The 286063-nt window shown below is 51.1% G+C and overlaps 6 protein-coding genes and 2 long non-coding RNA genes across 27 annotated transcripts; 2 read left to right on the top strand and 6 right to left on the bottom strand.

The window, feature by feature from the left end:
- Positions 1–90642: 90642 nt before the first annotated feature.
- Positions 90643–218592, bottom strand: LOC137479659 (uncharacterized). The gene is made up of 2 exons (XR_011002421.1): positions 217008–218592; positions 90643–91615 (listed from the first exon to the last, which is right to left on the bottom strand). It is a non-coding gene; the product is annotated as an uncharacterized lncRNA (long non-coding RNA).
- RAP2B (RAP2B, member of RAS oncogene family) lies at positions 92006–93035 on the bottom strand. The gene has a single exon (XM_068200123.1). It carries the CDS (start codon positions 92796–92798, stop codon positions 92247–92249), a length of 552 nt encoding a protein of 183 aa, XP_068056224.1. The 5' UTR covers positions 92799–93035; the 3' UTR covers positions 92006–92246.
- Positions 130345–133271, bottom strand: P2RY1 (purinergic receptor P2Y1). Its single transcript, XM_068200122.1, has one exon. The coding sequence runs from the start codon at positions 133097–133099 to the stop codon at positions 132008–132010; it is 1092 nt and encodes a 363-aa protein (XP_068056223.1). The 5' UTR covers positions 133100–133271; the 3' UTR covers positions 130345–132007.
- MBNL1 (muscleblind like splicing regulator 1) lies at positions 158906–225842 on the bottom strand. 19 transcript variants are annotated; one of them, XR_011002405.1, is made up of 12 exons: positions 221992–222130; positions 206696–207602; positions 181195–181365; positions 178983–179183; positions 174341–174598; positions 173343–173396; positions 172375–172528; positions 166805–166840; positions 166022–166116; positions 164089–164213; positions 162990–163064; positions 158906–162199 (listed from the first exon to the last, which is right to left on the bottom strand). XR_011002405.1 is itself a non-coding variant. In XM_068200109.1 (11 exons), the coding sequence occupies exons 2-10, from the start codon at positions 206867–206869 to the stop codon at positions 163008–163010; spliced, it is 1200 nt and encodes a 399-aa protein (XP_068056210.1). In that variant the 5' UTR covers positions 206870–207602; positions 221753–221905; the 3' UTR covers positions 158906–162199; positions 162990–163007. The 19 variants fall into 19 exon arrangements, 9 of the variants coding, with proteins under 9 accessions (XP_068056210.1, XP_068056212.1, XP_068056213.1 ...); XR_011002403.1 differs by lacking the exon at positions 221992–222130 and adding an exon at positions 221753–221906; XR_011002404.1 differs by lacking the exon at positions 221992–222130 and adding an exon at positions 207679–207902.
- LOC137479660 (uncharacterized) lies at positions 172844–176679 on the top strand. 2 transcript variants are annotated; one of them, XR_011002422.1, is made up of 2 exons: positions 172844–173472; positions 176261–176679. It is a non-coding gene; the product is annotated as an uncharacterized lncRNA (long non-coding RNA). The 2 variants fall into 2 exon arrangements; XR_011002423.1 differs by having other exon boundaries at positions 172844–173505.
- A 12216-nt stretch (positions 225843–238058) lies between the features above and the next one.
- Positions 238059–240639, bottom strand: SUCNR1 (succinate receptor 1). The gene is made up of 2 exons (XM_068200056.1): positions 240619–240639; positions 238059–239230 (listed from the first exon to the last, which is right to left on the bottom strand). The coding sequence occupies exons 1-2, from the start codon at positions 240619–240621 to the stop codon at positions 238280–238282; spliced, it is 954 nt and encodes a 317-aa protein (XP_068056157.1). The 5' UTR covers positions 240622–240639; the 3' UTR covers positions 238059–238279.
- Positions 240640–244528: 3889 nt separating this feature from the next.
- On the bottom strand, positions 244529–251111 carry AADAC (arylacetamide deacetylase). Its single transcript, XM_068200106.1, has 5 exons — positions 250932–251111; positions 247275–247497; positions 246978–247047; positions 246472–246643; positions 244529–245379 (listed from the first exon to the last, which is right to left on the bottom strand). The coding sequence occupies exons 1-5, from the start codon at positions 251067–251069 to the stop codon at positions 244771–244773; spliced, it is 1212 nt and encodes a 403-aa protein (XP_068056207.1). The 5' UTR covers positions 251070–251111; the 3' UTR covers positions 244529–244770.
- A 22935-nt stretch (positions 251112–274046) lies between these two features.
- IGSF10 (immunoglobulin superfamily member 10) lies at positions 274047–285081 on the top strand. Its single transcript, XM_068200075.1, has 6 exons — positions 274047–274304; positions 275331–275460; positions 276084–276474; positions 276979–280911; positions 281601–282501; positions 283152–285081. Exons 1-6 carry the CDS (start codon positions 274111–274113, stop codon positions 285058–285060), a joined length of 7458 nt encoding a protein of 2485 aa, XP_068056176.1. The 5' UTR covers positions 274047–274110; the 3' UTR covers positions 285061–285081.
- Positions 285082–286063: the final 982 nt, after the last annotated feature.

The following is a 286063-nucleotide window of genomic DNA, read 5'->3' as shown; positions in this document are numbered from 1 at the left end:
CCATCCCCTCCTGAGACTGTCCATCCCCTCCTGAGCCTGTCCATCCCCTCCTGAGCACTGTCCATCCCCTCCTGAGACTGTCCATCCCCTCCTGAGCACTGTCCATTCCCCCCCTCAGCTCTGTCCATCCCCTCCTGAGCTCTGTCCATCCCCTCCTGAGACTGTCCATCCCCTCCTGAGCACTGTCCATTCCCCCCCTCAGCTCTGTCCATCCCCTCCTGAGCTCTGTCCATCCCCTCCTGAGACTGTCCATCCCCTCCTGAGCACTGTCCATTCCCCCCCTCAGCTCTGTCCATCCCCTCCTGAGCTCTGTCCATCCCCCCTTCAGCTCTGTCCAATCCCTCCCCAGCACTGTGGCATCTGGGACATCAGAATCCAAGGCCTATTAGTCCTTTGTTTCCTCTGCAGTTAAATTCTGTGGAAGATAAAGAACTGAAGTTGTTCATGACTTACATTCCTAGACTGATAAGCCTGTTTTCAACCAACCTTTACAAGTCTCCAGATGAAATGTGACTAAAACTTCGAAGGTGGAAAAAGTGTGAAAGTATTTGACCTTGGTCATTGCTTCCCCTGGTAGCAACAGAAGAATTACATAAATATTTTTCCACCTTATTTTATAATATTGTTCAAAAAAGAGCCGTGCAGCAGGAGAAATGTGAAAAGGCAAATGGAGAAAGTTAGATTTCCGTGTCCTTGAGGAGACAGAATTCAGCAAAGCCAAAGTGACCCTGGTTAAAGTACTGGATAAGAAATGGATAAGCCTTTCTCCCCAGCCTCCCTGGAAACTTAAGACTCATTCCTAACAGCTTTTTTCATTTGCTTTCAAAAGCGACCCAAGCTGAATTCACCGAGGGTTTTCTGCATCTGACTGATCTCACCTGGAGACAGATGATATATAAAAGTCCATCAGAGTCCAAAACCCACATTCCTAAGCAGGGTAAATTATTGCTGACCCAATCCCATTTCAGTTCTGCCCACATGAAGCAGAGCTGCAGCAAAGACACCCAGTGTGATAATTGCTATTAGGCATTAATTATTAGCTGTTTTCATTTTGCAGTGCTTTGCAGGGACAAGCATTCACCCAACCAGCAATTAAATCACTTGCAAAACCCCAGGTTGTAAGAGATAAACGGCTTTAAACAGATCCTCCAAGTGACACGTGCACGATTTGCAAAGATGTCGACTGACGCCGAGCTCCAAAGTCTGTTTTTTCTCACGTTGCTTTTGACTCCTGAGATGCCTCGTGCACTCCATCCCCGTCTGCTCCAGCCTTCCATGCTGCGTTCCTGCTGCTCCCGAGGGGAATGCGCTGCGCGGGCAGGGAGGAACGGGGTTTTCCTGATCTCCCCTTTGCCGCCCCAGCAGTCAGCCACCATCCTCGGCGGGTCTGGTGCCCCGCTCGCTCCTGGAAAGCCAAGCAAGGCAAAGCCCTGCAGGAGCCAGCCGTGCCCCAGACCGTGCCTGCAGCAAAGCCCCGCGTCTGCTGCGGGACCCTCCTGCCCCTCCCTTCTCCGAGGCTGCTGCAGGAGCCTTGGCAGGGGGCTGTCAGCAGAGTGCTGTTCAGTGACAGTTCAGTGACAGCTCTTACAGACCAGCCTGCCTTTGTGCAAGAAATTAAGAAGCAAACCAGTGAAAGGCAGTTTGGATGAACCACTGGAGAGCAGTGTCCCGAGATCTACATTTCAGACTCCACTTAAGGCATAATTCCTCTGGTATTCACTGCAGTATTTCAGCTGTGATGAACACATGTGGCATTAATAAGAAACACAACAGACTGTAACAAGAGTCCCACTGCTGTCAATGCAGCTCAGGAGAGTAAATAGAAAACAGTTATTTGTAGAAACACTAAATCATAAGGAGAGCATTCAAGAGCCTGTGACAGAGAAAGCTGCACAGTTTATTACTGGACTTGGAGTTTATATGAAGCCTCAGGCAAAGATAAATAAACCTCCTGGCTGGGAGCTGGGGTGTGTCTGGGAGGTTGGGAGAGCTGCTGTGGAAGCCGTGGGCTGATGCTGGGGCCAGCAGGGCCCAGCAGGAACCTGAGCTCGTGGTCAGGCTCAGCCTGTGAAGGACACCACACACAGATAACATATCACACACTCTTTGTTATATCACAAAGCACCAGTCCAGCCCTTTGATAGGAACTGGACCCACAGCTCAGCAGCAGCAGAATTTCAGAGCATCTGTGAGGTTGAAGGAAGGCTCAGAGATGTGCTTGTAAGGAGAACAGAGGAGCTGCCTTCCATAAGGAGGCATGGATGCACACATTGGAACTGACATACTTTTTCCAGATTTGCAGTACTGATCAAAGGGTTGGCATGGAAAAACATTCCAGATTTTTTTCTCCCCTGTAGCTTCCCTCGTTCAGTTGTACTTGATTGTTTGTGGGAAATGCCCTTTATAGCAAATAGGAAGAACAGTGAATAAAATTATCAGAATAACACTGTCTGTCAACTCCTGCCTTTCCCAAGGCTGTCAAAAGTGAAAGTGTGTAGCATATATAGATCACTGGAGCATATTAAAACTGTGAATTTTGGTTTATCTACAGACTATCCCTTTAAAGAGGCAGCTGAGAGCCCCTGCATTTTGAATAAAGCCTCCAGGAGCATACTGCAACAAATCTCTACACCGCCCTTCAGAATTCAATCTCTTCCAAGTCAGGTCACAAAAGAACCTTCTTATTTTCCTTGTGCCTAGAGAGAGTTCAGCACAGGGCCAAAGGAGAAATGGTTAGAAATATTAAAAAGGGAGAGGAAAAAAAAAAAAAGATAAAAAAATCTTAGGAGAGCAGATCCTAGAAATACTGAAGTTTAAAGGCTGAGAATTGGCAGACATCCAAGTAACATAGTGGAGAGACAGTGGGGATTGCAAGGAATTGGCAGGCAGACAGCATGCGAGATGCCAAATGAGAGCTCACAAAGAGTGAAATGAATCACAACCTAGAGAAGGAGATGTGAGAAAGAAAACTCAGCACAAGGGAGAAGGAGGGAAAGGAGACACGACCCAGGACTCACAGCTTTACATTTTGGACTGAAATAACTGAAAAACCCCAGATTCAGGGTTCTGGCAGAGAAAGACAACAGCCCGGGGTGATGGGGCACACAGAGAGAAGCAGTTGCAGGGCACTGGGATAAAGCAAGAGTCCAGAGAAGGCAGTGGAATGGAAGCCCAGAGTCCCTCGTGGGCAGGGGAGGCGCAGTTCTGTGATCACCTCTCTCCTCATCTCCAGGCTCTGCTATGCAAAGGGAGGCTGGGCTGCAGGATGCTGCTGGAGGGAGGGAGGAGCAGATTTAACAGGAATGCATTCCTTTGGAAATTCTGTTGGCTTCACTGGAGATTTCAGCAAAACCTGCAAGTTAAGACTCCGTATGAAAGTTGTGCTGGACATGACCCCCAGCCAGTCACAGCTTTATTTCTGTCTCTACCTGCTTGCCACGGTTAAGGAACAGAGCCTTGCCTGCTAAGAAAAGGCAGAGTCCTTGTTTCAAGAGAGATTTAAATATAAAAGAATGTGCCACTTGCTTTGCAATCTCTGCAGCATCTGCTCTTCAGCTGTGACCTGGGCACAGGGGTAGCACATGGGCGCTCTGTGCTGTGGCTCACCCGAAATCCTGAGCAAGTTCCCGTGCCCCCACCTTCCCCCTTTAGGCTCTGACCTCTGGTGCCCTGTAATCTGAAGTCACTAGACAAGCATACATGCTGAATACTTGCCCTGAAATAATTAGTGCAATCTCTTTGTTATTCGTGCTCACTAATTTTGAGTACACAGGTAACATGGGGGGCTGTAGTCAGACCCAGCAGTGCTGCACATGGAGGCACAGTCACACATCCATCACAAACCCCTCAGTTCTAACCCCAGCAACTTCACTACCTTCTCCCTTCCCATTTTCCCATTTGATGCAAAGGTGTTGATTTACCATCAACATCTTACCTGCAAGTGCCTTAAATCACTCTCTAAGCAGCAGTTGGGGTTAGGGTTAAGGTTAGGGTTAGGGTTAGGGTTAGCGTGAGCGGGTGGGTGTGGAGGAGGCAGGTGGACTGCTCTGGGCTCCCAAAGCTTGCTGAGCTCCCAGCTCAGTGTGACAGGGAAGAAAAGCCAGACCCGGTGGGTGGGTGTCAGACTGCTCAGACCTGTCAGAGATAAGGCCTTACCACCTGGGAGCTGCTGAGGACAAAGCGCTCTGCACACAGGGGAGCGCACGCAGGTCTCAGTGGCACGTTTACCTGACCCTCAGGACACTCGGGCTGGCAGTGCTGGCATCCAGGGCCTTGGGACACCAGGACATCTGCAAGCACAGCAAGCACGTGCTGTCCCCATTCTCCAGGTGGAACACCAGCTCACCAACCTGAGCACACCTGGAGGTGCACACTCAGAGCATCCATGGAGACAGGAAACCCAAAGCTGCAACAGAACAGCCGCCAGCTGCTATGTGTGCTGCTGTTCCCATTTCATACTTCACATCATGAATTTGCTGTACCAAAATAATGAGAATAAAAGAATTTTTTTGAAGAACATTTTTATAATTTTGATATTTCAGGGAAAAAAAAACTCCTATCCTTTTGTGACTTTTTGGGGTTTTTTTAGAAAATTTGAAGTGATTTAGAATTTTTACAGTGTTTTAGAACACTTCAGACTGCAGCAAGCTGCCCACAGGGCTGTTGTAAGGAATAACCAATATCATAAGTCTTATATTCACTGTACAAAACAACCAGCCCAAAGGTAACTCACCATCTGGCCACATCCTGGGAGCTAAAACCCAGAGAGGGGCACATTGGTGTCCTGTTTGTAACTGGGGCTTCTTCACCCTCCTGAACCAGGTCCTGAACAAGGACCTGTCCAGGCTTAAAGCTGGCCAAGTGAGGGATCCCCCAGCCCAGATCTGGCAGGGTCCAGAACCATTTCCCCACTTGCACGGTTTTGTTAAGAACTACACAGAACACTACCTTGGAACTTGCCCAAAACCCAAACCAAAGTGACTGTGCCATGCAACAGGCTGGTGAGTTGAGATGGATTTGGGACATCAGCACCAAACACCTCAGGGGCAGGGAAGCACAGGGCCCTCAAATCACAGTCACCGCTTTAGGAAAGGCAAAGCCTCTGGGATTTTTATTGTTTTTGGTGAGAACAAAATAAAGGCAGTAAAGCTCTTAAAAGAACAGAAAGCTCGTGTCAGAGTGTGGCCTCACATGTTTATCCCATGTCTCCAGAAGTACTTGGAGCACTTGCCATGTGGAAAAGCAAGCCAATCAGCTATTTTTAGACTCACTTGATTCAACACATGGACTGAATTCTGTTAGAAATAACGACCTTGTCATGTAGTTATTGCAAGTGCCACTAGACAGAGCTGTTCATCTGATTCCTAACCTCAGAAATATTTATGAGTGCAGTGATGTGCTAGAAATCCAAGAGGAGTTTATATTACAGACTCCTTCAGCGAAGTGGCACATGCCTGTAACAACTGCCTGGCATGCGCAGCCAGGGTGTAGCTTTGGCACACACTGTAAATAATCTCCTCACTGGAGCTGACAGCTGCATCTGCCCCTTCTCTGGTCACTCACCAGGAGCGAGTGATAAAGAGATGACAGATGCAAAAAAAAAAAAAAAAAAAAAAAAAAACACAAAAAAACCAAAAAACTGTTTTGTCTTGGTTAAACTACAGTGTGTGTGTTGAAAATGAAGAATACACCTGGAGATCTAAAAGTGCTGTGACAAGTCCCTGGCTGTGGAGTAACTGTCAAAGACATTTTAGCAGAATTTGTGAGAGGCTCAAACAACAGTCGCTTTGGAGAACAGAGCAGTTTTCATTCCAGGTAGGGAACAGTCAGACAGTCCTTAAGGGAGCGCCAGTGGACTGGACTCGGTGATCAGAACAATGCAGGTTGTTCAAAGCCAGCATTGCAGTTAATCACTAGGTGATGCCTGACTGTGGCTGGTGCGGGATTGCCCAGACCCTCTCACCCGGTAAAGCAGAAATCACCCTGGAACTTAAATACTTGGAGCTGTGCCTGTCGATAGAATCTAATTATCTGCTCTTTTCTGATAAATTTAGGGTAAACTACATTTTCTTTAAAGAAAAGCAAGCTGTCGTTTCAGGAGGAAGCAGAGGGAGACCAGCATTAGCGCTGCTTCTCCCGGGTTCACGCCCTGATTTGCATCACAGGCAGCCCGAAGCAGGAATTTCTGGAATTTCTGCAGCAGTAGCTGCAGCCTTGATTTCCCCTTGTGATTGGAGCTAAACAGCCGTGCAGGCCGAGCCAGCTGCAGGCCCTGCACAGGGCAGGGCTGCCGGAGCACTTCCGAGGCGTCAGTTCGTGTCCCTGCTGCCACGTCCGTGCCAGCCCCAGGGAGTGCCGGGCGGGTCACGGCCAGGGACCCTCTAAGGATGTGCAAAGGCCACGGCAGGGCTGAAACTGCCCACGTATCACACCTCAGGCCCTTAGGCAATGTCTTTGTTGCTCAAGCTCGTGCCTGTGGCTGCTTTTCCTCACTTACTCAGCTAACCGTGACTTTGGCAGTCCTGTCCTGTCAGTCCTTGCCCTGGTCCCACCCTGGCGTTTCCCGCAGTGAGCTGCTCTCCGCAGCCACCCTCCTGTCACCCTCCATCCTGCTCAGCAGTAACTGGAGGTGAGATAAAAGCCCCCAGGCTGCCTTGGGGTTGCGCAGCCTCCTGCACAACAAGGCAGGCGGCGGATGCTCGTCGGGTTTTGCTGTGTCAGCACCAGCCCTGCCCAAAGCCCGGCCGGGCGGAGGGAGGAGCGGCTCCTGCCCTCTGCCCGCTGGGAGAGCAGGGCTGAGCTGCGCCTCCTGCCCTGGGAAAAGGGCAGGGGCACGGCCCAGCCGCCAGCACGTTAAACTAGGGTCATTAGTCATTGCAATTTCCAGTACTAATTATTGCTGTACAGCTTCTGAACTCAGTGGCATTTCTTGGACCTATGGCCTCCTCACTTATTGCTGAATTTTGAAAGAATTAAGGGGTTGGTCATACCCACGTGGAGATTAGAAAAAGGAAACTGTGATCCCTTTGTCAGTTCCTCTGATGATCTCTGCACATTGGCAAAGGACTAGTGATGTTTTGAAGATGTGTAAGGCAGAAAGAGGCATCAGCAGGTGTGCGGGAAACACTGCAAGGAAGGTTCAGACACGGACACACAGCCCAGAGGTTGGGTACCCACGCTCTGCTCTGGAGGCTGGAGAGCTTGGAGGGCAGCAGCCTGGCGAGGTCAGTAGTGCTTTGGGGACACCCACTGGCTTTGGCCAAAGGGCCTGGAGGTCACCCACCCTTAGGTCAGACCGTGACCCTTCTCTCTGCAGAGCCCACCCGAGCTGAGCCGCGTTAAACCACAGCTCAGTGTCGCAGCTCCTTGTTCCCGCAGCTGTTCTTGGTGAAGGTAGATTTTCCATGGATCTGTTTCTCAATCCCACCACAAAGTGGCACTGCAGCAATTGCCATCATTCCCGAGGAAGAACTGGTGACACTCCCTTGCACTTGCGTGAGCCACTTCGACGGGAATTTTCCTGCCTCATTTCCATGGCGGAAACCTCTTGCATAGTTTCTGCTTAGTCCTTCTACCACCTTCTCCCTAAACTGAGCTAACAAAAAGCAAGATGATCTATTTGCTTTAGCAGTAACACAAAGTATTGGAGGCACAGGGAGAAAACCAGAACATAGAGAGTCCTTCAAAATCTCAAGCACTTTCTTCCTCTGAAGACTGAATGTTTTGGGCCCACTGAAACTCTTGAAAAGATCTCCATTAATGTTAGTGTCAGATAAAGCTGTATATAATGATATCTATTTTATTTCTAGAATGTTACCTTTGTCCTCATTCCTCTCCAGTTTCAAGGCTATAATCGAGCTGTCTGCTGGCCAGCAGTCCCAGGTTGATGGCAGTTTGGAGCATCCCTGGGGATTTACCATTGCAGCTATCCTCACAGAGGCCAGCTCCCCGCCTGCACGCAGACACGCTGTGCTGCCACAGCAAGGATTATCTTTTTGGCTTGGCTCACACACTCTTCTGCTGCCTTCCTTTCTGTGGCTAGCTGGAGATAGAGCTGGCTCTGGCAGTCCTGCTCGGGCAGCTGGCAGACCTCCTTCCCTACCAGGCTGCAGTGTGGCATTCTTCTCTCTCTCAGGATTTTTCATAGAGGAGCACAGAGAAAAGAAAGAGAAAACAATTTCTATTCCTGCTCCTTGTTTTTCCCATGTGGAATGAGAATTGTTTACCTGGGGTGATTGCTTGGTTGGATTCTGGTGAGGATTGTTGGAGCTGATGGCCAATCCAACCCACCTGTGGCTGCACTCAGAGAGGGTCAGGAGTTGTGAGTGAGTTAGATACAGGAGTTAGAACAAGTAGGTTTGTAGTTTTAGTATCTCCTTTAAACAGTATATTCATGGATTATAGGATAGTTATAATAAAGAAATCATTCAGCCTTCTGGAGTCACACATCAGCATTTCTTCCCACGGGCTTCGCCTGCATGTACAGTACTGCAGTTATCGTCTCCCTCTCATCGCAGCCCTGGTTTGGGATGATTTGTTGTGCTGAAGTGCTGCTGCTCTCAGCAGCTGCCAGCCCCGTCTGGCAGCTGGAGCCAGCTCCCCTCGTGGGGTGGTGCCGTCAGGGCTTGGCTTGGGGACCCAGCCAGGCAAAGTCGTGCTCCCAAGACCAAATCCTCTGCAGTCACAGGAAATACCCTCCAGCTGGGGGGAACCAATGGAGTGAGAGCTAAAGGAACTATCAACAGAATGGAGAAAAGGGACAGAAAGGGGAAGCCAGTTAGGAACTGCCCACAGAAGGGGAAGCCACTCTTGGGAAACCCTTACTATTGGAAATGGTCAAAAATTAGTGGGAGACCAGAGAACAAAGGAACCAAAAGAGCTCATCAACACAGTGCCACAGATTTCATGCTACATCACCTTCTTCTAATGTGTCAGCTTGCTCTGAACAATACAAGCTTATCTTTGAATTCATCTTTGGATTCATCTTCAGCACATCAAAATGGCCCAAGTTTGAGAGAGAAGATGCCTTGTGTGGGCTCACCCTCCCAGCTGCTGTTGGAATATAGAGACCCAAACAGAGCATCTCGGTATGAATGAGTCCTCAGCTGGAAACCAAAAGGGCCAGGAACCAGGAAAGGGAGAAGACAGGGAAGCAGACTGTTATTTCTGAACTCTCTCAGGCAAGCATGAAGCACCACTGCATGTTGCACCTCTTTCATTCTGTCAGACACCCCCGTGACATGGACACCCTGCACATGTAAGCACTGTGCAGGTGATAAATGAAATAAATCAAGAGACTCCATGCTGCACCATGCACTGTAGGAAAACTTATCCACTTTGACACATAACATGGCCTTGCTTGGGTAATGATTTGACCTAAGTAGTAATCTCTTCAGAAAAATCAAGTAATTCATGAGCCAAATAGACCTGTTCCTTGGCAGGTGTTTTGCCATCCTGGGTTTTTGTGTGAAGTTCAGAGTCTGTGGAGCCAAGCAAACCTTAAATCTTCTGCTCTTCACCAGCCTGCCTCCTTCCACACCAGCCTTCTTCTGGTTAGAGAAGTGGGGAGGGAGTTGTGGCTCCTGGGGGCCTTCCCTCAGCACCAAGCACACACTGATTTTTGGAATGTCTCATTTTTAACTACCAAACTTTGCCTCCCAAACAGGGAAGATATTCCGTGGTTCTGCTGCTCTATGTTCTCTGAAATTCTTGCAGTTGGAAGCGCAATAAAATGCAAAGAGCTTCAGGAACTGAATGGGATCAACTGGTGCTGGGAATAGCATCCATGGGAACAGAGCCCTCTCCACCAGCAGCTGGTTCTGGCATGACCTGCCCAAGGCTGGGTGTCCTGTGGGACATGCACAAGAAGAGATGATTCCTGTTCCACCTTCTCTTGCCAGCCTGGAGATTAGCTCTTTAAAACTGAACTCAGGTTGTCTCAGATCCATCTGGAGCGGGCTGTGTCCTCTCTTGGTAACAAGGGAGATGGGAGCAGACACTGAACGGACCAGGGAAGAGGCGCCAGAGCAAACACACATCAGTGAACAATCCTGTCCCCAGTGCCACATGCTCAGAGGCTGGGACACTGGAATGGCTCAAGGCCTGACACATTGCATTCAGGAGGCTTTTTGGTGATGCTGTGAAGAACAGGGGATGTTGGGGTCCTTCTCTTGGTGCACCTCAAGGGCAATTCTGCCTGTGACAGTCCAGCAGCCAAGGTGCTGTCAGACCAATGCAGCAGGGAAAAACTTCCAGACACTCTGTGCAAGTGGAGGCAGCAAGGGCAGAGCCCCGGGGAGGTCAGGACAGATGACAAAGGGAAGAGAAGCTTTGGGGAAGCTCTGAGCTGACATCAGAAGCTGCTGTCATTCAGTGTGCTTCAAAGCTATTGGTGTTCACTTAGTTTTTAATTGGAATGAAAAAAGCAATGTTGTTTTTGCTTGCTATTGCTTTGTTACACTTGCCATCTAACTTGATTCATGGTAATCCTCTTACGACAGCCATCTGCCCATTTGCAGTCAATTACTTAGACGTGCTGAGCCCCTCTGGTTGCACCAGAATGTTAATCTGAAGCAGCTCACCTGCTTCCCATCCAGCAGTGTGTGCCCTTACTGGTCACTGCTGATCAGTTCCCAACATGGACCGGAACTGGACAAGGCTTTGCTTTACATATATCAAGAATGTTTTATCCTTCCATTCTCAGTGATTAAGCAGATCTTGGAATATATTATTCTGATTTTTCAGCTGAGGTTAAATGTAATTTTAGATACAACATATTCTACATTTCTGTAATTGTGCATCCTTTTGCTTTATTTGTTTTTTCCATATCATTGCAGAGCAAGATGGATTTCCAAAGCTTCGAATACAAAAATGAATAGTGCTATGGATGCTTAAACTCAATTTACTGTCCAGGCAGTTAATGAACATGCAGATCCACTCCTAATGTTCAGGACCAGCTGTATTTCCCTCATTTGGAGAGATAGGCTAGGGCATACATCCCTAGAGGAATGGGAAAGGGTTTTGTCATCAGCAGTTGAAGCCAGCTGGGAATTGCTTGAACCTTCTAAAGAAAACTAGGAGTTTTCTCATGTGGCTCAAAGACACGGCTCAGACTTTGCTGCTGCTGAAGCTGATGGATTCCACATGAAGGGGCCTTCAGAGCTGGAGTGCTGAAGGCTGTCCTGTGCAGCAGGGAGCCAAGAGCAGGGCTGACATCTGGGGCTAAGCTGGGAGGGGCCAGCAAACCCATATTGAGTGTCTGTCTGCATTCCTGCGGAACCAGAAAACAAGGACAACTGTGGTCCAGGGTCTCAGGAGGAGCACACATCCACCTCTCTCGGTTTAGCTTTTGCACTGGGACTGTTTTGGTACAGGGTGGTGCAAAATGGACTGGCTTAGTCCTCAGGCACCACCAAAACTCCAGGCACAGTGGAATAAACCCATCCCAGCTACATTCCCAGTCCAGCCTGCACAAAGGAGTGCTTGGGCATCCAAAGGGAGCAGGCAGCTCTGGCCCAGCATGCAGGGTAAACTGGAGTCATTGGTGATGTCTTTGTGTGTTGTTCCAACGGGAGTGATTTCTGTTCCAAGCACTATCCAGAGATGCTGCCTGAGACAGGGAGGTGGGACTAATCCATAGCAGCATCCCACCAGCTTTGGCCAGGGAGTTTCATTCCCAAAAGCTTTCCTCCCCTAATGAAGCCATTGCTAACCCCGAGCAAATGGAATGGAGCAGGCAGGAGCACCCAGGAGGCTGAGCAGGAGCTGCTGCCCAGCTTTAATTCAGGAGGGGACTATTGACACACCAGGGCTGCCTGAATGGCTTAACAGGCCTAAGGCCACACAGCCCTCCTGCTCCTTGGAACACTCCGAGCCCACAGCTGCACATTGTGGCCCTGTCAGGGTCAGAGGGGGAGTAAAGGAAACAGCACGTGCTTTCCAGCTGGCATATTGAATGCTCTCTGTCTTCCTCTGAGACACACGCAGGTTAACTTCAGCTGATGACATAGCTCTCATGTAAACACTGCTCCAGATAACATGGAGCCATTGTGTTTACCCTGCCATGAGCCTAAACAAGGGAACAGTCTTAAAATCCCATGTCTGTATGTCTGCAATTGGGACTTAAAGACGTTAACTTTAGATACAGAAACAAGGCACAAAGTTTGAAGCTGCTGCTGTAGTCTAATGACAGCCTTCCCTACAGAAGCCTCCCAGAGCCTCGAGGGGTGACACCTCAGGGAGCAGCTGGCCCAGGTCAGGCTGTCTCTGACCTGCTACTCACGAAGCTACTCAGAAATGAGCTGGCTGCAAAGCCAGGTGCCACATATAGACGATGTGGCAACCACGTAGCAGGCAATTAAGAATAGAGCAGACACAGAAAGTTCATGTCCTCATGAGTTTCCAGAGGCTCCCCACACGTTGAAGAGGAAACAGAGTGGACCTTAGCCATTCTGCCCCCTTTTTGGTGGAGCTGTGGCCTGGATATGGTGGTTCCTGTGCCCTGGGGAACAACCAGTGCTTTGAGAACCTGCTCTGTGTTCCTCAGGCTCGCAGAACCCATGTACCTAGATTTTAAATGAGCCTTTCTGGTTGGGAAAGGGAAAGGAAAAACTGTATTTGTCATCAAATTAACAATAATCTCCAAATCCAAATTACCAACAAAATATTTTGGAATGACTCTTCAGTGGCGATTGAATGTCCCCAGGGAATGAGGTATTCAGTTTGGTGAGTGATATGAGGCTTTATCATAACAATATCTGGAACAGCAATTGCTGTCATGTTGGTCATAAAGAAACACTAAACACAGGAGGAAAAGCCCAGTGAATTTCTAGAAGACTTGACCATCTGACTTTTCATTTCTCCACCTATAACATCATGTCCCCAGCCAACCTGGATTTTGCAAGTAGCTCATTGTACCAGAGAAACAGTCTGCCACCATGAAATGCCCTGTTCATTAAATGTTTTCATCAGTGTTCAGTGAAATCAAAGAATTCCCACTGACTTCAGTGGACAGGATCATGCTCCACAGCCTGAACCAAAGACAACAAAAGCCAAGAGAAGGTACTTACTGATTTCAGCAGACTTCAGGTCAGGTCAGGATCTCAGCATTCATCACTGTACATAAGGGAGTTCTGCTATTAACATGGAAATGAAATATCTTCCCTCTGTATTATCAGGGGGAAGTCATGGCATAATTGATGAAAAGACAAGTCAGAAAAATTATGTTGTCTTTCAGTGAGGAATGTTATCTTGGAAACCAAAACTCCAACAGGAAACATCCATGAGCAAAGCACTTGAAAAAAACCTTGATACCAATCATATGCTAAAGAGAAACAGCAATAAAGACCAACATCCTCCTTGCTGACTCAGATAGGAAGCTGTGGTGAGGATGCTGCAGTATTATTTATTTCATGCTTAACTGCCACCTAAAGTGTTGTCACCTAAATAAGTATCTTCTAGGCAACTGAATGTCTCTGCACTCAAGTGCTTTGTTGGAGGAATGGCTGAATAAATAATTCCAGAACCAGAGGTACTACAGTGTGAAAGGAACTACAATAGGAAGAATGAAGAGCTAGGTAATGAGCAGGAATATGGGGCTACATCTCAGCACTTCACTTTTTCTTATATTGTATCTTCTATCATATTTTATCAAATATAATACAATTTTTTACATATCCTACAGCTTTTCATAAAGGACCAGTATAATGTAATCCAGACTCTGTGTCTAACTTAGGCACAAAGCGGAGGAACTCTCAAATCTGCAGCATTTGCCCCTCGATACTACTGTTGTGTTTGCAGCTCCATCTCCACCACTTCTCAGTCACTTGTATCCAGGAGACGGGCAGCAAATCATGGAGGTTTTAAAAGCAACCAGCACAGAAAACAAATTTCTTACCAAAATTATGTGGTACCGTGAACTTGTGCTCTCTAATTGCTGTGTAGGTAAACCCTTTGTCAATGCACTGTCAAATGCAGGGTAGGAATGTGAGAGGCAAAGCCTGCACTGCCGTCCCTGTGCCAGGCTCAGCCTGTCTCATTTTGGGGTATTCACGTTCTAACTCCACCCAAAAGCACCTGCAGGCCCATCCCACCAAAAGCCCATGTTCTGATCCATGGCCAGGGGACACAGCTCTCCACAAAAACATGCACTCCGTGCCCTCTTCACACGGGGACACATTGACAGAGGCAGCAAAACTGCTGCTGAAGCTGCTCTGCCTGACCAGCACAGACCACAGACAAAAGCTCACAGCTAATGGCAAAGTTCATTAGCAACAGGAACTGGGTTAGATTAATTTATTCATAACACTGATTGACTTGGACAGAACATTTCACTAACATTTGTGCTGCAGGGAAACATAATTATGATTTCCCTGAGTGACAGGATGACACAAAACATGTAATCAAATTTTGAAAGGGCAAATTAATCCTGTAATTGTTTGATAACTCCTTGCCAGTGTTATTCGAGGTGTTCGATATATCCAATGAAATGAAGGTCAGAAGTTTCATCAATAGACACCATTCACAGGACATTCTTGCATTTTATATATCACTGTTTCCACTGCCTGCAAATGATAACCTGGAGCTGTAGATGGCTGGCTCTGAGCGTCCCCGCCGTGAACTTGGCCTGGGTTTGCTGCCATGGAAATTGTCACCTGCCAGACACTGTCTCAGAAGCCCCAGGGCAGCCTTCTGAGTGCTCTGCACTACCAAAGCTTTTACTCCACTACGGCCTTTGTGTGTTTGCCTCTGACATTGATTAAAGGCACAACTTTGTCACAGCTTGGCAGCTGAAGGGACTCCTGAGTCTTAGAGCTGAAGGTATTTTCCACCAAGTGGCTCACAGGAGGATGTGACTGAGTGGCAGAGGTTCAGACATGTGTCTCCTCTCAAGGTGCAGACAGACGTGTCTCCTCACTGCTTTGATTTGTTACAAAAGCATTTGTGACTATAGGAGAGGGGTGAAGAGAAACCTAAATGCAGGCAGGATTTAATGAGCTTTGAGGGCACAAACCGGCACATGGTTCTACCTGTGCACTGGGGAAGGATGGCTGCAGAGAGAGCTTTCTGCCACAACCCTTGTGCTGCACACATCAGACTCAGTCCATATCATCCCCAAAGAGGAGATGAGAGACACCAGCCATGACAAACCCCATGGACTGTTTGTTATGGCCTGAGCTGCGCACAACACTGGCTCTCATTTGGCTGTCGCTCAGTATTAATGCAAAATGAGAATTTATTAAAGACAACTATAGAATAATTGATCAGGTTAATGTCTCTGAGGGCAATTCATGCCTGATGGCAGCTGTCAGGTCAGACTGGCCGCAGCTGAGGCAGAACAAAGCCAGCAGAGATGCCCGGAGGAGCAGCCGTGGCTGAGGACTCCCTTTGTGCCGACTCTGCCCACCTGCTCCCGGATCCAGGGACACCGCCGGGGCCCCGGGGAGCCGGGAGAGCCGGGCAGGGCTGGGCAGGAGCAGCCCCTTCCCCGCCTTCCAGCTGGGGCTCAGCCACCCCTCCTGGCTGCTGCTCGCCAGCGCTGGGACCCTGTGCCAGGGCATCCCGGGATCTCTGTAGCCTGCAGAGCCCTGCAGAGCCCTGCAGAGCCCTGCTGAACCTGCACACCCCTGCAGAGCCCTGCTGAACCTGCACACACCTGCACACACCTGCACACACCTGCAGAGCCCTGCAGAGCCCTGCTGAACCTGCACACACCTGCAGAGCCCTGCTGAACCTGCACACACCTGCACACACCTGCAGAGCCCTGCAGAGCCCTGCTGAACCTGCACACACCTGCACACACCTGCACACACCTGCACACACCTGCAGAGCCCTGCAGAGCCCTGCTGAACCTGCACACACCTGCAGAGCCCTGCAGAGCCCTGCTGAACCTGCACACACCTGCACACACCTGCACACACCTGCACACCCCTGCAGAGCCCTGCTGAACCTGCACACACCTGCAGAGCCCTGCTGAACCTGCACACACCTGCACACACCTGCACACACCTGCACACAACCTGCACACCCCTGCAGAGCCCTGCTGAACCTGCACACACCTGCACACACCTGCACACACCTTCACACACCTGCAGAACCCTGCAGAGCCTGCACACACCTGCACACACCTGCACACACCTGCAGAGCCCTGCAGAGCCCTGCTGAACCTGCACACCCCTGCAGAGCCCTGCTGAACCTGCACACACCTGCAGAGCCCTGCTGAACCTGCACACACCTGCACACACCTGCACACACCTGCACACACCTGCACACCCCTGCAGAGCCCTGCTGAACCTGCACACACCTGCACACACCTGCAGAGACCTGCTGAACCTGCACACACCTGCACACACCTGAACACACCTGCACACACCTGCAGAGACCTGCTGAACCTGCACACACCTGCACACACCTGCACACACCTGCAGAGCCCTGCTGAACCTGCACACACCTGCACACACCTGCACACACCTGCACACACCTGCACACACCTGCAGAGCCCTGCTGAACCTGCACACACCTGCACACACCTGCACACACCTGCAGAGCCCTGCTGAACCTGCACACACCTGCACACACCTGCACACACCTGCACACACCTGCAGAGCCCTGCTGAACCTGCACACACCTGCACACACCTGCACACCCCTGCAGAGCCTGCACACATCTGCACACACCTGCACACACCTGCACACACCTGCACACGCCTGCAGAGCCCTGCTGAACCCCCAGCTTGCATCAGCACGTACATGCTGCTGCTGAAACCGTCACTGCCTTTTGTCAGTTCTACATTTGAGAAGTAAAACACTAAAATGCTTGTGAACTCTGCATGTAGCACCCAGACTCAGAGCAGTTCTATGTGATGGTGACTGAAAAACTGTCCAGATCTCAAGGGTTTGGGTGTTTCTGACATGGTAAAATGAAACTTTTGCTTGCATTAATTTTGAAGAGATCTTTCTAGATGAAACTGAAACTCCACGTGAGCATGATGAGTTACACACTTCCAAATACAGAAATATCTGGATCCTTGAGGCCAATCTTATGGCCATCATGGATTGCAGGCGATTAACATGCAAACTTCCTAATTCTGCTTTGAAAAGCCATCACAGGAATAATGTGGTATAGAGTATACAAGGATTTATTTAGTCCCTCAAGTTCTTCATGTATGTAAACTAATGGAAGGTGGAATGGAAGATTCCATAGTATGAATGGACTAAATAAAATGCAGATTCACTTTACTAGATAAAAAAAGTGTGGTGTGATTCTCCGATGAATGTGTGATTCTCATTAATGATGCAATCATAATAAATTAAATCCAGGCAGAGCTAGACAATGACTGCAGAGGGGGATGTGGAGATGAGGCTGAGGTGGAGCTGGCAGCCCTTCCTCCTCCCAGGAAACCATCTCTGGAGTGAATGAATTTAAAATCGGAACAGGCAGATAATGCAGGTGCGCCCAATGATTTCTGCCCTCTGAACAGAGACCACGTTTTTTTCCAAGCCACAGATTCTCTCCCGTTAAAGACTTTTCTTCTCTGGCAGATGTTGAGCAGAAGCTTTTTATTATAAAAAGATGGGAAATATTTTTCAATTACCAATTATTCAAAATAACAAAGAGGCCTGTAGCCTAGTTTAGAGATTATATTGAAATAATATTTATGTATATTAAAAATAACATTAAAATAATATTATCAATCTGGATCAAAATGATCACTTTATTTGTCATATTTGAAATGTTATCCTATTCTAGTCCAGTCCAAGAGACTGGACCTGTTATCTGGACCTATCTGGAATAGACTGGAGGAGCAGATTCTAAAGGCATCCCACCTCTTGGATCTATAATTTCAGCTTCTGCAGGAGGATCTGTGAGGCAGCACAGCCAATAAACTGTATTTTCAGCACAACTAACTACAGTAATCAATATTAATTACATAAAAATTTTGAATTTATTTTAATAAGCATTGACTTGAGTGTGAAGAAGAGAGAGAGAGAGGAGAAAAGGTCACAAAACAATTAGAAAATGTCAGTCAAGAAGGAACTCCCTGTATCTTGTTGAGATTACCCAAGACACTCACAAGGTCATAGAGAAGGAAACCAGAATTACCCAGTTAGAAAAATTCAAATGTTCCAAGTTTTCTTTGTGTTGCCTCTTTCAAACATGTTAAATCTCAGGATCACATTGGTCCAACACTAAACGAAGCCTTGTTTGTTCATTGACCTTGGTGATGGAGTGAAGGCAGACAGTGGCTTTTCTAGCAGCAGCAGTACTTCTGTATTTCCTGCACAATCCCCAGACAGCTCAGTGATTCTATAGAGCATATCCTACAGCACTGCCTTTTCCAAGCTTCTCCACAGAAAATCTTCCATCTTACAAAACAACCCTCCGACCTGGATAACACTCAGAAGGATGAAGAGCTAAGGCTTATTCAGAAGCTAAATCAATAACAGGGGATTAATTTTACTTTCTGGTTTACCACTCTTGCATCTGCTTTTGTTGGAAGTATTTTGAAGAGGGGGGGGAAAAAAGAGGTGGCACATTTCCCTGTAACCTCTTCACTAACACTTCTGTTACCATGATTCAATTATTTCAGTACTGTTGAACCCTGTAAGGTTTTTACAGACACTGAAAATGCTGGGTATTGTCCCTCTCCCCAGACACTAGTGGGAACAAATGCTTTGTGTGACCAGAGCAAAACCACGGAAAGGGACCAATCATTCAGTTCCTGGCCATTCCCATCAGCACCTCCGGCAACTGCACTTGTTTGATTTTCAGCAGATTTCTTTGTCAAATAGTAAAACAAGAACAGATTTTCCTTTTAATTCCTGTTTGATTGCAGGGGGGATTCGTGTCAAAGGATATTCCTGGAGATTCAAATGAGCTGTTAGAAATGATGTCTCCTAAAGTGTTTAGAAAACATGCAAACAATGTGCATTCTTTGGGATTCTTTGTCAGGGCAGATGCAACAATAGACCTCAGGAAAGATGAGCAGATGTTATTCTGCACACTCTTCATTTCAGAGGCTTTAGAAATTCATGAGGTCTTTTGTAGGTTTTATGAATCTTCTAATAACAGTGCAGCTGTTCCATTCAGAACCTAAACTTGTCATCAGACATTTACTTGCATCTGCAGATGTTGAGGGAACGGCCACATTTGACAGGTTTGCAAGATATTCTCTCCAAAGGCAGCCAGGCAGGTCCTATAAATTCTGTATCTTTCCCTCCTCCCATGCCCTGGATTCTGCTGTTCCATGGCTGGAATCCTTTGGTAATTCAGCGTGGCATTGCCTCCGTCCCTTTGACATAGAGCTCTCAAAGACAATTCAACTTTCTCAGAATATTTCCACTTTCTACATGGACAGCATTATGATTATTTTCCAATTGTATGAAAACAGCCAATGAAGCTGTCAACAACAGCACAGAAACTCATGTACTGCCACACACGAATGTGTTCTCATTACATTCTGGTCAGGCAAGACAAATCACATTGCAGATGGTTTCACTGGAAGACGTGGATTAGATCAACAAATGCACTGTGCTGAAGCTGGCTGGATTGCCCAGAGCTGAGCTGTTTTACACCAAGCCTCCTCTGACAGAGCCACCATCCCTTCTGGGTTGTGAATGTCCAGATGCTCAGTCTGCAATTTTGTTGTCTCACCTTGCATTCACTTTAAATTCACTGATGGGTTTATTCAGCTCTTTGTTCTGCTGCTAACCTTGAAAAATGTTGCTTGCTTTTATTCATGTAGTAACTGCTGTAGCAATTGGATGCTCCCCAGGAAAAAACCAAACATTTTCAATATTGTGCATGGCTCCTCTCCAAAGGTAGGAAAGTACCTCACAAGCTTGAAAATACCCTTCAGTTGCCTCCAGTGTTCCCTGAATGAAGCCAGTGTCCCTCTGCATGCAAAGCATCAGAGTGGTCGTTCATCCAGCACAGGAACCACACAACAGAGTTCCTTTGGTACATGGTACTGTCAGTTAGCTTTAACAACAGCAAAATTTCTTGAACCAAAAATATTTATGGTCTGCATCCAGTGTATTTATACCTCAAATGAGAACTTATCTGCCTTTTGTGTTAAGCACTGGCAGTAGTAGTGTACAGGTAAGTACTCACTAATAAGTGTGAACTGAATTTGACATTCCTGAGCACAGAAGAGAGATGGAAGAAAACACACAATTCACTTACAGGAAGAGTTGTTTTCAGAAAACTGTTGTGAGGTGGAACAGGCTTGGTTTTACCATGAAAGACAAAATGACAGTGCTTCCCTTGAAGTAAGAGCAGAACTAATGGTGTAATTACTGGCCTGTGGCAGCACTGAAGTCTGTGGAGACCATCAAACTTAAGATGGGGTTAAGGTGATCTCAGTTCAAAGGAGGGACAGATCCTAAGGATAGAATGTGCCACAGAGCAATTAAAACAGTGGTTGGGCAGGTCCTGACAGAATCTGAATGTACAGACAAACACACCGAGTGTCAGTGAATGAGAAATCTCACCCTGGATTTCCCAGCAACATTACTTTTTCTGGAATTAATAACCAAGGCAGCAAATGCACAGAGGAAGCCCTGGCTCCTGTGCCTCCCAGAGAAGGAAGCTTGGTCAGCCTGATGATTAGAAATAGAAGAAAACAGAAAAACAGAAAAAGAATATGAGGTGGGACTTCAGCTGGGGCCTGATCAAAGAGCTGAGCTGAGTCTGGGGGCTATCAGAGGGCAGATCCCCACTCTTCCTTCCTTCCTGCCTCCCAGGGGCTGGATGGCTCCCACCCCTGACACTGTCCCACCCTGCCGTCCCATGGGGGTTGTTTTTGCTGTAGTGAGCTATCCATTAACCATCAGGCGAAGCCCAGCTGCTCTGCAGCGGGGTGACGCTGCGGGTCACAGCTGCCCGCTGCAGCCTCGGCTCTGCTCCCAGCCTGTCACAGAGATCCCCGTGCAGAGCCCACTGAGGACACCATGTCCCAACAAGCACTGCAGCCACACAGATCCAGAGGAAGTGTGCTAAAGTGATGAGAGGAAATCTGACAACTAATACTTCCTATTTTCCTAGATCTCCTACCCAGAGGAGCAAGCTGCCAGGTGGCGTGTTGGACTGTATTCCCAGCTGGGAATTGACTGACATGCTGCTATTTAGTGTTTCCCTGAATCCTGATGGATACTAGCTGAAATGGTAACTATTCTGATTAACATTCACTCCATGATTTCAGAATAAAGGAAAAGAGCTTTTCTTTCTCCTCTAAAGATGGTGCCTGTTCATTACAGTTTAGGATGTCCATATGTTTCCCAAACTCAGGCTGCAGCCCTGCATATGGAATTGATGATAATAGCTTTTACAACTAATTATTTGAAAATACTTTGGTTAATAAGATTATTTTGAAGAGATACTCTGAGTTTGTCAGAGATATCTGACTGTGTCACTGAGGTGGGAGATGAACAGCTGAGCTGCCTCCTGGCAGGTCCCATGTAGTGACCAGGAATTTGAGGAAGGACACAAGTAATGGTTTTTAGCAATCAGAAATTTGTAACAGCTTTTGTGCACTTCTGGGCCTCTTTCCACCATCACCAAACACTTTGCAGCACTCGGAGAGGACAAAGTAAATCCATGAGCTTTCTGTGAAGTCCTGTACGAGGGAATGCTTCCAGAGCTCCGGATGAGCAGGAATGGGAGGCAGGGCTGGTGCTCTCCTGCAGATCTACACTTGCTCCCTACCTCCTCAGCCCTGATGTGGCTGACACACTCCTGCTTGTAACTGCTTCCTCCAGACACTCCAGGAAGTTCAGTGCTTGGAAAGAGAATGGTAGTAGAGAAGCTGAGGCTCTCTTTCTTCAAATACACTGGAAAATGTCTCACAGGCATTCCTCTCTGCATGCAGAATGAGACCCAGCCCGGATTATTCTGTTGTGTGTGTACAACTCTTGAATTTGAAACATAATTTAAAGGAAAATCTGAAGGCATCTCTGGGCAATTAAAAGAATACTAGTCCATAAAATGGGCTGGCAGTGATTCAGTGATAATATAAGGAGATTAATATCACCAAGAGTTTGCACATTCAGCCTCTGACTCAAGTGAAAGGGCTGGTATTCGATGAGAGAACCACAAGCAGAAAGCTGCCAGCCAATCTACCACCAAAACAAGCAGGAACCACATCAGGCTACTTTTAAAATATCAGGGCCCCTTATAAACAATCTCCCAAATCTGAAGCCAATGAAAAAGAAGTGCCCAGCTGGGGCAGCTCAGCTCCTGCAGCTGTGGCCAGCGAGGCCTGGCCGAAGCCCTGGCACTGGCTGCTGGGGGTCTCCTCTGACCAGAGACAGAGGCTACCACTGCCTGCCTGGGGGAAGCAGGACAGGAGAAAAGCGAAATTAAGAATCTCAAAAATGCCTTTACTTAGATTAAAAATTTATTTTAAAAAGCAACCAGGAAACTTTACCTTTATGCTTCCAATGCTTATTTTTTCTTTCTAAGAATTAAACCCTCAATATACTAATGAAAGGCCTGAAATGTTTGTAGCTTCAAAGGGCTTTGTCCTGACTTTATTTTGGTGTAATGAGCACTGGCAAAGCTAGTCTATAATTTTGATTAAAAAAATAAATCTATAAATAAACAAGTGTGGTTGATTAAGCAAAACTGCATTTCCAGCAGAGGCATACCCTCAACCGCAGAATAATAAAGAAACAAAAGACTTGATCCAGAACTTTCCAAAACATGTTGTCATTGTGCCTAGGGGCTTCAGCTGCTGGCTCCAGTTCTCTTCCCTTTGCAGCCAGCTCCAGAGGAACTCCTCTCTCTGGTGCAATCAAACCCAGATTGACTGGTTTTTGGAAGAGACTTATTTTTATCATTCCCTTTCATTTCAGGCACTTCCCCAGTCCCAGACTCGCCGTCTCTCCCAGCCGGCCCCAGAGGAAGGCCCCGTCCTGCCTCGCTGGGCAGTGTCTCTGCCCGGGATGGGAGCCACAGCTGCTGCTCCACACGCTATTTTTAGATCCAGCATTTCTTGAGAAAACGCCTGAAGGATTCATTAGGGCGGCTTTTCCTCTCTGATCCACGCTGCCACATCGGCTCCAGCTGGAGCGGCTATCCGCAGAGAGTAGGGCTCCATCCAGTGTCTGCCGGATGAGTTACTGAGAGCTCTGCTTACATCTGTAAATGAAACCTCTGAGACTGCTTCCACTCCAAAGGAAAGTCATACTCTTCAGTGACAGAACCAGTAGGAGCAACTGGAACCGAATTCTCAGCACGATTCTCGGCTGGTTTGCCTGACGGGCAAACATCCTGGGGTGCTCCCAGCCCTCGCAGATCTGTTTTCAGTCAGACAAGGCTGGCGAGAAAATGTGACGCTGTTACAAGCAATAGGTGATCACACATTTTCAAAAATAGACCACAGTGACATTCTTGGGTTTGAATTGCTGGATTTTTCGGCAAAAGATGCCTTTTGAGCTTATCAGAGGTAGGATTTGATCCTTTTGCTTTAAACAAGTGAGTCTAAGCATAAGGATGTGCACAGCATTGCTAATCACAGCCTCTAGGTTCCTACCTTCCCATGGAAAATACTTTTCACCATTCTTATATCTAAAAGCTTATTTCTGGAGTGAATATTGGGATGTTCTAAGCCACACTGCAGTACAATCAGGTATGTCCCAGTCTGAAAGCGCTGCTGTCACCAGAATAAAACTGGATAAGTGCATTTATCTACATGAAAAATCGTCCTTTAATCTTAGTTCCACCCCGTAAAATGTAGGTTGCATCTTAAGCTGTTCTGTGCTGTCGGAATAGGTGAAAGGAAGCTCCTTTGTACTCCTCATCTCTCATGCACAGAGCATTAGCACATGCAATTAGGTGTGACATTTGGGTAAATATTGCTTGTGTTAACAGCCAAAGCACCCAGGAGACAGCGATCCGCGAGCAGGGAAAGGAAGGGGAGCAAAGCCCTGCCGAGGCAGAGTTTTGTGCTGGCAAAAGCAACACACAAGTCTGTGGACTATCCTTTTCACCTCCACCTAGACTAAACTCCTGATACGTTGTCAGTTGTACTTATTCACTTTCTATGAGAATTCTCAGGCATCTTATAAAACCCCAGCTAGCTGCTAATTTTAATATCCTGAATTTCTTACTTTGCATGTACAAAATACTCATATTCACCAATTTTATTTAACACAGAACAGTTCAACACTAAAGAGGGGCTGAGAATGGGGATGGTCCTGTTAAAAGTTTCCACAGACACCAAACAAAAATGCAGAACCAGTACCTGTATGCACAAACTTGCTGCTAGGCACCATATTGGTTTAAAGGTTGTGCACTCTGACACGGTCATTGCATCACCAAGGGCTGGACTGTAATCCCTTCATGCTTGCTGGGAATTCGCAGCCTGGGGTTTTCTGCCATTAATTACAGTTGGGCTACTCAGCACCCAGGCTCTGGGCAGTGTTTGTGCTCAGATCTAGGTTATTGCAGCTTGGCCCTAAGGTCTTTTCCAAGAACAAAAGATACGGGTTGCAGTCAATTCTGAACTGCACACTGCTTTAGTTTATCTTTAAAAGCGACACAAATAAAAAATATTTTTTCTGCACATTAAGAAAATGTCCAAACCTTCCCCAAAGGTATCCATATTACCCTGTATGTGAATGATCAGTGGATGTGGTTGCTCAGGGTTTATGTTGTGAAACCACGTGAGATCTGAGACTGAACAGTTTAAATGCCCTGCTCAGTGCTTCCTGAGCAGACACTGCTGGAGCTGCAGAGCCTGGCCATCGTGGCTGGGTCACCTGCTCAGGGTGGCTCAGGAAGCCCAGCCACTCCTTTCCAATGGCCAAATTGCAAAGCTGTGCTCATCTTTACAAAGGACTGAGCTATTTTTTTTTCTTTATGGCCTCCAGATGTTTTGGGGTAAGTTTTGAACATTACATATTGCGTCCATATTTATATTTTAAATAAAAACACACAAAAGATTTTAAAATAAAACTTCTTGCTGGCTGGTGGAGATGATTAACCGTGTAAACTGCAAATTGACAGACTGGGCTTCATTTTTCATTCTGGTCAGTGTTGCATAAACTTTGCTTTTAGCTTTGTTTTAATCAGTTATGAATTTGATCTTTTTTCTATTCATAAAAGTGAGCTCCAGGACCACCACCACCACCTTTAGCTCCAATTGCTGGGATTGCACACCACCACAGAGAAGGCCTGCTGCCAGAACATGTAATATTCAATATCTATTACCACATTCCTAAACTGTAGATGTTTAAAAGTCATAAGTTTTTTTCCTATTAAACCTGGCCTTTTGGATGTGGGGAGCAATGGACACTGCAAGCTGGTCACACCATTTCATGTCAGGGCTGAGGACACTGGGCATGAACCTCCCTGGGAAGTGCACATGCATTTTCAAAATGCTCTTCTTAGGATCCTTCACCAAAGATTCTTTAAAAACCTGATCTGTCATGCAAGAAGATCAAATGTAAAACATTTATAACTCTTGCTTTTCACTTCAGAGGAAACTGTATCCGAGAAACACAGAGCTATTTGCTTTCAGAGAAGTTGTTCCTACCAGCTTTCACACTGCAGAATCCTTAATGGCCATTTGATGGACTTGCAATGGTGAATGAGTTTAGGATTGAGACATCATTTCGTTTTATACCAGACTCCTGGTTATTGTGGGGTTTCACAACTGTCTGGAAATTTTTCCAGACTCTCAGAGTGGGAGTAAAAGCCTCATTTTCTGCAAACACCTGAAGAAGTTCTTGCAGAGTTCCACAAGCAGCCACGGGTAACATGAACTCCCTTTTCAGCCGATTTGTCTCTGTTCAGAAACTCACATGTGCAAACCCTGTCGGTGGCACAGCTCCAGCACCATCTGCTCCCGTGTCTCCAGAGCACAGGCAGCGAGCAGCTCTGACAACTGAGGCTGGAGCATAGGCGTGTTTATAGCACAGAGCCACTGCACACCAGTAGGCCTTGAGAAAGGGTGAGATGGTTTGCACTGTCCTTTCACATTCATTTTAGTATTTTCTGCTGGTTTGGTTGAGTACATTGGCTCTTGAGTTGAAAATTCAGAGAAAAGGAAATAATTCCTTGAAGTTTCTCTAAAAAAAAAACTACACATGTGTTCAAGGATGCTGTGTATTCAAGCTTCCACTTTGTGTGGAAAAATACAAACAGGGTAACAGAACTACAACTTTTAATGCTCAAATACGTATGCCCAAATTATTTTGGCACAGGAAATAATTTGAAGAGTTACAGAACATTTGGGTTGTGCAGAATGGAGCTCTCCTGCCCTAGCTGTGGCTCTGCATTTAGCAGAGGGAAGGGGTGGACACCTTGCTGTGCAGCCTCTGGAATCCCACCACGGAGATCACTGTGTGCACAGGAGGGAGCTCTGGGCAAGGCCAGGCCAGCTGAGCTGCTCATTCTCCTGTGGTAGCTGCCAGAGACATAAACAACAAATAAAGCACTCCCTGTCCCTTATCATGTGCCCAGCTCGTGGGCCCAGCCCTGCCCTCCCAGGCGAGAGCCATGGGAAGTGCGGATGATACACACAAACTGCAGTTCTGCCTTGCTTGGCGCCCTGCTGAAGGCCACGTTTGTTCTTCAACAACCACTCAAATACCACGTTTAAGATCACAAGAGTGGGAGAACTCTCCTAATGTGACAGAGATCCATTCTATTCACTCTTTCACAGCTTCTTCCTCAGCATTTTTTGCCTGTGACAAAAACATTGCTGGATTCTCTCAGAAAACAGATGACCTCCAATAGTAAGAGCGTTGTTTAAAGAAAGAGGTTATTTCTACAGTGGCCATCAGTTGTTATGGATGGTGATTCCACAGCACCTGGAGAAGGAACAAGGAAGGACAGCCAGCAGCTCTGCAGGCAGCGTGGCCAGCCCAGGGCAGATGTGGCACCTCAGTGAGCACCTGAGGGCTCAGAGGGAGTGCTTGTTTTCTCCACAGAACTTCTGTGCCTGGCACACAGAGCTGCACTCCAAACAACGCGTGGCATCCGTTCGAGCATGGAATTAGACACAAAACAGGAGAAAGTTGGGTATCTGAACTACCTGTGCGTTTGCTCACTACTGTTGAGTTTGGCCAAATGTACTGGGAGCTGGGAGCAGTGAAAAACCTGTCAGTATTTACAAGCTTCTGGAACAGCTCCATTCTTTAATCATTTCTAAGCTCCAAGGAAGCAAGAAAGGACAAATGAACAGCTCTGACAACATACTGACTGACAACGTGTTAACATTTTTAAAGCACTCCAAGGGCGCTTTCTCAATAGGTTTTGGAAGGTGAAAGAAATGAACAGAATGCGGTGTGTGCAGCCAGAAGTACCGTGTGATGGCAGCTTCAATGATTCTTCTGCAGTACTGAACATTCTTTGACTTGCAGAAACTCAAACAATCTGTCTCTGAAGAAATAGCTCTGGGATGTTGTGGCAGGAAGGAAATGTAGTGTGTAAATGCTGGAGCATCTTATGGAACTGAGAGATGCTGTGCCTAAGGAAAACTGACTGGGAAACATTTCGGTAATACACGTGTCCAAAGAACAGGATCTATATTCTCTGAAACCCAGAAAGCTGATAAAGTTGAAATTACAGTGAGACATACATCTGTGGCCCTGCATCCACTGCAAAGTCACCTGATGTGCCTCTGTTTGCAGCGTCAGCTGTTATAGCAAAGTACGGCCCTTCACTGTGCCCCAGTGTTAATTTTTATGTTTAATCCACCAGCATTGAACTCTGGCAATAACAGTGGTTCTCCAGGTCAATTCCTAAAGCAGAGTAGGAAGGAGCAAAGAGCAAGTGCTCCATGAGCTGTTACGGGGCTTACCAAGGCCAGTCCTCTCTACATTCCAAGAAATGAACCAAATTAAATGCACTTGGAAACTCAGTTTGACAGCTGTGAGTACTGCTCTGTGAATGCTGGAATGGGACCAGTTTGTCCCTAAGATAAATCCTGAGTTTCTTGTAGGTGTTGAACTGTAAGTATTGAAGCTGCATTGAGTAATGGTGTCCAATGAAAAGGGAATTTATCCACTCTAGGCACCAGCCAAAGCCTATAATCTTTCCTCAGAAAATTCCCTATTGATAGCACTGACAAGAGCTGTCCCATGTCGATATTTTTGACAATGCTGCTTCTATTATCAGAATAAAAAACACACCCATTTTTGCTATTGTGAGTGTTGCAACTACAGATTTATTCTCTCTATTAAACTGTCAGTGACTTTTTGCTGAAAATGTTCTCATCTTCTGGAATCTGGCTGCCTTCATCTGAGCTGAGAAATAAGGGAAAATGATCCATCCAAATTCCCAGAAATCACTAACTTGGTGAAAAGTTTTCATACTGTATAACCAGTGATACATCTTCAAAATGCTCAGTTTCCCCACCACCCAAGGCATGTGCAGAGGATGAACTTTTCTACTTATGTTCTAGCACTATCCACACATTTAGCGATGACATCTGACTCAAACTCACACAAACATCTAAGCAACAAGTTGCTAACACATACGCTCTGCTACCAAACCAGCAAAAGCAGGGGGATGTTGGACTCTTTCTCTGAAAAAGGAGGAACTGATACTCTGAGCAGGGCCTGAATTCCACACGCTCCTGGTCCTGGGGTTCAGCTTGACTTTTGCAGCCCTCAGTAGCATTTTGGTTACATTTCCTTACTCATTATACCTAAAAGGCATCTTACTGAAGCAGAAAAGTTCTAGAATCATTTGGGAAACAAAGTCTGCTGGGTTAAATAGGTTCTCTAAGAGCCAAGTAAAGTGAAAGTGATAATACCTGAGAATACAATACCAAGGGACTGGGGAGGGCTAGCTGAGGTTAGGGGCTGGGGCGGCTTCAGGAAGGCACTGCCAGAAGGAAATTGAGGTTATGTTTCATTGACTGATTGTAATCCAGGTACTGTTTGAAGTGAACAGTGAGTCACATCCACGACAGCTAACAGTCTATACACATGGCATCCTACTACACTGGTGGGAAACAGTGCCAAAATAACTAAGAGGCAATTCCAAAACAAGCCAAGGCAGACCCGGATCCATATTTAGCTTTAAATTACAGAGTATCAGGAAAAAATGCCAGGTTGTCAGCTTCTTATGCTTTACTCCATGGAATGCTGTCAACAAGCAGGGCTTGAAACCAAAGCATGGCTGGAAACCACAGTCGGGGCAGAGGCCAGGGCAGGGTTTGGGAAGAGCAGGAAAGCCAAGTTTGAAGGCAGTACAGTGTGGAAGTTTGGGAAGTGGCCGAGCCCTTGGGAGGCAGTGTCTCTGAGGGGAAGGCACCATCCTGGGCAGCGGGGGAGGCTCTCCAGCCAGGCCAAGCCCATGGCTGTGGCTCTGCTGTGCTCCAGGAAGGAGGGGACGGAGCACGTTCCGCAGCCAGCCGGAGGATGGCTGAAACCACCAGCAGCCACAACAGCCAAAGGAAAATCTCTCTAGACAAGCAGAACTAATGAAAGGACTGAGGGCTGGCAGACGATCGCCGCCGGTGCCAAGGTCTCTGGGGAGAGCCACACAGCTCCAGCTCAGTCCGACCGAGCTGACAGATTGTGTGGCTTCCAAATTCTTGCATTAGCAGAGATTTTTAATCATCACTTAGTGCTGCATGGTCTGGGAGAAGAAGAGGAGGGAACTGTGTCTTCAGACGGGTCCCACAAAATCCTTTGGTACTTCCAGTTCTGTGGAGAATTGAAATGCCCAGCCAAGGCATTAACTTCAGATCTTTCAAGTTAAACGTAGATATTTATTTAGTCTTCCAAACAGCATATTCCAAGCATACAATTAGCATGAGTCATTAATCCTCCCATCCCCCCCAGCACAGTCAGATCTCTGGTTTTCACATGAGGGAGTTGCAGTAGTCATACACTTTGACTCTGATAAGAAGGAAATGAAGTATTAAAAAAAGAAGAGCATTTTTTGGCTATTTAGCCACTTAGCTACTGATAAACATACAAACCATGGCTGGGTTGAAGTCCTCATTCCCACTGGTGAGCGTACAGGCTACAGGTACCCCGCAGCAACACTTTATTCAGGATGAAGGGTTCTGCACCTCAGATGGACTCTGCTCTGCAGCACTAATGTGGTGTCTGCCTGCAGAACCCAGCCCCAAAGCCACACGTCTGTGGAGGTGCCACCTCACAACAAGCCACAGAGCCACACTGGGGTTTCCCAGTGAGTGATCCTGACCACCCAACTCCTCTGGAAAGCCGCTGCTCTGCTCCACCGGAACCAAACACAAAGAGAAGTGGCCCGTGTGCACTAATTAGCAAAACAACTACAAGTAGATGAACGCTGATCAGGACTGCCATAGCCTGATTTTATTGATCACCTTAAGTGCAATTTTTATTAACGTACCCTTCTGATGATCTTGATTCTTAAGCTTATGCAAGGAACAGCAGCACACAAACATCTTGATCCCATCTGAAGCCTCTGGAATTACTGAGATACAAAAGTAATAAAACAGTGCAAGGCCAGTATGGCACTGAAGGTTTTGCCTTTCACAAAATCAAGACCATCTGATATTTTTAAAGGAATATTTTGCTTACTTTCCAACAGTTAGTTTTAGTAACATATTACTTCCCAAAAGGAGTGGATTTTTTTTACCTGTTTATAAAACAATAATAAGTCAGTATATGCCCATGCCTTCATATACTGAACTTAGAAAATATTTTTTAAAATCAGTCCCTTACATATCATCAGACAAGGGAATGTAAACAGTGGAGAATTGTTTCTGTACCCATTTTCCACGTTTCATATATCTTCTAAATTAGTGGTCGTAAGCTGTAGCAAATACAGAGTTTAAAATCCAATTCATTAGCTCTATGAGCCAGCAGCAACCCTTGTGATCATTTTAAGTACTGTAGGAAGGATGTAAGTGATTTGAGAAGGAAAATGTCTTGGATTTTAAAATCTATTTGCTACTTCTACATTAAGCAACAGCTGTTGTCAGAGTTTTAATGCTAACTTGAATCACAGAAGAAAATGTTAAACTAGTGCTTTAAAAAATCCAGCAGAACTGGAGCCCAGCTGTACTATGGAATACAACACGTTTTCCTGATCCTTCGCCAGATCAGCTGCCGAGGCGTTTGGAATAACATCCCTATCAGAAGGGGCTGAAGCAATGGAACCTTTTCCCCACTACTCCACACAAATGTGGGAGCTGTTTCTCTTTCAGACTGAAAGCCAAAATCAAGCAAAAGAATCTGCCGAGTGTCAGGCCACGGGCAGTGGGGCTTTCTGTCCCCAGCAGAGCCAGGAAGGAGCCCCAGGGGCACAGGCGGGGCCCTCCTGGCAGGGCTGCTGCACAAGCCATGCACTAGACCCAGGCAAGCGGCCAGAAACAAAAAAAATATCACATGAAATTGCACAAAGAGCAGTGCACATGTTGGTAGAAGAGTACATCCTTGCTGCAAGTCATCCTGAACATTCTGCAGCTCAGAATCTCGCTCCCTTCTTCCCATCCACTGGAGCCACAAGGGACACTGGGATGTGAATAAAGGATATTGTGCCCTTCTGTCATTCTGCAGGCTCTGCTGCTGGATCTTGTCAGCTCCAGCGTTAACACATGCTGATTTCTCTTCTGCAGATCTTGTTAGACCCCACTTGTACCCACCGTTCAGCCCTCACACACATTATACTGGGACACCTTTTGACCATGTGGAAAAACCCCATAGACAAGAAAGTGTAAAAAACCAGAAAGCCTTGGGAAAAACTGGTGAGTGGAAACATTTCTATTGTCTTTTTGACTATATGAAATTGCTGTAGCTCGGTACATGCCACAAAACACATCATAGAACTAATAAACCTCTTAACACAACGTCTTGACATTTTGATTTCCAGACTCACTGAGGTATGGTTGTTTTCCTTGCTAAATTCATCCCATTTATCTCTGAGTTCACCTCACTTTTCAGCTGTAGCTTCCTTCATTCTCTTGCAATAATCCATCTCCATGCATTCTTTCTCCTCCTCCTTCTGTATCTCCACTATTTGACAAATTTATTCAGTTTCCCTTCCTGGTACAATTGCTGATTTTTAATGCCTCTCCCCGTTCTGTGTGAGGAGTCTTCTCTCTCTCCTGTGGCAGTCTCACTGCCAGGTTCCATGTGCACATGGAGCACTGGCCAGCAGGGGCCTGGAGGCCTTAGATGGCCATGCCTGGGCTGGGTGGGCACCACACCACGCTGTGGGGGGAAACCTGAAAATAAGGATCTCATTCAAGTGAACGTTTTGTCTCCTGCTGAACATCTTGGAGCCTGCTGGAGAGTGAGAAGTATTCATTCTCTTTGGGAGGTTTTTGACTATATTCCCACTTTCAGCATACATAAAAATACTGCCTACTTTTGAAAAGTCCTCTTGGGATTTCTTTTTCTATTTTTATTATAAAAATTAAGAACAAGCACACTCACAACGGAGAGCCAACACACATTAGGATGTCCTGCCTTGGTAACCCAACAAGGATGCCTCATGCCCAGCCCCACAGGGCCTCCAGGCCATGGCCAGAACCCCCAGTTTCTGTGAGACCCCAGCCCCCAGAGAGCTGCTCTAAGGCACCAGCGCGGCTAGTACATCACTCAGCCACATCAACACCAGTGGCACAGGAACCATTTGCATGTCAAATTCACCAATTAAACATGTGAACAGATGACAAGTGAACATCTTGATTCACACTGTGTTTCTCCTGCTTGTCAGCTCCTGGCAGTTAAGAACAGTCACTCCAAAAAGTGCTAAAAATAATACAGTCAGGCCCTGCCTTCAGATTCTTTTTTTTCCTCCAATTTTGCTTTGATATTCTGCTTGACGCTGCTAACAATGAAGTTAACATGGCCCAGAAACCATTGCTATAATTGTAAAGTATCAGAAATACATATGACCTATGAGCAGATGGAAGGGCAGGAGGAGATGCAAACATCCAGCTAAGCCATGCTATCAGCCCGGACAGTTTTCTCAGGTGACATCAAGACAGCATAAAGAAGTATAAAAGTACAGAGGCTCAAAGACTAATTTGGGATCTGACCCTTGTCAGGGAGAAGTGCAGATCCACTTCCTCCCTCCTAGGATTAAGGAGAGGTTCCCAAAGGCTTGTCTCCATTTCTCTTGTGCCACATGACTTGATGCACGAAGTGTTCTACACCGCGATCTCCCACGTTTTCTCTACAGCCTTCTAAAATTTCTCCAAACTATAATGGTTTCCCCATCCGTTCCCTTGGATAAAAGACTCCTTTTGCCACACAGAAAAGACTCCTGTAATGTGCTGTGATGCACTCTGCAGCAGGGGTTGGGCCCCCTCCTCTTTGTCGCTTTCCAGGGATTTCACACAAGCAGCCCCAGCTTCCTGCCCGGCTCTGGCTCATGCAGAGGCTCCCCGGTGTCTCCTGAGCACATTTCACGGCCGGCACAGCCGCGAGGCACAGCCGGCATCCTGCGGGAGGAAAACCATTCCTCACAGCCAGCGTCACGCTCCGGGACAGCTACACCAAGCAGCTCTGGAATTACCAGCTGCGAAATAAAATTTCCACTGAATTAAGCCCAGTTGATGCTCAGAATTTTTGATGTAGCTCTAGAGTCTTGACAATTCTGCCACAAAACTTGTGGAACACAAACGCATTGAGGAAAATTCAATCATGTGAAACACTGTGTGTTCGAAAACTACAATTGCTGAAGCCCAAGTCCCTGTCAAAAAGTGAAAATTAATAAATGGAAACGTCCTTTTCCAAAAGTGACAAATCATTATTGCACTTTGCCTGAGGGAATCCTGAACTGATCTTGTTGTTCAAGTGAGTAAGCACGAGGCAGATTAACAATGTCTCCTAAACAACAGTTTTGAAGGCTGATTGTAATTCCAACCAGGGAAAGGGGTTATCCCAATGCCAGTTGTGCAGTCAGCTTCTGAGCAGAATTACCATGCTATTAGTGTTTCTATGTGTAAAACTCTTGTCAAAACAGACTTCTAGTTTTTGAAAGAAAATAAGAGGCAAATATGAAATCATCAAGGGTTTAAATGAAATATCTCCTTGGAGTGAAAGATTGTCTAAAATACCACATTTCATACAATGTGTTAAGACACACCCTGCTCTACACATGACACCTGGGATACTAATTTTATTTAAAATTATGTGTAACTCACATATTCTAACAGCAAAGGGAAACTGGTCTGTAATTCTGAAGCTACTGAATATTTCAAGTCCTGCCCAAAAGCAGCATAATATTTACGGATTTCCAAGTGTTGTTAAGGTGAGGATTTCTGAAATAATATAATAGAAATAAATAGCATTGACTAAGTAAGCTGTAGGAGAATATAATGTTATTTCTATTTATGATGAACTGTTCATTAATGCAGTAATGAGCAACACAGCAATACAATAACACAGCTATAAATATTAATTTTATAGCTTCAAAATATACAATGAACTAAAAAGCAAGAGATTAATTCACTGTGAACAGCAAAACCACCAAAAACTTTTACAGCAAAGTTTAAAATCTACTGTGGAAGTTGACTTTATGGCAACTATCACATTTATTTAATGCATATCGTTTCTGCGGCATCACCAAGGGAATAAAAAATTCACACAGTGCCTTTTTTGTTTAATTATGATAATGATAATTTATACCAATGGATACAGATAAAAGCAAAAGGTATCAAGAGACTTTAATCCAAATTTAGTTATTTACTGATCTTGTTATTCCTGACTCTTTATGCCACAGGTTTATGTTGTACTAGTAAAAAAAGTAGGCAAGATAGCACAGATTAGAGAGAGAACTGGTGATTGCTCCATTAAGAGATGCATTTTGCAGAAGAACATTCCCCAGTTTGTAGCAATAATAATAAACAAATCTCATCATTGAAATCACCATGACTAAAACTGAGGATGACCAATCTTACCAAGACTGTATTTGTAAATTTTGATTTTTAGATCATATTTTTTTTTTCATGCTGAATGAGGAATTTAAAGTAAAGCAATTTCTTTTGCTCTCTAGAGAACTTGGGTACATGAGGTGTTGGCACCAATAGCTCCAATACCTCCCACTGGCACCTCACTGCACACCCCCAAACCAACCAGGCTGAGACACACGTGGGTCAAAAGGTTAATGGGGATGGTGACCCCTGCTAAGCATGACAGGGAAAAGATTAATGTCGCTTGTGCTTATCTACACGAAATTAAAAACTGTGGAGGATAAAGCCTTTACACTGGTCTTTGCTGAGTGACTACACAAAAATTAAATATCCCAACTGACTGGCTCATCTTTGATGTTTTTAAACTGATAAACAGTTTAGAAACATTTTCTAGGAAAAGGAGATTACACAAAATATTTTTGGCACCTTGGACAATGCAACCAACAAAAAACAGATGAACATCACTAGCCAATAAACAGATTAAACCTCATCTCTATTGCTCCCATTCACCATCTATTTCTAAAAAAGGTCATAATAAATGGCAATAGGATGTAACAGAGCAGCAGAAAAAACAGTCTCAGGAGACCTGACTCTTACATTGCACTCTGCCATTTCTCTCCTACAAATTTAACTCCTCCTTGCTTTACTTCTTGCGCTGCACAGTGGAAATGATAGCACTGATCCCTTTTCTTTTGTCAAACATCCTGAAGTTTGCTGAGAGGGAAAAGCATGCCTCAGAAAGGCAGCGCAGTCAGCTGTGTGCTGGGTGACATGGCTCTCAGGGCACACTGAGCCAGCACAGGCTGTGCCCGGGGGACGGGGCACACACACAGCACTTCCAGCTTCGCTGCTTTGAATGGCCCGCGTGGTTCTTGGTGACGCCGCTCTTCTAAAGGAAACAGGTTTCCTTTTCAACAGAGATACGTTTCTTACGAAGGAAACCACAGTGTCACACTTTTCCTGAGCAGACAGGAACACAGCAGCACATGTCCAACCAGAACTTCACCAGGGTGTTCCTGAGGCCAGTCACAGCCCTGCTCAGGGGATGCTGAACTCCCACTGGGGCCGTGGAAAGGGGCACTGCATCTTCAAAGGAAACAGATTTGCTTCAGAAAGGGGCAAGAAGTTGAAGAAACATCTGTAAAGACTGATAATAGATTCACTTCCTGAAATTCTTTTACAACTACTACTGTGAAAAGCAGGAAGTATGGGAAAGAGAAGGAAAGAAAGTTGCAAATAAGGGAAGAAATCTTTCTCACCCCCACAACTGGCTGGATTGCTGAATGGTGCTGGCAATGAGACTGGAGCTGTCCTTAGTGGGATCTCTCCATGCTGATAATACAGAGAAAGAGGCAGCAGTGTGGCTGCTGCCATCTGCCAGCTCACCACCTGGCTGCAGGGTGGCAGGAGGAGTGCTGGTGGCACGGTGCCTGCCCCCGAGGCAGAGCCCCTTCCCACCCCAGCCAAGCTGGGCTGCAGCAGGGATGAACAAACCTTTACCACGGCCGGTCACTGCAACCCAAACTGGCACTCTAAAAATAAACTCTTGGTGACAAGGAATGCCAACTTTCCAAAGCTATACTGGACCCAAGAGGATGAGGGTGTTGAATACGGTGTTTCATCCCTAAATATTGAATTTCAGAATATTAAGTGACAAGAGTGTATACAGATGCAGATACACTCTTTTCTCCTCTCTGTATATGTACTTGAATAAATATTATACAAACTTAGCAGATCCTCCTTATAATTTGGTCTTTAAAATAAAAATCCAATGCATTCATCTCAAGATTAATTGCAATTCTGTGCAATTTGCTTTGGCAAACTTGGCCAAAATTACCCTCTTGCTTCTCCTTTTTCTAAGGAAATGCAATTCTTCTATTAATAACTGCTGTAGCACAAACCAAATTTTATCCCATGCCAACAGACAAATCTGAGTTAAAAAGGGGTCTCAGTTACACTTCCCAATAAATCCTCCAAGCAGGCCATTTGATTTTCCTCTCTTCTGTGCTTTACAAAACTCCTCCAACTCCTAAATCTGCACAGCTTCTCTGAATCCTTTCACTGTGCATGCTCTAAATAATCCCAAGTGTTTCCCAGCGCAGGCAGTCCCTTTGCCATGGGGCCATGCTGCAGGTGGAGCACAGCTTGTTCCACCTTCCCTGCTCCTGGCTGCTGCTCCAGGCAGGCACACTGGAATCCCCAGCTCCACTGAAATGAAGCAATTAGTTTTTAACAGTAAAGTTATTAAGGTGCAGCAAAACATCTGTGAAATAAAGCAGTCATCCTTTCTGCTCTAGCATAAAACACATCTGGTACTCTTCTTCCCATTCTTTCTAAGGAGAATCAATAGTTCTGTATTGAATAAATCCCTGCCCAGCAAACTAGATTGTGTTTCCTGCAGACAGCTGATAGCTCAGTCTGACTTAATGGTCCTGAGCCATATTGACTTCCACATTTTAACATAGGAACACTGCAATAAATACCAAGAACAGTAAAAACACGCGAGATCTTTCTCTGTATCTCTAAATGAAGAAAACTGATAAAATATACTCGAGCAAAGCAGTGCTTTATTTGTTTATTTATTTATTTGTTTATTTACTGCCAATTTAAACTGTGTGTGTTTCCCCTAATCCCTCTCAATGCTTTAACAGTACTATTTGGAAAGAACAAAAACATTCAACCAGAGATGTAGGCTGTAACCAAGATGCATCTTCCTTCCCCCAAAGAAAAACTGAGGTTTTCCCCAAACCTCATAATATTTTGTGAGAATAAATAATCTCCTAGTTCTCCCCCACTGAGGGAAGTATGTTCCTGGCAAGGGACCGACGCTGGCCTCGGCCAGTGCCACTGCTTTACTCCTGGGTGGAACCAGGCCCTGGAATTGCACACTGGGTAACTTAAACTATTAGGATCTTCTACAGTAGCTCAATATTCTTGCATCAAACTGCACCCAGAAAGGAAACAGAAGCCAATATTGCCTATTAAGCAGAGACAGGCTAATAGCAAGGAAAACAATTAGTAACTATTATGCAAATTCTGAATTGGCTTTTCTATTCAGCCATTTTTTGGCATCCCTGAAAACGGCTTTTGTTCACACTAATATTTGGGAAAGAGGTTTTATTTATGCAAATAGATGCATTTAAAAAAAATAAAATTGCATGTAAATGAGCGTATTTGTGCATCAATTAGTGAATTTGAGTTTTCTTTGCTGGAAATACACATCCATTTCAAATGGTTGCAAATGACTAGTGAGAGGGACAGGAAAACATAAATGAGTGCATTTTCCTGAGCACTTGACAGACACCAAAATGCCCATTGTGGAAGAGATGGGGAGCTCTACAGATGGATAAAGACAGCAGCACAAAGCAGCATAGCCTACAGAACTGTAATTCTTAGTCAACCTTTTAAGTCTTCTGAAACACAAGAGAACAAATGGTATTCCAGAAAGTCCAGGTTTATTCTGCCCGTGTTCTGCTGGCATGCTAAAAATACTCACTGCAAAGGGCACCAGAGATGTAACTAGACAGATACTTAAAAAGCAGCAGTCAGTGGAGAGCAGATTGCTACTGAAACCAATCCTAGCTGATAGGATTCCTCTTCTGGGCACTGCTGGGCACCGCTGGGCAGGGAACCTGGCACAGTGAATTGATTGTGTCCTATTGATTGCACCGTTTCTGGCATCACTATCAGTCTGATTGGGGTGACTTTAGCTTTAGAAGGAAGGATCAAAACACAGTTTATGAATTTCCTACCTGAAAAGATTAGGGATTAGCCATGTGGAAGCATTTATTTACTCAAATAAAATACTCTTAATTCTGCAGTCCCTTGCTTTTATACACTGCAATTAGAGCAAAGTAGCTGATTTGCTTCAGCAAATATTCAGGTATTCCTTCAGTATCCTATCCACTGTCTGGGGAGGTTTTTATTCTCTCAAAAATCCCCACATTTCTTTAAACAGTAATATAAAACACACAGTGGGTATTTGAAAAAAATTTGAAACTGTTCAGGCAATAATATTCTCATCTGATCTTAATAGCGCTGTTTATGCAGCATATATAATTAAAAGCATTTGCAGTATCAGCTTAATTAATCTCAGAAGTTCAGTATTCAAAGAGCAGAGGAAACAGGCTTTTGCTGCTCATTATATATCATGCAATTATGTGATGAAGACATCCAATCATAATTATGTGCCACAATATAATTCTGTGTCAGAGAAGTTCCATGATCTAGAGGAAATAAAAAGGCACGCCTTGAACGGTTTGCCTCAGGGCCTGAAGGTGCGATTTCGGAGACTCGGAATGCTCCCGAAACGGGAGGAGAGAGCAGGTTGGGGGTGGGAGGAGAGCACACAAACCCTTCCCGCGGCCGTGGCTCCGGGCGCTGCCGGAGCGGCCCGGCAGCGGCGGAGCGAGCGGAGCGGCTCCGCGCAGCACGGCCCGGCAGCGGCACACCGGGGAGAGGCACACCGGGGAGCGGCACACCGGGGAGAGGCACACCGGGGAGAGGCACACCGGGGAGAGGCACACCGGGGAGAGGCACACCGGGGAGAGGCAGAACGAGCGGAGCGGCACACCGGGGGGAGGCACACCGGGGAGAGGCAGAACGAGCGGAGCGGCACACCGGGGGGAGGCACACCGGGGAGAGGCAGAACGAGCGGAGCGGCACACCGGGGGGAGGCACACCGGGGAGAGGCAGAACGAGCGGAGCGGCACACCGAGGGGAGGCACACCGAGGGGAGGCACACCGGGGGGAGGCACACCGGGGGGAGGCACACCGGGGAGAGGCACACCGGGCGGAGCGGCACACCGGGGAGAGGCACACCGGGGAGAGGCACACCGGGGTGAGGCACACCGGGGAGCGGCACACCGGGGAGAGGCACACCGGGCGGAGCGGCACACCGGGCGGAGCGGCACACCGGGCGGAGCGGCACACCGGGCAGCGGCACACAGGGGAGAGGCACACCGGGGGGAGGCACACCGGGGGGAGGCACACCGGGCGGAGCGGCACACCGGGCGGAGCGGCACACCGGGAGGAGCGGCACACCGGGGAGACGCACACCGGGGGTGTTTATCTCCTGTTCTCCCCGGAGATAAACACGCTAACAAATGCAATAGATGGCTGAACGCCTCCTTTCCATGGGTTTGAGCTGCTGATCCGCATTCTGACTCGCCTTGAAAGCTCGGAGTGTACCTGGGTGCGAGAAAGGTCACCCCGTGTTCTCCCTGAATCAGCGGGGAACCCGCTCCCGCCCCAGAGGCAGCGTGGGGTGACTGTGCACGTTAAGGCAGAAAACATTTACACCAAGAATAGGGGCAAAGTGTGAACAGCAGGAAGCCATTCAGAACTACTCATTGGTTAAGTTATTCCCCAGCTGGTAGTTCATAACTGCACCAAATCAGAAATCCCTTCATTTTCAAGAGCCCTGTCCTCAAAACTTGACCATTTAAACTACAATATCTGAAAGCAGTAAGAGTTACACATCGAAAATTAATGAGTTAAGAAATTTTGACAACCACACCTTAACTAGTTGTTCCAACAGCTACAGTGCACTGGTGTACTGCAGCATGTTTACTGAACTAAGAGTTCAGTGACTAAAACGTGCTACAGCTTTCCATAGGCTGTCTGTGTGCTGAAAGGTAAGGATGGGCTGCTGCCGGCCCGTTAGCCAGACATCACACAGTGCACTCAGCAGAGAGCAAAGAACTTGTGTGTTTTGCTGTAATTATGCACATAGGAAAATCCTGAACACAGGTTACTAATAAAACATGAAGTCCTGTAATTATCCCCACACAATTGTATAACTATTTAATCTGTTTCTCTCCTGCTAGCCACCGTGTGACATCCAGCAGAATGTACTGCAGAGAGAATCAACCTGATCTGGTTGAACCCCCAATGAGAACTGAACAGAAGCCACTTGCCAGGCTAAGTAATTAAAAGTGTCTAATTTTAAGTGTATGCATTTGTGCCAAATGCTCTCCAAGGCCCCTCAGAATTTTTGAGGCAAAATTGTGATGGTAAATTAAATCTTTGAAGCCTTTCTGGCTTCAACAGCCAGGAAATCAATCCAGGACTCAGCGTGAATTGACTCTTCCACCAAGGAGCTTAGTGTTGCTTTAGGAAGTAAGAACTATTATTATAAAACCAGGAAAAATTCAAGACTAATAAGGATTGAAAATAAGACAAAAACTCTTACCATTCCAATATATGCATCAATCATTCCCCATGCAAAATACCAGGTGAAATAATTGCTTCAGCTTAAATCCCAGCTCAGAATATAGTTCAGGCCACAGAAAAAAGTGCAGCTTAAAAAGCAGTGATAGCTCTTGGAAAAGGGAAGCAAATGGCTCCTGGATAGCACTGAAGGTCACATGCTGAACGCTGAGGACTGGAAAGAAGTCCCCAGATGAGATACAGTCAGCCTGGGCTATTTCTCACTGTACAGACCACCGAGCTGAAGAATTTTTCAAACACAAAAATCAAGATGGGTTACGTAGTTAAATCATAATGAGAATTATAATGGCTTATACAAGCAAAAAGTTGGGTCAGTCAGTAAAAAACACACAGCAGAGGCTGAAACTCGCAGATGCACAACTTCTGTATCAACCATTAGCAACTCGATCCTTCTCTTCTGGTGAGGCATCTGTCTCCACTCTAAGCCACTGTCTCTCAAACCACTCCAAATACTGGTGATAATGGACTACACACACACTGGAACAGCAGCATCCTTATTCTCTAATATTATTATCCCAAATATGCCATCCCCTTTTCCTTATTGTTCCAGTTACAACTAACCCTTATAATTTCACTACTATTCCCTCTGCAAAGGAACAGAACATGCCATTCCTACGAAGCTGGCAGGAAAACCAGCAGAATTCATCCTTCCTTGAAAAGCCACAGTGACTTTTGCTAAAGCAATAGTGACTTTTGCTAAAAATAAACCATTAAGGAAGCAATAATGATCAGATTTTATGAATTCACACAGATGTAAAAATCTCTGCAGTTTCTATCCCTTTGTGGGTTTTATGCCACTAAAACCCAGGTGCTGTAATGGCCTGAATGGAGCAGAGCAGGTCATTAATGCTCAGCACCCTGGTGCTAAACTGCCTCTTACTGTACCCCTAAATTTCATACACTGTTACCATGATCACAGCATGCATATGGTACATTAGATAAATGAAATTAATTAACCTTGGACTTGGGATTCTTAACTCCCTATGCATAGCATTTGGGAAAACAGTTCCTCAGAAGCTCTCTAACCCTTTTTTACATTCTCCCAGACCCTGTGGCTATGCTAACCTACAGGCTCCTTTAGCCCCAGGTTGCTACACCACCTCAATATAAAAATAGCCTTCTGCCGAAACAAATAATATTATTTTTCTCTGCAAAGAAAGCACAGAAAGCATCAGTGTCCCCAGGCAGTCTCCAGGGTGCTAAACATGCTATTTCAGTTTGGTACTGCATGTACTGTGAACACACTCAGTACTCCCACACAGGGTGCTGTCTGATACATTCTCGTTAGAGAATTCTCCGGGCACTAGGAGCTCTTTCCTTTCCTACCAGGAAATTCCAGGAGTCAGCTAACCAGTACTGGTTAAATAAAGGTTTTGCCCTTGCTATGCATACAAATGAATAGCTCCATACTTTCCACAAAAATGTATGCCTATCTGCAAAGATTACCTGGCAGCTGTAAATCCCACCTGTTTGTAAGGAATTTTCACCCCTGCAGTGCAAGTCACCTCAAATGCCTTTGAGGGGGTCCCAGCATCTTTCCTTCTGCAGAATTTATTGACTTCTGGGGAGCTCCTACACCTCTAAGCTATCCTGTCCTGTCAGGACACTGGAGATGACCAAGGAAAAGGAGGAAAGCAGAACCTGCCCGCTGGTTGCATCCACTCTGGAGAGCAAGCACCTTCCAGCTGCTACAGCAGCACACAGAGCCACTGCTTGCTGTGCCACACTGCCCTCCTCCTGCCCAGCCCAGGGCTGGCTGTGCGCAGCCTGCCCCAGGCCTTTACTCCACTCACAGCCATGCTGATAGCTCCCTTCTGGAACAGTCAGTTCAGGGAGGCACAGAGCTCAGCCACGTGCTCTTTTTTAGAGTTTTCAGTTTCTAGGCCTCATTCATCAGGATTTCATTCTAATGTCTTACTAAACAGAAAAATCTGAATTCAGGCACTTTGTGTAGAAAACGTGGATAAGCTTGGAATGAATGACCCTTGTGGAAAGCGTGCCTTTTGAAGAGCTGTAATGCAGCAAGAACTTCCTGAGCAGGCCAGTGCAGTTCAAGTGTGATGTCAGGGTCATTATTCCAAGTTTTTACCAAAACATCCTGCATCAATGCAGACACAGAGAATGAAAAACCTTTATCAGGAAAGCCTGATGGAGGTCATGGCCTCTTGGCTTTTGCATTATCTACCACACATTATCTTCTGTTCCACACAAACCACTGTAACAGTTTGAATTAAGTTTCAGATGCAAATGTTCCGTATTTTAAAACACAAAATAGGCATGATTAGATGTAAGACTCAGTATTCTCTAAAATCCTTTAACTAATCTTAAGAGAGCTGCAATTTCACCTTTCTTTTGATAGATGACCAGTACTAATGTTAGATTTATAACTGTGACCCGCAAAGTCAAGGAGAGGCAGGACTGCCCCAAACTCCCAATGTCTCAGGAGGGGACAAGGCCAGAGAAACATTTTCTTTCCTCAGCTACCAACCTCCCATAAAATCTGTCCTTTGCTAAAAATCTACCATAGGAAATCTCAGGAGAATAAAGAACAATACTGAAAAGAGATCCAATAATCAGTTACTTGTTTTTCACATGGAAGAGTTCAAAGGGCTGCCAGTACAAGTGTGTTGGTATGCAGGAGCTGAGAACTAAAAATAGTAATATAAAAAGTGAATGCTTTTTCTTCCCCTTTCTTTATGCTTTATTTCTCTTCACTAAATGTACTTTGCACATTGTTAGGTAGATATAATATGTGTAGGAGGGATTGTCGAGGTTGCCATGGTTTCTCATTTTTAATGAGCTTTGAGACTTCATAATCCAACCAAATACATTAATAATTACTACATCTATTTTTTTCTCCCTTCCCCCCTCCCTCCAAAGCACTCCAAAAATTACTGGTGCTAAAAGTAAAACCAGTGATTTGAGAGACAATAAAACATCAAAGCAGAAGCCCACCCTCAAGGAGTCGGCAAACAAAGGCTTAGGGAGGAAACAGGAGAAAATTACCATGGTGAGTCAGGGATCTGTTCCATGGCCTCATGTCTCTCTTAACATCTGAAGTCAGCACAGTATTTTGCTCGGTTGGGTGAAAAACTCCCCAAACACACAGCAAACCAAGCCACATCTGTCAGAATCAGAAGCTGGTGAACCACTGAAGGCTGTCTGCACCAGCTCTGGTACTGTTTGCTAACTCTGTTCAATGTGCAAGGACAGACTGAAGTGCTCAGAAGTTTGTGGGCAGCCACCTCCCCCAAACACACAATTCCAGTGCTTATAGCCTGGATTTGGCAAAGGGAGCAATTGTGTGACTTCAAACCCAAGAATCTGAATGGGACAACTCAGGCACTTACAGGCAAAGTCTTTTTTGACTAATTCACTGACTCAAAGTAAACAAGACTGAAGAGGCAAAAAACCACAACTCATTTAAAAAACAAACAAACAAGCAAAATCTATTTCCTCCATAAAATGCTTTGCTTTTGCACTACTGGATCAAGTAAACAGAGGTAAATAAGATTAAATAAAACACTGCCAGCTAAGTGTACAGCTAAGAAGAAAAGCGCTTAATGCTTCCATTGAAACATGCAACCACTGAAACATGTAGCATGAGAGCTTGCTGGCTGAAGCCATTTACTGTCACATCATTTTTGATGGTCTCCTGATACTGATGAAAGAGGTCAAGGTGTAGAGGGAACTTAGGCTCTGGGTCTGTGAATAACTCTTTGACCCAAACACATTAGCAAAGGTGGGTTTGTTACTTGTTGCCAGTGTTCACATTACCTCGGGCAGTGGGGAGGAACAGAAATCCTTCCCTTCCACTTGAGGGCAGATCAGATATGAGTACTCTATTTTTTATACAGGAGAAGGGAATTGTAGCCCACAGGAAACCATCCAATTGGTATCACAGTGCTTACATAGCTGACAGGCTGGGAGCCTCAGCCAAGCAGCTGGGGCCGAGAGCTCTCAAAAGCATCAGGCACTGCACGGACTGAGGATGGAACCTCCGAGGGCTCCTTGTGGAAATTCCAACACATGCTGTCTTGCAAGGCACTAGTGTGGATAACCATCTCACTTCTGAGAGAGCTGGACACATAAAGACAGTAAAGCACAGACGTGGTAAGAGACTTTCTGAAGGCCACACAGAAAATCTGTGCTAGAGCAGGACACCAAATCAGCTCCCAAATCCTGGAGACTTCTCTGTCATGGTACTTCTCTGTCATGGTACTCTATCCACAGACCACTCCTCTCTGTGAGAAGAAAAAAGGACAGCAGCACTACCTCTGGGTAGGGCAGACAATCGAAACCCTGCTCTGATGTTAGAGATGAGAAGAGCCTTAGCACTGAAATGCAATTTGGCAGAAATCTGGAGGAAAAAATGTAACTTTTTTCTGCAGTATGAATCACCACAAACTTAAACATTGTGAAATAAACTTTTGGTGCCCACTTCCTGCATGAAGTGTCTGAGGACTGACAGACCAGCAGTGCTTTTTAAACTCTTAGAGAATGAAAAAAAGAATTGCAATCAAATAAAAATCTCCATCCCACGTTGCAGCATGAATCAGAAATTGCTGATTTCTCTTGGGAAGGTCGTTAGCATTTCACTCGGGAGTTTCGGAGAAGCAGCTCCTCTGAGCAGAGCTTGGCTGGCACAGGCTGTCACCTCCCCACGCGGCCACCTGCCCACCGAGATCCCTGGCAGTGCCCGCGGGAGGAGGCTCTCCCTGCTTTCTGGGCAGGACACATCGGAGGCTGATGGATCCACACCACAGCCTTTGCTCAGCACGGCCAGGAAAGCCAGAGCCACGTACTGAGCAGGTTATGGAAAGGGTCTCAGTCGCTCCCTTTCTGCATTTGCTTGTACCCTTAACAAGCCACAACCACCCTGCAACACACCCCCTGCTATGTGGCTTTTCAAGCCATAATGGAAAAAAGAGGACACAAAAATTTTTGTGTATTTGGTCTCTTTTTTCTCCCCTTCCAATAATATTCCCACATACATAGACTCAAACTTTAAGGAAAAATCAGCCTGATCTGAGGTGATTCATTGGACACACAATAAATGTGAAAAATGAAAAACTGCAACAAGCAACAAAATGTTTGAGTCATTATATGGTCTATGTTTCACAACATGATTTTTGATGCTAATTTAATTTTAAAATTATATCTTGTGCTTTGATTTATGAGAAGTGCTTTTAAATCCATGAGATAAAACATCAAGAGAAGTAATTCCAACTGGAATTGTCCTTGGAGACAAGCTACTTCTTCACAGCCCCTGTAGGTAACACATCCTGGCATCTTTCTGCAGCCAGTGGTGGCACAAAGTGAAATTCTTCCTTCACAAGCTCTTACACAATTTCCTGTGCCAAGTACACCACGTGACTATTTGTTCTCATCCTTTCTCTGTTACATGCAAGAAGGAGCCCACATGGGGGATCTAAACAGCAGCAGGCCCAGAACCCTCTTCAATAATTCAACTTCTAGCTATTCTTCAAGCTGCATAGCTTTAATAGCTTTTTAATTTTATATTGCTTCATTAAAGGTCATTTTTGTGTGATATTTGCAGAACTAGTTCTCTAATTATACTGCTCAGCATATGAGAAGCTTTTCCAGGAACAGTTCATTCTCCTTTGCAAAGCGACAAAATTTAATTACAGAGTGGGAGATTTAAATAATGGTTACATTAAAAATACTTATGTAAATCCCTTTTAGTTTAGGCTTTGAATTCTGAAAGGTCAGGCTCTTATAAGGCCTGTAGTTTAAAAAGAGATCATGACTTAATTATAGACCATCATGGCATACTTCAAATTGTTCTAGTGGACATTGTTCATTCTCCTTTGTCACAAATTGTGAATTCTGGAAACAACTAGAGACTGCCAGTCGGAATAACATAACCACCATCCCTCAGGGCTGGGCTCTGCACCTGGACATTTTCAGCAGAGTCAGATTAAAACTGAAACACGGACCGGCAGCTAACCCCCCAGAAAAAAGCTCATTGCTGTGAGCTTGGCAGTGGCTGCAATCACCTGCAATGCCACGCTGCTCTTCCTGAGGAGGAAGGAGTTTGGATTCGCCCATAGTGAGATACAGAACTCTGTTTCTAAATTTACTTCCTGAAAGCTGATGTGAGTGTTCAACTTGCCTGAGTGCTGGAGGCATTGGAACTCCCAGCCATGGAGGAGACAAGGCTCATCTTGGCTGGTCAGGATCCTAACGGGATCCTCACACATCCAGCACAGGCTGCAACTCTGGAACTGCAAAAGCCAGCGTTTATGTTCCCCTCGTTCACATTTTAACTCTTTCATTCATAAATGTATCAGAAAACTTTCTAATCTCATTGATCACTGTCCTAGAGCCCAGACTAAATTGCAACTGAGCCTTCTACCAGCCAAATCCACCTCAACTTTAAGGATTTCCTCTTAATTTCTGCAGGATGCTTAGGCTCTTCCAAAACATGATGTTAGCAAAGGAAATGTTCCATACTTTGCCTTACTGGTCATCCATATTGTGCTAAAAATAACATGACTTTTCATCTCTTCAAGGTTCCTGTGTATTCTTTAATTTTTTCTACTACATGACTATCATATTGCTTTAGTTTCTGTAATTTAGTACACAGTCAGTATTGGAAGGTGGGGATTTTTACCCTTTCTTCACATAGTTATGGTATTAAATATGTGAAGCTCAGAAATTCAGTTAGAAAGGAAGAACATACAATAAATTCTTTCTCTGCTGAATCACAGGATGCTTGGAGTACAGAGCTCAGAAATGAGGTTAAGCAACTGCTAACACAGAGTTACTCAGCAGGAAACTTACCATGTGTTCATTAAATGAAACTCCACATAAGTTCAATTTCTCCCACACAGGGTCGGAAATTGCACCTTTACCTCCAAACCCAGAGAAGAACTGGATGCAGTGGGTCTTCTGAGTGGCAGGTGAAGCTGCAAAACACAGTCATTGCATTTGTCAGCAGACAAATAAGGGCCTTGCAAGGCCAGACTGGGGACACTCAGCAGGCAGGTGGGCTGTGGCTGAGGGGGTCACTGCATTCCCAAAGGTGATGGTAAAGCAGTTTGTGCTGTTTTCTGTTCCTTTCAGAATCTGTGAGCTTTGGGGCCAAGCAGCCTTCAGGAAATCTGCCAGAGTGACATGTCTGCAATCCCTTACAACAAGAAAGGCAGCCTTGGCTCACAACTTTTCTGCTTTTCCTGCTTGACAGTTATTTCAGTTCCTCCTTATTTTAACCCCCAGAACAGTTTTGTACTGAATCAATCCCTATACCATTTGGAGCACACAATGTCTTTAGAATAGATAGACACACTGCAGAGAAGGACACATGCAACCACAGCCACAGTTCCTCAAACAATCTGAGAAAATGCAAAAGGAAATCTCAGCAGCTTATTCTCTTTGGAAATTAGTATTGTAACATTGTGCATTATGAGGTTAAATAGATTTTACTATAAAACAAGCAGAGCAGTTCATAAACAGTTTATACCAAATCCAAGCATCACTTTCAAATGCACATTTCCCAATTCTGAGCAGTCAGTAACAGCACATCTGCAGTGAGCTGGGATTACATTCAGATTTGCGCTTTGTACGGTGAAATTTATGTTGTTCTTTTTTTATATCAAATTCCTTTTTGATTGCAAGCTACAATCTACCCAGTGTACTAATATCTCTCCTGCAGCACACGCTGCTCTCTCATACATTTTCGGCCCGGTGGTTCAATACAAACCCTGTGCTATTGTCCAGTAGCTGAGTGCACGCAGCCCACAGGCATTCCCCATGGGCATGCTTGCCAGAAAAACTCATCCTGGCTGGGCTGGTGACACCACCTGTGCCAGGGCCACCTGCCAGGCTCAGCGTGGGGCCTGGAAATGTCTCTGGGATGGTACCAGTGCCAGCTGTCCCACAGCACACCTCCCACCGGGGCTGGGGGCGCTGCCAGGCACTGCAACAGGTTTGCTCAGGGGCAATGAAAGCCGAAGTCCCCATGCTTTTCGTCCCTGTGACAAGGCTGGCCAGGGACGGGAAGGCTCATACTGCAGCACTCGCTGCCCACGGCTGCAGCCAGGAGGCTGGACCGGCCATTTGTGTGGACAGAGGCAATGCCACCTCCAGGTACACGGACAGTCACTGCAGGACCTGATGGGACACCTGCAGCTGCAGCTCTGTGTCACCAGTTCCAGTGGAAGGGACAGCGTGAGGCTCGGCTGCAAGTCAGGACAGAGGCACGCTCTGCCTGGGGGCCAGCCGGGCAGGAGAAGTGGCAGAACCCGTCAGGAGCACACCGCCCAGTCAGGAAAGAGTTCCCTCTGGCTTTTAGCAAGGAACAGAAATGGCCTGCTGAAACAGCTGTTTTCTTGGCAGCTCACACACCCTGGGAGCAGCTTCAAGGGCTGTGAACATCATCCTGACCCTGGGCAAAGCAGGGTCTCTCCCTCAAAAGCAGCCCTCCCAAACTGCCTTCCCTAGGTCTAAATTTCATTCTGTACAAGAAGACTTGAGGGCATTTTCTTCCCTGCATCTTGGTGCACAGCCACCCTACCCAACAGCAAGAACTTTGACCACATACATGCTTGCATATTTACTATGAAATGAACATTTTTGCAAATATTGGAACCAATGGTCATTCTTAATATACTCATTTTAAAAATGAATTAATAATTCAAGTCACTTTCACATGATAGGACATGCTGGTTTAGAAATAAAGAAAATAGGTAATTAAGAATAAAAAAAATAAATCAGGTATCCCAAAAGCACATTTGAGGTCAGTTCCCTGCTACAGGTGCTCTTTGTTAGCTTAGAAAACAATAAATAACTTCTGTTAATGTCTTTTCTAGAAAAAGACTCCAGAGAAAGTTTCTCTTTCCAGATTAATCCTGTGGAGAACCACAACCTTTGGCACATTCTATCTTAAAGTCACTTTCAAATCAGAAAGCTCAGGAGAGAAGGACACCTTGAGATCCCAGAAAGCAAATGCTCCTACACCAGAGCAACCTGGGAAGCTGTCTGGACACCCAAGAGACACAGCCACATTATAAGAAGCTGCACAAAACAATTAAAAAGTTTGAGCTTAAATGGCAAACACACAGCATATTTGACTGATGCTAGAAAGCAAATTTTAAAATAGTGTTAAGCAATAAAAATATACATTTAACTCTATTTTATTACTCTCCAAAGATAAAAACCCCAGAATCGTGCTGACTACTGGAGTTAAATGAAATTATGAATGGAGTTTTAGGGTGCATCTTCATATTGTTTCCTTAAAAAAGTCTCCCCAGTTTTATGCATGATTTGAAAGAGCTTCTCCACAGAAATTTAGGTTAAATTATTAATTTGCTCCACTATTAAGAACACTTATAAATTTAAATGTCACAATTAGACTCCTTCGTGGTAGAAGGAGAGCCACTGGTGGATGGGTTTTTTGTTTGGTTTTTTTCCCTAAAGAGATAAAAACGTAGGGCTTCAATAAAAGTAAAGACCACTGACTTTCATAAAACACAAAATAAAGGTCATGTAAAAAGGCTTTAATTCTTCCAGGAAATAATAATTTAGTCTTGTTCTCAAAAAGAAAGATAATCAGTGGCAGGCCCGGTCTGTTCTTCTGAGTCTTTCTTGCTCAATAAGTTTTATTTCCCCTTTTTTCTGCTTATAATAGGAGCCACTGAAAATTTAAGACATATTTCAAATATTTTCCATTTTGCTGCAATTCAAAATAGAGAAGTGGAAAATCCTTCCACAAAGAGTATACAGTGGCTGAGAAGTGAGAAACAACCTGTATGTACTCATAGGAACACAAATTATTTAATCTCCTGTTAAATTTTAATATTTTCCACAACTGGCTAATCATAAATTCAAATGAATTTTCAGCTCTTAGTGTCCCAAAATAATTTATGACTTTACACATTCATAGGGGAAGGGGGGGGAAATGGACAAAATACAAGCAAAAATCAGGATGAGATTGATGGTTTTACTCCTGTTACCCAGGTCAGTTTTAGCAGACTCAGCTTTGAACACATTCCCTTCACTGTTGGGGCATCTCTTGGAAGCTGTAAGAAAAGTTCAGGTTTTGAAAGAACATGGCTCCAAGACTACCAAAGCTATGAAAAATAGTTCATTTTAATTTTGCAGAATTTGTCTCAGGCTCTTAAATCTGGCACAAAGGTGGGAAAAGGATCTCCTCATTTTCCCTGAGATTCAGCAAAGGGTCTCAGAATCGAAAAGGTGAAGCTGCATTGTGTCTTTCTCCATATTCTCTTCACTGATTCTTTTATTATCCCCACAAGAAATGCAATTAGTTAGACACTGAGCAACACAACAGAAAAAACTTTAAATCACAGAGGGAAATAAAAAGATTACAAAACATTAATTTCTTCTTTATTGCTTTGGAATTTGTAATAATTCGTGTTCAAGTAAATGGCAATATCTTTCATCTGAAAAGCATTCCAAACTAATACTTCTGTGGTTTCTTCTCTGTATGCAGATATACAGTGGCTTGTTAAGATCATGTTTAGATCATGACACTTCCTAATTCTTTGGATGGTGACTCAGAATTGCTCAGAATTGCTACCAAGAGGCACGGCCTGGCCTACAGAGTGAATGACAGAGTAAGACTCTTCTGGAATGGAGTAGCACTAGGATTGCACCTAATGCAAATATTTAACAACCTGTTTCCATTTTGCTCTGTTAAACAACAATTGCTCATTTCACTTCTTTTTAGGAAGGTATTCAGAGCTGTAAAATGCATTTACTATCTCTCCAGATCAAACCCCTCTGCTGGAAGGTTCAGCATTATGTTGCGCAACCGCCCTGCCTGGGGTTCAGCTCCTGGCTCTAAGAGCCCAGGGTGTGAGCAGAGAGCGGCTCTAACAGCCACTGGCTTGTGCTGAGAGTCTGGAAACTGCTCAAGGATCACCCTGGGGTGTGTCTCAGCCTCTCACAGAAGAACATGACACCAGGTTTCTTCTAAATGCAATCTTGAGATCGAATAAAAATCCCTTCCTGGAAAAGAATCCTCTCTGTCTCCTGGTGCTCCCTCCCATCAGCCTTTCTCCCTCCCTCCTTCCTCTTCTCCTCGGTGTTCACAGGCAAGGCTACAGCACAGCAACTCTGACTTGCCTGCTGGGCCTGGGCAGAGGGAAAGCAGCTCGCTACAGCAGCTGCAATGAAAACAAGAATAAAAGGGTTCTGAAGCTGTCACCAACTCTTCTGAGCATAAGTCAAAATATTTCCAATCAAGTCTGATGGCCCAGGAAGATGAATTTCATTATGTCAGATGGGGCCAACCTCCACATTCACTGTGGGGTTTTTGCCTCACATTCTCCAAGCCATGACTGCAGAAGAGGATAAGCACAAGACAGAATCCTGCTGAATATACATTTCCCTCTAGTAGCATGCCTGAAAGCTGTAAACCTTTGTGACACTCGGCCAACACCACCAGCAAATCCCAGGAAATAGAGGGTGGCATAAAGTAGGTGAAGGATGAGCTTTTCTCCAGCTTTCTGCAACAGGTTGATACATCTTAGCTCCTTTGTGGTTTGGCAGTGACTCAAGGCCAGGAAAAGTGCCAGTTCTGCAACTTTCCTCAATAGAGTGCTAGTCTACCCAGAGAAACAACAGCAGAATAAACTCCTGCGTGGATTCAGGCTCTTCTCTATTCTGGTCTCATAACTGGTTCAAAAGCACAGAAAGCCCAAGCTGCTACTAAATAGCATTCGCAATATGCCTTAATAGACCTCTGAGACATTCACATTGCACATTAAGAGAGCTAGTTTAAAGCGCAAGAACTTGGAGGCAGTGTGAGGGCTAGCACAGTTCAGGATAAGCCAATAGATAAAGACTGTCACTTTTCTCAAGACATCCCAGATATTCACACTCAAGAGGTAAAGCAGTGCTCGGAGCAAGCTGCACAGTTGTCATAACAACAACCACACAGCACGGCCCAGGAGATGAGTAAGTCACCAGCAATCTGAAGCAAGAGAGAAATCAATTAAATCAAGGGATTCAGGACATCTGGGCTGCTTTGGCCACTGGTCCTTGGAATGGAAAGATTCTGATTCTTAGTATCTATCTGGGTAAATAGACACAACCGTCCTGTGAATACATGGCAAAACATCTGTTTTTTAACCCAAGATCTTTCCAGCACATGGCAACTCCAGGCTGTCAGCAGCACCTGGATGTACCCACACATCTCATTTGCTTGTCCATTCACAGTTTGCATCCTCCCAGCTGAGCTTTCCCACTGTAAAATACTTGTGCACTGATCTACCCAGGCAGTAGGATCCATGCAAAGAGCAAATTGTATCAGTTCTTATTAGGGATGCAGTATGAGGCTGGTCTTGCACATTTCAAATTTTTGTATTTTTCTCCAAAAGCTTAATCTAGAAACTTATCACTACTTAATGAGAGAATTGAAAGACTGATTCACTTTTCTTGGCACTCAGGAATTTAGAATTTTGCAATCAATTTAAAGGCATATAAAATCTTGCCCTTGGTCCCACTGCAAACACATTTTTTGCAAAACCAGCAAAAACGTAACAAATGCAGATTGCACATTCCACAAGACCATAAAAAATTTGCTGATTTTCAAGGGGAACTGGTAGTAGAAAATACTTCGAAGAAGTTCAAGAACTACATGGGGAGTAAGTTGCCATTAGTTACTATTGAGTTTACTCACTCAGTGGAATTCCAAGAAGGAAATTTTGTGGGAGTGAGACAATCCAAAACATTACAAAATGGATAAAATCTTTGGGGTTTAGAGCTTCAGCACACCACTTATAGCTGCAAGTCTGTCAGAAGTGTCTCCATAGACAGCTGACTCTATAAACTGACACTCCAGGCTTTATTGCAATTTCATCTGGAACATTCAGCTATTTTCAGTGATTTTTCAGAAGAAACATTCACACTCATTTATGGCATATACTTGGTTTCTAGGGAGTCAAATATCCAACTCCCTAAAACTTGTAAACCCTGACCACAGCTTCAAAAGCACAGACTGCCCCAAGCCAGGATAGGTAAAGTCACATTGCTCCTACTTAGGCATTTAGCCTGTCCTTAATCACACATTCCCATGGTATCCAGCAGTTCTGATGAGCAGCAAGAAATGACAGCTCTACCTGAGTCCTGCAGCATGGAGACTGAGATAAACAGCTCATTAATGAAAGCAGAAAACAGCAACACTCATCTATTTTAACTCACAGCTTACAAAGAAGCATTGATTCTCAGTGCACGTTAATGCTCTTATCAGCATGTTAATCAAGCTTTCCATTTGGATCTAACTGGGGTCTGAAAGGGAAAAATTAACTGGAAAGTTTTTGTAATTTCACAAAATAAGATCTGAATACTGAGAGTTAAAAGAAAATCATTTACCAGCCATGGCACATTATTATTCTCGGGGATAATTCTAAAATTATGGGTCCTTATGGAAAAGTATTTTTCATAATAAGCAATCCACTGCTCAAGAATTTAGTTCATAGCAGCATCCTCTCAAAGGCATTTACCAGGGGAAACATTCCAGCTCTGGCTGTATTACATTTGAAATAATATTAATACCATCTCCTTGGCAGGGATACAAGTGGACACGGGGTTTTTCCTGTACCAGGGTTCCCCTGTCTCCCCATGAGGGTTAACACATAGGTCTTCCTCCATCCAAACTACTTCTGTTATGTTATTTATGTTTTAATGAGTACAGACTCACAGTCCAACAGCAGAGATGTAAAGCATAAGGACCTGGCTATTTGGTGTACAGCAGACAAGTTAATATCAATTGAACTAAGAGAAATCCATAAATATGGTGAGGAACAGCAGGACTTCAGCAACTTTTTGCTGGGTCAAGAAGAAATACATCTAGAAGTAGCAACACTATCAACATCAGCCAGTGTACTTTAGTAACTCTCTTTCATGTGCTACAGTTTGGGGTCAATTATTCAATTCAGATATTAGTACTTCTATCACTGAAATAGCATTTAAATGAAGAGCTGGTTGCCCCATGAAATGCAAACCCCTCGATCTGTTAGAGGGCACAGACACTCTGTGTGCCAGGGCCATCAGGGTATCACAAGATGTGGGCATGTGGCTGCTCCCAGCGATGCCATCACTGATGGGACTGCTCGGTCACAGCAAGAGCAGAAATCCGAGTGGGCCAGCCCCATCCGTGCTGGGAGCTGGGAACTGCCTGGTGCTGAGATATGGGAGCTGCCTGGTGCTGGGAGCTGAGAACTGCCTGGTGCTGGGAGCTGGGAACTGCCTGGTGCTGAGACATGGGAGCTGCCTGGTGCTGGGAACTGCCTGGTGCTGAGATATGGGAGTTTCCTGGCGCTGGGAGCTGGGAACTGCCTGGTGCTGGGCCCTGTCAGCTGTGGCTTCTCTGCACACCTTTGGTTTGTTCTAGCTTTGGGCACAAGGAACTGGGGATTCCGCTTTCAACGAATCCAGCAGTTGAACAGAGAACAAAAGGACAGGAAGAGGTGAGAACCCTTCTCACCTCCTTGGCACTGCAGCTTACACTAGAGCAAGGCAAACAGTGAGGACAGGACAAGTGTTCAGAACTATAGCAGGAGTTCAGAGACCAAATCCTCTTCCACACGACTTCAGAAGCCCTTTTTCTCACTATACCAATTCTCTGCACTTTCCAAAGAAGTATTTCCTCCTGTCAAGATTCCCACTCTCAAGAAAAACACACCAGCCATGAACTCAACGAGGCTTCTGGTATTTCCCCCTCTATCTTATTTCTATCCCCATTATCTACTCTACAGAGATTTTTTTCCACCACAAACACCTCTCCCCCTGCAGTGGAAGGACAGGCACACTCATGTATACTCACAGTCTGAAAACAGGGGGGGTTCTCACAACATTAGGAATTCACAGCACCCAAAATTATTTAGTTCTATCATTCATTTGAAATAACATTTAGGTGAAGTGTCCCTGGTGTGTGAGAATCCCAGCTGTGGGCAGCAGTTATAGAGCAACGTGATCAGAACTGACCCTCAGCATCACACACAGCATCCAAGAGTTGTACTGCTCCAGTAACAAGCGGGAGGAGAAACAGCAGCAGCACAAGTTTCTTATCAGAACAAATCCTCCTGCAACCAGAGAGAAATCAGAGCTTTGCATTCACACCAATTGGGTCGCTTGAGTGTATCCATGGTAACCCCCATCCTTCAGAAATTCCAGTGTGCATCTATCTACACACCGCTTTTACATTCCACTAACACACGAACAGAATTGAGAGCACTGGAGTGTCGGCTCCATTAATCTGCTTCTACTTCAGCTACCAAAGTGCATTAAGAGACAGAAAAGCTCCCCCACATCTACTCTTTAACCCCAATTCCTCCAGCATGCAGCTGGAATTTCTGGATTACTCTGTTTTTTGACAGCAGTATTTCCTGTCCTGCATAAGGACGACGAGCCTTGCAGGATTCTGAACAGTCTGAATGTGCTGTTGAGCACCGTTTGTTAATGTCTGACTGATACATAAACTTCTGATTATATCAAAAAGGGTGGAAATTATTTTATTATATTAATAGCATGTTGAAAATTCTTAGCAAGAATATGGTATAGAGCAACTTCTCAAGAATTTTGACAGTTTTAATAACCTTCCTAATCTGATTTAATAAAAGGTGTCTTAAAAGAAAGGTTTTCAATATGTGGTCCAGAAAAAGAAAATTACATTGGCATGTTGGATTTCTCTATGGTAAGTCAAAGTGTCCTGCTAACTTATCTTGTTATTCTTGGATTATTTGCATAATTTCTTTTAAGAGTGTATTATCACACAAAAATCAGAATGAAAACCAATATCCGAAACACTAGCCCGTGAAAACGATGATGTTTAAATTACTCAATGAACAGGCCTGGGGTGTTGTTTGATTGGAAGAGAACAGTGTGATTTCATGACAACATCATTACAACTTTCAGTAATGGTGAAAGGAGGAAAGGGAAGGATTTCTGTCCCTGAAGGAGCTGAGCTCTGCTCTGCCATCTGTCCCCCCACAGAGCCCGACCACTGTCCGGACAGCAGCTCCCACCCTGCTCCAGCCCAGGGACCGGGGGCTGCCCCGTGCAGCACTTGCTGCCAGTGCCTGCCCACACCACACTCTGCTTCTGCTCTCTGCTTCACCACAGCAAAATTCTCTTTGTTTGAAACAAGAAAACAGATAAATTCATGTTTAAAGCCAACAAACAAACAAAAAAACGGCCTCCAAAATCAATGTGTGGTGGATAAGGGATTGTTCTTCTTAAAGGAACTTGTTTTCCATCAGCTTTGTCTTCATGCTGCTCTTTATGATTCAAATTCAGAGCGGTGCCAGAAAATGGCAGGCATGTCGTTGGAACAACACATGCAAGACGGGACTATTTTTACCAATAAAACATTTACAGTGATATCTTTGGCAAGACTGGAGCAGCAGTGTCCTGGAACCAGGTAAACCCAATGGAAACCTCCTCTCAGTCTCATTTTGGCACATTTGAAATCTCATTTATGTTGCCTTTTCTGGTGAAAACAGATGGAGTTAATTGCTGCTTTTTTAGTTACTATGTGAGAAAAACGCTAAATTACCTTCAGAATGAGACCTGCATGTATGCAAAGAGCTAGCACGAGCTCTCTGCAGAATACAAATGGGACTTGCCAAGCAACATTTGAATTTTTAGACTGTATTTAATTCAAATGCCTAAAATTTGGAAGAAGCTTTCCTCGGAAGGACTTTTGTTCAGTGAAGAAATTAGAGTTTTGCTATTTACACAAATGCCAGTCATTTTCCAAAGCCATCCCTCTGTGCTCTAGAGTCCGACTGCCACAGCAGTTGTCTAAAGCATCTTTCTTTTCACCAGGCATGCTCCTGCAACAGCCAGAGAAACTCACAGAATGTAAGATGTGAAACTTTTTGTATTTATATTGGGAAAATTAAAAAATAAACAGCAGCTTCTTCTGCTTGGAAGAGTAAAATGGAAATCTTAGTAATCATAAAGAAACTGAAGCAGCTATAAAATCCTCCTCTCTGCACCTCTCCTTGGTAAGAATTTGCACAAAAAGACACAAATGGCAATATTTTTGCTTCAGTAAAGGGTTTATTTTTGCTTCAGTAAAAATTACTTTATCTCACCTGCAAAGCCACAGCATCTGCATTCCTTATCAGAAAAGTACTGAGTTATTTTTCCCTTTCTTCACCTCATTATTAAAACTCTAAATATCACCAATGTTCTGTGCCCAGAACATTGGGGGAAATGAATCTGATGTCCAGAAAGTCAAGGCCTAGACATGGGAATGCTTTTGTCTTCCATAGTTGTATTAAAAGTAAGAGTAATAGAGCAAGACAAACTAAGAGAATATGAAAGGAAACAGAATAGAGGTTCAGCAATGTCTGAATTCTGACAGGTTTTCAGATGGCTCAGACCCGCTGTGCAGAAGGCAGTAAATATTTCATGGTGTTTATTTGGAGTGTTTTTACCTGGAGTCAGGTCCTCTGGGTTAGTGAAGCCCATCACTGTGTTTCAAACCAAACCCCTGTGATAGCACACCTTGATGAGAGCCTGGACTGAGCCCATTCAATGACCAGTCCCATTGGCTTTAACGGGCTGTCAGAGCGCAGGGCTGCAAATCCCACAGCTCCAGCCACCTCTCAACTTTGTCCGTAAGTATGTGGAACAATTCATCCCACGATTCTCCAGCAGTTTCTTCACAGGTCAAGTCAGCAGATCTACGCAGGTAATCTTTCTGACCTGTATCTTCTGCCAGGTCAGAAAGCCCAGGTGAAGAACCACAACTAATCATCTGCTGTCAGTATCCCAGAATAATAGTTCTGGAGAAGGAAATGAGGAATCCAGGTAAAATTGAGATGGGACAGTGGCAAACAGCCTCTCCCTGCCACAGCTCCCCTCTAGAATTTACACACCTGAGACCTCCCTTGCATTGGCTCTAGGCTTTAAGATTATTTGTTCTTCAGACCTTCTCCCCCATGAGCCATAACTTTATTTCCTTCTAAAACATCACAGACTGAACACTGGAAAAGGCAGGATACTGAGCACATGCTGGTACCCCACCTGGAATTACTGGATCCTAGGAATAAGGCAACCCTGATATTCGGAGTCAAGAAAGATTATCTCCCCCACCAAAGACTTGTTGTGCTGTCTTGTTTTCCTGTGAGGAAAGCTGCATGGGGGCAGCAGGGTTTGTTCATAGCTTTAAAGCTATTTGTGATGACTCAGTGTAGTATCTGCTTTGGAACACTAAATATTCTCCAGTAAACACTTGACAAACCATTCACATATAGAAACACATTTAAAAATCAAAGAAAAGGGAGCAAAATGAAAATGTTTCAGATTCTGATTGAAATGATGAAAAGGTGACACGAGATGTTTCTGCCTCTACCCCGCAACATCTCATTTAATCATCCTTGGGGCTAACAAATTGGGCATTTGTACAGTTATTTTCTTCTCTAGTGAAGCCTTTCTGGAATACTCTCAGACACAGACCCTTGCCTTGCTCAGGCAGTAAAATTTTATTCATATTTTCCTGTAAACAACTTAACAGCAAATTACCAGTGCATTTCCTTCCCACCAAATCACCTTAGCAACCCCTGTGAAACAGCTCCAACTTTCAGATGGAACTTGGAGTCTCACGGAGATCTGCAAAGCCTCCAAAGGAAAAACACCACCTCTGGTGAAAACAACAACAGAAGCTTTATGTTTTGCTACATGGAACCTTGTAATCCTTAAAAGACACAGACTGAGGTTTTGAGAAGGAAGTGGTTCAGTGCAAAGGGGCAAACATTCCCTTTCAGAATAAAACCTTCTGCCCAGGACATGGTGCTCCCATTGGCTCCTGCCCAACATGGCTTTAGACTGAGGCAGGACAGTGATGGCAACACTGAGCAAACACCACCAGCAGGAACTTCCCTTTCCTAGCTCCTGGTGTGACTCTGGCCACACATCTGGCAGCAAAGCAGCATTTTTTGCTTGAGGGAAACTGAATCTGAGCTGGAGTCACATGTTTTTTAGAATGTTTTTTAGAACTTCCCATGGATTGGGAATGCTAAGAAAACTCAGCAGAAAGAATATACATGTGCATGTGTGCTTCCTGGCTTCTCAGTGAGATGTATGCTTTTCCCAATTTCCTGTGAGAGATCCCAGATTCTCTTTTCTCCTTTTTTTATCCTCACTACCAGCTTCAGGAATTCTTGAATACTTTGCTAGACCTCAAGCCTGCCTGCAGCTGATGGCTGCTATTCAATAGCCACTGACTCCAGCCAATGTGCAGCCGGGGTTACCTGGTATCCCTATCAGACAGCTGAAATTCCAAAAATGTTATTTTACTGGGTTTTTAAAGAACCCAAGTCCTGTGGCATTCTAAGGCACTTCCTTTCCTGACACCTTCAAAATCAACCCGATTATTTTTAAAGAGAATTTTCCTCTGTTCCATATTGTCCAGGAATCTCAGATGAAACCCAAGAGGAGCTGCTCCCTCTGAGACAGAACCCACACCTCACTTCCAACTCAGACAACAAGGCTGCCTTGCATTTTTACCCACTTATATAGAAACACTGCATTTCCACCAGAATATTCCAGCCTGGAGTACTCACACAGCTGGCCATGATTTGAACATGAGCCCTCGTGTGCCTTGCCTGGCACAAGCGCGAGGGTCCATGGTGGGGGACACTGGTTTAGTCCCAGATCCCCAGCACACACCGGGCTGGCTGCTGGGCTGGGTCTCCATGGCCAAACCCCTGATACCTCACCTCTAATCAGTGCTGTCCTTCTACCACAGCAGGACTTCTACCAGCAGCACTGCTAACTCCCACCAAAACAGATCATGCTTTTAACTCTGACAGTCTTTTGGCAGTGAGGTAGCTGTACTGCCAGAACACAACTCCAGGGTTGGCTTTTTGATCACAATTTTCTCAGCTCTGCCAGATAAAGAGCATGAAATCTGCAGGCCATGTCAAAAGCACTAAGGCCAACTTTGTAATACCACAATTCTCTTCCAATGCTCTGAGAACCTTGAATATTTTTGAACTATGTGTAACAGGATATGAGGCAGTGTTTGATTTACCTCTCAAATGAAATTCAAGAAGGTGCATTTACAGATAGCTAAAAAGAGCTGCAATAATTCGAGACCGTGCCCTACCTGAACACATCCATTAGCTGTAAGGTTTCAAACAACATGCTTTGCAAAGACGAGGCAGGGCAGCCTAATAGATCTGCTTCAATTACAGATCTAACTCAGAGCCTCTTTCTGCCCAGTTCTGAGCAGCACTTTGAAGTCACAAGGATGAAAGGGTGCTCAGTGTCTGACAGCCTGGGGGCTCTGGTACAAATGAGCCAAAGATCTGACTCCTCATTGACCAGGGCCGGCGCCTGCTGCAGGGATCCCCAGCTTTAAGGAAAAGGTCCCTGCCCACTCCTGTCTCCTCTCAAATTCTGCACCTGGATAACAATAGAGCACACCAAGGATGGGTAAAACAGGCTTAAGAATGGAATGAACTTAGAAAAAACATTAGGAATGTGGTGAATTTATAGATCAAAAAACCTGTCCATAACTGCATTCCCAAGGGCACAAGACATCCAGCAGCATTCAGTACCAGCACCAGTTTCTACCAGCATGGGCAGGAGAATCAGGTTAACAATTCCCACAGCAATTTATAAAGGTGCCAGCCTAAACAATGGCTTTTTTAGTATCTCACCTTCAATCTGAAATAACAGATCAGTTTATCTCCCACAGTTCAGAAGCCTCAAAAAGACAAAATTTAAGTCACTCAGATTCACCAATGCTCTGTAGGCCATTAGTGGGGTTTGCAAGTCTTTGGGTAGCCATGCACCTTGACTTCAGTACATATTTTGCTACTGAACCATAATCACAAAGCTGAAAATAATAACCGGCGTAGCCAGTTCAGACATACATGACCCCACATCCCTCTGCACAGACCCAGTACCCTCGGTTCATTCCAGCTGCTGAGCCAGGTATTGTTTGGTTTCTGAATAGTAATGGAGCCAGAGCCAGACCTCTCAGTGGATAAGAACTCATTTCTTGTCAGTCAAAACTACCAAAGGGTTTTGTTTCCCTCCCCCATCTTCTTTCCCCATAATTCTGGGACGCAGAAACACGTCATAATTGCCCTGAAAGCAGCAGAGGGAATACAGCAAGGAGGAAGTTGATCTCTACATAATTCAACTCCTTTGCTTTTTGGTCATGACCCAATGAACGAGTGTTGCCACTAATATCAGAGTGCAATTAAAACCTTCCCAGAAATGTGTTCAGATTACACGTAGGCATTCATACTTTAGGGATGAAATCTTTGTCATGTACTTTAGAACCCCTGCATAAACATTCAGTAATTGTATCCCTTTCTAACAAGTGGGGTTCTGAGAGGGGGATAATTAGTAACTAAATGGTACTAGATAATGTTATAAACACAACGGCTCGCAATCCAGCACAGCTTTTACATTTTGTTGTGCAAGATCTACAGCAAACATGTAAAACGAAGCTCTGAAGAGAGCTGACAAACGCACAGGTGTTATACTTGCAGGATGGTTTGTATTGTCGTGGGTTTTTGTGTTTCCAAGCAATCATTAAGTAATTTTTCCTCTAAATTTGGATAGATGTCTGGAGCATTTACAGCACAAACACTGTAATGCTGTGCTAGGGCAGGACTGAACTTTAAAAAAAAGCAAAAAGATAAAATAGAAGACATGTCAGAAGAGGAATTTCTGTCCCTTCTTCTTCAACTACACCTCTCAGTTTTCTCCTTGTTTCAGTGCCCAGGACTAGAAAAGCACAGGAAGAGCACACAGCATAAATGATGACCAAACAACTCAGTTGTCCTTGTGACTGGCAAGCTCACCTGCAGAACTAATTCTGCTGCTTTCCACTGTGCAGCTGTGAGCTCCCGAGCGAGCTGCCTGCAGGAGACCAGGGGTGGCTCCCCACACTCGGCTCCCCAGGAGCCCAGCCAGAGCAGACCTGCAGCCTGATCCCAGCCTCACACTCAGTCTCATCCCCTACAGCGGTGCTGTGAGAAAAGATCATTTACAGAAACACTGGAAGAGAACACTGGAACAGTTACACTCTTAAGGGCAAGTTCATGGCTCCACTACTCAATTCACCATATATGGATTTGACTTTTCTTTTTTTCATATGGTTCTTAAACTTGGTTTTTTTAATCTTAAGCTCAGTAACTCAGGCTACAGAAGGGGACATACAGAAATTGTGGTGGGTTGAGAGTGCAGTTAGCTGAGGAACTCATTAGAAGTGCAGAATGTGTACATTTTCTGTGTCCATGGTTATGTTTGAATAAATACGTTTTAAAAATTCATAAAGTATTGCACTCTGAAGTAGAAGCAATAAACATATTGTATGATATTGGATATACAGTATGACTGCTGAGATAATTTTAATTAGTCAGCTTTTAAGTCCTGCAAGGTATCTTGTGTAATTACAACCGTGTTACTTTTTGATGCATCATACTGCAGGGGACACATAGAATTTTTATTTACCTGAAGAGGAGTGTCACCCCTCACAGCTCATTCGCCTTTTGTGGCAGCTCGGTGGCTGTGGGAGCCGGCAGGCCTTGCTCTGCAGCAGGACACAGGCTGAAAACGAAGGTGCTTGTGGAGAACGGGAGGGGCAGCCATGCTTATGCAGGGCAGACTGCACTGGGCTGTGGGAGCAGGCCAAGCTCGTGGGGGCTCAGGGTGAGCGCAGTCCTGCGGCTCCCCCCGTGTCGGACACGCTGCCTTCACGCTGCCACCGCCATCTTTGCTCCCCTCAGCGCCCGCGCTCCCGCCCTGCTACGAGCGTTCCATGAGGCGGCAGAGAGCACCAATCGCTGCGCAGCGCGGGAACGCCGGGCCAATCACCGCATAGAGCGGGAACGCCGGGCCAATTGCTGCATAGAGCGGGAACGCCGGGCCAATCGCTGCGCAGCGCGGGAACGCCGGGCCAATCACCGCATAGAGCGGGAACGCCGGGCCAATTGCTGCATAGAGCGGGAACGCCGGGCCAATCGCTGCGCAGCGCGGGAACGCCGGGCCAATCACCGCATAGAGCGGGAACGCCGGGCCAATCACCGCATAGAGCGGGAACGCCGGGCCAATTGCTGCGCAGCGCGGGAACGCCGGGCCAATCACCGCATAGAGCGGGAACGCCGGGCCAATCACCGCATAGAGCGGGAACGCCGGGCCAATTGCTGCGCAGCGCGGGAACGCCGGGCCAATCACCGCATAGAGCGGGAACGCCAGGCCAATCGCTGCGCAGAGCGGGAACACTGGACCAATCGCTGCGCAGAGCGGGTACAACTGGCCAATGGGAACACAGTACTGCGGGGTGCGCGGCCGCCCCTCCCGGCGGCGCGCTGAGGGCCGGACACGCTGAGGGCTCGGCATGGCGGGCTCCAGAGCGCTCGTGTCCTGTGCGCTGTTGCCTGCCCAGGGAAAATGTCCCCAGACAGCCGCAGGCGTTGCTGAGGGCTGCTCCGCTGCTCACATGCACCCGAGCTGTGTGGGCCCGGCCAGCGCCCCACAGGCGCCCACGACAGCAGCGTCACCAGCACCCATCTGAATAATGGCCGTTAACCTCAGCTTCCAGTGCTCTCTAGGTACTGTAATGTAAAATTCACAAAGATAATTGCATTTACGTACATTGTCAGCTGAAAGCCTATGTGCGTTTATGTGTGGTTGTTAAAACATTCCCCCTTGAGGAAATGACTGGCAAATGACAAAGAGATGGTATTGTTTACACTATTTGCTCTGATAAACTTATACTGTTAAATAACTAGCTCACATTAATTACAGCGATACCTGTTCCTGAGCGCAGGCACCTGCGAGAGAAGTCACAAATGGGTCTGGGTTAAATGAGGGGACGGCAGATTTTTATAGCCGTTTCTTCTGTTTCCTGTGTGGGAATCTGCTTATAAATCACCTGGTCTGTGGCAATGTGGATGGGTGGAAAACAAGGGTGGACTCAGGCCTCGGCTGAAATTCAACCTTCCTTTCATGCAGAGGAAGGTCACAGAGGAATAAACCGCAGCATTTTTTGTGGTGGTGTACTAATGCATTCTACTAATAAATAGAAAACTAGAGCCTGCGCAATCTGGAAGTGATAACTGCTTTTCACACAACATGCGTTTTCCGTTTTTTATTAGTCAGATCTTCTCACACTTTTCCTCATTAGTTCACCACAAGATCATTGATTTTATTGCTGCAAGCTTGTCTAATTGTACTAAAAAAACCATTTTGGGTATGAGGGACCCTCACACTTTCTCCAGTCTGTTTCCTTAACCTCCTTGCCACAACCATGTTATAGAATTTGCTTTCTGTGCTGGGACGTCACAATGGGCTTTTCAAAACAGAACGCATTTCATACTTTTCAAAGCCTACAGCAAATGTATGATGCATTAAATTTAATGACTGTGTTTGTGCTTGCATTTTAATGTATTACTTGAATTGAAACGCTGATGAAAAGTACTCAGTACAAAATGTAAGTGTTTGGTGGGTACCTTTCTTCCTACCTGCCTCAGGAACTTGAGGCAGAGTTCCATGTCCCGCCTCTGCTTACAGCTGGGTTCTGGAAAGATCGTTCCCTGTGCTTTCCTGTCAGTGATCCAGATAGTCCACGCGTTAACACAGACTCGTGCAGGGGAGGAGAGCAGGAGAACTGTGCAGAGCCACCCCGAGTAATCCACCTTCCTCCGCCCGGTCTCATTCAGCACACCCTTAAGCAGGTACCTTGCACAGTGAAAGCTCTTCAGGTTCTGTTCTCTGTGCTTTTAGGTATTAGGGGGAAAAAAATAATTGTAAAATGAAACTGAGAAATAGCGATAATCCTTTCTCAGCTCAACGTGAAGTAAAATAATGAAATCTGTGTTTGAATGTGTTTCTGTGAGGCTTCTGTGGTGTGCTCTGTGCAGTTGCAGGCTGCCCCACTCTGTTCTGTGCCTCCCACATTTCTTTACTTCCTTGAATTTACTTCTCTTTGTTTTACTTCTTGCTCAGATCCCCAAAGGATCCTGATTTATATCTTAATCATCTTTTCTGCTTCCTTTGTTGAATGACTTGTTCTCCATTAAGCTGGGCCCCCAGATCCCACTGCTTCTCCCCAGCCCCCTCAGTCCCCTGCTTTGTCCCTGCTCCTCTCCTGCTCCTGGCTCACACCCGCTGTCCTTTTCCTGACCTGAGTTTGTAACCTCTCAGTCAGCCATGACTCCACTTTCTCCACGTCCTTTTTACCACCAGGCATTAGTTAATTCCCACCCTTACTCTTTAACATAATCTCTCAAAAATTTTTCCTCCTAGACTCGTTGCCAAAATGCTTCTCGCTGTGTTAATTTTGTGGCTCACTCCCTGCACCTCCCTTCCGATGGGAACTCGGCCATACCATCTCTCCTCTTTCAGTGCACCCAGATGCAGCTGCAAAATTATTTTGGTTTTTTGCCCTTCTCTGTTGTGGCTTCTCGACTTCCTTCAAAGAATCAGCAAGATTCTGTTTGCTGGTTAAGCCTTACCTTCTATTTCCTGTCTCACAAAGTACTGCAAAATACAGTGAAAAAAAGGAGATTGAGCAACACATCCATGAATATACACTCTGGAATCCCTGTCCTTAGCCAGCGTGGCTGCTCCTAGGCAGGGCGACTGCCATCCATCATTGCAATGTTCCAGCACAGGTGAGAGAGGGAAAGATCCAGGGGCAGAAAAAACTCCACAATAAACCCTCTTCATTTCATCAAGAAAACAGAAGAAAAATCTTCTTTTTCTCTCAAATATGTTACTGCTTTAATCCTTTTGATTAATTCCAGTTCATTTTCTGAAAAAAAATCAACATGTAAAATTAAAAAACATTTAAATTAAGTATTAGTCCTTAGAAATACTTCTCAGCCAAACTCTTTAGTTAGTTCAACTCAATCCAAACCCAAATTTTTGGTTCCACAAACTGTTCACATAAGTCTATCCAGAGTCAGGTTCTGCAAGGATGCTTCATATGGTTGTTGCTGTGAATAGACTCACACTGAAAGGCGAGGGAGTCAGGCACAGGTGGGAGTGCAGTGCAATCTCATCGTGAGGTATTGACATCTGGTTTGGAATGGGAAACAGGCTGAGGAGAGGGAGGCGCAGTGTCTGGGTCTCTGTGCCGCGGAGCTGCTTCTGTCAGCCAGACGAATGTATTCCCGCGTGTGTGACCGAGGGAAGCGTCCCCAGCGGATCCCGAGGAGCTGCCAGGGCTGGGCTGACGGGCGGCTCCTCTGCCCTTCCCCTGCGGTGCAGCACTCGCTGCCGTCCTGCTGCCTTCCCGGGCTCACGCCTGGCTCCAGGAGCCGTTCAGCGCTCACGGGGATGCTGCACCCGCTGATCCCCCTCTCACCACCCAGCTCTGCCCCCCGTGACCACCCCCACGGAGCTATGAGCAAAGGGTGCAAAGGGGAGAGTCGGCTGGAGCAATTGCTTGAGAATTAGGGGGAGGTCAAACATGCAGAGCCACAGGTGCAGAATGCGCACAGTTCAAATCTGGGACGGTCGCTGAGCACTTGTAGTAGAATGAATCTGTCTGGAATTGGCTTGATACACTGGCATCATTGTTAGGAATTTTGTCCTTTATTTCAAATATATTCAGCCTTCCAAAGGCTACCCTGGGGACCCTGCCCCAGTCTAAATGTTATCTTCAGTCCATTCGAGATGTTTAGAGTAGCTCGACCATTTGTCCAAGTTCAGTACAACACCTGATAACTGTGTGTAACCCACAGCCCTTTCTTTATTCTGTCCTTGACTCACACACCATTTTAGTCTGCGCCCTGTTCTTCCCAATAAGCCCTGTTTTTTCTGCCCTACCTGTAGGTGTGAACAGTATTTGGTGCTTTCCAGGTGTTTCTGCAAGGCCCAACAGTGACTGCAGCTGAGGTGTTCTGTCGACTGTTTCGCTCTTTCCTTTGTACAGCCCTGACACATCCCTACGGGCCACAGGACATTCCTGTTAAGTTGCCCATTTTAAAGCTCTGTGCAGTTCTCCTGTCATCTCTGGTAACACAAAATGTTTCCAGTGGCATTTGTTGGTTTTCTTGTAATAATTAGATTTGCAGTTGCTTCCCAATGCATTTTCCCTGCTTTGCATATTGCTTTGTCTGAGCCTATTAGCTTCTTCAGTTTCAAGAAATTTCTAAACTATTCTTAGTCCTAAATAACGTTAGACTCAATTTGAACCACAAGCCAGTATTTCATGGGGAATTACACATAAATCAACAACACCTGTCTTCATAAAAGAAATTTAAGACTTTGTGTTCATACAAATTTCCTTTGTGTCTGAAGAAGAAAGCACAGGCATAAACCAGGGGCTGTTCAGCAAGGATTATTTCCAATAACATTAAAATTATTTACAACAGTATTTATAATAAACCTGATAGAATTTTCCTTTACATGTAAAGGAATGAACCCTCCAGATACAACCACAATGTATGTAACTCCCTCTCTCACATGTACTTCATCCTCATCAATCCCAGGATCATTTCTGTTACAGAGTTAAAGAGCCAGAATAAATCAGAATCTTTCTCAGCAGGATTTTAAGTCAACACCACTTAAATTATATTATACTACCAACAATAAAAATCACCACACTTTTGTACTAGTTATGCTTTGAAATTCTTGTGACAGGAATGGACATTTTAGCTTAATTAAAATCAGCAGCAGAAACTTTCTATTTTTTGAATGTTTTTAAGAACCCATGAATTTTCAAAGTGTGACTACAGTTTTGATGTTTCATGGAAAGTGTGAGGTATTTTAGATAAATTTAATTCTGTTTCACCACCAGCAATGACATTTTCTAATGAGAAAAGCATGTTTGATTTCAAATGTGGGAAATGAGCTACTAGAAGTATTACAGCTTAATTTTTAAAATACCAAACAGACAAAATTTCTTTTAAAATGCTCTTTAACACAAAATAGATTTTAATTTGAGAAGTGCTACAAGTATTTTTTATTTCATAAAAGGGATAATAATTTTCTTCAATTGTTATTTCTAATAAAAATAACCCTCTGTCTCTGTATTATTCTTTTATGTTGTTCTCCGTCAGATCCCTCTCGCACTGAGGTAGGAATTTGCATAAAGGAGCATACACTTTGTTATACAGTAAGCATGAATATTAGCAAACTTGTGCGTCCTTCTGCCTTGTATACGCATGTTTTATTCAGAAGTGCTGGGGTTTCTTATGTTTAAAGTGAAAGTTTTTTCAGAAAAACTTTGAGCACAATGAACCAGCCTCACAGGGCTATTTTTGGCATTCACAGTGCGTTTTGAAACAGCAATATTGTCTAGAGATTTTCATAGCCTTTCGAGCATTTTGGAAAAAACTAAACACATCTTTCTTAGCCTAGAATCCTGCTGGCTGCACTGTGCCGTGGGACGGCCAAGGTCTGTTCTCAGCACAGGTTATGGCTGTGGGCAGTGGGCTGTGGGCTATGGGCAGTGGTCAGTGGGCTGTGGGCAGTGGGCAGTGGGCAGTGGTGAGTGGGCAGTGGGCAGTGGGCACTAGTGAGTGGGCAGTGAGCAGTGGGCAGTGGTCAGTGGGCTGTGGGCAGTGGGCAGTGGGCAGTGGGCACTGGTCAGTGGGCAGCGGGCTCTGGGCAGTGGGCAGTGGGCAGTGGGCACTGGTCAGTGGTCAGTGGGCAGTGGGCACTGGTCAGTGGGCAGTGGGCAGTGGGCAGTGGGCAGCGGACTCTGGGCAGTGGGCAGTGGGCACTGGTCAGTGGGCAGCGGGCTCTGGGCAGTGGGCAGTGGGCAGTGGGCACTGGTCAGTGGGCAGTGGGCTGTGGTCAGTGGGCAGTGGGCAGCGGACTCTGGGCAGTGGTCAGTGGGCACTGGTCAGTGGTCAGCGGGCTCTGGGCAGTGGTCAGTGGGCACTGGTCAGTGGGCAGTGGGCAGTGGTCAGTGGTCAGTGGGCACTGGTCAGTGGGCAGTGGGCTCTGGGCAGTGGGCAGCGGGCTCTGGGCAGTGGGCAGTGGGCACTGGTCAGTGGGCAGCGGGCTCTGGGCAGTGGGCAGTGGGCAGTGGGCACTGGTCAGTGGGCAGTGGGCAGTGGGCAGTGGGCAGTGGGCACTGGTCAGTGGGCAGTGGGCACTGGTCAGTGGTCAGTGGGCAGTGGTCAGTGGGCAGTGGGCACTGGTCAGTGGGCAGTGGGCAGTGGGCACTGGTCAGTGGGCAGTGGGCACTGGTCAGTGGTCAGTGGGCAGTGGTCAGTGGGCAGTGGGCACTGGTCAGTGGTCAGTGGGCAGTGGTCAGTGGGCAGCGGGCTCTGGGCAGTGGGCAGTGGGCAGTGGGCACTGGTCAGTGGGCAGTGGGCAGTGGGCAGTGGGCAGTGGGCAGTGGTCAGTGGGCAGTGGGCACTGGTCAGTGGGCAGTGGTCAGTGGGCACTGGTCAGTGGGCAGTGGGCAGTGGTCAGTGGGCAGTGGGCACTGGTCAGTGGGCAGTGGTCAGTGGGCAGCGGGCTCTGGGCAGTGGGCAGTGGGCACTGGTCAGTGGGCAGCGGGCTCTGGGCAGTGGGCAGTGGGCAGTGGGCACTGGTCAGTGGGCAGTGGGCAGTGGGCAGTGGGCAGTGGGCAGTGGTCAGTGGGCAGTGGGCACTGGTCAGTGGGCAGTGGGCAGTGGGCACTGGTCAGTGGGCAGTGGGCAGTGGGCAGTGGGCAGTGGGCAGTGGTGAGTGGGCAGTGGGCAGTGGGCAGTGGGCAGTGGGCAGTGGTCAGTGGGCACTGGTCAGTGGGCTGTGGGCTGTGGTCAGTGGGCAGTGGGCAGCGGGCTCTGGGCAGTGGGCAATGGGCACTGGTCAGTGGTCAGTGGGCAGTGGGCAGTGGGCAGTGGGCAGTGGGCAGTGGTCAGTGGGCACTGGTCAGTGGGCTGTGGGCTGTGGTCAGTCCGTGGGTGAAGCTCACACGTGGGCAGCCAGTGCTCCCTGGTCACTGCTCTCCGTCCTGCCGGGCTCCTGCTGGGCTTCTCTGCGTGTTTCCCAGGGAACTGGAGCAGCTGGTCCGCAGCAGCACCCTCTGCTCCCTCTCTGGCACTGGAGGGAACCTTGCTGGGGAGCACAGAGAACATTAATCCCTCGGTGTCACTCCTTTAGGAAGGATGAGCCCTCTCTGCCAGGCCCAACACTTCACACTTCAGGCTGCCTGGCCGGGTTCTTAACTCGCAGTGCAGGGGTTGGGCGCATCTCCTGTTCTCCAGAGCTCACCGACCTTGGCTTGAGCTCCTTAACCTCTTGGCATTGTGTCCGATGTCCCATTACAATAAACCACCGTGGAGAAGAATAGTATCAGAGATGAGGTAATGTTATTTACCGTGGCCGGAAGGAAGGTTTTCCTGTTTGTGTCTGAAGTCCACTGGAAACATCCCCACTGGGGTATGGGAAAGTGATGCTGGGCATGCACTGCAGGGCGTTGGTGAGGGGCCGAGCCAGGCAGGAACCCCGAAGTTAGAGAAGTTGCAGAAAGAATCGCTAATAAGAGAAGAGTTGTTGGATTTTTATATTTTCTTCTGGCCTGTTTCTGAGTGCTGTCTAATGTATGAGATTCCCAGTTAACCATTACTGGAAATAAAAGATAGAAAGGATGTTCTGAGGGACTCAGCTTTCCCCAGTTCTGCTCCCTCTGACTTTGCCAAGGAGAATTTGGAAATGCAGCAGCCAGTGTAAAAGCACCACACCTGGGTGTCCCCAGGATGCCACCCAATCTGATCCAGGCACAGTTCTCAGGGAACATTTGTGGTGTGACTGTCAAAAGGAAAAGCTGAGATTAAAAAAGTTGAAGGGAATGGGGTGGGAGGACAGGATGGCATACATACACCCTGCAGATACTCAAATTGCAATATGCAGACAACCTCAGATTAAACCCCAAAACTGAATAGTGACCAAGTCACGTTTTTTGATGAAGTATAGTTGGACACGTACACCTTTATTCTGGCTCAAGAGCTAATTACATCCTCCAAGCTGTCGAAATGAAGCCAAATGGGGTCTCTACTGTGCAGTCATTGGCTTCCCAAACTCTCTTAGACGAAAATAAACCCCAAATCCTGCAACACTGGAACAAAGAGGAAAATGGCATTGAATTGTAAAGCCATTTCACCTGGATTTCTACACTGACACAGAAAGAAATAAAAATTAGAAATGTACATATTCTTCCTTTCTCTGTGAGCAGCTGGCACCAGAGCACTTCAGGTGCCTCCTCCCAGGGTAGGGAGTGACATGGAACCAATTTATGTCACCCAAGTGACTGACCACTGACAGTGCCTATCTGCCGGCTGCGCCTTTAGGGCTAGGACAAGCACCCTCAGCCTAATTAGCAGCTTTCTCCACACGGAAAACAGCGGAGTTCCAGGCAGACCATGTTATTTGTGAACTTCTGGGGTTTGAGCAGCAGTACAACACAACAAAAGAGATACTTGAAAGAAAAAGCTGTCAAGAGTATGTCCAAATAACCACAGGAAGTTTCAAGCATTTCTCACTTTTTCCAAAGACACTGGGAAATGATCCAGCTCACCCAATGCCCAACAACTATTTATCATATTGGTGAAGATGAAGGGTTTTTTAGAAAATAAACATCATAGAAATAAGTATTTATGCTAGAGGAACCGTGCTTCAACAAGAAATGCTATTATTGTTGGTGTTCCTTGGTTTTAGCCTTTCAAACAACAGAAGTGGAGCTCCAGTTCCCACCTTTCTCCTTGGTTTGGTTTATGGCATGTCATGCAGATCTTGTAAATAATTGGGAACTATTTATTATCTCTCCAAATCAACAAACTTCAGTCAAATTGCCATCAAGGACCTGACAGACAGTCTTACACACCTTTCATAGGTACATCTCCAGCTTACAAAATGGACTGACAAATAAATCTCAGTGGAGAGTTCTTCAACCAAAATGAACCACAGATCTGATTTTAAGATATTTGCAGTGACAGGTGGCATTCTTCCTATTCTAATGTTAGTTTGCATTTGTTTAAAATTACAAAAAATTAGAAGACGTGCTACAAGTCAAGCAGTCTGACTTAAAAATGGAAATGGACAGAGTCCTTTCTTTTGTGATTAGTCTGGAGCTTGCATTGCTGGAAAGAGGGACCCAAGTGTTTGTAACTGAAGAGCACTGAATTTCATCACTGGTCTTCTGTGGAGTCATCCCACCCATGGAAAGGTGTGCACACATAAAATATGAAATTCAGTATTAATTCAAATATTACTCAGCTGGTAGAAAATAGACATGTAATTGGAAGTTTGTTCCAATTTCTAGGTTTAATGTGTAAAGACAAATCAAGCATCATGACAGCCAGACCAAATTCTAAACAGGACTTTGTGGTCCAGCTGCCTCACAGTCTGCCTTGTGAAGAAGTTCATCAGCATTCGTTAGTCTTTGTTTGCATCAGGTATCCTGCTCCCAGCCTTACACCCGTAATGACTGAGGTGACAAAAGCACAGGGGCTATAAATGCCAGGTGGGCTTCAATACAAAAATTCTTTCTCCCATTCATGCCCAGTGAAAACCAGAAATGATGGAAGACTTTAAACTCCCACCTGTGCCAAGAGGCAGATCCTTTTTCCATTACTGCAGAAAATTTAGTGACCAAGGAGGTGCAGAAAGTTCCCGGGAGCAGGGGCAGTCCCTGGCAACAAAGAGTTCAGACAGTGCTTGCCCTTTAATAAAGAGATTTTTCTTTCTCTGGGGAGAGCTGTAGATCTGTACCAGTGCACATGAGGCATGAAGAGAGACTTGGGCAATGTAAAATGTATCTTCTACCTATTTCAGGGACCTAGCACAGTATATAGGAATCAGTGTGTAAAACACTATCCTTGAAGATTTTCACAATTGAAACCAGGAGTGAGAAGGACCCTGGCACAGATGTAACCCCCCACCCCCACCTGCAAGTGCAGGTGGTGATGAATCCCAGCCCAAGAGCCTACTGAACACATGGGGAGTGCTTTCTGCTCTGTCAGAGCAGGGGATGACGTTTGCCATGGTTTGCATGCTCATGGGCACTTCTGAGAGCCCGGAGCATGATCATCAGTGTGTTTCATTTTCTGTAACAGCCTTCCCAAGTCTTCAGTCAGGCTGAGGAAAACACAAACCTGACACCCCAGCCAACACAAGGAGCAAAGGCTGTCAGAGCAATGCACACTGTCCTTGCACTGGGAGAGAGCTCTTGTGTTAGTGGGGTCTAGAAAATAATTGCCCAGCTTTGGCTGGTGGGAATATGATCATTTTCTGCTTGGAAAGATGAGCAAAAATGCTCCCTTCCGACATTCAATTAGGAGAACTGTTTGGTGTCAAAGCGCCAAGGGAATTTTAAGGGACCAGTTATTACTGCTTTATGCACAGTTCTGAATTTGCTGCTCTAATGAGCCCTTCTCTGTATCATCCGTGACTGTCACTCAGCTCGGTGAAAATGGCTCGGCCTGACAAATCCTGTTAAGCCTCAGAAATTAAATGAGATCTGAAAATGCCCAAGTCCACACCCGTCACACCCCACGCTGCTTTGATCAGCAGCGTTAGTCAAGCAGGCTTGGAGGAGAGCCAGCAAATGCAGGACAACCACCCAACATCATCAGGAGCCACCCTGGCCCTGGGGATGGCAGGGGCTCCACACTCCTTGGGACCACTGCCCTGACAGAAAACAGACACGAGCTAATGGAGCAGAGGTTGTTCCAATTATTTATTTTCCAGATGAAACTGCTGGGGAAGAGGGAACTTTGCAGGATCTCTGTAGAACTGTTCTTTAGCTCTGCCCTACAAAAGCCTTTTCCATACAGCCCATCAGCAGAAGTGCTGGCCCATCTTCGTCTTCCACTGGCCAGCTGCAAATAGAAAACTAAAAAAAAAAACAGTACTGGGGGTGGGAGGGGGAAGTAATGGACTGGGTGGCTTGTGGCATTATCCTGTCTGTGGTGGTCAGGCAGGAAGAGCTGGAGCTGAGGGGGAATATTCAGATAGAGTCTTGGATTAAAGACCTTTCTTCAGATTCCCCAAATCAAAGCATGTTTCCAGGAATTGATTCTGACAGTTATGTTTTTAATAATTTATTTTAACTAAAAGATCTCTAATGGTAGACCAAAAAAAAAAGCAGTAGGATCATGAAAAAATTATCTGAAAGGAAAATACAAGGAGAGGTTGAATCCTGTAGTGTTGATTTTAGAGCTGCAAATTAGAAACTGATCATTGAGTATTTTCTTGCATATCATCAGTAGACCAGGAGCACAAATACCATGAGATCATCTAAAAATTCACCTCAAGGTCCGTACTGATCAACTGAAACTGTAACGAGCTCAAGGCAACTGCAGGGACAACCCATCTGAAGGCTGGCAGAGAAGGAATGCCAGAACCCCACAAGGTGCCCCAAACCCTCAAGACTCACCTGCTTCCAGGTGGCCCAACCCAGTCCCTGCCAGTCTCCTCAGGGCAGCCAAGGGGGCCATTTGCACCGGGAAGACAACAATGGTGAATGGAAAGTTGATCTGTCTCACTGCTCTCCTTTATTTGACACCCCCTACAGCATTTCCTTTGAGTCAGAAAGCTCCTGCTGGGCTCACCGGGTGAGAATTCCTGGCCATAGCACCTCTCCCCAGCACTTCCACCCAGCAGCTCCCCTCCCCGCCCCAGCTGTCAGATGCAATCTGCTCCCGTGTGGGAACTGCCCTGCTAGTAGCTCTTTTCAGTTTCAGTCAGGCTGAGTTAAGAGGATGCGCGTCGAGGCTGCGGGGCAGCGTTCCGGGGCGAGGCACTCGGGGCGGTGAGGCAGAGCCGGGTGCGGGGCGCCTCGGGAGCGGGGCAGCTGCGTGGCCGCAGACGAGCTCAGGGGCAGCTGGAAAGGTCACGCAGAGCACGAGTGACGTGCTCTGGCATGTGATTCTCACATGAGTTCAGTGGTTTGACGTGGGGACTGAGCACAAGTCAGCATTTACAGCAGATGACAATCATTCATCGCAGAGGTGTCGGTCACAAACGCCGACTGACGCCGCTCCTGGTTCAGCTGCTCTGGCAGAGCCTCCCCGTGCAACTGCAACAGAACAACCTCTCACCGCTGCCGTGGCATCGTTCTGTTTTTAACCCCGTGGCGTCGTTCTGTTTTTAACCCCAGCAGCTCCAGTGGCATCGTTCTGTTTTTAACCCCAGTGCTCACTCGGTGCAGCCACAGAGGTACACAGGTACTGTGTCCCAACAGGGTGCAGCTCTTGCTTCCTGTAGCAATAACCCATCACCACTAAGCTCTGCAGCTGGGTTTCCACATCAGGACAGCCCTGCACTCGGGCAGTCTGCAAACAGCTGTCCAGACAGGGGGTCACTGCCCTTGGCCCCTGCGAGCCCCGTGGCTGAGCCCAGGGCCCCTGCAGAGCTCTGCTTTGATGGGAAGGACTGGAGTGATCACAGAGCAGCTCAGCGGGGGGACCAGAGCTGCTCACCCGCATGACACTTGGGCAGAGGAGGTGGCAGCTTCACCAGAGCAGCTAACCCTGGGGCAGATCCACATCCCCACATCACCACTGCTGTGTCGTACTTCTGCACCGGCCTCTGTGCTTTGTCCCACGCTGCCACTCACACCAGACGTGCAAATATGAAAAGAGCCTGCGAGACCTGGCCTCTACAAAGGCAGGCTGTGGCACAGCAATTCTACAAGGGGAGAGGGAAACCTGGGAGAGTCCAGCGAGACAGGGTATTCATTCCTTGTACTTTCTGCAAGAAATCAGAAGAGAAGCCCAAACAAATTCCCAGTGGCCTCATTTCCATCCCTCCTCCTTTGGCAAAGCAGCTCTCCTGGCAAAGGAAAGCCTCTCTCTGTACTGATGGCGAACGTGCTCAGCCTGATGTGCAGCCACCGTTCTTGCCCTGCTTGCAGGGCCCCGTTGGTGACCCCGGCAGGACAGCCGAGTGCAGGAGCAGCAGCGACATCGGCACCCGCGGCAGGACAGGAAACCTCCGGCGGAGCCGCCCTTCCTTCCTGCGCAGCCCGGCCAAGTCCCACACCCCCGGCCGGGGCGGGCGGCTCGCTCAGCACCGCCAACGCTGAACCAAGCACTCTGCAACTAAATTTAGAGCCTCTCATCTCGCACAACCACTTCGCAGAATCTCTGAAAAGCTGCCCGGTTGTAAGTCAAAGCATGAGCAACACATGGTAGGAAAACCACCCAGACTTCTTTTTTCGTAATATTTCTCTGATCCTGGACTTTACCTGGACCCAAGGTAGATGAGTGAAGCCCAGTCTCTGTTGGGAGCCCTGAAAGCCACTGTTTAGTTCAGCGTGTGCAAAGGACTACCAGCCTCTGAAACCACAAAGCAGCATCTCAGTGTCACAACATGCTGAAAGCCTGCAACGGTGGAGCTGACACAGCAAACAAGAGATCTTGGGACAACATCTGGTCCCCCTGATGCAGGGGGAGTTCTCCTGAAGACAGCCCAGATCTGCATGTTTAACTTGTACTCTTAGGTCTTTTTTCTGTTACAAAGATAAACAAAAAGGCAGCACAACCCCCTGCACATCACCTCTAGCAAGCAAACTTCAACAGTTAGCTGTGACCAAGAGTTTTTCTTCATCATGAATGTTGCATTTCTTGGAACTACAGAAAGCCACCCGTCCCTGGGAGCATCTTCTCGGTGTGCCGGGTGAGGGATCGTGTTTGGGAATTTCCTGTGGCCAGACCCCGCTCAAACAGGACTGCCCTGCCAGGGGCCTTTGGTCACAGCCACCTTCCTCCAGACCCTCTGCTGTGCAGAGCAGCCTTGCACAGAGTGCCTGGAAAGTGTTTGTTCTTCCCATCAGTAACAAAATCCCACCTAAAGCAGCTCCTGGAACAGACCCCTTGGGCTGAGCTGTCTGGCCTCGCACATGGCTCCAGGCACAAGCCTGAACAGAACCATCCAATCCAGCTCGGGGCTCCAGCCCATGGGGCTGTTGGCAGCTCAGGGAACGCCAGGTCCTGCTTGCATGGCAGACTGACTAGGTTCTCATTCCCCTCTTTATGATTTCTCTTTGCTTTACCATGGTATCATTTAGGATCTATTTTTATTCAGATCTCCTGTGAGACCAATTGAGGTCTGTAAAGCCCAACTGGAAACTCTTTAGCATAGCCAGGAGCATTACAGGCAAAAGAAACAAGCTATGAGGGTGTATTTTCTTGGCTATTTCTCCTACTGCTGTTAGGACTTACGGCAGACTGAAGAGTCACATCTTTTTCCTATTCCAGCTTTTTTCCAGCTGATTTGCTACATAATCCAAGAAGCAAGTCTCAGAGTCACCATAATTAGGTGTACTCTGAGCTCCCACCACCTGACAGACACAAAGACACCACAGCCAGAACAGCAGCCATGCCGCTCATGCTTGGTTGTTGGTTTTGTGAGTGACTACAAACTGCTGGGCACACTTCTTAATCACAGGATCTCAGGGTGGTTGGGGTTGGAAGGGACCTTGAAGCCCATCCCATCCCATCCCATCCCATCCCATCCCATCCCATCCCATCCCATCCCATCCCATCCCATCCCATCCCATCCCATCCCATCCCTGCCGTGGGCAGGGACACCTCCCACTATCCCAGGGTGCTCCAAGCCCAGTGCAGCCTGGCCTTGGACACATCCAGGGATCCTCAGTGAGGGCTGCCTCATCTGCTGCATTTCTGTTCTCTAGACCAAGCGTCCCTCTCCTCCTCCTGTACCTGCCTGCTGTTTTCCTGCTGCAGCAGCCTGTTCCTGCTGGCAGCCCCCTCCTGTCTCCAGGAGCCACCCTCACAGCCCGGGCTGAGCACAGCCCCAGCTGTGTGGGAAGCACGGAGCATCCAGGGTCAGCTGCAATTAAAGCACTCTCAGTGTTCATGTGCAGGCCAGCTGTAATGGCAAGTACTGTGACTATTTATCCAGTCTATGCAAGTGTGAATCAGCCTTTCCTCATCTTTTCATTTGTTAAGAAAATCAACCCCTTTTCCAGTATTCCTGGGAATCATTCATGTTCTAGCTGTCAATTGTATGGCATTGAAAAAATTTCTGATCAGTAACAGAATTACCTGAAATCCTGTGCAAACAACTGAGACAAGCTATAGAATTCCCCAGCCCCACCCCACAGGAGAGGAGCTGATGGGTTCAGGATACTTCAAGGTACTGAGAAAGACCCCACTGGGGTCTGATCAGATGTAGGAAAGACCAAGCCACTCCCATGTTGAGGTCTGTGACAAAAGTCCCATCCCAGACAGGCAGCAGGGACAGCACAGCTGCTCAGGGAAGCTTCACAAAAATATTATTAAGGGGAAAGGCTGAGTTTGGGATAAACTGGAATAGAGGCAGCTAGAATAAAGATCAGCTTTGCTAAAATAAAGAAGAAAGGCATTGCTTTCACCAAGCTTCTCTCCCGCCCCTTATTTGCATTTTCTGATGCCAGCTCCCTGCTACAGCATGGGAACGGTCGGACCAAGTGATGGATCTGCAGGTTTCTATGGTGATCAGCACAGAAATTGCCTGCCCAGCCTTGTGTGAAGGGAAGCATCCATGTCAGAAACTGCAGCTGGTATGGTGAGAGAAAACGCTGCTCTGGACTGGGGTGCCGGGGTCATCCTGGAGAGGCTCAGAGCTCGCTCACCAGCCTGGGGATGGCTGTGCAGGGCAGTGTGGGCAGGTGACAACTCATAAGAAATACTAGCAATCACCACTGAGTAATTACACAGTATCATTTAAAAATACTGATACACACGAAGTACATCATATTTCTAAATAACTGAAATATCAATTTCCTCTCATCCTGTTCCCCACCTGGCTGCACCCTCCTCTCAAGGAGTTGTGGAGAGCAAGAAGGGCACCCCTGAGCCTCCTTTTCTCCAGGTTGAGCCCCCTGCCAAAGGCTCATCTGCCAAGAAAAGAAAGGGATTCAATTCCTGTACTTGGTAACTGCTGATTGTATAACCCGTGCAGAAGGTTCTGAGTTCATGTTCACTGTCCTCATGAACACAGCACAAATCCCTGTCTCTATAAAAGTGTGAGTTCCTTACAAACCTGTGAATCAGAAAGGGAGGGAGAGAGGGTTGGAGAAGAAACAACCTCAAATCCCAACTGCCACACCCTTAAGGCAGAAGTACCGAATCCATCTATTTAGGCTATTCCCAGAAGGAAGGTCTGGATAATAAAAATGAGCCCTGGCAACAGGACAAACCTCGTTAATCGATCCAGACTAAGCCACTGGCTGGCTCTTTCCAGCTGAGAAACATCAAGTACCTTCCCCTTGAAAACCTTCCCGTGTGGCTGTCGGGGAAGGTGATGGGCTAACGACACGAGTTAATGCACCTACTCCCTTTAGGAATCAAACCTGGAACTTGTCAATTCAAGTACAGCTGGGAATAGACACTGATCTAAGTTTAAAAAAATAAATAAATAAAAGAGACATGTTTACTCTCAGTTTTTGCCCAAACGGACTCAGAAAACTCGGCCAGTTTGGTGAAATACACATGGAGAAACATAAATGCCAGCTCCTAAACATATGAGGGAACTAGCGTGGCTGAGAAGAAGGACAGAATACACACAATGATTTTCTTTTCCGAAGTCAATTACTGCAGCTCCGCGGGCTGAATGCAGCAGCTGCGAACCTCCCGAACGCAGCTGCTCCGCGGAGCCTCGGGGGCTCTGCCCGGGCAGGCGCTGGGGCCGGCCCTGCGCAGGAGCCCGGCCTGGCCCGGCTGTCCCAGGTGCCTCGGGGCGCCCCTGCCACCCCGGGCACCACGCGATGCCCTCGCAACAGGGGCAGCAGCTCCGAGTTGGCACCGCACCGCGCGGGGCCGGTGTGCGGGCAGGAGCGCGGCCGCGCCGGGCACCGCCGCGCCGGCAGCCGGGCTTGGCTCTGCTGCCCCGCCAGAGGGGCTCTGCTGCCCCGCCAGCCCCGCACAAAGAGCCAGCAGCTCCTGACACAGCTCCGGACACGACCTTTGGTGCCTGCCTTGCAGCCAGCACGGCCGGGAGCGCTCCTGGGGCCCGGTGTTACAGGGCTGCAGCACCAGATGGTGCGGCGAGCGCCCGAGCGCAGGAAATCGCCTCTGGGAAACCTGGGAGCTCAGAGAGAAACTCGAGCACCAGCCCTGCTCCCTCAGACATGCCTAAAAGTACACCGAAGAGGCATGTATTCCACATGATCACAAAGTAGAAATTAGTAGCCCATAAACAATGAATACATAAAGTATCGTCATTATGTTACAAATAATTCAATAACCATAAACCTTTTAACAGCCAAAGGGAAGTCAGCAGCGTGGTGACTGCTTTTCATCAGAACAAACCCTTTTAATAGCCTAAAAGCCTAAACCCTGAACATGAAGCAGCATTTATTGATTAAAATTAGCGTTTTTAAGTTCCCTCACCACAGCACAAAGCCTGAGGATCACGGGTCCCAGCCAGGCGAGGGCATTGCCATTCATCCCTGGGTTGTATTTCAGAGCGGGCAGAGCTGCTGTCACACCTGTTCTACGCCCGTGGAACGAGCAGGGGCTGCAAGGACACTGATTGGAAATGGACATTGTCGATAACCCCGTGTAAACCTCGGGCCAGGCATTCAGCGCTGGCTCCCCGCATCGCTCCCTGCCCGGGCAGGCCCAGCCCGGCTCGGGGGCACTTCTGCAGCCGCAGCGCACGTGTGGGGTGTGGCACGGGGCAGGGCGGCTGCAGCCGCACGCAGCATGTACCCAGCCCAGGGTCAGCGAGAGCGGGGGCTTCCTGCCCAGCACCCGCACGGCACCGCAGGCGGTGGCTTTGTTTCGGGGGGCACAACTGCGGGCAGCGGAAGCGTGAGGGTGTTTGTGTGTGTGTGAGAGTGAGTGTCTGTGTGTCTGTCTGAGTGTGTGAGTCTGTCTGTGTGTGTGTGTGTGTCTGTGTGTCTGTGTGTCTGTGTGCGTGAGGAGGGGCAGAGTGAGGAAGCTGAGAACAGAGAAGTTTCCCGAAATCTTCGGCCGCTGCCCTTGCACAGCAGCAGGGAGGGGGCACAAGCACGGAGCAGAGAGCGGAGAGCAAAGGAAGGGGCACAGCGGGACCCGCACACGGACAGAGCCCGCACACGGACAGACCCCGCATACGGAGAGATCCGCACACGGACAGAGCCCGCACACGGACAGACCCCGCATACGGAGAGATCTGCACACGGACAGAGCCCGCACACGGCGGGACCCGCACACGGACAGAGCCGCACACGGACAGAGCCCGCACACGGCGGGACCCGCACACGGACAGAGCCCGCACACGGACCGACCCCGCACACGGCGGGACCCGCACACGGACAGAGCCCGCACACGGCGGGACCCGCACACGGACAGAGCCCGCACACGGACAGAGCCCGCACACGGCGGGACCCGCACACGGACAGAGCCCGCACACGGCGGGTCCCGCACACGGACAGAGCCCGCACACGGACAGAGCCCGCACACGGCGGGACCCGCACACGGACAGAGCCCGCACACGGCCAGAGCCCGCACACGGCGGGACCCGCACACGGCGGGACCCGCACACGGACAGAGCCCGCACACGGCGGGACCCGCACACGGACAGACCCCGCACACGGACAGAGCCCGCACACGGCGGGACCCGCACACGGACAGAGCCCGCACACGGCGGGACCCGCACACGGACAGAGCCCGCACACAGAGAGACCCCGCACACGGACAGAGCCCGCACACGGCGGGCGGCCCGGGAGCAGCTGCGGCCGCGCCGCTCGGTGCCCCCGGCCTCCCGAGGTTCTGCGGGAACAGCCCAGCCCGCGGGCAGCTCTCGTGCCGAACAGCGGAGCCCCCGGGCTGATGCTCGGCTGGCCCTGGTGCCCGAGCTGCAGGGGACCCCCCTGGCTGGGCAGAGCTGGCTCGTTCTGCAGGGGGCAGTTCTGCCCTCCCAGAGCCCCAGCCCCGCGGCCAGAGCTCATCCCAGCCTCGCTGGAAACCCATCCTCAGGGAAACATTGACTTCCCATTGCTGCAAAACAAGACTGCTGGAGTGTCTTCCAGAGAGAGTTTGCATAAATCAAAACCTGATTATGCTACAATTTGAATGCTAGATTTTCCACAAGATGGTGAAGCACAGTGATCTATAATCTGTTTTGCATTGAATTAATTGAAATAAATTACCATAATCCTCCCTGAGTCCTGCAATCACTGTTTTTCAGATTGAACCCTTCCTGAGGGTTTAAAAAAAAATTTGCTTTTTCCATAAGGGTAGCTATTAGACTTAAAAATACCTGCCCTTGGAAGAAAGCTCAGCCCCAGCTGAGGACCCTCACTACCTGCTGGCTCAGCCCTTTGTTAATTTGATAAGTGCTGTGATGTATCACCACAAAAGCCCGTTTTGAAGTCAGTGCGTTTCATCTTGCAAAGAGATTGATTTGAAATTGACCCCGTTTCAAATGACTAAAAATTGTAAGAGTTTGTAATTAATTCAATTTTGAGCCTACTCACATCATGCGTTTTCCACCCAGCCTCTGGATCCCAGAGAGTATCTCCAGATTTATTCAGAGGGGAGGGTGGGGCCACCCAAAGGAACTCATCCTTCCTTCTGCAAAGTTGCTGCAGTCTAGTACTTACACCAAGGCAGCACAGCCTGGCTTCCTGAAGCACAGAGCTCAGAACTGCGGGGTTTTAGATTCTGGAACATGGATGTTTTCATCTATGTGACCACACACCCCTGCAGTGACCCACGGACTCCGAGGCTCACAAAGCTCCTGAGTGCAGAGGAGGCAGCAGGGCAGGAGGGAAAGGCAAACTCAGGGCACCTTTGTTCTCCCTCCAGTTCTGACATAGTTCAGGGGCTTATGTAGCTCTTGGCAGCCACTGAAAAATCAAAAAAATCAAGTGATGGCTCTGTCTAACTGGCGCTCCTTGATTCAGCAAGAGCAGCTGCAGAGGCAGCGCTGGGGATCAGCCCCCAGCCCTGCCCCGAGCTCTGGGGATGTTCCTGGGGCTGCTCCAGCTGCTCTTCCCAGGCCCCTCCGGGCTCTGCCACGCTGCCCTCTCAGGGCACACAGCTCCACACAAACCCTTCTCCTCCGGGATGGCCTCTACTGCAAGTGTTCCACAGCATCTCTGGCTTTTGAAACGACCACAAAAAAAAATTATAATACACCTGTTGGCATTTCAAGACAGATTCACAATTTACATAAACCCAGTGTCACCTCAGGGTAAAATCACCCAAAGAGAGGGGAAAAAATAAATTAAAGTTTACACTATAGACAGCTGAGAATTCAGCTAAAGGCGCAGGGGAAGGAAGGCTTTCTTTTATAATGAAATTACAGCTTTTAAAAAATAATCACACTACTAGGTGCATATGAAATACTTCAATTCAGGCTGTGGTTAAATTTGCTTAAATAAGGCTCTGATTTCAATGGGGTTACAAAAGAATAGAGAATTAGGGACACACATCCACAGAATCAGAGAATCTGTCAAGTGCAAATTCAAACAGTGTTAAGTCAGTGCACAAACAGAACTTTGGTCACGAATTTATATTAACAATTCTATTGTTAGCACTGGGGACACCAAACACGTTTGCTTAGGTGCGTTTACATCCTGGAATAACACAGTTTATGTCTCCACATGGGTATGCACTAACATGTTTTCCAAATGAACTCCAGTTCCTCATCAGTTAATTGCTGGTAACTCCTGAGTGCTGAAAGTGGTGACTCGGTGCCTCAGCACACCTGGAACAGCTGCACCAGGTGCACACTGAGCAACCCCAGCCTCCTAAAGCCTGTGAGGAGTCCAGCAATATCTGTCCCTGGGCTCTCAGCAGTTCCTCAGACAGGTTTGGCTCCCCGTCCCCAAGGACACAGAGGTGACACAAGCCTGGTTTCCCTCACAGACAGAGCTGCCCACAAACCAGACGGGTCAGACAGGTCAAGGCCTCACCTTTAATCACCATGGGGACCTCCTGGTTCAGCAATGCTGAACTAATCTGTGCCAGGTCAAAAGTGCTTGAAGAGAATCCAGAAAACACTTTTTAGGTGCTTATAATTGGCTAAATAAGCACACACCTCAATTTCTATGCTACTGGTCTGACAGTCAGCGAGTGCAGGCACACAATTCCTTACTTTCTATGCTAGAAGTAGAAAAATGTGGATATTTCCCAAATTGTGGATACCAGATACAGCTTTGTACATATGCATAAATATTTATGGTCAGCAATCTGTAACTGTCACTGCAGAGGCTGAGGCACAGTAACACTGTAAGGAAAGAAATGCCTCAGTATCTGTGAGCTCTAATTCACTCCAGGCCGACCCAGTTCTTTTGGAAATAATCTTTTCCAAGCGGTTTCTCTGCTGAGAGTCCAGGCCTTAGAAATACCTTAAACATACAGTGTTCTCCTTAAACTTTATTGCAAAAATATGTGGAGACATGGCATGTATTTCTGGAATCTGTGCAGCTTGTGCTACACAGCAACTCAGATGTGAATCTCCTCTCTACTCTTTCCTTTAATTAAAGGAGAAACCAAAAGATCCAACAACCAAAGGGAAAGCAAAACACGCACTAAAACAAACATAACATTTGAAACAAGAAACCCAGCAGAAAATAGACAGCCAATCTGGGATGCAGCAGAGTATCCCAAAAAGAAGGGAAATCAAGATTGCAAACATTGGAAACTCAATGACTCAAGCACTTTGTTAGCATGCTTTCATCTTGACTTTGGTAATCATCAGTAAACTTGGCAGCAAACTCCCCATATGAAAGGGGGGTACGTGATACTGCTGTAGCTCATTCAGGGGATAAAATTATCACTAATCACATCCTTCAGCACTCACAGCTCCCAAGCCCCCTGAGTCACATTGCAACAATCATCACTATAAAGTTCCACACAGCTTAAAAGAGATTTTGGTGATTAGCGGTGTGGGGAAGCTCAGTCTAAACATCAATCTCATCCCTGGTGGAGAACACACGTTGTACAAATGATTTTTGCACTTTTGATTCCACTTAGCAATGTAAGGAGGGGAAAAAACCCAGTAAATCCATAATACACACACAAAAGGATGTTTTATACCCAAAACAGAAGCATGGAGCCCATCTCCCCAGCTTCCAGCAAGACATCCTGCTCCCTGCCTGCCACACAACCATGTCTGGCACCTGGGGAACCTGGCACTGTGTGTCCTGCTTCCAGCCCGACCCCACAACCCACCCCAGAGAGCTCCCTGGCAGATCCCACCCTGCCCAGCCAGGATTTCATCAGTCCTGTGCTGCTGCTCCTGCCCCAGCTCACCCCAGGAGCCCAAGGCAGCAGAGCTGGGGAAGGCACCACGACCCAGCAGAGGACGTCAAACACAAGGCACATTTTGTGTTTTTCAGGACCACAGAAACATTCCGTTTTGATCTCCAAAATGTACCTATTTTATGCTTCTACAGAAAGTGTTTTTGGAATATCTGCAGGGATTTCTCTTTCAAGCTACCTCTCTGGACAAGAGTGGATACAACACATGTACCCTGAAATTGGGATAACTGTAGGAACACTACAGAAACAGAGAATTAGATGAACGTACCCACAAATGAGAAACTGGGAAGGGACAGCTGCTATAAACACTGACCTGTACCTTCTGCAATACCTGATTCAGAGGAAAGAACAGCCACCTTCGATTTCAGGTCATTTTCACCCACTACTCCGTTTACAACCATCCTCAAAAGCAACCTAAAACATCCCCATTCACCCTAGTGCAAGAAATGAACATGATTGTATCAAAAGACAAGAACTGTAGCAATTTTTGATCATTCTGTGCAGTCTCATTGCTGCAGCATTTTTTGCACAATCTTTATTGGTCTGTCATGCAGAGAAGAAACATCTGGGATCTGTTTGTACCTGGACATCAAGTCCATTAACTAAGCACTTTTTATAATGTTCCCTTACAGAACTTTGTAGAAATAAATGGGGTTTGAATCCTTGCAGCTGAAGTTACATGTCAGGCACCATTTCCTTAAAAATCTCTCTCTGTCAAGGACTACAAAACAAAGCTATGGCTTCTTGATCAGTCTGCTCTTCACCCAAACCTCCAAAAAACCCAAGACTGCCAAAACAAAAAAAAAGAGTCAATACATAACAGCTGCTTTCAATATTTTAAGATTTACTTGAATGACTCGCAATGGTTAACTGACTTCTAAGTTTACAGTGGTTTAGGTGGGATCTGGGACCTGCTGGATAGTGCAGATTAAGGATTTGAGTTCTTGCTTTATGCACAAGATGCACGTCTGGCATGGACAGCAGCAAAGCAGCCCCGGTGGTGGCTGGAGCAGTTGTACCCTTCAGAAATTAAAAGAGCCCCAGTGAAACGCAATGACAGCTCTGGAGCTTTCTGCAGGAACACCTCTGCTCATCATCCTTGACCAGGTTCTGCTGGGGGCTCCTTCAGCACCATAAGGACAGTCCCATAAGGACAGTCCCATAAGGAAAGCTCCAGAGCTGAGGTCACTGAGGTGAGATCATCCATGGAAAGGGAGGAATTCTGATTCCAGTGAAGTCAGATCACACACACACACACACTGACTCTTCCTTGGGAAACACAGGAGGATTTTTGATGACAGACTAACAAACTCAACACAAATTAAAACACAAAATCAACAAAAAAGCCCAAAACCCCAACACATGCAGCCCCAGCAACACACTTGCACTCCATTTCTCATCACTACAACTCACTTGAATACCTTTTGCTTTTTGCAATGAAAGTTTGTTCTCAAATCCCTGTCATCTGCTGCACACATGGTTACCAAAGACTGTCAGCCCCAAACACAGTTCTACAGTTTGGGCAGATGCTGGATTCCTGCAGAAAGGAGGTTCTCAAACACTGCTGCAGCAGTGCGACAGGAAGGAGAGCCTTTGACACACACATTTTGCACGAGGCTGTAAACACTGCAGGAACAGGCTGTAAGCTGTGAATGTCAGTATTTAAACCACTGCCCCTTGGAAGTGAGCTCAAACCCTCAGTTTGCTCCTAGAGCAGGTCTCAGATCTCAGCAGACCACCAAAGGCTCTGCCCAGGGGTGCAGCGAGGCTCCCAGAAGAGCGCCTGGGCTGCTGTACAAACCTGGCCGGGGACGGAGCCTCCGATGGCAGCAGAGCCCCAGCTGGTCTCCACGTGCCCCGTGGGAGCCATCCACGCACTCCATGCACCTGTGCCACTCCTTTCAGCACAAAATCCTGAAAGAACATGCAAGTTTCTGCATTTTGTCACTCCTGGAGGAAATCCGAGCCCGAACAGCACCTGCACACAATGAGTACCCAAGTGAGGAAGTCATAAAGAGCCAGCTGCCCTTTATTTAAAATGCCCTTTGCAAACAACTTGCCGTACATTCTTTTGAGAGAAGCAGAACCACCAGGATCCCACAGCCACAGAGTTCCACATCAGCTGCAGCACCATCAGAGCAAGGAATCCTGAGCACGGCGTTGAGCAGCAGCACAGCAGCTTTGGGCCATGCCGAGCACACGGCACGCTACAGCCACGGGCACCGGGCCGCCAGACACTTTCTGGCAATAGAACAAGCTTGGATTTTTAAAAATACAATCATTATGTACAGCAAAATATGTGATCACAAGACCAGCCTTAAACCAAGGCCTTGTTTACACGACTTCTGCGATGTCAGGAAGTATTTTGGCCGGGAATTTAATTTTTCTTCCAAAACAAGTAAATATTTGCAATTCTCACTGTGAAAAGAGTGATATACCACCTCTGTATTGACACGGGTGTAAGATATTCCCACAGGGAAAAGGAATAAAGAGTACCTTTAGATTGATACAACATTTCCCTCAAGTGTCAAGCTAATATAGCTTTCATCACTCAGTCAAGTTAAAGCAGGATGATTTTTTTCAGATTTTATAGACAAGGCCTATGTTTAACAAGCACCAAAACACTTCAGAGTATTTGGAAGATCAGACTACTGAGCTCTACACTTTGTACTGCCCTCACCAGCCACAGAGAACATGGAATGCCTAAATACATTCAAAATCCTGGTCAGACAGTGCCATGGCTGCTTAAATGCTTCCCTGTTTAACAAATACAGCTTTTTGGCCAACGCCAGAATGCACCACTGGAAGGCCCAGCACAACACAGAGCTCAGCTGGCTGCCCCCAGCTGCTCTGCCAGGCTGAGCAAAGCTGCACTTGGTGTGCTACAAACACCCGCTTTTGCTTTATTCCTCAGGCAGCGGGGAAAGAGGCACTGGGGAACGTGAGGGATCTGCTGGCTCCTGGGAGGGCACAATAAATACCTGCTTTTATCAACCAGATCAAGCTGCTGTCAATGCACTGATCGAGGCCTGGTGGGTGCTAAAAACTGTACATTCCCATTGAATTTAAGGCAAAATTGAACCATGGCAGTAACTGAGAGGTAAATTTATTTTTTTTAACATCAGACATGCAGTTTGTAAGCTGCAGATGTGGCAGCAGTCAAGCTTCCTTAGCTTTCAGTGCAGCACTTGGGTTAAAAGAAACCCCTTCTGCCAGTGTTATTCCCCTGTCTTCCCAGCATGGGAGTCCTCGGGCTTCGAGTGAACTTTTAGGAATTCCTGGAAGATGAGCCGCAGTGAGGCTTTCAAATTGATGTGTTCATCAGAGGCAGAGCCCAGGCAGCAGCGAGGGCCCCAGCACTGGGGCTGCCTCCTCCAGCCTCTGCTTTTCACTGGGGCTGTCACTGAGACTGGCACAGCCCCACTCCTGCACCACGCAGGGCCCTGCTGGAAGCACACACCGGAGCTGGGCAGGAGAAACACGCTTCCACTACACAGTCCTTCACAAATTTGCACTAGACACTTGATGTTACTGCAAAAAGTATCCAATTGTGACTAAAGCACAAATGGCAATTGTCACTTCAAATCGTAGCATCAAACTGACACTGCACACTGCTCTGCCAGTGCTGGGGCACAAAGTTTTCCTACTTAAAACAGGAGAAATGACCAGAATCACAGAGGAATCATGGCAGTTACTCTTCAGCTGGCCTGATTAAAAACCCCTTTACACGTCATTGCTCAACCTTTGTTTTTGAGAGGTAAGATAATTTCAAGACTTCTTGGGACAGGGGGGAGAAGGAAAAAGAGAGCTGCAGGTTTTGTGCGCAGACCTCTAAAGAAGGGGCAAAGAGAGGGAGAGAACAGGTAAAAGAAGCTCCTTGGATCTTCCAGCTGATGGGAGGCACAGGTCTCCTCCCACCCCAGCCCCTCTGCAAACCAGAAAACAAAAAGGTCTGGTTTATCATTTTAAAGAGGTAATGCAGTGAGACCAAAAGTTTGAATTCCATAAATAATTGACCTTTAGAACTTCACCCCAATAAACCACGCTGCTTCCAGGAGGGAAAAAGGGCCTGATCCTCCAGGGCGTGTTGCAGTAAGCCCACACCGCCTTCCCAAAGCTGCCTCTGAGCGCAGAGCTTTCCACAGCTTGGCAGCACACTGGGCCAGGACCTGAATTCAAGCAAACTCCTGCGTCAAAAACGGCTAAATATTAGATAAAACAGCAATCTGTTGCTTTGCCTTTTTTCACCACTGTTCTTAGCTAAAGCCACCCCTCCACCGTTCACTGCTACTGAGACATAAATCTGGATTAAGAGCCTGTGTGAAAGTCAGTGTTTCATGTGATACATAACAATGCACAAAGTTGTTTTCTAAAAAACAGCATTTGTATTAAAATTCTTCAAATGGATAGACATCTCTTCAATGCATGTCTGCAATTAAAATGACAATTGTTAGAATTTTCTTGGTACATCACAACGATAAGATATCCTTCTTTACTGGCTGGAGGCACATCCCATGACAAAATCAAAGGGAAACAGAACAAAAAAAAAAAAAAAAAAAAAAAAAGTCCCCCCACCCAAAAATCCCAAAAGGCTAAATTCTTGTAAATGTGAAGTAAATGAAGCCCAAACTTGCAAGACATGGAAATAACAGTTAAAAGGCTCAGATGGAAATAAGAAATAAATTCCACTAACAATAGGCCCTTTTGTCCTGGCTTGCTCGGTGTGATTACTGCAAGGAAACTGTTAAGTAGTTTTTGGAGTAGTAGATAATGGGATTCTGTGGAGCTTTCACAGGTTGGCACCGGCTGGAACAGCTGAGTTTTGAAGGCACTCTACAGACACAGGGCTGCTGTTGGCCCTGCATCACTCATGGGAAGTCTTTGCACTTGAGAGAGCTAGTCATCAAAATCAGGTATTGCCAACCCAAATCCAAAACCCCGCGGCAAAAAAGTACCACCACCCCCCCCGCCCGCCAAAGGAAAAACCAAAACCACAACGAAATCACACACACACGCACACCTAAAAAATTGTGCAGATTTGTAACATTTTCACAGCTGATTAAAAAAAAAAAAAAAACCAAAAACAAAAACAAACAAATAAAATCAGGAGAAAAACCACCACGCTACCACTCTCCTGCAAACTCCCATCCGATACAGCAGGTAAACAAAATAGAGCATTATTCCAGGGATATCGGCGGCGCTGCCCGGCGCCCCGAGCCTGGCAGCACCGATCGGGTCACAGTCCCAGTTCCATGTGCAACTCTCCGGGCGGGACGGCCCCGCACCGCTCCCGCTTGCATAGAGACCGCGGGGAGCGGCGCCGGGACGGGCCCCGCTCCCCGGGGCCGGCCGGGTCCCCGCGGCTGTCCCGGGGCTGGCCGGGCTGCGGGCCCCGCTCCCCGGGGCGGGTTCCCCGCGGCTGTCCCGGGGCTGGCCGGCTCCCCGCGGCTGTCCCGGGGCGGGTTCCCCGCGGCTGTCCCGGGGCTGTCCCGGTCCCCGCGGCTGTCCCGGGGCTGGCCGGGTTCCCCGCGGCTGTCCCGGGGCTGGCCGGGTTCCCCGCGGCTGTCCCGGTCCCCGCGGCTGTCCCGGGGCCGGCCGGGTTCCCCGCGGCTGTCCCGGGGCTGGCCGGGTTCCCCGCGGCTGTCCCGGGGCTGGCCGGCTCCCCGCGGCTGTCCCGGGGCGGGTTCCCCGCGGCTGTCCCGGGGCTGGCCGGGTTCCCCGCGGCTGTCCCGGGGCTGGCCGGGTCCCCGCGGCTGTCCCGGGGCGGGTTCCCCGCGCGGCTCCGCTCCCCGGGCGGCGGGACCGGCTGCTCCCGCGCCCGCCGCCGACACTGACAGGAAATATGCCATGACCAAGACTGGACGAAACGTACATGCCGAGAAAAGCCACATTTCCAACACGATGAATTTCTTCCCCGATGCCGTCTCCCCGAGCGTGGCCGCCGGGGCGCGGGGCCGCCGCCGCCCTCAGAGGATGGCGCAGGAGGCGCAGCACGGCTCGTCCCCGTTGGGCTGCGCCGCGTAGTTCATCTGCCTGACGATCTCGGCGAACAGCTCGTCCACAGACGCTTTGTTTTTGGCCGAGGTCTCCATGAAGGGGCAGCTCCACTCCTCGGCCAGCGCTTTGCCCTCCCCGAAGGAGACCTCGCGCTCGCCCTCCAGGTCCACCTTGTTGCCCACCAGGATCATGGGCACCCGCTCGTACCTCTTGACGCGGATGATCTGGTCCCGCATGGGCTTGATGTCCTGGAAGCTCTGCTGGTTCACCAGGCTGTACACCAGGATGAAGCCCTGCCCGTTCTTGATGTAGAGGTCCCGCATGGAGGCGAACTGCTCGGTGCCCGCCGTGTCCAGGATCTCCAGCACGGACGGGGACGAGTCCACCTCGATCTCCTTGCGGTAGAAGTCCTCGATGGTGGGGTCGTACTTCTCGATGAAGGAGCCGGTCACGAACTGCACGGTAAGGGCGGACTTGCCCACGCCGCCCGAGCCCAGCACCACCACCTTGTACTCCCGCATGGCTCCCGCCTCCCTCCGCCGCCTCCCGCTCGGGGCTGCCGCGGCGGGCGGGGACGGGGCGGAGGGAGGGAGGGGACGAGGGACGGCCCCGCGCCGGGGCGGAGAAGCGGCGGCCGCGCCTTGCGGAGCGGCGCCGGGAGAGCCCCGGGGCCGGGCAGCGCCGAGGAGGAGGAGAAGGAGGAAGGGGCTGAGGAGGAGAAGGAGGGAGGGAGAGAGGGCGGCGGCGCTGCCGTTACCGGCCCCGGCCCCGGCGCGGCGGGACAGCGCTGCCGCGGCCCATGGCGGCCGCGCCCGCCCATTGGCTGCGGCGCGCGGCCCGCGCCCGCCCATTGGCTGCGGCGCGCGGCCCGCGCCCGCCCATTGGCTGCGGCGCGGCGCCGCCCGCCCCCATTGGCTGCCGGCGGCGAGCGGCGCTCCGCGCCCCGCCCCGCCCCGCCTGTGTGACCCCCGCCCGCCGCGGGGCCGCGCCGTGCGCGGGATCGGGATCGGGATCGGGATCGGGATCGCGAACGGGGACGGGATCGGGATCGGGATCGCGAACGGGGACGGGATCGGGACCGAGGACGGGAACGGGGACGGGATCGGGATCGGGAACGGGATCGGGACCGGGGACGGGAACGGGGACGGGAACGGGGACGGGATCGGGATCGGGAACGGGATCGGGATCGGGATCGGGATCGGGATCGGGATCGGGATCGGGAACGGGAACGGGACCGGGGACGGGAACGGGGACGGGAACGGGGACGGGATTGGGATCGGGAACGGGATCGGGATCGGGATCGGGATCGGGAACGGGCTCGGGACCGGGATCGGGATCGGGAACGGGAACGGGATAGGGACCAGGAACGGGATCGGGAGCGGGATGGGGATCGGGATCGGGAACGGGATCGGGATCGCCGCGCGTCCCCTCCCGCCCAGGGCCCTCCGCACGGGGATCGGGATAGGGATCGGGACCGGGACCGGGACCGGGACCGGGATCGGGATCGCCGCCCGTCCCCTCCCGCCCAGGGCCCTCCGCACCGGGATCGGGATAGGGATCGGGACCGGGACCGGGATCGGGACCAGGACCGGGACCGGGATCGGGATGGGGATCGGGATCGGGACCGGGACCGGGATCGGGACCGGGACCGGGATCGCCGCGCGTCCCCTCCCGCCCGGGATGGGGGGGGCCGGCAGCCCGGGTGCCCCACCCCGGTGCCACCGCCCCGGTCCCCTTGACGCCGGTGCCGCCGGGCCCCGCCCGCTATCGGTGTCCCGCACCTCCCGCCCTATCGCCGCCTGCGGCCGGTGCCAGGGCCGGGCCGTGCCCGGACGCGGGGAGCCGGCTCGGGGTTCCCCGCGGCTCCTGCCCGCCCCGCTGGCCCCGGAGGCTTGGCGTGCCCGCTGACCCACGGCCAGGCTCGGGGGCAGCCCGCCAGTACGCCCCCGTGTCCCGGTTTCCCCCACGCTGCCCAGTCGGGACCGACTGGTGGCTCAGGCCAGGGATGTGGCCGTTGCCAGATGTTGAGGCTGCTTGCGCTTGGTGGCCCGTGACCGGCAGCGTGGCCTGGCAGGGCTGAGTCACAGGGACTGGCTATGTGCCACTCTTTGTACAAGTCATCCCTTGGACTTTCTATTAGACACTCCTTTCAAGAAAGTGTCATTAGTTGTTTTGGCACCCTCCAGTCTTGGCTGTTGCATCTTACTCAGTTCTTTACAATTCTCAGTATTTATTCACATGATGGTGACATTTGGATCCTTTCTACCACACCTTGTTTCCAAGCCTAATCTAAACACAGCGCTTGGGGCAGGCAAAGTCTAAAGGATTTGACAAACTTTTGTAAATAATGTTCTCTTATTCCTGAACAGTTTTCACGGAGGCTGAATTCTACTGGAATTATTTTTGCAGTATTCAAGTGCTGTGGGGATTCACCCCCGTGGTCACCGATCCTCTGGTGAGTGCTGCGCCCCTGGTGATCCCCTGGAGCTCAGAGTGAACCCCTCTGCTGCTGGTGTGTAAGTCTTTGCAAATAAAACCTCTCCTGAGGAGCAGAAACGTGTTCCAGCAGCCCAGCAGTGGAATGGGCAATGGTTGGAACAGCTCTGTTAAATATGTGACGCGCGTGGTTTGTGGTAGCTGAGTGTGCCCAGGTGGGGTGCTGCTCTGCCAGGCCCCACCTGATTCTACCAGCTGCACATTCTTCTCACGCACCTACAAAGCCTGTGGGCTGCAGGCTGCTCCTGGGCTGCTGTGCAGGTCAGCCTGGGGGTGCAGCAGGTCTTTTATCTCCCATCACAGCCCCGGGGCTGGGCTTTGGTCCCCTCTGTTCTGGACTCTGCCCAGGTAACCCTTAGCTTGTGACAGACTCTGGGCCGTGGCTTCCCAGAGCAGTACTGCAGCTCCTGCAAGCACTGAGGAAGATCTCTGAGTACTTCCAGCCTCTTCTTCTGGGAGTTGTGTCTCCACGGCTGCTTAGCCCGTCCTTTGGAAACTGAATAACTGAGCTCCCTTGGAAGCTTTTAAACCATTTCTCCACTTGTTCTTGCCATTCCTTTCCCTGTCCATCTGATTCCCCCTCCTAAAAGTATTCTGGGAGCAAATCTACCATGTCACCCAGCCTGATCTGAGCCAGCCAAAATCAAGTCATGGGCTGGCAAAGTTCTCTTCAAAACCAGCTGTAAGAATTGCTGGAAGGCCACAGTGTCACTGCAGAAATATTTTATTTTCTTGATCTGTGCTCAGGTTTTGGGTATGATGTGGGCTTGCTCACCTTCATCACTTCTGTAGCAAACCCATATCTGAATTATTCACATTACTCTGACTCCCAACATGCCAGTAGCCAATTTTATAAAGACCAGACTGTAATGCTGGTTTAAATCCTATCTATTGAATCCCAACGCACTGCTGGACTGTGGTGTGTGTTGTTTTTTTCAGTGACAGAATAAAGTTGCTCTCCGTTTTTAAATTCTACACTGTGCTATTGATTGCTGCTGTTTCTGAAAAAGGAAATGTATCACGTTCAAAGTAACAAACAATCTTTATGCTGTTGAGTTTAAATATGGAATATAATTTCTCAAGTGCCAGTGCCCTACTACATGTATTAATTTAATCTCTCATGTTACCAGCCAGCCCTAGGTAATTAGTTAGTCTGCAGTGCAGGGAGTCTGTGGGAAGTAAGTGAAAGAATCAAGTCTGTTTTTCTTAGAAATGAATTCTGGTGCAGGGCTACAGACCACTGAGGGATCTGTGGGTTGGAAAGTTTGAAAATCCCTGGCTGAGGGTTTAGGCACAGAAGTTAAATGAATCACGAGAGGATGCAGCACATAATATTTGAAATATGAAGCGTGCATTGCATTGGGTGGTTGTGCTTCATGAATGGTAGTGGTTTAGATTTTCAGGAAAAAAATTAATGTCTTCCTGAAACAAGCTCTGCTTGGGCAATGTGAAGGCATGACAGTGCAGCAGAGTCTAGGCAAAAGATAATCATCAGAGTTGGCTGATTAATTTGATTTTCAAAATGATCAAGCATATTTTAAAAACCATTTCAGGATGATTTGGTGCTATCTTAAAAATGCCAAAATAAAAATCAGCTGAAAAGCATAAATTTGGTTACTAAGCAGTTCACCATACAATATTTACATGCATAACCAGCTTTTACTGTGCTGAGTAACCCTGCTGGTTCAGTAAAACTGCTCGTACAGGCTGAGGTTATTTCTCTGCATAGTTAGAGAGCGAGCTGTGAGCTGCTGCTGTTGGAGAACCTTTGTGCAGTGGCTGTGGTGGGTTTTTGAATGGATTGTACTTGGTAGGCCAAGATTAAACAAGGGTAGTTTAGATCAGTAACAGGTGCAATGTCTAAAGTTTGAGTACCCTGAAAGTTTGTCAGTGCCTGATGGCAACAAGATTTAATGCTACAAGAAGAAGTAAAAACTTCCTGGTGTTCCTGAAGGGACCTTCTAACCGGCTCTTCTTTAGAGATGCACAGCCACGCTCAGAGCCGTGGGGTCAGTGTCACCAAAGGGATGTGTCACCTCCTGAGACCTGACCGAGTCCCACTGAGCTCATTGAGAGAGAGATTTTACAGGACTCTGCTCTCCCTGAGGAACGGAGAATGCTGTGAGGAGTGGGCTGAGCTTTGAGGTATTTGTGTTTCTGCACGGGTTTGCTGCTGCACCTCGGAGGGCCGGGCTCTGTAAGTGGAGCTGAGCTAGAGTCTGGGAAATGCAGGGCTCTGGGTAAAGCAGACACAGAACATGCTCAGAGTCAGGGGCAGAATGGGCCTGTCTGACATCTGAAGCTCCCGGGCAGAAAGAGCTGCTTGCCTTCAGTCAGAGTTTCTCTGCCCCTGTTGGTGACTGCACACTGAAATAAGGTTTATTAATACGTGGGAAGTTCTTGTGACTGTGAAAGAGACTTCTGAGATCATAGTGCTCTGCCAGGTACCAGCTAGGTAGGGTGATAATTGAATTTTAAAGCTACAAATCATACTAAATGTTGTATTTTAATTTCTCAGCACTGCTGCTGAGAAAATCCCAAGGGAGGTCACGGGCTAAGGATACTGCACATCATTTCATGCCTAAGATGGCAATGTTCCCTGGATATAACAGACATTCCTTACCACTCACTTCAGATTTAGTGACTTAGCTGGCTCAGAACACAATATAAAACAGTTAAACGGAGAAGATTCAATCATTTGGGGAAGAGTTGCTGTTCTGTCACTCCCATGCTGTCAGTATGTGACATTAATATTAATAGTAAACCTAAAGGTAAAGGGAGAATAATTACCAGGGGAAACTAAGAAGAGAAAATAATCTCAGAGTTCAAAGAACGGAATTGCACCAAATGTTTTCTGGCATTGAACAAATCTGGAGAAATTTTTCAGTGTTTACTCATTTTGAATGTATGAAATTGAACAAGATTTTGGGGCCTAAATTAGTTTTTAGTGCAGTGGTGTAGAGAGAAGTCTTTATTTTGGATTTGGCAGCAGGATGATTTAGGTTGCTTTGGAGGGGTTGAGGAAGGAGAAGATGACAAAAATAACCTGGCATCCAACAGCATTTCAATCTAACATTTAACATATCTGCACCTTGAGAACTTCTCAGTAATTCCGCACGTGAATCCGTAGCTGCAGCCAGGCTGCCTCGCGTGTGTCTCTGAATGCAGTGGCGCTGACAATGCCCATTCCAGATCAGGGTGTGCTCACAGGGACTCGAGGAGACAGCAGCCAGGGTAGTTCCAGGGGCAGGTTTCGCTGTAAGTGGAGCTGCTCTGTGGCAGCCCCCGGCAGGCAGAGCCCCTGCTGGCACCGGCGGCCGGTGACTCCACAGCCCTGGGCTGAGCTGGCTCCTGCCCTGGCTCAGCCCCTGGAGCGTGTCCCTCCTGAGCAGGAGCTGGGCTCTGCAGTCACCCTGTCCTGCCCAGCTCCTGGGCCTGGCTGGGGAGGGGAGCCCCTCGGGGACTTTCCTCTGCCAAAAGATCCTCAAATGCAAAATAGCAAACTTGCGTTTTTTCAAGAAATAATCACAGCTGCTGGTGGGTGTAAACAAAGTACAAGACTTTAAAAAAGAAAGATAAAAGTGACACACATACACAGAAAAAAAGCGTTCGTTATTTCCATCAAAAGTCCTGCCAGAGATCTTATCACTATTGCTAAAGTAGCCTGTGCTGCCATAACTTATCAGATGTTTCCCTTGAATTGGTGTCATAATGCCACTTTATGGCTCTTTGTGAGGAATGTGTTCCATGGCATGCTTATATCCCACTCCTAGACGTGATATTTATATTCAAAATATGCATAGTGGTCGAAGTTCAGGTCTCTTCCTCTGTTCGTTATTTGTTGTCAGCTCCCTCCTATTCACCCCAGGAGCAGTTTACCTGAAAGGTTATGGGGTTTGGGTGAGCACCCAGAACAGGGAGAGCAGTTCTCTGTTCCTGTGTGCAGCACTCAGTTCTGTGTAGGTGTGGTGAAACAACTTTTGGAACCATAAATGTAATCCTGATAACACTTGCATGGAAACAGTGCTATTGTATGGTAATGAAACTGCTGTAATCAGCCTGGAGTGAAACTGGTGACTAATTCAAAAAGCAAACTTCCTGTCTGCAGCAAAAGCCCTTCTGGAGAAAAATGCCTTTTCTTCACTGCCCCGTGGCACTGTGTCACATTGCAGCCTTAACTCTGCTGCTGGGAGTGCTCAGATACTGCAGATAATTATCGTCTGGGGTTTTCCCTCTTGAATATGTTTAATTCCCCAGTCTCCTGACCAGGAGCAAAGAGTTTTAGTGACAGTCTTCTGTCAGGGCCGGGTGGAAGGAGTGCTTCCAGCTGGGATCTCTGGGGATGAGATGGGACAGTTCAGAGGTCCCAAAGAAGCAGCACGTGGGTCACCTGGTGATGGACTTTTCCTCCGTGTGAGGAGTCACTGTAACCATCTGTAACCCCGGTTTGGCTGGGGTGGTGGTTACAGCTGGGCTTGGGGCTGTTGGTAGGTGGTGAGGTCTGGGGAATTTTCCCACTCTCCAGTCTGCTGAGAAGGATGCCAAAGACCAGATTTTGGGAAGGATGGCATCGTTTCAGCTCTGAGACGTGGGCTGTGCTGTATATAGTGCACAGAATAGCTTCTGCAGTACTCAGCAGAGTTCTGCTGCCTTGGGTCCTTGAAAGCATTTGGGTGTAAATATTGATTGTATTTGAGAAATTTAAAGTAATTTGGGGGCAAACATATCAACGAAGGAGATAAGGATTTTTTGAGACTCAGCCTCAGTCTGATGTCAGTAGTTTGCAGCCTCAATAGCCTCCAAATCTCTTGCAATCCTTAAACACAAAGCCATGGTTTCTGATTGTTTTACAAGGGCTGCTGCTGTTTCTGGCTGGTCAAGGCTGAAGGGATCATTGTGACTGGCCACTGATTGTGTCACCAGCCTAAGGACTGTTTCATCTTCCAGGATCGAGGTGAACGTGGGAGCAAACCGAGTCTTGCAACGCGTGGCCCTGCAGATAACCCCACCCAGCAAACAGCACTAGTGACTGATGGGCTCTGAGAGTGAGCAGATAAGGCCCAGTGGTGCTGATACCACTGGGTCTGTGAGCCGTGCTCGACATTGTCAGGCGGGCAGTCCGGAATGCTGATGTGACCCTTGGAGGGTCTGGCTCCTGGTTGTTGTCACAGGCTGTCAGGACACAGGGCTGTGTCCCTGCGGGCTCCTCACACCGTGGAGCCCACTGCTCAGGTTCCTGGGGGCCTTCCTGCCGGCCACAGTCCACAGCTGCAGCGCTAAATGTGAAGTATGAACACTCCCTGGATGGAGGTGCGTTTCCATTGCTGTGTGCTGCATTTTGTCATTAATAGTTCCATTAAGAGGACACCACTGTCCACCCGTGTAGTGACCTCCCCTGGTGGCACCAAACTGCTCCCAGCAAAAAACACCCAAAGCAGTCCTGTCACGGGAGAAGCATTGTCTTGTCATGTACCAGAGAAAACAGGGTTGAAACGAAATCAAACACAAACTGGATCTGTTTGTGCTCCTTCACTTGACAAGGCTGAGGGACCTGCAGCAGACTCCCAGAGACGGGTCCTGCAGGTCGGGTGGACGGAGACTGACCTGACGCTCCTGGCTGAATGGAAGCAGATCACTGTGGAATCAGGAGCTGGTCCACAGTAAGTGGGGAAGAAAACTCAAGGTACTTTATTTACAATAAGCATATTTCTCAGGACAGAGTGGAATTCAACTTGTTTGTCCCACTTGCAAACAGCCAGCAAGATCCCTGATCCTAGGAGCTGTTCCAGTTAATCCTGCTAACACTGCTCTTCATTTTATTCTTGACTGCTCGAGCAGAGATGAACTTTGAGGCTCTCTCAGTATCACTGAGACAGATGTGGCATTTTAACACTGTCAGCAAGACAAAATGTCAGCATGGTCAGAGTTTCAGTTTTCCTCCTGGAAGGATTTTTGCCTGGTTTTCCCCCAGCAGCAAAGCCTGTAGGCTGCTTCCCCTGCCAGCAGATCCTTTCTGGGTAATGGTGAACTGAAGTTAAAACTCGATGCACTGTCACAGATGGCATCCAGGCACAAATGTCTGTCAAAAACCAGTTTATCAAAATCACTGAAAATTCTAATTCTGTTCTCCAGAGTGCTGACAGCAAACTTGATAGCATCAGCAAATTTTGGGTTTGCACTCTGGTGTTCAAGGCACTAATACAAATACAACCATAGACAAAGCTCTGGTATGTCTTTCAGTTTCATGGCAAACTATTGACACATCAGAAGTTTTTAAACAGGTTATTTATCTTCTAGGTGTTTTCCCAGGCTGTTTGATGAAGTGCTGTAGTGTTCAGCCAGGGTTATGGGCTCTGAGGTGACTGACTAATGCAAATAGATATCTAAGAGTCGGGTTTGATTTCAGTGTTAACAAGTGCCTTGGAACCTGTCTTTGTTCAGTAAACAACATATTTCATAGTTTACATCAGATGGAATCCTTCTGCAAATATAAACAAATACATTCATGGAACAAGAAAGTAAACTCTGTGGCACTCATGGCTGCAGTGACTAATCAATTGAAAAGTCTTTTTATTGTTGACTGTTTAAGTCAAAGCACCCAGCCCTGTAGTGCAGGGCACCTAAAGCAAGAAGAGTTTGGGGTCTGCACAGCGTGGAGAAGTGTTTGGAAGAGGTTTGGGATCCCATGATTCCTGGGATCTGGAAGGAATGTGTCAGTTCTCTGTGTTGTGAGCTCGGTCTGCACTGTCATTGCTTAAACCATGATTTTAAAGCTCCTCTTAATCTCCCTGATGACAGACTCCTATAGAAAGGCTGGGGGCTGAGCAGGGAGGGTCCCTGTCCTTTGGGGAGGGGGCTGCCTGCTGCTCCTGACAAGCTTGCAGCAGGCTGGGCAAGGTTGGCACAGGGGACACGGGCAGCGTGTGGGCTGTGCTCGGTCTGCGGGCTCACACCTGGCAGCACCTGGCAGCTGTAAATACCCCCCGAGCGTGAGTCACCCTCGAGTGGCACCCAGAGCCTTTCCTGCCCCTCCAGGGAGTGGAGGCAGTGGCAGAGCTGGGACATTTGACAAGGTGTGGTGCTGCCTCAGCTTTGGCAGCTGCAGCCAAACCTCACCATTTCCTGACCAGTGAACAGAATGAGTCAGTAGCAACCCAACAAAACCCCACGACTTGAACTGCACTGAGTGTCCTTCTGCCATCCCAGGAGAACACCGAGCTCCACACCCCGCAGCCACCTCAGGGAGAAGCCAGCTGGGAGGGCTTGGGACACCCCCACGGGCACTCAGCTGCGTGAGAGGATGTCCAACACTCTGCTGAACGTGCCCTGTGGCTTTGGGTAGCACCGATTGGGAAAAAGGAGCCAAAGTCACGAGGAACATTGAAAACCTGGATAAACGGTAGTGTTGCCTCTGTACTGTAGCTGTACCAGGAGTCTGCAAACAGACTGCTTGTGTTCTTACTACAGTTACTTCACTTCTAAAATAGCATACTGGTAGCAAAAGTACAATTTCAAAGTAAAGTTTGGTGTAGATAAAGACCAAGCCACTGTTCCTACTCCTACTTACCGTATGGAGAAGCCACTGACTGTTACAGCTCTGCCAATGACTGAGCTCACAGCACAATGAAACTGTAAATAGTGTTTAAGCGTTGACAGTATTTAAACATTTAACTCACCGAGCCTGGTGTGAATACACTTTCTCAGCATTAGGAAATCTATTGCTTAATTAATGTTTTATGGCAGTTTGCATATATAAAGCACTATGCATGAATGCTGAGTATGATTCAGTTGTCAGTATCTGAACATGAATTACATTTCACACAGGGTTTGGGAGAAGAAATTCCATAACATTAGGCAAAATGGCTTATGCATTCCCAGTAATTTTACATAAAATCTATTCATAGTGCCCATTGACTGAAAACAATATATGGGATTCTTTCAGTTGAACTACTTAATTCAGCAGATAACCACTGCTGCTTCATAGTTCATGGATGAGAATGTAAGGGAGCAGCTGAGGCATCCAGCTGAATTCGATTCATGACAAAGGAACGTTTCAGAGGACAGAGGGGACACTGTCCACTGTGCCCACAGCACAGTCAGGGAGTGCAAGTGACCACTTGGAGCTGAGCAGTAAAACCCGAGACCTGATCCTGCCCCAGAGCTGATCCTGCCCCAGAGCTGATCCTGCCCTGGGAGCTGATCCTGCCCAAGAGCTGATCCTGCCCTGGGAGCTGATCCTGTCCTGGGAGCTGATCCTGTCCTGGGAGCTGATCCTGTCCCAGAGCTGATCCTGTCCCACAGCTGATCCTGTCCTGGGAGCTGATCCTGTCCCAGAGCTGATCCTGTCCTGGGAGCTGATCCTGCCCCAGAGCTGATCCTGTCCCAGAGCTGATCCTGTCCTGGGAGCTGATCCTGTTCCAGAGCTGATCCTGTCCTGGGAGCTGATCCTGCCCAAGAGCTGATCCTGCCCTGGGAGCTGATCCTGCCCTGGGAGCTGATCCTGTCCCAGAGCTGATCCTGCCCTGGGAGCTGATCCTGTCCCAGAGCTGAACCTGCCCCAGAGCTGATCCTGTCCTGGGAGCTGATCCTGTCCCAGAGCTGATCCTGTCCCAGATCTGATCCTGTCCCAGAGCTGATCCTGCCCTGGGAGCTGATCCTGCCCTGGGAGCTGATCCTGCCCTGGGAGCTGATCCTGTCCCAGAGTTGATCCTGAGCTGGGAGATGATCCTGTCCCAGAGCTGATCCTGTCCCAGAGCTGAACCTATCCCAGAGCTGATCCTGTCCCAGAGCTGATCCTGTCCCAGAGCTGATCCTGCCCCAGACCTGATTCTGTCCCAGACCTGATCCTGTCCCAGAGCTGATCCTGTCCTGGGAGCTGATCTTGTCCCAGAGCTGAACCTGTCCCAGACCTGATTCTGTCCCAGACCTGATTCTGTCCCAGAGCTGATCCTGCTCTGGGAGCTGATCCTGCCCTGGGAGCTGATCCTGCCCCTGCTCCTGCCCCTGCTCCTGTTCCTGTTCCTGCTCCTGCCCCTGCCCCTGCCCCTGCTCCTGCTCCTGCCCCTTCCCCTGCCCCTGCTCCTGCTCCTGCTCCTGTTCCTGCCCCTGCCCCTGTTCCTCCTCCTGCCCCTGCCCCTGCCCCTGCCCCTGCTCCTGCCCCTGGCCAGGAGCCCGTGGGGACTCCTGCTCCAGCAGCATTTGGGGTATTTGGTATTTAACCAAACCCCTCTGCCAGATTTTACCCATCCCCAGCCTGGATCTGAGACCTCTGAGGGACAGCACCCACCCGGCCACAGCCTTGGTTGGGGCAAAACTCCTGAGCCACGCTCTGCCTTCTCCTCCTGGCGCAGCACAGCACAGCTTGGACTGTGGGAGGCTGCGGAGGGAGCTGAACACTGGAGAATTTAATTGTGTTTCTCCTCAGTTAGGTATTTCTTGTACCTGCCTGCAAGTGGCCTTTGGGGTGCAAAGGAAGGAGACAGCAAGGAATGAAGCATCACTATTTCTCCTGGCATGGGAACAACTGAGTTTAAGGAAGTCACATATATCTATACGTATATAAAAATATGAACCGTGGAATTGTATATTTATACACAGAAATTTTGAGTATATATTTAAATATATAAATATAGATCATGTGGTTTTATATGTAATACATGCAATACATACGTTTGTCTTTAATAGAATACAACTATTCCACATTAAAAATAGATCTAAAATTCTGTATTCTCTACAGTTTTTGCTATTCTGCCCTGGGAATTACAGGCATCATTCCCCCCCACCTTACTTCCCGGGCAGTCTGTGACCTGAGCCCCCCACCCACAGTTCAGCCCACAGCCAGGCTGGCTGCCTCCTCCCACAAATCCTCTTTTTCTTTCTTTCTGAGATTTTCTGTTCCTGCTAAAATTGTTACTCCAGTTTCCAGCTCTTCCTAAATGACTTGCAGAAGGCAGTGACAGGTTGCAATTTTCAATCCACTTAGCTGGGTTTTTCTGTGAATAATCCTGTTTGACAGGCTCTGCTGCCCTCCCTGCCTGTCATTAGGCAGGGCTGCAGCTCGGGCTGCGCCAGGAGCAGGGGAAAGGCTTCGGCTGGGGACACACACGGGAGAGGGAATTCAGCTACTGCAGCCGCCACAGAAACAACAGAACTGCTGTCTGGAGCCCAGCTGAAAAGCAGTTTGATTGCTTAGATACCATCAATATCTATTAATTAATGCTTGAGCTGACATCTCAGTATTGTATTTGAGTAGCTTGCTCTGTGAGAAGTTGTAATTTTATTCCTATAGTTTTAACAATGATCTATTGGATACGATGAATCTCTTTTTTGTTAGTGCTTATGTTAATGCATTCCAACAGCAGGGATGGCGCGGCCACAGCTTCTCTGGGCAACCTGTGCCAGGGCCTCAGCCCCTGCCAGGCAAGAACTGCTCCCCTGCCCATCTATGGGAACTCGGGGAGGACAGCCCAAGGCACAGCATGGAATGGCCTGGCACGGTCTGGCACGGCCTGGCACAGCATGGAATGGCCTGGCACGGCATGGAATGGCCTGGCACAGCATGGAATGGCCTGGCACGGCATGGCACGGCATGGCACGGCCTGGCACGGCCTGGCACAGCATGGCACGGCCTGGCACAGCAGGGAATGGCCTGGCACAGCATGGAACAGCCTGGCACAGCATGGCATGGCCTGGCACGGCCTGGCACAGCATGGAATGGCCTGGCACAGCATGGAATGGCCTGGCACAGCCTGGCACAGCATGGCACGGCATGGCACGGCCTGGCACAGCATGGAATGGCCTGGCACAGCATGGAATGGCCTGGCACAGCCTGGCACAGCCTGGCACGGCCTGGCACAGCATGGAATGGCCTGGCACAGCCTGGCACGGCCTGGCACGGCCTGGCACAGCATGGCACGGCCTGGCACAGCATGGAATGGCCTGGCACGGCCTGGCACAGCCTGGAATGGCCTGGCACAGCATGGAATGGCCTGGCACAGCCTGGCACGGCCTGGCACAGCATGGAATGGCCTGGCACAGCCTGGCACAGCATGGCACGGCCTGGCACAGCCTGGCACAGCATGGCACGGCCTGGCACAGCATGGCACGGCCTGGCACAGCCTGGCACGGCATGGAATGGCCTGGCACAGCATGGAATGGCCTGGCACAGCATGGCACGGCCTGGCACGGCCTGGCACAGCATGGAATGGCCTGGCACAGCATGGAATGGCCTGGCACAGCCTGGCACAGCCTGGCACAGCATGGCACAGCCTGGCACAGCATGGACCAGCCTGGCACAACATGGAATGGACTGGCACAGCATGGCCCAGCCTGGCACAGTATGGCACGGCTTGGCACAGCATGGAACAGTCTGGCAGAGCCTGGAACAGCCTGGCACAGCATGGCACAGCATGGCACAGCATGGCACAGCCTGGAACAGCATGGCACAGCATGGCAGAGCCTGGCATGGCACGATCTGGCACAGCATGGCACGGCATGGCATGGCACAGTCTGGAACAGCCTGGCACGGCCTGGCACAGCAAGGAATGGCACAGGACAGCCTGGCAGGAGCTGTACGGAGCCGAGTCTGTGTGCACAGCTCTGCAGACTGGGGCTCACTCCTGCACCAGCCCTGTGCCTGCCCAGGGAGGAGGAGCTGCCAGAGCCCCTCACTGCCTACCCTGGGAGTGCTGGGCTCTCAGGGTCCCTCACTGCCCACCCTGGGAGTGCTGGGCTCTCACTGTCCCTCACTGCCCACCCTGGGAGGTTCTGGGCTCTCAGGGTCCCTCACTGCCCACCCTGGGAGTGCTGGGCTCTCAGGGTCCCTCACTGCCCACCCAGGGAGGTTCTGGGCTCTCAGGGTCCCTCACTGCCCACCCTGGGAGTGCTGGGCTCTCAGGATCCCTCACTGCCCACCCTGGGAGTGCTGGGCTCTCAGGGTCCCTCACTGCCCACCCTGGGAGTGCTGGGCTCTCAGGGTCCCTCACTGCCCACCCAGGGAGGTTCTGGGCTCTCAGGGTCCCTCACTGCCCACCCTGGGAGTGCTGGGCTCTCAGGGTCCCTCACTGCCCACCCAGGGAGGTTCTGGGCTCTCAGGGTCCCTCACTGCCCACCCAGGGAGGTTCTGGGCTCTCAGGGTCCCTCACTGCCCACCCAGGGAGTGCTGGGCTCTCAGGGTCCCTCACTGCCCACCCAGGGAGGTTCTGGGCTCTCAGGGTCCCTCACTGCCCACCCTGGGAGGTTCTGGGCTCTCAGGGTCCCTCACTGCCCACCCAGGGAGGTTCTGGGCTCTCAGGGTCCCTCACTGCCCACCCTGGGAGGTTCTGGGCTCTCAGGGTCCCTCACTGCCCACCCTGGGAGTGCTGGGCTCTCAGGGTCCCTCACTGCCCACCCTGGGAGGTTCTGGGCTCTCAGGGTCCCTCACTGCCCACCCTGGCAGTGCTGGGCTCTCAGGGTCCCTCACTGCCCACCCTGGGAGGTTCTGGGCTCTCAGGGTCCCTCACTGCCCACCCTGGGAGTGCTGGGCTCTCAGGGTCCCTCACTGCCCACCCTGGGAGTGCTGGGCTCTCAGGGTCCCTCACTGCCCACCCTGGGAGTGCTGGGCTCTCAGGGTCCCTCACTGCCCACCCAGGGAGGTTCTGGGCTCTCAGGGTCCCTCACTGCCCACCCTGGGAGTGCTGGGCTCTCAGGGTCCCTCACTGCCCACCCTGGGAGTGCTGGGCTCTCAGGGTCCCTCGCTGCCCACCCAGGGAGGTTCTGGGCTCTCAGGGTCCCTCACTGCCCACCCTGGGAGGTTCTGGGCTCTCAGGGTCCCTCACTGCCCACCCTGGCAGTGCTGGGCTCTCAGGGTCCCTCACTGCCCACCCTGGGAGTGCTGGGCTCTCAGGGTCCCTCACTGCCCACCCTGGGAGTGCTGGGCTCTCAGGATCCCTCACTGCCCACCCTGGGAGGTTCTGGGCTCTCAGGATCCCTCACTGCCCACCCTGGGAGGTTCTGGGCTCTCAGGATCCCTCGCTGCCCACCCTGGGAGTGCTGGGCTCTCACTGTCCCTCACTGCCCACCCTGGGAGGTTCTGGGCTCTCAGGATCCCTCACTGCCCACCCTGGGAGGTTCTGGGCTCTCAGGATCCCTCGCTGCCCACCCTGGGAGTGCTGGGCTCTCACTGTCCCTCACTGCCCACCCTGGGAGGTTCTGGGCTCTCAGGGTCCCTCACTGCCCACCCTGGGAGTGCTGGGCTCTCAGGGTCCCTCGCTGCCCACCCTGGGAGGTTCTGGGCTCTCAGGATCCCTCGCTGCCCACCCAGGGAGGTTCTGGGCTCTCAGGGTCCCTCACTGCCCACCCTGGGAGTGCTGGGCTCTCAGGATCTCTCACTGCCCACCCTGGCAGTGCTGGGCTCTCAGGGTCCCTCACTGCCCACCCTGGGAGTGCTGGGCTCTCAGGATCTCTCACTGCCCACCCTGGGAGTGCTGGGCTCTCAGGGTCCCTCGCTGCCCACCCAGGGCGAGGAGTATCTCTGGGCAGGTGACATCTCTGCTGAACACTCCCTGGGTGCCAGGGTTAGCAGGGATGAGCCCAGGGATTTGCATTTGATGCCATTGTGGGAGGAACCATTCCAGTAAAACCTGGTTTTCCACTGGGAATTTGAGCATGGATTCTGTTTTCAGTGTTGATTCCCAGTGAAGGTGGGCTCTCAAGGCCAGAGCCACGTCCATCAGGGCACAAGAGTCACTTCTTGCTCAGACCTTGCCTGCCTTGCCCCGGGCGGCAGTGTGCTCCTCAGACGGTGCCACACAGCCCTGCAGTGCCCCGAGCTGCTGCCAGGGCTGTCCCTGGGTTGAGGACACCGGCAGCCCTGGCAGCAGCGGCTGAGGGCCTTGCCGTGCACACGCAGACGCCAAACCCGCTGCTGGGGCAAGCCCTGGGCACTTCTGCCTTCCTGACTCGGGCTGTGGCCAGGGCAGGGGTGCCCTGTGGCATGGCCCTGCCCGGGGTGCCCCTCGGGGCGGCCGTGCCCGGGGCGCTCTGTGGCACCCCAGGGCCAGAACCCTCACTGGGCACGGGGAGCTCACTGCAAGCAGCAGCAGCCCCTGGATCTCAGCAGCCCCAAGCCGCGTGCCAGGAGAGATAACACCATGCAGCAGAGCAGTTATTGGGCTGTGCCTTTCTTCTGGAAGCTTTCTTCCTAGATCAAGCCCCTCTTGCAGAGGTGCTGCCAAGACCGTGACATTCTATTGCATATGGCCTCCATTGTGCCACTGCCCTTTCCAAGGCAAGTAAGTTCAGTCTTTTCACCTAGTGCTTCTGAGAGGGGTTTTGAGCAGCTGGAGTGAACGTGGTGAGCACTGCAATACCAGAGTTAGCTTTAGCCTGCCCGAACCCCGCGTGGCCCGCATTTGCACTGCTGTGTCCCTTCACATTGAAGCAGTCTGGGAAAATTAATTTATTTTGCTTCTTATTGATTAGTTTGAAAGGTTTTTGCTTACCCTGTGCTCTGTAAGAGATATAAAGCCAATCATTTTGACAAACTAATGGGATTTTCCAAATTGCAACAGACACATTTGTTGCCGTCCTATTTAAGAACAATTTGCCTCGCATCAAATTGTCCAAGTAATCGGTGCAGCACATTCACTTGGAGGTGTTTATTATTCTGGAGGGGAGAGAGGGAAATAAAAAAATAGCCTCCTTTTAATTGCTCATTTCCTGCTCGAGACAGCAAATGCCATTTGGCTGCTGTAGGAGAGATAAATGGGTGGGCCGGGTTCTGCCTGCACCGAGGAGCCAGAGCTTTGTTCATTTGTACAGAACCAAGTGGAAAAATAATCATTAGGAAAGCTAGCCAGAGGTAGCATTACTTTCTTAAGCGAGGAATAAATGCAGATTATTTCCTCTTAATGCATAAACGTTCCAGAACCACCTATGGTGGCACTAATTGATTCAATCACCCTGTGTTGCTGCTGAGCACAAAAAGCTGTGTTAGATCCAGTGACACCAGGGAATCATGGAGAATCCTGAGCTGGAAGGGACCCAAAGGGATCATCAGGTCCAGCTCCTGGTTGCCTGTGGGGTGGACCCTCAGTGTGGGGGTGGCTGGCGTGGTGCTCTCTGGCAGGGCAGCACAAACAGCCTACGTGCAGCCTCTGAACAGCTTTAGCACGGCAATGCCATGAGTGTATTTTTGTTTGTGTTATAAATCTCTGCCTTTAATTTGAGTCTGGAATGGGTTTTAGTTCAGTTATATTTAAAAATGAAAAGAACAAGACCCCACAAACAAGCTGCTGCTCCTCACTCAGAACTGGTAGTCAGGGAATCAAAAATGAGGGTCCAGTTTTAAACAACGTTCAATACCCTGAACTAAGGAGCTTAACCTGCTGAGTTTAACAGAAAGATCATTACAGTAATTAGATTACAGCTTACACCTGTAAGGGGAACATGAGCGGCTTCAGGTGTGCCTGACCTGGCAGACAGGTGTGAGTTAGGACACAGTGACAGCAGGCTGGAGCTCCAGAGTGGGACGAATTTGACCAGCCAAGATAACCCAGCATGGAACAGTTTCCTGAAGACTGAAGGAGCCTCCTGTCCCCGCTGGGTTTGTGACACCAGAGAGTTTTTCCCTGCAGGAGCTGCTGCAGGAGGGCAGGGATGCACTGGAGAAGTGCTGCGGTTCATGGCAGGGAGAAGGTCAGACAGAAACCTTCAGTGATTTCTTCTGGATTTGAGTGTAAACTTGGAGTCTGCAGCAAGCAGAAGTGCAGCCCAGGGTAGCCGGGCTAGCACAGCAGAAGTGATAAACCCAGCCATTGTTGGAAGGTACAGAGCTCGGTGTCTCGTGCTCTTTATTGCAGAGATAAGGCTCTGAACAGCCCCATCCTGGCGGGCAGGGCTCATCAGCCTTGCTCCATCTTGTGCAAGATGTGATGAATCACATCCTGGGCCAGGAGGGGAGAGAGCATGATTGAACCAGCAACAAATCCTCGAGGTGCTGAGGCAGAAAAGACACTGAAATCCAAGGAATATCTGAACTCCAGACTGGTTTGTGTTGCAAGGGGCCTTAAAGCCCATCCTGTCCCAGCCCCTGCCGTGGGCAGGAACACCTCCCACTATCCCAGGTTGCTCTAAGCGCTGTCCAGCCTGGCCTTGGACACTGCCAGGGGACAGGGGCAGCCACAGCTGCTCTGGGCACCTGTGCCAGGGCCTGCCCACCCTCCCAGGGAACAGTTTCTTCCCAATCTCCCATCCATCCCTGCCCTCTGGCAGTGGGAGCCATTCCCTGTGTCCTGTCCCTCCATCCCTTGTCCCCAGTCCCTCTCCAGCTCTCCTGGAAGGGGCTCTAAAGGCACTGGAATGGGCTCAGTGGTCTCCTTGGAACCTTCCAGTGGGGGCTCAGGCAGCACAGAAGGTGATGGCAGGGACAGATGGCTGTGGCTGGACCCACTGCACTGTCCCCAGCCCCACTGTCCCTGCCCCGCCGCGCGTGGGGCCCCCAGGAGCATCCCCACCCCGAGCACCCCTCGTGTTCCGTTCCGACCCGTTCCCATCTCTCCTGTTCCCGTTCCCATCCCTCCCATTCCCATCCCATTCCCATCCCTTTCCCATCCCTCCCATTCCCATCCCGTTCCCATCCCGTTCCCGTCCCTCCCATTCCCGTTCCCATCCCTTTCCCATCTCTCCCGTTCTCTTTCCCATCCCTCCCGTTCCCGTTCCCATCCCTTTCCCATCCCGTTCCCATTCCTCCCGTTCACGTTCCCATCCCTTTCCCATCCCGTTCACGTTCCCATCCCTTTCCCATCCCGTTCCCGTTCCCATCCCGTTCCCATCCCGTTCCCATCCCTCCCGTTCCCGTTCCCATCCCTTTCCCATCCCGTTCCCGTTCCCATCGCGTTCCCATCCCTTTCCCATCCCGTTCCCGTTCCCATCCCGTTCCCATCCCTTTCCCATCCCGTTCCCGTTCCCATCCCGCTCCCATCCCGCTCCCGTCCCGCCGCCTCCCCGCGCTCCTGCCGGCCGGGAAGGAGCTGCGGACGCCGCGGGCGCCACCTGGTGCTGCCGGGGCCGGCGGGAGCGGGGCCGGGCCGGGAGAGCGGGGCAGGGCCGCTGCCCACGCGTGCTTTGGGGCTAAACCCTCGGCAGAGTGACTCCCACTTCCCCCGGGACCCCTCCACGCGTCCCACGGGGCGGGGGAGCCCGGGGTCTCTTCAAAACAAACTCCAAAAATTGGGGGTTCTTTCCCAGTCCCACAAGCCGATAGCATTGAATTCCTTCACGCTGAGAATTTCACCGTAAATGGCAGCACGCCGGCCAGGGAAGAGCGTTCCGTGGGTCTTTTACCGCGCCTGGCTGCTGCCACGAGCGGAGTCCCTGCGGGAGGCACTGACCCCGCCGGGCTGCGGGTGACGCCGGGGACACTCTGCTCCGCTCCGGCCATGGATCCACGGCCGTGGGCACCGTGCCCCCTGTCCTGACCGGAGAGACCCCCACGGGATCCGTCCTAGGCTCTCCTGAGCTGTCCTGTCCCCCTGGGCTGTCCTGCCCCCGCTGGGCTGCCCTGGGCTGTCCTGGGCTGTCCTGGGCTCTCCTGGGCTCTCCTGGGCTGTCATGGGCTCTCCTGGGCTCTCCTGGGCTCTCCTGGGCTGTCATGGGCTCTCCTGGGCTTTCCTGGGCTCTCCTGGACTCTCCTGGACTGTCCTGGACTGTCCTGGGCTCTCCTGGGCTCTCCTGGGCTCTCCTGGGCTCTCCTGGGCTGTCCTGGGCTCTCCTGGACTGTCCTGGGCTCTCCTGGGCTCTCCTGGGCTCTCCTGGACTGTCCTGGACTGTCCTGGGCTGTCCTCGGCTCTCCTGGGCTCTCCTGGACTGTCCTGGGCTCTCCTGGGCTGTCCTGGGCTCTCCTGGGCTCTCCTGGGCTCTCCTGGGCTGTCCTGGGCTCTCCTGGACTGTCCTGGGCTCTCCTGGGCTCTCCTGGGCTCTCCTGGACTGTCCTGGGCTCTCCTGGGCTCTCCTGGGCTCTCCTGGGCTGTCCTGGACTGTCCTGGGCTCTCCTGGGCTTTCCTGGGCTCTCCTGGACTGTCCTGGGCTCTCCTGGGCTGTCCTGGACTGTCCTGGGCTCTCCTGGGCTCTCCTGGGCTCTCCTGGGCTGTCCTGGGCTGTCCTGGACTGTCCTGGGCTGTCCTGGACTGTCCTGGGCTCTCCTGGGCTCTCCTGGGCTCTCCTGGGCTGTCCTGGGCTCTCCTGGACTGTCCTGGACTGTTCTGGCTGTCCTGTCCCCCCTGGGCTGCCCTGGCTCCGTGCAGGGAGATGGGAAGGAAGGCGGTTTGATGGGATATTGGGAAGGAGTGAGAGCAGGGCCGGGCGAGGGGCAGCAGAGCGGAACAGCGCTGGGCAAACAGCCTGGCAAATGCCCAGGGTCCCGCAGAGCCACCGGCACCCGCAGCTCCCCGCACGCCCCGTGCTCCATTCGGAGCTGTCCTGCTCCGTCCCCGCGGGCCCCGGGCACAGCCCTCGCTCTCGCGTGTCTGTGCAGGATGTGACGAGCAGCACTTTGGGTGCCGGGGGATTTTTCTCCCCCCACAGCACGTGTGCAGCCCCCGGAGCCCGGCCGCTGCTGCCTCGCCGTGGCTCTTCGCCAAACGTTACTCACCGCGGTACGAGACTTTATATTTAGCCGGTGCAGAGACAATATCACCAACTTAAAAATAGGTATAAATGAGGCGGCGGCTCTCATGAACGGCTCTGGCGTGCCCAGGAGGGGCCGTGGCCGTGGTCAGCCACCGGGCAGGGCAGTGTGGTGTGGTACCCACCATCACGGACCAGTGCCGCCACCAAGGCCAAAGCCACCTCTGCCCTCGCACATCTGGGGTGGCACTGAGCCTTGCTGGGTGCTGAGGCTGGGGATGCGCACGGCAGCCCGTTGGGAAGGGAGCCCCATCTTCCCACTTGCTCCTTTCGGGTCCTGGCCGGCTCTCGGTGCCCGGCCGGCCCCGGTGCCCCCCGAGCACCCTGCGGAGCCTGCGCCGCGCTGTCACCATGGAGATGCCAGCAGCTCCGGCTCCGTCCTTCGGGGGGAATGCAGAGGAACAGAAAGGCTGCTTTGCAGCAAAATTATTAGCAGTAATTTTTATTTCTGTTTAAATTATTATTTTCATTCATCCCCTTTTTGTTCTTTGTAGATACTGGATTTCCATCCCAGTGCTGCTCTGACCGGGCTCTGCTGGAGCCCTGCTCTGCCCTACACAGACCAACGGAGCCGGGGCTGGCTCCCCCGCAGCATGGCACATCGGCAGCCTGTGCCAGGGACAAACTCGCCTCAGCTGTGCCTGTCCCCCAGAGCCCCCCGTCCCTGGGGCAGCTCTGCCATGCCAGCCCCGTCCCTGGGGCAGCTCTGCCATGCCAGCCCCGTCCCTGGGGCAGCTCTGCCATGCCAGCCCCGTCCCTGGGGCAGCTCTGCCATGCCAGCCCCATCCCTGGGGCAGCTCTGCAATGCCAGCGCTCTCCCTGGGGCAGCTCTGCCATGCCAGCCCTGTCCCTGGGGCAGCTCTGCAATGCCAGCCCTGTCCCTGGGGCAGCTCTGCCATGCCAGCCCTGTCCCTGGGGCAGCTCTGCCATGCCAGCCCCGTCCCTGGGGCAGCTCTGCCATGCCAGCGCTGTCCCTGGGGCAGCTCTGCCATGCCAGCCCCGTCCCTGGGGCAGCTCTGCCATGCCAGCCCCGTCCCTGGGGCAGCTCTGCCATGCCAGCGCTGTCCCTGGGGCAGCTCTGCCATGCCAGCCCCGTCCCTGGGGCAGCTCTGCCATGCCAGCCCCGTCCCTGGGGCAGCTCTGCCATGCCAGCCCCGTCCCTGGGGCAGCTCTGCCATGCCAGCCCCGTCCCTGGGGCAGCTCTGCCATGCCAACGCTGTCCCTGGGGCAGCTCTGCCATGCCAGCCCTGTCCCTGGGGCAGCTCTGCCATGCCAGCCCCATCCCTGGGGCAGCTCTGCCATGCCAGCCCTGTCCCTGGGGCAGCTCTGCAATGCCAGCCCTCTCAGGCTCCAGGAGGGCTGTTCAGGAGGGGAGGCAGCCAGGGCCAGCGAGAGCTCCTTCACAGGCTTTGCACGTGGTTGTGCTTCCCATAAAGGGGCTGAATCTCTAAAACGGGTTTCACAGCAATGACCTCAGTTTGGAATGTTTTGTCAGGGGCTTTCACACCCCTCCCTGAGCCACCCCGTTCCAGGGTGTTTGCTGAGGGAGTTCACCCTGGGGATTCACGCAGGTCTCCAGTGCCATCATACCTACCCATTGTTGTATTGCACTAAATCTTACAACCCATGGGACATTTGGCTGCAGCGGCTGGAGGAAGGGAACACCCCCCTCTGTGCAGTGCTAAACGCAGGGAAAATCTGAGTCAGGGTGAGACCAGCTCCATGGAACAGTGACAGATGCCATTCTCTGCCCACACTTTGAGGGAGATAATGCCACCTTGAACTGCCCAACAGTTCCTGGGCTGCTCCTGAGATTCTGAGGGGAATGAGAGTGCAAGTGGCACTTGCAAAATAACCCGCGGTTCCCACAACTGCCTTACTACAAAAGACAGATCAGCTTTGGAAGGCACAGGCCCATGAGAAACAGCAAGCCCAGCTGTTGCCAAGCACCTGTGAATGGTGGGCAGAGGCAGCAGGCACTCAGTACCTGAGACACTGGAAGCCCAGGGATGCATCACCGTTCCCACAGGGAGTAAAACCTCTCCATACTAAACAATGCTTTGTCATTTATTTGTAAATTGATTTGTGATACATTGTTTAGGAGCTCACATCATAAGACCATCATTCTTTTAGTGGGATTAGGAAATTGTTAAAATCAGGAGGAGCAATACATCATCTTTCCAAAAATAAAACACCTCATGATTTTAATGTCACTTCTTGTTACTGACACACGTGAACAGCCCATGATACCAGAGCCTCTCCCTTACCCTGCCGAGGTTCTTCCAGACTGTGACATTTACCCTGCTCCATCCCAGTGGATTTCCTTTCACATCGGATCGCTGTTTGCCGAGTGTGCTGCTGGAGCTCTAATCTGCACTTCCCAAACATCACGACTCCTTTCTCAGCCCCGTTCCACCCACCTCGTTTGGGGGTGCTCATCCTGCCGTGCACGGTGCAGGTTCCGTGCCTGCACACAAGTGTTTTTCCCGGAGCCGGTCCCGCTGGCTGGTATCCCCCACACTCCCAGGAGTTTCTTCCCTCTGCTGCCACAGGACCTGGTGCCCACAGCCCCTGCCAGGCCCCACAGCTCGCAGCCCTTCTGTGCTGGGCTCTGTCAGCCTGAGTGCGCGGAGAGCAGAGGTCAGAGATGCCAATGGCTGGGAAGGGTTGGGAGCTGCCAGCACCATGCCCAGCCCATCCCAGGGAGTGCAGGGGGCTGCTCGGCGTGTATGAAATCCAGCACCAAGGTTTGATTCCAGCCCATGAGTTTTCCTGGCAGAGCTGCTGCTTCTCATGATGTCCAGCTGGAGATCAGCAAAATCCAGGAGGTTTCTAAGCAGGAGAGACACAAACCCTTCAGCTGTGCTAAGTGGGACTTGCCTAAACCAGCAGTGGGTCTGTGTCTGTGAAGGTGACACAGAACTACTTTGACATCTCCTTGCTTCAGCTCCTTACAGCTTTGACATATTTTCCCTGAGTTTTTATGAATACCAAGTGCAGAACACACAGTGGTTGTAGGGAGCTGGCTCTAGCAGCAAATCTCCCCTAATGATTTCAGCTCCTGTGGGAAGAGGGATTCTTATCCTCAATGCATTTGTCAAAGAAGCTTTGCTAAGATATAAAATTAAGCTACTTTTTTTTTCTTTTTAAATGGTACTAATCAGCTTAACACCGTGAAAGACACCGTGGAGAAGTTGCTTTGTAATTTCAGAAAACCTTGGAATCCTGACCTCACTGTGGAATTACCCCAGGGTGCTGTCTCCAAAGCTGTGTGTCGGCACTGGGAGCAGAAGGAGATGCAGAGGGACACATTGTCCTTCCCAATCTCTGCCAGACATTCCCTGGGTGGGGATCAATGCACCTGGGATGGACATGGGGACCCCAAGGTAGCATCCAGCATCCTGAGGTGTTCCCCCAGCACTGGGGGTCCATCAGAGCTGAGCTCCCTGCTCACAGCCAAGGGAAATGCTTCACTGCTGCCTTTGGGGCTTCTCCAGAAAAGGTTTTATGGTAAAGGCACATCAGTGTCAGAAGGGATGTGTCCTGGTCCTGGACTGATTCTGGTACAAACAGATAATCTGTTTCATTTAAGGAAAGTTTGCCCAGAATTACTCCTTCCTGAAGTCTGGACAGCAGCTTCTGTGTGCTTCAGCTGCAGCATGGCTCTGGGAGCAGCCTGGGCACTGCAGCAGCTCCTTGGTGGCCAGCAGGGAAAAAACCACCCTGATACTCAAATAAAGCTGCAGATAAATATGGATATTGCAATGGAGCAGCACCCACCCCCCTCCCGTGCTGCTCCAGCCCTTCCATGTGCATTCCTGGCTCCTGGAGTATTTATAACCCCTGGAAATGTGCATCTCTGGGAAAGAATGAGGCTGGTGCCAGCCCCTCGCTGGTGTGCAGGGCTGGGGGCAGCAGGGCTCATGCTTGACCCCGCAGCCCACTCAGGAACAGCTCTCTCCCAAAGTGTGAAGTCACATTTCCAGAAAAAGGAATCCTGCTGCAAGTGTCTGGGAAGCATGAGGTGCAGGAGCAGCTATTTCAGAGATGGATTTCAAGCCACAGGCAGTGAATGCCCCAGCAGAGCTGAGATGCAGCAGCTCAGAGACATGTGGAAGAGAAAGGAGAGAGAAAAAAAAAAAAAAAAAGAGAGAAGTAAACCCAGCAAGATTCCTCCTTCCTCGGGAGGTTATAAATGCAGTCTTTGGAGGCCCAGGGATGCTGATTAACTTGCACAGGCAGATAAAGACCTTGACATCAATTAAATACTGCTGATGAGGTGAGGTCAATAGTAATTATAACCTGCTCATATCTTCACACATTAGAGACATGTTTAATCTTTTTATTGAAAAGCTTTTTACTGAAATTAAGTAGTATGATAATTTCCTGCAGTGTCCTGTTTCTGATTAAGTAGGTGGAAAGACAGTGGATTGCACTTCATCAGCTCTGCTTCTTTTAAGTTTTTTCTGCTAAAGAAATACCTTTAGGGCTTGTTTGGTGTTTTGGCTGTTAATTTTTTTAAGTCTTTTAAGTGGCTTTGAAAAGGGAGCTCACACTTATATCAATATTTACACCCTTTCCAACATGAGCCTCAGAGCCAATGGCGAGAGCCATCCTTTGTGCTTGCCGGGGCAATCAATCCCTGTGGTGCTCCTGCCAGGGCAGTCCCTCTGGTGCTTCTGCCTGGGCAGTCCCTCTGGTGCTTCTGCCTGGGCAGTCCCTCTTGTGCCCCTACCAGGGCAATCAATCCCTGTGGTGCTCCTACCAGGGCAGTCCCTGTGGTGTTCCTACCAGGGCAATCAATCCCTCTGGTGCTCGTGCCTGGGCAGTCCCTGTGGTGTTCCTGGCAGGGCAATCAATCCCTCTGGTGTTCCTGGCAGGGCAGTCCCTCTGGTGCTCCTGCCAGGGCAATCCCTCTGGTGCTCCTGGCAGGGCAGTCCCTGTGGCGTTCCTGCCAGGGCAGTCCCTGTGGTGCTCCTGCCAGGGCAGTCCCTGTGGTGCTCCTGCCAAGGCAGTCCCTGTGGTGCTCCTGCCAGGGCAGTCCCTGTGGCGTTCCTGGCAGGGCAGTCCCTCTGGTGCTCCTGCCTGGGCAGTCCCTCTGGTGCTCCTGGCAGGGCAATCAATCCCTGTGGCGTTCCTGGCAGGGCAGTCCCTGTGGCGTTCCTGGCAGGGCAGTCCCTCTGGTGCTCCTGCCAGGGCAATCCCTGTGGTGCTCCTGGCAGGGCAGTCCCTCTGGTGCTCCTGGCAGGGCAGTCCCTCTGGTGCTCCTGCCAGGGCAGTCCCTCTGGTGCCCCTACCAGGGCAATCAATCCCTCTGGTGCTCCTGGCTGCTCCGTGTCCCTGGGCTGCGGGGGCACCGGCGCTGCTGCAGCGGGCGGCCGGGCGGCTCGGAGCAGCGGCGTGCCTTGGAGCTGCAGAGGGAGCTGTGCCTTCCGCCTCGCACGCTCTCTCTGCCTCCCTCCGAGTGTCTCGTACGCGGCAGCTTCGCTCGGGGCTGCCCAGGGCGGTCCCAGCCCCGCAGGGCTCTGGCTCCTGCAAGCCCGGGAAGGAAATCACGGTTTTTCCCGGCTGGGGACATGCTGCATGCCCGGGGCAACGGCAGCGCCGGGTGCCATGGAGGACAGGGATGGGCACAGGTGTGCCAGCTCCTGCCACCGCTGCTGGGCCTTCTGAACCGGTGGCCATGCCAGGGGAGTTCACCCAGCTCTGTGAACTACCTGTGAAGCCTTACATCCCTTAACCCAGGCGATTCGGAGAGAGAGCAGTGGCTAAATATAGCCGTGGAGCAGTGACAGCAGCAGCGCTTGGGAAGAGCTTTGGAGGGAGGCTGGGAACCGGGAGTGCCGGAGAGGGGGCGGCTGCCAGTTCACGCTTCGCCGCCGGAGCTGGAGGCGCATCCAGGAAGGGCAGCGCAGCTCCTCCTTCGCTGCCGCCTGGGAACGCTCCAGGGCCGCCCTTGGCACCGTCCGGGATCGCAGTGGGGCTCACGGCCGCGGGCAGTGCCCCAGGGCTGCCAGCCGGGAGCGGGCAGGGACCGCGCTCCGCCAGGGCCCCGGGCGTGCCGGCAGCTCCCCCTCCGCTCCTCGGCTCCTCTCTGCTGCTTTTCCAGAGGCTGTGGAGGGGTTTGTCCAAAGCCTCTGTCACCCCGTGCAGCGGCAGGAGCCATCACGAACATCACTGCTCATGCTGAGGGCGCAGCAGAGTCAGGGGCTCTGCTGGTGCCCGGGGTTTGGGAGCACGGCAGGGCTGCCTGCCCACATCTGGCCTTGTGGCATCATCCCGGGGCTGCTGGTCATGAGGAGAGTCCCTGCTCCCACAGGATGATCTCCTCTGCTCACCACGAGCTCCTGTACCTGAGCTGCAGCACCTGCAGCTCACTCACACTGGGCTGCAGCTGGCGGCCTCTTGGCATCCCTGGCACCCACACGTCAGGATGGGCTAATGTGGTTTTTGGATCGTGTTCCCTTAATGGTCACTTGGCACCAAGAGAACTGTATTAGATTTGTCAGGGAAAGTTTCTATTCCAGTTAAGTGGCTCTCACAGACAGCAGATGCAGTTAGTGCTTCTGACTTAGTGCTTTGCTGCTCCACATTTCCCACATGGTTTGGGGTACCCCCACCATCCCTTGCCACTCTTCTGTCCTGATGGCACGTCCCCTGAGCCCAGGGGGCGGCAGGGGGAGAAGCAGATCCTAAAGGCACCGGGGCTCAGATACAGCAGTGACCAGAGGGATTGAAACACTTGTGGTGGTTTGGTGACCCTTAGGGGGCAGGGAGTGCCCAGCCGGGCCCAGGGCATCCTGCAGAGGAAAATGGCAGTGCCAGAGCCTCATGCCCTCTCAGAGGTGTCACTGCCACCTACCCAAAAAAGCACCTCATTCAACTGGATACAACATGTGAGCAGCTCTACAGGTTTGGAGTTGATGAAAGTGAGCACCACACTTTAATCCCATTCAAAGCAGAGACCTTGTAAACCACTGGAGCCTGACACACCTCTCCAGGGGTTATGTAAAGTAACTGTTCTCAGCACGAGCTGACAAAGATCATGTACAGTATCGAATAATTAGACGGCACTGAAATATGACTCATTTCCAGTGACTCCATGTGGATGCTTCTACCCTTACAATGGTACTGGGAAAGAAGAGCAGGAGCCTCTGGAGGAGCCCCGGGCTGGCGTGTCCCTGTTCCCATGGTGATTCTGGGGCACACAGCCCTGCCCAGCCCCAGGGAAGGCAGAGCTGGGGCTGGGGCTCAGCCAGTCTCACACCCGTGCTGTGGAAGAGGGGAGCTGGGGCTGCTGCTGGAAGCACCCTGCCTCCAAAATCCACCTGGGAAACTCCATGCCCCAGCAAGGCTCCTCTGGATGGCCTCTGCTCCTGCCCTGTCACCTGTGCAGCTGCAGATGTTCAGTCTGTACTCACGGGTGGTGCTGCCAGCAGGGTCAGTCACAGCACGCTGTGCAGCCTGGCTTTGTGCTTGCAGGCTGCAGCAGGCAGGACCGGTGCTGGGGCTGCATTTCACAACGTGCAGATTGCTCCTGAGGTTTGCTGTGCACATCCTGTCATGAGTTATCTGCAGTTTATCTCAGTCTGAGAGGCAAATACTTCTGTTTGCTATTTTAAACAATTTGGCCAAAGAGGCAAAGTCCAGAATGCAACCCCTCAACTCTCGGTGCTGGATGCTGACAAGGACAAGGAGGCAGAGTGGCTCTGGGTCCTCTTTCCTTCTGGAGGTTTCCCACCAGTGTGAACTCACTGATGCTTCTGGATCTGCTCCTGCGTCCTGTGGGTACAGGGCCTTCACAGCAAGGGACAAAGACCCCATTTCTGCACTGCCAGGGCATTGTGTTTTCTGCCTGCCATCTTTTACAGGAAAGTATCAGGAATTTGTGTAAGTCTTAGAGTTTTAGGGACATGTGCACATGCACATGGTTAACCACACACCCCTTAGATCCATCTGTGTGTAGCTGATGGTGTATTTTTAGATGTGGTGTAAGTTGATCCTGTTCATGAGCTCTGGTCAGCGTGAATTGATGAAGAAAAGGAACGACTGAAATTTGTGTTTCTGTACATTCAGTAGAGGGGATTAATGTCAGAGGGTCTACTTTGGAATCCCGTCCTGGACTGAGGGTAAAAGCAGGTGAAAGCCAGGGCCAGCTGTGGTGCCACCCCGTGTCACAGCACGAGCCTGCAGTGGTTTAGGAGACGCTCCTGGCTGACCCGCACCCAGCGTGCCGAGCTGCTGCAGGGCTCGGCTCTATTTTGGGTGCAGGTGGCTATACTTAGGGCTGAGTCATCCCTTCCAGTATCAGTTACAGGAGAGCTCTAATGAGCGGAGCCGGTGGCCAGAGCCGGTGGCGAGGGCTCGGGGCCGCGCTGGAGCCTCTGTGGCGGTGGCAGCAGCCGCGGGTGGCTCGGGCACAGCCCCAGCCCCAGCGCCAGCCCCAGCCCTGCCCTTGTCCCCGGCTGAGCCCGGTGTGGGACACGGGGTGAATTGCAGCTGGCAGCTGAGAGGAGGGGTACTGCCGCTGCCCAGCTCCATCCCTGCCGTGGACAGGGCACCCAGGAGCCCCACGGGGGTTCTAAAGGCAACGTCCCTCTGTGGAGCCGTTCCTTGATGTCACCATCAAGGTGACAAGCTCTCTGGCAAGCTACAGAGAGCTGCTACATCCAGCCAAACACTCAGGTCTGCTTCCTTGCGTCCATGCACTAAGGGCAGCTGCTTGTCCACCATTTACTGGGGAATGGGACTCGCTGGGACTCGCTGGGCTTTATCCTCTCTCGGCTGTAGCAGCCTGGTGCTGACCCCGGAGCTGGAGCAGCTTTCAGAGCACTCAGGAAGGAACGTGCCCGAGGGGCTGTGGCAGTGCTGGATCCCGCTGGTGTGGCGCCAGCCCTGCCAGCACGCAGCACCGAGAAATGTTTTCCTTTGCAGATTTATCCCCATGCAGAAAGGGAAGGGTAGAAAACATTTTCCTTGAATCACAGCCAAAGAGACAAGTCAGCTCCTCCATCTGCTCCCCACGAGGGTTTGGCTGTGGATTTGCCTCTGTGGGTCTCTCTGGACCTGCTCGCTCTGTGTTCTACAGAACACCTGTGGGTCAGGTTTCTTCTGATTTTTCGCTGTTCTCAGCCGTCTCAATAGAGTGACGCTTTGCCCAGAGTCTGACAGAGAGGAAACAAGCCAGAAACAAAGGAATATCTTGGTGAAAAGCTGTTCTGATGGTAGCGAGAGATGGCTTGAAAACCCAGAGTTTTATTCTGAGTCGAGTCCCTCAAGTAATATCTGAACATTGGCATAATTTGTTTTTAAAAGTGTTTAACTTTATTTTTAGTGTGTCAATGTCAAGGTGAATGACAGATTTTCAATCTTCCCTTGACTCCTCCTGCTCCGTGCTCAAAGCTCAAAGCTCCTCTCCACACCCTCCAAGGGACCAGGAGCCCCTCCATGGGAGAGGAAGAGGAGGAGGAGGAGGAGGAGGGTACTGCACCCTCTGAGGCCAGGAGGTGACCGAGTGGGGGGTGATGGAAAGGGGTGACCAGAGGTAATGGGATGGGGGTGGTCGAGGTGATGAGACTGGGAGGGCAGGGGGAGGAAGCAAATCTCCCAGCTCCCTCCCTTCCCCAAAGGACTTTGTTTTAAAACAAGTAGTCTTTTAAAAATCTAGGGCAAGTCAGCCTTCTGCCAAAATTAGTCTTTGTGCAGGAGCATGAGAAGGAATTTTAATGGGTAGCTGGTATGTGGGGATGAGGGGAATGACTGCTTTTACTATCTAAATGCTGTTTAAATAAGGCTGTAACATCAAACAGCTTTGCCACGCTCGCAGCTCTGTTTTACAGGAAGCATCACTGCCACCGCTCACAAATACACAAGAATGTTAAACAACAACTTTTTATTTGTGCCAAACGTGTCCTGACACATTGCTGAGGAGGAGGAGAGCTGCAGTGCCAAGGGAGCTCGGGCAGCACCCGGGACCTGCTTCCCTCTGGCCTGGCTGCTGTCCCTGCGTTGGAAACTGCCACAGACCCCTGCAAGGCCATTTTCCCTCTTGGATTGGCCCAATTGCAGCCGAGAGGAGAAGGGAGAGGAGAAACCCATCCTGCTGCACCCATCTGGGTCCTGGGGCCCTGTACAGAGCCCACAGTAGGAATGGGGATAGTGATGGGCCAGTAAAACCAAACAAATAAAGAATTTGCCCTCTACAGTGCAAAGCTTTATTATCTTCAGTGTATGACTGAACTACTCTGGTGCTGTTACTGAGGATATTAAAACTCAATAGTCTGCTAAGAATTTAACTTCTGTGGAGTCTTAAAAGTACACTTTAATTCTGAAATTAGCAATAACATAATATTTGGTATAAAACCTGTGTTATAATCCCCAAGAGCTTCTCCTACCTGGGTCCCAGAGAGACCAAGTGAGGAAATCCTCATCCATTGGTCCCAGGGCTGTGCCCCAAGCCTCTGGCATGTGCATTTGGGATGCTTGGCTGCGTGCAGGAGCATCCCTTCCCCATCTCTGCCAGTCCCTGGGGTCTCTTTGGGTGGTACCAAGGCTGGGTGCCTCTGCACAGCTCCTCCACACCTCTGCCTGGCCCCAGCCCCTGACACTCTCCCAACGCTGAGCCAGCCCTGGCTCCACGGCTGGGTCACTTCTCAGTCACTGTCTTGGATAAAAATCAGTTCCCCACAAAAGGCCATTATTCAAGTGGAAGGAAGGGCATTTGTGGCCAAGCAGCCTGGCTTCCACAGGGAAATCTCTGTCAGCACATGCCTGAATACCAGCACAGCACAGGGCATAGCCCTGCCACCCACCAGGACCCAGCCTGGCCGTGAGCACTTCCAGGGGAGGGGCAGCCACAGCCTCCTGAGAAACCTGTGCCAGAGTTATACCACTCTCTTCAGAAAAGTTAGGACCTGGTTTTGGTTAAGAATCGAGCCAGAGTGAGGTTCTCAGCCTGCATGGGAAGGTCCCTGGGAGCAGCAGGGTTTGATGGATTTCAGTCTGTCCCAGGAAACTGCCCCAGCTCAGGGAGGAGGGTGTGGGGCAGATCCTGGTGCTGCTGCGTGGAACAGCCATAAACCGAAGGGAAAAGTCTTCTATGAATTATTAACACAAACAGCTCTGCTGTTCCTTGGCTGTAGGGGAATGCCAGGAAGGGTAAATGTTGTTTCCAGCACTTTAAATGAGCAGATTTTCTGATCACCACTCAGGGATGCAAGGATGCTCTCATGGGCAGGCAGCAGTCCCTCAGGACCCTGGGAATGGATTTCCTGGTGGGAGTCCCTGCCTGGTTCTCGTTTGGGATCTCCAGCTTGCACTGGGACTGCAGGACACGGTGCTGGTGGCTGTGGCAGGCCGTGGGTCACTCCCAGAGGGGTAGCCCCATTCCCCAGGGAGCACTCTGTGGGGCTGTGTGCCCCAGGGGACATAAACACAGCCAGCACCTCACTGTCCTCTCGGTGCCTCACAGGCACTGCTGGTGCTGGTGACACCCACAGCCAGCTGCCACGGAGCCGAGGAGCCCCTGGTGCTCCTGAGGATGGCACAGACACAGCTCACAGCTCCTGGTGCTCCTGAGGATGGCACAGACACAGCTCACAGCCTTCCTGAGGATGGCACAGACACAGCTCACAGCCCCTGGTGCTCCTGAGGATGGCACACACACAGCTCACAGCCCCTGGTGCTCCTGAGGATGGCACAGACACAGCTCACAGCCTTCCTGAGGATGGCACAGACACAGCTCACAGCTCCTGGTGCTCCTGAGGATGGCACAGACACAGCTCACAGCCCCTGGTGCTCCTGAGGATGGCACAGACACAGCTCACAGCTCCTGGTGCTCCTGAGGATGGCACAGACACAGCTCACAGCCTTCCTGAGGATGGCACAGACACAGCTCACAGCCCCTGGTGCTCCCGAGGATGGCACAGACACAGTTCACAGCCTTCCTGAGGATGGCACAGACACAGCTCACAGCCCCTGGTGCTCCTGAGGATGGCACAGACACAGCTCACAGCCCCTGGTGCTCCTGAGGATGGCACAGACACAGCTCACAGCCCCGGGTGCTCCTGAGGATGGCACAGACACAGCTCACAGCCCCGGGTGCTACTGAGGATGGCACAGACACAGCTCACAGCCCCTGGTGCTCCTGAGGATGGCACAGACACAGCTCACAGCCCCTGGTACTCCTGAGGATGGCACAGACACAGCTCACAGCCCCTGGTGCTCCCGAGGATGGCACAGACACAACTCACAGCCCCTGGTGCTCCTGAGGATGGCACAGAAACAGCTCACAGCCCCTGGTGCTCCTGAGGATGGCACAGACACAGCTCACAGCCCCTGGTACTCCTGAGGATGGCACAGACACAGTTCACAGCCCCTGGTGCTCCTGAGGATGGCACAGACACAGCTCACAGCCCCTGGTGCTCCTGAGGATGGCACACACAGAGCTCACAGCCCCTGGTGCTCCTGAGGATGGCACAGACACAGCTCACAGCTCCTGGTGCTCCTGAGGATGGCACAGACACAGCTCACAGCCTTCCTGAGGATGGCACAGACACAGCTCACAGCCCCGGGTGCTCCTGAGGATGGCACAGACACAGCTCACAGCTCCTGGTGCTCCTGAGGATGGCACAGACACAGCTCACAGCCCCTGGTGCTCCTGAGGATGGCACAGACACAGCTCACAGCCTTCCTGAGGATGGCACAGACACAGCTCACAGCCCCTGGTGCTCCTGAGGATGGCACAGACACAGCTCACAGCCCCTGGTGCTCCTGAGGATGGCACAGACACAGCTCACAGCCCCTGGTGCTCCCGAGGATGGCACAGACACAGCTCACAGCCCCTGGTGCTCCTGAGGATGGCACACACACAGCTCACAGCCCCTGGTGCTCCTGAGGATGGCACAGACACAGCTCACAGCCCCTGGTGCTCCTGAGGATGGCACAGACACAGCTCACAGCCCCTGGTGCTCCTGAGGATGGCACAGACACAGCTCACAGCCTTCCTGAGGATGGCACAGACACAGCTCACAGCCCCTGGTGCTCCTGAGGATGGCACAGACACAGCTCACAGCCTTCCTGAGGATGGCACAGACACAGCTCACAGCCCCGGGTGCTCCTGAGGATGGCACAGACACAGCTCACAGCCCCGGGTGCTCCTGAGGATGGCACAGACACAGCTCACAGCTCCTGGTGCTCCTTAGGATGGCACAGACACAGCTCACAGCCTTCCTGAGGATGGCACAGACACAGCTCACAGCCCCTGGTGCTCCTGAGGATGGCACAGACACAGCTCACAGCCCCGGGTGCTCCTGAGGATGGCACAGACACAGGTTACAGCCTTCCTGAGGATGGCACAGACACAGCTCACAGCCCCGGGTGCTCCTGAGGATGGCACAGACACAGCTCACAGCCTTCCTGAGGATGGCACAGACACAGCCCAGCCCAACATAAAACTGAAATACCTACATGGCAGGGAAGGCACGGCTAACAGAGGTGTTCCACGTTTTAGTGGGTTTGCAATATTAAGGTGTTTGGGAAGGCACAGCCCCTTGACATCCTGCAAGGAAAGCGAGACACAGCCATTGCCAGAGGGGAAAAGGCAGTTTCTGCAAGACAGATTTAGCTTTCATCTGTACAGGGAGAGGGCCTGGGAGCAGGTTCATCTCTGGCTGAATTCTGGGAATGGGAGAAGGCTTGGAGTGGGTGGGAATGGGGCAGCAAGTCAGCCGGCTGCCTCTGGAACTGCACAGGTGTGACCCTTGTTCGTGCCACCTGCGGACACGCTGACCCCAACCATCACAGAGTCATGGAATGGTTTGGGTTGGAACAGACCTTAAAGTCATCCAGTGCTACCTGTGCCATGGCAGGGACACCTCCCACTGTCCCAGGTGCTCCCAGCCCCACTGTCCAGCCTGGCCTTGGGCACTGCCAGGGATCCAGGGGCAGCCACAGCTGCTCTGGGCACCTGTGCCAGGGCCTGCCCACCCTGCCAGGGAACAACGTTCTTCTAATATCTGATCTCTATGTACCTTCCCTCATCCTAAAGCCATTCCCCCTTGTTCTGCCACCACATCTCCACATGCCTCCTTTGTCTTTGGAGGCTAAGCATCACTCATTTATTCACTTATTTTGATTCTCATTTGGTCTGCCTGCTTCCTCTCAAGGTTTTAAATTGCATATATTTTGCAAGCCTTTTATTACCTGTTTTTAAAGACATATCACTGCCGGAAGAACCTCCTGGAAGCGTGAATTAACAACACAAAAGGCAGAAGGAGTGTTTCATAATGCTACTGGGGCGGCTCCAACACGAGTTGCTCAGTGTGGTGGTGCAGTGCCAGCAAGTGTGTGGCTGGGGCCACACTTTTGCTGCCACTAAAAATAGTTGCAACTTCAAACCCAAATATGTTTTTGTTCATTAAAATTATAGACAAATAAGAGGATTTTTTACTCTTTAATTAAAGCAGCTACATAACCTGAGTGTAAATAAAAGGTCGCACTGTCCCTGCACATGTTGCCGTCAGGTTTCAGTAGTGTTTACCAAAAAATTGAACTTAACAATATTAAAATCACAGCACACCAGAAAAATAAGCATTTTCACATCTGCCCTTGGAACACTCAGTAATTCATAGCCACGTGCCAAGTACTAAGTCCTGTGCCTTCAGAGCATTTGAAATTGCTGTGCCCATGCAGTCGGGCTCCAGACACCCCCAGGAGTGCCCCATGTCCTTCCTCACCCAAAAGAGCAGAAGAGCAAGGCCAGGGAAGCTTCCCGCGCCCTCCTGGGGCTCACACTGACCAGTGCCAGGGCTTGGCTGTGGGGCCTCGCTGTGGAGCCAAACCCCAGCGTGTCCCTGGGGGTGCAGAGCAGAGGGTGCTCCTGAGCCTGGCACAGGGCTGGCAGCCACCAGAGCAGCCCTGCAGCTCCCTGGGCCCGGGCTCACCAGCACAGCCCGGGCACCCTGCTGCTGAACGCAGGCTCAGGTGCTGCTCGCACCCTGCTCAGGAGCCCATTCAGGCCGTGCTCTATGAACCGGGTTAAAACGACAAAGTCCCGGTGTGCAAATGTACAAACTGACAGCAGTTCACGTGGGGCTTTCACGCTGACTTCAAGGTGTTTTAAAGATATGTAAGAGTTACTGGGCAAAAATAGGAAAGAACATTAACCCATGAGCTGCAGGAAGCAAATACAGCTCACGAATGAGAATTGGTGTTGGCGTGGATCTGGCAAATGTTAAGCTCTAAATAACTGTTTACTTCAAACTTTGTGGTGTCTTAAGAGAATGATTTGTAGTCAGAAGATTCCCAAGCATGCCCAGGGGGAAAGCAGGTTACAAGCATGATCACAAAATCAGAACAGGTTTAATCTCATTTGCTAGTCAAAGATTGCACAGCATGAGGGAAGGTGGAACTTCTAGGTGGTCACAGTAGAGAGATAATGAGCTGGATCTTGTCCCTAGTAATCACAACCGATCGTTGCCAGTGATTATCAATTACCAGCCCAAAGGCCAGAGCTGCAGTTGCATTCTACTCACATATTGGATGGATTAGAAATTCCAGGTGAGTGGCTCAGGGAAAGGCCTCTTCAACTGCACCCAGTCCTGAGGCTGATGGATAATCACAGGGATCACCTGGGCCCCAGGTGCTGGTGGGCTGCTTGCCTTCCATAAATACATCACAGAAAGGCTCTGTTCAGGGCCAGACTTGGGCAGTTCCCTGGGAGCTCTGGTCCTTATCCTGCCTGTGGCTCTGCTGGGTGCCCATTCCCTGTCTCTCTCGCATGGGACACCCAGCGCATGGTTCTGCTGTACTCCAGGTAAAGAGGAGGTGCGGGAGCAGACAGGAATCTGGTGGGATCCTGCAGCGGCTCCAAGTACCCGGTGCCAAGCGCAGCAGGGCTGGCAAAGCGAGCAGGAGCTCTGCGGGAGGCTGTGAGGCTCCGCCGCAGCCCCAGCGCTGGCCGTGACAGCCGGGAGTGTCCCCGGGCGTGGAGCGCGGTGTCGCCTCCGCCGGCACGGAGCTGCGGGGCGCGCCCAGCCGCGTGGAAAGCGCGCTGGATGAAGCTGCCAGCGCCGCTCCCTGCCGCGCCGCTCGGCAGCGACAGGACCCCCGAGCCGAGCCGAGCCGAGCCGAGCCGAGCCGTGCCCGCGGCCAGCACCTGCGGGCTCGGCCGGCTCCGGCACCGCTCCCTCCGGCCAGCCCAGCGCCGAGCGAGCCGCGCAGGGAGCTCGGCCAGCCCGCAGCCCCGGGCGCTCGGGGCCGGCCGCACGCTCGCCAGCGTGGCCCTCCCGGCCTGGCTGTCCCCGGCTCTGTCCCGCTGTCCCCGGCTCTGTCCCGCTGTCCCCGCGGAGTCCCTGCCCGCCGGGCAGGGCTGCACAGACGGCGGGGCTGCACCGAGCCCGGCCCGGCCTGGGGGTCTGTGCCCTGCTGGGGCTGCCCGGCGCCTCTGGTCGAACGCGAATTTGTGGAACGTTTTATTTCCTAACTGAACGCCAGAAATCGACCACAAAACGTTCGGGGAAGAACAGGATTTTCAACACAGAGAAGCAGATTCAAAGAATATCCTATTTTTATGCTCCCTCTCTGTGTAATTCATCTGCCATTCCAAACAAGACGTGCCTCAGCTGAATGAAGCCTCAAATAATCACATAATAGGAGAAGTAATTTATTGTGAATCAGGCTATTTCTGTGCTATATAAATAGTCTGTGCTGTTCCACGGGCTTTGTCAGTCAGGATTAATTAGCAATTGACCCTTGCTTGAGATTTCTTCACTACCTCTACATTTTTCATAGGGCTAAATGAGCTCTCCACATTGCTTTAAGAGGCTTCCTAAGCTGGAGATTCATTTACCTCTAGGCTATAAATCAGTAGTTTAATTTATCACTAGGTTACATATCAGCAGTAAATAGTCAGGGTGGAATTGAGTTTATTATAAAGGTGTTCTGTTAGAAGACACAGTATTACAGTGATTGAAACATGCTCTTCAATTTTCCATTAATGCCCAATTCTGAATATGACCACAGAGAACCACACTTTACAAACTTTACATTTAGCATCCTAATAAATAAGTTCAATAAATAGGGACTCTGCAGAGTAAGCCATACATACAAACAGAAGCTGCTTAATAATGTTGTCAAAAAATAACTAGAGCTACTCTAATTTGTAACCAATCACTGGAATTGGTAAGTAAAATATAAATATTTTACTCATATGATGCAGACCAGAGGAACAAAGATGTGTTAAAAATCACCCTTAGGATTACATCGCACTTAATTTTGTACACTAAATTCATTATTCAGAGCATGCTTTTAGCACAAAGAATTTTCAAATACATTTATTAAAAATATGAGAAATGAGTGAGACTGCCCATGTAGAATTTCATCTGTGCCTGATCACTAGCTCTTGTGTTACACAATGTTGCAGTTGGGCTAATTTTAGATGAACTATTCCACATTTGGAGAAGATCTATAGTAAAGGGCCAGATTTAGTCTGTAGTATATCGCAACATCTTGTAAATACAGCAATTTATTTGTCAAAGTACAAAAAAAAATTAATTCCCCCCGATTATTGTTATATATAATATATATATAATCCATTTATATTATCCATTTTAAGAGTCGCTGTTCTTGGGACACGACCTGTGTTACGTTCAGCAGGAGCAGAACCTTTCTGGCAGCCGAGGCAGGTACGTGGAGCACGTGTTCCCGCCGGCCTCAAGGCTCGGCTGTTCCCAGCACACCCATCTCGGGCTCCGCGCCGTGCCAGCGGGCCCGGGCGGCTCGGCCAGCGCTCCCCGGCCAGCCGGGCCACGCTGGGCCCGTCCCTGCGGCTGGCACCGAGCCCCAGGAGCCGCGACCCCGCACGGCCTCGCTCCCCGTGTCTGGGGCCGGCTCCGCTGCCGAGGGGCCCGGGCCGCCAAGGGGGCCAGCTTTGCCATGAACAACCATCGCAATCCCAAAGCACAACCATGCACACACCAGCAAAGCCTACCTTGAGTAAAACACCGGCACTGAAAGAGGACTGAACCATAAATGCCACCAAACTATCAAGTAATTATCAGCACTAGAAGTAGATGAAAAAAAAAATAAAACTGAAAATGGTAACTGCATCATGACTTTGATTTAAATCCTTGCGTACAACAGCGAGTGAGCAGAAAGCCTGGTCTATGGCTGAGCCTCAGAACACAAGATACTGCTCTTATTTTTATTTCCTATTTTTAAAGACAGGCTGACTGAGAACATTTTCAAACGTGGGAGACTAAGTCATTAAACCAGATGCACTTGGATTCCTCTCCTCCTTTAGGGAATTTACTTCATTTTACTTTATCTGACAGAAGTCAGAAATAAATGAAACTACTGAAGGAAAGCTGAGTTTTGACATGTTATTTTCTATTAAAATTCTATTTCTTCCACTGACTTTGTGCAGCTTTTCTTAAGACCAGAAAATGAGGCTTTATCTAAAAAAGAATTTGAGACTGGTAGATTTTCCTCACACGCTTGTAAGCCCTACAGTCTCCTACCGCCTCAAAGCAGAGGATTTTTTTCGAACCGTTCCCAAATCTTCTGCATTTGTTCACAAACTGGTATCTCCGTTCTGTTTATATTCTGATAAAATATTGAGAGTCATGTCCTCGCTTTTGGACTGCACATTGTGTTCGCTCCTTCTGGATGATTTCCTGGTGGCCCTGGAAAGCCGCCTTCGGAAGGTGTCACCTGCCAGGAAGTAAAGGATGGGGTCAACGCAGCTGTTGAGGCTGGCCAGGCCCCTCGTCACTTGGTAAGTGGCATAAACCTTATCGTTGAAGGCACACATATCTGGGGTTTGAAAATCCACCCTGGCCCTTAGATTTAAGGTCTTCATCACGTGGAAGGGAAGGTAAGACACTGCAAAGACCGTCAACACAATAATGACCAGGTAAATGGATTTTCTCCTGAGAGGAGAATTGTCCAAATCCTTGTAAATCAAAGCTTTCACGATGAGCCCATAGCAACCAAGAATCACTATGAAGGGGATGCAGAACATCAGCACGGTGGTGCACATGCTATAGATGAAGTAACTTCTCAGGTAATCATCGGCCGTTGTGTCGTAGCACGTTGTGGTTTTATTTTTCCTTATCCCGGTTCCCGAGTAGAAGAGTATTGGAGAAATCACGGCCACCACAAGGACCCAGACCAGGCTGCTGATGTACACCGCATTCTTCTTCTTCAGCCTCCCCAGCGACTTCAAGGGGTGCACCACTCCCGTGTACCTGTGCACGCTTATGCAGGTCAGAAACAGGATACTGCCGTACAGGTTCACGTGGAAGATGAACCTCTGCAGCTTGCACATGACATCTCCGAAGATCCAGTCTGTTTTGTTGAAGTAGTAAAAGATGAGGGCGGGCAGAGTCAAAACATACAAGAAATCGGCTAGTGCCAAGTTGAACATGTAAACCGAGATGCCGCTCCAAGGCCTCATGTGGAAGACAAACATCCAGATAGCCACGCTGTTGCCCAAAAACCCAGTGATGAAGACCAGAATGTAGACAGTGGGCAGGTAATAGAACTGGAAGCCGGTTTTGGTCAGGGAGCACTTGGTGGTGACGTTTCCCGCAGACCAGCCACTGCTGGATAACAGGTTGGGTTCAGTTCCGTTCAGAGCAGCAGAGAGAAGGACTTCGGTCATGATCCTTCCCCCAGAGTCACATAGGGCTGAGGCGAAGCAACGAAGTCTCTACAGGCACAGAAACGCATCTAAAAAAATAAGAGAGCAAAGGAAACCTAGCTGGAAGGTGAGCCCTGTCCTGCTTTTCCTCGGAGATTTCCAAGCGGCGGTACCGGGCCCCGCTCCGCTCCCCGCCCCGCTCCCGGGGAGCCGCGCACGCCGCCGCCACCGCGTGCTGGCCCGGCCGGAGCGGGGACAGGGACAGGGCGGCGGCGGGGCCGCACGGGGGCGGCGGGAACGGGGCCGAACGGGGGCAGGGAGCGGCCAATCCACCCGCGCCCCTCGGCGATCGCCGCCGCCCCCGCGCTGCCGCCCCGTCCCGCCGCCCGCCCGGTCACCTCCGCCCCGGCCCCGCTCCCCGCGCCGCCCCGGCCCCGCCGCACCCCAGCCCGGCTGCAGGAGCGCCGGGGCCGCCCCACCTGCCTCCTCTGCCTCCTCCTCCTCCTCGTCGCCGTCGTCTCAGCCCGCGCTCGCCGCTCCGCGCCGCCGGCAGCGCCCGCCCGCGGGGGGCGGCGCCCCGGCCGCGGCTGCCCCGGCGCCCATGGCCGGGCAGGGCCGGGGGCGGCGGGACCGGCCCCGGACGGCGGCAGCGCCGCGGAGCGCGGCCCCTCGGCGGGCACGGCGCCGGCCCCGCCGGACTGAGCCGGGCGGGACGAGGCGCGGCTCGGCCCCGGCGCGCCCGCCCCCCGCGCCGCCCCCGCACGGGCGGTGCTGCCGCGCCCGCCGGCACCGGGGCCGCGCCGCGGGGACGGGGACGGGGACGGCACCGGCGCTGCCCCTGCCCCGGGGCACCCGCCGCACCGAGCTCCGAGGGCAGCCGCGCTGGGCAGGAGGCGGCGGTGGAGCCCACGCGGTGCGGCGGGCGTGGAGCCCGGGCACGGCCACCGGTGTGTGACGGTGTCACAGCCCGGGCAGGCGGCACAGGGAACGCTGGCCCGAGGCAGGGTCCCTTTAGCCCTAACGGGGCTGGGACTGGGTCCCCTCAGCCCTCAGAGGGATGGGGCAGGGCGGTGCTGCACCGAGGCTGAGACCTCTGTCGCACGTCTTGGCCAGTGGGTGGGTGCCAAGGGTGCTGCTCCCGAGCTGCTGCCAGAGGTGGAACAGCCCTTCCCTGATTCTGCTTTCACTCAACCCTTTGAAATCTGCTCTGCAACCCAGTTTAAGTGACACGAACATGTTAATTGCTGTAAATGGAACAGCTGAGCAGAAATATGCTCTACTGACCTCTAATTAAGCGCTATACATTTGGCACTTGAGTCAGAATATGGTTATTATTTATTGTCTTGGCAAAACACAATCTGCTGGTTTCAGCCATTTCTTCCTCGTTCCCATTTTCGCTAAGTGTGGTGGGTGAGACATGAGCCAGTCAGAGCTGCTCTCAGCTCAAAGCTGTGTTCTAGACAGAGTGTTATTAGTCCTTCATGAATATGTATTCATTCCTCAAACTTTTGAGTCTGTTTAAATTATAAAACTTCTTTGCTGGAAAAGCTTAATTGGGAAATCAGCTGCATATTGTACCCCTGTGGGAATATGCAAGTGGTTGCAGATGGAGTCACCGGCCTGGCTTCACTTTTGGGGCAACTTAAGCTACAACGTCAAAGCAACAGCTTCAGTTTTGTAAATACAATACCTTTCCTTCTTTTATGTTAGGGCTTTTTTCCCCTTCTGTATTTATCCACTAACAACTGCTTATTCAGTATTTTAAGATTATTTTAAATTTTAATACAAAATGAATGTGAAGAGAAAGGAAAGCAAAAAAGGAGACTAGAAGTGTAACACCTATGAAATCCATGTTGTACGGCAAGCCCGGTTTGCAGAGTTGTTCTGTGGTGCCCTCTAGGATTTGAGAGCACTGGAAAAACGAATCCTGACTCTTCATTTTCCCAGGAAAGCAAACACCCAGCCCACGAGCCAGGCACATGGCAAATGCAGTTCAGTGATATCAAGCCTACCACGCCAGCTTAGGGAAAAGCCATCTTGCTCCTCTGACAATCAGCTGTATGACCCAAAGCAGAATTTATTTTAATGAAGAACTTGGATTATTGTGTAAAAAAGTAATAAAATATGCAAACTGATGATATTAGTAGAGGAGGAACCTTTTAGTTTCTCTGTCCCTTTGTAAGAGCCATTTCACTAGTGACTTCTCAGTGCCACTGCTCACTGCAGCTTCTCGTGGCAGCTTCCTTGAGTTTCCTGTCTTGAGCAAATTTTGAGTCATGCCGAAGCCGTGCCGATAGCATCAGTAAATGCATGCTGTGAACTCCAGCCTGCTTCCCTCGGTTACCTGGGCAGCGCTGCAGATCCAAACCGGAAAGACAAAAGGTTGGAGCACATAGCCGCCGAGGAAGGAGGCATTCCTGGGCTTTGTGCTGGTGCCAGACCAGGCTGAGGTGCAGGCAAGGCCGGGCAGGGGAGCGGGCCCTGGGGAGCTGCCGTGCTGGCAGCGTGGCCGGAGCAGCCGGGACTGGGAGCCAGAGCAGCAGGAGGGTGCTCTGGAGACGATGCTCTGCCTGAGGATGGTGCTCTGAGGATGGTGCTCTGCCCGGAGGATGCGCTCTGCCTGAGGATGGTGCTCTGGGGATGGTGCTCTGCCCAGAGGATGTGCTCTGCCTGAGGATGGTGCTCTGCCCGGGGATGGTGCTCTGCCCGGGGATGGTGCTCTGCCCGGGGATGGTGCTCTGGGGATGGTGCTCTGCCCAGAGGATGGTGCTCTGAGGATGGTTCTCTGCCCGGGGATGGTGCTCTGCCCAGGGATGGTGCTCTGCCCGGGGATGGTGCTCTGCCCAGAGGATGGTGCTCTGCCCAGGGATGGTGCTCTGCCCAGAGGATGGTGCTCTGCCCAGAGGATGGTGCTCTGCCCAGAGGATGGTGCTCTGAGGATGGTGCTCTGCCCAGAGGATGGTGCTCTGCTCGAGGATGTGCTCTGCCCGGGGATGGTGCTTTGCCCAGAGGATGGTGCTCTGCCCGGGGATGGTGCTCTGCCCGGGGATGGTGCTCTGCTCGAGGATGTGCTCTGCCCAGGGATGGTTCTCTGCCCGGGGATGGTGCTCTGCCTGAGGATGGTGCTCTGAGGATGGTGCTGTGCCCGGGGATGGTGCTCTGCTCGAGGATGTGCTCTGCCCGGGGATGGTGCTCTGCCCGGGGATGGTGCTCTGCCCAGGGATGGTGCTCTGCCTGAGGATGGTGCTCTGCCCAGATGATGGTGCTCTGCCCAGGGATGGTGCTCTGCCCGGGGATGGTGCTCTGCCCGGGGATGGTGCTCTGCCTGAGGATGGTGCTCTGAGGATGGTGCTCTGCCTGAGGATGGTGCTCTGCCTGAGGATGGTGCTCTGCCCAGAGGATGGTGCTCTGCCCGGGGATGGTGCTCTGCTCGAGGATGTGCTCTGCCCGGGGATGGTGCTCTGCCCAGAGGATGGTGCTCTGCTCGAGGATGTGCTCTGCCCGGGGATGGTGCTTTGCCCAGAGGATGGTGCTCTGCCCGGGGATGGTGCTCTGCCCGGGGATGGTGCTCTGCTCGAGGATGTGCTCTGCCCAGGGATGGTGCTCTGCCCAGAGGATGGTGCTCTGCCCAGGGATGGTGCTGTGCCCGGGGATGGTGCTCTGCTCGAGGATGTGCTCTGCCCAGGGATGGTTCTCTGCCCGGGGATGGTGCTCTGCTCGAGGATGTGCTCTGCCCGGGGATGGTGCTCTGAGGATGGTGCTCTGCCCAGAGGATGGTGCTCTGCTCGAGGATGTGCTCTGCCCGGGGATGGTGCTTTGCCCAGAGGATGGTGCTCTGCCCGGGGATGGTGCTCTGCCCGGGGATGGTGCTCTGCTCGAGGATGTGCTCTGCCCAGGGATGGTTCTCTGCCCGGGGATGGTGCTCTGCCTGAGGATGGTGCTCTGAGGATGGTGCTGTGCCCGGGGATGGTGCTCTGCTCGAGGATGTGCTCTGCCCGGGGATGGTGCTCTGCCCGGGGATGGTGCTCTGCCCAGGGATGGTGCTCTGCCTGAGGATGGTGCTCTGCCCAGATGATGGTGCTCTGCCCAGGGATGGTGCTCTGCCCGGGGATGGTGCTCTGCCCGGGGATGGTGCTCTGCCTGAGGATGGTGCTCTGAGGATGGTGCTCTGCCTGAGGATGGTGCTCTGCCTGAGGATGGTGCTCTGCCCAGAGGATGGTGCTCTGCCCGGGGATGGTGCTCTGCTCGAGGATGTGCTCTGCCCGGGGATGGTGCTCTGCCCAGAGGATGGTGCTCTGCTCGAGGATGTGCTCTGCCCGGGGATGGTGCTTTGCCCAGAGGATGGTGCTCTGCCCGGGGATGGTGCTCTGCCCGGGGATGGTGCTCTGCTCGAGGATGTGCTCTGCCCAGGGATGGTGCTCTGCCCAGAGGATGGTGCTCTGCCCAGGGATGGTGCTGTGCCCGGGGATGGTGCTCTGCTCGAGGATGTGCTCTGCCCAGGGATGGTTCTCTGCCCGGGGATGGTGCTCTGCTCGAGGATGTGCTCTGCCCGGGGATGGTGCTCTGCCCGGGGATGGTGCTCTGCCCAGAGGATGGTGCTCTGCCCAGGGATGGTGCTCTGCCCAGAGGATGGTGCTCTGCCCGGGGATCTGCTCTGCCCAGAGGATATTCTACGTGTGCTGAACATGGCACCTGCAGGTCACGCTGACCTCAGGGGGAATGCTGTCATGACAGAGAGACACCCTGGGGAATTTGTGGCTGCATGGAGAGGTGATAGCTGGACTGGCAGGCCATTCCTGGAGTACCAGTGTGTGTGCTGAAGGATGAATACAGAAGTGCAGACACCTAAAGGCAGAAGTGCTCTGTACTGGATCTATCCTTCCCATTCTTCACCTGCAGTACTCTTGATCTGTTACTACACACTCCAAGCTCAGATTTATAATCTGGTCTGAGACTACAATTTATTTAGTCTTCCCTGCCAGGGCAGGATTTTCCAAGATACCTGACTCATCCCTGTAACCTTTTTCTGAGAGTTATCTCATTTTTCAGTGGCTCTTGGGAAGGGTGGGCCACTGAACACTGGTTGTGACGGGGCTGACATGGATTACAGGCACCCAGCTGCCTCCCTGCCTGGCAGGGTTGATGGGAAATCTCTGCACCCGAGCAGCCTGTGCTGTCCAGGCAGCCCATCCCTGCCCTCACGGGCAGCCTGCACCTCAGCATGGCCCTTCTGAGCCTGCCGGCACTGGGAATGGAGATCTCACATCCTGGCTACAGCAGTTTGCACATTCTGGCTGCACTGCTTCAGCTGCAAAAGGTCCAAACGCATGAGTAAAGAACAAGGCAGATTTTTTCTCAGCCACTCTGTTCCATGCCTTCTTCCACCGCCAGAAAACGAGTGCCTTCCTGCTTGCCACGCCGAGCTGTTCTTATTTTGGAGCACAACATGAAGCATGTTGCATTAGCACCTTTTCCTCCATCGCTCCAGCATATGCCTGGAGCTGACTTCGTTTCTGTCTGGTAGAGCTGGAGCTGAATTCCTTCCAGCTCTGCCTCTTAATGCATTTTCTGCAAAATCTGGGATTTTATACCACTGATTTCCATTAAACTGAATGTTTTGTTCCGTTAACAGCTGATTTAACCCAAATGGATGATATATCCCTAACGAGGAATGAAAGTGTGCTGGAGCACAAATGGAAATTCCCAGTCAGTCCAATTAGTGCTGAGCTGTTGTGGTGTGGGGGAGTGTGAAGGGAACAGGCTGCTCCTGGATCCAGCTGCTTGGTGCTGGTGCTGGTTGGTGCTGGTTATCAGGAAGACTCAGATGCCAGTGTCTCAGGGTGTGCTGGTGCCAGCAAGGGGCCCAAACCAGGCTGAGAGCTGGTGGAAAGGACCCTTGTAAATGTCACCACAACACCTGCCCGTAGAGGGGGAAAACAAACACATAGAAACACAGAAAGGGTTTAAGGCACACTGCATCTCACTCAGGAGAGCCGCTGGAAAGGACAGGTGAGCACAGAGACTGTAGGGCGAGCACAGTGCTCGAGGGTGAGCACAGAGCTTGGAGACTGAGCTGCTCTCAACTCCCCACCACAGGACACCTTACCTGCTGCAAAAATTCCTATTTCACACTTTACCTCAATTGGCTTGTGACCTACCTATTGGCTTCTGGAGAGCTTCGTTCGCCTTCACCTTAGGAAACTCTTCAGATCAAACAACAATTTACCACATTGTTTTCCTTCTTCGGTCCCTGAAGATTCTTTTATTCCTTTTTCATGTGCCACAGAAAACGGCATCTCTTCCCAGCACTCATTTATACACCCTGCAGGCTTTCCACGGGGAGCCCAAATACAATTTATTTCATTTTAAAATACTTCTGCCCGCAGTGTATAAAATACTTTACAATATTCCCTTTACAACACAATATTCCCTTTTCCCCTTGTGAAGGGCAGGTTTCTGGTGGGCAGCTCTGCACCAGCCCCAGGGACCCTGTGGCCCAGGGCACCACAGGAGCTGCTCCGGTGCAGAAAGGAGTTCGTGTCCCCGGGCAGCCGTGCGGAGGGGAGGGCAGCGGGAGCAGCCCTGCCGCGGATCCTCCCCGCACTGCCAGCCCCGGCCGCCGCTGTTTGCCTTTCCTCGGAAAACAAACCGGGCAAGTGGCAGCTCAAGAGCTGATAAGAATAATTAGACGTGTCCGTGGCAGATAGGACACGCAGGGCTGCCGGCGGGACGTGCCCGAAGGAGAACGGGAGAAAGGAGCTCGCTCTGCACAATGCCCCGACAGGAAGGGGCGGGCTGGGCCGGGCTCTGCTCCCTCAGGACAAGGGGAAAACAAACCCAGGCTGTGCCAGGGGACCCTGAATAGTGGGAAAATTTCTTCACCCAAAGGGTTGTGCAGTAGAGTCCCCATCCTGGAGGGATTTAAAAGCCCTGTGAATGTGGCACTGGAGAACCTGAGTAAATGGTGGCATTGGCAGTGTGGGGGGATTCGATGGTCTTGGAGAGCTCCTCCGGCCTGAATGATTCTGTGGTTCTGTGACTCAGCTCTGATGGTGTTTCTGCCCTGTGCTTGCTGTCCCTGAGGACTGTCACCCCATCGTTTAGGGGGCGACAGAATCGTGCTGTGCTCCAGCCCTCCAGGAGACTCCCCAGTGCCTGCTGTGGCCTGGGGAGCAGCTCCCTCCCCTCCAGCACAAGAGAAGCCAGCTCCTCTCTGCATTTTTATGTCTGAGCTGACATTTTGCTGTCTGGAAAACAAAAGCTGTTCCTGGGCTAATTAACTAGATCTCACACAGCATCGTGTGTGCCCCGGGGAGCCAGAGTCCCAACAGGGTGTGAGCTTTGGGAGGCAGAACGGCACAGTCGGGTGCCATTGGGAGAAGATGGTAATTCAGTGATCAGCAGTGGGGGACGTGGGCAGTGTCCAGCACGGGAGGGGGGAGCGTCCGGCAGGCCGGGCCAGTGGCCGGTGGGAGCCCCACAGAGGGCTCCCCCAGAGGGCTTTTTGCCCTATTAACATTATAAACCAAGAATGATAACAGAGTCCCTTCTGTATTCCAGAATTTGCAAATGGTTTGTGATAGCAGTACAGCACAGCAATAATTGGAGCTAACGGAGGTGACTTATTAATCCTAGTAGAGCAACTACACTTCCAGAGTCTAAAGATAACACAGGATCCTGGAAAACTTGTTCTAATTACAGCAGGGAGCAATCTTGCCTTCTTCCTATGTGGCCATTTTAAACTGAAATTACTATTCTCAGTAGAAAAGCTCTTTTGTTCAGCTCCTGGCCAAGAAAGACAATTCTGCCGAGGCAGTTTGATGGCACATTAATGCTCACATTATACAGTCTCCTCAAACGGCCACAACAAACAGGTCAGAAACACTGAAGATTGCATACCAGGGGAGACAAAATTAAATATTTCAATTAAGAATGTGCTACCTAATGCATAGGGGGAATGAACGTGGCGCTGCCTCTGAGGTGCTGTGGCCAAAGCTATATTCCAGCTGACTGGTAGGGCACTACTGAGGCATCAGTGGGACCCTGCAGGTGTCTCCTTCCAGCCCTGTGAGGTTCTTCATGTGGGCACAAGTGGGGGCAGTAGCCAAGCCTGGGACAGAAGAAGTCAAATACAGCTCAGAAAACACCTGTCCTTGCATCAGCATCACATCATAGCCATCATCTGCTGGTGTTTAGCAAATATTAGCAATATGTTCATATTGGAATTACCATTAAATTTCCCTTTTGATATTTCTTTATATATTTATTTAAATGTTGGCAAAATTGTTTCTTGATGTTTTAGTGTAGATTTGATTAGGTCATCTATTTGGTTAAAATAAGTCTTCTTGACCCTCAAAACCTCAGACTGCTAAAATCAAGCTGTTTCGGGTGCTAAACTCATAAAAGAGGTGGTAAAGCTGATCTGAGAGAGTTCTTCCAAGCTAAGACAGTGAAATGAGCGGGCAGTAATGTAATGAGAGGTGAGAGCCCAGAACATCGCCTTTCCAGGGGCAGCCGCAAACCCAAACTCGCGAGGTGACTCCTGCTGCTGGTGCAAGCCCCCGCGCTGGAGCCCTCCGGAGCTGCCATCCTTCCGCCTTTCTGCCTGGCCTGCCCACGTTTCCCCCCGATCGGTTCTGCTCGAGCGGCTCCGAGCGGGGCACGCCCCGCACACCCCGCGCTGCCGGCGGGGCGCGGAGCCGGGGCTGACGCACGGCTCGGCCTCCCTGCCCGGGAAGTCCGCTCTGCTTCGCCCGTGCCTGGCTTCGAGCGCCCGCAGCTCCCGTAATGATCCCTCAGAGCTTTGTCTAATGGGTCCAAAGACCTGCCTGGGCGCTGCTTGTACAAAGCATAGCAAACAAAGAGGAGGGAAGGTGCAGGTCTTGCCCCTGCTTCATCCCTCGCTGCCAGGGGTGAAACCCAAGTGGTCCAGGGAGGTGGAGCCCCCGTGCCCTTCCTGCCCACAGCACCAGCTCCGCCTGCCCGTTCCTCACATCAGCTTGCCTTTTTGCAACCTGCCCTCCCTCACTCCCTCCCATTCCTGCCCGAAGGGTCTAATCAGGGGAAGGAATGGCCTCGAAAATACCAGTCATGGAAATGGGAATCAAATTGTTCAGTTTAGCGATGCCACATAATGAATCCTGGATTTTTAGCCTGATGCCAATTCTCACTTTTATTTTATTTCTGGAATAGATGAAAATGCAGTCATGACAAAGAAGTGTCAGGAGTTTAAACTAAGCATTAAAAGCCCCCTTTTCTGAGCTCTCTTCCAACAGGTTTGAAGCAGATGGGGGGTAGGAGCACCTTGAGCAACACCTCTGCACTGCTATCTCCACAGCCAGATCTTTTCATCCCTTCCCAGCTCTTGTTCCCTCCCTCATTATCCTGCAGCTTTCTCTCCCCGGCTGCTGTGGCCTCCTTCCTCCTGGAGCTCTGTGTGGGGCACGGTCACCCCTCATCACCGGGGTGCTCTGGCTGCTCCCTGTCCTGTCCCCTGGGAGGATGAATGTTTTCCTGTCTCAGAGCACTTGGGCACCTGTGTGCACCTCCCCCCTGACCCCAGGGACACTTCTGTCTGCACACGACAGCCAAAGGTGAAGCTCAGCAGCTCGAAGTGATGGTGAGGAAGGAGGTGATGCCAGGGAACAGACAAAGAGACACATCAGTACCTGAATAAAAACCCCTGAAGCTAATCCTGCGGGACAAAGAACTGCCAGCTCAGCCCTCACTGGAAGCAGACCCCCTGGCACTCCTCACCAAGGCCATTTCCAGCACGAGGAGCATCCTCTGAAGTACAGCTCTAGTTGGAACTGCACAAGCTGCAGCCCTGCAGTGCTGGGGGGTGGCCCTGCTGCAGCGGCCCCTCTGTCCCTGCATTCCTTCCCCCCTGTTGAAATGCCAAGCACAAATAAACTCATCTGGTTTGCACCCTGAGCCGTGGCCCTCTGCACCCTGCTGTGGCACTGGGACCCCCACAGCCCCTGTGGCAGCAGGACTTGGCACCCCACACCCAGGGGAGGCCAGTGCCCACTGCAGGCACATCTTCCCCTGCTGCCCTTCAGCCTCTGCTCTCCTGTGCTAATGCTTTCCATCCCTTAATGACTGATTGTTTATCTAGCTCTTAAGGGATTAACCTTTGTCTTTTCAATTTGGAGCTTCAGGAGCTTATTCCATGAGCCCAGTCTAAAAATGTACCGGGGAAAAAAATCACTGGCATAGATAATCCTTTTTATAACCTCTAGAATTTGAGTGAAAGAACCCACTGTTAAGGAAAAATACATCTGTTAATGTTCAAACATGAGTGAGCCTGGTTGTTGTTGTACAAACCTTTTAAAGCTATTAATGATTGATTTTAAAGTCTCATATTTAGTGGGGGTGGCAGGGGGGCAATATCAACACTGACTTAGAACCATAGCAAACTGGAGGGTGGGAAGGCAAAACCTTCTCTGTGAGTTTCTCTTTGCTGCTTTGATTTCTAAATGAGGTAAAATCAATTATAAATGGGGCAGGTAAAAGAACTGCATTCCCAGATCTGCAGGGATGGATCTGATAAGGATCAACACCAAACCATTCTGTGTCATGGGGGTTTTCTTAGAGCAGCTCATCCTTCATGCCCAGAAGCAGCACCCTGGCACAGAGCTCACTGGTTTTCCTTGGCAGACAGATTCCTCTGTGCCTGACACTTCCATTGCAAACTATGGATTGAGGTGTTTTATCCTGCTGTGGTAAGAAGCCCGATGGACAGGCTGCACAGGAGCTGAGTTCTAATTTAGCCCAAAAAATGGGCACAGATGGGAGGAGCAGGAAATGATCGGCAGCAGCAATGCCACCCAGAGTGCTGCATCCAGCCCTGGGGTCTCCAACACAGAGAGGACGTGGAGCTGCTGGAGCAAACGCAGAGGAGACCATGGAGATGCTCTGAAGAATGGAGCCCCTCTGGAGCCAGGCTGGGGGAGCTGGGGGTGCTCACCTGGGGCAGGGAAGCCCCAGGGAGAGCTCAGAGCCCCTGCCAGGAGAGCTGCAGAGGGACTGGGGACAAGGCCTGGAGGCACAGGGCACAGGGAATGGGTCCCACTGCCAGAGGGAAGAGCTGGATGGGAGATTAGGAATTGGAAATTGTTCCCTGGCACGGTGGGCAGGCCCTGGCACAGGTGCCCAGAGCAGCTGGGGCTGCCCCTGGATCCCTGGCAGTGCCCAAGGCCAGGCTGGACAGTGGGGCTGGGAGCACCTGGGACAGTGGGAGGTGTCCCTGCCATGGCAGGGGTGGAATGGGTGATCTTTAAGGTCCCTCCCAGCCAGTCTGGGTCTCTGTGATTTCCAGGGTCAGGGCGTGCTGACTGTCCAGGGGTGCTGCAGCTGCCCTGTCCCAGCCCCGTCCCTGGGGCTGGCCTGGCTGCCAGCAGTGGCACCAGGAGGGGAGGGCAGAGCCACCAAGCTGCCTGTTTTCAGCCCAGCCTGGTTTGCTCAGCTGGTTCAACAGCGTGTGAGTGATGAGGGAGCGCTGAGCAGAGGGAGCAGGGCTTTTGTCTCCCGCTGTGTTTGTGCCGTGCCTGGCAGGAAGGCACACTCCACGCTGTCTTAATGGAAATAAATTCCTCCCTGGTACAGGTGCTAATGAGGCTTCATCTGTTTGGCTAAGGGAGCTGCCTCGGGAACCCTGCCAAATGCCCTTGGCCTGGCTGCAGCCAAGGAAGTAGCAGCCACAGCGAGAGCTTAGTACTGCTGTAAAGTAATGAGGAGTGGGATCAGCCTGCCCAGCTCACTGGCCAAATAATGAGATTGCATCTCTGAAGTCAAAATCTGTGGTTCAGTGAATTAATTCTATGTAAACTGACAGGTCGAACGACTTTTCTAGAAGCCATTTCTAGAAACAGTGGGGGTGCACATGTCCTGCTCTGCACTCCAGAGCTGCTGTGGCTGCTCGGGGTCCTCCTGCCCCAACCCCCGGCCCCTGAGCCCTGTGGCTGCTGCGGTTCCGGGTGATGATGCAGGTGGGGTCACACACGGACCCCTGGATGACAGGATGCCCCCAAGGTCTGGCGGTGTCTGCTGCCCGAGGAGCATCCCGAGCACTGTGCAGGAGCCTCCTGCCCTGGGCTCTGGGAGCAGAGCGCCTCACTGCCGTGGGCTGCCCATGGCAGCCCCGCTGCTCCCGGGCTGCTGGGCACCACGGATGGATGGATGGACGGATGGATGGATGGATCGATCGATCAATCCATGGATGGATGGATGGATGGATGATGGATGGATCCATGGATGGATGGATGGATGGTGGATGGATGGATGATGGATGAATCCACGGATGGATGGATGGATGGATGGATCGATCGATCAATCCATGGATGGATGGATGGATGGATGATGGATGGATCCATGGATGGATGGATGGATGATGGATGGATCCATGGATGGATGGATGGATCCATGGATGGATGGATGGATGATGGATGAACCCATGGATGGATGGATGGATGGATGGATGAATCCATGGATGGATGGATGGATGGATGGATGGATCCATGGATGGATGGATGGATGATGGATGGATCCATGGATGGATGGATGGATCCATGGATGGATGGATGGATGGATGGATGGATGGATGAATCCACGGATGGATGGATGGATGGATGGATGGATCCATGGATGGATGGATGGATGATGGATGGATCCATGGATGGATGGATGGATCCATGGATGGATGGATGGATGATGGATGAACCCATGGATGGATGGATGGATGGATGGATGGATGAATCCATGGATGGATGGATGGATGGATGGATGGATCGATCAATGGATGGATGGATGGATCGATTGATCCATGGATGGATGGATGGATGGATGGATCCATAGATGGATGGATGGATGGATGGATGATGGATGAATCCATGGATGGATGGATGATGGATGGATGCCATCCATGGATCCATGGAAGGCAGCACCTCCCCAGCCTGGCTCGTCAGGCTGGACCCAGCAGCCCAACAGGGAGGCCAGCCTTGCTGAGCCCCAGAGCCAAAGCAGTGGTTCTGAGGCTGCAGCTGTGTGCTGCCCTCCAGGCTGCTGCCCATCGGTCTGGGCAGCAGAGCAGAGAGACCAGCCAGTGTCACAGTGGTGTCACAGTGGTGTCCCTGCCGTGTCCCTGCCGTGTCCCTGCCGTGTCCTTGTGGTGCCACTGCTCCCTCGCCCCCTCCCCGAAGCACAAACCCCAGCAGCAGCCCCTGGCCAGAGGAATTCCGCTGTGACCCTGATTCCTGGAGCAGCAGCTGCTCTTTCATGTGAAAATAGCGTGTCTGGTAAACACTGATGAGAGGATAAGGGGGCAAGGAGGAAGGTCAGACCTAGAGCCTTCCGTCACGCTGGAGGTTGTGTAGAAAACATAAAACCTGCCTTTTACAGCTCCCTGACAAGCAGCTTCCCCACGCCTGCCCTGCGTGCCAGGTCCCAATGCCATGTGTTTAAACCTCATCCTTTTTCTGTGCTTTTCTCTAGTGGGTAAAACCTGATTTTTAAAAATTATTTTTTAGCACTGATTAATATTAAAGCACATCTCCTTAGGGGCTGTTTAAAAAAAATGCAGAGCCTTTGGTTGAGGGTGGGGGGAAACACTAACGTGCACCAAACCACACAATTTAATTTATATTTTCCTGTTTAAATTAATGCAGAGTTTTAAAAGGATGTTTAAAGCCAGGGCAAAGGATTCTCTGGCGGTGTTAACTGGGCTACTTTGAGCAAAGGGGCTTTAGCAGAGAAATGCACAAATAAATGTGCTGTTCTAGCAGTGATCACGGAGCAGGCAGCGAATCCTCTCAGTGAAAGCACAGAGAAATGACAGGCTCACGGTTATTGACTTTGGGTTTTGAAATGAAATTACAGCAATTATTTTGCTCTTGTGAACAAGAAACGCAGAATTAATAGAATTCGCAGGAGATGAATATTCAATTATCCTGGGTTGGGGGGGTTGTGGTGTTGTCAGCCGGTGCTAAAGCAATGAAACAAACATTCCTTGGGAGAGCTGGGTCCGGGGGTGGCTGCCCCGGGCCGGGCTGGCCGAGGCTCCGTCCCTGCAGTTCCTCAGCCCCGGGGCCGGGGCAGCTTTGCAAGGACGGATTCAGCTGGTGGCACCCAGGGCACGGATTCACCTGTTCGGGGTGGGCTCGGGCTCCACACGCAGGTGATGTCCTGCCCCCTCCCCACAGCCAGAGCCCTGCCAGGTGCAGAGCCCCACAGGTGCCCCCGAAGGACACAGCCACACGGCCGAGTGAGGGGGGCACTGCAGGGCACACCCACCGCACCCAGCGCACGGTTCCACACGCCGAGGCTGCAGAAATCCTGCCTTAAACAAGCCAGGAGTAAGGAATTCACAGCTGCTCTCCAGCCAGCCCTGCCCACCCTGCCTCGACCCCGCAGCTCTTCCACTGAAGGGAAATTAGGGCAAGACTTGAATTCCAGCTCACAGCCTCACAGCTCTACCTCAGGAAAGACACAGGTGAAGATTTTTGAAAGTATTTTCTGCTGATAATGAAAAGGCTGCTTTTGGTTTGTTTTTGAAGGCAACAAACTACCACATGGCAGAAACAAATAGGAGAAAATTATCTTAGAAACAGTAAAATGCACCAAAATTTGTTTATCCTGGTGCTTGCAAGGTCCTTGAGCAGCCTGTCTGTGTTTTGTCCCGGGACTGCTGATCCTCAGAGCTCTGTGTGTGCCAGGCCCTGCACGGAACGAGGACAGAGCCAGGCCAAGAAGGGAGGATGTGCAGCAGAGCCAGGCAAAGCCTGTCCTGCAGGCAGGCATCAGGCCCGAGGGAGGCGTTGGGCTGCAGGTGTGGCACGGGGCACATGCCCTGGGACCCTCCCCTCAGGGTGCCCTCCCCCTCCTCACCCATCCCAGCTCCCGGGTGCACATCCTGACACCCTGCTGCACGAGCAGAGCATCTTGGCAGAGGAGATTAAATCCCTTTGGTGGGGAAATAGAAGGGAAAAAATATAAATATAAATATAAATATAAATATAAATATAAATATAAATATAAATATAAATACTATAAATATATGTTTTATATACAAGTTTATGTTATGTATATGTTTCCTATATATATATATTCTTTTAGGTTCCCACAGCCTTGCAGAGGAGGCATCAGAACAGCACAAGCAAATGTGTTTACAGCTTCAAGCTTAAATTTGAAACGTGTTTCTAACCTGACATCTGTGTATTTTCAGCCCTTTCCAAAGCTCTTGTTTTGCTTTCTATGGCTTCTGCTTCATTATTCTAATTTAATAAAGCCGCAGTGAAGGCAGAGTGCCGACTCTTTGTGGCTAATGAAAGACATTGATTTGTTTGTACTTCTTGTTATAGATTTTTCCTAATTACAGGCATTTTTCAGAGGCAGTTGAAAAAATAAACGAGCAGCTGGTTTGAATGTGCAACCTATTATTGTATTTCCTAGAGCTGCAGAAGAAGTGGTAATGCTCACAGCGGGATGGTTTTCAATGCAGGAGGGCAGAAAAGGCATTTTCCAGGTGGGAGTCCACTCACTAGTCCACTCCCTTCCTTCCTTCAGTGCTGTCAAGAAAGGCTGAAAAATTGGCTTTTTCTGTCACGGCAGCTCCAAGGGTGGCACCTGGGCTCTCCCAGGGCGCCTCACAGAGCAGGGGGCAGGGAGGAAGAGGAGCAGCGTCCCCGGGGGCCCGGGAGTGACTGGGAATGGGCGAACGAGTGCCCAGGGGCTGGGTGAGCACGGAAGGGATGGAAAACAGAGCAGGAGCCTGGGTGCAAGGTGCTTTTCAAAGCAAATTGTAACGGGGGAACAGAGGCAGGGGGGTGAGCAGCACACCCAGAGCCTGCCCAGAGACCCTCCGAGACCCCTGGCACAGCCTGCGGTGGCCACGGGGCCCAGCCTGGCGCCACAGGCCCGGCTGCAGTGACAGGGACCTGTGGCTGGCACCTGTGGCTGCCAGGGGCTCTGGCACCCACAATCAAAACCCCCTCCTTACAAACCCCAGGGTCCGCTCCCGTGGGACCCCATTCATGCCATCCACGAAAGGGCTTCCCATGAAATGCTGATGGGAACATTTCCCCAGGTACGTGCAGGCTTTTCTCTCCAGGCAGTGATGTTATTCACTCGACAGTGTAAGTCCCAAGCCACAGGCAGCCCTTGCACTAGGGAGCTCTGGCTGGGGCAGGACCTTGGCAAACCCAAGGCAGCCCTTCCCTCCCACTGCCGCTGCAGCCTGGCCACTTCTTGTCACACAGCTCACTAGAAATCACACACGTGTTGCAAAACTATTGCTAAACTCTGGAAACCCGTCCAAGTCCCAGTCCCTACATGTTTGAATCATGCTCCCAGCAAAGGCTGGCTTTCCTGTGAAAACAAACCACTACACGCTTCTCCACCCCTAGGCAGGAGGAGCTGTGGAGGTGGCTTTGTTTGTTTGTTTGTTGGTTGGTTTGGTTTTTTTCTTGGAGAAACCATTTAAGACTTGAATCAAAACAAAGATCTATTTGGAGCTGGTTCTCTTTGCTAGGGCAAATTAAGAAAAAGTTGGATTTTAACCCAAACCATTGACATTTTGCCCTGGCAATGTGTTGTGGAAGGGCACAGCATGGGACTCCTGCCAGTACTTGGCAGCTCTGCCTCTTCCCTGCCCAAATTTCTTTCAGAGCAGCAGAATAGCAGCACCAGGGTCAGGAAGGGGCTGCTGTTGGAATTCCCTGCTGCCTCTGTCACTGCAGCAAGGAGCCTCAGGCAGCAAAGAGAGCGAGGTGCAGAGGAAAGGCTGAGCTTTACCTGAAGGCAGGGCCTGGGAGCCCTCCTCTCAGGCTGGGCCACCACAGCCCCACGGCCCCCCAGGACACAGCCGGGGCTCCCTGGGGGCAGGTGGGCTTGCACTGCCTTGGGCTGAGCTGCAGCACGAGTGGGAGGAGCAGGGGTCACTTTGCCAGCATCCGTGACAGAAGCAAAAATAACCCTGTCGCTCCCACATCATGAATTCCTTAGCATGATTCATTTGAAAGCAGAATTAATTCCAGTGGGGCTGGCCACGAAGGCTGTTGCAATCGAGAAGTGGAGGCAGGAATGCTGGTGGGAGGGCAGGAGCTTCCAGAAGGGAGCCTGGCCACTTGCAGGGAGCAAATCCCTGCGCCTGCCCCTGCTTCAGCTTCCTGGTGAGCAAACGAGGATGATCCAAATGAGCCACCCTGGCAGAACACTTGGAAATGCAGAACTGAAAAGGACTGTAAAAGACCAGAATCTATTGCTGCAGGAGTATTGGACTTTAAAACTCCCTTTGTTTGTAATTGTTAATGAGTCCGAAGCTCAGAGCTGCACACACAGGTCGGGTTCCGTGGTGGGGCCCTCTCCAGCCTCGGGCAGAGGAACAGGAGGAGTCACAAATGCGCAGAGGAGGAAAAATCATCACAAGTCCGGTTTGAAAATAAGGAAACAGCATTGTCAGCTCCTTCAAACCCTCCTTGGCTGCCTCAGGGTGTGTGCAGCCAAATCCTCAGGGTTTTCTGCCAGGATGTCAGTGCCCTTGCTGCTGCTGCTGCTGCTGGGGATGAGCAGCAGGATGAGATGACAGGACTCAGCTCTGCTGAAATATTTTGAGACCAAGAGACCCTCCCCTCTGCTCGCTCCCCACAAGAGCATCCGGAGAGGCCACGGCTGGCAGGGGCAGGAAGCGGATCCGCTCTCTCTGGTGCCTCCTGCTCGCTGCAGCCTGACCACAAACGCCGTGCAGGCGTTCCTCCTCCGGAGCTGGGAGGGCACTGGGTGACGGGGGGAGCCTGCTCCCCCTGCAGCATCTGTTTCCTATTCCAGCTGGCACCAAAAAAACCCTTGGGTTCCCCCCCTCTCAAATCCAGTGGGGGTCTCCCACATGGAATCAGAACAGATTCCCGGCAGGGCGCTGCCCGGTGAGCAGCACCAGCCGCTCGCTCAGGACAGGACTCGAAGGTACCTGGTAAATGAGCCAGCCCCGGGGCACAAACACAGCAGCCAAAGAGGAGCCAGGAGGCTCAAGTCACTGCTCAGCCCATCTCTGTCCCCTCAGCGCCTCCAGGATGCCGGCCTCCTCTCCCTGGTCGTGCCAGTCCTGCCATCACACAGCTGACGCTGGAAGCTGCACCTCGTTTTGCACATGAGCTTGATCTGACTCAGATTCACAGCCAGCTCTCTGCAGAGGCGCCACCTTCCCCCTCACAGCCTGAGAGGAGTCTGGGCTTGAGCCAAGCTGCTAGAGCAGAACCAGAGCCTTTATGCTCTCTGCTCTGTCCCCGTCATCCCAGGTGAAGGATTTCAATGGCAGCTGTCTGGGGTGGTGTTGTGTTTGGTTTGGGATGTAAGCACATAGTTTTTATTACTTAAACAATAAAGAGAAGATTGCAGTCCTCACAGAGCTGGCAGCCTGGCCTGCAGGTGCCCATCCCCTCAGGGAGGGCAGAAACGTGGCTTGGGCTGTGCAGCACTTGGCTCCCATGGCCTGGAGTCGTGCTGCTGGGCCAGCTCCCCCCTGCCCTTTCACTTTGCCTCTGGAAGCTGCTCTTGTGCCGTGGGCCAGGCCCCCTGAGCCCCACGCAAGTGGGTGGGCTGAGAGGGGCCTGTGCTGACCCCCAGAGCAGGTCAGGGAGCGGGGACACGGGGAATGGGGGCACTGGGGTGGGGCTTTCCCACCTCCCCAGGCACCGAAAGCAGCTTCTCCTCTCCCTGCCCGCAGCCCAGCTTCCACAGCACGGCTGCTCCGGCTGCCCCGTGCCTTTCCTGGGCAAAGTGGAGCCTCACTGCTGCCTTGGGGGCTCGAGCTGGAGCACAGCCCCTGCCCAGCACCCCTAACTCGGCACAGGCTGCCCGGGCTCGGTGCCAGCGTGAGAAAGAGCAGGAGCTGCTGCTGCAGCATCCTCAGCCCGGATGTCTGGCACCTGGAGGGAGTGAGGGCTCTGCTCCTGCCCTGCCCCACACGTGGGGTGTGTGGGGATGGCGTGGGCAGGGGGCTGCCTCAGGAGCTGAGAGCCTGCAGCACCCCCAGCCCTGACACTGGGATCTCTCTGGGGTTCATGGGCTGGTCAAACAATCTTTTCATTCCTGGAAGTTCCCAAATGGTTTTCAAGGCCTGAGAAAAGTGATCCTTAATAGCTCCCTTTTTATCAGAACTCTTGGCCATTCGTGCCAAAGCCTTTGTTGACATTTTGTAACTCTTATTTATAAATTCCCTTCCCTCCACCACGGGCTCTGCACAAACAGCTGTTCCACACAAACAGCTTTGCAAGCGGAGCTCTATCTCCCGGGCTGGGTTATCATGCTTCCCCCAGATACAGACCTGCTTAATAATTAACGACTTTTCGAATTTACTGGAATATGGTATGGATTCCTCCGGTGCACTGAAGGAACCCAGCCCTGGGCCCAGCTCTCGGGTGGGTCTCCCAGCTGAGAGCTCCATCCCGGGTGTGGGCAGAGCCAGCTCCCAGGAAACCCTCATTCCTGCCGGAAGGTCGCACATTTTTTTAAAGATTGCCACTTCCTGCAGCTCTGGGGAGCAGCTCTCAGCCATGGAAAACCAGCGGATGATTAAAAGAAGCCACCGAGCCTCGGAGTCACGGAGCGCGGGGCTTTCCCAGCAGCTCCTGCCTCTCCGCAGGCCGGCCTGCCCAAGCACCGCGACAGCCGCACCTGGAGGCGCTGCCGCCCACCAGAGGACCCCCGGGGCGAGTTGCTGTCCCCAGAAGGGCTCGGAGTGTCCCCGGGACGGGCCCTGGGGCTCTGCCCTGCAAACGCAGCAGCCGCGGCCGGCCCGCAGCTCCCGGCGGCTCGGAGCTGCTGCCGCAAGCCCAGCGCATCAGCGTTCCCCTTCCCTGGGCAGTTCTGACATGTTTTGAAGTAAGCTGTGAAGCTTTTGCATTCATAGTTGCTATTCACTATTTTGAGTCGAAATATTAATTTTTTTTTCACATTGAGTAGTGTTAAACCCAAAGTGCTGGAGCATGGCAGTGCTTCAAGCTGCTAACAACATTCTACTCTGAAATGTACCCATAAATAGGAAAGACTGGATAAATTATACTGTACAGCTCCATAAAACTGACATAAACCCATAAGCAAAACTAACAGGGAAGAAAACCTCTCCTCAGCAAAGCTTATCCGAGTCCTTTAATTCTCATCTCCAAGTCTTTCCTCGTTTAACCTTGGTTTTAAAAGACCTTTGAAAGTTTACCCTTTTTTTCCCCCCTCTCTTAAAATAGTTCCAGTTCCATGCAGTTTTGCAGAGTGAGTGACAGAATTTTTCGTCTCTCATTGCATTTACTCCCCTGCTAGTGACAAATAATGGTAAACCTGGCATTCAGCCTGGGTGGGGAAAAACCAGTGGGGCAGAGCTGGAGCTGCCCCCCGGCTGTCCCACAGCGGGGCTGTCCCCACCCTGGACTCAGAGCATGTCCTAAAGCCTGTCCGAGCACCGCCGCCGCGCAGCACGGCCGGTGAGGTGGTCCTGCTTCCTCCCCTGATGAGGCATCGCACATTTTTGCATTATCGCAGCAGTTTCTGCCCAGTGCGATGCCCAGCACGGCTCAGGGATGCGGCTGCGGGGGGCGCTGGGTGCCCGGTGAGCATCACCTCTGCCGGGCACCGCTCCGCTGCTGCCTCCCGGCCCCGGGCACAGAGACCGGCCCCGGGCACAGGGACCGGCCCTGCCCCGCGAGCCCCGGGCCAGCCCGGCTGGAGCAGCCCGGGAGGACCAGCCCCGGCGCTGGGCTGGGCTCTCCTTGGGGTGCTTGGCTGCTTTGGCGTTTTTGTAGGTGTTGACTTCCTCAGCTGCCTGCAGGCACAGCAAAGGGAGCTGCTGAGCTTTTCCCCCCGAATTCCAAGCTGCAGCCGGTGTCCGGCCCCAGCACACGCCCTGCAGCCCCGCTCCCCCGGCCAGGGGAGCTCCCCAGCTCATGGACAGATCCCCTCTCTCTCGCGGCCTCTGTAACCCAGCAGGAGCCCACAATGAACATTTAATTAAAGCAAGTCCCCAAGTGATTTAATTTTTTTTTTAATTACAGTGAATCAGAATTATATATTTTAATGAATTGTACGATGCTGTGGTGATCCCCATCCACTTCCAAATGTATACACATAGATGTTCATTTTCTGATCTCCGGTTTTTTTTTCCCCTGCACAAACGCACAAAGACAACAACCCGCCTGCAGAAACAGCCCCTGGCCGGGGTGATGCCCACAGAAGGGCTCAGGCATTGCGGGATCAGCACCACCCGTCCCGGCTGGCGCTGCGGGCCCAGCACTGCGTGGGGAATCCGTGCGGGAGCGCCCCGCTGGCTCCGTCCCGTGCCAGGGCTGCTTCCAAACGCTTCGCTGCGGGTTTGCGGTGTCGGACCAGACTGCGGTGACCCCGCAGCCATCCCAGCACTGAGCTCTGCCCGCAGCACAGCGGCTCCGAGCAGAGCCCACCCCTCCTGCACCCTCTGTACCGGCACCACCCGGTCCAGCCCGGGAGCAAGCCTGGGAGGAGAAGAGGCACGAGAAAGCCCAGCCTGCAAAGCCGCAGGACAAAGTAGCAGCTCCGCTGTGGTTTTAATGCTCCTCTCCTCTTCCTTTTGGGGAGAAGGTGGGGCGCAGCCCTGTGTCAGCCCCACCGAGGCACCCCGGCTCCCGCAGCACCCCCGAACGACCTGGGCAGCGGGGCGGCCGCAGCGGCACACGCCGTTCCGGGAACGGCAGCAGCGTGCACGGGAAGGCGCCGCGCACGGAGGCTGGAGCCGCTCCACGCCTGGCGAGGAAGACAGCTGGGCCTCCTCCGGACCAGCAGAACGGGGCTGACTCAGCTCCCGGCGCTGCGGAGCCGCGCGTGGGGCTCCACGTGCCCCCACAGCCCGCGGGGCTCGGCCCCGCTCGATCCCCGGGAGCGGATCTCGGGCCCCGGGGCTCGGCAGCGTCCCGAGGAGCTGGGAGCAGCGCCCGGCAGGCACAGCTCTGCCAAAGGCATCCCCAGCTTGGCACGGGACCTGTTCCCCAGGCAAGAAGAGACACGAAGCCGCTGACACGTTTCTTCCTGTTCCCATTGAAAACTGCGTCGGAGCAAGGCTGAGAGAAATCATGTGCTGTGTTTAACAGATTTCTCCCCAGAATGAGGCTTCGGCTCAGAAGGGGAGGATGGGAGGGTTTAAAAAATTAATATAAAATTCTGTTTGCCCGAGTGTACTGTCACAGCACACTCGGACAGGCTGCCAGGTCCCTCACCGACTCCTCCTGGCCTGCAGGAGTCTGAGCTGGTGCCACTTGGAAAGCAGTTTGGTTTGTGTGATCATTAATACCCACTGCATCGGGAAAGGTTTTACAAATCAAGTACAAGAAAATGTTGCCCATCTGTTATGAGTGGGAACCTTCAAACTGCAGCATCACAAGCTATTGCCCAGAACTGTGGGGAGAGAAAAAGGAGGGAAGGAAAGAAAAAGGGTTGGAGGCATGTCCCTTCCCTGCTGTGTGTCCGGCTGGCTGCAGGCTGGGGGACACTGACCCGCCGGGCAGAGTGGGGGCAGGCACTGCCCCCGGGACTGGGGCTGGCAGCTGCCAGGGAAGGGAGCACTGCAAGGTGCTGCAGCAGGGAGAAGGGCAAAATGCCAGGAAATATCCAGAACAGGAAAGGCCCAGGTTCCAGCAGCGAACGTGGCATGGCACGGGAGAGGCACGGCAGACACAGAGCAGGGCTCTGGCAGTTTCCAGCACTGGGTGCTGCCCGTGGGTCGTTGCCCTGCACCCGCATGTTAGGGCGTCTCAGGGCGTGGGGCCGGCCCCATCCTCTCCCATCCTGTCTGATCCCGTCCGCCCGGTGCCGTCCCCACAGGAGAGTGCCAGCGCTCGCCCCGAGCAGCCCCAGCTCCCGGGGGCTCACGGCCCCAGCTGCCCTGCTCACCCTGCGAGAGACCCGGGGCTGCAGGAGCCCAGGGCCGGCTCAGGCTGCAGGGTGGCACCCAGGGGAGCCGGTGGCAGCCCCGCGGGGCTCAGCAGTGGGCACTGGGCACGGCCCTGTCTCCCTTTCCGTGACAAACGAGGGGTTCTGCCGGCATCTGCCGAGCGGCAGAGCCGCGTGTGGGAACTCGCAGCTGGATTACGTTTTTGCTGCCCTGGAAGCAACGTGATGCCTGAATTCCTGACCAAGAAAACAGATTGGGAAACAGGAGATTGCTCAACGCACCTGCTGTTGAGTCAGAAGGCACAGACCCGGCACGGGGGTACCCAGAGGCAGCAGGGAACGACCCTGGGGGGACAGCCCCTCACTCTGGCAGAGAATTGGCACTCCAGGCTCGGCTCTGGCCTGAGCCCTGCCCTGAAGCACTGCCGAGGACAGGGAATTCCCAGGGTGCTGGGCAGGGTTTGGCACCCGAGTCCGAGTCCTGTCCCCGGGGCCAGTGCTGCCCCAGCCAGCAGCATCCTGCAGCCCCAGCCTGCCCTGGTGACACAGGCACGGCCAGGAAGGGCCTGCCATGGGCGGCTGTGGCCGGGGGCTCACAGGAACGGGGGGGCTCAGCAGCTTCGCTAGCGCAGGTGCCAGGCCAATGGCCGTGTTTTCCAACACCCAGCCACAGGATGTTCCCCCAAAGGAAAATGACATGGATAAACCCCATGAAAGGGCAACCAGACACAGCAGAGACACACGACCTCCACACAGCGTGGAGGCGTTTTGGAGAACTGACACGAAGTGATTGACACTGGCTATGGGGAGAGGTCAATACAGGTGGGCAGGGGGACCCTCGAGAGGGAATGTTAGCAGAGGCTTAGGGACCCCCCAGAAGTTTTATAGGGCAAGTTGGATTTTGTGAATTCCCTCCAGCTCTCTCCTGTGAGCTGCTCCTCTTTCCTCTCTATCTGTGCATCTATTTTAGGATGAAGTTTTCACTTCAGCACAGATGTTCAGAACGGGGTTTCATGCAGTAACAGTATGTTCACATCATTTTCCTCTTTGCACCAGAAACCACGAACTGAGGAGCTGGAGCCAGCAGCAGCTGGCAGAGCCGGTAAGCGACACTCTGGGCATATTCCCCCCCTTTGGCTGCCAATGCCACGGGTGCGGTGGCCACGGCCAGACCCCTTGACCACCACGTGTCGGGTGTCCCTGGCAGCGGCCCCGGCTGCGGCACCGCTGCCACCCCTCAGGGCAGAGCTGGCCCCCAAAGCCGAAAGAGCCCGCGAGCAGCGGGCAGCGAAGGGAGCGTGGAAGGCGAGGGCATCGCAAGAGTTGGAGGGAAGGGACCAGAGAGCCCCTCCACAGCCACGGGGCTCCGGCTCTGGCACCACAGAGAGGGGTGTGATCGGCTCCATTTGGGCAGGAAATAGGCTCTTTTAAAAATTACAACTAATATCTGGATGCAAAAACACCCTCAGAATTATTCTGTTTCCTCCTTCCTGCAACCATTTCCTGCCCAGAGAGCAGAGGTGATTCGAGCTCTTCCCCAGGTTCCTGTTCCTCCCTCCCTGAAGGCCCAGAACCTTCCCCAGTTCAGAAAAGCCTCCCAGCTGCAGACACAGGAGATGCGTGGAACAAAGTTTTATTATTTTGCTTTTCACAACTGACAGAGTTGTCATTGCTGCTCCCGTGGTTGTCATTGTCCTGGCCCTGGCCAGCAAGGTGCCACATCCCAGAGGGGTGGCAGGGACAGAGAGGTGCCGCGGGCAGCGAGGTGCCACAGCCGCAGCTTCCCGAGCGGCTTTGGCAGCAGCTCCTTCTCGCGGCTCTGCTCCGCATCCGAGCTGCCGATTCCTCCCTGGCAGCCTCGCGGGCAGAGCTGCTGCTGCTCCGCATCCTCTCCCTCGCCGGAGCCCGCAGGGTGGCCCCAGCCCGAGGGTCCCGCAGGGCAGGGGGAGCCCTGGCACCGACCCCAGGAGCCGCCACTGTCTGAGCTACAGAGGAAAATCCAGCTGGGTTCTTTTTGCCAGTTCTGAACACCGGCACTGCTCGACACGTTGTTTTCCCCTTGGCAGCTAAATGTGGGGATAAATGAAGTGCCGGTGTCATCCTGAGCATGGGACAAAGGGAGTGCAGGGGACTGGGTGCTCGGCCAGCAGGAATGGGGTGTCCAGGTGTGCTGATCTGGGAAACGGTGCCAGTGGACCTGTGTGGGAAAGGCCAGTTCGTGCTGGGGGTCACAGGAGGCACCCGGAATCCCCCTGGAAAACAACTGCCCTGGCGTGTTTCCTGTGATCAATTAAAGTTGTGATATTCTGACCAAAATTTTGATTATCAGTGATTTGTGAGAAACCGACGGAGGAACTGCAACACGTGGCAACAGAGCTCCCTCTAATGTCAGCCGCTGCCTGGCTGCACCCCACTCCCTGCTGCCCCATTCCCTCACCTCCCTTTCTTCCCTGTGCCCCCATTCCCTGTTCCCCCTTTCCCTGCACCTCCACGTTTCTGCTCCCCCTTCCTTGCCCCCCCAGTTCCATGCTCCCCTCACTCCCTTCACTCTGTATTCCCTGCAGCTCCAGCTCCCTGTTCTCCAGGTCCGTGAGGATCCAGCTCCCTGTGCCCCCATTCCCTGCAGGGAGGGCCTGGGGGTCCCAGTGTGTCCCTGAACCTCAGAGGTGTTGCCACAGGAGGGTAACGACAGCGGGGGCTGATCCAGAGATCCTGGTGCTTTGTATTTACCCCCAGGATGTAACAGGAATATCCTCAGCAGGTGGTATTTTAATACACATCCTGGGGATGGAACGTGCTGGTGCAGAAAAGCCCCAGTACCAAATAAATTGTGGGCAGTCCCACCAGTGCTCAGGCATGTTCAAGCCTACATAACACAGTGGAGCCACTTTTAACCTGGTAGAGGAAAAGATAATTAAGAAAGAGAACTTTTATTAGGGCAATTTCACTTTATTTTTTCCATACAGCAAGATCAACTATAGCAGTAATAATAAAATAAGCATAAACCCAAATTGCAGCCCAGGACAGAGTACGTAACTGGAGCAACTACAAGCAAAGTAAGTCTGTGGTTACGTAAGAGCAAACCCAAGCGCGCCCGTCCTTCCAGCAGATGGCCCGGGGCTGCAGAGCGCGGCTCGTTAATTAATTAATTACTGATTGGTGTGAGCTCCCAGCCCCACGCCTGCTCCCAGCCTTGGCACGCACAGGATGACCGGGTTCCTGCAACGCTTTCGTGACAAGGGAAGACCTCCCAGGTTTTCACCTGCTAAAAGAACAGGACCACTACAGCGAGAAAAGAATCCCCTACCCTACAGCTACGGGTGCTGTTCCGTTTGCCTGTCCGTGGTTGAACTCTGTGAATGTCAGTATTTGTTTTGAAGAATCTTTTTTTGTGAACAAGAAACCACTGAAATTGTCAGAAACTGGTTTGAATAGCATATATCTTTAATATATTTCGATACTTTAAACATGCAGTAGATTTTGAATAATGTACGGAATATCTGAGCCATGATTCCCTGGATGGGCTGAAGTACCTGCATTATTTTTTTTTCCTTTTTTTTTTTTTTTTTTTCCTTTTTTTTTATTTCTTAATGATTTTCAGGCAGATTTGACCCAGTGGAGCTTCTGTCAGTCATGAGATCTCGGAAGGATGGCAGATCTTTCCAGCTGAAAAAATCCTGGCAAACTACAAGCTGTCCACATAAAGCAAAGCAACTTTTTGGAAGGGGGATGGAGTGCTAACTCTGTGCCACTTTTGCAAGCAATTTTGTTCAGCCTGTCATTTTATTTAGCCTTAACAAAACTCCTTGTAATTATAGACATTTTTATTCAAAATAAGATCTTACTATTATACAGGTTTCTCTCTTTTTTGACTATATACAGAAGTGCAAAAAGTCAACCTTCGCTCTCGACGTCCCAACTGCAGCATAATCAACCCTCAAGAGTTTGCACACACACACTAGAATTCTTGTTACGTAAACTTTGAGTATTTGGATTATCAACAAAAAGTCCCTTGATCTATTGATTATGCAGCTTATTTATAACAAGGCCTGATATTCAGGGATTTCAAAAAATATTTAAACAATATTTTAACATTTGAAATGGATACAGTAGAAAATAAATTTTATTCTAATATCTAGGAACTAGATTTTTTTCTCATAATAACTAATTACAAACAAAATAAATCATCAAAATATTACTCAATTGTCTGCCAGGATTGTTGCCATAGCAACAACTTAACTTCTTACTTAGCAATGATTATATAATTATAAGATATCCATATAAAAGATCTTTGTTCTTTGAATGAAAACTAGACAAGAACTAACAATGACTGACATTCTTACATTGTCGTATTAGATCAGTAAAATAGAAATCATTTAGTTAACAATAATACGAATACTCATAAGACACTACATATAGATTCCAAACTGAGTACGTTATGAAGAAAACTACTTTTTTTTTTTTTTTGTATTTTGAAAAAGTCATCAGTAAACTCTAATAAAACAAAATTCTATGAACTGAAATGGTATCAACTGATAATAGAAAATGAAAACAAGCTAATAAATGTAAGAAATAAAAACTACACTTTTAACAAGAAAAAAATAAGTAAATTCTCTATGGTAAGTCACTACAATAACATGTGAAGTCACCTATACTTTCTTAACACGATTGAAATTACATTGGTATGGGTTTTAACCCGTAATGTAATAATCTAAGGCTTTAATAGATGTACAGTACAATCAGGAAAATCAACACATCATTCTTATCTATAAAGCATCTCTCTCAAGCATAAAAACTCGCAGTAAACTCGGAGTATGGCGAGTTCTACAACCGAACCCGCGCCTCTCCCTCCCTGCCCACCTGGGGCCTGGCCCCAGGCAGCCCCTGGCTGAACAGAGCAAAAATATCCTTTACTGGCTGCAACATCCAAACCACAAAAAGGAATTCCTTTGGATGAATCCATTCTTAGAACTTGAATGCACATCTATTTGTTTGTTTTTATTTTGTAAAGGCTTTCTAAGGCTATAAGCAGTTAATCTGAACAAAAAAAATCACATATAAAACTCACCCGAGTATTAACCCACCCGATTTCTACACTAATTAACGTCTCATTTGTCCTATTTTGGTTTGTCATGCATCTGCTGTCAGTGCTTCTGTGTCTTTGTTTAGAGTCACCGCGGACGCGGGACTGGATGAATTAAAGTGAAACCCATCTCTGCAAAGCATTTATAGTCCTTGTGACTCCTGACAGAGGCTATAAATAGAGCAAAAGAAGTTCCTCAAACATTTGTTACTGTGTCTCAGAAATGGCTTTTCCCTTTGCAGCTCACCTTTTACAGGAACTATGCATAAATATGGCATACAACGCCTTGGGAGAGTTTACAGATAATGTTGTCCGTACGGGTTATGCACAGCTGGAGCATCTCTCTGGTGCTGCCCACTGGCTGTGAGGAGCAATTGGCCATTTCTGAGACAGCTTTGGTTTGAAACAGAACGGTGCCCTTTGACTGATCAGTACTCATCAAGTCAGTGAAAACGTGGTTCTGAAAATAACACTGCGGAAATAATACTCTGATGGATGTACAGTCTATGGCACTTCATGAGAATCATTAACAACGTGGTATTAAAGCCATTGATGTGCTTTAAAATATACACAGTTGTGGTTTTGCTTGGCACATTCATCTCTGTCAGATTCCTCTCTTCCCATTTCTTACAATCTATTACATTAAAAATATTACTCTTAAACAAAAATTACTGTGCATGCACGCTCTCGTCTATAATGGCAATTTTAAATACAAGGTGCACCTTTGTTATTTGTAAACCTTGAAAGAAATAAACTCACTTTAAAAAATTATATCTTGGTCTACAGACGTACCAATACATAATAGGTTTCTGGTTACAGCATCGTCGGTCTTTCCGGGCGACGCGCGAAGCTGCGGGAGCAGCCCCGGGAGCGTCGCCCGGGCGGCACGCGGGAAAGGCGGACGATGCTGCAGGCCCGGACAGTAAGATCACCTCAGCACAAATATCAATTCAATGTACAAAGTAGATAGGCAACAGTGTGCAGTGGAGTCCCACGGTCTCGCTTCGTCTCGTTAACATGCAATGTGTGATGTCACTGCTGAGGGGTTCCCAGTGCTGCTGGACAGTATTTACATACACTATGGCTAATGAGCTCAGCCTCTTCCCACCCACATCCGGCCTCTTCGCCTCGGACACCATCTGGGAAGGGAAGAGCACAAAGTGTTCTCGGCACAGCCAGGACTCGGTGTGGCACACACCAGCCCCAGCTTTACACAGGGGGCTGTGTCCCTGCAGGAACCCTCCGGCAGCAGAAACATCCCATCCCACCTGAGGCATCCCATCCACCCCATCCCGTGCCATCCACCCCCCCTGCACCACTCCGGCAGTTTAACAATGTTTGTGCTCAGCTGAAAGGAGCAGCCGTGATTACAAACCCACTGTGGCCAAAGGGTCAATCCTCACCCTCAGAAATAATTCCATTACGGCCAAGTATTCAATAAAAACACGGCAGAAATGGAGCACAGGAGAGAGGAAGGCAACACAAAGGAGGAGCCATCCTGGGACGGGATGGCTGCGGGAGGGGAATCTCACAACAACAGGAGAATTATGAGTTTCCAAACCCAGGAAATGCTGGGGTTCCAAATGTTGAGATTTAAAAGTCATTCTTTCTGAAGAGAACCTGATGGAATCATCTTCCCCAGCTCTGCCCCTCAGCTCAGGTCAGTGCTGAGGCCACCACAGACTGGACATAAACCTCTGTGAACCCTGATTTTGCTGGGTGGGCATGTGCAAACTAACACATGATGTGGCACTGGTATCTGCGGGATCTCCCCTTGGAGAAGAATGGCCCCTCAGAAGGGCCAGAGCCTCCACCCCCAGAGCTTACTGGTTTTCTTAGAAAGCAGATAAAAACATTCTGTCCCTTACAGCAACAAACTGCACACCCAAGAGTAAGAAAAAATACAGCAACAACACATTGGGAACTTACAGTTTGATGACCAAATGTCTACATCTGTGTAACATACTTGTGGCTAGTCAGATGTTCGGCAGATATTATGGGTATCTACAGGTAAGAAATGAAAACAGTGAGTGACAGGTGCAATGAGCCCACCCAGAGGTACAGCATTTGCTACAGAACATCAGTTTGGGAAAGGGAGGATCAGCTGTGAGTCGATGGATTTTATATCGTAACTATAAGTTTAAGTCAACTGAAGTGCTACAATAGCAACTTATAACTGGAAAACACTGGGTTAAGTACTACTGGACAAATACAAATAAGTATTACTGGTTGTTCAGGAAATAGGAGAAGTTAACATCTACAAGTCATGCAGTGCAGTAATTGAAAATAGCCCTTTTTGTTGGCCTACACAAAATTCTGTGCTTTCAGTGTCTCAGATGGTGAATTCTACAGTGGCCTCGTTTCAGTGTGATTTTGTGAAGTGTTCACTGCTGTCGCTGTCCTGGGTTTTGAATGCCAAACCTACGATGCCCTGAGCTTGATTTTCATGGCTGGTGAAAATCCCCGGCTGAGAAGAGCTCTGTCCTTCCCGCAGCAGCTGCGGCACCGCGCAGAGCAGCCGGCGAGCAAAGCCTGCCCAAGCAGGGCAACAGCCCCCTGAGTGCCTGGCTGCACCAGCAGGACTGAGCACGTGGCTCCCCTCAAGTGCCCATCTGCTCAGTTTCCCGTTTAAGAAACCAGGGTTACACCGGAGCCAACTGCCAGCAGTGCCACTGACAGGTGACACCGCGCCCTGGCCGTGGGTCACGGTGACGCCGCGACCCCGCAGTGCCCGGGGAGCATACGTGCCCAGGCACAGGGAACTGTGCTGGGGCCTAGGACACAACACGGATGTGCACAGTCCCAAATGGCTGTGGCACTTGGAAAGACCCGTTTTCCTGATGGGCATCAAGGATGGCCTGTGAACCTGCCCAGTAAAGAGAACGGGGGGTTTCTTCTCAACTAACTCATTGGCAGGTCCTGCTGCTGTTTTTCCACCCATGTGCCCTCTCCTCCCCTGGCAGCTCACACACCACAGCATGGCCAACTCCACAGAAATGGGCTTGGAGCAGAATGAAGCTTCTCATACCATGTTTTCCTGCTGCTGCAGGACAGGCTGCGGCACCCGGCTGGAGCAGCATCAGGGGCAGTGCTGTCGAACAGACCAAGGACCTTCCACACCAGCCCGGGAAGATGAAGGGCCACATCTTTAGCCTTTGGCATGCAGGCACACGGCATTGGGTGGCATTAAATACCTTCAGCATTGCTCACATGGCATATACATATATGGGTATATATGTATATATGGAGGTTTGGCTGCAGAACTGCACTAAGTGTGTTATGAGGCTCTGGGGAGGAAAGGCATGAAATGACCAGATTCTACAGCAGAAGGCTTTCCCTGTGATCTCCCTGGGAAGTGCATGGTTACTAACAGAGAGAGGATTTAAAAGTAAGGACATTTTCTGTGGCTTGTCTTGTTCTCACAACCCTCAGGACAGGCACAGGATACAGAGACACACTCAAAGTGACTGTCTGGTGCAATAAACTACAATATTAGGAGACTTTGGGCATACAGGAGGTTGCTTGCTGAGGTGGCACATATGCAGAGGTAGCCCCACCTATGAACTAGCTTTTCAAAACACAAATTCTTAGGCCAAGTTTAAAGCCCTGAGTGAGCTGTTCATTCAGCAAACATTTCTCAAGAGAAGAACGTGCTAGCTGCTGAGCAGACTAACCTGGGCTGGTTTTGGAATTCTACAATATCCAGGTCCCTTTGGAGCTCGGGATGTGCACGCCTAGGTGTCACTGCAATGATGCCATTTGGGAATTGTATTTTTGAGAGACGAGGAAGCACACAGGTTAACGAGGGATGTACAGCTGAGGCAGCACAAAATGGTAGTGCTCAAAGAGTAAAGGTTGAATTCAAAGGCCCTGGGGCTCACTCTGCAGCTCTGGGTGTCCTGAGGAGCCACCTGTCCTGAGCCAGGAGCCGAGTGCGTCAGGTAAGCCTGCCTTAACACTGACACTGACCTGCACAGGAGCACACCTGCACAACGCTGAGGAGAACCTGGAGCTCCCTTGCTAAGGGGCACACATGTGATCCCACTGAGCTGGAAGCAAGACCTGCGTATCACACCAGAACTGACAGCTTCATGGCATGGACAACTAACTGCCCAGCAAATCTCAAAAAGCAATTAGCTTTTAGAAGGGGAACAGGAGAACTCTTTAAAATGTTTTTATTGTTGCACCTTCAGCCAGATGTACAGAAATCTGCTTTTCTGACAGCAGCCTGTGCTCAGGTGCAGCTCCAGCTGCTCCTCTGGCCCAGGGACTCATCTTTAGAGCATTGGTTCTGGCTTTCCTGGGAGGACATCTAATCACTTATGTGGTAAAGCATTACTCTCACATTCCTGAAATAAATCCAAACATGGCAATGACTGGGGTGGCTATTGAGAAAGAAACCCAGACTCTAATGGGCATTTTCTTATCTGAGCTCTGTTCAGAGGAATGGGCCATTCCAAGGAGAATCACAAGGCTGTAGCAAAGGCTTCAAGGAAGTTTCTGTGCGGCCCATACTCACAGGGTTTTGTTTTATGCTTGGAAGAGGAGAGTCAGAACATGTTTGGACTGCTAAACTCAGACTGTAAGAACCTGCAACCCCTCTGCACAAAGACTCCCCTGGCTTTCCCCGAGTTCTGTGCTGAAAGGAGCTGTTGGCTCCACAGAAATGGAAATAAATCATGGCTGTGTGTATTATCCCTTGCTCTTTGCATCCCTGAGAGCAGAAATAAGCAGCATGGCCCATAAATGTCAAGACTGAGTCAGAAACTCTATTGTCAATTATTTTTAGCATCAGAAATGGAACTGCAGCACCTTTGGAGCACAGCTAAGGGCTGATTAAGCTGTGCTGCAGCTCTCTGAGAGAATGTGTAGGCCAACAAGAGGTCAGATCCAAACCCCCATGCTCATTAAAGCACCGATTTCGAGTTGTCTGTAAGGAACAAAGCTGTAAATTAGCAAACCTGGTTGGCTGTGGCTGTTGCAGCGAAGGGAACACTTGTGGCAGATGTTGTTGCTGCAGACACAGTGGCTGGCGTAGCACCGTGCACCATGGGAACTTTCGGAAGGAAAATCAAATAAGCAAACATACAGAAGAGTGTAGCAGTATGGGACCAGAGCGACACGTGGGAGGGTCATTGAGCATGGTTTACCACAGCGAGAAGCCCGAGACACCATTGCCAGCGCGTGACATGCAACCACAGTGCAAAGCACGACAACATTCCAGGAGGGAGGGGAGGGAGATGAAAGAGAAAAAAAAGGGGAAAATGCTTGTTACCATCAAATCAAGAAAATCGACACAAACAAGCTTAACCGTTTCAATATGAAAAACAACAGGAGAGTTTTTTCAATGCCCTTATATTTACAAATTTTTGTCTTTTAAAAATTCAACCCAAATATTTACTGCTAGCAGAAATTAATCTTGTAGAAGGACAGAATACAGCTACATGGCTATGGTAAGATACAGTCTTTAGTTAACACAAGATAGTTTCTAAACACTGGAACTCATAGTCCAGTCAAAATCCACCAAGGAACAATGTGCAATTAAAAACTGCTGTACAAAATTAACATCTACGTGTCCATGTCAATTAAATAAAACAATCACATTTAATTGACAGGTGTTAGTGCAGGAGGCTCGGGGAGATGGACTGGCACGAGGGCTGTACGTTAAATCTAGCAGTGGATTTTGAGGGTCTGTGAGCTGCACCACGGGTTTAAGATAATCAAGAAACAAAGCTGGCACCTACCAACACTTGTAGCGGGTGTCATGCACAATATTGAGCCTGCTCATCATGCATTGCAACAGGAAGGTGGATTTGGAAAGGGAAAAGAATTAAAACAACCCATCACACGTGTAATTAGAAATTTCATTGAACAAAGAAGAAAAATTGTTATTACGGGCACAGTGGCATGTAACTGTCAGCACAATCAAACCATACAATAGCACAGTGATCCATTAGAATGAGGCCTCAGGGACAGGGCAGCGCAGGGAGCTGTGCTGGGACCCTGCTGGCTTTCCTCAGCTCTAACTCACAGCTCCTGAAACCTTTCTGCCTTTTGACACAAGCCTTGCCATGGTCCTTTCCCTGCTCTTCTCAGATCAAAAGAGATGCCTCAAAGTCACCCTGCCTGGTGCCTGTGGTTCTCAGTGCAGGGACCAGGGACCAGGCCCTGCTGTCCTTGTTGGAGCCATCCAGGCAGATGGACAGTGGGAGGTGACAGAGCCTCTCCTCTCCTCTCCTCTCCTCTCCTCTCCTCTCCTCTCCTCTCCTCTCCTCTCCTCTCCTCTCCTCTCCTCTCCTCTCCTCTCCTCTCCTCTCCTCTCCTCTCCTCTCCTCTCCTCTCCTCTCCTCTCCTCCTCTCCCTCTCCCTCTCCCTCTCGTCACCTCCTGACTGCTCCAGTGCCCAGGGAATGTACAGGAATGTACAGGAATGTACAGGAATGCACAGTGGCCGGGCAGGCAGGACTTTGGCTGCAGCCCCCGAGCCCTGGGGCTGCCAGAGAAGGGGCAGTGACCCTGCCTGTGCCCCGCTCTGGCCAGAACAGTGGCTGAATGGTCCCTGTGTCCTGTGCAGCTCCTGGTGACACCTCACGACCCCTGTTCAGCCTTCTGTTCTACAATGCAGGATGTATTGTAAGCTGCTGGTGTCTGGGCTCACAGCCCCAACTCCCTTCAGACCACACACCTGGGGAGTTCTGCCCTGCAACCAGAGCCAGGAGCAGGAAGGCGCTTTTAGGATCATTATGGCATCATTTTTAAGTATCACCAAGCTGGCAATTCTCTTTATGTTACACAGCAAAATGCCTTCCACCAGACTGATCTCACAATCTTCTATTTCTGCTTCCAAGATGAAAAACATACACTGATCTTCCAGAATATCCATTTTTAATAAATTATTTACCTTTTCATTTAACACATAACATTTATTAACACTGTTAATGATGAGTGACACAGCAGAAACGGAAATAAACTCTGGAATCTGGGAATGAGATTGCAGTCAAAATGGAAACATATCCTAGCAGGCTGTCAGAGGCAGCCAGGCAGTGCAGCCCCTGTGACACCCCGTGGCTGTACTGGGGACAGGAAATGGCTCCAGCCTCAGCAGCATTTAACCATGCAGGGAAGAAGCTGGCCAGTTTAATTACTGCTGGGGCCAAGGTTATCCTCTGTCACTGCTGTATCTGTAAGGCAACAAACTCAAGGGTATCATCACGTTTCCTAATTACTCCTCTGTGCCATGGAAGAGACTGAGAACACTGGCAAAGAAAGGGTAAAGGAAGGGTGCCTCTCCTGACCTCCCCTGGCACAAATCATGGCTGAAGCCAATGGGATCACTTGCAAGATTAAAAAATGGAGCAGAATTTGGGTAAAAAGTACAACCAGTAAGCAGAACTGCTTTCTTGGTCCCTCTCGTGGGCGCTCAGAGGCGTCAGTGGGGTTTCAGAGAAGCAGCTGAGCTGTGGCTCTGCTGAGGCTGAGCTGCGGCTCTGCAGGAGTGCCCTGCTCACACGGCTGTGCACCCTGCAATGCTCCATCACTCCATGCACAAGTGTATCCCCCTGCCACACATCAGCTGGGCATTGTAACCACTCGGAAACATCCCTGTAACGCTGTTCAGCTCAAAGCTCCCCATTTCAGTCTGAACGATCATCATTACCATTATGACCAGTGCACACAGTTTTTGAAAGGGAATTAAAGCAAATGAACGTGAGGCAGAAAGTAGAATGCTTGCTGGGGTGGTGTAACACCCAAACACAGATATTTTGCTTTATGACCCTCTTACCAGTAAGAAAAATAATTTTTACTATGATCTTAATATTCAGGTTGACTTCAGAAGCTTTGACTGACTAATGAGAACACATGAATAATGAATGTGCACCTTCAACGTTCCCTGGCTGTTCGGCACAAGGCAGAATTTTAATTTGAGGATATTCTGACTTAACTGACCATAACTTCATAACCAGATTATTTCTGCAGCACAATAAAGCTATTTCTATAAACATTCTAGGTTTACTGTTGTTTTAATTTTTTTTTTCTCTTTTCTTCCCTGTACTATTCTCCTCTGTCTATTTCTTCTGCTCAATCTACTAAAGCCAAATTAAAAACAACACTCCAGACAGCACGAGCGCTCCTATGGAGGTGAGCAGTGGTGTGTGTGACCTTTCCCTCCCCAATGTTTTGGGGGAGAGCGGTGGTTTTGCACAGGCCCATCAGCCCCAGGGAGGAAAGTGCTTTAGGAAAGCCACTGGGCACTGAGTCCCAGCCAGGAACAAGGGAGTCTCTGGTGCTGAAGCTGTAGTAATTGAACAAATACACAATGGGTTAACACGATGCAGAGGTAGCTGCAGCCTTTCCTCACTGGCTCTGGGGTTCAGCTGCAATCCTGCCCCTTGCAGCTGCACCAACTCCTGGGAGCACCCTGCCAGCCTGACCCCTTCCTCTGGAGGAGCTCGTTTCTCAAGGCCCCTCTGGTCACCTGGGGACACACCTGGGCCAGAACAGCTGCACTCACACTCCTGAGGAGCAGGGAGCTGAGGCACAGGAGGTCCCTGGCACCGGGCAGGATGCCACTCAGCTGCCCACAGGGCACTGCCGCCAGCTCCCAGTCGCTGCAGGACCTGGAGCAGGTGAAGGGCTGAGGACCTGGAGCTCTGCACATTCACAGCAGGAGGGTCCCCCACGTCTGCCAAGGTGTCCCCAGCTGGCAGCCAGGACCCAGGGACCAAACCCAGGCATGCTCGGGTTTGCAGGTCTGCCTCCTGACCCGGCAGACTAACTGCCCTTATCTCACCAGCACAAATGCTCCTGGTTCTTTCTTGCAACACCCCTTACTCCCCTCTCAGTCTGGGGACAGCTTCCAGCACCGTGGTTTTGGGGACACCTCAAGAGGGGAGCTGTGCACAGAGGGAGCTTTAGTTGAGAGAGGTGATATGAGTGTCTGAAGAACATTTAATCACTTAAGGCATGCTGGAGTGCAGTGTCCACTCCCAGGCATGGATGTTCCCTGGATGTGCTTCACATCCCTGGCACACAGCCAGCCAGAACAATGCCTTACAATTCAGAAGAGCAGTCTGAGGTTTTCTGGATTTTCAGTGGGAGAACATGAGGAGTGAAGTGCCCTGCAGGGGGGAGGGTCCTGCCCAGATCACCCACAGGGGACCAACCCTGGGCACACCCACCCTGTGCAGGTTCTGCAGGTGTCCTGCCCTCCAGCCCTCCTGCACACTCTGCCTGGAGCAACTAGGAACACAAATGAGCACTTACACCTTGGGTGTTTGAACCTGAAAAATGTCACTTTAATTCAGATCCCACTGAGCTGCCCTGGCCCTGCTCCGTGGCCGTGGAGCTGGGGGCACCCACGCTCTGTGCTCTCCGTGCCTTCGCAGGGACAGATGGAGAAACTCTGTTTCCAGGTGACTGTGCCCAAACAGGAACTGATCCCACTTCCTTTGGAGTGGGAAAAACTAAAAAGGGCAAGGTGCCAAAGACACTTTTCAAACTTTTTGGAAAGTACTGGACTACTGGGAAGATCAAACTGCAGCTATCTGAAAAATATAAAGAGAGAATTTATAATAGCTCAGGCTAAAAACTCCCTTACTTTTCTTGTGTAACATACACTAAACTTCAGTGGTCAGGAAAGGTCTAATGAAGCCTCAAGAACCACTGCCAAGCTCCTGGAGGTTTCAGTGTGGATCTGCTGGAGGAAGAGCTGAGGTAAGGTGTGTCAAGAGCCAATGGGAAAGACCCCAGTCTATGATGAGGTGCAGATGGGGTCTGGCACACACAAACCACAACCCCAGCTCCTGAGTTTGAAGGGGAAGTACAAAGGCAGCTCCAGCATTTCCAGAAACCATCCAGCCCCTTGCTGCTTTCATGGAAGCCGGAAAATTGCAGTTTACAGACTCCACTGGTTATGCTGTGCCAAAAGAGATACGTGAATTGTTTAACATTCATAGGAAGGACTCAGAGTCTATCTGGATGGAGCTCTGAGCAATCTGGTCTATTGGAAGGTGCCCCCCATGGCAGGGGCTTTGCAATGAGGTGGCCTTTAAGGTCCTTCCCAACCCAAACCGTTCTGTGGTTCCATGAGTCTATGACTGCATATGCATTTTTATATGGATTTTAATATGTGGGATAGAGATCTGACCTGCAGCTTACCCATCCCATCTTGCTATTGACTCCAGCAAGCTTTGCAACATTTACTGACATGTTTCAGGGGCTGCAATGCATTTTTGCATTATTAAAATGCACTAGATCAAGAAACTGATTTTTGTGCCATTTAAAGTACACAAGTTGGCTGCATGCCAGATCAAGACAGAACAGTAAAGGGCATTATACTGATCTCCTGGGAACATACTTGTCAAAGATATTTAGGATAAAATCCTTTAAATTTTTGGGTAGAGACTGATTAGCTGTACTTCTTCCCCTTCCCAGTCTGCATTATGAAGGGCTGTCCTCACAGACTCTTTCCCATTTTTGAGTACAGATCTATCAGCTCTGCACACCTCCTGGAATGATGGTGCTGATTTAGGTGTAACAAACTACCTCAGCTGTGTAACTAAGGGCAGAAGCTCCTAGGACACACTGGAGATGATTTCTCATGCAGTGCCATCGGCAGAACCAAAGCACATACTCCAGCTTTATGTCCCATCACTAGTCCTCCAAATGGATTTCTGCTCGGTCCATAGTACAGGCATCAACTCTTCAGCAATTACACCAGGACTCTTGGCTGAGAACAAGCACTTGGCTTTACTCAGTCCAAGACCAGCCCTGAGACATCAGTGGTGGAGGTTCAAACTGTGACTTCTCGTGTAGGTTTGTGATTCTCCAGCTGTGAGACTGCCTGTGCCGCCTGGGATCACTGCACCCCATTAAAACCTCATTAAAAAACCCCTTCATGTGTGCGACTCAGAACCACCAGTGCCAAGGCCAAGGGGTCTTACAGGGAAACAAGCACGACAGCTCAGGGATGTGGAAGGAAGAGCAGTTAATCCAGGAAAAGAGGAAGGAGAGAGGAGATTTCAAATTCTGATTTGTGGTGACAGAGCACAATGCTGATTTTGTGTTAGACTGGAAAACACCCACCCAGCTTCTGCGAGGAGCAGAGAGAAGCCAGCATTCCTACAGGCAGCCCCTCCTGTGCCCAGGGGCACGGGGCACTGCTGTGCCCTGGCTGGAGGGGCTGCCTGTGCCTGGCACCAGCGGCCTCCAGCACACACCGCGTTGGCAACAGCAACCAACAGCTGTCTCCCAGTGTGCTTTTCCCAGAAATCCCTCCGCTCCCGCCCCTGAAAAGGTGCCAGTGATGCACTTACCTGGTGGGAGAAAGGCTGTATGCTGCTGCAACTGCATGTTGGCAAGAGCTTGCTGGTATTGGAAGATACCAGTGTTAAAGACTGCGGTGGCACCATTGGTTTTTTCAAGCGCAGGCCTCTTTGGTAAGGGGGGAAGAACAGCTTGAGGAATTCCCTGAATGGTGGATGGGTATAAAAATAAAGTCCAGTAACAAAAAGAAAAAAAAAAAAAAAAAGAAAAAAAAAAAAGGGAGGGGGTGGGTGGGGTGTGGAGGAGGATGGGAGGGAAGGAGGAAGGGAGAGAGGGAGGGAGGAGAAAAGGAGAGAGAAAAAGGAAAAAAAGAAAAATCAGTAGAAGGCAAAATAACCAGGCAGCACCATGTTTCTCCATGAGCAAGCAAGCGGCATAGCAGACTGAACTACCAAATAAAAGGCGAGGGAACAGCTTTCCAGGGAGCACTATTTGCCTACCACTAGAGCGGCACAGGGACCGGCGGGACAGCCGCTATGGGCACCGGCATCAGTGCCACGCCACGGGAAAGCTTCGGGCTGGGCCAGGAGCGAGGCTCTCGGGGAAGCAGCACTGCTAGCTCCATGAGGATCACACGTAGAAGCCATGTTAATAGTCACCGTCTGGAGAGGATGGCAGGGCCGTGGTGACACCCCAGTCCCCGGGCCCCAGCGCTGCCCGGGCATGCAGAGCGCGCCGCATGCCGGCCCCGGCCGCCTCCGCGCCACCAAGCCATGCCAACGCCCCTGCGCCGGCACCCGGGAGGGGACGGGGGACAGGAGGGCAGGGGAGGGGACGGGAAGGGGCCGGCAGGGCGCGGGGGCAGCAGGGAGGTCACCCAGCCTGGCCCGGCCGCCCACACGCCCTTTGCCGGGGACGTGGGGAGGGAAACCGGGATGTTCCATTTCTACACATTAACCCCAAACTCGACTCTACGATACAGCTACATGCCAAGCTAAAAGGTGAAAGGTCATAGTACCAGGTCAAAGGTTGCCTCGAGGGGTCGCTTCAGTGATTTGACAGCCGACTGAGTCTTAATTAGCAGGCAGCGAGCACATGATGGCAATGGCCAGTGGGGTCAAGCGCATTAACATAAACAGCAAGCAGAGGTGCGTCATGGGGGCAGCAGTGCATTTGGGGAGGTGAGAAAAAACAAATAAAAACAAATCACCGGATGCCGTGTACAACGGTAACAAGACTAGGCATGCATGGGCCCGACGGGCAGGGCAGCGGGGCAGCAGGGGGTGCCCAGGGCCACCCCCGGCCCCCACCAGGGCCACGCCGGGCGGGCCGCGGGGCTCACGGCCACGCACAACGGGGCTCCCGCCCGTGCCGGACCCGCGGCCACCGCCTCGCCCCGCCGGCCCTGCCGCCCCCACTGTGCTCCGCTTCCCACACCCACGGGCTCAGCACAGGCGGGACCCTCTGCCACCACAGCCCCCCAGTGCTGCCCTCGCCTCGCCAGCACACCGGCTCCTCGGGGGCCCAGGTCTGGCTGCTACCGCTACGGGCCCGCACGAGCGCCCGGGACAGCCACCGCCAGCCCTCGGGGACACGGGACGGGGACAGCAGGAACATGGCCAATCCACTTCAAACTACGCCTCTACAAACACGGACTTACAGAAACTAAACACAGATTTATCTAGCTGTGCAGCTGGACAGATACACATCTGCTCACACACGGACATACAGCCAACCAGAGACACAAGTAGCCCACACGGAGACACACGCACACACGTATGCACGCACAGAGGTACACACGGGTACTCCGTACATCAGCAGGCAAAATTAGTCACACACCTCAATGGTCTGGAACTACTTCACAGCAGATCTGGCACCACATGCTGAGAAAGCTCATTGCACCATGTAGTGACCGGGGTCCCCGAGCACACGCACCCTCCTCAGCAAGGACAAACACACATCCACCATTGCCTCTCCTCAATGTACGTCTACGTCCACAAGTGCTCCCACACTCACCATGGCAGCTGCAGTCGCTGCTGCTTGGGCAGCTGCAGCTTGGTTAACCTGGTACTGGGCAGCCTTGATCTTGGCTTGCAGGTGTGCAGGAGGGTGAAAATATTTGCACTTTTCCCGGGAGCACCTCCCTTTGATGTAATCCATGCAGACGGTGACCGTGTTGTCGTTGGTGTCGATCATGGCGCTGTCGGCGGGGTGAGCGAAGCGGCAGTCGTTCTCTCCCCTGTTGCAGTTCCCACGCTGGTACTCTCGACATACCTGTGACACCAGGAAAAGAAAGCAATTACTTTGGATGATGGGTGTTGCAGGCACGGCTCGCAGCACAGACAAACTTTCTGAAAGCCTGCGAGAGCACCACGAGGAAGGGGCCTGGCCCAGGTGGTGCACTGCAGTGGGATGGAGGGCTCAGGAACCTGGCAGCAGAGACTGGCTTCTCCAGAGCCACTTCTGATGTCAAGGAGCATGAAACCTCACCATGATCAGAGCCAAGCACACAGCAGGTGTCATTCTGGCTCCCAGCTAGCTGCCCAGGGGCTGTTTCTGTCTCCTGAAATGTGCCGTGGCTGCTCCCGGGCACGGCCATGCCCTGCTGTGACCTGGCTGTGCTCGATGTGCTCATTACGGTGAGTGGACGGTGTGTGGCCACCGCCAGGGAGCCCCACCGGGTGGGCACTCTGTGTCCATGTGCCCCCACGAGCCAGGTGCCTGCCAGGAGACAGCAACCCAAGCCCACGGTGGTGGCACATCCCTTGTGCTGCCCAGCCGTCACCCTGGGGAGGTGGGGAATGGCAGCGGCCACAGCCGCAGCGGCCACTGCTCTCGCTGTCACACGCCAGCAGCCAGATGGAGCTGGAGGGCTCAGACACTGCAGCTGCTTGGGTGACAGCCCCTGCAGGGTCCCCGTGGGCTCCAGCCAGCCCCGAGCCCACACAGACCCCCAGGCCCCCGGCCACCCCAGCACCGCAGACACGGACTGTGGCACCAGTGTGACAAACACCGGCCCCCTCTGCACAGGTGCAAACCCCTGTGTATGACAGACTGACATGGGCTCCTGTCATGGTCAGTTCTCCAAAGTGCCAACAAAACACACTTCGCATTCCAGTTTTCCAAAGGCCATAGGAAACAAAGGGACAAAAGCAACCAGGTCTGTATAAAAATAAAACCCTTTAGCAGATGGAACTTCCTGTTCAAGGTGGCTGCCTGTGAGCTTGGATTGTAAGTATTTCCTCAAGAACCTTGGCTCTGATCCCTGCAACAACCCAGATTTGGAGGTGGTTTGGTTTCCCTTTACACCAGTCCTCTGGCTGCTGTTTAATCCTCGTGCCACTGCCACTGCTACCTGCAAATCCTCCATGGTTATGAAGTGACCCCCCTGTAGGACCAGGACCAGGTTAAGTGTGAAAACATTTGTTCAGGGCCATTCCTGAAGATTCATAGGCTTTTTTCACGTGGTAACAGACTCCAGGTATGTACTGGCACCTGAGCCACGTGAGCTAGGCTCAGCCCCTCCAGGCCCCTGCTCATCCCGTGTCCTCTTGCTCAGGGCTTGCAGAACAGATTCTGCAGCACGCCAGAAACAGCTCAGGCAAATTCCTGGGCTGGAAAAGAACCACTGGCCTGCCAGGTAATCCTGCAGCCAGATCCCTTCCCTGATACAGTCCCCTCCAGTGACACATGCCAGCCAGCACAACAGTCCTGATCACCCAGAGCTGACCAGCTCCAAGAACTTTTAAGTTGCTTCTTTCTGGCAAAACATGGTATGTAAGAACCAAGCAAGAAACAGCTTGGCTGTGGTCATTCTTGGCTTTGGAACACTTCTAATAGAAAATAATAGCATTCTAACAGAAACAGCTGCTTTTGATAAAGCACTAGGCAATTCCTTTTTCTCTCAATTCCCTGTCCTTCTTGCTTCTTTTCTAGTTCACTGAAGAACCACACTTTGTTCAAGATATTTCCTGCAGGGGAGGAGTGTGAGGAAAGCTGTGGAAAAGCCTGAAGCCATGACATTTCCATCCTGAGATGCAGATTCCTTACAAGAGTGGCTGAAAGCACTGGACACCCAACACCTGCATGCTGTCAGTATGAAATCTAGATGAAAGCAATCCCACTGCTAGTATCAGTCACCGACCTCACTTTACCAAGACTCGCAATAATTCAGGAGACACAGTGCTGCCCAACACAGCTGTGGTGTCTGCCTGCATCCCTGAAAACCCCAGGTGTGCTTACTGAGAGCTTTCAGCCTGGGAACAGCCTGGGTCTGTATGCCAGAATGCGTGCTGACCTAATTTCTGCCAGCGTATATCACTCTTGAAAATAAATATTTAAAATTCTAAGCAGAACCAATCATACTCCAAGATTAGTTGCTAACATCATTGTGGTTATTTTTCTCCAGGACAGTTCATTCCGAGGGAGAGTGAGTGAAGCCTTATAAAGCTCTGATCATGCCATCACAAATGGCAATGCCACAGCTGCAGCTCCCTGGGAAAGCAGGTAGACACTGCTGGCTCCTCTGGGAGGCAATAGCCAGATCATATAGAATCTCCAAAATCCATTCTGCATTTCTGTAGCCTATAAAGTACATTCAAATATTTTGCTGCTCATAAAAATTACGTGCTTGTTTAGTGTTTGGATACTAAATTTGGATACTCCAGATCAGATGACCACTGTACTGGAAAGCATTTGCAAATTATGTTCTCACCTATATGTTTCACTGTTTAAACTGAATTTGCAGAAGGGAAAAACAGTACTGTGACCCTGAGAGTGCTACTCTAGCATCTCCCTCTCATGCAGAGGAGTTTGGCTCAGCAGTGCACCACTTCTTGAACAGCAATATCAAGAGAATGCAGCGTCCAGAGAGCCAAATCCTGCACGCTGAGGTCCCAGATGACACCAGCTCCCTGTGCACAGCGGTCACAGCCTGCGGCCAGCACCAGGGCTGCCCTGGAGGGGCACACAAAGGGGTGCCCCTGCTTTCCAGGGTGCTTGGGGACAATGGGTACATCCTGCTTATGACCAGGATGCTTTTGAGCCCTCATGTCCCACCCTGACCAGCCCATGGGCGCTGCAGGGCTGGAAGCACAATCAAACACAGCTGCTGATCTTGGCAGCACAACCCAAAGGGTTCCCACCACAGGCATCTTCCTCTCCATACTCATTTCCAAATCCATTATGATTTATTTACAAATTTACCTAATTGCATTTTGGTTTTAATCCACCTCTGGCAGGTGTCCATCATGAAACAGAGTCCTCAAGGGAAAAACATCCCTGGGTGATTCCAGCCAGCCACCTGTGTGCCAGCTCAGAGCCCGGCACGGCTGCCTTCCCTGCAACCTGAGCGTGCTTTGGGGAGCGCTTCCCTCGGGGAAAACATCTCTAAAAAGGGAAATGATGTGATCCCACAGGAGGGTGACCTGTGGTGATGTGAGCTCTGAGAATAGTGACAGCAGCAGCGGGAAATGCTGGCTGCCAGATGATCCTCCACACTGCTCCCAGCTCGCCCCTTCTGAGCAGCAGCTCGCCAGTCAGGGATGCAGCTAAGGAAAAGGAATTAAGTTCCCTTGGAAGGAGAGTTAATCCCTGTTAGTGCAGATGCACAGGCAGAAAGAACAGAGTTACAAACACAGTAGGCTGCATAAAACAGAGATCCTTCTTGCTCCTCCCAGCGTGCTCCCTGAGCTCAGTGAGCAGACCCACTGCCAGAAGGGAGACCAGCAGCAGGCGTGCAGGACATGGCAGCCTTGAGCCCCAACCCCCGCGGTGTCCAGCACACAGCAGGGTGGCAGCAGGGCAGCCTGGCTGCTCAGCCTCCCCATCGCTGCCTTTTAACCACCAGACCCAACCAGGGCTGCCCAGCACCTGCTCTCAGGTTGTGCCCACAGGCTCTGCCCTCAGGCTGTGCTCCACACTCTCAGGCTGTGCTCCACACTCTCAGGCTGTGCTCCACACTCTCAGGCTGTGCTCCACGCTCTCAGGCTGTGCTCCACACTCTCAGGCTGTGCTCCATGCTCTCAGGCTGTGCTCTCAGGCTGTGCCCATGGGCTGTGCCCCAGGCTCATGGCAGCTGGTGGCCGTCCCTGGCTCCCCGCCCACGATGCCGCAGCACCGATAAGGTGCCGAAAACACTTTGAGGCCTTTGAGATAAGAAAGATTTGGAGCAAGGGAGAGCAGCAGCTCGAGAGCACGACACTTGTCAGGGTTGTAGCGAGGGTGATAAGCCAGGTGCGGGAGGCCAGCAGGGGAGCGTGGGCACCGTCTGCCCAGAGCCAGAGAGGCCGAGTTATCTGCACCCCAGCAGCTGCAGCTCTCTGCAGCTCTGTACCTCTCCCTAGCGCTCAGGGGCTGTGCCCCCACCGTGTCAACGCCTTCTGGGCACACACTAACAGCTCCGTGGCACCCTTGCTGCTGCCATGATCATTCCTAAACATTCCCACTTCCTTCTGCAAGGGAGGGTCAGAAGCAGACCGGCAGCCTGAACTTACTGTACAATCACTCAGTCACTCCTCGTTCTTACCATCACAAAGATACAACATTACAGCCCAAGTGAAACCTGCGTTATTTGCTTTCACAAGGAAAGTATTTCCTACCTAGAAGACATAATAAATGATAGCACTTGTGAGAGTAAGGTACACCACCCAGCTCCTACCTCCAGCCTGTCTGTCCTCATCAGCTTCTGGGCAGCGGCGGCGGCAGCGGCAGGGACCGGCACGCCGGGGTTTCCCGTCACCAGCATCGGGGCCGTGGGCAGGATCTCGGCGGGGACCAGGCCTGGAGACACCGGCCCCAGGTAGGGGTTGAAGGCGGCTGACGCGTTGGTGGCTAAGCTCGGTGCAACGGAAAACATCGGCTGCAGTTAGAGACAGGGAAAGACACACTTAACATGTGCTGTGCAGCAGCTTGCCGTGCTGTCACCCAAACAGCTCCCCGGCCATCTCCTGGAGCTGAACGGGGTGAGTTTCTGCTGCTAGCTGGAAAGGAGCATTTGTTGTGTTTGTGGGTCGTGGGGAACACCCGTGCAGTTGTTGCACGTGAGCAAGAGCATGGGACAGATATCCCCACCAGCCTCTGCTGGCTCTCCTCCTCCAGCTTCCCTGCACACTCACAGCACGTGGCAGCTCCTGGAGCAAACTCACAGTGGATCCACCCTCCAGCAATGCCATAGTGGATGACAGATGCTCTGTGGGGTCACAGAGAGTCCAGGGCTACCAGGGAGACACGGCCACAGCAAGTACAACACTGACTCTTGGAGAAAAGGCATCTGAGAGCCCTGACAAAGCATCAACCACTCTCAACTTCAGGCACAGGCAAAGCTTTTCCGAGCCTGCTGCAGCTAGAGCTGGCTCGGGAACTCCTGGGGTTTCACAGCCACAATCCTCCCGCTTTACAGAATCCAGCAGGCTGGCCATGCAGATACTCAGACACTCGCTGCATCAGGGAGATGCTTTAGTTAGGCTAAAACATTAAACCAGTGGAAGAAAGAGCACATGCAAATTTGATTTTATTTTGTTTGTTTGCATGTTTCCAAAAAAGAGTCAAATGCCCTTGTGGGTGTGAAGAGCTCAAATAATGCTGTGAAAACCCAACACAGAGCTGCTACATTGCAGCAAGGATTAAATAACACTCCTGCCCCCAAATGCAGTGTAACTGCCAAATAAAATTCAGCCAGGAGTGTTTGTCTTTCACTATCTAAATAAAGCAGTTACTCAAGGCATTTAGGTTATTTTCCCCAACTAATTTTTAGAGGGAAAAACAACTACAGATTTAACACAATTCTTTCTCTGTTTCCTATCAATTTAAGGCAGACAGCAGAGAAGAGCACATGTTTCTGTATTCCTGAGGAAATGACTGAATTGTCTGGAAGCAAGAGACTTTGGAAATAATGAACAAAACCATGCAGGGATTACTGGAGAAAACAGAATGAGAGTGGTGTAAATGGATATAATTTCTGTAATGCTTATGATTCTTCACCTATGTGAATGAAAAACAACCTGGCAAATATTACAGGAAATTAAATATTACTCTTAAATACACTATTAATTAACTGCATTTTTCATTACTGGTTTATCAGCTTGTAATAATGAACTTCAAAATAGAACCAGTCTGTTAGTGTGTGACTTAAGAGACGCTGGTGTTTGATTTCAGCCCAATACACTCAGACACCTGTGTGCTTGCTGTACAGCAAATAAGACTACCCCATTTATTTCCTACTGAGCTTATTTTCTAGCAATATAAATATCCTGCTTTTGACCACCGCAGAATAACAGCACGTTATCAGAGCCAGCTGGCATTGCTCTGAAGCTCACCGGTACATCGTGATGTGCTGCACAGTCTAAGTGGGGACACCCCCCGTCCTCCAGCCCCATTGGCACATGGCCGCTCTGGGCCAGGGCACAGAGCCACCCCAGCTCTCTGCTGCTGGATGGGCTCCTACTGACTGATGCACTAGCCATGCTCAAGCTGAGCCTAACTCCCTCTAAACTAAAGCTCAATTCCAGCAAGCAATTCTCTGGGCAAGTTCCCTTGAGTGATGGGAAAACACCCAGTGGGCATCTTCTCAAAGCCAGGAGTTTCCTAGAGCACATAATATTGCAAAGGAAATGAAAATCTCATGCAGATCACTCACTTTCCAAACTCTGAGAATAAAGTTGTGAAAGATAAATTAACTCAAGATTTCTGAAATTAATTAAAAATATTACTTCAGGCAAGGCAGAATTAAGCAACACAAAGACATACAGAGGGGCATTTCAGTGCAGCTGGTTCCTCTCCCATTCCCGACCTCTGTGGGATTTCCCTGGTGGGGAAGCCTGTGCTGCCTGCACTCAGCCCCAGCTCCTGAGGGACCCCTGGAGTGCACGTACCACGGGCTGCAGCGGGGCTCCGGGCATCATGGCATTGGCCAGCTGCATCTGCTGGGCCAGCATGGCCATGTTCTTCTGCTGGATCAGGTTATTGCGGCCATTGATCTCCAGCTGCGTTTTTAAGTGTGGTGGTGGGTGAAGATATTTGCAGTTTTCCCTTGAACATCGACCCTGAAGAAGAGAATGGACACAGTAGGATTAGAAGCTGCATCTTTGTTCCTTATGCCATGAGCTAAAGCAAACACAAGCAGACACACTTACCAGATACCTGGAAAATGAGATCTTACATGAGCACAATGTAAAAGTCAGAGCCAATTACTGCTGAATGGCTATCATGGAACTACAACATGTGTTGCTGGAATCAGAGGAGCAGTTAACCAACCTGACTCTGAAATCCAGATTTTACTCAATGTCCTCATTTCAACGCTGGGGTTTAGGCTGTTCCACAACTCTCTGGATGAGATCCAAAGCCTGGCAGTTTGTGTTGCACACCCCAACCACTCAGTGTACTTCATACACTCAAATGCTTTAAAGCCATAAAAAATCATTCCTGTGATCTAATGCAATGTCCTCTGGCTCCCAGGAAACAAGGAGCCTTGCTGCTTCCCTATTGAGACCAGCATTTCTATCCACCTAGGAGATGGTCTTTAAGGAAAGCTATTTACTCAGAGTTAAAGACTACCAGACTATACCACAGCCCCAAGTAAACTGTGCTTATGCTTTGCTATCACCAGCTAGTATCAAAACACTTACATCCTCCTTGTTTGCACGTAGCTCTGGAGCTCAGGGCACCTTTAACTTTCAATCTCTTTTAATTTACAGATCTCAGCGAATTTCCCAGAAGAAATGCAGATTTGTCTGTCTGGGAGCAGGGTTTCTTGTTTCACTTTTATTTCATGGACCTTTACAAATGGTCCACAGAGCGCCCAGGAGCTGGAAGGCGCGGGCTGGAAACCAGTGGCACAGATGTCACCAGAACACGGGCAGCGTTCATCCCCTGACCCTGCAGCGAGCAGCTCCCAGTTACCCTGCCACTGGATCCTGCTAACTGCAGTCGGCAGAGTTCAAGGCAGTTCTTCATCTCTCTGAACCTTCTCTGAACTCTCTTCCCATCATTACAAAAGGAATATCATAAGTGGGTAAATTCAGAGGTGGCAGGGGATGCTGCAGTGTCCTGCTGGGCCACACCAGCACAGCGGGGGGATTAACCCAACCCTACTGGACTAAACGCTGGACAAATGCTCCCGAGGCTCCCCAGCATGCCCCTCAGCAGAGGCCCTCGAGGCCAGTGGGGTGAGGGACAGGGGCCAGCTGGGTCCCTCGGTGTCCCAGGCAGTCTCACGTGGTGCTTTGCCCCAGCTCTGGGCTCAGCAGTGTCAGGAGTGCCCGCTGAGCTCAGCTCAGCCCCTCCGACCACCCGGACAGCACCGTGTCTGCAGCAGCTGCCACACCAGCTTCTCACTCTGATTTCAGTGTGGCAGCAAGCACACATTTGCTTTGCTCTCCTTGCAGCAGTAAATCTTTTAATCTCATGCTGCCTCTCCATTTCTTTTTTTGGTTTTAATAATAGATTTATTTCCTACTCTGTATAGTTCACTTTCATTGTCAAAAATGAAGAAATGCCATCCACTCCGGATGGGAGCAGGATGTGCCTGACCTTGCTGTGTTCAGCCTCCTGTGACACCTCACTGAGTGCAGCACAGGGCTCAGCACAGTCTGGTGATCAGGAGTTGGACTGGGAGGATTTTTCACCTTGCCTTCAGGGGAGCAGGAACTTGTACCTGTCCCCAGGCACCCTCCCACAGGGCAGAAGCATCCCCAGCTACACACCATGGCTTTACTCCCCACAAAGCAAAGTCACTTTGTGTGAACACTTACAGAATTGTGGAAAACATGGCAAACTGACAAAAGAAAATGACCAATCGTGCCTTGGAAAAATCACTCCCAAAATTCTACATTCTGAAAATCCAGGGTATTTCTAGAAGACTTGGATCCTCTGACAGGTGTGTTGGATGATGTCAGTACACCTGGGTGTTTCAGACCTGCACACAGGTGAACAGGAGTGTGCCCATCTCTTTGTGGTCACCACCAGCCCACCAGCCTGTTCCCCACAACACCAGTTTTCTGGGAAGCATAGCACACCCTGTTTTTAACATCCCACAGTAAATGTTAGCAATACAACTGCAATTTTTGCTTTCTGATAACACCCTGATTGCATATTTAATAACAGAAAAGCTTCCTTGGGATTCCCTTCTGAGACTGCAAGCTCCTTTACTCGCTGAGTCTGCGATTCTGTAATTTGAAGTGGCCATTCATGGTCAGACCTACAACCCTCTAACATTTAACAGGCTACCTCCTAAAGTCAGAAGAAAAATCTCGTGGCCAACAGAGACTCCAGTGAGCACTACAGATCCCAGCTGCCCTGCATGAACAGCACCAGCCCATGACTACTGAACAACTATTAATGACGGGCAGAAGCGTCAGCCACTGAAACACGTGTGGGTGTTCTGAGGGTGCTGCTGCTGGAGCTGCGCTGTTCCCTCAGCCGGGGGCTCTGCCTGGGGCTGCTTCCCCTGGGCTGGGGCTGCCAAAGCTGCAGAACCAGCAGCCACGGCTCAACAGCACAGCTGGAACACACGGAGTGCTCCTGATCCAAAACAAACACACAGCCACCTCCCTCTGTCAGGGAGTACAAATCGAGTACAAATCCCTCCTGACCCGGCGCCTTTGAACCCGAGCAGGAGGATGGCTGTACGTACCACAGCCATTGCCTGTAAATGGTAAAACTATTTCTCCCGATGCCCATGTGTTTTACAGGAAAACATTTAACTCCATGTAAGCTATGGTTTCCTCTTTAAAAATAAACTGTTTGCAGGCGTGTTGAGGCTGCCTGCCGCATTCAGAGAAACCTTTTTAATGTATCCCAGGGCCTGCCTGGCTGCCTGCAGCCCCATGACTTACACCTCTGAGGCCAGAGAGAGGCAGGGCTGCAGTCACTGTGCCTCTACACAAAGCTGATGCACAGCCTGTTTGCAGACATGCCCAACACCTGCTGGAGGGGTCACTGCACCCAGCTCTGCCCCTGCCTGACGCTGTGGGACCACAGGTGCCTCTCCTCAGAGCTGGTCCCACAGGTGCGTCTCCCCAGATGCTGGTTCAGGGCCAAACCCAGAGATGGGGGCTGTGCTCGCCCTCCACACCCTGCAGCTCCCCCAGCTCACAGCCCAACAGCCTGCCATGGAGGGGCTGCGGGTTTGGACGCTCCCAAACAGCTCTCAGAGCAAGCAGAATGCCAGCTGGGGGCAAACACACATCTCAGGGCAAGGAGGTGAGGGCATCACCTCTGTGAAGCCCCCTCAGCTCCCCCCAGGGCTGCTGCTGTGGCACAGGGATACGGATGGCAGCACTCTGCAGCCACTTTTTAAAGTGAATCCTTTCATGTGACAACACACCGAACTGACCACTTAATGACATCTCTGTGTGTGATTGTTGTACATAAAAGCCTCAACCCCTCTAATGGATCATTTGGCTTGCACAGCTAATAGCACTCCTATGGGAGCTGTCCTACTGCCATGAAATACAACAGGATTTAAAAAAAGAAAGAAAAAAGCAAACAGAGCAAGCAGACTGCCAGCAGGAAACAGAAGAAAAGACACCAGCTCAGCAGCAAAACCCTCCCAGCTGCTCCTGCTGTCTGTGGGTCCCTCCTCCTCCTCAGCCCCAAGGAAGCACAGAATGATCCCCAGTGCCACAAGAGTGGCATGAGGATGGGGATGGGGACAGGGATGCAGATGGCGACATTCACACCTGTGCCACTTTTCTTTGCACCCACAGTGATGTCAACTGAGCACCTGCCCAGTCCTAGCCACCCTGACTCAGGGTAAGGTGGCTGCTAGGATACCTCCAAATGACCCCAATTCTTATTTCATAACAGCATTAGCAAATGCATCAACCACATATGGATGTACAAGTACTTACATAAATTCTTTAACTTTTATAAATTTATTTATATTTATGTATTTTAAAATTTATGTGTTTTCAACATTTATATAAATATTCAATACAATATGTGGTTGATCTTGGTATTACTACCAATGTTTGTATATCCCCATGTCTGTATAGGTACCACGTATGTACCAATCCATCAGTATTTATATTGACACTCCCAGGACACACAGACTCTGCAGCCTGAGATGGAGCAACACTTCATTTCCTCCCAAGCACCCCTCCACCTGCCCCCAGCCAGTGCTGTACCCCAGGACACGAGGGAACTACGTTTTTCCAGGGGGGTGCAGAAGGAGCAGGCTCCCCCCAGCCCGAGGGGCAGCACGGGGGTCACAGCACCTTTGGGAACCACAAGCTCTTCCCAGCGAGAGCTCCAGCTGCTCCTTGAGCTTCCAGTGCTGCCAAATCCTTTTAGAGCAATCTCTGGTAGCCCATATGATGCGCACTCAGGCACGCAGTGACCCACAATTTAAGAGGAGAATGACTATGGCTCTATGTCCGGATCAAGTAAAACACACGGCAGATTTAATCTGTTTACGGTGCAGATTCCCGTGGCGCCCAGCTGCCAGTGGCCAGAACAGCGGGATGCTGAGCAGGCGCTGGGATTGCTGTCATCCAAATCCTGCTCACAGCTGTAATCCCCTGACAGCGACTCGGCAGGCAGGACACAGAGCACTACACAGAACCTTCACCAGAAGTTCGCCCTGAACAGACAGAGCAAATCAGCAGCAGGAGCGGGGTGAGGGCTCATCACTGTGCCGATCCTTCTGCACAGAGCTCGGGACTGAGCCCATCTCGGGCCCCCGCCGCACAGGGACTCCAGCTGGGCATCCCTGACGGCTGCGTTTAGCTCCCAGAGGTGCCCACAGCGCGCCCCCAGCCTGGCATCCCCCTGCCCCATCAGACGAGACACGTGGCCCTCGAGATAGGAGCCGCATCCCCCACGTGCACCTGGGTGTGAGCAGGGACAGAGCAACCCCTCCAGATGTGTACATGGGCCAGGGGCGCACAGGCTCCAAAACAAGGACTAGGGGGAGAGGGGGAAAGAGAAGCAATTCCCTGGCTCTGATGCACTATCACCGCTCACAGCAGCCAGGACGTCCAGCAGGGCATTTCCACAGTGCGGGTGCTCAACTGCTGAAGCTCCCCGCCAGCTGCCTCGCAGGGCTCTGCCCGAGCAGGGGGCACAGAGGGCTCTCGGGAGGCTCTGCCCCAGCCTGGCTGCGGAGGCTGAGGCCCAGGGGGCGTGAGGACAGCAGGGAGGACAGCAGTGAGGACAGCAGGGAGGACAGCAGGGAGGACAGCAGGGAGGACAGCAGTGAGGACAGCAGGGAGGACAAAAGAGAGGACAGCAGTGAGGACAGCAGAGAGGACAGCAGGGAGGACAGCAGTGAGGACAGCAGTGAGGACAGCAGTGAGGACAGCAGTGAGGACAGCAGGGAGGACAGCAGGGAGGACAGCAGGGAGGACAGCAGTGAGGACAGCAGGGAGGACAAAAGAGAGGACAGCAGTGAGGACAGCAGTGAGGACAGCAGGGAGGACAGCAGGGAGGACAGCAGTGAGGACAGCAGGGAGGACAGCAGAGAGGACAGCAGGGAGGACAGCAGAGAGGACAGCAGAGAGGACAGCAGAGAGGACAGCAGGGAGGACAAAAGAGAGGACAGCAGAGAGGACAGCAGTGAGGACAGCAGAGAGGACAGCAGGGAGGACAGCAGGGAGGACAGCAGTGAGGACAGCAGTGAGGACAGCAGGGAGGACAGCAGTGAGGACAGCAGGGAGGACAGCAGGGAGGACAGCAGTGAGGACAGCAGGGAGGACAGCAGTGAGGACAGCAGGGAGGACAGCAGAGAGGACAGCAGGGAGGACAGCAGGGAGGACAGCAGAGAGGACAGCAGGGAGGACAGCAGGGAGGACAGCAGGGAGGACAGCAGGGAGGACAGCAGAGAGGACAGCAGGGAGAACAGAAGAGAGGACAGCAGAGAGGACAGCAGGGAGGACAGCAGGGAGGACAGCAGGGAGGACAGCAGGGAGGACAGCAGGGAGGACAGCAGAGAGGACAGCAGGGAGAACAGAAGAGAGGACAGCAGAGAGGACAGCAGGGAGGACAGCAGTGCCCCGCTCCCGTGCGTGGCCAGCGCCGGCTGCGGCTCCGGGCAGCGCTGAACCCCACAGAAATTACCCTCGTGGCCATAAGTGCCCTGTGCTGCCCGGCAGCACACAGCGGCCTCCTCCGGCTGCCTGAAGGTCAGTGGCCGCCAGCTTTTGTGTCTGCATTTTTATGGGAGAGCATCGCTGAGAACTGCAGCCCCACAGCCCAGACACGGAAATCACTGCTGGAATCGAATCCTGAAATGCCAGCACATCCACAGGTTTGGGGGTTTTATTGACAGAGTTTATATAAAAATTATACCTCTCCTGATTTCCTTGTTATCCTTTTAATTGTATTTTCCCCTTGTTTTTAGCAAGTACAGTATCTTGACATGCTGTTTTAAATACAATTTAAATATGATTAGAATACATTTGTCAGGCAAATATATTATTGACTGAAAAATAATTAATTCCCCAACATTAGTGGGGAAAGTAATTATCAAAATATTATTCTATTCAAGTGAAGTTAAATCATAAATTCTGACTGAAATTTGGGAAGTTTATTAAACTTCATTTCAAAATAGGATTGAGTTTACAACTGAGCACAGGTGAAACAAAGCACTCTGAGGGCAAAAGCTATGCTATGAAATTATGAAATTTCATAGCATCACAGAGTCACAGACTTGTCAGGGTTGAAAGTGACCCTAAAGATCACCCAGTTCCAATCCTCCTGCCATGGGCAGGGACACCTTCCAGTATCCCAGGTATCTCTGAGCCCTGTCCTACTCAGACTTGGACAGTTCCAGGGTTCCAGGGGCAGCCACAGCTACTCTGTCAACCTGTGCCAGAGCCTCACCAGACTCACCACCCTCACAGAGAAGAATTTCTGCTGAAAGAAGAAATTTGCCTGGACCTATCCTTATGGACAAATAAAACATTTTTCTGAAACCGAGGTCAGCCTCAAATGGGAACTGTTCTGAGGATCAATGCCAAAGCCTGGAGATATGATTTCAAATTAATCCCCTGAGCTCTGCTCCGAGGTGCCACTTTTCTTAGAATGTGGAGAGCAGACAGTGAACCCTCCCTCCCCAGGTGGACAGCGACAGCACAGGTACCTGCACACAGGTACAGAGCGGGTTCATGGCACGGGGGAAGCAGTGGCTGCTTGCACCTGGAAAAGCCAATAGCTGCTTTCCCAGCACGAGGAAGTGTACAAAGGATCACAAGTTTGAGTTAGCAGCATGAGAAACAATCCTGACTCCCCTTCAGCAATGGCACACGGAAACCTCCGCGGGGCCGCGCGCTCTGCTGGCTCTGGGCTCTGCAAGGGCTGGCTGGCACCTGACAGAACAAACCCAGCACGTTGCACTGCTGGGAACCCACGGGCTGCAGGGCAGCCTGTGAAATGCCTCACAGGAGCACCGAGAGGTGACCCGACTTTCAGGAACAAACAGCTCCAGGTCCCTGACTGCACACGTGCAAGAGACATTTTACAACACAATAAACTGCCCAAGATGGAAAGATACTGCTTAATGACATCCAAACCTTTCTACTTAGTGACTGCACATCTCCAGTACTGCCAAAATGACCCCGAGTGGCTACGGAGGCGGTGGGAGAGCTGTCAGGACTGGGCCAGAGGTTCTTGGGCACTACAGAACCCACAGCCTTTCAGAGCAGCAGGGAGACTTGTGTGGGTGCCATCATACCCACAGACAGGCTGCCTTTGGCACCTGACACCAAGTTCTGCCTCTGGCAACCAAACATTTGACATTTCTGGCTTTTCTGTACAGATTGCTTACATGATAAACAAATAAGGCCATTCAGACTACTCAGTAATAAAACAAAAGAGAGGCCAATCTAGCACACCTGGCACTCGGGACAGGCTGCTGCACGAGGCAGGTGCACGTCACGCCCAGGGCACTGGAGCTCCAAAGCAGTTTAGTCTGATGTCACTGCACCACTAAACACGAAGCTTGGAGATCAATTTCCACAGGGCCTGAGGGACCACTGAAGTCCATCACAGCAGGTAAAAGGTGGACGTCGAGCCCCTTGGAGCAGCATAGGGCAACCCACAGGTTTGACAGTGAAGGTTCATGGCTGGCACCACCACAGTGCCACTGACTGGAGGTGTGTGCAGAACCAGCCAGTGCTGCCCTGCTTTGCAAACCCGAAGAACAAGAGAAGTTCACACAGGAGTGGAAGGAAAACCACTCAGAGCCTCCAGTAACAGGACACATCAGGCCAGTGGACACCTCTTCCAGCCAGAATCCCACTGTGACTGAAAGACAAACCCACAAATGCACTTGAGTAAGGCAGAAAGCACTGCCACTGTCCAACAAGAATTTTAGGAACTAAATAAAGTTGAAGAATTTCTCTTTTGGGAAAAAAAAAACCAACCAAAACAAAACCAGGAAATCTTTAACAACTTCTAAGAAAAAATTCCACCTGTTTTCCACAAGAGGGAACTTTTGACAAGACAGTGATTTCCTACAAAACACCCCTTTAAAATCAGTCAGTGCAGCTTCCCAGGACCCGTGGCAGAAAGGAGACCCTTAATCACCTGATTCAGGAGGAATTAATGAACCCAGCCACATTCACCTACGAGGGCAACACAGGAGCCCCGTGCCCAAAGGCAGCCACAGATCAGCAACAGCCCCCAGCACCGTGGTGCCCACCCTGGGGCACTGCCACATTGCCCCTGCCAAAGGCACTGCCATGTCCCACCCCAGGGCACCACCACATCCCCCTGAGACACTGCCAAGCTCCCCGCTGTGTGCCCCTGCCAGGGACCACCACATCCCACCTCCTATCCCACACCTTGCCTCCTTCCGTCTGTTGGCTAGCAATTAAGCACGCCTGGTCACTTGGAATTTTTTTTTTAAAGCTCATACTGTCTGGTTTGAAGTGAAAATCAAAGAACAATCATTAAAAGATAAAGATTAGGCTGACAGAAAACTAGCCTTGCATCTTTCCTTAAATGTGCAAGACAGACCTAACACAGCTCTTGTCCCTTTACTCTCCACCATATCATAATTATCACCTGAGTAGAACTGCTAGCATTGGTCTTTGTTTCTGCACGTGTCACCACCATAAAACCCATGGAGCCTAATGGGTACATCACCCTGGAATCTGGCAATTGACAGAACTCAGCACATGCAAAGTAAAACAATTAAAATTAGTACTTGTTGTAGTGACAAAGTGCCATAAAAGAGTAAAAAGTGAGATGCTCTTTCCCTGGCATACCCAGCCCTGCTGTAGCCTCAGGGTCATGAGCAGTTTAATTCTATGTATGAGAACCTATTTTTCATGCTGTGACATTTATGTGTCAGTTTTCACACCCAGTCTCTGCCAGGCACTATTCATTTCCTACAAATTCTGTCCCTATTTGCTTCCAGATGAAGTTCCCCTCCCCACCTGTTGAAATTCCATGTAATTAATTGTACCTGGGCACAAGCACCACCCGAGCCAGCAGCAGCTCCAGCAGGACCCGACCATGTTGCTGGGGACCTGAGGACCTGGCACTGGGATGTCCCCTGCTCTGTGGCACAGCAGCACTGCCTGGCAGCCAGCAGCCCCTCCTGGGACACGGACACCTCCCAGGCCCCACTGGCACCATCCCACCCTCCCAGCACCAAGGGAAGTGCCTCAAGCTGGTCGAAATGCTCAGGATGTCTGAACAAGCCCTCAGTGGCAGCGCAAGGCAAGGCCCTGAGTCAGCTCTGCATGGCCACCCCTAATACACAAAAATAGCTTGTTTATTCCTCCTGAGGTATTATTTTTACACCAGCAGTACTGGTGGCTGTTGCCGCTACTAGTCCCAGTGGAGGCACGTGGTGGGGCCAGGTGCACAAGCCCGGCAGGGTGCTGGCCTGGGGACATCCCTACCCTGCCTGACCACCGTGGCTCGGAGCAGAGGGCTCCATGCAGGCTGGGAGAGGTCCATGAGACACACCTTCAGCCACTGCCCACCCTGCCAGCCGTGCCCAGCACGCGGGGACAGTCACCCTCCACCCCCCCATGGCATCAGCCAATGCCTCCAGGCTCTGCCCTTGGAGCTCCAGAGGGAAAACCCTCTCCTGAGCAGCTCCTTCGATTCCCATCATCCGAAGGAAAGCCCTGCTAAATCAAAGCGTGCCCGTGGCTTCCAGCGAGGCAGGAACAATTCCTCTGCACACACGAACACACCCATCAGGCAGGGATAGCTCAGGACAGCGCTGCAATGCTGCCCTGGCTGCACCCGTGCCAGGTGTGCTCACATCGCGAACCAAAGTGCAGCTCTCCCTCCACAGACCAAACAGCCCACAGTGCATTCCTGCAGCATCCAGGAAACGTTCTCCTGGGGCTCACAGCTCTTTATAAATCCTGGCTTCAGTGGAAATAAGTCCAACGGAGTGAAAGTGAACATCCCTGAGGGCCGCAAGTAACAAATTAAGAAGCAAGTGGGAACGGGACAGAGCGGAGTGGGACAGCAGCAGAGGAAGCTGCTGGCAAGTAAATATTGCCCAACACGACAGCAGGATTGGGGAAAAACTGACAGAGTGGAATAACAGGAAGCTTAGTCACTTCTGGACAAAAAAAGCGAGCATGTGAGCGGGGCGGAGGAGAGCGGAGTGCCGGAACAACGGGATGGATGGGAGGGCCGGGATGGGAGCGGCGCTCCACCGGCAGGGTGGGCATGGGACACCCTGCCCTGGGCACTGCCCTGGCCAGGGGAGGCTGTCCTGGGTGCCCCACTGCACCAAACCCTGCACACACACGGCAGGGTCCTGCACAGGCAGGGCAGGCACGGGACACACTGCCCTGGGCACTGCCCTGGGTGCCCCACTGCACCAAACCCTGCACGCACACAGCAGGGTCCTGCACAGGCAGGGCAGGCACGGGACACCCTGCCCTGGGCACTGCCCTGGGTGCCCCACTGCACCAAACCCTGCACGCACACGGCAGGGTCCTGCACAGGCAGGGCAGGCACGGGACACACTGCCCTGGGCACTGCCCTGGGTGCCCCACTGCACCAAACCCTGCACACACACGGCAGGGTCCTGCACAAGCAGGGCAGGCAGGGGACACCCTGCCCTGGGTGCCCCACTGCACCAAACCCTGCACGCACACGGCAGGGTCCTGCACAGGCTCCCACAGGGGAACTGTGACCCCATTAACCCACAGACCCAGCTCCTCCTCGGCACGGAGAACACCCCAACTGCTCAGCTTGGGGTGGACAAGCTCCCCGGAGAACACGGTGCTGGTGATGGAATTACCATGGGTCTAGTGGCTCTCCCATACCACAGTTGGTATTCAATCACAGAGGCACTTTGCAGAAGCCTCAGGAGTGGGGAGGAAAGCTGAAAGGAAAGGAAGATCAGATTTCCCTGATGGCAATGAAAGTACCCATTACTGTTGAAATATGGTCTGCCTGTCACTGATGAGGGGATAACAGCACTGGGTGTTCGTAAAGGGACTAGAAAAACACAAACCCAAGATTTTACTACATCATCCAGAGAGGCAAGAGAAAAGACAAATTTGAAGTAATTAGAAGCTAGATAAAGAAAGCCACCAATCCATGGCCAACTGATGACAAGCTTGAGTAATACTTTTTTACTGCTTAGGCAAATGAGGGAAGAAAAGAATATAAATAACAAAAGGTACAGCAGAAGAGAAATTTAAAAAAACTTAAACTAAGTTTATAGTTCAAAAATTCATACAGGACGATCAATCTAAGTAATTTAGACTTCAGGGACAAAAAACATGATACCAAAAAATGTTGATGTATTCAACATCAGAAGGCAAACGGAGAGTTAATAGTCTTTAACAAAGAACAAATTGAAGCAAGGGTAGGAAAGGGAAAGTGTCGTGGGTAAACAAAGGCTGACACATCAGGTTTGTTTTACCTAGCAAGTGTTAGATGGGGCCCAGTAAAAGCTTCCTAACCAAATAAACACCCTTGGAAGAGGGCTGGGCTGGAGGCCCCGCTGGAGCAGCACTGGGAGCTCACATGCAGCACCACTTCCACTCTGCTTCTGGGACACACTTGTCATATTTCTCTAAACGACAAACCAAACCAAACCCAGCCCTGAAGCACTTATCAGCTCCATGGAAAACCAAGAAGGAGCAGAGGACATCCCAGCTGGGGCAGGGAAGATCTGTGTCCCGAGGAAGCCAGCAGAGCACCAGCACTGGCTGCTCAATTTCCCACGTGGGGCTCAGCCATCCCCACGAGGCAGGGCAGCGTCCAGCCTCTGTGCCCTTGGGTCAGTGTCCAGCCCCACCGCTGGCACGCCCACGACACGATCCAATAATCATTAACATTGCACATACAAGCATCAACCAAATCGGCAAATTTCAGCCCACACCAATGCCGAGTTCCTCGCTCAGCTCTGTGCGGCGCTGCTCAAGAGGGGAAGGCAGGACAGAGGGCTCAACAGGCCCTGTATCAGTCACAGGTTTTTTTCTCATACAGCTCAGGAATAATTTCCCGCAATAAGTGCTTTCCAAGCCTCTTAACATTGATATTGCAGATCAATATTTCACAAAGACAAAGCTGTCTGATGGATGTGTGCACTCATTTAAGCATCTCTAACAGGCAGTGCTGCTGTAACTACACACTCTGCACCCCTGCTACCTTCTACCCCAGAGATTTGGCCTTGCTCACTTTCCATATGAAACAAAATGACAGTAAAATGACAGAACAAAAGACCTACTGTAAGGCAGTGTGCAAATAAAGACAGTATCTCTCTGCTCTGTCCGCACCAGTGCAGTGCAAATATAATTACAGCTACCAGGAAACATTGCCTGCTCTCAGGAGCTCTCCAGCCTCCCTCTGTTAAAGCCTTTGCATAGGTTTTACTTCTAAAAATGCAACTCCTTGTTAGAACAAATACTTACACAGAGCAGGACCAGGTGAGAGCCTCTGTGTGCTCAGAAATGCAGCTGCAGGGTGAATATTTGATGCAAAATTCTCAAAAAGCTCAACTCTGTCAGTCACACACTGAGGAGAAAAATGCTCAGAAAAGCTTATGAAATATGTGACAATGACACCAGAGGAGCAGAAGGAACACGCAAACAGCAGAAGCTGTTTCTCAGTGTCTGTGAGGCCTCGCAGAGCTCGTGGGCACACAGGAACACAGAGGTGCAGACCCACCTGCCCTTGCTGCGCTGTGAGCAGGGCAGGTCAGTGCACACGGACTAGTGGCAAACACAGGTGGCAGGATTTATTTTTCTAAAGTTAAATAACCACAAAATATGCCAAGCACTGCTCTGCGGTCAGAATTGCCTGTGACTGCTTATTTTCACAGGGGCACTGACAACTGCCATGCCCTGTCCCAAAGCAGAGCTGTGCAGAGGCAGCAGCGCTCCGCTCCTCCCGACGGAAGCTCAGCTCCCGGGCCCATCCCAGCAGGAGCTTACCCAGGAGGAAATTACAAAACCCCAACCCCATGGCACAAAGGAAAGAGGAGTAGTACTGTTTCACAGATGCAGACTTTCTGTAGGAAGCAGCATTTTCAGGAAGAATTTCTTTACAGAAAGGGTGGTCAGGTACTGGCAGGGGCTGCCCTGGAGGTGTCCAAGGAATGACTGCATGTGGCACTCAGTGCTCTGGGCTGCGTGACAAGGTGGGGATCAGGCACAGCTTGGACTCAATGACCTTGGAGGTGTTTTCCACCCTGAATGATTCTGTGGTTTCTGCTCCTGGCAGTTTGATGTCGTTGTAGGACATTTCGGCAGTGTCACTAGCTAGGCGCACACGCTGAGCTGCAGGAAATGCCACCTCTGCAGATACTCTGTGTGTGTGTGACCTGAAGACTCAAACGCTCTCACTTCAAGCATTCAGCCACATAGCTGGTGGGAAATGAAAAACTTTCCATGTGTGGGAGCCAACTGAGCTGATGAAACAAACAGGAACATTCAGAGGGAGGACTGGCGTATCATGATCTCATTGCAGAAGCACTTTTTCCCCAAGTTCAGCATGTGTGAGGCAGAATCAAAGCTCCAGAGATGACAGCATCAGCCTCGGGGCTGGGTTGCAGGGCTGTCTTACAGGTGCTTGTTCTTCAAAAACCTAAATTCTCTTTTAATATATTTCATTTAGATCTATGAGAGGAAACAATTTGTTTCTGAGTATTAAAAGGAAATAAAACATATATTGAATTCCTATATTTTAATTTTTTTTAATATGACACCTGTCTCACTCTATAAACAGTAAAACAGCAAAGTAGTGAAATACAAAATGAGAACTTTCTACCCACAACCTCCCTACAAAGAACAAGTAGACGGTGACAGCTTTGCTCACCATTACGCCCAAGAGCTCAGAACCCCAGCATTCCAGGGACCTGGAGATGTGCTGTTCCCAACAGCTGATCCTGCTCTTCCGTGGCACCACTGCCACTGGGAACCCCTGCCTGCCACAGCCCCACAGCTTCTGGCAATCCCTGCCTGCGGCAGCACCTCCACCACTACTGGGAATCCCTGCCTCCTGCAGCTCCCAGGGCTCAGACAGCTTTTACACAACATTAAGGAGCAGAAGCTGAACCAAGTAATTTGTCAGGTGATCAAAACAGAACTTGAGCAGTCACTCAGTAACACTTAATTATTTGTCATTTAAACAGAACAGAGAAGAAAGAATGGAACAACTACAGAGGGTGCTGGACAACTGACCCATGGCTGTACTCCAGACAATGATAAAATCCAGCAATGCTTTCCAAATTTTAAATATTAAATACGAGTGTATTTTTAGCAAGTACGATTTTAAACTTTTTTTAGCATAAAGTAGCTTCTTAATTCACAAAAGGTCTTTGCAGTTTCTGAATGCTCTTTTTTGCATACAAACCCAAAGTCAACACACAAAACACACAGCCTGAAAAACACGTGGAGGAGTCATACATACAGACATATATTATATATAATATACAATGAGCACACACACATACACAAACAGCCTACAGTGTGTGCATAGCCCAGAGCAGAACACTTGACAAGTAAAACAAATAACTTCAACCTTCCACTGTTGCTACTTTTTCAGTGTCAAATTCCTTAGGTATCTAAAATTATTGGAAACATCTAAACCAGAAATATGTGACAAATGCTGTGTAGAAATATTTTATATTGGTACAAACACTGGAGTGTCTTCAGCCAATGGACTAAACATGAACAGGAGACTCCACTTCCCTTCTGATTTGGAGTGCTGGACTCAATGAAGCCAAACGCTAAAGGATTCCAACAAGGCAAAACGAGGTGTGCTTTCCTCCACAGTAAAAAAAAAAAAAATCCATCAGCAAGTGTTATTTTTCTCTTCAGATATATTTAATCACACCAGTAATCATGTTTGGAACTAGGTACAAAAGGTCTGTTGCAAAAAGCTGGCAGAACGTGGGAATAAACACATTTTGTCAAGGAATCTTGGAGCCTGTCTGCACACTACATCCTCTGGTATCTCCTGATCTCCCTGGCTTGTGCTTTGCTCTTGCTCCCCCTTGCCCTCCCATCTGCTCACAGAGTTCAGACCGAGCCCTCTCTCCTGTGTTATCCGCCAGGTGCTATAACAGCATCTGACCTCTTCAGCCTTTTGTCTCTCTTCTGTCCCACCCTTTAATTTCTTTCTCTCTTCTCCCTTGTCTTCTAGTTAGAGACTTAATCACCTTTATCACTGTCATAAAAAACCCCCATTTCCTCCTGTCCAGTGCAGCCATAGAGAAAAACCCAAATCCTGTCCTGGCTGCAGCGAGCTCACTCTGTGCTGCACATCTGCTTTGCCAGCTGCAGCTCCACACAGTGTCACTTCTGCAACAAATGCCCAGCCTGGCGAGGTGTTGCCGGGACTGACCAACCCCACCACAGCCCTCCAGTATCACCCGGAAATTTAAATCACAAATTATTTTTTTACTATGAAACAATTCCTCGTGTTCCACTGTCAACAAGAGCTTTGCATTTTAAGGTACTTTACTTGGAATGAAAGTTGCCATATCCATCCATCCATCCATCCATCCATCCATCCATCCATCCATCCATCCATCCTTCCCTTGCATGCCTTGCCCAAGGGAAGCACCTCACTCTGCTCCACAGACACAAGATGCAGGAGATGCAGCCAGGGTTCAGCCAACAACAGGAGTAAATAACACCTAGTAGATACAAAGTACTGACTCTTCTGTTTTCTCTAAGGAGTGTTTAGTGAGCGGGAACTCTTTAACCCTTCAGTTTGCCCAGTCAGGGGCTTTCCCAGCTCACCTGCATTTCTACTTGGTTACAGCCACTGCAGACATCCAGGCTGTCTCCTGACTCAGCTCGCTGCAGGGAAAATTTTACCAGGGCACCAGACAAGCAACGGTATGTCAATGCAGATGATTTTCTGAACACACCCTACAACCAGAAAGCAACCAGAATTCCAGAACAATTTCCCATCTACAGCTGGCTCTAAGAAAGGGGAAGGGACAGCAGAACCAGCAGTCTGTGCAGCTGCAGCTCAGCCTGCCTCCAGTAGCACAATGTGCTCTGAGCTGCTGCCTGCTGACGGCCGAATTCTACACAAATTCTCTCACCTGAGCCAGACAAGGCTGGAAAGATGCTCTAAAATTAAAAAAACACAACCTCCTCCTCGCCCAGTATCGACTAGCAGCACCGAACCTGTACAGGTTTTTAGACTGAATCCCACCAGGATAAGGAGCGAGCACAAAACAATGAGTTTTACTCCTGCAAAGTGGCAGTTACCTACTACACCTGCAGCTACCCTGGCTTTGCTGCCCGCTCCTGGACTGCGGGGTTTTCCAGCATGTCCACGCACAAACGACCCTGTCTCACAGGGACACCACAGACCCCCTCAGGCCTGAGCCAGCCCCTGCCCATGACCCACCCCAACCACAAACTGCCCTGGTCCATCTCAGATTCCATGGAACGTTTGCTCCTCCTGGTCCCACAGGTATATCCCCCCAACAGAGGTGGCCTCACAGCCACCCACCCTCCACATCCTCACAGCTCCCCCTCTATGTCAGCTGCCTCCTGGTCCCTTGGGCACCTGTGGACACATGCCCTCCCACAGGGTGGGCAGTGTGCACACACACCAAGGACAATTTCCGTACTTTGCAATTCCTCCCTTTCAAATTTAAACCTCAATCTCACAACCATTTATGTCTCTATGGAAGCCTGGAATTAACCCATGCAAATTCAGTGAAATTGCACCAACAAAAAGTAACCAGCTTTGCTTCCTCCCAGAACTGCTCCTCTTTTCAAACAGCTCTCTCTTTTTGCTAAGTCTCTGTACTATTTTGCCAAGTTAGGAATGGTCCAGAGAAATCTGGAGCTGGAGACAGTCTTTCCAGGAACTTGACGGGAATTGAAGTGCTCTGAGATGAAGCTGGATCCAGACCTGTTCCCCCAGCCGGCCCCTTCCTCCCTCCCACTCCTGTCAGCAAACTCGGGAAGCATCAGCATTCTCCCATCAGAGCCCACCATCCCCTCTCTGAAAAGACAGAGACCTTTTTGGGATCTCCAGGGCTGACAGCTGACAAGTTTATCCAGTGAGTGGAGTATAAGGAAAAGGCAATCTGAGGAAGCAGCTTGCTAGTGCCAGGGTGAAGCCCTCCAGAAGCACTACACTGGATTTCTTCTTCTTCTTTAGAAATCCACTTTATCGGAAATCCACTTCATCGGATGTATTTTCCTTTATTTGATCAAATATTGCAGTTGCTTTCAACTACCTCAGTGTGTGTTCCGCATCAGTGAAATCCTGAGATGTTTCCTAATGAAGAGGATAAGTCATAAGTATTTCAATAAATTCAACCATGAACCCAAGGGTTTTCTTACTTGCATAATCCTGTGTTTCAGGACCTGAGGATTCACTGTCAACTTAAATCTTATTTCAACAGCAGTAATCCTCCTAGTGGCACTGTGAAATGAGGGACAAGACAGACCTCTGGATCAGGATCAAAGCAGCTCTTGTTATTTCCTAGGGGGCTGGCTGGAGTGCCGCTGTGCAGCCCTGGTGCAGGAGCAGCCCCAGCCCGGCCGCCGCGGGGCTCTGCCGGGAGCACAGCCCAGCACAGAGCATCAGGGATGGGCCTGACCCTGGCAAAGCCCAAAGCCCTGCTGGTTCTCTCTCTGCGGGGATGGCTGCACCTGAGCACTCTGGAGGGAGGGCTGTGGCCTCGCCCTGGCTGTGGCTGCTCACCTGGAGAAGAGGCTCGTTCCCAGGCATCGGACACGGCAGCAGCTCCCGGCAGGAAGCGCAGACTCCCAAGCAGCACCCGGGGCAGTAGTTGCTAAATAACATCCAGCTGGGCTAACAAGGCTCTGCAGTCCCAACAAAGAAACACCAGCATTTCTCCAAAGTCAAAAAACAGATGTGATCATTCGCTCTTGAATGTAATTTGTTGCTTCCAACAAACTTCAGTGAGCCTTGGCAACAAGGCATCTGTATGTGGAAAAACAGACACTTGGGGTCATCCTGGGAAGGAGACAGGCCTCACAGGCTGCTCCTGATCACTCAGTTAAGACTTGGGACAAATGTCTGAATGTTCTCGACATAAGGTTTTCTTATTTTATGCCTCTTTACATCTTCCCTGCAAACCAGTTCAGAATGTTACTGATTTTGACTATGCCCAGCAGAGTTCCTGACTGTAACAGGAGCCCACGCTGGTTTCTATTATGCACAACCTTTAAGAAATGACAGTGCAAATGCTGCAGTGCAATGTTTTAATTTCTACTTAAATTCTTTCTCCCGAGGCAGAGCTGGAACTGTAAAATGAGCTGTGAAGGCTGTAGTTAGTTGTAACTCCTCTGTCCAAAGACCTGATAAGATTTCAAAACACCATCTATCTTCCCACAGAGGAACACACGTGCTTTCAATTGTTTGGTTTGCTAATGGACTATTCGCCACTACACCTAACAATCGCCCCATTTTCTCGATGTGTTTGCCACTTTTCCCTTTGCTTCCTCTTCTGGAGCTCAGCCTGCTGGCAGACACACATGCTGGAGAGGAGAAAAATGGCAAATCAGACCTTAGGAATTTGAACATTGTTTATGTTTTCATTTTTTGCCAAGGGTTACTGCTTTACGAGCTTCCTTGGAATCAGCCTTGTGTCCATCTGCCTCCCAGCCCTGGGTCTCACCTCATCCCTGCACCCCGACTCCTGCCACCGCCCCGTGCTCCAGGGATGCCAGATACCACACAGGTAAAACTACCCAAGAATCACCTGCTCAACTGTCCTGGGTTTCTTCTTTTGCCTTCATTGAGGAAGAATCAGACCCATGATCTGCCACTCTGAACATGATTAGTGCAATAGGTTTACGGGATTTTCTTTTCCTTGTATTAAATGAAATAGAGTTCTTACTGTACACCCTTAGGTAAGTGTCACACAAGTGAGAACAAGTCATAAAAATCAGTATTTTTTAAGAAAACAAAGTAGAGAGACTTGAGCAACTAACAATTACATCTCTGAGGTAGAAGAAATAAGATGCTCATGAATTTCAGCAATAATAATAATGCTACACTTATATATTTTTAAGCCTTCTTGGTCAAAAGTGACAGTCACTTTTACAGAGTTCAGGTGTTCTATTTTAAAAATATAAACACTTATTCATGAGAAGATAAAATACTATCATACCAAGTGCTGGTAGGTCTCAGACACTAGGCACCAGAGCTTCAACCTCAGACATCAGACATCGTCACTGAAGTGATTTACACTTCTGGTTTCCAGCTTTTTCTTAGAATTAAAAAAAAAAAAAAAAAAAAGGCAGAGAAATGTGGAAGTTTAAGACTTTCCAGCTGTTAAAGACAGAGCAGAAAAAGCTTTCACACTTCATTGGGACACCCAGCTTGAACATGAAGGAGGCGCCTGACCGGAGCAGAGCTTCAGAGAACAAAAGCCAACTTGAAGTGCAGTGCCCGTGGTGCACGTTATCTCCAAAGCCATGGGCTGGGACTCGTGTTTGCCACGGCCACCGAAGCCACGTGTGGTTCAGATCACTTCAAAGCAGCAGGTTCAGGAACACAGCTGCCCCACCCCGCAGAGAGCCAGTGTGGGGCTGTGCTGAGCACAGCGGGGCAGCGCCAGGGCAGCTCTGGGACAGCGCTGGGGACAGCACTGGGGACAGCACTGGGACAGCGCTGGGGACAGTGCTGGGATAGTACCGGGACAGCACTGGGGACAGCACTGGGACAGCACTGGGGACAGCACTGGGACAGCACTGGGATAGCACTGGGACAGCACTGGGATAGTACCGGGACAGCACTGGGGACAGCACTGGGACAGCACTGGGATAGTACCGGGACAGCACTGGGACAGCGCTGGGACAGCACTGGGATAGCACTGGGACAGCACTGGGGACAGCACTGGGACAGCACTGGGACAGCACTGGGACAGCACTGGGATAGTACCGGGACAGCACTGGGATAGTACCGGGACAGCACTGGGGACAGCACTGAGACAGCACTGGGATAGTACCGGGACAGCACTGGGATAGCACTGGGACAGCATTGGGACAGCACTGGGGACAGCACTGGGACAGTGCTGGGATAGTACCGGGACAGCACTGGGACAGCGCTGGGATAGTACCGGGACAGCACTGGGACAGCACTGGGACAGCACTGGGGACAGCACTGGGACAGCGCTGGGATAGTACCGGGACAGCACTGGGGACAGCACTGGGGACAGCACTGGGACAGCACTGGGATAGCACTGGGACAGCACTGGGGACAGCGCTGGGGACAGCACTGGGACAGCACTGGGATAGCACTGGGGGTAGCACTGGGGACAGCGCTGGGACAGCACTGGGACAGCGCTGGGGTAGCACTGGAGACAGCACTGGGGACAGCGCTGGGGACAGCGCTGGGGACAGCACTGGGTCAGCACTGGGGACAGCTCTGGGGTAGCACTGGAGACAGCACTGGGGACAGCACTGGGACAGCACTGGGGGTAGCACTGGGGACAGCACTGGGACAGCACTGGGGGTAGCACTGGGGACAGCACTGGGACAGCACTGGGACAGCACTGGGATAGCACTGGGATAGCACTGGGACAGCACTGGGACAGCACTGGGACAGCGCTGGGGACAGCACTGGGACAGCACTGGGATAGCACTGGGATAGCACTGGGACAGCACTGGGACAGCACTGGGACAGCGCTGGGGACAGCACTGGGACAGCACTGGGGGTAGCACTGGGGACAGCGCTGGGATAGCACTGGGATAGCACTGGGATAGCACTGGGACAGCACTGGGACAGCACTGGGACAGCGCTGGGGACAGCACTGGGACAGCACTGGGGGTAGCACTGGGGACAGCGCTGGGGTAGCACTGGGGACAGCACTGGGACAGCACTGGGGACAGCACTGGGATAGCACTGGGATAGCACTGGGACAGCACTGGGGACAGCACTGGGATAGCACTGGGATAGCACTGGGACAGCCGAGCCCCCTGCCCCTCCCGCTGTGTGACACTTTCCCCAGCACAGGGCTAGCAGTGGCCGCGTGGCAGCCTGGCCGCAGTGACGGTGGCCTCGGCGCATCTGCAGCTCCCACAAGATTTGCATTTGACATCCATCTCCCCATTGTTCAGACATCTTTATCTCAGCTTTCAGGAAACACGGATGACTCATCTATCGGAACATCTGACGAAGCTAACGTAATTTCAAAAACGAGTTCTACTTCGTCTTATTTTTCCAAGAAAAAGAAAGAAGAAAAAATGTTTCAAAATTATGGTGAAAATCAAATTTCTGTTGCAAACCAGCTTCCTGATTTAGGAACTCAAGATTATTTTTGATGTAGACAGTCTAACAGGCTTTTAGGCATCCAAATTTAGGAAAAAAATCCTACGGCATTTAAACAAGGCAGAGCCAGAGCTGGAGCTGACTCAGCCGCTCCAGCGCATAATTTGAATACACTACATAATCATTCTTGGTTTAAAATTATCCTCCTAATATCTAAGGGCCAGATTATCCCACACACGTTCATCTTGATTCACGAGCTCCCCTAGGCCAGCCTGGCAGGTTCCATTAGCGCTAATTAGGCAGCAGGAAGATAACATCTCGCTGGGGCTGTCCCAGCCCTGACCTCCTGCAGCACCTCAGAGGTCAGAGCCACGGGCCTGGCTGCCTTTTGCTCCCCACGGGCCAGCGGCTGCTCGTTCTGCTCGCAGGTAAGGAGGAGCTGCCAGGTGCGCCCACAGGACGTGTTTGCAACCAGAGACGGTGTCCAGAGCCCAGTGCCACCGCTCCCACACAGCACAGGAGGGAACCTCGGGAGGCAGCACTGCTCTCCTGGCTCTAGCCCTGCACAGAGTTTGTGCCTTCATTTCACAGGAGGGGGAAATAGTAATTTTAAAAAAAGCGCTTTACCCAAGCTGCAAGTTTCACTTCTGGCACCTATTTTTGCCTCCTCCCGGCAGGGCAGGGCAATGGAGTTTGGCTGCGGCGGCTGCGCACTCGGTCGCCCTGTCCCTGCGTCCGCAGAGGACGCCTGGGCCGGGGCCAGAGCCGAAGGGCACTGCCACCGCACAGGGTCCCCTCCGAGGACCTGCTCCGCCTGCTTGTGTTCCAAATATAGCCGAGCACACGGGCCATCTCCAGCTCCGAGGAGTCCTGCCCAGGGGCTGCAGCTCTGCAGCACTCACACCTGCCTGACGTCAGCTGCACACAGCAGTCACTCCTAAGGCACACCAAGTCTTGGAGTGGCACATCACAGCATCACACAGCGGGCTGGGCTGCAAGGCACCTTAAAGGTCACCTCATTTCAACTCCTGCCAAGATGCAGGAGTTTGGAGAGAAAAATTCGGTGACTAAGTATCTGTCCTATGTTCAAGAGATAATGCAAGAATAGCTGTATAATTAATACTAATATTATATACATTAATAAGAAATCAAATATTTTAACATTAAGGTCAAATTTTCAGCGCGCTGCTATTTTTGTAAAGAACAAGGACATTACATATTGAATTACTGAAAAATTAAAAATTACTTTTGAATGTCGTAACCAAAAATCTTTTTTAATCTGTACTGAAGTATTGACTGACCTTATAAGGTCCAGACAGAGCTGGTGCAGCATCTCCCTAAATTGCTTTTGCAGAACATCTAAAGTTTGGGATACTGCAGCAAGGTAACTCAATGACTAGAGCTGGTTGAGCTCAGCACACACCAAAACTGACACAGAGCTGAAACAAACCAAAACTGAGCAATGGCTTCAGCAATGGCGATTGGACTGGGAATTCCCCAAAGGGACATACTCCATTTCCTGTTTCCCCAAGGTATTCTGGTACGTGGTACAGCTGCCTAACTAACCACCCTGCCCAGGGGCTGGGGAGCCGCTGGCAGCCACAGGCGCCGGGCCCACGCCGGGACACCGCGGGATCCTGCCCCGGATCCCCGGGAGCCTCTCCAGCACACAGCAGCTCAGCCACTGGCAAACCTTTCAGCATGAGCACAAGTAAACAGCTCTGGTCAGCAGTGTATTTTTAAACAGCAGATTCTTTCCCAGCTCAGCCCCTGCGCTGACTCCACAGGGCAGCAGCACACTCCTTTCCGAGGATCCGCAGCAACGCTGTAACGTTACCCACGGCTATCACCCACGGACCTTGCAGCGCTTGGCAAAGGTCAGCCTTAGTTCCTGCATTAAAAAAGGAAGCGAAGAGCCCTGCTGACGGCAGCAGAAGGGCCAGTCACGCTGCCGGGGCTGGGGAAACCAGGCCAGGCCACAGTCCGTCCTCTCTTACAGACACCAGCTCACACTGCCGCCCGGCTCCAGCACCAGCAGCACCCCTGTTCAGCACTGAGATTTTAAGGCACTTCCGCAAGCACTGACATCGTGTCCGGGTTGCTCTAGCAGCTGGTTTCCAGCCTTTCGGCCAGATCCTCGCGACGAGAAGCGCAAGGCCAGTGGGGTCAGGCCGCGGTGGCCAGACAGACGCACGTTGCTGGGAAACCAAGCCAGGGACACTGCGGGCGCTGCTGCACCAGCAAACCCATGGTGGCAGTCACAGCCCCTCGCTCATGAACAGCTGAGAGGCTCTGGGGCCCGGCCTGTGCTCTGGCAGCACCGCCATCCCCACGGCGACGCCGCGCAGCCACCGACGGCCACGCTGACACGCGGTGGCACCGCGTCCTCGTGATGACACCGCGGGGCTGGGACTCCCCACTGGCACTGGCAGCCCTGGCTCTGCTCCTACCTCCAGCACGTGCTTAAGGCAGAAAAACATCTTATTTCCACATTTTAAAATTAATACCCTGCATGCATTGTAATTGCTGTATTTAAAAATAAATACACAGAGATAAATAAACAGAGAATAAACAGAGAAACAAATCCTTTCAGTATCTGCAAGTGAAGCCATGGCTGGGGGTGATGGAGCATTTCAGGCCTGAGAGCACTGTAGAGCTTTACCCGGTCCCCCGACCAGAGACAAGGCACACTGTGAAGCTCGGGACGTTGAGGATTTACAGAGACCCTCTGTAAGCCACTTCCTGCCCCGCTCGCGCTGCGCCGGGCCGGCTGAGCCACGGCCTGCAGGAGTTGCTCCAGCGCCCTCCGAGCACGGGCCTGCCAGCAGCCAGCTCCGCTTTCGGGGCCCAGGAGGAGAAAATCACACTGGAGAGAAAACTGACAGACAAATACATTTCTGCTTCCCAAGTTTTGATTTTTTCATGAGTCCGCTGGATTAATTCTGTACTGTTTGTGGTATGAGCATTTTACATGTTAGGTCACTTAAATAATGAAAAACCAAGGGAAGGAGCTGGGACCTGCACATTTAACACCTATCACTGACACGGCAGCTACAGTGAAACAACAGCCCTATATTTATGGTGCCTAGCTGGGATGTGCCTCCTGAAAACCCTCTCTGCTCCTGCCATGCTTGCACGTCCAGAGGCACCTTGCCTTCTGTTAAGTGCTGTCCTTCCCTTAAGCAAGTGCACTTGGGAGAAAGATGGGATAACCACGCCAGTGCCAACCACAGAAAGGCAAGCAGGGCTCTCACAGACACCTGAATAACCCAGGGAGGAAAACACTCTTCTAAGGTTCACCATCAGCTGTCCAGAGACACCAACAACCCGCTGGGAGTTACGAGATGGAAACAAATCCTCATATTGCTTACGTGGTTTGTGCTATTAAAAACAAAGAATCCTCACAGTGACTTTGCTGTTTCTACGTGAAGTGCCCTTTATTCCAGCTACAGGCAGGGAATAATTTGGAGGCAAAGAATGAGCCCCTGTAGCCATACTGGAGGATTTGAGCCCTGCCAGACGTATTTTCCCTTCGTTCCCTATATCCTTCCCCTGAGGAAAGCAGCAACACAAATCAACAAGCATCAATAAAATAAAAGCAGCAAAACACCCCACTGCTGGCAGCCAGCACTTGCTCCTGTTCGGCTGCAGGATTTCTCTGGCTACAACTGCTTCTTTCATTAACCATTTATCCTTGAAAATAATGTAATATTTACTCACTTTCAATGAGTCAAAGCAGGCGATTACGCGTCCGTTTTCAACTTGGCAGCTTTTCGATGGGTGTGCAAATTTACATTCCGTGTCTGGTCGTGAGCAAGTCCCCCTTTGGAACTCCCTACACACTTCCAGCGTTAGCCATTTTGTGTCCCGGATCGGTGTGACGCTAACAGCCATCTTTAGATTTTACAGGTAGTTAAAATTTCCAATAAAAATGGGCACACGAGCAGCTGAACTGATAAACTGGAAATTATGGAAGCGCCACCTCCAGCACACTTTTTTTCCCCCGCTCCCTATTTTAAAATAAGTACGTGTAAAACCGGGAGGCTGCAATCTCGAGGAAGGGCTGTGTCACCAGAGTTCAGAGCGTGGCACCGTTAGCGGGGCTCGGGGAAGGCCGGGGCCGCCAGCCAGGTGCGCCTGCAGGAGCGTGGCCGGGACTAGCCCCGCGCGCTCAGCATCCCGTCCTGAGTGCGGCCGCCGCAAGCATGGGAACGTGGCGGGCTCCGGCAGCAATTCCCGAGCTGCTCCCGGGGACGGCGGCTGGCAGGTGCCTCCAGGCAGCGGGGCTCGCAGCGGGCTCTGCGGTGCAATCGGGATCGATTAGTTTGGCATAGACAGATGCAGCAGTTTAGAGCAACGACCGACACCGGGTTTAGGCTGGGGTTTTTTCTCCTCCTCTCCTTGGCTTTCGGGCAGCAGAGCTCTGACCTTCGCGGCACACTTTAGTGCACAGTGCAGCGGCGGCGGGGGAGCAGCGCCGGACCCTCCTCCCGGCGGGCGCGGGGCTGGCAGCGGCGGAGCGCTGTCGTCGCAGTCTAGCTGGCAGCAAGCAAGGCAAAAGCAGCGGCTGCTCTAGAAGCGGTCCCAAGCAGCAGCGACGTCAGGAAAGGCACTTCTTAGTACCAACCTGTGGAGAGAAGAGACACGTTACGAGCGGGCGGCGCGGGCGCCCCGCGAGCCGCCGCCCCGCGCAGGGCACTCACGGCTGCGGGCGGCGGGGCCGCGTCCCCGCGCGGGGCCGGGCGGCAGCACCGCCGCGGGCCAATCGCGGCGAGCGTTGCAGCGACACTCCGGGCAGGGAGCCAATGGCGGGGGCCGTCTTATGAAAGGTCGCGCCTGTCAGACGCCGGCCGCGCCGCGCCGCGCTGCCCCGAGCGCGCCCGCCGGGGGCCGCGCGTGCGGCCCGGCGGTACCGGCGCGCCAGCCCTGCCGGGAACGGCACCGGCACCGGGCACCGGCACCGGGCACCTCCCAGCGGCGCGGGCCCGGCGCCGCCTGACCGCCCGCCGCGGCTCCCCGGCGTGCGGAACGCGGCGGCTGAACGGGACCGGCACCGCCCCGTCGGCCCGCCCGGCGTGAGGACAGACCCGAGACACGCTGACCCCGCAGCGGCTCGGCCCCGGCGGCGCCTGGCCGCCCGCTCGGACACGGCCAGCGGCACCGGGGCCGCGCCGAGAGCTCGGGGGACACCGGGCCGCCGCGCCGGCCCTGCCCGCCGGGAGGAGCGCTCTGCCCCGGCACCGCGCTGCGGGAGCGCCTCCGGCCACCGCCGACCCCGCCGGGCAGGAGGGAGAACCTCGCCCTCGGATGCCGAGGCGGGCTGCACGCCATCCTTCACGCCGCGACTCAGATGCCCAGCTCTGCCACAGGAGCCTGGTGCCACCTGCAAATGCAAATCTGCTGTAATGAACTACAGCTCCTGTCCCCACCTGAGGATCGCAGTGCCCAGAGGACGGAGCAGAGGGACCCACCCTTGGGGCACTGCCTGGGACACACTGACAACACCAGCGACGGGGATTCTGCCGGCACTGCAACCCCAGCAGCATCCTCCGCCTGCGCTAAGGGGAAGACTATTCCCATCCCCGTCTTTCTAAAGATGCTGCTTCATCATGTTCCTATCTCCCACCGCCCTCCCATGCAGGTCACTGACACAGCCCCCAGAATCACACCCTGGGAAGCGATGCTCTCAGCGTGCATGCAAACCAACCGATGGGGAAAAGCTACAGTCTTTTTCTAGGGACACAGTGATCAGAACGACCAACTCCAGGGGAAGGAAAACACACCTAACAGAGCTAATGAGATTACAACAGGCACCGTGCGTTCTTTGCCAGGACACTTGAAATCATGCCACGTTTTTAATCCCTGCTAGCAAGAGACAAACAACTACATAATTACTTGCAAGCACAGGTTAACAACTAAGTGTCGTTGTGGTAAACACAGATACTCATTTGCTTCAACTGCCTAAAACTCTGAAGTTTGGGGTCATCCCGCACCAGCAGTCGCTACTCCTCAGTGCTTGGCATATTGAATTCTTAGGTCTTGAAAACTTGTTCTGTAACAAATGTCCAGGCAAACCAGCTTGCTTCTTGCACTTGTGCCATGCTTCCCAGCCGTGACAGATTAGCACCAAGAGATCTGAAAGCAGAGAATGTGCTGCTGGGTCCACCAGATCCACCAGGCATCCCTGCAGCCTCGTGCAGGAATACCAGCACATCAGAGCGCTTTTGGAAGCCTAAACACACCTCCCAGCCCTCAGTCAAGGTGCACTGCAACTTGTCCTCCGCAGACGAGAGCTGGATCTGCGTCTTCCCACCATCCCTCCTGCACTGCACAAAATGACTTGTGTTATTTTGTTAGGAGCATCTGCTCCCTGTGAGAGCCTCAGGACAGTGCTGCCAATGCCAGCAAGAAGGGCTCTGCCACAAAACTGTGGAACAGCTCTAAGCAGGGTTTTCTCCTGTTCATCAGCTTGGTAACCAATCCATACCAAGCACTGATTTTTCCAAGTACCAAGAAGAGTTAGAGCAGCAAATTGATGCATTTTATATGGTAAAGCCAATGCAAGTTAAAGGCCACTGTTTCCAAAGAAGATATTTCACTGTCATTACACAAGTAGTCACCCCTAACAAGAAATGAAAGAGAGCATGAAGGCAGCACCCAAAATGAAAACAGATGAAAACTAGCTTTTGTGCTCTCATGTACTGACAGGAGAAATATTCCTGGCAAGGCTCCCCAAACTGTGTTTTACTCCCAGGTTTGTAATAAGTTTTGTTAGGATTTGGACAATCAACCACTTGGAAAGAAGTCCTGCTCCTGCTGAGGTCAGTGACACACTTGTGACTGCACTAACTGAGCCTGAATTCCACCCTTCCTTCTTCAGGCTGCCAGCCACAAAAAGAAAAGCATTACTCCAAGGAGCTGATGCCTCAAAGGTAAATCTTCAGAACACAAAGAAATACTAGAGGTATATTTTGTATGAACAGTTACTTGGAAGAAAAAGTGTTTTGTCATAGTTTGTTGTCTACCTGAAAACAGCCAGAAATGTCAGCTTTAAAAATAGCCTTTGAGCAGAAATAAAGTCTGACGTCAGACCAGAGTTTATCTTCAATATTCCCACTAAAAAAAGGAAGATGTTAGCATAGAATAGTCTTCTTTTTTATCTGCATAAACTATTTTCCCATTACTTGGAAATTCTCTTGTGATACTCGCTCAGTCAGTAAGGAGTCCCCAGTAAGCTTCACATGCTAGAAGATACACCGTCTGCAAAACCCAGCTGATACGACTGTAACAAATCCAGAGGGAGAACTATAGGGACAGGACAGGAAAAGGACTGAACTTTTTATTTTTCATTTAATTAAAACTGATTTAGGGGTTGACGGTTTCTAGACCCCACTTAGCAGAGCAGTCAGTACTAAAGACTCTTGTGATCCACAGGTGGATTTTAAAGTTCACCTTTTGAAATTTGGAAGCATTTACCACTTGTTTTGAGAATATTGCAACGTTGGTTTGGCCAAGGCAGAACCTTGCCTTCACTGAATATCAAGATACAAGGATTGAAAGCAAATTAAAAAGTGATTCTCAGAAGAGACAGAGGAGAGAAATAACACTGAGAAGTCATTCCTTAGGAGGGTAACAGAGATGACTTAGTTGTCTCCTGAGCTGGGTCAATGAAAATGATTAAGAAACAGCCTCACAAATCAATGGAAAGGTTATCTGGAAATGTCCAAGAAAGTGAATCTGACACAGAAGAGACTCCTGTTACTGCCCCTTATTGCTATAAAGAAATGTGCAGACAGATTAACAATGCATTTCCCCCCTCATTACAGTCTTTGACACAAAATAAGGTAACTCCCTGCACTGAGAATCGCTCCCAAAGAGGCATTGTTTTCACTGTTCCTGTACCTGGCTTTGCTGGACATCCCTGTTTATCTCAATCCACACACGTCTCTCAAAGAAAGATGTTGAAAGCTGGGCAGGCGAGAAGCCCAACACTGAAGGAGAAGATGGCAGGCAAGAATGCTATTTTTATGCTTAGAGAAAGTGGAAGCTGAAAACATCAGTCTCGGTGACATGAGAACTGTCAGCAAGAACAGATAATTACACAACGTGAATTCATCCTCATGACAATGACTCTAATGAGATAGGAAATGGAATAAAATCAATATTCTATTTACACTGATAGGGCAGTCTCAAAGCTTGAAATTGCCAAATGACTGTCTTTTAAATCAAGGCACACAAAATTACTGACTCCTTACAGTATTTTCAAAACACCTCTGCCAAACTCAAAGTTTACCAATAACATATCTCAATATAAAATTTGGAAGATATACAGCAATTACTCCATGGCACAATTGAGGGATATAATTATAGCACTGTCACAAAATTAAGCTGAAACAATGAACTGATTAACATCTTGTCACATAAAAGTATAGGACTGGATAAAGGAAAATATTCTTTAGTAAACTACAGCTGAAGAACCCAGTTGTCTCACACTCTGGGTTACTCCCACAGGACAGCACGGAAAAGCAAGATGATTCCTCTCACAATTTTGTACTTTTGTATATTTCAGGGAAAAATGGGAGTGCAAAGGCAAGAGCAGAGAGCAGCCAGCTCTAGAGCAGGGTCTGTAGGCTGGGCTGGATTTCACAGCTCCCCAGCCCAGCAACCTGGGACTGGGAACCTGGTAAAGCAGGCTCCATGCAAGCACATGTTAGCTCTGAACTACTAAGTGCCACACCAGATAAGTAAAAAAACTGCCAACATGCTGCTATGATGCAGATATTTCGCATGACATACATAGTTTTAGTACTACTACTACTACTACTACTACTAGCAGTGTTTTAAAGGTTTTTTCTGTAGTGTTTTAGCTCTGACAGACTTTCCTGGTGCAACCTCCCACTGACTTCAGTGGCTCCTCCAGCACATCCCCATCAGATGTAGTTTAATCTTGAGTCTATTTCACAGTTTCTGAAACTGTTTTAGCAGAACCACCTAAATATGACATTCCATCTGAATTTAACACACCCAAGTGTACTCGGTTCATGAAAACTTGATAAATAATGAAAAAAGAGGGAACATGTTGTACACTGTGTGCCCCAACCACGTGCAGAAATCAGGTATTGCCCCAAGATTTCCATCCCTAATCAAACTGCAAACCAATTCCCACCAGCGCATGGGCACTGACGTACAAATCCCACAGCTCAATCCTCTCTTACTTTAGATTACAGTAATGCTATTTTCAAGTCAGAAAGCTACACTGCAAATTCCATAAACCCTCTTTCCTTTAAGGAGCAGATGGTTACGGATTAACTGCTCTTGGTGTAATTTTAAAAATATTAAAGACAAGAAACATGTCTGTTGATTTTTTTATTAATAACCTGGGGTATATATCAATCTCTGTTACAAAATTTGAGACTTCAGGGACACACGGGATTCACAGTTTGACAGCATTAGCTGGATGTGTATTTATGAGCAGGCACAGGCCAGGCCCTGTCTCTGGACGAGGATGTGGCACACACGCTGTTATTCTGTTCTTGCAACTTTAAGTCAGGGACACAAAATGGGCAAGGACTACTCTGCCTTTAATCCACTTTTCATCAATTTATGTATTACAAAGCATTTACATATCCATCCCCACCCACCACTGAAGTCGCAAATACTGTTTCTGGTAATAAAATCACATTCACACTGTAATTCCTTTGCCATACCATACACACAATGTATTTTAGAAATGGGAAATTCTGTATTATCCTGGCACGGGGGAATTCCAACCATAAAAGAAGTGACATTGCCCAAGCAAGCCTAAAAAGAAGTTATCTTTAAAAATAACTAATCTAGTGATTTAAGTTAAAATTCCATGAAATAACAAACTGAATTGAAAAAAACAAAACCTGCTTTATTAAAGTCAGTTTTATTTTCTTGTTCTAATGGTAATTTTAAACATGTTGTTTCTACGCAAAGGCTTTTGAGAGGGCATAATAAATCAACTATGCACCCTTCCAAAAGCTACAAGCTATTTATTAATCCGACTCCTGCACATTTTGTTTGATTAACTGCAAATGTACACAAGCCAAGCAAGGCAGGAGAGCAGCAGGATGACCACGGCAGTGGGGTCAGCCCAGGAGGAGGCCCCCAACCCTGGCGTCTCCCCAGGGCAGCACAGGGTGCATGAACAGACACTGCACCTGTAAAACCTTCCCTACTCTGCAGCCTGCAGTGTGACTCTTGCTCACTCTTGCACCTGTCTTGGTGGCTGCTGGGTGCTGTCCTCAAGAACAGCCGCATGGCAAACCCCAGGATGAGTCCCACAGCCCAGATTCAGAGCTGGGAGGCACCTGCAGCAGCAGCAAAGCGGCACAAAACTGTCCCACAGCTGCACATGTGCATATGAATTTATATAAAACACGATGATTAGCATCATCCACAAGAAGAATCCCTACAGAAAAGAAAAGCCACGTCCATGACTCAGCAAGGGAAGGAACCGCTTCCCTCTGACACCAAATTCAGCTGCTGCTGATGGTTTCAGGAGAAGTGGCCCGGAGGAGCTCTCACTGGTGAGAGGTGCAGCAGAATCAACCCCAGCTTCCCAGAGGTCTGATGCCTGAACACCTCCAGTACTGCAGGGGAAAACAGAGCAGCACCTCAGTACTGCTCAGGCTTCCACTTACAAACTGGTTTCCGCTTCCCTTCCTAATGCAGCTGCCACTTGGCCCTGGTGCAAAGGGTGGCTTTTCCTTCCCCAGAGACAGCTGGATAAAGCAGTGGGGAAAAGGAGTCCTGAGGGACCACTGCAGACAGCACCTGATGGGTCAGGACATACACACGGACACCATTATTAATTTATTAATAGTACCACTTCCTCCAGACAATAAGCCACTCCCCTTGGCCTCACTAACTCATCCCTGGCTGGGCCACCCGTCCCACATCAAAAACTCCAGATTTCAAAATTCTTGCCTTTTACATGACAACCACTTTGTTAGGACAATAATTTCAAGCCAGGTGTCTGGATGCTGCCACCACATCCCTGCACACATCAAATTAACTAGCAAGATTAAATCTGAACCTAATTACCAGGAACAGAACAGGCCATTCATGTCACCTGCTCCACACTGGTGTGTGGCCCTGCTCCCGGTGACACTGCCAGCAGCTCTCCTGGCCCTGAGGACACCTGGAGCACAGTGGGGCACGATTCCATGGGGGACACCTTGCTGCTCTCTGCCTGCTGCAGAACAGGCACACTCCCAGCCAGGCCCATCGGAGATATGGCAAGCATGGATTCCCTCATCCTGCATCTGACTTGAGAGCAAGCGAAAAGGGACGTGAGTCCAGCTCACGAGGAACACGTTACACCGAGTTCTGCTTGCTGCAGCTCTTGGAACTGGTCACTTCAGCTCAGCCACGGCGAGCTATGGCAATGCAGGGACCATCACATGCTTTTCCCCAGGGACCAGAAAATTACCTGGGAACGAGGGACAGCAGAGTAGCTCGGTTTGGACTGAAGGACCGCTGCCGAAGCGGCAAACCAGCGCCCTGGCTCTGCAGCATGGCCAAGCAGTGCCAGGCACAGCATCCCCGAGGAAGGAGCAGGAGTCCCACACCTCTGAAACCATGCCAGCATCACAGAGTGGCAGCACTGCCATGCTGGGGACACCTGGAGCAGGGAGGCAGTGCCAGCTCAGTGCGATGACGACACTGCCCGACTCAGTCACCAACATGAATCACGGCAAGGACAGTCCTGGAAAACACTCCAGCATCTGCTGTGAGACAGGAGACACAGCCGACTGCATTTGCATTCACAGCTGTCTGTTTCTCGGGGAATCTCAGATCCAAAATAGAGCACTTGCAGTGCTTTGATTCATTCTGGCCTTACAATTAATTTATGTTTATAATCACATCCTTCCAGGATATGAGAAACTTGTACAGCTTCTCAGAAAATACAATGAATCTATGTAATTTATTTAATTAGTTACGTAAGAATCTAAACCACAGAGAATGGGATTTTTAGTTCTCTCTGCCCTGTCACCATCTGAGGTATCAGAGATGACTGTTATATCCTAAATATAAAATGATTTTTCCATACATAGCAAAACTAAACCAGTTTAGGAGACGCTTTCCTTGACTTAATAGAGATCCTTACATATACAGTGCTGAGCAGCACAGAAGCACTAACTGATGTGATCAATTTTGGATCCTGACCAATCTCACGCAAACTAAACAAATACATGCATCTTCAGATATCAAGCAAAAGCTCCAAATTAGTCACTCATATTAAAAAGAAATAATAAAAACTGCATGACTTTTATTTTAGGAAATAAGTGGAAAATATCTTTGAGACACGTTTTTAATCAGTATTTGCTTTAGTATAGTGTTACGCTTGTTCATTTTGAATTATGACATGCACACAGCTAACAACAACCGTGAGAAACAAGCCTCTAGGAGCCCCTGTTCAGAACAGCCTCTCTGCACTCAACCTCAGCCAGCAGAGCTCCCACCACACAGGGGACAAGTCACAAAGGGGCTCCTGAGCTGGGCTGGCTCCTGCTTGGCACAGCAGTGGTGCCACTGACACTGTCCCCTAGGACTTCTCACAGGAGTACTCTATCCTCTGCTTGGGTTCTCCTCAGTGTGTCCCCTTTTCCATTAACATAGCAAGCTACCCAAGTTAAACGCAATGAAGGAATTTTGGAAAGACCTCAAAAGATCACTGTTTCCCTTGTATTTTCCTTCCTACCGCTAAAAGCCATTTTAAAACACCAAGAATGGAAGTTTAAATTTCTACTCTTACACAAAACAGCTTCTGAAATAAGAAAACCCAGCTTTGATAAAAATGGTGATTAAAGGCAGAAGTTGTAGAATGCTCAGAAGTTGCAGAAAACAAACCAAATCCAAAGCAATAATTTTGTCAGTCACACAGAAAAATTAGTGAAAAGTTCAAATGCTTGTATTTCTGTTCCACCATTGGCTGTATTTAATTAGAAGAACTGAACAGAGCTGTGTCTACTTTTCACAATAAAAATCACATCATTAAAGATTTATTTATTGAATATATTTGCACATAAATACAGGAGCTCAATAAAATGTTGATAAGCAGCAAACAAGATATCTGCCCAGGGAGTTCCTTCCCAGCAGCCTGCAAAGCTCTAGCACCACAGCAAGCGCCCGCACTCCCAAAACAACATTTTTAACTGCTACACATCAAAAAGCTGAAAAATACATAATTATATTATCAGGATCATGAACTCACTACCTTAGATTTTTCACTGTTGAAAGAAGGCTCAAAGTCCACTGAAGTTGTGCCTACGTTTGGAGCATGGAAGGATTCCCATATAAAATTACAGGCAAAGAGTACCAAACTTCACTGAAAAACAGAGGTGGTCACACAAAGTCAAGAATGCTGCCCAGGCACTAATAAACTCTTCCACACACTGGAATCAACATTTTTGTTCGGACTCATTCGGGTTTTATTCCAAGCTTTGGAGAGTCACAGAAGAAAAAGGGAGAGTTCATTCCTCCCCAGAAAGCCCCGCCGTGTTTATCAGCGAGTGCAGCTGACGGGACCTTCCTTCCCCGGGAGCCAGCGGCACAGGCAGCACTGAAACACCGGCGAGCGCGGCCCCGGGGAGCGGCGAGGAAGAGGAAGGGCGGGTGGCCCTGCGCAGCACCCTTTATATGGCCAATCCAGGCCTGCTGCTGTGCCTTCAGCTTGGCAGCCTGCTCGGAAAGCCTGACACACGTGCCTGGTGCAGCGTGCTCCGCTGCTCCGCGCTGCGCGGGGAGCGCGGGCTTCCAAGGCTCCACACCTTGGGTCCAGAGCCACCTGACACGGCACACCCACGTGCTCCCACGGCAGTGTGCTCACACTTAAAGCAAAAGCTTATCTCCCCGAGCGCCGGGTACTGTCACTGCAGTGCAGATAACGCCACTGCAGCGCCGCGGCTCCAGCGGCCTCGGGAGCCGGAGGGCTCCCCTCCGCCGGGGGCTCCGGCTGCCCGCAGCCCACAGCCCACCCTGCTGCCCGCAGCCCACAGCCCACCCTGCCCGGCCGCCGGGGGCTCCGGCTGCCCGCAGCCCACAGCCCACCCTGCTGCCCGCAGCCCACAGCCCACCCTGCCCGGCCGCCGGGGAGCCCGGCTCACACACCGCACACACGGCAGCGCCCAGGGCCCTGCAGCACCGAGCTGGGCAGCTCTGACTGCTCTCCCTTTTTTAGAAGGAAAAAATTCCAATTAACTTCTCTGGAAGCAGGATTGGGCCCAGAGCCCAAAAATGCTCTGGGTTCCCAAGTCCTTACTCACTGCTCGCAGTTGGACTCGCTGGCGCGGGAGACAGCAAGGCAGCAGGAATGCGCGGAGCTGCTGCGGGAGGATTTGGGAGCCCGGGGCCCAGCCCTGCTCCTCCAGCCTCCAAGCCCCGCCAGGACTCGGTACGTGCTGCAGTAAATACCAGCCTTGCACGGTACAAACGCTGCCCTCACCCTCCCGGGCCATCCGGAGGGGGAATGCAGATGCCATCAGCCACCTCCCGTGCAGGCTCTGCAGGCAGACCTGAACCCACAGCCACCCAAGTCAGGACACGCTATTTATAATGCTTTCAACATTTCACTTTTCTCTGCAAATAATACCTGCTCCAAGTTCAAGTCCAAGGCATATTTTGCCTTGCCAGATGATCTGCGACCGTCTCATGACTTATTACATTGTTATCGCTGCTAAGCTGAGCAAACAGGGCTGCTAAGTCTATTAATCTTCTGAAACACGAAGTCTGAAACTGCAGAAACAAAACATCTCACTACAAGATACATAAAATGTGCTATAGAGAGATAAGGGGGGAATTCAGTGCACACTCTGTTAAGTTTTTTCAGTGCCACTGCAAGCAAGACTGACGCACTTTTGCAGAAGCTGGATGTAACACCAACAAGTTACATAAGGGAAAAGAAATTCCTTTTACAAGAGCAGCCTGCCCCAGGGCGGACAGCGAGGTACACTTCCCACAGGAAAACCTGGACACGCCACAGGCGCTGGAACTGCCACCTGTACATTCACAAGAAGGACTGATAAAAGGAGCCCAGCCCAGGCAGGTTAACCAGGTGGAGCTCTGCTCCAAACACCAAACGACTGCACATATTTCAACCTATCTGGTACTTACTGCTTTTTTTTTTTCTGGAAATTCACTCCATTCAGCTACGCATATACACCTCGCATATTTATGTACCAAAATATTTTTCTGAGAAAACAAGTATTTGGCCTATTTGCCCAAAACAATGGTCCCAGGAGCACACAGGAGTCACAAATTTTACCACAGCACTCAGATCAGGGCAGCTTCAGGGGGCAGTGAGGCTGTGGAAGGACAGACAAACCCAAGCTGAGCTGGCCCATTCCCCAGGCTGGGCTAATGCTGGTCATGCACTTGCCTTACGGGAATTATAAACCGGCTACACAAAACTCAGGCCCAGCTGCATTTTCCTCAGGCCTGGCTACCTCAGTTTCCCTGTACAACCTGTACATTCAAACCAAAATGAACTCAAACTGCAGGATTTTAAACCCTTGTGACAGAAGTGCTGTCACTTTACACACTGCTGCTGCTCTTACTAATTTGTACTACAGCCATTTTACCTCCAAAATTCCAAGCTTACTCAAGTTGAATTGTGAGAACTTGAATCAGATTTTACTGAGGATAGATTATACTATTGCAAACATTTTTTTTTCTTCCCAGCTACTTAAAATAAAGATATTTTGGATAAAAATATTCTTCTATAACAATTACATGCACATAATCTGAAACATGGACTATTTCACAGGGTAGAAGTTGACAGAAAGTGGACATTTAAAAAAATTAATTGACCCCTTGGGAAAAGCAATTCTTCTGATGAATAGTGGGATTTCACCCTGAGGGCAGCACACCTCAAACTGCCCAATGGGCATAGGAAACCTCGTATCTGTCAACCTGCCCCAGCTCAGGGTGCTGCTGTCGCTCTCCTGCTGCTGCCTCTGAAATTACTTAAGAGACTTCAGAGCATCTTCAGAACAGCAGAACCTACTGCTGGTTTTGAATGCATAGATCAGGGCAAGCCGACATTTCTGTCTGGCTTTTTACTTTGAGGAAAGTACTGACAAGGACATTCCCCCTGCACAGACTGCTGAAGGGAGAGTGGGCCCCAGCCTCCTCACAGGAACCACACAAAGCCTTCACCTTGCACCTCAGTACATTAACTCTGTTTTCTCATCTTAGGATGTATTGAAGTTTCATCACAACTACAACACGGTTTTAATAGTCCCTTCTCTTTCCTTGTTAACTGCTGGGAACTCTCTTTGACGCTAATGGAACTGCAATTGCACATATTCACAGCAGAGCAGGCTCCAAATGTCATCAAGGACAACACTCAAACATATTTACATGTTTATTCTTTTGGTAAATAACTATGGAGTAGGAGGAAAGAAACGTTGTTTACTTTGCTGCATAACTTGGGAAACTAAGTTTACAGTATATAATTGTTCATAAAATTAAATTTAAAAATATTAACCATAGGCAACTGCTCTAATCCTTAAGGCACACAAACAGTGAAGAACACAAGTCATGCAAGGGAAAGGAGAGCCCCCTGTGTAGGGCTGGGCACAGCAGGATACACTGAAGTGTAGGAATTCCCAGGGAAGCTAATGAACTCTGCCAGATCCTCCCTCTCCCTTCCCTCCGGGCAGGAGTAGTAGCAGGAATTTGCTGATAAACTCATAGTTGCAAAAATCATCCTTGGCATGAAGATAAATCATAAGGAATGGGAACAGAACTTTTCCTGCAGTTTTACCTTAAGGAGCTGGCCTTCGCTGGCCTGTTTACAGCATTCCCATCGAAAATATGCCTAAGGAAAACACCCATTAAGCCTTTGAAAGTAACAGAGTTACCACAAGGCCTTTTACAACCCAACACGCATGACTTCCTCAGTGTCAGAAAATGATGTCTGCAGATTATCCACCAGTTCCTGAGCAGGAATCATCCACTGTTTAGGAATCAAGAGGTGCTGAGGCTCATCCCCCAAATTACAAGCATTCCTGTGTCACTACCACCTCCCCACTGATGCTGAAGCAGCAGAATAAAACAAGTACTCAAAGGAAATAAAAACAGAGAGGGAAGCCTATGATTTAATCTGAGCTGGCCATTAGATCTTCATCTATACCACACGTGAAAGAACCTTCCTGTGGCCACAGAACCACCCCTGGACAGTGAGAGTGAAACCATGTGGATTTACAGCCTGCCTGCTCCGGGCAGCCAGACCCTGGCCCTGCAGGGCACCCTCCCATCGGGCAGGGCGTGCTCCAGCTGTTTGCTGGCACCCATCACCATCTCCTGGATGCCACCCTTACGCTCCAGGCTTCCAGCACAGGCGGCTCCGAGGACAGGGAAGTGAGAGCAGCACCTGATGCAGGGATGCAGCAGGACAGGGCTGGGACACCGCACCAAGGCCACGCAATGGGGCGTTCACCTGCCCTCCACAGACCCCTCAGAGACAGCCTGCAGGAGCACGCTGCAGATTCTCCTATGCAGGGGGAACCAGGCTGGAGGCAGCTGTGGGATACACCCCAACTGGCCATTATCCATGCCTGCTTTCAGCCCAGAGCAGAGAGACTCCCAACACCTCTGGTTCCTGCAGTGGCACATCCCAACCTTCCACAGGCAGCAGTCCTGTCACCACTGCAGTGAGCACGGGGTTACCAAGCCTTTCATTTCTTCCTCTTTTATCTACTTTAAATTATCATAATACTGTTATGTGCCAGTGGGCCTGCCCAGTGTCAGTGTCACATGCAGCCAGCCCGAGGGAAGCCTGCAACCTCTCCTCAGCTCTCACCCCAAACTTCCCCTGCAGCAACAAGTGCCATCGGTTAATTATTCATTATGCAAATAATTTCCTTGTCACTTTGGGATATGTTTGGGATATGTTCATTAGAACCCCTTCTCCATAGTGCCAAAGAAAGATATGCCCAGTTAAGTTATTCACCATTACTATTCATTACTTCCATCCCTCTTTCCCGTTACATCCCTTCCCTGCTCTCCTGAGCTTCATTATCTGTCACCCGTGTCCCGCTTCTCCCTTTCTCTGGGGCATATATTCCCCACCTCAAAAAAATCACCGAAAGTAATAATTTCTTTTTTCTAAAACAAGCAATCACATATTTTTCCAAGAGAACCATTTTACACAAACATCCCTGCATTTTTCTCTTCCACCATACCGACGTCTTAACAAACGGACTTGCTTGCACCTGCAAACCGAAGTTCTGAATTCAAGAACTTTCTCCAAAAAGGAAACAAAAAGCTCTCTTTCCGTCACGCTACCGCGGCAGCTGCCGGGGCCAGGCCGAGCGGTGAGAGCGCCCAGGGCGCTGCCGCCCGCACCGCCCGGCGGTGCCGGCCCCACGGGCACCCACCGCCCGCCCCGGGCGGCGCGGAGCCGGCCCGGCGGCCCCGACCCACGGCCGAGCCCCGGCCCGGCGCTGCCGGGCGCGGCGGGACCGCCGCTCGCCCCGCGGCCGGGCGGCTCCGGGCCCGGCGGGGACCCGCGAGGGGAGCCCGGCGCCGGGCGCCGCCGAAGGGGCGCGCGGGCACCGGGGCCGCGCCCCGCGGCCGCTCCGGCCCCCGGCGGAGGACGCTCGCTGTCCCCGGCCCGCCGAGCGCAGCGCCGCTCCCCCCTTTCCCCGCGGAGCCCGGCGAGCCCCCCTTCCCCGGGAGCCGCCCCGGCAGGGCCGCCGCCCGCCTCCCCCCGCCGCCGGGCCCGGGCCTCGCCGCCGCACTCACCCCGGGCCTGCCGGCGGGGCCCTGCCGGCGCGGCCCGCCCGGCTCAGCGGCTCATGCTGACGGCGCCGCCGGCGCGGCGGGCGGAGGCAGCGGCGGCCCGGGCTCCCCGCGCCAGCCCCGGGCCCGCTTCCGCCGCCGCCCCCGCCCCGCCCGGAAGCGCCACCCGGCCCCGGCCCCGCCGGCAGCCCCGGGCCCGCGGGGAGCCCGGCCCGGCCCCAGCCCGGCCCGGCCGCGCTCACCTAATCCCGGTGCGGCCTCCGCGCTCGGGGCACCGCGGGAGCGAGGGGAAGGCGCGGAGCGGGGCGGCGGCGCGGCGGGCTGCCCTCCCCCGGGGCCGCCCTCCCTCATCCTCCCCGCGGCGGAGCGGCCGGCGCCTCATGAGTCACCGAGCCGGGCCCGCACACGTGCCCGGCCCCGCCGCCTCCGGCCGGGGGAGGCACGGCAGGGGCGGCCCGGGGGCGGGCGGCGCCGCCCGCGGCCCGGCCGTGTCCGCAGAGCGCCCGGCGCGATTGCTGCAGACCCCCCCAACGCCGTTCCTCAGGACACGATTCTCTAAAGATCTGCTTCCCAAAGCTGGCAGAAGGATCCTGCTTTCCTCCCGGCTCCCGCTCTTCCTTCATCTTAGCAAGAGGAGCCGTTGCAGAGCGGTTTTTTCTGCCGGCTGCTGCGGGGGCTGGCAGGGCTCCCCCGACACCCACCATCAGCGGCTGCACCGCTCCCTGGCCCTCCAGAGACGCAGCAGGTCGGCTCTGCCCCTGTCACGGGGCAGGTGTCGGTCCTGCCGTGTGGGTGACACCGACAGCAGAGTGCAGAAAAGGAGACGCAATAGTCTAGATTAGCCCGAGGTGTATCGGAGTGTCCCCTGCCAGGACACGCACACAGGGTCATGTGCAAAGGGCTCATCAAACCACTGTGGTGCTAACTAGAGTTTAGGAAAGACAAACAAACTGAAAAGAGACAAGGAAAGAGACAAAGAGTTTACCTCCAGTGTCTCGTACTGGTAAATGTCTTTTAACACAGACACCTAAGCAGAAGGTTATGTTTTGTGAGATGAAGTAATGACGAATAATTCCTCACTTGACTGGGAGACAGATTTTGCTACCTGGTCTCAAGATCTAACTCCAGCTGCTTCCTTCATGAGGCTTTTTGTTCTATTACACAGCATGGATGGGATATAATTAACATTGCTTTTCTTGTGCTCTAATCACCCCTGCAACGGAGCAGGCAGCACTTTGGAAACAGAATGGGTTTAGTGAGCATCCCTCCTCAGAGCTGCCCAGCCTGGGGAGCATCCAGGTGTGCCACATGCCCGAGGGAGTGCCGGCACCTCACTGGCTGGGAGAGCTTTCTGATACCTGCTGGTTAGCTCTGGTGGCTTTTTGCTAGAAACGAGAGGCTGAAAGGACAAAGAGGCTGAAAGGACAAAAAATTTTTCTTTCAGAAAATTGTCGTGTTCTTACACTTTTGTTTCAGTGAAGTTTAATCCAGAGCAGAACAAAATCCATGACAACTGGTATCCCATTGTATTTTATATTTGCCTGCCTCGCTGTGGTGCAGTGCAGATGTCCCCTCAGACAGAGCAGCCCTGGCTGCACAGCCCCGATGGGCCCTGGGAGTGAGCATTGTACTGAGCCACTTGTGCTCTTCCTGTTCCCGTTCTAGCACAAAGAGCTCCCTGGGCCATTTCCTCCCTGAGAGCCGACATCACCGCTCTGGGCGTTTTCAAAGCGCTTGTTCTGGTCACAGAGTTTCTGTACAAACTCCTCCCTGCCCAAATTCTTCTTAAATAATGGCGTGGAACAATGTCTTGGCGCTGGGAGACTGGAGCTGCGTTCTGGGCACAGTGGTGGCATTTCTCACTGTATCCCGAAAAGTGAATGCATTCCATTCACACTGGTTTATGCAGGTTACAGGGGATCAAACCCTAGGGCATGGATGTCAGGCACAAGCTCTGTCATAACAGAATGTCCAGGCAGGGCAGGGAAAAGAGGAAACCGTAAGGAAATTTCAGATCCAGGGGTCTCCCAGGTCATCATCCAATACCAACAACAATCACCACCTGCGATTCCAACAGACTAACTGTCCTACAGCAAAGATAAAGAAATATGTCATTGCACACTCAGCATTGTGTGCCGCTCAGCCCAGAAGATATAAATCAGTTCTCGAGGACAAAGAGAAACACTGTGTGCTAAGAAAGTTTTTTGAGGGATACTTTGTGTTTTAGAGTCCCTGTGTGCTATTGCAAGTGGAGCAAGGAAGAGGAGCTCTCCTGGCTGTCAGTGCAGCCCTGGTGCTGTTGAGGTGAGAGGCTGACCTGTGAAAGTGGTGCCAAGGTGCTGGCCCTTCCCTCTGAGCCCAGCAGGCAGCAGGGCCAGTGGTCACCCGGAGCATGGCACTGGGACCAGTGTGTCCCACAGCCAGAGCCTGACACGAGGGTGCCTGTGAGCATCCTCATCCCAGCTGCACCTCAAGCAGAACAAAAACACTTCCTCACTGCAGGGCTCCCACCCGTTAGAAGCACGGGGGGCTCTGTACCCAGCCTCACACGCAGAAGGAAACCACCTGAGCTCCAAGTGTGTCTTCATTTTATCTCACCAAATAGCTACAATACAGCAGTCACTAAATCAACCTGTACTCTGATTTTCTTTCCCTCCTTGAGCTTTTATTAAAGGCAGACACACGAGTTGCTTCAAACCCAAAATGAATATGACTGCAACCCTGGAGAAGCCGTTTGCTTCCTGATGCCCTTATTTGTGCAACACTGGTGAAGCTCAAGTTCCCCAAAAAGGTCTGACACAAGCTCCAGTGCTGCTGCCACAGAAGGCCCTGCTGCCTCCCTGCTCTTCCGGAGCCCGCTCCCGCGGCTGCTGCACGGCACACGCAGCCACCGCTTCCCGCCAGGCCAGAGCACATTTGTTTCTGTTTTAATGATCTCATCTGCATGTGCATTTCTGTAAATATAGCACACAAATTTATGACTTGGCCCTTATACTGTTTTGTCCTTTTATTTTAAAACCTCCTGCAACTACTGTGTGATAGTATTTCCGTTGAAAGCAACAAGATACTTAGAATCTCTCCTAGTCTACAAGCACATAAATGAGAAAATTCACGGTGCAATTCCCAGCAAATAATCGTGATACATATTATAGCTTTTGCACTTTCTGCAAAGGCAATTTCTTTCCTTCTCCGCAGCTCATGCTGGAGCCCCTCCAGCAGCACCTGTCACGGCCCCAGCCCCGTGGGAGCAGTGTGGGTGCTCAGCCCCATGGCTGCTGCGTGCGACCCAACGTGGTGTTTAGTCACGGAAAACTGGCGGGACGTTGGCCAGCAGCAGCGGATTTCACGGTAGGAAGCTGAGGGTCGCTCTCTGAGGATTAATGTCATTTCAATCTCCCATGCACTTAACCAACAGCCCCCCAGAGTGCCCGAGAGGGGCTGAGGAGCGACGGCCCCGGGATGGACACCCCCCTGCCTCGCCCAGAGCTGGCAGGACCCTGTGGAGGAGCAGCACTCGGCCTCACGAGGAAATGCACCCAAAGTGGCACACAGCCATGGCAGGGGTGCCTCACCGGCCCTGTGTCCATTCTACTGCCAGAACACAGCAGATGTTAAACCAGCTCACAGGGCTCTTGGAAGTGTGTGAAAACCTCTCTCAGCTTTTCCAGCGCAGTTAGCACCACGGGTGATGAACGGATAAAGCTGTAGTACAAGCAGAAGGAAGAGAAGGTGCACACGCCAGCGCCATGGCAGTGGCTCCCGCGCCGTGTTCGTTCCACGTGTCCCTGGGAGCAGGCTGCTGCTCATCAGGGTGCAGCTCCACACCACAGGGGTCCCAGTAGGCCTGCAGCACGCACCACGGAGGGTCTAGGGTGGGTCTGACTGCAACTTTTAATGCTCTTCAGAACCACAAAGTTTTGTTACTCATGCCCTTCATAAAAACATCTTGCATTTAGTGTTAATTTCTCTAATAAACTATTCAAGTCTTCACTAACTCAAGATAACGAGGCTCATATGCGAAAGCAGCACAATGAAAGACGACAATGAAACCGTCCAGCTTTGCGAACAACTCACCGTCCGTCACCGACAGCGACGGCCGCACTGTCCTGCTGCGCTCCGCGGGCCGGCGAGCCCCGCGCTGGGGCGAGTGGCTCAGTCCCACCTGGGGCTCCTGCGCAGTGCACGGGGCGCCAGCAGCGCTGCTGGCACAGCCGCCGCCCCCGGTGCCGCGGGGCCAATTACAGCCTGCTGCTCTCGGCGACCGCAGCACGCTGGCCTGGCCAGGGGAAGCGGTGACAGCCCAGAGCGTGACACTTACCAAACCTGTGGGGCCAAGGCAGTGAAGTGAGCCCTTCGTGCAGCGGTGACCACGGCCACGGGCTGGGCTTTGCACATATATTTTCTTAAGGAAGCAAAAATTACTTTCTGTAAAAAAAGGACATGCCAGAGGAAGTGCTTTGCATGGCGCTGCAGCCCAGCTCGCTGACGGGGAGCTGGTGTCAGGGACGCGGACACGCGGTTTGCAGCGCGCCGGTTGCAGACGAGTCCCTGTGAGCCATTAATCTGCCCGCTGGCAGCTGGTGGGGGAAACGGGCTTGGGCCGCTGACATGGGCCATCACCCCCACTCCCTGCCTGGAAATGGGGCAATGCTGGGGCGGTGGCCCGGGACTCCTTCCTGCTGCAAGCCGCAGATAACGGCTGCCTGGCCAGCACCGGCACACACAGCATGGCTGCCCTCGCCAGCCAGGGACTTTCAGGCCCACTCTTCCTATTGCTGCCTTATCTTACCACCAACTCCAGGCTTCCAAAGCCAGCAGCCCTTCCACCCAAAGCTCTGCTGCACTCAGAGCCAGGTGGAAATGTCCCTCGCTCAGCCCAGGGGGAAAACGCCGTGGTGTCCTATCTTCACTGGCCATGCCAGCTTTGGTAAACCCACACAGCGGCTCCCGTCCGGCAGCATGCATGGTGGGCATGGGCCAGGCCCAGGTGTGTGGGCAGTGCTGCAGGGGAAAGGCCCTGTGGCTGTGCACGGCTGTGCCAGCTGTGTCCCGCAGCCGGGGCAGGAGGGCTCGTACCCACTGACCCTGTGCCGGGAGCGGAGCCGCCTCTCCGGGACCCGGGCCCTGCAGCGCCCGAGCTCGGGGCGTGCTGCAGCTGTGGTTGGAGGTGCAGCACACAGTTGAGCAGCCTGGAAGTGCTGCTGTGGGACGCTGCAGCCAGCACGGCCATGCACAGGATTTCCTGTCATTTCTTTCCGCTCCTCCACTGGTGTCCCCCTCTGCTCCTGCCCTGCATCCGAGCGCTGCTGGATTCACCATCCCACCCTACGGGGTATTGCAGGAGTGGAGGGAACAGCTTTCCGTGAGCCCCCGAGCCTGGCTCATTGCAGGTACCAGCCAGCCCCGGCCTGGCACAGCCCCAGCTTGGCCGCAGCACCGGCAGCAGAGTGGGGGGAGCATGTCTCTGTGTCTGCACACTTCCTCACTGAGGCTGCTCCAAGAACTGCCCTGTGGTGAGAAAGACACGTCCCGAGTCCTGATTTCAATCACTAATAAATAATGAAATCAATTACAATAGTCACCTGAGAAATATCTATTCCTATTACAGAATTTTGTGTGCTTTGGCAGGGATAGGGATGCTCTGCAGTAGGGATCTCTTCCCCTCCTGAAGCCTTTTTCCAAGCAGAGCACAGGCACTGCAGCCATCCCAGGTTTCTTCCAGCCTTGCAAACACTCAAATCAATTTATCTTTCTGTCTCTTCAGGAAACCTTCTCCGGGATTCCTAGAGGTTCCGTAGCTCAGTCAGAGTAAAACCCCCAATAAGGGTGAAAGGTACCCAGAAATTTCATCCAGAGAGATACAACCGATAAAATTTCCCATGGGTGTCAGCTATCTGTGCAGAAACCCAACATCCTCAAGGCCTCCATCAGAAAAGAGGCCTCCATGGAGAGGGGCCCAGGTCTAGTCTGAAAATCTTGGCTGAAATGACAGATTTTCTCCTTTCTCTTGCGACAGCTCTGGGACTGCCAGGCGCAGTGAGCTAGCAAACAGCCCCATTTAACCTGACATGATTACCCGGGCTACAAACAGAGAGCAGGGCCCATCCGCCTTCCCTGTGTGTCAGACATGCAGCAGGGGGAGTCTTCATGCTCTGATGAACGAGTAAAACTGCTCACTAAATACTCATCACAGACACACTTGTTGGCACATTATTACTCAGGCCATGGTGTGCTTTGTGGCGCTGGTTCTGAATTGAGCTAAAATGTGTCGTCAGCCCCAGACTGCGCAGGGTGAGCAGTGGTGGTGGGACGGATGACAACTCTGCCCAGCTTTTTTCCTTTTTTTTGCTTATTATTCCTGAAGAGTCCAAAGCCTGAAGTTTTTCTTAGGCTGCAATTATTAAAATAATGAGTTCCTTCAGAAAGGCAGCAAGGCCAGCCCATGTCGTGGTGCTGCTGAAGGGGTTTCTGTTCCCAACATTTCAGGAGCTTTAATTCCTTCTCATTAAAGCTGGCAGTGTCTGACCATTCACCCCACTCCATCCTTATTATTTTTCCAAATTTTGGTCACATCTTTGTTTTGAAAAATAATGACTGTAAAAGTTTTCAGGAGCAGGAGCATTTTGTTTTGTTTGCGAAGAATAAGAAGTCTGTAGTTAATCTGTAAAAGATTATCTGAATCAGAGGAAGTGTGGGAAACATATGGACAATCTCATCTCTCCCTCATTAGGAGATAAAGTGTCCTTGCTCCTCATTTCCATCCCAGCATTGGAGATAACAGCTTTGCCTTCCTGCTGGATATCGTGTCAAACAGATCCAGATTGGAAACAAAGGTCCCTTCCCTGATATGGGAACCAGGAGCGGGAGCCTCATGTTTTTATATTAAACCCCAGAAATAATAATAAACTGACCCTTTTGTACCTTCTTGTGTTGTTTAGGCAGCTTTTGTATTTTCTGTGAGGAATTGTGTAACCAAGGCAGACCTGCCATGGGCACACTGGCCTGGCTGGCACTGGGCAGGAGTGGGAGCATCTCAACATCCCTGAGCTTCATCCCAGAAAGGATTATTTGAGTCCAGCCATAAAGGAGGAGGAGGCTGGCTCAAAAAATAAAACATTTAAGTCCTAGAAGTAAAATTCATATGTAAAGGCAAAGTGCACCAGGTGTAACAACAGACACTTATTTGCTTTGTTTGACATTTTTTCCCTTTCAAAAGGGAGGTCCCAAATAAGTGATGCTACTAAAGGCATCCCTGCTGTATTCTTTACCTTTTTTTCATCTTTTTCTTTTTCACTAAATGTATCCAGGTATAAAATAAAAGATAGTTTTTTAGAAATTTGTAGATTTCCAGGCCTAGGACTTTATTTAATTTTCTTTTTCAATCCTACTTGTTATCATCCCAGCGCCTGGCAAAGAGCCCGTGGAACTCCCCTCCTTCCCTGCCTTTCACAGCCTCCCTGGACTTCCAGAGCAATGGCACATTCCTGCCCGCACTGATGCAGCCAAATTAAATATTAGCTCCTGGAAACTCACGTATCACCTGGGTGAGGCTCCCCGGCTCCAAGGTGCGCCGGCAGCACGGTGCCCGTGATGCTGAGGCACATTCGGGGCTCTCCCGGAGCAGAGCGCTCCCAGCCCAGAGCCCAGGGGTGCAGGTGGGGGCTGGACCCACACGTCCTGCCACCCTCAGCACATGGGCATCATCTCCAAACCTCTTGTACCACCAGGACTGCGGGCACTTTGATCCCATCTCCAAACCTATCATTTCCAATCTGAGCTGCCCAGCTGTGGGGGGCACTGCCTGTCCCCTAAATGACAGAGGCATCAACAGTTCGCAGCCACATTTAGAAACAAAGAAATTCTTCAGGGAAAAAACACAGCCAACTACTTACTAGTTACTCTCAATGTTTAACTCAAAGCATGGCTGCTGCTGAGCCAGAAAAGCTGCTCTGGTGAAAGTTGTGGGGTTTTACCAAAGTATCCCTTTTGCTTCCAGAGGGTTTGTGCATCTGTGCACAGATTTTAAACCAGCCACGTTTAAAAGTATTCTGCTGTGAAACTGCCAAGGGGCACAAGTGGAAGCACAAGGTGAGTCTGCCTTCACACAGAGCACAGCAATTCCAGACACGGAGATATTTCCAAAGGACAGCAATAATGCACAGCCTTTCATACAGCCCCACACTGCATAACCCAGCCATGCTTCAGCATGGCCACAGACCGGCAGGCAGTGACAGGGAGCAACAGTCCCCTCCTGCCAAGGAAGGACATGAAAATTACATTTCAAAGTCTGGTTTCATTTCTGTGTGACCATGGACGGTTGGTGCTACTTGGCCGACGGCTACACTGAAATATTACGGTATAAGGAGCGAGGCAGACGTGACTTAGTGACCCCCATATATGCTCTATTTCCCCACGTTTTAGCAGCCCTGGCCCCAGCAGTGCCCAGCTCCAGCCTCACCCCCTTTGACAGCAGCCTGTGCGTACTCGCACGCCGGTGTAAGTGTCACAGCCCTTCAAGCGGGTCCGCCAGAGCCCAGTCCGTGCCGCTCCCTCTCAGAACACCGGGCTCGTGTGCCAGGAGGGAAGCGCTGTGCCTGCCCTCCGCAGGGCCAGGGCCGAGCCCTGCCGGACCGGGCACGGGCGGGCGGTGGGAGCACGGCAGGAGGGCAAAGCACAGCCAGCGGCTCTGCGGGAACGCCACGAAACCTCTCCGGCACCTGCCAGGGACACGGTGTCGCCAACCTGGCCGCAGACAGCCGGGTGCCGGGGAACGCCCTGCCCAGCCGCGCCCGCCGAGCGCCGGCCCGCGGGCACCCAGCGTGTCCCCCCTGTGCCTGGCGACAGCGAAGGGCGCTCCCTGCAGTGCCGGGGCACCGGGGCTTGGAGCTCTGGCCCAAGGCTCGGCCACGAGCACTCAGACCAAGCAGTCCCGGCGAGCGGGGCCCGCGCTGCTGCTGCTGGGGCCGGGCTGGGGAGCGGCCGCGGGACCCGCCCTGACCCGGCTCAGGGCCGGGGCACAGCCTGGCCGGGAGCCGGGTAGCACATCGCAGCTCTGGCGGCTCCCCTGGCCCGGGACAGGGCGGGGAATGCGCTCCAATAGCTGAGCTGCCGGCGCGCCCCGCGGCAGGACGGACCGCAGCCGTCCCAGCGGGAGCGCGGCTCGGGGGATGCTGGCCACAAAGAGGATGCTCAGGTGGCGTGGGACAGCCAAGACCCTCCATGTCCCTGCCTGGGTGAAGGCATTGCCTTTTTGACACTTTTTGGAAGGGATATCTAAAGGTTTCCTGCAGCCTTGTAAACACTCCAATCAATCTATCTTTCTGTCTCTTCAGGAAACCACAGTCCCCAATTTCTTCAGAGCCACTGCTAATTCACACGGGTCTAGTTGGGACCTACTTTCAGACACATCATCTGCTATGAGACACAAAACACGCATTTTATTGCTCATGTTTTCCCAGCCTGAGGAATTAACCAACACAGATAGAGTATTTTGGGGAGGGCATTGGGTTCACAGCATACAAGAGGCCACATTACTTCACTGGAGCAACTTCTGTGGCTGACAGTTCTCATCTGGATGCACCACCCCCATCCTGTCAGGCCCAAAGCAAAATAATCCAAATAAAAATATAGAAAGATGACAAGAGTGTTGTTTCTGTCTTGCTCTCATCAAGGCCGAGTCGAACAAGACAATTTCAGGGTTTTCTTCTGTAATCACACATTGCTCAAGAGCTGCCAACAGGATAATGGGCCTCCAGTTAACCAGAGCATGGTGACAAGCACAGACCCCACAGAGGACAGACAGAACACACCACCCACTTCACTCTGGCACAAACCAAGAGCTTCCATGATCTGCTTTTCTATGACAACTGTTCATAAAGCATCAGTCCCCTTTGTCAGTGTCCAGGCTCCTGGCCCTATTCCAGTGGGGCACAGCCCTTCCACAATTTGCCATGCCATAGAAAACCCAAGCAATGCTTGCCCAGTACAGACCAGTGGGCATACTGGAATGGAGGGTGACACCCCCAGAGCTGGGGTTAATGATCAGCTCATTCTGTAAACACCAGCTGGTTTCCCTAACTCGATATTGAGAGTTGTACTCTTTCTAATTAAGTAGTGACTATAGCTACATGTCATAAAAATCAGATTGCAAGTAACTAATCATTAGGTCATATTTTAATTGGGTTTTTTTAGTGAAAAAGGCATCCTTTGTCTCGTGTGCTTTTGAAAAGGATATAAAGAAAATTATGAAAGATACTATTACAGAAGGAGAGAAAAATAAATAAGAAGTGGCACATCCAGACAGCGAGTCTATTCAACAGATTTACAGTCTGCATGTTACAGGCATGAAGCACAATTTTGCTTTAAAATAAGATTTAAGGAGCCCAAGGAATCAAAATCAAGTCTGTCATGCTAAGAAATACTGTTGGAGAAACTTACATTCAATGCTATCAGTACAACAGGCTGAATCGCTGTAATGATAGGCAGCAGCTTTAAGAAAAACTGATTTCTCTGATATAATTCAATATAGGAATAAAGTAGCTAAGAGGAACCATTTAACTCTATTTATTTTTATCTTGATCTGTGTAAAGCAATACTGGGTACTTCATAGAGTGGTCTGAAAAGCAGTTTAGGAGGTAAGCAGGCTTATTCTTCCTCAGGCAGCAGGTCTGGAAAAGCTGCTTTCATAAATATGGCAAAAGTCACACCAAACCCCTTGAAGTTTGCGTGTCCCAGTGAGCAGAGGAACTGTTAATGAGAAGAGGATAATTGTAACTAAACATTAATTCCTCTCTATTTATTTTGGTTCAAGGTCAATTCTGATGCCATTTCTTCCCTTGCCAAGTTATACCAAACACTCTGCCCAAAGGTGTTGCAGGCAGGAGAAAACAAAGGCTGAATTAATCTCTGATGGGAACAGGAAAAGTCATTTTGGGATCCTTTGAGGTTACTACTGAAATCCTTCTAGGAAATAACAGAAATCAAAGCAGAGGAGAGAGCATCTGCTCATCAACTCCAGCTCCATGCACGGGATAAGGATGAAGGACGTGCACTGGTCCTGAGGGAAGGCAGGGACAAGCACTTGAGGTCACAGCCCTCCTCCTGAAACACAACCAAACCCTGAATTCAAAGGGATTTTATGGAAATCAAGCCACCTAAAGCATTCTGTGACTCTTCCCTAAATGAAGCAAAATGAGCAGCATCAAGCACCACCATTTTGTAACGATTGCCCTGAAATGCACAACAACTATTTAAAAGGAAATAAGAAAAAACACCCTGAAAGACAAATGGTCACTGGAAGTAATTTGCTCGCAGGGATCAGGGAAAGCTTATTTCTCTGTGACAGAACTATAGACACAAATCTCAGAGAAGCCATAATTTCTTAGGGCAGTCGATAGCCAAAGCATTCCCTGCAAAAATATAGGGTTGAAATACAAAGAAACCAGAATATCCCCATACACCATAAAGAAAAATAAACATTAGGGTGATAAAGTACTTCCTGTCTTGTCAAAAATGTATTGCTAGATATAAAATCATGGCAAGTGAACCTCATGCATGAGGTTTTTAAATTCGGGCCTCTGTAGAAATGTGCTCTAACAGGATGATGTTTGTTTTCCCTGGCTGCTGCTCACACTGGAGAGCCCCCAGCCATTGTGCTCCTGCAGGAGGAGGATTTCCGCTAGTAAACCTGCCAGGGGCACACAACCAGGCATCCCAGGAGCTGTATTTCTTTAGGAGAATGGAAAACCCCTGAGTGCCAGGAGCTGTTCAATGACAAAGTAGGTGTGAGTGGCCCAAGGTCCAGCAGGTGAAGTCATGTTTGCTTTGAGCCTCTCCGCAGGCTGATCAGGGGAAAGGAGATATGGGGACTGTCTAAAGAAAAAGAGAAAGTCCCTGTGCTTTTAAAATGATCATTCCAAGGATGGAGGGAGCCCACTGGGGTATTCACACACCCTGAGCCGTTTGCCAGGTCAGCTGAAGCCAGATGTGCCCCGTGTGTGTCCCTGCAGAGCCCGGGGCAGCTCCAGGCTGCTGCCTGGGCTTACGGCTGCTCCTCGTACTTCCATTTGCAGGGGACGTTTCTGAGTAGTGTCACTTGTGACCCAGCTCGAAGGATTGGTTTTTTGCACATTGCCTCTCAGTTACTACACCTGCAGCTCCCTTCACCCCTCCTGCCTCAGCACAGAGCAGTTCCCCTCACGTTGCTGCACCGACACTGAACGCACATTTCCGATAAACCAAACTGGGTCACTTCATTCTCTTCAGGACCTCCTGATTCCATCTGACTGTCCCACCACAGCCCTGCACTACAGCGCACAGACAAGCTCTCTCTCCAGCAGATCACTCAACCAGGCTTCCCCAAGAAGTGCCACATTCTGCAGTAATTTTTTCTGCTGCAACTTAGTTATAAAAGAGACTTTTGAGAACTGTCACCTCGTTCTTACCTGTTCAGCTTGCTCCTTCCTTGTGCACCTGTGGCACACAGCACAGGATCCTTGTGCAGGCAGGGAGGCAGCAGCATGGCTCCTATTTAACCCTTTGGGCCCCACATCCTGTCTGATGGAGCTCCTGGGGCAGGTGGGATCCATTGCCTCTTCTGGCTCATCAGCACTGCCCTCTGCTCCCACCCCTCACCTGGGCAGAGGACAGTCCCCAGCCTGTGGCCAGCACTGCATCATCTGCTGCGTGGGTTACAGCTCCCTGTTTCCCCCAGGGCGTTCGGACTGCTGGGCTGTGCCAGGCTCAGTCCCCACCTTGCCCATCAGAAAGAAGGAATTGGGCCAACAGCAAGTGGGCTGTGCCTGCCCCTGAACAGCACTCACCAAACAGAGCAGGCCTCTGGGAAGGAAAAAGAATTCCTAAGACCAAGCCTTGGAGCAGCCAAGAGCACAGGATTTATTTCAAAAGGCAGCAGGCAAACTGCTGGATTGCTTTATTTACCAAATAATTTAATTGCTTCATCTGGACGGTTATTTGTGAGGCCTTCCATCCTGTGACTTATGTGGCTGTGTCAGGAAGTGAGGCAAGAGTGCAAGAATGAACAAAGCAGCAGTTAAATGTTCCTCTTCAGTTATGTGTGTGAAAATCTCGATAAGACACAGAAAACTGAAAGGAAAATGAGTCTTGCAGGCACCTTGCTGTGACATCAGATCCCTGCAGTGCTCTGCCCCATGTGTCTGGGTGCTCAGCTCAGACCCTTGTGCTGCTGATCCAAAATCTGCTCTAACAAACAGGTAAAGCTCTAAGTGTTTCCACGAGTGTGCCTGCACACCTGGGGTGCTCCCCAGAGACCTCGGGGGGCTGCTGAGGTCACCTCACCTCACCAGCCAAAGGACAGACTGCCCAGAGGGTGAAGTTCCTCCTGGGCTCCAGGAAGACTATTTTTAGCTTACATATTTTTAGAAAGTGAAAACCAAATCGAAACCAAGCAGAAGTCAGCTGAATTGGTATCTTCATTACTGTCAACATGAGCAGTTAAACTCTGAGTTGCCAGTGTGGCAGTGACAAGGTCAGGACACCTCTGCTGGTGGGAATCCTGGCAGAGGTGTCAGCTCCTTCCAGGTGTCCGGGGCAGCCAGGCAGCCACCCCTCACACAGCACTGCGCTGGATCCACGGCCCCTGTGGCAGCCTGAGTGGGCAGTCCTGCTCTTCTGGAGGCATGTTCTTATAAATCATTATTAAAGCAATGCAGAACGGCAGCTGCTGTGGCACAGGGCACTGCAGAGAGCTGGGCAAGGAGCAGAGGCATCTGACCCCAGAGCAGCACTGCCTGGGCAGTGGTGGGGCAAAAGGTGATGGGAACAAAGCAAACCCGGGAAATTCCCTCTAAATGTCAGGAAAAAGCATTGTAGGACATGTATCCATTCCAAACTGTGGAGGACCTGAGGTTAGGTTGTGTTTGGAATGCATAAGAAATAGATCCATGTGATTTCTCGTGGGTGGGGAGCTGGTTGTGAATTCCCAACAAAGACAGGCTCCTGCAGCTCACACCTGAAGAGCAGACTGAACACAGCCCAGTGTCCTGGCCCTGTGTTCACCTGGGAAAGTGGCCGCAGGGCTGGGAGAGACAGGGGCAGCCCCCAGCCCCTCGCCCTGCCCTCACCACTCTTCCCAGGAACAGTTATTTTTAGGTCACTTACCGCCACTAAAACATACTTGGACTGTTTTCAGGGTGACTCACAGCTGAATTCCTGTTCTGGAGGCATTTTCAGTCCACACCCAAAATAAGGGAAGACAAAACAAAATGAAACCAAAAACACCCTGTCTGAATCAGGACCAAAGCCTGTCCAGCTGTGCTGATGCCAATGCCTGCAGCCCAAGTGTGGCTCTGCCTGGGGGAACCTGCACCCACTGCCCATCACCTGCAGCCACACCTGCACCCTCCTTAGCCCTGCTTAGCCCAGGTCAGGTGAACCAGGTAGTGCTTTGGAGCTTTATTAATTCAAATTTCTCAATGTACTGCTCAGGAGTAGAAGAATGAAGCAGAGAGGAACACATATGTGAAGCTTGAATGTACTGGTTTATATTCTCTTTTTTATCCCAATTTTAATTGCAAAACCAGCAGCATCACAGTAAATTGTGTAATGACCAGAAGTTTCACTCATTAGTTTAGGGAAATGGAAGTCATGGAGACTAGAGATTGCCACTGAATCAGAGGTACGGAGCAGGGCTGCCTCAGAAGGGCAAAGGAGCAGAACCCAGCAGGTCTTTGGGTCCCTGTGAGGTGCCGGGGCTCTGTCTGGAGCTCCCCAGCTGAGGAGAGCCTGCCATGAGCAGTGCAGGTCGCAGCTGGCCAGGCAGGTGCTGTGACCTGCCTTGGTGCGATGAAAGCAGTGATGCAACGCTGGGAGCTCTGCTCAGCACTGGGGTCCCACGGCACCAGCTCTGCCTTGGCTCCTTTCTGACGATGGATCGATGGTTTATGTTGACAGGAAGAGCACACGTTTGGGGCTGATGGGCACCCGTGGGTAAGTGCCATGCCAGTGTGCACTCAGGCAGGAACCCTCGGTAACTCAGTCACTCAGAAGGAGCAGGTGACCCTGCTCACCTCAGTGGACACAGCAAAACAAGTAATTGAGTATATTAATCCATAAAAACTGTCACTACACACTGTTTACAAAGAGAAACCAGCTCCTGGCCATCGACACAGGGGCATGGGATGCCACATGCTGTGCAGACACCTCTCTGGAGAGGGCAGGGGCACCCAGTGTGCCCGTGGCTCCAGCCCAGCCTTGGGGCTTGGGCTGGACCCAGGCAAGACCAGGGCAGTGACACCTGGATGCTGTTGGGCTGGCAGTGCCTCCTCTTCCAGCAAACCCAGCCTCGAGGAGGAAATCTAAATTGACAAAGCACCTTGAGCTTCTGCATGGCCAAAAAAAAACCCAAAGCAAGTAAGTTTCTTCCACATTTCTGCAAAGAGCACAGGGTCACCTTCCTGGCAGGCACAGAATCACTGCTGCTGTGTGGGGCTGGGGACCAGACCCTGCTTTGAAAACACTGTGACAGGGCACAGGTCCATGTGACACGGACCAAGGCAGATGCTGAGGTTTCATGGACACTCCAGAGATCAGCAAATAAAGTAAAACAACACAGAGGAGACTCTTCCTAGTTTTTCAAGGAGTTTATTCTCCAGGGGCTGGTGCCACCAGCACAGCAAAGCACATTGCAGGTGATTGACACTTCAGAGAGCAGAGCCCAGGCTGAGCTTGGTGAGACCCGAGCCATCCCCTGTGCTGGGGAGCAGGGGGTCCCTGGGGCTGGGGCCCTCGGTGCCTGCAGGAGTGCAGGCAGGGGAGGGGGCTGCCCACAGCCTGCCCACGCTCCCTCCAGCAGCCCTGGGCCAGCCCAAGCTCACGTGAGCTCAGTGCTCCATCGATCTCTGCCCTGTCTGTTTGAAGCCAGGTCAGTCCTTTGCAGAGTAACTTGTGCTGCTGATCGATCCTGCAGGGAGCAGGCAGGGACTGGCTCTCATTAGCTCCTGGTTCATTAGTAGAACTGCTAATAAAGTGTGAACTCTGAGGTCTAAATTCTGCTTCAGGCTATAGATTCCATGGGCACTTATAGACAGCTGTACTGAAGATAGGTAGCTCCATACCCTGAGAAGTGGCAGTGTGAGTGCCCATGTGAGCGTGCCTGCCTGTCCTGGTGACACATGAAGGCACGTTTTGCCCCAGCCCAGGCCCACGTTATGGCTCACAAAGCAGCTGTCTGAGAGCAGCGTGTTTGCCCTCAGAGAGCTGACCTGATGGCCTTCTGATGGCAGTATTAATGGGCTCTGGGGCATCTCACTGAGGACAGGGTCCCGCTGCCCTGCTGGGAGCGAGCAGAGCATCTCTCCTGGTTTGCTGGAGGCAGCTCAGCAGAAGTCTCCTGTACAATAAGGTAACAGGTGCATTTAGAGGAACACAATCAGCTCATAGCTATTCTATTGCATAAATAAAGTTATCTAAAAACATGGCACATTGCTGAATGCTCTCCCTAAGAGAATTTCCTCCCAGACCTCTCCTACTCCAAGGGGTCTGCTTACTCATTCACTTCCCAGTGGTTGTCAGCCTGCCCAGGAGCTCTCTTGTTTTGGCCATCAGCATCTCTCTGAAGTGGTCACCCATCAGGAAATAAAAAACGGGATTAATGGCACTATTCAGAAAGGCAAAGGGTCTCGTGATGATGTAAACGGCGCTGATGATTCCCTGCGTGCACTCGGAGACGTTCAGGGCCGGGATTCGGGACGCGATCCGGACATTGCGCATGACGTGGTAGGGAGTAAAGAGCAGGGAGAAGATCACCACGGTGAGGATCACCAGGGTCAGGGGCTTCTCCAGGGTCAGGGCAGAACGGACCTGTTCGCTCCTGTTTTTCAGAAAACGAACCATCTTCACGTAGAAGCAGCACATGGTCAAGAGAGGAATGAGGAAACCAAAGACCGTCAGGAACATGCTATAGACGAGGCTTTTCTTGGGCTCTCCGGAGCTCGCGTAATCAAGACACTCGTCGTTATTGGCAGGTGTTAGAGTCTCCAGGAAATGCAACAGCGGCAGCAGCTCCAGGATCACCCCAATCCATATGGCAATGCACACCATAACAGCTGTTCTCCTCTTCTGTAGGCTGTGGTCCCTGAAGGGGTGCTTCATGAGCAGGTACCGGTCAACGCTGATAGCGGTGAGGAAGAGGATGCTGCTGTACAGGTTGGCATGCAGCAGGAATCTGTTGCTGTGGCACAGGATGCTCTCCTTTGCCCACTGATCGTTGGAGTAGCTGTTCACCAGTATTGGCAGAGTGCACAGAAATAGCAAATCTGATATGGATAAATTGAACAGGTAGATGTTGCCGCTTTTCCATTTTTTCAGGCAGAAAATATAGCCGAACACCACAATGGCGTTTCCAATGGCACCTAAAATGAACTCAAGGCTGTACATGGTGGAGAGATAATACTTTTCCAGTACTCTGTTCGTCAGAAAACAGTCACTGGTCTCATTCACAGCCTGGAAAATAAAATAAAATAAAATAAAATAAAATAAAATAAAATAAAATAAAAACAAAACCAAAAAAACCCGCCACCAAACCCAAGTAAAAGATCACTGTGCAATTATTGTTATATCATTGCTGTAATCAGTGAATGCAGCCTGCTATTTCCTTCCAGCCTACAGGGTAAGTAGATATGTGACCTCAAATGTCTCTCACACATGGGATTGGTACTTGCAGACACTGATCAGTTACAGAAGAAGATGAAAACTTGCCTGAGCAAAGACCTGCGTGAGGAACTCAAAGTGGGAGCATCACCTGAATGAAGGCATCAGTCACTGTGTGCTAGCTTGGCCAAAGCCAGGGCAGTGCCAGGGGCCAGGAAAGTGAAACCAGCCCGTGGGTGCCCTGTCAGAGCCTCGTGGAGTCATCTGCCCCTGTTACCCAACGCTGGCCCCGTGGGTCCTCCCTCATCACCGAGGCAGAGGTTTGCTGACAAGGCTGGTGAGGGATGAACACACCAGCACTGCTCGGAGCTGGCTGGGGAGCCAGGAGAGATGTGTTTGTTAAATTAACCCAGCCCTTAATCGAGCACTTTGTGTGCTGTGCTGGAAACTGGGTACCAGAATTGCACAGAGGATGGAACACATCTCCTGTGCGTTCTGCCAAAGCTTTCTTCAAAGCTGCACCACACATGAGCTTGCTTTCTTTCTAAAGCCTGGTTAAAAAAATGCTTTCAGCTACAGGGAACGAAATAGAGCAGGATCTCAAGTGTTTACTCCTCTCCCTCCTCAGCAAAGCCACCTGCCCCCTGCCACAGGACATAGACAGTTTTTGGTGACAGCCTTGGATAAAGTTTCAGCAAACAATTGGAAAGCAGGGAAAGCCAAATGCCAGAAACTGGAATATAGATCAGAACTGAACTCAAGCTAAGGTTAAGCATTTCCAAAGGTGTTTTGGTGTCAAGAACTTGTTCACAGGTCTCTGCCCTCAAAGCAGAGATCAGCTGTATTTCATTCCGAAGGGAGATCGTGAGGCAGAGCAAAAACTCCATAAAGCTATTTCCATCGAGTCTCTACACTTACTCTGTGCCCCCCAGGAGACAGAAATGCTACAGAGTGTGCTCGCTCTGCTCAGACCTCACCTGCTGCACCTGCTGAGCCCTGTCTGCTCGGTTCTGAAGGAGAAACGCAACACCTTAGTGAGATTCCAAATCGAGAAAGCACATCACGGACGTTAGCACCTTAAGTAGCGATGATAATTGAAAGTTCGGTATGGACAGATGCATTAATTTAGCAAGTTGTTAGGAAAAGGCTGCCGGATCGATTTTAAGGTAAGAAGGTGAAGCAGTTAGAAGCCCACTCGGAGAGGCGTGGAACAGAAGAGTGCCCAGCGCTGGAGCCCTTACCATGCCCAGGGCCGGGTGCTGCCTCGCCGCTGGCGCCGCAGGTCCGGCAGAGCCGCGGGACTGCGGGGCAGGATTCAATCATTAACGAGGCCAGGCGAAGGCGGGATCTGCTCGCCCGAGCTGCCGAGATGCGAACACTTCCCCTTCACGGGGAGCCAGCCGGGCCGCAGGAGGAGAGGGCACCCCCCGCTCCCGTGCCATGCCCTGAGGACAGCCAGGGGCTGCAGGAGGGCAGGGCCGCAGGGAAGAGCAGCACTTACCCTTCATACAGCAGCGCATCACCCCTCCACAGCTCGCTGCTTTACTCGGCAGTGCTACATAAATTATTGGCAAAGATAAAAATATAATAATGCTGCTAATGCAGAGTGACCAAACCCCACAGCGACTGCTTCCACCCCCTCTGCCATGGGCAGGGACACTTCCACTACACCAGGCTGCTTCAAGCCTGGTTCCACCTGGCGTGAACATCCTCGGGTATGGGGCAGCCACAGCTTCTCTACCTTCCCCCCTCCTCCCCTTTATTGTGATGTACTTCACAGTTAGCAAATATTAACCCTAATAATATATATTAAAAACTATTGTAGCTTTTCTCTGTGGACAAGGCCAATAAATCAGCTCATATTAAGACATTACAGAAGCTGATTTAAAATTTCCCCCATGGCTAATAACCGACACTGGCTTCTTATTTACCAGCTTTTAAATATCTTGTTCATTCAGGCAACTGCTGTTGCACTGAAGGATTAAATAGGGCTGAACAAATGGAGCATTTCTTCCTTCCTGCTGCAGTAACTCCTCAGAAAACTGGCGAGGGAGCAAGAAATGCTCCTTAATGTCATTTCAGTAGGTTTAGATTGGTCCCTGCTTTACAGCTCTGTGACTATTGCTTCAGTTGGTTGTACTTCTGAGCAGTTTTCTAACCCTTAGTTATTTTGAGGCTGTCCCAGTCACACATGCTGGCACCTGTAATTGCCTTTCAGCAGCCCAGGCCATGAGAAGCACCTGAGCTGGGCTCTTGGCAGCAGGCTCTGTGGTTGCTGCAGCATTTGGTGCCTGGCACTGCAGGCCCGCTGCCACGGCTGTGCCCGCAGCTCCCGGAGCTCCTGGCACGGCAGGCTGGAGTCCTGCTGGCCTCTGCTGGGCAAGTTCCAGCCCGGGCTCCAGCCCGGGTCGGCGTGAGGGAGCAGAAGGGAGCCCGAGGGCTCGGTGGGGTGAGGTGGCTGCTGATGACAGCGTTGGGCCCTCCCCGAGCCCTTCTCGGGAGCCAGGGCCCGGCTGAGCACGGCGGGAGGACTCAACCCACACTGCCAAAAACACCAGAAACCCAAGAGTACTGCCCCGTCCTGGCCTTTGGGGGTTTGGTGGTGGTTTGTTGGGGATTCTTTTGGTTTTGTTTTTTTAACCAGTGTAGTACTTCAGCAAAAAGTTAAGGATTCTTAAGAAATGTGTGATGGGGAAGCCCAAATTGGTGGGGATACTTCGAGGATGCTTCATTTCCTCCTTGACTCAACTGCAAGCATGAACCCCACTCTCTGCATACACCTCCTTCTGCACCCTGTGGTAGGAGAGTCTGTGATCAGTCTCCCTGTTCTTGGGCATCCTTGGAGGCTTTGATCTCTGCACCCACACCTGGCTCCAAAGAGGGTTGGGAGCCCCACCATGGTGAGGCTGAGCTTTGTCCTTGACTGTCAACCACCAAATCACATCCTCCCTTCGAGGGAAGACTTTTGGAGATGTACCAAAGCCTTCCCTTGTGGTGGTTTGTCTCATTTTCTGGGTTGCTTATTGCAGCTCCAGCCTCTCCTGCCATCAACATCAATAGTGCAGCTTTCACTGTCTCATTTTGTGCCTCACCAGGCATTTCCAATCCCAAAAGTCTATTTCAGGAACCTAAACAAACACATACAGCCCAATCAATCATGAGTCCATATTTAGGTGCTGGTGCTTAAAAGCCATTTACTTCTGGTTCCAAGAGCATCCCATAAAAACACATAAGGGAAGGTTGGCAATTTTTATCTGGCATTGTTTCTTAGAACATAAATTTTTCTTCTGCCGTACAGGCAGGCATTCAGTGTCCCTGGCACAGCTGATGCCTGAGCCACGATGGAGGAAGCACAATATTGGTGACAGTGGGAACAGGGAGGATGGCCCAGGTTTGCTCCAGCTGGGCTGGCACAGGCACCTCCAGCAGCCCTGAAGGGAAGCAAAGCCAACTGAGCCAACGCTTCAGCCCAGTGCTGCTCTAGCAGCAGCATCCCAGTGCTGCAGGGCAGGAGAACGACCACGGCCACTCTGGGTCACAGCAGGACAACCTGCTGAGGGATATGATGTGGGCACGTCCCCTCCAAATCAAAAACAGAGCCATCCTCCCTGAGCAGTCTCCTAAACAAGGTTGTCTTCCTGGAAACCCCAGCTGGGCTCATTCCATTAGCATTTACAGCCCAGGAATGCCATCCCAGGGAACATTCTTGTGGACGTGACCCTAAAACTGTATAGAAAATCAGACCAAAGGCATTGCTGAGCAGCACCCCAAAGCCCAACCTCCTCAGGAACTCTAAGAGGCTGTTAATTAATTCCAAATGTGGGAGGACTCAAACTGCAGTGCAGCTGCCTCTGGCAGCTGACAGGAGCCCAGTCTGTGGGTGAGCTGGGCTGTGCTGGCAGTGCTGCAGGGAGACCTGAGGAATAACTCCCAAACACACTGGGACTGAGCACACGAGCACAGGTGTGCATCCAGAGGGTGTGCAAAGGTGCAAGGAGCAGCCACTGCTGCTTCCCTCCTGGACAGCCCCAGCCCAGCAGCACCCTGTGCCCAGCAGGAGTGAGAGCAGGGCTGAAACCTGGGGCTGTCTGCAGCAGCCATCCTTTGGCTGCAGCACAGCTGCCACTGCTTCCCGATGGATGGGACACCCGAGTGACAAAACACACTGCACTGGAATCAAAAACGAGTTTAATCTTTAGATTCAACTTAATAAAGATGGAAAACAGCAATCACATCCTGTACACATTCCATCTGAATAGGCTGCACACACCCAGGAAAAATAACCCAGAATTATTGAAGATTCAGTACCTTTTATGCAAAAGAAAAGCAGGATACATGAAGTAGCTGCCCAGTGGTTGATTTGCTTAAACCAACAGCCAACCCCTGTATTCATGCTTCAGTCAAAAGTTTTAGGGTTTATATTTAACACACCGAACATTTACACAGAGGTTATTTGTTCCACACAGCCAGCTGAACTATGTTTCTTTTCCAAGCCTATAAAGCTACTAAGCTAATTCTACTTTTAAGAAATAATATGTGAAATCTGATAAAAAATTTCAAGGACAATTAGAACACCTAGTACATGACTTAACAGATAAGTAGAGCACAGACCATGCAAGCAGTGGTATCGTAAGGCTGGGACCTCCACAGCTTCCTTTTCCCGGTGAATATTCAGTGCTGGTTTGATTCACAATTTTCTGCTAGTGTAAGGATAAGAGAAAGGAAGTAGGAGTAAGATACGTGCTTTAAAAAAAAAAAAAAAAAAAAAAAAACAAAAAACCAACACAACAAAACCCCCCAAATAAACAAAACCCCCAAAACAAACAAACAAGCAAAGCCCAAAACCCTTTCACAAATTTTTAGCCATCCCACTGGGTTTCCAAGTGCTTCCCTCAAGCTGTGCCGGGCAGGACCAGCAGCCCCAGCCCAGCCTGCGATGGGCAGGTCCCCGCAGCCTCCCCGAGCCTCCCGGTGCTTCCCTTCACCCCATCAGCCCTGGCAGCAGTAGAGCCCTGCTGCCGCATCCCACGGAGCCAAAGCAGACGGGAAGAAAGGAGGCACCGAGCACGTCCCGTGAGCCCACAGCCACATGGCCCTTCGGCACACACCGCGGGCTGAAAACGTGATGGGAAGGAAAAGCAGCAGAGACAAGGCACCAAATCCCGGAGGCTGCAGGGCCAGAAGAGGAACCCCGGGCAGTCCTGGCAGTCTGGGGGTTTGAGGCTCAGGTGATAGCACTGGAGGAACACGAGGGTTAGGATCAGACTGATTTCCTGCCGGACAAGACGGGAAAAGCTCCAGCACCGTGGGAATTGCAAGGGGGACGGCAATCACGGCCGAAATCCAGCACGGCTCCGGCCACACCTGGCGCAGGTGAGGAGGGCATTTTCCGCTCACAGGTTCTCCCTGAGCCAGCCCACGCAGGTGTTGAACAGCCGCTGGCCCACAGCCAGCTCCAGCGGCCACGCGAGGAAGGTGAGGGCGCCGTGGAAGGCGTCCCTGGCGTGGTGGTGCGCGACGGGCACGCCGGCGGCGCGGAGCCGGCCCGCGTACATGGCGCCGTCGTCCCGCAGCACGTCGTGCTCGCAGGTGAGGATGAAGGCGCGGGGCAGGCGGCGCAGCCGGGGCTCGCTGGCCAGCAGCGGGGACGCCCGCGGGTCCAGCAGCCCGGGGTAGCTCCGGGCCAGCTCCGCGCCGCCCGGGGCCGGGCTGGCGTACGCGTGAGCCTTGCGCATCTCGGCGGGCAGCCAGCGGCTCCAGTTCACCAGCGGCAGCAGGTGGCCCGCCTCGGCCGGGACGTGCCTGTTGGAGGCCATGGCCTCCCTGAGAGCGGGGTCCGACGTGAAATACTCGCTCCAGAACCTGACCATCAGCGAGCGGGGCAGCAGCGGCTTGTCGGCGTTGTCCCGGTAGGACGGCAGGTTCAGGTCCAGCGCCTGCAGAGCTGGGTAGATCAGAACTTGAGCTTTGAGCTTGGTTTTGACTTCAGGGTCCTCCGACAGCTGTAGAAAAAACAGAGACCATCGCAAAGAATCGGTAAAGGTGTAGATTCTCCCACACAGACAGATCATCTGAGGTGAAGAATTAGGACACGCACTTTGCAACATGAGCAAAATAAGATTGTCAATAAAACCAGCATAAAGAATTTCTGAATGTGTAGGCAAGTTATCTAAAACAGCATGCTGTAATAAAAATTCTCAAACATCAAATATAATTTCATTTTATTTCTTATATTGAAGGATAATAATTTTTGGGAAATACTCTTTCTGATATTTTGATGCTTTCTGAAGTATTGACAGAAGATTCTCTATAGCTACAGAAAATTTCTATTCTTGCATCACAAAACTTTCAGTTTTCTGGGTCTCCTTACCATTTCACACAATTTAGAGCAGGTTCATCTGTTTGGTTTTTAACCGTGAGATGTTACAACTCAAGCAATTGCAATTCTGTGCATTTTAGAGATGTAACAAATAAAACGTGATGAATTAAATATTGACATTTCTTATATGTCAACCTTTTCACCTCTTCACAAATAAATTTTCCATTTTCTCCCTCATCTTCTGCCTTCAGAATCCGCAGCAAATCCACCACCATTCCCAGTGTTTCATTTTAGCCCAAACAGCTTCTCAAGAGAACAACAACTCTGCTGACTTTGTTTAATAAGGCTGAAGGAGAAGTGCCAAAGGCACCAAACTGTATGATCAGACACTGCAACATTTAGTGAGGGATTTTTTTGTTTGCTTGTTTTCCCTGCTATTTGCATCTTTATGAGTCACGCAGTTAAAACTCCCTTTTCAAACATCATACCTAAACCAGCCAACACGAGCTTAAGCTTAGAGTGCTGTAAGCCCCAACTAGAGGGCGGAGAGCCTTTTTTAGGGGACAGATGTCTGGATGGCACTAAAGATCCTCCGATGCCATTGAGTGGCTCACACACAGCCGCTTGCCTGGTCCCCAGAGCCCTGTGAGGATCCCTCAGGCTGTGACATCCTGACAGACCACAAGAGCAGCGTGTGCTGCAAGCTGAGCTTTTCTTAGTGGTCGTGAAACTCCACAAACACTGATTTTGAGCTTGCAAACCGTTTGTATGGTACCTGTTGTGCCACGGCCGCAGCCAGGTTGCCCCCGGCGCTATCCCCGGCCACGCAGACCCGCGCAGGGTCCACCCCGTACTGGGACAGGACCTTGCTCTGCAGGAAGAACTTGGTCACCGAGTACACGTCTTCAAACTGGGCAGGAAAATGGTGCGGAGGGGCCAGCCTGTAGCTGGTGGAGGCGAGAGAAGTGTGTTAGTACCTGCTGTTAATGAAGAGAAGGACTCGCTCGCATCTCCCAGTTGGGGGATGTTCATTTCCGTGCCCAGAGAAGTGGGAACTGTCTGTCCCAGAAGATCCAATTTATTACCCACCCATCTTTGTAAAGACAAAATAGCCACCAACCACAGTTCTCCACTGCCACCCTGACAGCCTCTGTTCCCAAATGTGTTTAAGTCAGCAGGAAAGCACGCGACCAAATACAGAAACATTGAAAAATCAGATTAATTGAAACAGATTCATTTACTCCACACCACAATCCCATCTGGAAGGATAATATCTCTTACTTGACTGACACCACGACAGCATTTAGCTCGTTTGAAATCCGCCGTGACATGAGATCGTAGCCGTGCATGCCTGGAATGAAAGCCGGGTGCCTGTGACAATGGACACACACCCACACCTGCCTGTTCCCCTTGGCAGCACTTTCAGCTGACTTTCCCAAAGCTCCCCCTGCTTTCAGCTGCTGAGACCCCAGTCCCCTGCCCCTCCCTGTGGCAACTCCCACCAAACAAAGGGCAGCGCTCGACAGGGTTGTTGAGATCTTTGGCACAGACCCAGGGCAGCGCTACCGCAGAGCTCACCTGCGTCTCCCAGGCACCACCCGCCGCCGTGGAAGTAGACCATGGCCCTCCTGAGCCCGCCGGGCGCCCTCCGGGGCTGGAACAGGCGGACGGGGACGCCGCTGAACTCTGTGTCTGCCACAGTGACGTTCTCGTCGGATGTGGGAGCGACAAGCTCGACAGCCGTGATCAGCCTCAAGCCCTCCATGTAGTGCATCAGCCCCAGCAGCTCAGCCGCCTCCGACTGCAGCGCAGGACAAGGGCAAACTGTTTCAAGCGCAGCCTATTTATTCTCAGATTAAAATCCCTTGGAGCCATTTGATGCTCTGTGTACCGACGTGTGAAGTTGCTGTGGAAGCCAGCACAACAGGCCAGAGCAGAGTGCCTCCATCTGAGCTTGGCAGTGCAAGGAGCGCTGGTGGCACACGCTCACACTGCCACCAGCTGCCCAACAAGGCCAGGGCCCAGCCCAGAACCAGGGCTGCTGCTTCGTGCCACACTCAGACTTGTGCTCGGCATTCACGTGGATTACCTCCACAGCCCAGTGTCCAGCTCAGTGACCCACCAGAATCAGCACGGGCTTTGTGACACAGAGAGCCACCCACAGCTCCTGGCCTGCTGCTGGCACCAGCGTGGTGTGGGAACAGCCCGGGGAGCACACTGCAGAGAGCCACCCACGGCTCCTGCACTGCTGCCAGCACCAGCACCTCAGCTCCTCCACCACCACCCCCGGCCATGGGACATGACCCTTTTCCCACCCCAGCCTCATCACATCGCAATTGAAACAACAGGAAATAAAGCCAAGCTCTTACATGTTGTCTGAAGGTGAAAACAGATGAAATTCAGAGCAGGTTTGAGTTATGAAAGAAAGAAAATAGCCCAGCCTGGTGCAGAACTTGTTTGGAGTTTGGCTTCCAAGAGATGCTTATTGGCCACAGGACGAATGTGAAACCCCCAGAGCATGACTGGTCATCTGCTGATAGGTGTAACCTCTAGCCTTCAGACTGTGACAGTGGAAGTCACAGTCTGACCCTGCTTGGTGTATTTTTTTTTCCCCTTCAAATTGTATTTAAATCAACTGTTTAATCATCATCTACATATAACCAGGTTCTGAACAACCTAGTCTAGTGGAAGATGTCCCTGACCTTGGCAGGAGGGTGGAATGAGATGAAATTTAAGATCTTTTCCAACCCAAACCAGTCTGGGATTTCATGCTATAACCTTCTTTTTCAGGAGCTAGAATAGCACACAGCTCAGCCCTTGCTGGCAGTTTTTGACAGGGATTGTCACCACAGTTTTGAGTCACCTCTCTCTGAAGGCTTGGAGCGGGTGATGCCAGGAGGAGCCCTGCCAATCCCAGTGTGCCGGAACTGGGATGGAGATGAGTGGGCAGGCCCTGGCACACTGCAAAGGCAAGCACAAGTCCTTGCCATCAGCTACATGAAAACAAACAAACACACATACAGGTGCCAGAATTGCCGTTAGCCACCACATTGACACAGTTTACATAAACATTTCTCAGTTGTTGCTTTTCCCCCAAGGATTAACATCTTGAAAAAACAAATATCTCAGCCAAAGTTGAGTCCTGCTGTGACTCCAATGAGCTTGTGAAAGCCCCGCGGTGGGAGGAATTCCCTGAGGCCCAGCACTGAGGGTTTCCAGTGCTCTCAGAGCTGTTTTCCACAAGTGGACAATTTACATTGTGGGAAACCACTGGGCTGCTGCCTGCAGTTTCCAGGCCATTATCAATAAAAGGAAATGGTGTCCTCATCTGAAAATCCCTCATTGTCCCAGTGTGAGATTATTGGGCGTTATGGAGTAACAGGAAAGCCAGCCACTCTGGGGGCTGGGATCCTTGTGCTTTGGAAAGCATTTTCCCCAGTCCCTACAGCAAGGACAGACCCAAAACCTGTGGAGAGGGAAGGGAGCCTGGCTGTGCCTGGTCAGGGGCAGGAGCAGTGCCCACAGGCCTTCCAGCGGGTCAGGTTTCCAGAGGGGCAGCAGCTGAGATGAGGCACCCTCGGGGGACGCTCCCCATCATCCTGGCAGGGCAGCTCGTGAGAGGGGCCCGAGTCTGGGTCTCAGCGCTTCCACAGAGCTGGGCTGAGGAGGGAGGGAGCCCTGGGGGGATGTCACACAACGACAGCGAAAACATCCCTTTGTGTTTTGTACCTTCTCCAGGCGTTTCAGACCGAGGGCACAGGGCACTTCCTGGCATACCTGGGGGATTTTGGGCTCAAACACCACAGCAAGTGGCAGGTTTGCTCTCAGAGGCTGTTCCCCAGCTTGGCAGCACATGGACACAGGACACGAACATCAACAGGCAAGGGAGACATTCCCAGCCTGCCTGCTGCAAAGAGGGGGCACCAGGGGCCTCTGAGCACACCCAGCAGGGCTGCCGAGCTGGGGGCTCCCCAGGATCCTCCACAACAGAGGGGATGGAGATGTGCTGTGTCGTGGTGCTCCCTTTTGGGAGCTCGGAGAGGATTCTACTGCTCAGGAATGCTCGAGGGTGGCACTTTGTCCCCTTTGCTCAAACCAACATCAGGGAGTCAGAGAGACTACAGCAGGGTCCCTCCCCTCTGAAGCACAGCCCTGCCCCAAGTGACCTCGAGTCACTGCCCTGGAACTGCACGGCCAGCATATACTGGATTCAGGATATACTTAGGACAACTTAGAGCCACCTAACTCTAATTTGCACTAGTGCAGCTCCAGGGAGGCTGTGGCTGTGCCCGTCCCTTGGGATTATGGTCTCACAGGAGATGAGAGCCCAGCTAGAAAATGCCTGCCCACAGCCCCGCTGTTCCCAGGCAGGCAGGACAGCAGCACCACGGGCACAGCTCCACCTTCCAGGGAAAACACACCATCCTCGCACAAAGAGGACGCTCCTGCGGCCAGCAGTGCCCTGCTGAGGTGACAGTGTGACCGAGCAGGCACCGGGCGTGCCTGGGCAATGAGCTGCCTGTGCCCGCCCTCCTTGCAGGCTCCCTCCAACAGGGGATTTCAGAGGGCAAGCAGCAAGGCAGCGCACCAACACTGCTGACCACAGCTCCTTTCTTTCTCACCACTCTCACCTTCCACCACCTCAACCCCTGAAATCAAAACAGGAGTCCCTGACACACACCAAAAAATTCCTCATCCTCCCTCCTCCTGCCGACTGGACAGCCCTAAAAAGGTACCCCCTGCCAACGAGGGCTGTCTCGCACAGATGTTGTTTTGTGTGGCTTTCAGGCCTATTTTGTCAGTGGATTTCCACAAAACCACAAAAATCAGTAGAACGTGAGAGCTGCTCTAGTCTTCCCTCCCCGGACACGCAGCGCTGCCGGGGGAGCTGGGCACACGGGAGTCAGGAATGAGTCAAGCAGCAGGGCTTTAGCTGCACAGCACTGTAAAGCAAGAGAAACTTGTCTGTGTTTGTCGATCCACAGTCATATTCCACATCTCATTCGTTACTCTGAACGGCCCTTTCTCAAGGCTGCACGATCAAATCTTTCCTACATTTCTTTGTATCCTAGTCACAGTCAGTTCAGTGCTTCATTTCAGCGACTCCTGCCCTTGGGTCAGTGTAACACCGTGCCCATGTAGCACAGCAGCATGGCACACACCCACTGCCGTGTCCCTGAGCCCCAGAGGCACGAGAACCCCCCTGCCCTGCCCTCCCAGCCCCCACCACCTCACCAGGTGCCCCAGGGCCCTCAAGGCAGCCGAGGTGAGCATCACTGTCCAGGGCTGGGCCAGGTCCTCGGGGAGCGGGGTGTAGATGTAGTAGCCGAGGAGGGCTGTGAGGAGGCATAGGCAGAGCAGCCTGGCTCCCATCCTTGCAGGCTCTGCTCTGGCGCTGCTGGGAGCAGCTCTCACTGCCTCCCAACTAGCCAGCACAGGGCAAAGTTAATTCCGTGTTTTGCTTGGGTCCAGGCCAGGAGGTGATTTCTTGTCGTATCATCCGGGACAGAGGTTACTCCACCGTGCAGATTCCAAAACAACGCGTTTCCCCAGCAGGGCATGCAGCCGCCGGGAGCAGCCGAGTGGGCCAGCCCCGCACCCATCTCTGCTGCCAGCGCTGCATTGAAACCCGCACTGAGCCCCGCTGCCCGTCCCACACTGAACCCCACACCGATCCCCGCTGCCAGTCCTACACTGAACCCCGCACTGAGCCCCGCTGCCAGCCCTGCACTGAACCCTGCACCGCGTTCTGCTGCCAGCCCTGCACTGAACCCCGCACTGAGCCCCACTGCCAGTCCCACACTGAACCCCACACTGAACCCCGCACTGAACCCCACTGCCAGTCCCACACTGAACCCCACACCGATCCCCGCTGCCAGTCCCACACTGAACCCCGCACTGAACCCCACACCGATCCCCGCTGCCAGTCCCACACTGAACCCCGCACTGAACCCCACACCGATCCCCGCTGCCAGTCCCACACTTGAACCACGCACCAATCCCCGCTGCCCGTCCCAGACTGAACCCCGCACTGAGCCCCACACCGATCCCCACTGCCAGCCCTGCACTGAACCCCGCACCGAGTTCTGCTGCCAGACCTGCATTGAACCTTGCACCGATCCCCGCTGCCTGTCCCACACTGAACCCCACACCGATCCCCGCTGCCAGCCCTGCATTGAACCCCGCACCGATCCCTGCTGCCAGCCCTGCACTGAACCCCGCACCGATCCCTGCTGCCAGCCCTGCATTGAATCCCGCACTGAACCCCACACCGATCCCCGCTGCCAGCCCTGCACTGAACCCCGCTGCCAGTCCCACACTGAACCCCGCACCGAGCCCCACTGCCAGTCCCACACTGAACCCCATACCGATCCCCGCTGCCAGTCCCACACTGAACCCCGCACCGAGTTCTGCTGCCAGCCCTGCATTGAACCCCGCACTGAACCCCGCACCGAGCCCCCCTGCCCGGCCCCCGGGACAGGCGGCAGGGACGGGAGCGGGAGGTGGCGGCGGGGCCTCGCGGTGACACCCGGGTGCACACAGCCGTGTCGGGTGTCCCGGGGCACTGAGCTGCCGCTCTGCGAGGCAGAAACTCAAGCAGAGCCTGGGACACAGCGGTTTAATCTTTGCCGTTTAAAATTTAGGTGATTGCTTTGGCTAAAGTTCTACCAACAGCAAACAGCACAGCCTCGTGCTCTCGGGCTGAGCAGCCTGTGGGGTGGAGCATCCTTTGGAGGAGCAGAGCAGGAAACAGCACAGAAGGCTGAAAGCTGAACCATTGCCACCTGCCCAAACACAGATGAAGACTGGCCCTTAGTCAAACTTTCAGACATTTAAGTTCTGAGCACCTCTGAGCACTATTCAAGTATTTTAAAAATCCATCTGTGCTCTCTCCCTGCAGTTCTTCTGCAGCACAACAGCCAGTGAAAGCCCACTGTCCTTGACCCCACTCCAACAAAACCAAGAGAGAACACAGCTCCATGGCCACTCCACCTGCCCTGGAGTGCCAGGTGCTGGGCAGGGACAGGCGAGCCCACCCTGACACAGGTGAGGGTGGCCTGGCCCTGGGTCCCAGCAGTGACACGAGCACACGCAGCGCTGGGCACAGACCAGCAAACCCATGTCCTTTTCTGCACAGCCCCTTTTGTCAGGGGCTGAGAGGTAAAACATAGGGAAAGAAGCCAGATTTCAGGTGGCATGGGAAGATAAGGCACAGCTGAGTGATGGGGAATGCAGGACAAAGCCCTCTCCTGCCCTGTCCCTCCCCAGGAGCAACAGGAGCTCCCAGGACAGCTCTGGCACGGGCAAACAGCATGGAGGAAGATGAGGCCAGATCGGAACAGCCACAAAATTGGTGTTTTATTTTGTTGCACTTAAGGGAGGTTTCCCACTCTCCTTCCATGCTGGTCTCCAGATGGAAGCGTGGCTGTGCAGTGACAGCCTGGGCTCTGCTCCTGCCCTGAGGTCACCCTTGGCTTAGGGTGGGAGCTCACAGCGCTTAACCTTGAAAGAACAACATCTCCTCTTGTGCCAGAGCCACTCCCCTGCCCTCCAGTGAACCACCCCAGCAATCTCCCTGAGCCCACAGCATTCCCAGATAAAGGAAATCATAAACTGATTTACCCAGAAGAACTGTACAGCATCAGCTGCAATATGGAAATGCCCATGTGTCAATTTTAATAGAGCCCTTTCAGTCAAAGGGACCGGTTGGGACAGCACAAGACCTCTCTCAGACAGGGGCTGAGGTGCCAAATGAAACACGTGGATGTTGAAATCCAGCTGCATCCCATGCAGTGATCACCCTTCATGCCTCACCCCAACACCAGGCCCTGCACTGCCAGCGCTCTCCAGAGCCCACACCAGCAGCCAGCACTGCTGTTTGCTGTGCATCATGAGCTCCCCCACCACCCACAGCTTTCTAGAGCAAACAAACATTGGGTTTAGTCTTTTCCTCCTTATTTATTTCATTCAATAAAGTTGGATGGAGCTTGGAGCACCTGGTCTAGTGGAGGGCGTCCCTGCTCATGGAATGTGGGTGGAATGAGACAATTTTAAGCCACCCCCACAACCCAAACTGTTCTGTAGTTATATAAGGATGAAATGTCACATTGCTGCTTTTCCTGCACACAGTGTACCAAGAGCCATGCAGCATGCCCTCCCTCCCACCCTCTTAATTTTCATCTAGTCCAAGCTACTGATGTTTCAGGAAAAAATGAATGCAAAGTTAAGCAGACTAAAGCCAGGTTAAAACTGCAATGAGAAGAGCAGCAGCCAGCATGTCACTCTGCTCAGAGCCAGCATTCCCTGCATCCACGTGCTCCACGACACCGAGAATCAGAGCTAGGGCTGCCTGTCACTGCACATTGCTCAGCCGTGCAGAGAGCAGCACTGACTGCTAAGTCAGCCCAGCAAAAAACGAGTGTTGCAACATCAGACTGAGTTTTCAGACCGTGGTTTGGAAAGGAGAAATGTGTGAGTTTATAACCTTACATCTTGTTCGTAACAGCAATCCAGGCTTACAGCCTTACATCTGTTTGTCCCAGCCGTCCCTCTTCACCCCCTCCCACCCCACTGCAATTCCCCTCACTGCACTGTCACAGCGTTACAAGCCCTTGCTCTGTGTGTCACTCACAGAATCATTCAGCTTGGAAAATCCCTCCAAGACCATAGAGCCCAGCTGTCCCCTCAGCACTGCCCAGGCCACCAGTAGCCCATGTCCCCACGTGCCACATCCACACAGCTTCTCCAGGGCTGGGGACAGCACCGCTGCCACGTGCAGCCCGTGGGCATTATTTCCGTGAGCATCTAAGCCTGCCCCGGGTCAGGTGTCCTGCACTGCCTCGTGGGCTGGGCACGTCACTGCCCAGGCCCTGGCTGAACCGAGGGGTGCTCCTGGCAGCGCTGGCACCCCGGGCTGCCAGGGTGGCCCTGCTGTCTCACAGACTCCTTGGACCCGTGATGACAGCAGTGGTTTTGTACGCCCACGCTGAGAAGGGTCACGTCTGCTCTGGGTTACGGAGTGTCAAAAACTGCCCAAAACGGCACCGAGGGCTGGCAGGGCCCTGGGCCCCCCGCCTGCCCTGGGTACCCCATGGACGATGGGGTTGGGGCAGCCACAGCCCCACTCCTGCCAGGGACAGAGGTGCCAGGCTGGGGACAGCCAGCCCCAGTGGCCAATGCCCCTGCAGGGCTGCGGGATGGACCAGGGGTGTTGAAAGGCTGTGGGAAACGACACCACAGCCCCGGGGAGCGCGGCAGGAACTTCAGCAGGAGGGGCACAGCTGTGCCAGGGGCTGGGCTGCAGCCATGGCAGGGTGAGGGGGAGACAGAAACGCTGCAGGGTCAGTGATGCGCTTCCAGCCGGAGGAAGTATTTTAGGAAAGAAGGGAGAAGCCACCGGGAGGCAGTGCAGCCCTGCAGACGGTCTCCCTTCCACGCCGAGGGACCGCAGAACCCCGAGGAGCAGGAGCACCGCTCCTGGCGGTCCTGCCCCCCGAGGGCAGCACAGGCTGTGAAAGGTGCCTGGAGGCTCCCGAGCGGGGAGAGGTGCACAGCACAGCACGGGGGCCGCTGAATGCTGCCCACATTTGCCCTCAGACAATTAAGTTGCAACCTTGTAGTAAAAAGCAGAAATTACTTACTCTGCCCTTTAATGCCCCTGATGGACACCCACTGACTGGTCAGTACAGTCAGAGCAGCACGGGGCTGAAAATACCCCTTGAGTCAGGGGACAGCTTTTGGGTTGATATTCAGAAGCCAGTGCTAGAATTCATACCACTTCACTAAGCTCCAGTTATTTCTGCTTGCTTTCTTCTTTACTGGTATCTGTACTTTTAAATGCTACTCACAGGACTGAAAACTGGCCGGTTTCTGTGAAATGAAGGGATGGCATTCACAAGAAATTCTATACAAGAGAATTTGGGCACTGCTCTTTCATCTGTTGCTTATTACCAAATTGCAAGTTGTATAAATGGAAACAAATGTCTTATTTGACAATACATTCATACCCTGAACTGAAAAAAGCAATTCTCTGAAACTTTAGTAAGCAGAAGTATAGCACATGCAGTGTTTCTATACACAAGACAAAGCAGCAGCTCCAGAAACACGCTGTGTTCATAAAGATGCCATTAAAACATCTTCCAACTCGGTCTAAAACGAACATTATTATCAGGATAAGATAACAGGAGTTTTCAAATAAGTCAGTGTTTTGCTTTGATGCTTTCAAACAGAAATCTTGCTTTTAAACATGCAACTTTTTACTGTTTGGCAGGAGGGCAGCAACACTTTTGCTTTTCATTCTTTGTATTCTAAGTGAAGCAACAGGCTCAGAGCTGCTCCCTGGGAGTGCACGAGCATCTCCCTCTGAGCCAGCACAGCCCCTGCCCTGCAGGCAGCTCAGGACAGCAGCCCCTCAGAGAGCACACACAGATCAGGATCTACACACACTCCCAACCACCTCTGCTGATCTTCTCTTCCACGTTAAAGTTTGTGGTCCAAAGTAATTTAAGGAGCCCGAACTTATAACAAGGATTTCGACTAGCTCACACCTCCCCACTGCCAGCTTCACAATATCCATCTAGTTCTAGTCCTCACACAGTTTCCCATTTTTACAAAAACAAACACAATTCCTGAGTTCTGGATCCAGCAGCAGCTTGCTGGAGTTAGATTTGCCATCCTGGGGGAACAGATAAGGCACAGAAGGAACCTGAGGGACAATCAGCAGGATTGTCACATAGTCAAAGCAGTACATTTTTTAAAACAGTTGATAAAATTAAAGCCCAAGGCAGTCACTTGGGAAGGGGAATGACCACCTGAAAAACCATGAACAGGAAAGAGACCATTTGGGAAATGTTTGCAGCAAGAGGGGGTTTGGATTTGTTTACTGAGACACGTCTCTGGCTTTGTAAATGCACATATGTGCACAAGTAGGAGCACATGTTGAAGGTTGGATTCTGAAATTAGCGACACTTTGGAATTGCAGAGCCACCAGGCATGCCAAGGATGAGGACCAGGAGGGATGTTATCCAAACCAGAGAGTCACAGCGTCTCCCGTTGAGCTGCCATGGCACTGGGGGATTAAAGCTGCTGCTAAAGCAGCAGAGCTCTGAAATGGAATTGCAATAGCAAGTGAGAAAAAAACAAGATGAAGCCCAGGATTAGTTACTTTTGCTGTTTATCTTGCCAAATGAACACTTTGGGATGTTTCTGAAGAGTATATATAAGATTATGCAGAGTTCATCTGCTCCGGGGTGCAGTTCTAGCCCACTGCTCCAGGGCAGCCCCACTACCCCTGGCTATGCCTGGGCCAGGGGAGTGATTGCAGGTTTGCTCCTGAGAGCAAAGGCTACAAACTGAGGGAGGGCAGCTCCTGCCTCACACGGATCCCAGGGGGCAGGAGGGCTGTCCAGCCCGAGAGCCCACCACTGGGGTGGATTGCTGGGTGTGGGACTGTGTGAGACACAGCTGTGCTGCCAGGGCAGCCCTGGGCTGGAACAGCCCAGCTCCACGGCAGCCCTGCTGGGCACGGCAGCCCTGCTGGGCACGGCAGCCCTGCTGGGCACGGCAGCCCTGCTGGGCACGGCAGCCCTGCTGGGCACGGCAGCCCTGCCCTCACTGCCCCCGCTCCTTCCTCCAAAATTAGGAAAGAAGGGAAGCAAGGATGGGGATTCCCATGTGCTGGGAAGGCTCTGAAATTGCTGCTGATAAAGCCACAGCAACAGGACTAGCAGAAAGTGCCCATCTACACTGGATCTAATGTTCAATAAACCCAACATGCAGCAGTACTGGTACTTCCATTGACTAGGAGACAGCCCCATGGCTTGTGCTGAATGAGTGAAGTGTCCTAGGGAAAATGTGGGCTCCTGGGACACAGCGTGCCCCTCAGGTGCACTGCATGCTTCCCCCTCCAAAAATCCTCTTACCCTGTGTCTCCCAAGGCTGCCCCACGCCCACCTCCTTGCAGGGCCCTGCCAGAGGCTCTCCCTTGCATAAGCAGGTCCTGCTGCACAAAACAAAGACCCAACTGCTGCCCAGACCTCGTTTCTACAAAGCTTTTTCTTTCATTTTGTAAGCAGAAAATCTTGACTTTCTTAATTTGTTCCTTTTGTGAATGGGAGAGGGAAAGGAAACAACCAGGAGTAATTCTCACCAGCTGCTGGAAACACCAACACAAAAGACCCCAGGGATGTTTCTTTATGCAAGAGGAGGTTTGGCCAAAGTGCCACAGATACTTGGCCTGTCTATTTGTGAGAGAAAGGTTAAGCTAAAACCCTTGTGCTGCCAGATGCCCATCCCCTGAGCAGCCCATACCTGCAGCAGTGCCAGAAGATGGATATTAACTGTTCCTATTCCCACTGGAAAGGGTAAGTTACACAGCTCACATGGGTATAAAATCACCTGACTGATCTTTGGAAGATCCTGGTGCTCTGGAGGAACACAGGGCCCGTGCCTGTGCCAGCAGAAAGTCCATTCTGTGTCAGCAGCCAGAAACAGCATTGCCGTTGTGCAATCATGGAAGTGCCCTGGGGCTGTTTCCTGCCTGTGGGGCTGGCTCAGCAGCAGCTCTGTGCTGGGAGGCTGTGTCCTGCTGCCACCCTACAGTAAGAATTGCACTCAGAGGCACCAGAACTCGAGCAGTAGCCACGTGTCCAGTGCATCTCACATGTGCAGTGCAGTCAGAACTGGCAAACCTGCAGGTTTCCTCTTGTTTCCACAAAGATCATAGGGAAAGGCTAGCTCTCAGTAAAAGCATTTTTAAAGGCAGCCTCACACTAACATTCTAGTTTTCATTCTTCTAACGTGTAACAAAATCAGTCATTTGGCTAAAATCAAACACAAAACTGAAAACTTCAACTCCCAATATCCTCATCTGGGGGAACATTTTCTCCCCTGCTTCTGTTTCTCACACCCATTCTCAGCCAGACCCAGACATCCTGAACCAATGTTCTCCAGCATCTGTGGCCAGACTGGAGCTGAGGAGCACTGGGAACCTCAGGGAGATCCAGGCCAGAGAGTTTGGAACGAGCTGCAGTCCCCAGAGAACACTGGCTGCTCAGACCAGCCAGCTGCCACTCAGGATGGGCCAGGCAGGGAGCACAGACACACCAGGGGTGGTGCTGAGCAGCTCCTCAGAAGAGCTGAACGTCCGAGCTCACGCCAGGTACCACCAATGTATTTTCTCAAATCACCCTGCAAAGCATTTGGGATCGTGGGTCACCTCTGACTGCTCAGAGCTCAGCCAGCAGAAATCCTGGAACAATCTCACTGTGAAAGGTCCAAGAATGAGGATTCAAGCCAGGACCACATAGAAGTACCTCCACCTTTCAATCCACCAAAGTTGCACAAAACTAGAAGAAAATATTGCAGAAAGTATTTGGCTGATGTTAAAATTGAAACTGTTTAAAACCAAAGCAGAAAATCCATGACTTCAGTAGATGCACTGTGAGGGGGAAAACCCCTCTGTGTAAGGAGAGTCCTGTCCATACATTCTCCTTACCAGGGAAGGGGTGAACAACATCTGTGTTCAATGCAGGGTTTGTTCTTCACTCTCAGTGAGTTCCTAGAATGGACACACAGGGTTTGGCCTCACAAGAATTCTGAGAAGTGTTGCAATGTCAAATACTTCTAATAAGCATCAAGGACATGAATGTGCAGCAGCTGATTGTTGGCGTTTATTAACTGCAGGTTCATTACAGAGGCTCTTATTGAGCTTTAAAGCACCTGCAGTGCCCAGCGGGTTGCAGTGCTGCTGCAGGATCCTGTCAGTCCCCAGCAAAAGACTCAGGATTCTCAAGCTGCAGCTGCTACTCCTGCCTGACAGGAGCTGTGGCCAGGCAGGGTCAGCCTCTTCTCCTGGGCAAGAAGTGCCAGGACAAGGGGAAATGGCCTCAAGCTGCGCTGAGAGGCTCAGGACGGACACCAGGGGGAATTTCTCCACTGAATGGGCTTTTAAACATTGCTGCCCAGGGAGGTGTGGGGTCTCCATCCCTGGAGGTGTCCAAGCAAAGTCTGGATGTGGCACTCAGCGCTCTGGGCTGGGTGACAAGGTGGGCATTGGCCAAAGGTTGCACTTGATATCTCAGAGTTCTTTTCCAGCCTGGGTGATGCTGTGATTCTGAAGCAACCGCAGTGGATTTGCAATGAGACATCCACGTCCCTGAGGCTCAGCACTGCTGCAGCTCAGGTTTCTCCATTTTGCAGTGCAAGTCCCAGTGCCCCCACTGGGTGATTTGAAGTGAAAACCATCTACAATTATGACTCACTAAAACCTTTACAAACCCATTTCTGTCTTTAATAATAATAGTGCAAGCTAAGCAAATAGCTCTCAAACCACTTCTCTAAATATGAAGTCAGCTCCAAAACCGTGTTTTGCCTGTAGGAAGGTGAAGGCAGGGATGGAAAGTGACTCATGGCTTTGCACAGTCTGAGGGACAAAGGCAAACCTGACTGCTGGTGCCTGCAGACTCCCTGGCAAGTCTCCCTTTGTGGCCCCATCACTTACAAAAGCACTTTGGAAAGTGCATCCTATCATTTTCTCATGTGTAAAACTATTAAAAAGCTGCAAGAGAATCCACAGCCTTTGCCAATAACCAACAGAGCCGAGGAAAACAATTAGATTAACAGGACTGAGATTTCTGCTGGGATTTTACCAAGGACTGGCCAAACGGGTTGACCAAAACTTCATAGAAACAGCCTCAGGATGTGAATGGTGTCAGATTAAACACCCACAGCCATTACTTTTTAAACAATCCCAGCAATCAATGTTTCTTGCCCCAGCCCATGACAGCCTGGTGGCCTTGGCACCCTCCTTGTGGCATTTACTGAAGCCATAACGTGCAGTTCTCCCCAGGCTGCATCCCGGGTGGCTGCAGGAGCTGCACGCCCACCCAGGCAGCAGGACACAAGGAGGGGGGACAATTTTACAACAAAAAGGATATTTTTTAAATGATAAAATGCATTACAGACAATTTAGCTTCTACAAAACAGAAAAATCAACTTCAGGAGGAGGTTGACCTCAAGCCACAAAGAGGCAAATATAAAATTATCAATGTCTGTATTTGAGTGGAAACTCTGAGTTCCTCTGAAATTTCATTCCTGCTGTAATCCTGCTCCAAGCAGCAACTTTCACTGTCAGCCCTGCTGTAATCCTGCCACAACCAGAAACTTTTATGGTTTTTCCATGGACTGCATTCTTTCTGGCTAGAAACAAATTCTGGCTTTATCTCCCAGAGCCAGTTTGTTCCAGAGGTGCTCCCAAGCCAGCGCTGACGCCCCAGGAGCGCACTGTCCACTCAGCCCCGGGGAACACGTGGCGGAATTCCCCATCCACAGCAGCCCCCCATGCCCAGGAGCAGGGACTGGCTCCTCGGGGAGAGCTCAGCAGGCAGGGACCCAGCCCAGCTGCAGCAGCCTGGCTCCCGCAGGGAGGGACAGCGCTCTCAGCTGGTCCCACGGACCAAGAGAGGCAGGCCCTGGCTGTCTGACCCTTCCTCACACCTGTGGGACGCCTCAGAAGGTCAGCACTTCCCTTTTGTCAGAGCTTCAGAAGTCAGAAATGAGAGCTGGATCCCACTCAGCTGTCCCAGCCAAGGAAATCACTATCTCTGGGAATGAGCCCATGAGTCAGACATGCTATTCAGTTATCCAGGCTTGTCTTGGTCTTGAAATAAAATTATTTCAAAAACTACACCTGGAAATGTATCACAGCCCCCTAATGACACCGATGAACAATTTAAACACAACCTGTTGCTGCAGGTGGAAAAGGCTTCCTCGTTCCATCCACTCAGGAAGGAAAATCTTCCTTGGATATATTGTAAAATGCAGGCGAACCCACTGAGAAGAAATGGTGATGTCCAACATCAGTTCAGAAGTCTGAATGATTTATTATAACTATGCTATAATATATTAATGTACTATATAAAGGAGATACTAACACCACAAACCTACTTGTTCTAAGTCCCATATCTAACTCACTCACAACTCCTGACCCTCTCTGAGTGCAGCCACAGGTGGGTTGGATTGGCCATCAGCTCCAACAATCCTCACCAGAACCCAACCAAGCAATCACCCCAGGTAAACAATTCTCCAGGCACATTCCACATGGGAAAAACAAGGAGCAGAAATAGAAATTGTTTTCTCTTTCTTCTCGCTGTGCACCTCTATGAAAAATCCTGAGAGAGAGAGAAATGTGCTTGCCAGAGGGATATTCTGGGCTTTACCTCCAGAGTGCAAGGAGAGAGCAGTGGGGTGTGGAAGAGCCCCAGGAGATGCCCATGCAAAGGGCACCTGATGCCCACTGGCACTCCCAGAATGCTGCATGTGTGACAGTGACCACAGGAAGGAGCTGCAGCAAAAAAACTCCCAGGAAACTGCAAAGAAAAACAGGGAAGCATTGGATATCCAAGGAAGCAGAGAGGAGGAAGCATCAATGAGTCAAACTGCTCAGTGCAATGGCTTAACAACTGTGAAAGTGTGCTACATCCAGCATTCCTTGACTCCCTGCTGACTGCTGTTTCCATGCAGTGCTTTGGTTTTAACACAAAATTACAGCTCATAATACTGGTGCATAGAAAAATAGCAAAGAACAGTGTGTACATCCAGAAGGACAGAGCAAATCTCCACATGCCCTGTCCAGCCAGGCTAGAAAGGAAATGAAGGCTGAACATCCCCTCATAATGAAGGTAATAGATGAAGGTAAAACACTCCCTCTGTGCAGCACCAGAGCTGCTGACCATACGACCTGAGGGTGTGCAAACCCCTCCCAGCTGTGTCGCATTCCAGAGCCTGCTCTGGCAGTCACACACAGCATCAGAGCTTTGCACATTCAGGCAGTTCCCTGACACTCTGCTCTAGGGAAGGTGTTTATGCTTGGTTTTATGTTTTCCCACCATGTGTCACTCCTACACTCCTGCTGCTGAGAGCACATTTCACTGAGCTGACTGCTCCTCTCGTGCCCATACAGATAAATTTCGTTGTCTTTTTAATACATGGAATAAAAGTGTAAAAACTGTCACACAGACACTGCTGTGCTGGCTTTGGCTGGGGCTTAAACCACAACAGTTGCTTACCTCAGAATCAGGATAAACAAATCACACTGGCTCAGTACTGCACTGCAGGAAAGGTTCTGCCCCCAGGCTCACCTGGACACCAGGCTGGGGGGTTAAGCCCCTGTGCAGATCTGAGAGGTGGCAGCTGTGGGAGCTCCTGCAAGAAACCTGCATCCTCCCAGCCAGGAGAAACCAGAGGAGCAGAGCGGTGAGACAAGGGCACAAGAGCTCTGTAGGGCTCCTCCAGCTGAGCAGTGCTGATGGCATTTGCTAGATATGTTTAGTTTCATTTATCCCCTCAAATATGACCAGACACATTCAGCCTTTTGAGCCAGCAAGCACTCACATAAACATCTGAACTGGGGAAAAAAAATAATGGAGTGCTGGCAGAAAGTGAGCCAAATGTGCTTGTCAGAGGCACTTGGATTTGCAAACCCAGCCCTCTACAGCCAATTCAATCTTTGGAAATCAGTGGGAGTTTACCCATGTCATCACTGGATCAGAATTTGGCCCTTCATCCCTGCTTACCACGACCTAGAGATTAAATCCAGCTCACACACAACCAACCAGGTATTTTCTACACATCATCACAAGGGAAACCTTGCCAGCAGGAGCACGTTGAGCCCTGTGGCACTTAGCTTGGTTTATACTTGAACCAGCATTACCAGGGGAAAGGGAAAAGCCAGCAGGAGACCATCCCCAGGAGAATGCTAGGTAGAGCAGAGGCTCGGCACAGGGGACAGTGTCAGAGGTTTCAACAACAAAGAAAACTCAAGCTCCATGTTTGTACACAACTCTCCCAAGCATCTGCACTTCAAACATTTGAGCTACGTGGCCTCTCTGCCAGATGTTTCTTATTCCTCTGAGGCCAGCGATGGATAGGGGGAGCAGAGTGCAGCTCCAGGGTCAGAGCAGCCCGTTGGAACCTGCCTGCCTCAGAGGCAGCCCGGGGAGCCTGGCACAGCCTGCATCTCCAGCATTCCCAGTGCTCCATCCGCCTCCCCCACAGGCCTGTTCCCACTGCCTGGAGAGCAGCACCAGGGGATGTTCCTGGTAAGGAATGGTGCAAACATCCAGCCCCAGAGCACACGCAGGCACGGAACAGCAGCTGAAGGCATGGGCAGAAGGGAGCCCTGTCACCTCAGGGCTCTCTGAGCCAGCAGCACAAACCCTCCCAAGGGCTGGGGTCAGCAGCAGCTCCCTGATCCCCACCTTGTCCCTGATCCCCACCTTGTCCCTGATGCAGCAGCTCCCTGATCCCCACCTTGTCCCCGCCCCCCTGCTGCAGGAATTGCAGCTCCCAGTGGGAATCTCACGGGCACTTGGTGCTGCTGTGGGACTGACACAAGGACTAAACTGGAATAAAACATTCTTCTCCCTTGCACATCATGCCATCACATGATCACTGCGGCACAGAAGCTGCCAGTTTTGCCCAACACACACGATGTTAATCTCGGGACTGTAACACCCTTCTGGGGCAGTCACTTCAGACCTCACATTGTCAGCAAAACCAGAACAAAGCCAAGGGCTTTCTGCTAAACACAAGGAGATAAAACAAACCAGAGGCCAAGAGCATGTGAATTTCCAGCTAAGTACTCCCAGGCAGCAACTCTGGTCTTGGCTAATTTCAACATCAGAAAATGTTTTTCCAGGAAGGACTCAGAAATGAGTTGAGTCTTCTAGAAAAGGAAAGAAGCCAAGCTGTCCTTTTTCATTCTTATCATGAAAAAGGAATTCTGAACGTCCTTTTCTAGAAAAGGAAAGACTACATTCCGTTCAAATGCTGGAAAACCAATAATTTTGCGCAGGTACAGCTTTGGGTTCTTCCAGCTGTGGACACTGATGGGAAACCCCTTGCTCAGCTGCTCTGAGGGCACGGCCTCTGCTTGAAGAAGGAGAAAGGTCAGGATGGCTTTGGGGCTGCTGCCACCAAACGCTTCCAGCACTGCCCTGAGCTGCTCCAGGGGCACACCACGGTGGGAGTGCAAGGCATAGAGAGCAGAGGAGTGCCAGGAAGCTGCTTTAGAACCACCCACCCACCGCTTCCAACAGGTAACCAGTGCCTGATTCTCTGCTATGAAACAAAGAAAAAATGTGCATCGTGTTTGCAAATCCAGATGAAAATCTTCTGTGATTTAATCCAACATTTACTGCAAATAAATCCAGTGTTTAGAGTTGTTTTCCAAGTGCTTTGCACATAAACAAGGCTTTATTAACATGCTGGCAGGGTTTAAAAGCTGTTTAATTGCACAAGTCCTCGCTGGCTCAGGGCTGGCAGGGACAATTCAGCAGGACAGACCAGCTGGACTTCGACCTAGACCAGCTTCTGGCCACAGGGTTTGGGCTCATAGCCACAGCACCAGCCCAGGTTCCAGCACCTTGCAGAGCTGAGCTTCCTTGGGAAATCATTTCTGCACACATATTGACAGCTACCTCCAACCCTGAGACCACACTGAGGAAAAAGTAATTTTCTCTTCAACTCAAAAAATGCTGGAAAACAGGAAATTGAGGCAAATGTCATAGAAATAAGAACAACATTGCTGGGGTTTGTGAACAGAGCTGCTGAACGTGTGGCTCAAGAACTCTGAAAGAATTAATACCACATTCCTTTCAGCTTGATTCAACAATTTTCTTTATGTAAAAAATGCAGCATTAAGCTGACTGTTGTGGAAAATTTACCAGTTTTTAGCAGGGACTTACCAGCTTTAAACAGAAAGCTCTCAGCCTGCGTTCACAACTTGCTGTAGTTTTACCCAAGACCAGCATTAAAGTCTTTATTGATCTATTTCCTGCTGCAAGATTCAACCACTCCAAACCAGAGTCACTGCCATGTCCTGATCAAAGTAAGGGTTTTTTGTACAGCAGTGATGTATTGTACCTACAGCAGCAATGTCTTGTACCCACAGCCTCTCTAAAATCCGTGAATTTTCCTAGTGCAGCAACAGAAGTCAGTCATGCTTTTGGTTTGACCTGTCTTCAATTAGAGACTCACTAAGACAGTCAAAGTTTGAGATTCCTAATGCAGCACATTTAATTTCCAGATGTAAGCCAAGGAATAAACAGAAAAGAACATTTATTTTAGTGGCTGTCGAGTTGCTTCCAAATGCTCTCCATCCCACATCCCTCACAGGATAAATAAAACCAGATCATGCTGGGCTGAATTCAAGGGATCCCAAATCCCAGAGCCTGGCTCCTCCCAGAGGATCCCTGCTTGCCCAGGTGTCCCAGGGGACCCTGCAGCATCTCCTGGCCCTGGGAACGCCAGGCAGGGGCTGAGGGAGGAGCGCAGTGCTCCCCCAGCCTGGCACCAGGGTCTGTCCCAGCACACTGCCCCTTCCCCGTGCCCCCAAAATGATGGAATTTGCATTAAGAGTTTTGCCAACAGCAACAGGGAGGCAAGAATCTGCAGTGAGCTGCAGGGCGAAGAAATGGGGGTTTATTGTATTTTGAGATGTACAAAAGCATCGGATTTCCTGACTTCCAGCACAGCAGCTGGATATTCCATAGGAGGCCTTCATGGGAGAAAACGCTGCTCTGGAATAATTTGCAGCATTCATCCTGGAGAGTTTGTTACATTCAGTAATGGAAAGGACACTCGATCCAACCAACAGCTCCGACACAAACCAACACACAGGGAAGTCTGAAACCCACTCCAAAACAAATGGAACGCGAGAGCAGTCCCCCAGGGAAGCTGACAGCAAATGCTCTGCCCCTCACCAGCCCCTTCTTGCTTTATACAGCCCCCAGCAGAAAGCTCTTGTTCCATCCAGCACTGCTGAAGGGTGCCCAGCCTCACCCCTGGACGTGCCAGCAGGGCTGGGCAGTGATGGCACCTCCTCCCCGTTCCCCCTCACCCCAGTGAGCACCCACACCTGGAGCCAGGTCCCAGGGCAGGGTTAGAGCTGACAGCCCAGGGCCAGGCAGGGCCCTGCTCCACACCTGGCAGCACAATGGCCCCAGAAGGCTTTCCCCAGGGAAATAAATGCTCTTACAAATAGAAGTCTATAAACTTCTTTGGTGTGTCAGATTGGACTCCGGTTTCCTGGATTTGCAGTGGAATTCACTTCACTGGTAGAAACAAGTTTGTTTGAACCTCTGGGCCCAGGGGACCTGGATCTGTGCCATTACCAATACATCCATAGCTCAGAGCTACCACAACAAGATAAAGCTCAGCATGTTCTTTAGATACCTTTAGTGATATAATTAATTCAAAATTACCCCTTTCCTTGCAGTCAGTAAGGCAGTAGCCCAGGCCCTTAGCCAGCACCTTTACTGGGTTTACTGGGACTGGCACAGGTGGTCATTCCAGTTCTGCAGGGCTGCTCCTGTTCACCCCCCTCACGTTACCCAGGTCACTCCTGCTTGAGGAGTGAGGCCTTCAAATCGTGTCACCGGTCACTCTGAACTCCTTCATGTGCTCCAGCAGGCTTCAGACATTTCCAGCATGACACTTAAAGACATCCATTTTTAAAAATGCCGAGCTACCTTATTGGTGCAGCAGTTCAGAAGCGTCTCTGCACAGGTACGAGGTCAAACACAACCTGGACAAGCAGCATGCAGAATAGAGAAAGAAACTGCACAACCTTACTCAACGCTGGAGCAAAACCAGCCACCACAGCCTTCAGAAACCTCATCTGCAGACATCTGTGGTTTTCTGACTAGATCTTGATTTTGCCTGTGGTGATCCACTTTAAACCATAACACAAATAAACATATTAAGTCTAATAAGTGACACCACAGCTTAAGCGTGGTTTAAATGTTGAACCACTCCACATCCACAGCTCAAAGCAGAGCAGCTCATGAGCATTTAATTTCCCATAGGGCACAGCCACTTCCAGAGCTTTGGAAAGCCAACAGCCACATGGCAGTCCCTGTGAGCCATTCAAGAAGCCAAAGGAAAATATTGTTAAGACTAAAGTAGCAGAAGAGACAGTGGGAGATCATTAGCCATCTATGACCTCATTGTTTCAATTAGGAGAATTACAATTTTTAAAGGATTTTTCACTGGATATTCTCAACTACTTGAAAGTGGTGGAAAACTACTCTGGTGAGCATACAAATGGAGAAGGAGAAAGTGACAAGTTTGAGCTCTCCACTTTTCACCTTTTAATCTATATTGCACTTTTACATGCCTTCTCCTCCCAAACAATTCTTCACATGCTATTCCAGTGAAAAAATATTCCATCACTTAGAACCAAGGGGTTTTAGATGGCCCAGCAAGTGACCATCCCCTCTACCTTCATCAGCTTATCAGTGCCAGTTCTCCACAAACCCAGCATTGCCTCATTTAGCACACACAGCCCCAGAACCCACACATTTATTTTTGTTGGCATAGCCAGAGCACAAAAGTCTTCTAGTGCAAGTTAAACCTCCTCAGGAGAGTGTAGTCCAACTCTGTGTGACCCATCATGGTGAGTTCAGCAAGCAAACTACATTTACCAGGTAAAAAAACAATCTTCCTCCCAGTGTTGCCAACATGAGGACCCCAGGGTAGCATTCAGGCTTCCTTACCTGCAGAACAGGCATCTTTGCTTCCCTTCTCCCCGCAGTTCAGCTCAGAAGAGCTCTCATTTTCTACTCTTGACCTTGACAGACTCACACAGTAATTCCTACATTCATGAGGCTTCTCACACCCTGCTATTGCTGGTTCTCAATCACAAGCCTCAACCCAGGGGCTCGCACACAGCAGAGAGCCCTCACCCAGCCAAAGCAGGTCTGACCCTGTGCCTGCCTTAAATAGTCCCAGGGTTTGTGCCTGGCAGGAGGCACCTGCGCCTCACCCTTCTGGCACCTGAAAACAATGCAGCTCCCTGGCTGGTCAGAGCTGCTGACAAACTGAGAGCAGCACCAGTCAGATGGGCAGGGGAAAGGCTGCAGCTGACACCCAGACCCTGCTTTGAAATGGTTTCTTTAATTGTCACTGGAAAATAAAACATAATTCAGAAACACACTCTGACCCGTAACTGGGGAATAAACAGCCATGCCTCATCTCCCTTACCCAGAGGCATCTGTTGGCTTCTTTGGGTGAGGGTGGGGGTTGGTTACTTATTTTGTTGGGGGTTTCTGTTTGTTTTTCAACAATTTAAAAGCTAAATTAAAGACCAGTGTGCAGGGCCATCTTTGCCTGTTATTCCAGGACAAGCAAAACTTGTGCAGCAAAGATCAGCTTTTGGTTTGCTATCAGTTGGCTGGGAGGTGTTCAGGTTCTTGTTAATGAACTGCAGAACATTTTCCTTTAATTACTGCATTAGACCTATAGGTTATGGGGGCTATAGGTTTGTAGGCTTGCTGCCTTATCCTGTGGATGTAAATCCATGATGTATAGTGGCCATCAAGAAACAGATTAATCACCCTCACAAAACAACTCTAGAGGGCAAGACAGAGACCTCCAAAATCTTGTTCAGTGCTGCTTTTGCAATTCAAACCATGAAAAAAACCACTCCAGCTAATGTTTAAGATGAGTGTTGAAAACATCCAGCCTGCACCTGCAGAAGTGCTTTAACAGGAGTGCTTGGAGTGGATTTGCAGGTGCCTGTCTCTGCCTGACAGGAGATTAAAGATCTCCTCGAGAGCACAGGAGCCACTGGTGGAGCTTGTCATTGCAGATCAAACACGGAATTACCCCGGCTGAGGATCTGCTCTCCTCATTACTGGAGCAGATCCTCCTCGGGCACACCGAGTGTTACTCAGGCTTTTCCTCTAAACTGGGGTGACAGACAACCCCTCCCTTCCTGCCCACCTCCAACAACTGCCCATGGGAAAGAGAAAGGTGTCACAGCTTCCCAGACAAGAAAATACAGACCTTTCTCAGCTCCGCAGGTGCTGGCCATGCTGGGGTGAGACGCACCCAGCTCCTCACAGCAACGAGCTCTTGCTGTGCCTGCCCACACCGCGGATGATTTACAGAGCCCCAGGTCACCTCTGCTGGATGGAGTTCAAAAGCAGCAGCCACTGGGGGTCCCTGGCCCTTCACACCTGGTGTGGACGTCAACAAGAGCCCATCCCACCCAGGACAGGATGGATTGTCTCCAGCCCAGCCAGCTGAGGGAGCACAGGGAGGACAGAAGGAGTCTGGAGCACAGAGCTGCTGGCGACAGGAGGGGACAGGAAGGCAGCCATGGCCCAGTCCCCTTTACAACATTCATTCCTCTGATGGAATTGGTTTCCTGGAGCTCAGCATTCTCTGCCCTGTGCGCAGCACCACGCTGCCCACGCAGGCTCTGACTGTCCAAAGCAGCATTTGCACAAACACAGCAGCAGCTCCAAGCACTGACCCTGCTTCCAGAGTCGCTGCTGCTCTGCTGGGAGCTTGTCCAGCTCATTACAATGGAGCTAGAATGTCTGACTGTGGGCTGGAGCCACAGGAGAGCTGTACCTAAGTGTGTTATTTCGAAAATCCCCAACACAGCACTCGGAGGGTCATGTCGTCCTTTTCAAGGCATCCAGCAACCCACCGAGGCACTGAAAGAATTTGGCCAGCAAGAAGCTGTGAAGGAAAAGAACAACATGAAAACATTTTGCAAAAGGCCTTTAAGGAGAATTGGCACAATTTAGAGAGAAGAGAGAGCATGAGGAGGGATAAACTGAGGCAGAGTGGGCATGCTGTGCTGCAGGAACAGAGGCACCTGCAGTGCTGGCCTGGGAAACAGCCAGGACAGTATCACAAGGAACAGTGGGGTGAGGGAGGGACCAGGCAATGTCTGCAATGGAAGAACAAATTTAAAACCAAACATCATCAAACAAAACCCAGATACATAATTCAGGTACCTAATCAAGATTAGAATTGCATAAAAAACCCTTTCTTTAGGCTGACACTGATGCATGAAACACATCAGGGTGGTGTTCTCCACAGCTGCCTCCTTAATATAATTTCTATTGACTCCTGTAAATAAAGAGATCATCCACTATTTCTGACAAGATCCCAGGTCTGTGGATCTGCCCCTCCACAATTTTCTTGAAGGAAGCTGAAGATCCAGAGCCTCATGCCACAGGCCCTGATGGGCTTGAACTGCACCCAGATTCCCCAGGCTGGGCTCTGCTGCTGTCCCAGGGGTACCAGCAGCATCACTAATGCCAGACTAAGGAACAGGCCGCCCACTAGAGATGCAGAGTCCCTGCCTGAAAAGTGAGGCTATTCCCATCTCTTAAGAAGAAAAGAACCAACCCTCCCATACATCAGAGAAATGTATGTTTTATATATCCCATACATAAAACAGAGAAACAGCAAAGCAAAGCTGGATCCCCCGTGAGGGCTCTGGAGGGTGGGTGGGTGTGTGTACAGGGCAGGTCTGGGTGTGCCTGACTCCTGGGCCAGTTGTTCCGAGCTGTGGGCGAGGCTGGGCTGTGTGACAGACAAGAGTGGGCTTTGCTGTACAGAGATCCCTGTGCTGAGCCTTGGAGCACAGGAGTCACCCTGACAGCCTGGCCCAGGGCTCGGCAGAGCTGGGCTGTGCCCTTGTGCCACCTCAGGCATTTGTGTACTCCTGTGCAGGTCTCCTGCTGACCTGCCCAGGGTGACCTGCCCCAGGTGACCTGCTGACTGTGCCTGCCCCTGGTAACCTCTCCACTGTACCTACCCCTGGTGACCTCTCCACTGTACCTGCCCCAGGTGACCTCTCCACTGTACCTGCCCAGGGTGACCTCTCCACTGTACCTACCCCTGGTGACCTCTCCACTGTACCTGCCCCAGGTGACCTGCTGACTGTGCCTGCCCACTGTACCTACCCCTGGTGACCTCTCCACTGTACCTGCCCCAGGTGACCTGCTGACTGTGCCTGCCCCTGGTGACCTCTCCACTGTACCTGCCCCTGGTGACCTGTCCACTGTACCTGTCCACTGTACCTGCCCAGGGTGACCTGTCCACTGTACCTGTCCCTGGTGACCTCTCCACTGTACCTACCCACAGTGACCTGCCCACCCTACCTGCCCACGGTGACCTGCCCGTGCCCTCAGGAGCACACAAACCACACGGACGAGCTGTGGAGCAGCTCTGCCTTCCCTCCTGGCTTGGACAAAGCCAGGTTATTCCACAGAAAGGTATGTTAGGAACTGAACTGCTGAAAAATGAGCTGCAATTGTGCTCCACTTTTGGTACATACAATTTGCTATGCAGATCCAGCTCACAAACACTTCCTTCACTCAGCTTTCCCCTTCCCAGTGCTCCTCAGCTCACACTCAGTCACACTTTCTTGCCAAAATATAGTTTCACTTAACAAAAAGCTCCCTTCATTCTCCCTTGTAATGAATTCCAGCTAAACCAATGTCTTAAAGTCAGACATGGGCCAGAATTGCCAGCAAAGCAGCGAGCTCAGCACGGGTTTGTACAACCATTGTGTTCCCTGTAAGGCCGCCCCGGGAAATCCCAGCCACATCATAATAAAATATTCCACATGTTCCTCAGCCACCTTCCAGAGGGAGAACTTTGTATCTCTTGTAATTTAATACTCTGCCTCTCAGCAGTGAGAGCGGCAGCTTAATGACAACAGACAGCACATCCTGAGATGAAAACCCTGATCTTAAAATATTGACAAAGTCCACGTACATTTAAAATATTTGTTTGTATTTTAATGCAGATTTTCAGATATTTTATTTTGGAAAACATTCTCAGAAATTACTTCAGTTCCTTGTCTACTGTGTCTACAAATTATGGAGACTGGTACAAATCATTTAAAAATGCATTTTACCTCATGTTTAAACTCACAGAGGCACAGCATTGGAATGTGTCACTCCAGAAACCTTGACCTCGGTCATCCAGAAGAAAAAATGTGATGAACTGAAAGAAAGCAATTGATGCTTTGCTTTCCAGACAGTAATTAATATAGAGAAAACACACCTAACAACAGCCTTCTCACCCTCTCTAGCACTCAGGGGAACAGAATTCAGTGTAAGCTGTCAAGATTTCCCCTGTTCTCAGGGTAGCACCTAAAAATGCCACCTCAGGAGTTAGTGCAGGGCTCAGCTGAGGCGCTGTTTTTTTTTCTGAGACCCAAAGTGCCAGTCACACGAGTGGGACAGTGTTTCTGGGCCCCAGATCCCGTGCTGAATCAAGGTGATACCAGCCCCATTTCACTGAGGCAACCCCTGAGATAACAAACCCCAGCCAGCGAACTCCACCAGTAAAGTTCTAACTGGCTTGCACAGAACGCCCCATTCCTGCCACCCCTCCTGAACTCCCACAGCTCACATTTGATTTTGAATTCATCTGAACTTTAGAACCTTTAGAACCTTTAAAAATGTATTTGAGGCTTTATCTTATCGTTAAAGTTTTGTATCACCTTTACATCTCTGGTCAAACTCCTCCTAGAAGGGGGCTTGCCCTAGAATGACACACTTTCAGCAGAAGGGTGCTGTAAGTTTGTGGCTGTTACAGACACCTCTGAGCCGAAAAAAGCACCTGGAAGCACTGACAGACAGACGCCGCCGACAGCGAGAGGGAACTTGTCCTCCAACACCGAGCTGAAGGTGTCACTGGCCGCTCTTGGGAGGTGTAGCGCACGGACACCCCGGACAGCAAAGGCTCCTTGTGTGCGAGGCAGCCGAGCCCCGGCGGCGGGCCGGGGCCGGGGGATGCGGGGCTCCCGTGCGGGGCCGGGGGATGCGGGGCCGGGGATGCAGGGTTCCCGTGCGGGGTTCCCGTGCGGGGCGCGGAGGGAGCGGCGGTGCCGGTCCCGCAGCATCCCCGCAGGGGCGGCGGCGGCGGGCGCTTCTCCCGTCCCCGCCTCGCAGCGAGCGGTGCCGATCGGGCTGCGGGGAGCCCGGGCGGGCCGGCAGCGTCCCCGGGAGGAGGAGTCGGTGGCGGGTTCGGCCCTGCCCGGCCCCGGAGGGGAAGCGCGCAGGTGGGAACGCGCGGCCGGTGCCGGTCCCGGGGAGGGTTGGTGCGAGGATGCGAAATGAGTTAATTTTGCTTGGAACAGTTCCTGGCGGGGAAGGAGCTGACGTGTGGAGGCGCCTCCGGGGGATGAGCCGCCGGCGGGGGCGGGAGCGCTCCTCACAGCCGGGCCAGGTCCGCAGCTGGGATACACGGCGGGCACCGGCTGCAGCTCCCCTGGCTGCTCCCGGCGGAATTCCAGCTTCTCCTGTGAGCGGCAGCTCCCGGCACATCGCGCCGGGCAGAGGCACAGCGGGGCAAGCGGGGCAGCTGTCAAATGACAACGCTCTAGGTCATGACACAGATCCGTCGCTGAGGGGAAACCCGAGAGTTTGGGGGCTGGCTCGCGGGCGGGTTTTTCTTTCAAGTTAAGAATTCTTTTTTGCTTATGGCTTAACCGCGAGCGGCTCAGCGCTGTAAGCGCCCGCGTGTTCTGCTTCCCCTGCAGGAGCCCGTCCGCCCGCCGCCGCTGTTGGGGATGGCAGCGTAGGATCCCCGCAGGATGGGGGCCCCGCTCAGGGAACGGCCCCGCTGGCTGGGGACCCTCCTGGCCGCCTGCCTGGCCACCCTCCCGGGCATCAGCGCCTGTCCCCGGCCCTGCGCCTGCCACGGCTCCGCCGAGCTCCACTGCACCTTCCGCTACTTCACCGCCGTCCCCCCGCGCATCCCGCCGGACGTGCAGCGCATCAACCTGGGGTACGTGCAGCTGCGGCGTTTGAGCACTCAGCTTGCCTTCCAACGCTTTGCACAGCAATAATTAACCTCCCACATTTAGGGCTAAAAATTAGCCACAGCAATAGGTAAGTCTATCACATTCTGCAGTGCTCAGCAGTGGCTGCAGCCACAACCAGCAGAGCCCGAGACCACCCACAGTAAGGAGAAATTTTGGGGACCTACCACAGGACACATGAGAACTTCAGAAAGTTTTCAACTTAACTTTCCTTTATATTACCTGAATATGTTGTGTCCGTAGCATGGAACCTGGAAGAAGACTGAAATAGATTTCTCTCTGGGGAAGGGTAGTCCAGAGGTCAGAAAGTGGTCTGGAAAAGGAGCAGGGGTATTAAAATCTGCAGAGACTTTGCTGTGATGAAACATCAAGGTCGGGGGTTAGATCCCCCTGTGAGCCATTCACTAAAGGGCTGGGCTTGATGATCCGAGTCCCTTCCAATTCAGCCTGTTTTGTGATTCTGTCACTTAGGATGTCCCACAGCCTTAGGGTCTATGCTTTCATCTGCTGAGTTCCAGGGAAACTTCACTTGTCTGACCATGACAGCCTCCATGGTGGCTCCGTTCTCTGTGTGGTTAAAGGGAATGGATCATACCCAGGCTTGTCTGACTTCATGCAGTTTCCAGCAAGTGTCCTCTCTTAAATCAAATTATGAGACTCCTCAGCAGTATTTGTCTGATCTGTGTGTCCCTTTTGATACACATAACCTTTGAACCATCCAGATGTGTCTGCAGAAAATGTACAAGGAGCTTTTCACTGAAGTGGCAGTGAAGTGAACACAGACAGATGTGTCACTCACCCCATCCACTGGGAATGTTCCTGTCCTGGAAAAGTTACCACCTTTTGTGCTAACGTGAAGGAATGACTTACTTTCCTCTTGGCAAGGGGAAGTGCTGCTTACCTTTAGCCGTTCCCAAAGAGTGGTTCTTTGGTTTTGGGTTGGTTGGATTTAAAAGCTGTGAGTTGGGGCTGACTAAACCCATTCTGTACAGCTACAACAGCCTGAGAAAACTCAGCCCCGTGGACTTCGCTGGCCTGGAGAAACTGGAGTTGCTGATGCTGCACAGCAATGAGATCAGCACAATCCCTGAGAAGGTGTTCAGTGATTTACGTTCACTACAGGTAAGAACTAAATGAGCCAGTGTTACTTTTTGTTATGATTTAACTCTCAGTGATACTGATAAGCAGCCACAGAGCAGCCTCCTGCAGCATTTCGGTTTCCTGTTTCTTACCTTACTCACGTGAAAGTCAACAGCCTTCAAAATCCAGTATCCTCATGGGAAATGTCTTTCCTTCCCAGGTAGGCACTCGATACAGGGGAAAAAGCATGACAAACACATTGGTAGATATCTCTCCGCTGTATCTTAGCAGGCAACTGCAGTCAAAACTCTCTTTCTACAGAGGAGAATGATTGCAAAGCTCCAACTACTGTGTCTCAAAAAGAAAACTTGTCATTGTTAATTAGTTAGTCAGTTTGGGGCTTTTTGAGGATTTTTTTCCACTGACATTTCCCTTTCCCTTCAGTAAAATCCTGTCCCTTTCTAGACTTCATGAAAAAAAGGCCAAACCGTGTAGAAACTTAACACACTGCATATAAACAGTTCTTTAAAGAAATTCCAGTTACCTGGCATTCCTGGTGTGGTGAAGAACTTTCACTGCACAGAGCAGCTTTCAGCATTATTTATTAGGGGTCCTATAATTTAGCATGGCTTAATATTATGCATTTGTTACTTTTTCATGAACAGGTCTTAAAAATGAGTTACAACAAGGTCAGAGTGCTTCAGCAGGATGTATTTTATGGCCTGAACAGCTTGGTACGGCTGCATTTGGACCACAATCAAATTGAATTTGTGAATCCCAATGTTTTCTATGGGCTCACTTCCTTGAGGCTGGTCCACCTGGATGGAAATTTACTTCAGCAGCTGCATCCAGACACTTTTGTCACCTTGCGCTATAGTCAAATATTCAGAATATCCTTCCTGAAGCACATCTCTCTATCTGACAATGTGCTGACTTCACTTCCACAAGAAATGTTTTCCTACATGTCAGAGCTCGAGAGCATTTACCTCCACGGAAACCCCTGGTCCTGCGACTGCAGCCTGCAGGGCTTTGCCAGGTGGGCACAGGAGAGACCAGGTGAGCTGAAGGCTTTGTTTATGCTCTTTAATCCTGTTGTAGCATCTTACTCTTCCTGATACAGGTAACTGTCCTTTATTCATCTATTTATTCTCCCAGAAAAGACTGGAAGATAGGATTTGTACAGGTGTGTGCAATCAAGATAAAGAGATTAATAACACTGCGTTTCCCAGATTAAATGAATCCAGTGGCCATTCCCAAGTGCAGCTTTCCTTAATGGAGAATTTTCCTCGGCCAGTCCAAAGCTTCTGTCACTGGAGAATTCACAGGGAACAAGCTAACTTTTGTGGAATTGGCAAGAGCAAGAGCCACATTGCACTTGATTCTTTAAAACAAAATTCAGGAACTCAAGGGACTCTAGGACTTTCTCTGCTGCTGCCATTCACATGTCACTTCAAGCTTTGGTTTTATTTCATTCAAAAGAACCACTTGTTAGTAGCTATATATCATTTTTAATACTAAAACTTGTAGCACAGAAACTTACTGAAGTTTTCTTCATTTCAGATGTTATAAAGTGCAGAAAAGAGAGAAGTTCTGGTGTCCAGCAATGCCCAGTCTGTGCTAGTCCGAAAACTCATAATGGGAAAAGTTTAGTGGATCTCCCTTCTGCATCTTTCACCTGCACTAAGCCAGTCATCCATGACTCCCTGAAATCCAGAAACCTCACGGTGCCAGACGATGGGGATTTCAGTTTCGTGTCTCCCAAGGACTTGGTAGCTCCGATAGGATCTGTGGCTTTGAATATGACTGACCAAGCAGGAAATCGAGGCAACATGGTTTGCAATGTCCAGAGACCTAAAGAAATGTCTCCCATCTCATTTGACAAAAATGGCCCCAGCAGAGTGCTCAAAACCTCATTCTCAGCATTCCTGGTGTGTGGTATCGATGATGGACACATCCAGCAGCTGTGGAGCATCCTGGCATTGTACAGCAGCTCTCCTTTGAAACTGGAGCGAACTGCGCAGACAGCTGATGAGCCTTTCAGTAGCTACAAATATAAGCAGATCTTCAGTGAGAAAGATGAACTTTTCACCAGTATCGAGGCTGAGCTGCAAGCTGAGCCAGCCTGGCTGATGCAGAGCCAAGTGTCCCTGCAGCTGGACAGGACAGCCACCACGCTCAGCATGCTGCACGTCCACTACGCCACCGAGGCGCAGCTCACTCTGCCCAGCGATGACAAAGACCAGGTGAGACACGACTGGGCCATCATTTCCAGGGACAACAGCACCCAAACAGAGCACACGGTGCTGGTCGGGGGCACCGTGGAACTGGGGTGCCAGGCAGCTGGGGAGCCAGCTCCCGCCGTGGAGTGGATATTGGCCGATGGCAGCAAAGTGCGAGCTCCTCACATCAGCGAGGATGGGAGAATCATAGTCCTCAAAAGCGGGGTGCTGACGCTGCGGACGGCCGACGTGTTTGACTCGGGGCTCTATCACTGCATCAGTACTAACCACGAGGACGCCGACACGCTCCCGTTCCGAATTACGGTGCTGGAGCCTCACGTGGAGCACAACGGGCTCAATGGAGCGCGGCTGTCGGCTGCTCCTGGCAGCACACTCCACCTCCCCTGCACCTCCACGGCTGCTCCGGACGCTGCCGTTACCTGGGTGCTCCCTGGGCACACAATTCTCTGTCACTCTGGTGGAAACAAACATATTTTTGCCAATGGCACCTTGAGAATACAAGGGGTGACAGAGCGAGATGTGGGCTACTTCCGATGTGTTGTAGCCAACCGGTACGGCGTTGATATTTTGGTTTTCCAAGTGCTGATGAGACAGGATGAAACTGCTCTGAAGAAAAAGCACGGAGCTCTGGGAGAGCGGGAAGAAGGCTCTGGCAATGAACTGCTGCTCTCTGCTGCAGCACAGAGACATCCCTCAGGCACTCCAGCCAGCCTGAGAGCTCACGGGGAATCTGCTACATCATCAGCCAGCAGCCAGGGTGCACAGAGCACACGTCACAGGAACGGCCACGGGAAAATGCCTCACTGGCCCTACAGAGACAGAACAGGCAGGCGGTTCAGGGGACACAGGAGACAGTTTGTTTCCTCAGGCAGGAGAGTGGATCCACAGCGCTGGGCAGCCTTGCTGGAGCAAACAAAGAGGAACTGGACAGTGACAGACAAACGAGGAGAAGCTGCAACAGAACCACCCATTGAAGTCCATAAGCTCTCAGAGGTACCCGAGGATGAGGAGGAGACATCTGGTGATCTCATGTCTCCAGAAGAAGAATTCATGATACCGGTAACAGGGAGATCCCCAGTATCTGCTCTGGGGAGAGCAACAGAACCCATGATCACTGCAGGGCTCGAGGAGACTGCGAACCCCCCTCCTGCCTGGGACACCTCTCTCCTGCTCACAGAGCCATTAACTCCCCTACCCTCACCTCTTCCACACCCTGTGGCACCTGCCAGCAAAAGGCCGCAAACGCTTCTAAAACCTACAGACCCATGGGAAAGATCTGATTTGAGTCAAATATCAGCAAATGGTGTAAAACAGCCAGCTGTACCAAGTGGAACAGCCACACTCTTCCCTGCTGGGCAAAAGTCAATATATTCTGGGGAAAGTAATAACCAGCATCCAAAGTCTGCATCCACAACATCCACAACAGAAGCTACAGGCACCAGCAAGGCTGTAACTCCCCAAAACACAGCAGACAAGTTACATATTTTTACTGAGTCTGTTGATAATGTCTCCAGCAAAACAGATCACCAGATCCCTGTGGCGACAGTCAATGCACCAAGCTCTGAATTTGGCCCCATTTATTTTCATAGTACTCAGAAAGGAGGAACCCCTAATCTACCACTGACTTTCGCTACTCATCAGCAAATCCAGATTATCCAGGACGTTCCAACACATCCACCCCAGCTCCAGCAGCACTATGGAAGACGAAGGAAAATTTCTGGTCGGAGACGAATTGTTAGACCAGGACGTATCCCAAGTATGAAAGAGCACCGATACAATTTTGGGAGGCCAGGGTCTGCCAGAGGAAGTACAGCTGTGGCTCCAGGTGTTCAACTGAATATGAACTATGTACCAAATGTACCAACCTTAAATAACTTCATCAGTTTCATCAATCCATTTAGCCCAGAAACACCCCAGTCTTCCCCCTCCACCATGAATATGCCATTGGAGCACCCCGTGGGTACCCATCAAAACACACCATTCCTCAGGGAAGAGGAAAAGAAACATAGTGCAAGGCAAAAAGCTGCTGCCACAGCCATGCCTGTCACTGCAGAGGACACTGCCACTGCTGCAGCCAGTGGATTGGGTGTGACGGGTTTGAAGCCAACAGTTACACTTGTTATTACTCCTCAAACCGACACCAGAGTCACCAAAAGTAAAATACTCAGAGTGGGAGGAAGGAGAGGTCAGAGGAGGAAGAGGCCTCCTAAAACACCTGCCCCAGAGAGTGTGGCTGCAGCCCAGAGCACTGCAGCCACCCCTGCAGCGAGCACAGCTACCCCCACGGTGACAGCTCTTCCATCACCAGCTGTGCCTCCAAGCCTTGTCCCTGCAAAACCTCTCCCTTGGAGCGTCAGTGCAGTCCCCAGGACCAAAACACCAGCTCTGGGGACCCCTGACAGCCCCCAGTCACCTCAGCACAGGCCCACGGCAGCCACACAGGCATCAGCAACCCCAGGCACCTGGAGGAACACGCAGTCAGCAACACCACTGCCTGGCACTGTGACTGCCCAGAGCCCCACCATGGCTCTCCAAACCACACCAGACCCACAGAGGAACACCCAGCTGGCCACGTCACCAGCTGCTAGTTCTGTCCAGACTCCCACCATGGGTCTCCAAACCTCACCACGGCTGGACAAGCCCCCTGGTGCCACGAGTGCCCGACCTGCTGCAGCCAGTGCCACGTCGGGGCCAGCACCCGCCCAGCACATCAGAGCCACTGCTGCGGCAGGAGAAAAGCCCTGCCTGAAAACGGGGGAGGGAGCTGTCCAGGAAAAGCAGGCAGCACAGCAGGAAAAGCCTGGCACCGCAGTGCCAGCAGGAGCCGTGCCCCGCGCTCCTGCTGCAGCCACTGCTGCCAGCGCCCCTCTGCCGGCCCCGGCCGCAGCCGTGCCCGCAGCGCCCCCGAGAGCCTCCGAGCCCCCGCGGGGGCATGGCCAGCTCCAGCCCAGGCCACCCCCCGAGGGCACGGAGAGGGGGAACACACTGCAGCCCCCGCAGATCGCACCTCTGCGGGGAGGGGACAAGGACAGCTCTGTCAGTGCCTGGTCTGAAAGGCAACAAAATCAAGGCACCACCACCCTCCCCAGTCCCATCACCTTCGGTTCTGCAGGCAGAAACCATTTTTCAAAGCCCAGAATAGTCGGAGGGAAATTGGCTGCTTTCACTCTGCTGGCGAATTCTGATGCTTTTATTCCTTGTGAAGCTACTGGGAACCCCCCTCCAACAATACACTGGACCAAGATACCATCAGGTGAGCTTGATAAACCTCTCTAGAATTTACCTTCCATTAGTCCTGTAATTTGGCACCTCTTCTGTGTGCCAAACTCAAGCATTGCTTCGTTTCAGAGTCCTGTGAAATATTAGTGAAACGTAAACTTGGAAACAGTGACAGAGACTCGCTGGAGCATCTTAGTGCTGGCTGAGCTCTTTAGTGAAATTATTTAAAAAATCAAATCTATGTTTAATTATAATTCCTTGCTTATTGTGGGAAGAATTCAGTATTTATTGTACATTACCTGCTATTCCAGGACAGTGAGACAAGTGAAAAGAAAAACGTGGTAAAAACCACTCAAATCCAGTTACAGCTGTGCCAGGTTTGGATTGCAAAGGCCCATGTGCTTTATCCAAACTTTGCTGGAGATTCAGCTTCATTCTTACTTTAAAGCTTTGGCATTCTATAGGCAGAATTCTCTGATTTCTTTCCGGTTTACCGCTGTTGTCTTCGTTTTTAGGGCAGAGCAGAGCAGGCCAGGGTATTTGGGACTGAGGAAACACAACAAGGGGCAGGCAGTGCCAGGCAGTGCCAGGCTGTGCCAGGCAGTGCCAGGCAGTGCCAGGCAGTGCCAGGCAGTGCCAGGCTGTGCCAGGCAGTGCCAGGCAGTGCCAGGCTGTGCCAGGCTGTGCCACGCAGTGACCGCTGCTCCGTGCCTTGCTCCGCAGGGCGCGATGCCGCGGGCCGCGGCGGTGCCGGCCGCTGGGCCGTGCTGCCCAACGGGACGCTGGCCATCGCCCGGGCGGGGCCGCAGGACGGCGGGCAGTACCTGTGCACGGCGGCCAACGCGCACGGCGCGGCTCGGCTCCTGGTCACGCTGGCCGTGCTGGCGCAGCCGCCCCGCATCGCCGGCGGCCGCGGGCGCCCGCTCACCGCGCACTCCGGGAGCAGCGTGCTGCTGCCCTGCAGGGCCGAGGGCAGCCCCCCGCCCCGCATCTCCTGGCTGCTGGCAAACGGCACCGAGCTCCGGCACTCCTCCGCGGGCAGCGGCAGAGCTCTCGTGGAGCCGGACGGCACGCTGGTCATCCGGGCGGTCACCGTGTACGACAGGGGCCTCTACACGTGCCTGGCCAGGAGCCCCGCGGGCACCGACGCGCTGCCGGTGAGGCTGCAGGTGGTGGCGGCCCCCCCCACCATCCTGGAGGAGAGGAGACAAAGCGTGGCAGGAACGGCGGGGGAGAGCCTGAGCCTGCCGTGCACGGTGCAGGGGAAGCCCCAGCCCAGCGTGCACTGGGTGCTGCCCGGCGGCGCGGTGCTGCAGCCGCTGCAGCCGCTGCGCGCCGGGCTGCTCCTGCTCCCTAACGGCACGCTGCAACTGGGCAGCGCGGCCCCCTCCGACAGCGGCACCTACGAGTGCATAGCCACCAGCTCCACGGGCTCGGACAGGAGGGTGGTCAGCCTCGTGGTGGAGCGCAGAGAGACACTTCCAAAAATAGCCATCGCCTCTGGAGAACTGACTCGGCTGAATTTTGGGGAGAGGTTGCTTCTGAACTGTACAGCAAGTGGGGAGCCCAAGCCCAGGATAATCTGGAGGCTGCCCTCCAAGGCTGTTGTGGACCAGTGGCACAGGTATGACACTTTTTTCCCTCCTCCTCTTTGGAGCTTCAAACACTGCCTGCTCTGGTGCTCAACTAAGAGCCCATTACTGCACTAATACACTGTGAACTAAACCAAATTTTAAGTATGAACAGTTGTGAAGCATCTGTTCTAATAGCATCTATATCTAATAACAGACCTATTAACAGATCACACCAGTTGCCATAAGTGAGTGAGGTCTCAAAACAAGTACAAGTCATAATTGAATTAAGGTAATTACTGTCACCATGCACTGGCTGGCTGCTGTCAGTTTAGAGGAGGGGAAGTTATTTTTAACAGATTTGTGAAGCAGGGCTCAGGAGGGAGGGGTTTCTCTGCCACGTCTACCTTTGGGGGTCTCCCCACAGCCCTCCCACAGTAACACTTCACCTCCACCTTAGGAGAGACAGCCCCAGCTCAGGGTGTTCCCAGCAGAACCAGCAGCACTCACATCCACACAACACCAAAACTGACAGTGACATCAGGGTAGGACATGCTGGGTGGGCAGGAGGCATGGGCACAGTGCCTTTGGAAAGGCCTTCTGTGCTGCACCAGGCTGCTAGCACGTTCAGTCCCTTCCAGTGCTCAGTGTGCACCCCCAGCACTTGTTTCCATAATTCTCTTCCTCTCTCTCCCCACAACAGAATGGGGAGTCGGATCCATGTCTACCCCAATGGATCCTTGGCTATTGAAGCAGTTACAGAAAAGGATGCAGGTGATTATCTGTGCGTTGCAAGAAACAGAATTGGGGAGGATCTCATACTGATGAAAGTCAGCATCACAATGAAACCAGCCAAGATTGACCACAAACAGCAGTTCAAGAAACTGGTGCCGTATGGGAAGGATTTCAGAGTGGACTGCAAGGCCTCAGGGTCGCCCACACCAGAAATATCCTGGGGCCTGCCAGACGGGACAGTGGTGAACAACGCGATGCTGGCGGATGACGGCGGGCACAGGGCACGCAGGTACGTCCTCTTCGGCAACGGGACCCTGTACCTCAACAAAGCTGGAGTGGCAGAAGGAGGAGACTACACGTGCTACGCCCAAAACACTCTGGGGAGGGATGAGATGAAGATCCACGTCATGGTCATTGTGGCAGCCCCTCAAATAAAGCACAATTACAAGACACTCATTAGAGTGGCAGCTGGAGACACAGCCCTGCTGGACTGTGAGGCTGCTGGAGAACCCAGGGCACAGATATTCTGGTTGCTGCCCTCCAGTGAGATGATCTCCTCGTCCACAGACAGGCATTCCCTGCACGCCAACGGCTCACTCTCCATCAGCCAGGCCAGCCTGCTGGATGCTGGGGAGTACCTGTGTGTAGCTCGGAACCCTGGCGGGGACGACACCAAGCTGTATAAGCTGGATGTGGCTGCTGAACCCCCCATCATAAATGGTTTATACAGGAACAAAACGATCATGAAGGTGACGGCAGTGAGGCACTCCAAGAAGCACATCGACTGCCGGGCAGAAGGGACACCTCCTCCTCAGATTATGTGGATCATGCCTGATAACATTTTCCTAACAGCCCCATATTACGGGAGCAGGATTGTGGTGCACAAAAATGGGACGCTTGAGATTCGGAACATCAGGCCCTCAGACACGGCAGAATTTATCTGTGTGGCACGTAACGATGTGGGAGAGAGTGTGCTGGTGGTGCAGCTGGAAGTCACAGAAATGCTACGGAGACCAATGTTCAAAAACCCTTTCAATGAAAAAATAATTGTAAAACCTGGGAGAACTACCACACTGAACTGTTCTGTGGATGGAAACCCTCCCCCGGATATAAGCTGGATGCTGCCCAATGGCACATGGTTTTCCAGCAGCATCAGGACATCCCAGTTTTTCACAGGAAGCAATGGGACCCTGACCATCTATAGCCCCGAGAGACACCACGCCGGGCGCTACCGCTGTGCTGCCCGCAACCAGGTTGGCTACATAGAAAAGCTGATGGTCCTGGAGGTTGCCCAGAAGCCCAATATCCTCACCCGCCCTGCAGGGCTGGTGAAGGGGGTCAGCGGGGAGCCTTTGTCGCTCCACTGCCTGGCCGAGGGCAGCCCCCAGCCCAGGCTGGCGTGGACGCTGCCAGGGGGCCGCGTGCTGGACCGGCCACAGGTCAGCGGGAGGCACCTGCTGCTGGAGAACGGCACGTTGGTCATCCGGGCAGCCTCGGCCCACGACGCAGGGAATTACGTGTGCAGGGCCCACAACGATGCTGGAGACTCCTCCCTCACCATTCCCGTCATGGTCGCAGCCTACGCCCCGCGGATCATGGGCAGGCCCCCCCCAGCCATCCACACCATGCCAGGGGCAGCAGTGCAGCTCCACTGCGTCGTGCTGGGCATCCCAAAACCAGAAATCACCTGGGAGTTACCTGACCGCTCCGTACTCTCCACAGCTCACCAGGGCCGGGGGTCTGGGGGCGAGCTGCTCCACCCCACGGGGACTCTGCTCCTGCAGAACCCCCGACCCTCCAGTTCTGGTGTGTACAAGTGCACAGCGAGGAACCCCCTTGGCACCGACACTGCAGTCACCTACGTGCACATCATCTGAGTCAGAAACGCAGCAGGAACGTGGGGAACATGGGCTGGCCGGGCTGGACTCATCCTTGCCATGGCTTTAATTGAAGGCAGCCGCAAGCACATGAGTGCCTGGACACATCCACAGCATTCAGTCTGCAGTCACTGGGCAAAAGGAGAGAGGAAAGGGAAAATTAGCCCTAGCATTATTTGCTGACATTGGTCCTCTCCATGTTCAGGGGATTTAAATGAAAGCAAAATGAAGGCACTTCTGCTCTGCAAAGTAATAAAAAACATTGACTATCAGACGTGGCAACTTTCTGTAAATGTGCCCAGAGAGCTCTTGCACAGACACAGTTCTGCATCAGTTCAATACTGCCCACCTTGTATGACTGTCACAAGCACCGATCAGAGAGGGCAAGGACACCTGGGAACAGAGGAGCAGGTTGTTTGGGATGCAGATTACCTTCTTAATGTGTTTTAATATTTAGTATGTTTTTAAAATAAATATTCCATGATGTAACAAGTGGTGAAGCATTTTTAATAGCACAGCTGTGGTTGCCACAGTCTTTTCTGCAGAGCTATGAGATAACACAGAACAGCTCAGTTTGGAACAAGAGAGGAAGCTCTGCTCAGCACTGTTAGGCCAATGCATACAGGCTGGGTGTAGAATCACTCCAGCTTGGCACCGCTTTCTTATTATGACAAAAGCATTTTGTAAAGATTTCTCAATAGAATAAAAATCACATCAATTTGAATATCAATTTAGAATTATGATTCCTCACTGAGCACCAGGTAGGTTTAAGAAGCAAATTGAGTTAGTACAAAACAGGAAAAAAGTATTACCAGAGTATTTTAAGTGCTCCAACATTTAAAGTTCCTCTTGCCTGCAGAAGAGAAGGTGTCAGGGAGCGCCCACGGCAACTGTGGCACTGAGCACAGCAGGATCAGTGCCCCAGGGAGGCCCCACTGCAGCTGTGGCACTGAGCACAGGGGGATTGGCACCCCAAACTCAGCGCCCACCATCCATCTCTGGT

This window comes from Anomalospiza imberbis, chromosome 10, assembly GCF_031753505.1.
Source record: "Anomalospiza imberbis isolate Cuckoo-Finch-1a 21T00152 chromosome 10, ASM3175350v1, whole genome shotgun sequence".
In the NCBI taxonomy this organism is placed as follows: domain Eukaryota; kingdom Metazoa; phylum Chordata; class Aves; order Passeriformes; family Viduidae; genus Anomalospiza; species Anomalospiza imberbis.
The sequence above is the reverse complement of the archived record's forward strand: the minus strand, read 5'-3'. Positions and strand labels throughout refer to the sequence as shown.

Bases quoted from the DNA above. Each gene is read 5' to 3' on its own strand.
- RAP2B (XM_068200123.1), bottom strand. From the start codon at position 92,798: ATGCGGGAGTACAAGGTGGTGGTGCTGGGCTCGGGCGGCGTGGGCAAG.
- P2RY1 (XM_068200122.1), bottom strand. From the start codon at position 133,099: ATGACCGAAGTCCTTCTCTCTGCTGCTCTGAACGGAACTGAACCCAAC.
- MBNL1 (XM_068200108.1), bottom strand. From the start codon at position 206,869: ATGGCTGTTAGCGTCACACCGATCCGGGACACAAAATGGCTAACGCTG. The intron at 179,184-181,194 runs GTACGTGCACTC...CTCTAACTGCAG, and splicing joins GAGCCCCGCTGCAGCCCGTG to CCGATGTTTTCCGTTGCACC. The intron at 172,529-173,342 runs GTACTATGACCT...TCCACCATTCAG, and splicing joins TCGAGGCAACCTTTGACCTG to GGAATTCCTCAAGCTGTTCT.
- AADAC (XM_068200106.1), bottom strand. From the start codon at position 251,069: ATGGGAGCCAGGCTGCTCTGCCTATGCCTCCTCACAGCCCTCCTCGGC. The intron at 247,498-250,931 runs GTGAGGTGGTGG...CCTGCGCTGCAG, and splicing joins TGAGGGCCCTGGGGCACCTG to TCGGAGGCGGCTGAGCTGCT. The intron at 245,380-246,471 runs GTACCATACAAA...TTTTTTCTACAG, and splicing joins CTGCGGCCGTGGCACAACAG to CTGTCGGAGGACCCTGAAGT.
- IGSF10 (XM_068200075.1), top strand. From the start codon at position 274,111: ATGGGGGCCCCGCTCAGGGAACGGCCCCGCTGGCTGGGGACCCTCCTG. The intron at 276,475-276,978 runs GTGAGCTGAAGG...TCTTCATTTCAG, and splicing joins GTGGGCACAGGAGAGACCAG to ATGTTATAAAGTGCAGAAAA. The intron at 282,502-283,151 runs GTATGACACTTT...TCCCCACAACAG, and splicing joins GTTGTGGACCAGTGGCACAG to AATGGGGAGTCGGATCCATG.